We start from the raw sequence: 288,358 nt of genomic DNA, 5'->3' as shown, positions 1-288,358 counted from the left end.
AATGTAAACCATAGTATTATTGATTACAATATTTGTAAACACTGGTATTTACAACACAGAACTCCGAATTTGGACTAATGGACTGAAGGCCCACTCATGCCAAGGATGATTTGTATAATGATAAAGATATGATATTTTAAAATTGTTCTAAATGTAAAGGCATAATAGAGTTCACACCACAGCTATAATGTTAATGGCACATAGGAATAGATATCATTAAAATCACTTTCAGAATTATAATTTTTGTCCAACTGATGAAAGATAAATCAATTGACAATCAAAGGGACATTGAAAGGGGTCATTTGATGTGATTTCATGTTTTCCTTTGTCTTAGGATAGTTAAAAGCTGTTTGTGCATACAGAAGATCCATAAAATTGTAAAGATTAAAGTCTCAAACCCAAAGAGATATAATCAGAGATATAAGTCAAGTCAAGTGAAGTCAAGTCACCTTTATTTATATAGTGCTTTAAACAAAATACATTGCGTCAAAGCAACCGAACAACATTCATTAGGATTCATTACATTCAATAATGCAAAATGACAGTTAAAGGCAGTTCATCGTTGAATTCAGTGATGTCATCTCAGTTCAGTATAAATAGTGTCTGTGCATTTATTTGCAATCTAGTCAATGATATCGCTGTAGATGAAGTGACCCCAACTAAGCAAGCCAGAGGCGACAGCGGCAAGGAACCGAAACTCCATCGGTGACAGAATGGAGAAAAAAACCTTGGGAGAAACCAGGCTCAGTTGGGGGGTCAGTTCTCCTCTGACCAGACGAAACCAGCAGTTCAATTCCAGGCTGCAGCAAAGTCAGATTGTGCAGAAGAATCATCTGTTTCCTGTGGTCTTGTCCTGATGGTCCTCTGAGACAAGGTCTTTACAGGGGATCTGTATCTGGGGCTCTAGTTGTCCTGGTCTCCGCTGTCTTTCAGGGATGTAGAGGTCCTTTCTAGGTGCTGATCCACCATCTGTTCTGGATACGTACTGGATCCGGGTGACTGCAGTGATCCTCTGATCTGGATACGGACTGGATCTGGTGGCTTCGGTGACCTCAGAATAAGAGATAAACAGACAAATATTAGCATGGATGCCATTCTTCTAATGACGTAGCAAGTACATCGGGTGTCATGGGAAGTGTTCCGGTTCCAGTTTACCTAATTAATGCAGCCTAAAAATCCTTTAACGGATTTGGATATTAAAAGCATATTAGTATGTTATGTGTATGCCAGGTTAAAGAGATGGGTCTTAAATCTAGATTTAAACTGCAAGAGTGTGTCTGCCTCCCGAACAATGTTAGGTAGGTTATTCCAGAGTTTAAGTGCCAAATAGGAAAAGGATCTGCCGCCCGCAGTTGATTTTGATATTCTAGGTATTATCAAATGAGTTTTGAGAACGTAGCGGACGTAGAGGATTATAATGTAAAAGGAGCTCATTCAAATACTGAGGTGCTAAACCATTCAGGGCTTTATAAGTAATAAGCAATATTTTAATATCTATACGATGTTTGATAGGGAATCAGTGCAGTGTTGACAGGACCGGGCTTATATGGTCATACTTCCTGGTTCTAGTAAGAACTCTTGCTGCTGCATTTTGGACTAGCTGTAGTTTGTTTACTAAGCGTGCAGAACAACCACCCAGTAAAGCATTACAATAATATAACCTTGAGGTCATACATGCATGGATTAACATTTCTGCATTTGACATTGAGAGCATAGGCCATAATTTAGATATATTTTTGAGATGGAAAAATGCAGTTTTACAAATGCTAGACACCTGGCTTTCTAAGGAAAAATTGTGATCAAATAGCACACCTAGGTTCCTAACTGATGACGAAGAATTGACAGATCAGCCATCAAGTCTTAGACAGTATTCTAGGTTATTACATGCAGAGGTTTTAGGTCCTATAATTAACACCTCTGTTTTTTTTCAGAATTTAGCAGTAAGAAATTACTCGTCATCCAGTTTTTTATATCGACTATGCATTCCATTAGTTTTTCAAATTGCTGTGTTTCACCGGGCCATGAAGAAATATAGAGCTGAGTATCATCAGCATAACAGTGAAAGCTAACACCATGTTTCCTGATGATATCTCCCAAGGGTAACATATAAAGCGTGAAGAGTAGCGGCCCTAGTACTGAGCTTTGAGGTGCTCCATAATGCACTTGGAGTCTCAGTACTATGTTACGGTCTAAATCCTGACTGGAAATCCTCACATATACCATTTTTCTCTAAGAAGGAATATAATTGTGAGGATACCACCTTTTCAAGTATCTTGGATAGAAAAGGGAGATTCGAGATTGGTCTATAATTAACTAGTTCTTTGGGGTCAAGTTGTGTTTTTATGATGAGATGGTTAATAACAGTCAGTTTGAAGGTTATGAATGAATAAGCGATATCTTAATAAAAGTTGACCACTCCCTTCAAAAACGGCTTGTACAAACACAATAACACTCCCAAATGTCTACGTCAATGTGCGGGAAGATTTGCATAACACCAACCAAATGTATAATGCACAAAATAATGTTTATTTATCAACGCCATATGACCCCTTTAAAGCGGCAGACGACAAATCTGCTGCATGTACTTATAATAAACAATGTTATTGTCCATAGGTGTCGACACTAATGTAGTTATCATTCTTGGTGTGATCAGGCCTTAAAGCTCACTTAGAATATCACCCACAACACCATTAGATTGAAAATAAATAAATAAAGTTTTCCATGGGCAAGTATATAAATCAAAATCCACAAGATTTAGTAGTTTAGTGTTGATCTTGGTTTTGATGGTTTGAGACCAACGTCTATCACTGTTTCAAAATATCTTAAAAAAAAATGATAAAAAAATAAAAAATAAACTATCCCTTTAAGGGTGTGCTGGATGTGTGTACATTTGTGTACTTTTGTTTTATTGCATGTTTGGCTCATGGTCTAAAGCTGTTGAAATAGGCAGAGGACTACACAATGTTTTGCTGTTCTTCCACTTCATTTTTTCCCTTTCCCCTGCTGCTCACTCTCTCTCTCTCTCTTTTCATAGTGCTGTATTTATTTTTGCCTGCCTACGAGAGTTAAAAATGGTGTGTTTTGGCAACATAAATGGTTTCCTGTTTTGATGACTGTGTCCTCTTTACCAGTTCACACAGACACATGTACGCAGTAAAAATACAGTCAATGTTCAAGCCGTTTTACTGGCATAGAAAAAAGCTTTATGTTGTCAAATTTTAGATTTTATCAACCTGTATGTTTTATATGCACATAAAAAATAAAAAAAAATAAAAAAAAAATGGTTCCTTATAGGCCTTGTGTTTGATTTTCCAAGCTACAACTGAAACTTACTCTTTATTGGATGTATTATAAGTTAATTTGTTGTTCTGTTTCTTAATTATAAACAATATATGCAGAGTATTGGGAATATCACCTTTAAGCCATTAATCATAACAGTGGATGCCTCCAAGGTTCTGTTTTGGGACTATTTTTGTTCTCACTTTTTACCCATGACTGTATGGACACCTATTTAAACAATTCCATCATCATATTTGCTGATCAACCACCATCATAATCCTCATTAGTGGTGACGATAAGACAAAGTACAGGAACGTGGTGGTCGGCCAAGTGAAATTTAAATTTATGTTGAACATCCACAGTTTTTGAGGTTTAATTTCTTGAGGTTAAGGACTTGAGTATTTGGGTGGGAATAAATATAGATGATGAGAAAACACAGCAGTGATGCACATATGACAATAAATTTGGTAAACTAAATTAAACTAAACCAAACAGAGTGGGTGGTAAAGTGTGTCTGTGGGCTGGGGAAGTCCATGAATTTCCCCATAGCAATGCTTCAGTTTTAATTTAGTAAAGTTAAAATGTAGTATATAGGTCCTGTGTCTGGTCCTTTATCACCCTGCACCCTTGCTAGGTCATTTTAAATTGTCCTGTATTGTGACAAATCAAAAAGCACAAATATTTCGAATTTATGATGCCAGAAAACTGTATGCATAATTTTTTATTGAGTTACAGAATTAGAAAAATGTTTAAGTTAATTTATAACATAATAAATATGATAATGATAATAAATTAGAATTAAATACAATTATTTAACAATATGTTTTTTTATAAATATATATTATAAAAATAACTTATTTTCTATAACATTTATTTGTTTATTTATTTGAAAATGTTTCTAAGCATATTGTAATTCTGTCTTATTTTCTGTTTGGTGATCCTGTGCCATTGCTTGCATATAGTCAATTGGCATATAAACTTATCTTGTTTTGGTCTTTTCCCTTATCTCTCTCTCTCTCTCTCTCTTGTGTCAAAATTGGTTTTCACTCATGTTGTGTGTCTGTATTGGAAATCATTTATAGCCAGAGACATTTTTCAGTTCTTAACTCAACAAACCCCACAGCACTCATCAAAGACAGATACGAATCAATTGAAAATACATTTCCTGTGTGGATGCCGTGCTCTTGAATACATTTCACAGGTTACCATGTGAGTTTCACAGAAAAAAAAAGACAAGAAAAGAAAGTAAAACCTGTGTAGGAGTTTGTGAAGAACTTTCCCACAGACGGTGAAAGAGAAAGGAGAGAGAGAGGGAGGGGTGCTGTAATATTTGTTGTGAGGTGGTCTCAAAGACAGCTGTGGTTTCCGGCTGAGTGCAGGTGTGTGACAGCATCTACCTACACCCCACCCTGCCTCTGTCTCTCCTCTCATCTGCACTCGTTTACCCCACCACAAGATAGACAGATTACCTTCACCACACTGCACGCTATAGGGAGACAGCAGGAGCGCGCAAGTGTGTTTGTGAGTGTGTATCTAGCTGTTGCATGTATAAGTGGATCTTGTGTTGCAGGTGGTTCACTCACTCTTTCACACTTTCAAGTTAGCGAACTACTTTTATCATTTGTAACACAACAGACACATTGAATCTCTGTTACACAACTTTGTTAATGTTACAGCGTATTTTTAAAGATACTATCTGTGTGTGTGTGTGTGTGTGTGTGTGTAAGCGGTTTGTATATACAGGTGTGCTGCATTGCTTTCTGCTGTCTGCAGGCAACATGAAAGTGTATACGATCACTTTGACAAACAGCCAAAAAGAGTCTTTGTGCAATTCATACATTACATATACACAGACAGCTCTCAGAAACTACAGAGTTGTTTCAAAGTGTTTTTTTTTTGTTTTTTGTTTTTTTGTTTTTTTTACTGCTGTTCAAGTTATTGATTTATTTTTTTCCATTGAAACAATATAAAAGTTATTTTTCATGGTGAAACACAAAGTAAGTTGATCCACATATGAAAGCCTCTTGGTCAATACTAATCTTATATACAGGCACTGGACTAAAAATACATCCATCAGTCATTGCTTCCAAGAACATGAACCACAATATGACATTAAACCACAGAAATTTCAAAATGACATTTCCCTTACATTCAACTTCCAAAAGTGTATTCACCTTTCCCATGATGTTACATTCATTTAGTGCTATAAGCTGTATTAACAAAAGCATTAATGGCATTCATAAAAAGACTTACACTGACAAGCTACACAATATCGCATTCATAATAGAATGCGACTCATCAGCAAATAATGAACGGGACATTACATAACTTGTCAGTGTTCTACGACCCTGTGTATTAAATACCGCTCCATCTGAAAGCACGTGATGGAGATTTATCACAGAACCGACTTTACTTTCGAGATGCGCATTGCAATGACATGTTGATTTATCGTGCAGCCCTAAATTTGTTTGTTGATCACAAAGTACAATGTAGATTAGGAAAACTATGATGCCGGGCATATTCAAAGCACCGCCATTACTGTTTAGAGTGTGTGGAATGGTGTGCTGTGATTGGTTGTTACTGTCTAGAGTGGGTGGAATGGAGTGCTGTGATTGGTTGTTACTGTCTAGAGTGGGTGGAATGGAGTGCTGTGACTGGTTGTTACTGTCTAGAGTGGGTGGAATGGAGTGCTGTGATTGGTTGCTACTGTCTAGAGTGGGTGGAATGGAGTGCTGTGACTGGTTGTTACTGTCTAGAGTGGGTGGAATGGAGTGCTGTGATTGGTTGCTACTGTCTAGAGTGGGTGGAATGGAGTGCTGTGATTGGTTGTTACTGTCTAGAGTGGTTGGAATGGAGTGCTGTGATTGGTTTCTACTGTCTAGAGTGGGTGGAATGGAGTGCTGTGACTGGTTGTTACTGTCTAGAGTGGGTGGAATGGAGTGCTGTGATTGGTTGCTACTGTCTAGAGTGGTTGGAATGGAGTGCTGTGATTGGTTGCTACTGTCTAGAGTGGTTGGAATGGAGTGCTGTGATTGGTTGCTACTGTCTAGAGTGGGTGGAATGGAGTGCTGTGACTGGTTGTTACTGTCTAGAGTGGGTGGAATGGAGTGCTGTGACTGGTTGTTACTGTCTAGAGTGGGTGGAATGGAGTGCTGTGACTGGTTGTTACTGTCTAGAGTGGGTGGAATGGAGTGCTGTGATTGGTTGCTACTGTCTAGAGTGGGTGGAATGGAGTGCTGTGATTGGTTGTTACTGTCTAGAGTGGGTGGAATGGTGTGCTGTGATTGCTTGTTACTGTGTAGAGTGGGTGGAATGGTGTGCTGTGATTGGTTGAGAGGATATATTGCATTCTGCAAAAAATGAGGCTGCCATTTGTCACAGTTTGGGGAAAAAAAGGGAGAAAACATGACCTAATAACTCAGCAGCTATTGTATTTTGCATAAAAAAGAAAAATTAACTTTTCAATATTGACTAGATATGATACTGATTTTGATGGAAACTCAATAAAAAAATTAAATAAAAAAGGCGTTTATCACGTTTTGGAACCAGTCTCTTCATATATAGAATTGGTTTAGACTATGTCGGATTGGGAACTTGACACTTTTTGAAAAGTCTTTCTACCCAGTTGTCAGATAATAAGAAATATTCTATAGTTTACAAACCTAAACATGTTTGCGTTTAGATGGTGTCAGTGTCTTAGTATTACAGTATATGTTTCACTGTATACATCTGTATGGACCGCTAACCAGATGATTACACAATGTGCTAAATGTTTTACTTGTCCTTTCGGTTTGGAACAGGTGTGAGGCTTCGGGTTAATTTTAGACTAGAGTCTTCTGTCTTTATTTATAAGGATGGAGGGCAGTTGTCAAAGTGCATATGTGCTTGTCTCTCATGTGTTTGGGACAGATGAGACTAAAAATAGAGAGGGATAAAAAAGTTGAACAAAACAAGTGCCCCAGAGAGGAAAGGGACAAATGTTGTGAGAGAGAGAAAGAAATCATGTGTGTGTTTGAAGGCGGGAATGTTTTACTGGACACAGCTGTTGTGTGTCCAGGTTCTGACACGAGAGGGAAAGTGGAGCACTTGTTATTGCATCGCGACTCTGATTCAACAGCTGGAGCACAAACAGCTTTACTGGATGCTGCGAGTGGTTGACTTTAACTCAATACACTGGGCTCCAACAGCATGGGAACACTTGTGAAAATGCAGAACAACTGTGCTGCATTTTATTTAATGTCATTTATTACAAATGGAATTATCAGCATAACATTTCTAAATTAAAAAATAAATAAATAAATAACTGAATGTCTTAGTATTTGGTATGTCTTTTGTTTTAACATATATTATGTGTAAAATATGATGATCATGATTTGAAAGTGGAAGAAAAAACTTTTAAACATCTGTACAGAGTCTCATGATCAGTCTCACAAACGGACTGCTTGTAACCTACAAATATAATGCATTTTAATTCTTCATGTTACATCATAATGCTTCTTTGTTTTCAATTCTTCAAAAATCCCTTTGTTTATTTCCAAGTTTAAATTTGATTGTGAATCCCAGATGTTCATTATGGTCTCATTGAAACGTATAAACAATTTCATCAACAATTTAAATGTAAGCAACTTTCCATTCGTTTGCTGTTCTTTGGACCTCTTTGAGTTTCAGCAACACTCCAGTCCAACAGTTAACATCCTGTGAAGTGAAAAGCTGCTTGTTTGTAGGAAATAAATCTATTATTAAGATGTTAAAAACTTCAAACTGTTGTTTCTGGCCAAAATACGAATCCATAATGCTTTTTTTTAATACAAGCTACATAAATAGTGTTTTTATAATAATAATTATAATAATAAAATATAGCTCCAAGCAGCAATTACAGGGCCAAGCACTGCAGAAACAAGCCAACTGCAACTGAGTGCAAATTTGGACAAGTAGAGTTTGAGTTAGAGACTCCAGATTTGCTATGGTGACTTTTCTCATTGTCCTCTATCAGTGTGCCAAATTTCACAACTTTCCTGCAAGCGGTTCTATAAGCTGCCATAGACTTATAGAAGAAGATGAAGAAGAAGAAAATCACGCTAACGGATACAAAAGATGCCTAAGCACCTTCAGAGCTTGGCCCCTAATGAATTCAATAAACTTGATGGAAATGTCACAATTCAATATTTAAAACACTAAAACAACAAACACGTATAAAGATTTTCACCGACATGAATGATAACATCAAAGTACAAAAGAGAGATACGGTAGTTGGCGGACAGTCAGTGTATAAAAATGTTTGGATTCTTTGTCAGTAATTATGAGGGTATCTCTCTCAAACACACACATGCTATCTTATTAACACTACACACCCTCACAGTTGAATAGAGGAGTAGAAAGAAAAGCAAACAAGTGGAGAGAGTGAGATTGAGTGAAAAGAGGCATGGAAGAAAAAGAGAGAGAGAGAGAGAGAGACTTGAGATTTGAGAGGAATTTAAGAACATGAGTAAGAGAAACAGATGAAGCACTCTGACAGGAAAAGAGAGAGAGATTGTGTGTGTTCATTTAAGTGAGGGAGAGTTTGAGTGTGTACTGAGGACCTTCCTCAAGAAGATGTGTGTGTGTGTCTAAGAGAGGACAGCATGTGGTGTAGTTTAGTTGTACTCGAGGAGAATAAGTCAACATGACCTGTGTGCTGCTCTGCTCCTACTGAGGTCAAAGTCAGTACTCGACCTCTGAGAGTGGCCTGTAGGGATCCATTCATCAGAGACAGACAGAGTGACCCTGAGAGAGACAGAGAAAGAGACGAAAAAAGATCATTTGCATGGCTTTTAATGGTCAAAAGTTCCCAAAACAGAACAAAGCCTATTTTAGATCTTGGAACAGTTCCGTATAGCCTACTCGAAGTGTGATATGCTGTTTTTTAAAAGAAATAGTTCACTTTTAAATTTACATTCAAAGATAATCCAAAATGACTTTCTTTATTCAATGAGAGACAAGCAGAATGTGAGTAAATGTGAAAATCTGCTGAAAAAGTTTATTTTTGCATGAACTATTCCTTTCATTGGATGTGTGGTAGTTTTCAGTCTCAGAATGAACCCATTGAGCTGAAAGAGTGAGACTCAATACATCTCCGAAATGAGGTCTTCAGTGTCCTCCAGGGCTAAAATTATAGTCACAAAATAGCTCTTGAAAATATCATCAGAGGGCACCATTTCCGTTCAGTCATCCATATTAACCAGGGAAATATTTAGTGAACTTACAGCTCTGGTAAACATCCTGAAGCAATAAGTACCTGGAGAGTAATGAGGAAATGAAGGTATGTGAGGTTTCCAGCTGAAACCTGTGACTCAGACTCATGTCTGAAGCCGAGCGTGTGAATTAGAAACACTCTCACCACTTCCTCTAGTTAGCCTCTAATTAGTCCCCTTATTGCAAATGACTGAGCATGTTTACTAACCATAGTCAAATGAGCTCATTTGCATTGGTGAGGGTTAAACACTAGAGCAGCTCTGATTGGCTGCTCTTCTGCAGTTCTTCTGATTGAATGTATGTGAAAAATCATATACAATTTAGTGCAATAGTCAAGAAGCAAAAATCCCATTCATTTTCTCCATAGGGAAATATATTTTTAATGATAACATATAGTTGTTATTAATGGTACAAGCCTTTGTTGAAGATATCAGCCAGCATATTTTGAACTTATTTTTAAGATCCAGTCCACTCCCATTTAAAAAAAAAAAAAAAAGTATCCATTAATTTGATTATAACCTATGCGATGCTTTATGGGATTGTAGTTCTTTCCCTCATTAAAGCCAAGTACATCTGTCTTTTTTCTGATTTTCCATTTTCACTTTTTTTTCTTCTCACAACATTGTAATTCAACGATTGGTGTCCACATTTCCCTGCAATAATTAAAAATGTTATTTTGCATTTTTAATCCAAGAGTAGTCCAGTTGTATCATTCATCACATTGGAAATGGAAGGCAAAGTCCAGGTGCATTGCATTCTGGGATATAGTATTCCCTGTTATATCCTGCTAATTTTGAAAAATGTTGTACTTTAGGTCATCTGGGTATGCTATACAATAAAAAAGTGCATACTCTTCATATTAAATAGTAAACTATTGTATACATACAATATGAGCTGAAAAATCATTTGAAGGGGTCATAAAATGCAGTTTCAGATTTTCTCATGTTTCTCAAGGTTAGTTTATAAAGTTTGCAAAGCATTTTGTACCAAAAAAGGAAGTAAACAACCACTGCTGTGATTGGCTAACTTCATGGCACCATATCCATTTTGATATTAATGATGACAAGCGTTGTATATAACCTCTCATATGTGTAAATATCAAGCACATTTTGATTCTCTATTTCAAGGACAGTATTTTGAAAAGCACCTTTTAGAAACAGCATTGCACAAAATAAAAATAACGAACACGCAGCTGTCGGAAAGCGATGGATTGGATGGGATGGACGCTGATAACCAGAGGCATTGCACATTTTGCCGCTCATAAGTGACATATGGGCTTGCTTGCACTCTTGTATCAATAGAGGGAAAGAAAAACAAAACCAGTGTTATCCCTGTAAGTGCGTATCACAGATCCAGGCCATTTCTCTGGTGCTCTCTGCGAGAAAACACATCAGAATGCAACCAAAGGTTTGTCTCTATCTAAAATAGGTCACGATGAAAAGTGTTTCGGAGCATTTCTGTGAAGACCATGATGTAATGGTGACCTACAAAAAACCTGACTTGTGTAACTTGGGGCCCTCAATGAGCTGCGTGCTCCCTTCAGACGCCCACTGGCCTGCAAACTCACGCTGTCAAAGATTTCTGCTGCTTTTCTTCACTTTATTTATTTTTGCTCCATCGTCCTGCCAAAACTGGGTGGGGAGATGGGTTCACCATATACTCCCAATCTGCAAGACATTTAGAAGATGATATAAAAATGTGTGACCAATCCTAAAATTAAGTTAGCTGGACAAAGGTGCTGTTGAAGACACCCTAGATTTGTGTGGAGTGATTCGGATTGTTTTGATCATCAACAGTTGTTTTAGCACTGGGAGGGAATGTGATTTAGACTAGTGGAGGTCTTTGTGGGACTCCGCAAGTTAACCAAGTTAACTGTGATTAATTAGTGATGGAACTGAAGTTCATCGTACTGAACACCATTTATTTAGCTGATCAGAATATCATGTCCAGCACTAAATCCTTTAGGGAGGATGTTTCCCTGATGGTCAGTCAGCACCAGCATCTCTGCCCTCCCCTGAGAGACGGCCGAGCATCTGTTTGCGTGTCTCTCATTGTGCCTGTGTGTTTGGTTGAAGCATTTGATTACAGTTGTTTTAGATCTGCCATTCAGAGCCAGTTGCTTGTCAGAACTGCTCCAAAACCCAGACCACACAGACAGAGAGGTGTCTTAGGTCTTGGTATTTCACCCCTACTTCTAGACTTTTTGCTCTTTCTTGCTCCTATATGCATTTGCAGCTTTGCGTCCCCTTCAAAATCATACCTCGGTAAACATTTTCACCACAATCTTACGGTTTCTACACAAATAGTTCCTGCTGGAAAAGTGTGTGTTTGCATGTTGCGTGCTAGTGATTACCTGTAACCTGACTAGGTATTTTTCCAGACCCTGCGGTTACTATGGCAAATGTTTATGAGGGATGTGGTCTCACTCTCTGATGTTGTGTATGCATTGCATTGTTTTCTTCTATTCCTGACTGTCTGTCCATCGCTGTCCTCTCATTGTTTAAAGTGCTTGGATGAATTGTCGGAAAAGGAAGCATCTGATTATATACAAACAAAACAAAATGGGTATAAAATTGTTGGTCGTAGGATGTTCATCGACCAAGAAAAAGCCCCGGTATTGTTTGCACGCTAATGCACTATTTTAACCTCTTGGCCATGTGCCTAAAAAGTTAAAGGGATAATTCACGAAAAAAGATGAATTAGGTATGATATATACACTCACTACAGACATTGCAGACACTTATGGTGATATTTTTTTCCTTCATTTTTTCTAAATCACACAGATCTTTTCAATATGTGACGGTTTATATTGAACTTTACTCATTACAGTGAATGGGTGCCGTCAGAATGAGAGTCCAAAAAGCCTTAATAACACTTACTCCACTGAAAAAGACCATTCTCTGTTATTCTCACACATCAAAATCCACCAACATATGTTTTGCTGTATAAATGGTCTGCATAAATATATGCATAATTTTCTCTTGATTCAAACAAGATGACTTTTGCATTGGAGGAAGCAATATTATAGATTTTAGCCAGAAACAAGTGTTTAAACTTAAGATGTTTTACGGGGAAGTCGTGGCCTAATGGTTAGAGGGTTGGACTCCCAATCGAAGGGTTGTGGGTTCTAGTCTCGGGCCGGACGGAATTGTGGGTGGGGGGAATGCATGTACAGTTCTCTCTCCACCTTCAATACCACGACTTAGGTGCCCTTGAGCAAGGCATCGAACCCCCAACTGCTCCCCGGGCGCCGCAGCATAAATGGCTGCCCACTGCTCCGGGTGTGTGCTCACAGTGTGTGTGTTTGTGTTCACTGCTCTGTGTGTGTGCATTTCGGATGGGTTAAATGCAGAGCACAAATTCTGAGTATGGGTCACCATACTTGGCTGAATGTCACTTCACTCACTTGATGGATTTGTTTCTTAAAAGTCTTCTTTTAAGTTTAGATTTAAATGTGACTAGTGTTTTAGCACATCTGATCTCTTCTGGAAGCTGATTCCAGCTGCGGGTGGCATAGTAACTAAAGGCAGACTCCCCTTGTTTTGTGTGAACCCTTGGTATTTCTAACTGACTTGATCCCAGTGATCTGAGTGCTCTGTTAGGATTATATTCAGTGAACATATCTACAATATATTTCGGTCCTAGGTCATTTAGTGACTTATATACGAGTAAAAGTACTTTAAAATCAATCCTAAATGTAACTGGAAGCCAGTGTAAGGACCTGAGGACTGGTGTGATATGCTCAGATTTTCTGGTTCTAGTCAGAATCCTGGCAGCAGCGTTCTGGATGAGCTGCAGCTGTCTAATGGTCTTTTTGGGAAGGCCAGTGAGGAGCCCATTACAATAGTCCACCCTGCTGGTGATAAAGGCATGAACAAGTCCCTCCAAGTCTTGGCTGGAAACAAAACATCTAATTCTTGCAATGTTTTTGAGATGATAGTATGCTGATTTAGTTACTGCTTTGACATGACTACTGAAACTAAGGTCTGTCTCCAGAATCACACCAAGATTCCTGACTTAAATTTTTAGTTGTTTGACCCCTAGAGTCAATGTATGCATTCACCTTGACCACTTCATCTTTGTTTTCCAAATGAAATGACTTCAGTTTTTTCCTTGTTTAACTGAAGAAAGTTCTGGCACATCATTTCATCAATGCATTGGCAGAGGGAGTCAATGGGGCTGTAGTCATTTGGAGATAAGGCTAGGTAAATCTGGGTATCATCAGCATAGCTGTTATAGGCAATTTGGTTCTTTCTCATTATTTGACTCAGTGGAAGAATATACAGGCTAAACAAGAGCGGTGCAAGAATTGAGCCTTGTGGCACTCCGCTTGTCATGGACGTCCACTTAGACTTATGCTCTCCTAGACTCGCATAATAGTCTCTCAACAGTGGCAAAAAGAGTACGAGTGTTATTTAAGTTACTGTTTATAAGGTTTGAGAAGAAATTCTGTCTATGTGTGGCTAGTTTCAAATTAAAAGCATGAAGGATGTCTTTATAGATGCTATAGTGAATTTCAAGTTTTGTCTTCCGCCACATCTGCTCGGCTTTTCTGCATTGTCTTTTCATAGTCTGAACTGCTGTTGATCTTCTCCAAACTGATTTCTGTCTGTTTGTTTTCTTACTCACTATTATTGGAGCAATATCATCAATAACATTCTTAACTTTTGAGTTGAAGGAATCAAGGAGAAGTTCCAGAGTCTGCAGAAATGCTTGGTGTTAAAGATATAGCCTCCATAAATAGTACACTTTTGTTCTCGTTTATGCATCTACTTCTGACAGAGACAGATCTAGATTCAGTGGTAGCAGAGATCTATACATCAAAGAAAATACAGAAGTGATCGGATAGTGCTACGTCCTTAATAACAATGGATGAAATGTTTAGACCCCTACTGATGATTAGATCCAGAGTGTGTCCACCTTTGTGTGTGGGTCCATGCACATGCTGAATCAGGTCAAAGGTGTTTAGAACCGTTATCATTTATTTTGTAGTTTTGTTTTCTGAATTATCTATGTGAATATCAAAATCCCCTGCAATAGCAAAACAGTCAAACTTTGAGGAAATCATTGATAACCTTTCTGTGACCTCTTCAACAAAGGCTGGAAAAATATACATTTTTGGCTATTTTTATGTTTTATTTTTGGGTGAACTGTTCCTTTAATTGCAGTTTCTTTGTAATTATTTGTGACATTTACAGCAATTTCTGAGTGAAAAATGATTCAAAGTAAATCCAACACCATTTTTTTCAATATCTGATTTTTGAGGGTATGTAAATGACAGAATTGCCTTTTGGGTGAACTCTTACATTAAATGGGTCATTATGGTTTTGGTTTGGCTTGAATGTTAAATATGTTTGTCAGCAGTGAGCTTAGGGAACGCAACCAAGATTTGAGTTGTTTAGGATAGTTAGAAACAATTAGCACAAATGTAAAACAGTCACAGTTTTTTTCCAGTTTGAAATATCAGAAGTTGTTTAAAATGTGGCCTAGCGGTTAGTATGCATGCTTCAGACACATTGAGCTACCTGTAAGTATGATGCTAATGCAGGAGATACAGGTTCAAATCCACACAGTCACTTGTCTGATCTTATTCTAAACCTTCTCTTTTCCCTCTTTTTCCATTATTTATTCCACTTTCGCTACCAATAAAACAGCAAACGACTCTCAAATGTAAAAGCAGGGGAAAGTTTTGCCTGCAATATGTTTTGCTTCGGAACATCAGATGCATTTAGAGGATAACCGAATTGCAAACTTAATTAAATAGCACATGAAAATGTGTTATATAAAAGCATTGTAATGGGAAAATGTTTTGTAGAAGTGATTTCAGATTGTGATAAGGATGTTTTTCATTGATCTTACTTCGTAACACTATGATCAATGCAGTGTGTATGATATTAAGTCACAGCAAGTCTCTCTAATACACTTAGAGGAAGCATCTAAAGAATTTTCCTCTCAAAGTGTGTGTGTGTGTGTGTGTGTGTGTATGTGTGTCCGTCCCCTTTCCATAGCTTCATGTGAGTGTATGTGTGTATCCTGGCCTCTGGAGAACACTCATCTGTGTGTTTAGTCATTTTAATGATAACCACATTCTCTCTGCTCACCATGCCATTCATAATGACGCATGTTGTTGTTTTCAATGACTGAAATGAAACTCATATGCTTTCTGAGGCCCCCTTGCATTTATGCAATATTTAACAGCTGTGGCTTCAGATAAACCCTCTTTTGAAACTCCTCATGGGCTTGTGTGTGTGTGTTGACATGACTATAAATCTTGTTATTACAATGTAATAAATGCACTTATAACAACACATAGAATAATTGTGTCTATATAATAATGATTATAGAATAACTGTGTCATAAACAACCTGTCCTCGAACCAATACGCTTGTATAGTTCGTTGGTCCAAATCCCTGAAATACGACCCATCAGTGCGTATACTACAATTGCGCCCCTATAGGCAAAACGTTTCGTGTAGCTCAGTTAGTAGATTATTGCGTTATACAATGATATGTAATCATGCTATCATGGGTTCGATCCCAGGGAACAGACGTGCACGAAAATGTATATGCTCAATAAATCATAATTTAGCATGATTTCTGTGAGGGGTAGGTTTAGGGGTGGGGTTAGGTGTGGTCATTTGAAAGAATAAGTCACCTACAGTAGTAAAATATGTAGGAAATACTGTGAGATTGGTGTAAAAAGCCCACACATTGCATTTAAATAAACGTGCGTTATGATTGGTCATGACGGTATACGTCAATTCATGACGACAGATGCAACGCGATACTGTCATTATTTTTACGCCAGCTAGATGGCGCTTAACTTTAAAACGTAAATATAGGTCGTAATAAATGCTTGCACAAACAACCTATATGGTCGTTTATGTCTCTGTGATGGTCTGCGACTAATGGTTGGGTCAAATATCACAACATTTTTAGTAAAAGCAAAGGTATCTGTGTTATTAAAAGCTCAAAATGTACTTAATAATAAATATAAATTCTTGGTATTAAAAAAAAACTTACTTATAAGCCTAGAATGTAAAGCAGAAGTTAGTAGTGCAGATTATGGCAGGCTAACAAGGCTAGATAGGTGAAACAGATTTTATTAACTAATAATGAAAATGAAGCTTAAAGGATCATATGGCATTCATTAGCAAAGCCTTAATAAATGTGGCAGAACTTAAAAAAAAACTTGCAAAATTAAGTTTGCATTACAGTGACATTTTCTAATCATTTATGATTATTTTTTCAGCTCTGTGAAAGCATCAGTCCCAGTGTCTTTGCTCAGAAATTGAATTAAGTGGTGAAATTTGTCTCGATGTGTGTGCAATCAGACATAAAGTCTTTTTAGTGTAATGCTGTGACCCAAGAACCTTGTTACAGGGAAGTAAGGTTTTATTGTCATTGTGTGTTTGTGTGTGTGTGTGTGCAGAAACACACACAGATACAAAGAAGTGAACAGACAGACATGCAAATTCACTGTGGTTAAAATTTCTGTCATTTCTAGTTTATTTTGTGAAGTAAATCCAACCAACGTAACCTGAGCTAAGCTTGTGCTCTGCAAGAACTTTTTGCTGGACTAATGACCTACAGACACCAGAGCTAAAGGGATTACATTGTACACAAGTACGTTTGCAGTTACACACACACAAAAAAAAAAAAAAAAACTTAGTTTGACAAAAAATATTAAGTTTGATGTCAAAATGACATCTCTATAATAAAAAAAGAAAGAAGAAGAAGACAAAGGAATTGTTTGCCATGTAAAGCAAACTGAATATCATCACAAAACACAAATTACTGGTTTGGATTTTTTTTAGTTGGGTTGACTAACATGATCACCATGAAATATACAAGCTTTCTCCTTTTATGTTCCAAAAAATACATACAGTCACAAGTTTGGAAGGACATAAGGGTGAAAGAATTTGACAGATTTTTTATTTTAATATGTGACTTTTCTTAGTGTCTAAATCTTCCAAAAGAAGTGCAAAAACAACATTCTTTCTGTTGTTATTTCATTCCTTGTTGTTGTTATTAGCACTTTCTAATAAGTGGACTGTTGTTTTTTAGCGTCTGATGTTGGTTTTCCTGCTATTGTCTGGCATAGATGGCCCCGGCCTCCTTAGAGCGCGTCCCTCCCACCTCCCCGAATCCCCCAGCCCTCCCTTCAGCACCAAACACACACACACACACTCTCTCTCTTTCCTCTCCTTTTCTTCCTCTGCTTGCAGCTTCAGACATTTGGGGAATCCTGAAACAAGTTGTTCCCACAAAGAAGCATTGCCGACTTAGTGTAAGTAGACTCTGAATGAACAGAGCACACATAAACTTTTCACTAAGAGCCTTGATATTCCTGCCCTCCTGTGTGCGCTCCTTCATGTCTTTCGCTGTGGACACTGACTGCGCTTGCTGGACACCGTGAGACTCAAGATTATGGACATAGAGACGCTGTAGAGTCCGATACGCTGCATGTACCCTTGACTTGCTGGTGAGTGTCTTAATATAAGATCCCTCTCAACAGCTATCATTTGATTTGACATGAAGCATCATCAAGAGCTCGCTTCAACTTTTCCTTCAAGTCTCGTCTAGTTTCCACTGAGTTTTGTGACATCTCGGTGCTGTCCAAGCCATTCCTGTCAGGCTTTCTCAGGCTGTCTTTCCACCCCCGCTGCCTGGGATCATTCAGAGCGCCTCAACTCAGATTACTGGCTTCCTCCTGTTGTTTGTGGCTGCAGGTTTTCTCCTCCGCGCTCAGGCTTCGCGCTCCCACGCTCTAGCGCAGAGGGGAAGGAAAGCGCTGATAAGAGTTTAGGAGTCTCAGGCAGAGTGGCTTTCGTTAGCTGCCTCGATGTGCGTGTGTGCGTCTTAAAAGGAGGGGAACTTTTAGCAGCATGTTTTCTTCACTTGTTGTGTTGTTTTTGGAGGTAACGTTTCTTTTTGTGGGTGGAGGGGTGCGGAAATTGGAAACAGACCCAGCCTGAGTTGTAATGAGTCAGTCTGCATATCTGCATCCTTGTCAGTCTGGGACAAACAACAGTCCCATGACCTAGAAAAGGGAAAATGAGAGATGTCTCGAGATGATAGACACTGTTAGATGAGATGATGGAACTCTCGGGAGGTTTTAAATGGCTTGGATGTAATTTGTAATATTTTGGGTTTAACAGCGGAAAGGGAGGATAAAGAGATGGTGAGGGATGGTGCATGTGTGTTCTTGGTTGGTGGAATAAGATTAAATATCTCTGTACGCTCTAAAAATAAAGGTTCTTGAACAAAGGTCCATTATCAAGTGTTCTTGAATAGGCTGTAATGTTCATTATAGGTTCTTCAGATGGGTGTGTTGGTTTTTGGGTTCTTAGTTCTTAGGTTTTCTAGATGTAAAGATCTGTCATAAGGATGTAAAGGGACCAGAACTGAGTAATAATTTACCGTAGTTTTGCCTCGTCATGGACATACATAACAAGAAGTTTCTTTATTGAAACTGAAAGATGCATTCATTGAGAGTTTTCTCAAGGATTCGATCATTTTGTGGACATGGCAAAGCTAATGGTGGAGATTTGAGAGGAAATGCCCTCTTCTCAGATCCATGAGGAAGTGGCCTTGTGGCCAGCCTTGTGATGCATTCATCCCTCAGACTGATGTAGACGCCTGTTTCCCCAAAACCTCATGGCTGCTTGCTTTTGTCTATGTGATATGCCCATTTTAACATCGAAATTGGGAAGTAAACATGTAATCTGTTGAAGTCTTTAGTTTTGAACTTTAAAGAGAGAAGCTCTGGTTATGTGTGCTGCCAGTTTCTGCTGAAGTAGTCAAGGGATAGCATGTCATAATCCGACGTGATCTGATGATAATTCATATGTATTCTATGTAAAATGTGGTTCCATAAAATGTACATTTACTTAAGTTTTTTACAGGCACTAAGACATATTTTCAGCATTTAAACGTACAAAACTAATGTATTGGCGACACCTAAAAATTAATCCTTATGAAATCGCTGCATTAATTTTATTGTTATTGTTGTTTTAGTTGTCATATCAATGCCCTTGTTATTAATTTCATTATTAACTTTTTTACTTCTTTACTTAATATGAAAGGATAAAAGTTTGTTCGGTTCTGTGTGATTTCTGCCGCTAGCTCATTTCCAAGAATAGGCCTACATAATGTTAAACAAGACTTCACTTTAAACCCTTAAAAAATAAAAAATAAAAAATCTGCATTCAAAATTTCTCCGACATGCTGTGGCTGACAATAGAATTCACCAAAAACGCAACATTACTACGAAATGAATCCAGTATTTTTTGTGCACTGTGATCCAAATCTTACGAATCCATACGACTGTGAGGAGCAGACCCAAATCCAAGCCTTTACTGTGCGATCTTCATCCCGAGCAGCAAGTCCAGTGACTGTAAACAGCAAAGCCCACGCGGACTGATGCACACTTTTCAACTGTTGCCACTTCAAACGACATAAGGATAATCAAACGCTCATTGCGCGCCTTCATTTATCACAGATTGCAAAATGCTGTGTTTCTGGTGGGGTGTGTTTGATTGATGCACGCGCGTAAATGATAAATAATAAGTAAATTGTATATGTTTTTTTTTTACTAAAAAATACGTAGCAATTTGTATGTTTTAAACTTTGAAATACGTGTAAATTGTACGTTTTAGCATCAATAAAAACGTACAGAAATGTACGTTCCGTGCTTGTGAATGTTACATATTAATACCTTTGTATAAAACTGAAACCAAGCTGCATAATCCCTGAAGACCATACCCTGAAAATTATAAATGATTGCAAGACATCCGGTAGCTTCTGAACTAATATGAAGTTCAAGTCAAATTTGCTCTTTGTACGGTCAGTGTTTTCAGAGAGATTAAGCCTCTCTCAAGTGGCCTGACATTCCCAGTTTTCAAAGGGTGTTCATTTACACACATTTTTAAAGCATCTTCCTCTCATTATCCGCTCTCTGCTGTACCTTTGTCTCTCAGGAGCGCCTGTGTTATTAGTGATAAGATTAAGTAGTGGTAGCTTTTCCTGTCCTGAGCAGGAAGAGTTACTCTCTGTTCAGCTGCTGGCTTGTCCTGTATCCATCCTCTCATCCACCGGGAATATCACTGTAGTGTTGAGGGCAGCCCTCGGATCTTCCAGCTGTTGGCAACTGTACTGATCTGCCAGTCCATCTGGACGTCCACATGCTGCAAACTGATATCGCTCTCATTATTTAGGTAGCAAAGATAAAATCAGCTTAGACGTTCACAGCCCATTACTTAAAAAAAAAAAAACTTGAAAGTGGATGCAAATAATAGATTTCTCCTGTCAAATATAATATGAAAAATCTTGAGAAATCACTCTTTAAACAGCAGTATAGAATCTGACACGTTAGCCAATTAGAGAGCTTGGAGGCCAGTGGCCTAAGTCTGTGGCAGGACTACCTTTATGTGCAAACAATGCTAAACAAAATGCTGCTAATGCATTCTGGGTGAGTATTAATGTGTTGCCGAATGGTGGTTAAGGTGTTCAGTGTTGCTAAGGCATCACTAAGTAGTTGCTATGGAATTGCTAAGTGGTTGCTGTGCTTTTTTTGGATGAATTGTAGGTGTTCTGCATGGATGTTACTGTGTTGTTAACTTGTTAATTGACTGTTCTAGATGCTTGCTAGGTGTTCTGGGTGGTTGTCAGGGTGTTGCTAGGTGTTCTGGGTGGATGTGAGGGTTTTGTTCAGCGGTTGCTAAGTGTTCTGGATGGTTGCTAGGAGTTGCATGTGGAAGTTAGTAAGTTGTAACCTGGTTGCTAGACTGTTCTAAATGCTGGTGTTCTGGTTGTTTGTTTTAGGTTTTGTTAAGTAGACACTAGGTGCTCTGGGTGGATGTTAAGATGTTGCTGGGTATTCTGAGCGAGTGTTAGGATGTTGCTGGGCGTTCTTAGGATGTTGCTGGATGTTCTGGGTGAATGTTAGGATGCTGGGTGCTCTGGGTGGATGTTAAGATGTTGCTGGGTGTTCTGAGTGGGTGTTAGGATGTTGCTGGGCGTTCTGAGTGGGTGTTAGGATGTTGCTGGGCGTTCTGAGTGAGTGTTAGGATGTTGCTGGGCGTTCTGAGTGGATGTTAGGATGTTGCTGGGCATTATGAGTGGATGTTAGGATGTTGCTGGGCGTTCTGAGTGGATGTTAGGATGTTGCTGGGCATTATGAGTGAGTGTTAGGATGTTGCTGGGCGTTCTGAGTGAGTTGCTGGGTGTTCTGAGAGGATGTTAGGATGTGGCTGGATGTTTTGAGTGAATGTTAGGATGTTGCTGGGCGTTCTGAGTGAATGTTAGGATGTTGCTGGGCGTTCTGAGTGGATGTTAGGATGTTGCTGGGCGTTCTGAGTGAATGTTAGGATGTTGCTGGGCGTTCTGAGTGAATGTTAGGATGTTGCTGGGCGTTCTGAGTGAATGTTAGGATGTTGCTGGGCGTTCTGAGTGAGTGTTAGGATGTTGCTGGGCGTTCTGAGTGAGTGTTAGGATGTTGCTGGGTGTTCTGAGTGAGTGTTAGGATGTTGCTGGGCGTTCTGAGTGAATGTTAGGATGTTGCTGGGCGTTCTGAGTGAGTGTTAGGATGTTGCTGGGTGTTCTGAGTGAGTGTTAGGATGTTGCTGGGCGTTCTGAGTGAATGTTAGGATGTTGCTGGGCGTTCTGAGTGGATGTTAGGATGTTGCTGGGTGTTCTGAGTGAGTGTTAGGATGTTGCTGGGCGTTCTGAGTGAGTTGCTGGGTGTTCTGAAAGGATGTTAGGATGTTGCTGGATGTTTTGAGTGAATGTTAGGATGTTGCTGGGTGTTTTGAGTGAATGTTAGGATGTTGCTGGATGTTTTGAGTGAATGTTAGGATGTTGCTGGGTGTTTTGAGTGAATGTTAGGATGTTGCTGGGCGTTCTGAGTGAATGTTAGGATGTTGCTGGGTGTTCTGAGTGAATGTTAGGATGTTGCTGGGTGTTCTGAGTGAGTGTTAGGATGTTGCTGGGTGTTCTGAGTGAGTGTTAGGATGTTGCTGGGCGTTCTGAGTGAGTTGCTGGGTGTTCTGAAAGGATGTTAGGATGTTGCTGGATGTTTTGAGTGAATGTTAGGATGTTGCTGGGTGTTTTGAGTGAATGTTAGGATGTTGCTGGGCGTTCTGAGTGAATGTTAGGATGTTGCTGGGTGTTCTGAGTGAATGTTAGGATGTTGCTGGGTGTTCTGAGTGAGTGTTAGGATGTTGCTGGGTGTTCTGAGTGAGTTGCTGGGTGTTCTGAGAGGAAGTTAGGATGTTGCTGGATGTTTTGAGTGAGTGTTAGGATGTTGCTGGGTGTTCTGAGTGAATGTTAGGATGTTGCTGGGTGTTCTGAGTGAGTGTTAGGATGTTGCTGGGTGTTCTGAGTGAGTTGCTGGGTGTTCTGAGAGGAAGTTAGGATGTTGCTGGGTATTCTGAGTGAGTGTTAGGATGTTGCTAGCTGTTCTGGGTGGATGTTAGGACATTGCTGGACGTTCTGAGTGAATGTTAGGACATTGCTGGACGTTCTGAGTGAATGTTAGGACGTTGCTGGGCGTTCTGAGTGAATGTTAGGAGGTTGCTGGGTGTTCTGAGTGAGTGTTAGGTTGTCGCTGGGCGTTCTGAGTGAATGTTAGGACGTTGCTGGGCGTTCTGAGTGAGTGTTAGGATGTTGCTGAGCGTTCTGAGTGAGTATTAGGATGTTGCTGGGTGTTCTGAGTGAGTGTTAGGATGTTGCTGGGCGTTCTGAGTGAGTGTTAGGATGTTGCTGGGTATTCTGAGTGAATGTTAGGACGTTGCTGGGCGTTCTGAGTGAATGGTAGGACGTTGCTGGGCGTTCTGAGTGAGTGTTAGGATGTTGCTGTGTGTTCTGAGTGAATGTTAGGATGTTGCTGGGTATTCTGAGTGATAGGATGTTGCTAGGTGTTCTGGGTGGATGCTAAGGTGTTGTTAAGTGGTTACTAGGGTGATTTGGGTAGTTGCTTACTGGCCTGTTCTAAAATATTATCTTTATGACACACTTTCAACCATTTTGTCAACATTCATGACACAAAATTCTCAAAATGTAAAAGAAACTCTATAATCAATAGTTTTAGTGATGATTACCTTAGCAGCACCACTAATTAATACGGTCAGCCCTGGAAATTGGTGACAGGATATCTGATCCATCAACATCAACATCCAGCTCACATGAAGATCAAGGGTCAAGAGGGGTGAGGAGGTGACCTGACTGCACATCCTTTTAGACAAAGTTCGATGCTTAAAGCCCTCCATTTCCAGACACGTGTCCACACCATCAATAGCCTAAAAGAGCCCATCTGCACAATTTTATAAGTAATAAACAAATCTTTGAAGTGATACGAAGTGGAGTGATACTGTTTTCCTGTTATTTCAGATTAAATTTTATTTCACAATTTTGACAAAATGGAATGGAAAAGCATCAGTAGGTGGCACAAAAACTTTCTAACCTTTCAGAGAACTTGGAATCCATCAGCTGTAATCACTCACACAAGCTGCCTAGACATATTTGCTGGAGACGCAGAGAAATATTTTCTTTGCATGGCATGATAGTGTAGCTCCATACTGGGCAGGATATGAGAAAACTATTTTTGTCCTTGACAATTTTGGGATTGTCCAGTGTGGTTTGTTTGTAATGTCATAGGGAAGGTTCCTCTCAGATCTGGTTATGTGTTTGATGCCCTCGTCTGGTGACTTCAGTGAACTGAAAAAATAGGAAATGTCTATAAATAAGAGCATGGAAAAGCCTCTAGCCTCTGTTATGCTTTCAAACCACAAAATGAGAAACCGAGTTTACGTGAAATACTTGTCAAACGTGGTGGTTTTCCTCCGATCGATTTCCTGTTGAGCATTAGGTGATTGTTTCCGCCTCTCAGCATATGTTGAGTTACACAGGAAGTAAATGCTGAGTAATTTTGTGCATTATGATTGTCATTTTATCCAGTGACCTGGTGACCTTTTGTGATGCAGCAGTACTGGTTTATTCTTAATTTTGTGTGCACCAAATATCACTGTATGTGTTATACTGTATGCATTTCTCATCTAGTGTCCAAGATACCAAAATCTCAATATGAATATACTTTATGAATATGAATAGTTTCTAATCAGATTATTACAAAACCACAGTCAAATCAGCCCAAATAATTTCAAAGCACTGTAATTAATCTACGTTAAAACTATTATTAAATATCACTTGATATTTTGGTCACACATTAGATTGCTGCTTATTAATATTAGTTTAGATATGGGGTCAGATTAAGGATCTACAATATGGTTTTGCAGAATAAGACATTAATATGTGCTTTATAAGCACTAATATACAGACAATATGCTAGTAATATACTTTATATGCTAATAAGCAGCAAGTTAACAGTAAGAATTTATCCCGAAACTAAAGTATTACCAATGTTTTCCTTATCAGTTTTGGAGGAACAACTGAAACAAGGTTTACACTTCACACTAGGCAATTTCCTCTGAGATGTATACTGGACATAATTACATTTCTCATAGGTTAAATTTGTCATAAGCGCAAACTTGTTTGCCCAGTAACCACCTCAATGTCAACATCGTCTCAAGCTTTTTCTCTAAATTAGAGGATATTATTATGTTTTGCGCTGCCTTATCAGACACTAAACAAATGTTAGGTACAGTAGGGAAAATCCTGCTGATGGCAGGCCAAACCTTTCCTGGAAAAACACACATGAAAGGCCAGTTATTAATAAATTATTTCCAGGGAAATTATTACTATAGCACTCTGATTCATGATGAAAATGCTGTGAAATCATAACAAATAATGTTTTTATTGTACGGATAGACTTGCAACTATAACATTAATCTTTCAGACCAGACATGGGTCAGTTTATCTTGCATAACCCCAGGTCTGTTTTGTATGGATGTCCGTTTCCTCCACAGAAAAAAAAAAAACCTTTTTATCTTACTGTTTTTTCTTGCAATTCTGAAAAAAAATAAATAATAATAATCTAATTGCAAAATTGGTTGACACAAACATTTAGTTCTGAGAAGCAAATTCTAGTTTTTGAGAAATAAACTTGCAAGTGCAATAAATAAATAAATAAAATATTCTAAGAACAGACTGCAAAAAGTTGCAATTATATTTTTATTTGTACATTTTAAGTAAAAAAAAAAAAAACATTCTTTTTTGAGTATCTTCCACTTTAAAAAAGTAGTTTTCAAAACAGAAATTATTTTATAAGTAATTTTCTTTTCAGAATATTGAGAAAAGTCTAAAAGAAATGTGTGTGTGTGTGTGTGTGTGTGTGTGTGTGTATTCATTTTTTTGGGTTAATAAAAATGACATTATAATTATAAATATTTGACATATATTTTTAAATATTTCAACATTAGGATGAGGGAATAAAAAGGAAGTGAATGATCTGGGTTTGGTATTAATGGACCTCTATCTCCTGCCTCTGTCTCTTTCTTCTCTTTTGGTCTACAGGTGGCATTTTTTCTGACCTGTCCACACTTTAACCACTTTTTCTTTTTCTTTTCCGCACTTTGCGCCTGTGCTGGAGGGCTGACTGTTTCCTGGACGTGACTCAGAGCATGACAGGAACTCGCATGCGTTACTCATGCTCTTGAGGCTCTTCGTGTATCATCACCGCACCGCTGTCTTGCGTGACACGACTACTGAAACTGAGGTGTAAAGCCATCCAGGATTCCATTGTGTCACTCTCTTGACCATGTCTTCCACTCTGGTCATCCACGTCTCGATTTCATCTGCATGCTCATGTGCAAAGACACAGAAAACCATTTCTAGTTGGACAAACGTTCAGTACTGGACTGAATGTGCCTGACATACTTTTATAAACATTTCTGAAGCATGAAGAGGTTTCATATGCCTGTTGTTAAACTGTGGAGCGCTACACACGTCAAGGGATAACTTGCAGTCAATATTTTCTTTCTGAATACATGATCATTTTTCACGTGAGCACAGTTCATCAGTACACATGATACTAAAGACAAAAATATATACTTTTTGTATGACGTCACCTGACCAATAGACAAATAATTGCTAAGGCTACTTCTGTGGGAGATCCAACATTTATAAAACTTTGCCAGTATTAAAAATTAGAAAAAATTGCTATTAGGATGCGTCGAGATGTCCTCAGTTCTTTTTCACTTGAATAAATGTCACATTATAGAAATAAAATAAGTTGCATATATATATTAAAACAAGTTACAACAACCCAAAAGGTTTTTACAAGTTGAAGTATATACTGTTATCCTCTAGTTAAAAACCATCTCTACAAACCAAAAATGTTTTACAGAGGTAATTATTACAAATAAATAAATAAATAAATAAATAAATAAATAAATAATATTGGCTGAAAAAAAAAAAATATATATATATATATATATATTTATATATATATATATATTATATATATATATATATATATATATATATATATATATATATATATATATATATATATATATATATATATATATATATATATATATAATATTAAAGGCAACATTTTACATTACATTCTCGTTAAATAAAATACAATGAAATAAACTAAAACCAAAACTTTATAAAATGAAGAAATATAATAAATACATAAATAGTAATAAAACAGAAAATATTGCAAATTTAATGTAAATAATAATAATAATAATATTTCAGTGATATATTCTCAGTGATATAAAAGTGCTTCAGAAGATGTGAAGTTAATAGCTGTAATGTAAGCGTGAGCTTTCACCGATCTGTTGTTTGGCTTGACCAACGATGTCAAGCTCAGTCTTTCAATACGGCAGCTTCTAGGTGATTTTCCTGTGTGTGACAGATCTCAGAACTGAAACACGGTAAGGACGACTTCAGTCTAACCACTGAAAGGAGCTGATGAGCGTTCGCGAGAGAGGACGAGTAGAGACACAGCCCGGGGTTATTTTTAGTCTTTCTTTCCACCTCTTCCACCCACCTCTTCAGGATTGTTGTTGTTGAAAAAGGTGGGCCTGTTGTGGAATGATGTCAAATGTTGTCAGAGGAGGTACAGCACGTCCACCCCAGAGCTTGCTGGGAATTACCCCGCGTCGTCTCGAGCTCTTTCGCCATCCATATCGCTCCGCAAACTGAAATCTCACTACAGTTTCCACTCGGGAAAGTCTGCATCTCATAAAGCCATATGAATGCATTTATGGTGGCAACTTTTTCCATCATACTTGCTTCTATTTGACCGGTTTTATTAGTGCAAAAAAGTGACTTCTATCTGCGTCTTCTTTCACTGTGTTTTCTTATTCTAATGATTTATGGCCTCTTTTTTTTTTTTTTGCTGTTAATCCATTTACCACACTTTCAAAACAAGACGGTTGTTTCCCTGAATTTAGTCTTTTTGTGGAGTTCCTCATTCTAACCTAGAGGTTCCCATATTTATATCTGTCTTGAAGCGTCCTGTAAATCTGTCTAGAGATGGTTTTTGGGAATTTAAGAAAGAAAAGCACAATACTTCTTACTTCCCGAGAAACCCCGTCTGACATTTAAAGGAAAATGAACATTTGCTGAATATTTATTCATGCCTCAGGTCATCCAGATGTAGATGAGTGTTTCTTCACAGGACAAGATTTATAGAAATGTAGCGTTACATCACTTGCTCAGCAGTGGATGCTCTGCAGTGAATGGGTGCCGTCAGAATGAGAGTCCACACAACTGATAAAAACATCACAATTTTCCACACCATTATTAGTCCTGTTATTCAGTTAATCTTATTGCAATGAATGTCCTGGATTCAACAGAAGTTAATTACAAATTATCTAATTAATAGCAAATATTATTGATATCTCAAGTTTAATGTTGGAATGGATTTAACATTTATTCAGATGAAGTACCTTGCATCATAGACTTACATTTTTATTTATTTTATTTTTTTTGTAAGTGGTAATCACACACATAAATATATACACTACCAGTCAAAATGTTTTTATTTTTTCAACCACAATTTTTTTTTTTTTACTTTTTTTAGAGCAGCAAATAATCAGATTAGAATGATTTCTGAAGATCATGTGACACTGAAGACTGGAATAATGATGCTGAAAATACAGCTGCGCATCACAGAGATAAATTACATGTAAACAATATTTATTCAAATAGAAAAGTTATTTTACACTGTAAAAATATTTCAAAATATTACTGCTTTTGCCGTATTTTGCATCAAATAAATCCAGGCTTCGGTGAGCAGAAGAGAATTAGGTTAGGGATTCTTTAAAAAAACATAAAAAATCTTACTGTTAAATTTTTTTTGACTTTTTATATAATGCATGTATGTATGTATGTATGTATGGACTGTTTGAGTGTTTGAGTATTTTTCTTGAAAAGCCCCTCGGTTGACGCGGTCTATGTTTCTCCGTGCTGTAATGCAGCACAGACTGATGTGTTGATGTGCTGGTGGTCTCTGATGAAGGTGAACTTCAGAAGTGAGACAGTTTCCAGCAGCAGCTGCAGCACTAACTGAACTCTGAGCACCGCAGCGATACGCTTTGAGCTGCCCACACTTACCCACACACCCCAAAACACTGGAAAGAGAGCGTGGAAACACTTCACATATGTCTCTCCTCACACCTCTTTTTTTTCTCTACATGCATTGCTCTTTATTGATTATTAAAAAAGAGAGCAAGAGATTGTTGGCCAGCGTTTCCAGTAGCAGAAACCCAGTGCAGTGACCTGTGCGTCACTGAAGATGAGTGCATGTGTGTGGTTAAGTGTACACTGTGTTGAGCAACTGCACTCATTAGCGTCAGTATGTGAGTTAAAGGCTCATAATGTGATAACAGCTTGTTTGAGGATCATTAGAATAAAAGCAGCCACAGCATGACCTCTGACCTTCATACAGTGTTAGCACTTTAATGATAATGATTAACCTAGCAACAATGTTCATTGTTGTACTAAATCACTAAAAGTGATTACACACTGTGGGATATATAGAGAAAGAGACGGGTAGGCTGCATTTATTTGATCATGAATACAGTAAAACATTGTAATAATATTATTACAATATAAAATAACTGCTTCCTGTTTAAAGACACTATTAAAATGTCATTTATTCCTGTGCTCAAAGCTGTATTTTCAGCATCATTACTGCAGTCTTCAGTGTCACATGATCTTCAGAAATCAGTATAATATGACGATTCACTGCCCAATTGACAATTTAGAAAACAAACAGGATTTGTGACTTGGCTATTTATGAGAGAGAGAAAAAAAATCAATCACATAATAGAAAACAGGGTGTGAAAGGGAGTGCAATCAAAACCCTCCTTTATATTAGCAGGCGTGTTACCACTAAATAAACTGAGCCAAATCAAACCAGTATGAAGCTTTTAAAGAGACAGTTCACCAAAATCGACAGCTTACTGTAATGATGCAGTTTCTATTATTATTATTATTCGTTCTTTCTTTCTTGTTGTTTTTTTTTGTTCGCTGAAAATCTTATTCACGCTTCCGCTGTGATCTCTAAGTGTCAGTGTATGGAAAAGAGCGGTGTGAAGATATGCCTCCTTTTGTGTGTAAAAGGAGAAAGACAGTCACACGGGTTTGAAATGACATTAGAGTGAGTAAATGATGGCAGGAGTTTCATGTTACTGTAGTGTGCATTTTCTGTTCGAAAAAAGACTCTGGGTTAGGTATAAATCTATTGACAGAACCACAAAGATTTTCATTTGTGTAAAATGCACACGACAGCGGTAAAACCGCGTCACGTGGCGTTCATGTGAGTCACCGCTGCAGTCATTATGAATGAAAAGATTCCCCAGCACTGTGCTTAACCTTTACCACGTCTCCCATGCAGGCTTTTTTTTCTTTTCTTTTTCTTTTTCAGGGCTTGCAAGGGAAAAAAAATAAGAAGAAGAAAAACAAGCGTCAGGTTTCACATTTTCACGTGAAAAAAACCAACAAAGCAGAAATAACTGAAGTGAAATCGGTTCCAAATCCCAAAATTCCAAGATCTTGAATCCCTTCCAAGATTCCTGGAATTCTGCACCTCCCACGAGGCTTTTGTACATTTGTAAACTCCTGACATGGGATCTTTAATTAGCGACTGGAGGCCAGTCTCAGCCTGAAGCCAAAGTAAACTGTCAGACACAGTAGTGCTGTAGTTTGTGTTTGCGTCGCCTTGCTTTAGTCATGTTTGAGTCACGTTACCTGAAGTGTAACACCGCTCCGCACCCCACCCTCAAATACTCCTCCCTAATAATCCCCATTCCCATCACACACACACACACACACACACACAATCCTTCTTCTCGACACTCTTTTCTCTCCACACCCTCTCTTTTCTCTTTTGCTTGCACTTTTCCTTTAGTTCCATCTGTTTTTTTCTCTGTGTTTTTCGTGCCTCTCCCACTTGTAGCTCTCTGGCCCCGTTGCCCTCTCTCTCTCTCTCTCTCTCTCTCTCTCTCTCCCTCTCTCAGGACTCCCTCTCTATCCCTCTCCCAGGACTCTCTCTCTCTCTCGCTCTCTCTCTCTCTCTCTCTTCCTCTCTCTCTCTCTCTCTCTCTCTCTCTCTCTCATTCTTCAGATTCCCGCAGGGTTCTTAAGGGACAGACGCTTCATGCTAACAGTGGCAGCCAACATCTCCTTCTCTCACCCCATTCAATTTACTGCTCCTTCCTGGAACTTTTAAAACATAATAACATAATAATACATATTAAAATATAATGAACTAAACAAAAAGAAAAGAACAAGGATTTATAAATGTATTATATATTATAAAAAATCGTTAACAACAACAATAATGATAATTATACCAAATCAAATAATAACTCAATTTACTTGAAGTCGTACATTGAGTTCAGTATTAAAAGTGTTTAATTCGAAATCTTCTTCTTCTCTCATATAAAAAGAAAAACACCACAATCTCAGTAACACTGGTTTCTTTTCTTGACATTAATTGACTACATTAGCTACCATGAATATCGATGAATACTAATTCTACAGCATTTATTAGTGTAGTTTATTTGTCAGATTTCTGACTTTTCTCTTTCAAGTGAAAATCGCGAGATATAAACTCAGAATTAATATATACTGGTTGACTGCCAAGGGATTTGTTTCACACGGAGAGATGGGGTAAAGTAATTATTACCGGAGCTTCTCAGTGATTTTAACCTGTACTGAAAGTACGAATCCAATCAGAATGTTATTGATTTAATTAATAAATCGTTTGACCAGACCTAACTGATATTATGAGCAAGTATTATTATAAACATATAAGCAACGCAGTACACACATAACAACAGGGAAGTGGCCAGTGCATTAATGAGGTTACACCACCCACTTCTGGAAGTTTTACTGGGATTTCTTATCCTGTTCGGATTGGTCATTAATATTACAGACAGAACGGTGAAGTGGTCTGTCTGTGCATGACTCTCTGTTCCTGTCTGAGAATCCGATTAAAGTTTATCAATGGCTGCTATAATAACAGCAGCCATCCCAATCAAACCTGCCACATTAGCAGAGAAACACAGCCATGCTTTCACTGCATCTGTGTGTGTGTGTGTGTGTTACTGTAGAGGAAGGTAGTGCAGGCACAGAGAGATGTAATCAAATCTGGCATTCCCAGCCATCAGTTTCCCAATGTGTGTGTGAGTGTGTGTGAGAGAGAGAGAGAGAGAGAGAGAGAGAGAGAGACATTCATCTTACTATATGAAATATTCTTGATTTAAAAACATCCTATCGTGACTCTCCCAATGCTAGGATGTGTTTAGTTGTTGCTATGCAGTCATGAAGGTGTTCTGAAGTGCTGTTCACTCCTTCAGTGTTTTTCTGCAGGGATTTGGGCTGTTTTATCTCCAAATTGTTAGTCCAGTGATACCTGAGCATTAGTAATAGTGATGCTTGGCTTGACAAACACCACTGAGACTAATCACAGAAGAGATGACTGATCACCTCACTGATCAGTGCTGGATGGAAAGTGTTGAAATGAATCTGTGTTAGACTCTAAAACTGCTCTAAATCAAATCGCCTCAGTCTGTTCTTTGTTTCTACTACACTGTTTTAGCCCCACAGAATGTGAACCACGAGTGCTGCATCCTGTGTGAATTTGGACTGACATATGGCTGTTGGAGAGACTCTCTTTAGCATGAAACCTAACCTAGCTTCAGTTTGTGCTCGCCGGCTGGATGGAGAAAATGAATAAAGGTTAACAGCCTGTCTTTGAAACCCTGTTAAACCAGTGGTTGAAGAGAAAATAGCAGTGTTTGCAGCGCATATATGCATGCTGTATGTCAGTACAATAATAATACTGATAAAAATACTTTTATTCAACAAGGATGCATTAAATTGATCAAAAGTGACAGTAAAAACATTTTTGGTGAAACTTTCTATTTCAAACAAATGCTGTTCTTTTGAACTTTTTATAAAAAAAAAAAAACATGTTACTCAGAGTACTTTTTATATAACTAACATTTCAATTTTAAATTAAATTAAATTAAATTAAATTAAATTAAATTAAATTAAATTAAATTAAATTAAATTAAATTAAATAATATTTATGCATTTAGCAGACGCTTTTGTCCATAGCAACTTACAGTGCATTCAGGCTATCAATTTTTACCTAACGTGTTCCCTGGGAATCAAACCCACAACCTCTTCCTGTGATTAATGAACAAAACATATACACTCAGTGTTTTTTATAATGCACTTCAGAAACTTTAAAGCACTACTGCATGCAACAATATTCAAGATATTTGCATGTCAGTAATGTCTGATATGTAGAAGTTCTGTAGATATATGAAAGTCAAAGACTTAAAGGTTTAAAAGACATTTTGCATTGTTTTCTATTTCTAATGCAATTATTTATAACAACTGATGTTATCATCGCATGAGTGAAATGTTGGATATAAAAATGAAACATGAATGTCACTATATAGTATGAGATGTCCTTCTTTCTGCTGTAGCACTCGAGCTGAAATGAACTCAGATTTATGCAGAAACAAATGATTCGTGTTATCCAACATCCATGATTTGAGAAACTTGTCCTTTCAGCACAAAGGAATATCATATGGTCACATATTTATTTACAATTGATTAGTGACCTAGAAGTTTTGATGTAAAAAAAAAAAAAAAACAACATTTATGCATTTATGTAGTCTCTGCATTCAATATAATACAATAGATGCTAAAAGGCTAAACGTGTTGAAAGTCAAAGTGTATGAGAGTTTGATTTGACGTGTGTGTGTGTGTGTGTGTGTGTGTGTGTGTGTGTGTGTGTGTGTGTGTGTGTGTGTGTCGCCTGTTCCCCTGCTGTGGTGCTTCACTGTCAGATCATGGTCTTGTTATTTTCAGCTTCTGCCGGATATGATTCAGACTGAAGGACTGTGTGATTATAACACACACACACACACACACACACACACACACACATAAATGAGGGTTTCTGGTAAGACTGTTGGGATCCCCCAGTTAGAGGAGTATTTTAGTGCAGCACAACACTGCTTAAGTTTCATTATATGTATGCGGTGTGTGTGTGTGTGTGTTTGACAGTCTTGTCCTTTCTGCACAAATGAATATCGTATGGTCATAAATAGTGACCTAGAAATTTCATCATAAGTTTTTGATGAATAAACGTCTGATTTATTTTATGTAAAAAAATAAAAAAATAAAACCTGGATCTTACTAGATGCTCTGCGTCTATGTAGTGTGTGTTTGTGTGTGCGCTTGCGTGTGTGCGCGATGTGTGTGTGTGTGTGTGAGCGTGTGTGTTTGAGGGTCTTTGTTTGTTTTCTCTGCTCTGGAAATGATTTAAGTATTTAAATAGCATTATGATTTTATGTGCTGGAACCTGCTGCACTGTCATGTTTGGCTACACGTAACGCGAAGGAATGGAAAAGTGCTGTGTTAGCTTCTTTATAACAATCTTAATGTTCAAAACAAAGTATAAATTGTTTTGTTATTTTCATAGCAGCATGCTCATAAAAATGCTGGATGGGTGTATGATGGCCAGAACAGCAGTCTAGCTGCACGTAGGTAGGTTTTGAGACACAGCCAGTGTAAGCTGGTGACGAGAAGTGAGCGATCGGGCCTCACAGAGGAAATCAGAAACCCACTGGAGACCGACACTGTGTGTCCTGGTTTCTGAGAAACGGGTCATGTAGTGGTTTCAAAGCGCGTGTGCGGCGCGTGAATGCTGACCAGTTCTGTTTTACTGAGAAAGACTTAAAGAAAAGAAAAAAAGGCATGCACTGAAAGTTTATGTGCATATTATATTATGCACATATGCACATAATATACATTTAAATGATCTTGCATCATGCATGATTGCTTTGCCAAATGCTATCTTTGGTGGAGATCTCAAGGTTTCCTTGCTACTGCTACTGAAAGATTAGATAAAATTCTCAGTGACTTGAAAATGAACAGAGACATAATGTCAAACAATTTTAGTGAACGTGCTAAAAATGTTATTAGAACATTCAGTCATGTATTTGCAAATTGCATGCAGAAATTGCACTACACATCTACATATCAAACCAAGTAAACTACAATCTTATATTATACAAGGCAAACAAATTTTTCAAGCGACATATTTAATACAAAGAAAAAAAAAAATAACATTTTGTTTTAAAAAGCAATGGATAAACAGTTTAGAATATTTTTACACTACTGCTTTTTAATGTTCAAAACATTGCAAACAACAGCAATGTTCTTACAATTTAAAGTAACTGTTTTCTAGTTAAATCAATGTGTTCTCGTGATGGTAAAGCTGAATGTTCAGCATCATTAGGCTACTCCAGTCTTCATTGTCAAATGATCCTCCCGAAATCATTCTAAGTTACTGCTCGAGCTGCTCGAGTGCTTTGTTATTATGAATCTTTTATTTGAATATCTGCTGTTGTTCACTTCTCTGGACTCCAGCACCTGCTACTGTCTGGAGCACGGCGTGGTTTAACTTTAAAGTACACTAGAGTGCAGTGTGGATGTGACTGCAGCCTCGGCCAATGAAAGAACAGAGAAGGAAACAATGCGACAATGCAGGCGTGAGACGTCGCACGCTATTTTTGGAGAACCCCGCCCACATTTCTATTTTCGTCCGCCTCGGGGGCGGGGCTTAGCGAGAGACTTGTAATAACTCACTTTCTCCCTCTCGCACCACTGCCGAACATCGCTGCTGGGCTTTCTTTTCTAATGGATGTCACACAAGCTTTAACAGAAGAAGCATTTGGACCTTAAAAACAAGACGTAAAGTCTCCTACAAAAAGAAGAAGGAGTTTAACACAACGAGCTGTTGCATGCTTTTATCTTTCATCACGTAAGGTACAGGCTGTCTTTCACACTATAACTGTGTCCTGTTGCTTCAGTCTTTATAAGGAAGTCAGTTTGCATGGCTTTTTCAGTGTGCATTCTGTAAGCTCCGCATGATTTTACTGTCGCTTATTTTGATAGCGATGCATCCGTCTGTTTTGAAGGATTGCTGTATTTACATATTTATGTAAACCTCTCTGACTTTAGATTTAATAATGACGTGCACTGTCTCGGTGAAACTGATGCATCTAAAAAATACGTTCAGAAACAAAGTGGAAATGAAACCCAAACAGACCAAGAAACAAAACAACAGAAAAAGTCGTCTGTCTCAAATAGCTCACGAGAAGCTTTGTAGTTCTCAATACTGACTGGAACTCAAAAGCTTTCAGTTTGTGTGCAGTTTGACTTAAAACAGTGTGACTTGCCTCACTATAACGCATTTATAGGCGTTTAGTGATGGCCAAAACTGTCTAGGTAAGTTCAGTCAAGTTAACAGCACAGTTTACTGCGCTAATCTTTCATTTAAGGAGTTTTGAGAATCTTTCATTTTATTATTTTCGAATTAATTATTCTCATTCGGTTTCTGGTGAGAGCGGTGACTGATACTAGTGCTGTGCCATTTGTTTTCTACACAAGTGCCGTTGTGTGGAAGTCAACTATTGTGCGTTTGCAAAGCATAACTAAACTTTTTTTTAAAACAGAAACTGTGCCGTAAATGTGTGTGAGTGTGTGAGAGGCAGGAAACCAGCGCTTTCTCCTCAAACATCTGCACTTGTTGTGGTTCCGCAGACTGAAGTCGCGCAGCGGACTGATCGCGAGCCGGGACCGGGACCGGGTCCGAGAGACACTCACTGCTGGGGAGCTCCAGGTATGTTCAGAGGAGCTTCATATGAGAGAAGATGACTCCTGGATCACAGGCTTTTAACTTCACGAACAGTCAGGACTTTATATAGGTCATGCAGCCTCGTAAGGGTCCTGAAAAATATTAAGGAACACTTAAAAATGGCTGAATGTAGTGACTAAATAACTAAATGTCAAAGCAAGTGGCACCTGCAAGGAAATGCTGCAGGCTTTCTCAGAAGAACATTTTGTTTTTTTTAGTTCTAACAAAACAAGGTGATTTTGCTGGCTGTATGACGTCAGCTCGCGCAGGTGTTCTGGCAGAGTAACCGCAGGTGTAGAGAATTACATTAACTAGAGGGGTGTTTCATATTTGACAACCACAAAGTGTGCATAACGATTCTGTCTCTCGGTTTTCAGCGGTACTTTTTTGGAGCCAGTGTACACAATAGTTTGAAATGATTGTTTTTAATGTTTTTGAAAGAAGTTTCTTGTGTTGATGTGAAAATTTTTTTTTTACGATTTGAAATATCAGTTGTTTTTTAATGTAATTTATTGCTTTGAATTTATTGCAGTACATCATTACTCCAGTCCCATGTCACATGATCCTTCAGAAATAATTTTCATATGCTGATTTACTCCTCGAGAAACAATTCTGATTACCATTATCAATACTGAAAACAGTTTTGTTGTGTTGTGTTAATTTCAGTGACTACTTGTTTTTCAGTATTCTTTGATGGATAGAAAGTTCAAAAGAATAACATTTATTTAAAATAGAAATGTCTTTATAACAATGTAGAAGTCTTGATCGATTTAACTTCATTTATTTCTTTCTCGCTGAGCTTACTTACCGATGGCAAACATTTGAACGGTACTTATTTTCTTGTTTTGTGCTTTTAATGTTGAGTAGAGTGATATTTGTAGTCTCTGTGCTTCTACAGCAGTCCGTACGTCCTCTGAGAAAAGCCTGAATAGGAGTTTCTAATCAACTCTGTTATCACTGGGAGAAGAGCTCAGCTGAATGTAGGATGCACAGAATCAAAACATACAGCAGATCTCATATTTCAGATGTGTTGGATTTTGATTGGCAGTGAAGAATGGGTGTTGTTTGTGCTTCATTACTCCTGATTGCATCAGTTGTAACAGACCCTTCTGAGGCGTCTAGAGAGCCCGAACTCTCCAGGACATGGAGATTAGGTGACTTGCTTGACTATTCATTGTTCCACATTAGTGTACTGACTTAAGTTCATTGACGACATGCAAGGCAAAGACTGTATGGGTCATATTTACTTATTACTTAATGATAAATAGACTGATGTTGACAATATGTTGATGCTTTTTCTAAAAGAAAATGATACTTTTATTCAGCAAAGATTCAATTAGTGGCAGTACAAATATTCCTATTACAGATAAGTCTTTCACTTTTGAACTTCTTCAAAAATGGTGCATATTAGAAGGTTTTCCGAAAGACCATGCGATTTACATCACAGGAATAAATGACTTTTTAGAATATATTAAAATAGAAAAAAAGTTGAACTTGCAATTCTGTTTCACACTTTTTTTACGGTTTTACTGTATTTTGATCAAATAAATGCAGCCTCAATGAACAAGAGACTAATTTAAAAAGCATTTAAAAATGTACTTTTCATAGGCGGTTCTTACTTGATCGTAAGATTATAGTCAGATATTTATGTCTTTTCATAATCTTTCTGATGAGATCAAAACTTTAATTGCTTTTACCCTTATAATTTAGCCCATACATCAGTGGGGTCGATTGGAGCCCATAAAGACAGTAAAGTCAATCTCAAAAGAACATGAGATGTAATGTTTAATTAACTATGCAAATGATTGAGACATTTAACCTAACAGACTAAATAAATAATTCAACATTTTGATTACATCCACAGAACAGATTTACCATCATGTTGTTTTGTCGTAAGCTACTGACACAGTTTCACTCACTATTTCAAGTCTATTACTCAGCGGATGGTAGTGTAAACAAACATAAACGTATTTGTGTTTGACATTGCTTGGCGTTAGATATTGCTTGAAGCAGCAGAGTCATGTAGCTTGCGCCCGGCTCGGGTTGCGTGTGCCACAGCGGGCCGAGCGTTTGCGGGAAAAGCAACACGATGAGGTCATGGCCAGTGGCGCGGGGATAACGTTTCAGCCGAGCCTGTGAGAGGGATCTGACACCGCTCCCGCTCTTTTGTTCGGCTGTAACCGGGCCCCACGGACCGCTCGTGAAGCCCGCTGAACGCTCTGTTGTAGAAGTGCCGGCCTTTTGTCCTTCTCACAATTTGTGTAGTGGATGAGACCCGATACAGTTTCGTCATAGTTTATAATACAGATCATATTGGGCAATGTGATGGAACTAGCAGGCCTAATCATATTGCATTTAGTAACTAAACCACAGCTTGTGTAAACTACCTCAGAGTGAATTCCTCTAAAAACATCGGTGGTTTTGACATGTACATACAACTCTCCCTGAAGCTTTAACTGCATCTTAATGCCTTAGAAATGTTCTGGCTGTCATCTAATAATCAGACAACCTAGCATATGATGTGTAAAGCTATAAACCAGTGTCATATGTAATGGTTATTTAAGTTTATTGTAACTGCTGGTTTTTAGGGGCCAGAGGTTTTAGGAACATGTCCCATGCCAAAAATGTTGTTTAATATGACTAAACAGACTCTGTTAGGTTACACGGCTGCTGGAAGAAATGCCAATTTCCTGGTTATTAGGGGTTGCTGTAGTTAACTAGTTGGTTAGTTCTACCACTAATTAGATGTTTTGGGCCTGATTCAACTAGTTGAGGATCATGGGGAAATATGTGACAATAGGTGGAATATTCTAATTCTTGGTTAGTTGTCATCCAACTGATTTGCACTTACGGTTTAGTTAAGTTTATTGAATTTTAGCTTCTAGTTTTCATATCCAAAGGTATTGTGTAATATGACTGCATCAATCTACATTAGGTTTCACAGCAGCTGGAAGACATATCAGTTGTTTGCTTGGTAAACTGTTGCACCTCTTAGTAAACTAATCAACTAGTTTAGTGGCTATTTGTTTTTTTGAGCCTGTATTGACTAGTTGTGGACCCTGTGATTTAAGTGGTGCTTGTTCTGTATTGTAGCAGTTGGTAGAAGATTCAGTTTCCTGGGTAGTTGGAGTTATGTTAACTATAGTTAACTAATGGTTAGTTCTAGCACAAGTTAGATGTCTTCGACCTGTATTGACTTGCTATAATTCACCTGTCTCAAGTTATGTTTGTTCTATACGAAAGCAACTGGAAGAATTGTCTGATTTTTGGTTATTAAATAGTTGCACAGACTAGTTAACCACTGTTAGATGTTTGGAGCCTGTGTTGACTAGTTGTGGACCCTGTGATTTAAGTTGCTCTTGTTCTGTATTGTGGCAGATGGCAGAAGATTCAGTTTCCTGGTTAGAGTTTGTGCTGACTAGTTAACTAGTTTATGTGTAAACTAGCTGTGGATCATGTGACTTAAATTGCACTCATTATATTGGAGGACACTTTTTGGTTAGTAGTTAACTGTCACCATAAATTATTGATTACCACTAAACCAGTGTCATACTTGTTTTTTTTTTTTATGTTTGTCGAACTGCTGGTTCTCAAGACTCAAAGTTTGGTTTCTGTCCCATGTCAAAAATATTGTTTATAATGACTAAATCAACCCGAGTATGTTGTCATTGTCAGATAGAGCTAACTCCTTAAACTGCATTTTTTAGTGCACTGGTGGGATTTTTTGCGTGTTCTTTGGAATTGATTTACCTGCAGGGCAACATAAATGGACATGGTTACGTGTTAGCTGACAAGAATGATGGCAAGATGTTCATGGTGAGGTATTTTTGCATCCCCCACCCTGTGAGGGGCAGAGGGACAGGAGAGTCAAGCTGACAATAGCGAGATTGTTTTTCAGGGAGCTGCTGTAAAGATCACATTTCCTGTTACTGGCTGAAAGCGGGGTCAGCTGACACCAGCCTCCTTCACCGCTGCGGCTGTCATCACTGCTCAGACGAGGGGGAAAAAAAATGACACTAACAGCTTCAGGGCACAAGTCAACTCTTAACATGTACAAATATCACTCCAGACCAAAGCTGTGTCAGAATCCATCTGTTGCTGGCGGTGCTGACATTGAAGCGATGTGATGCTTCGGTGAGGAAGGTTCCGTTTGCTTTCGCAAATCTGAGCCCTTTGTGATTCATCCAGGATGTGACAGTGCTGTCTTCTGAAGCATCTTTGATTTGGAGTGTGATTTCTCAGTTCTTCTTTGTGAGGTATCTCTTACTGTGGAATATCTATCGACCACCAGCATCATAGTCTCCCATATTCTGTCTACCATCAAAGATCTGAAGGTGATCCTACTGCTGGTGTTCATTTCTGCTTAAATCCATTTGGAGACGAGTAAAGGTTTTACAAACTAGCGGATTAGCCGATTAGTCCCGTGCTTTGAGTCTGTGTTGATTAGTCATGGATCACGTGATTAGTTGTGTTTTGAGCCAGTGCCGGCTTGTTGTGGACAGTGTGGCGCAACTTTAGTTTCTTCTATATTGTGACAGCTAGAGGAAAAATTAGTTTTCTGTTTAGTAGGGCTGACTGATAAAATAACTGATACCACAATTTGATGTTTTAGACTTTTTTTGACTAGTCATGCACCACATGATGTTTTGGGCCTTGTGTTAACTAGCTGTAATCCACTTGACTCCAGCTGCATTTGTTCTGTATGGCAGTATCTGGAAGAAATATTTATATTTATATGATTTCAGTTGTGCTTGTTCTATATTTCAATAGTTGGAGGAAGTTCAGTAGCTAACTAACTAATCGATTTGCTCTTCCACTATTTGATGTTTTGAGCATGTGTTGACTAGTTGTGAACCATGTGACCTAAGCTGAGCTAATCTATACTGCTACAGCTGGGGGAAAATTGAGTTTGCTGGTTAGTTTGGCACTGACTAGCTAACTGATTAATTGCTTTAATATTTTAGACCTGTTTTGACTAGTCATGCACCACATGATTTAATTTATGCTTGTTCTGTATGGTGAAATTTTGTGTTTTAGTTAGTAAATAGTTTCAACTTGTTAAATAATTCCTGACTTTTACCACTTTTAGATGTGTTGGACCTGTGTAAACTCACTCTGGATCACTTGACTCCCTTTGCATTTACTCTATTTGACAGCTAATGGATGAGATGTCAGTTTTTGGATTAGCAAATTGCACTGACTAGATAACTAATCGGTTAGTTGTACAACTATTTAAGGGTTTGAGCCTGTGTTAACTAGCTGTGGAACATATGAATTCAACTGCACTATAAGCTGACAACAACAATGACAAAAATCTGTTTCTTGGTTGGTTAGTAAACAGTTGCACTAACTAGTCGATTAACTATACCACTATTGAATGCTTTGTTGACCAGTTGTATACAACACGAGAATCTGAAAATAAAAGTGAAACTGGGACACAGATTGGGACACGTTCTCCATTTACATAAAGTAACTAGTTAACCACTTTTCTGGACCTCTTAATACGTAGTCATACAAGCGTTTTTGGTAATTTAGTACAATATAAACGGTACTGGCTCAAGCCAGCGTTCTGGAGTCGCTGGGAATGAACTAATCCTGTTTTCCCAGAGCAGCCAACACTGGCCTGCTGTTTTTAGAAGCAAGTTCAGCCCGGGTCTGTGAGGATCGGGACGTTGTGTTTGACCCCCTGTATGTTTGGAGACAAGGAAGTGTTCGGACACAAAGGTGCTCATTTGTTAGAGCGCACAGGACAAAAAGAGCTCATTGAGCCAGTGTGAGTCGGTTTGTGTGTGTGTGTGTGTATTTGAGGTTACAGGGAATGCTAATGTCCTCCTTCATTGTTGGAGGCTCAGACAGAAGTTCGTGAGGCTGCATATTTATGAGATGTGTTCCTGGCGAATGCTTTCCCAGAACAGTTGTTAAATAAAAAGAATCCATGGAAAGGGGAACAGATAGCTGAGAAAGTACAAGAGGGAATGAAGGGCTAAGAGGAAAGATGGAAATCTGCATAGAGAGGTGTCATTATGTACATTTAAGGGTTGTTGGAGTTCAAACACTGAATTACACTTTTGAGTGGCTCCGTTTTAAGTGTGCACTAAGTTGTGAGTAGACATAACCTCCTTTATGTCTGTATCTCTCAAAAATGATTTACACTGTGACTTTACCCAGAGCAGAAATACATTCCAGTTATGTTGTAATGCATTGAACACATAACACAGGTCAGAAAAGTACTCTTTATGCAAATATGAATGATTGATGCTTCGCGAGTGTTACTGTGGCAGTAACAAGCCCCCATCCTCTAGGGGGCGATACAGTTTCCTTTAACTGTCTGTAGCATTTAAGTGGGTGTTTACATGGCCCTGTTTTAAACCAAAAACGGAAAACTTTTTACGCATTTTAGCCTTCCATTTACATGACAACAGCGTTTTGAGAGCCTGAAAACACATATTTTTGAAAACCGGGATTCAAAGTGGAGGTTTTTAAAAGAACGTCACCGTTAGCATCTCTGTGTAAACTACAACAATGCAAATTTGTGAAAACGGTGATGTCGTACAGATGCATATTATGTGTTCAGTCTGAAGGTATGTGCGCAGGTGCGCAGAGTTTCTTTTCAAAGTGACATTGCCAACTACTGACTTGTCAAAAATAATATTGTAGTTTTATGTTATGTATTACAGCGCCCCTTGTGGCAACTCAGAGAATGCATCATGCACTTGTACTGCATTTTTGTCATCTTTGAATCGAAATTTAAATATCTTGCAATACCTTTGAAGCATGTATTTGTTTTGAGGACAAAGGAAACTGCATCGCCCGCTGGAGTACGGAGGTTTGTTACGAACACCTGCAATGCATCAATCAATCACGTTTATGTAGTTGCATAGAGTATTTTTCTGACCTACATGCATGTAAGTGTGTTCAGACTCATTGTGAGATGCGACAAATTTGAAATCGAGCGTAACTGGAAGTGTTATCCGTGTAGGCAGCTATAAACATGTTGACAGGTAATCAAGCTTGTTTTATGTTCACACACTTGCGTAGAGAATGTTTCACGCTGTAGTATTGTCTTCATTAGCGGGACATACAACTCACACACTCACAGACATGACCTCACCCCGAGGCAGAGCTCTTTTCCTCCTGCCCTTTCTCCTCCATCATGCTAACATCAGACACATCCCTCTCACTGAACTGGTAAGGCAGTTACGTTTTGCTGATAAAATGCAGTAGCTAGCAGTAATACACGCACGCACAGACTCCTGATGATTTGTACTTGCATCAGCTGATCTCATGACTCCACAAACTGCTTGTAGCTCCTCAGTCATGTTGTAACACTCTTTACGTTAGAGGCCACAGTGTTACAACAAGAACAAGTCAGCAGTCCTACTCTTGCTTACAGTTTTGTAAGAACTGAAAAATAATAAATATCTTCATGATTTTATATGAATTTCAGCTTTGAATGAGGCCTGTGTGATGTGATATATATATATATATAGACACTCTTCCACCCGTACAAGAAGCACACACCCACCTCATCATGTTGTTGACAGGAACACACACGGCTTGTGTATCTGCAGATGCTCAAGTATTTGCGACCAGCTATAAATATAAGAACAGCACACACACACACACACGTGTACACAAAGGCGCGCACTGGCTGGACGCACATCTTGAGCAGCTGCCGCGGAAGCAAAGGGTCTGAATAGCTCAGACAGCTGTGGACTCTGCAGGAACACTCAGGACGAAAACACACCGAATTAATCTCTGTACTAGAGATTCGGAGACTGAGCTGATACATAAACATTAACCATTACTTCTCCCGAGTTATGGAAGAGCAAAACAGTTTCCTCTGGCATCAGATGTATTCAGTTCACCATTTAATACTTCAGTCAATGACTTACAGGAACTCTGTTCCAAAATTTAGTGAGCTTTGTCTGTACATAGACAGCATTTTCAGGCAACATACAGTATGTGCATCATAAAGGCTATCCCAAAGGACATACAGATAAATTAAGCAAGAGGAATGATAATAAAAATGTACAGTACTTCCAAAGAATATAAGTGTGAACTTAACTTTCAGAAACTTAAATGCATGGTATTTACAGTTAAATGAAAATGTATTATAGTTTATTATTATTATTATTCATATTATTAAAATTTGTTGAACTTAAGTGTGTTTTTTTACACAAATTCTGTTGCTTTTGAAATATTGTTCAAGTGAAGTGCTGAATATACTGACAAGCAGTTAAAATAAACCATGGTAAACTAAAAACTAAAAGTACATTTAAAATATATTTACAGTAAATGTAATATTGCATAACACTACAGTTACAATTCATAATTACTTAACTTGCTTTAGAATGTTAGTCCATACATCAAAATAAGTGTAAGTGTAGTATTACAAAATATTACTAAAAGATGACAAATTTAAATTGTAAATGTATGTAAATATTTGAAATACACTACAAGTGCTCATTCAATACGATTAAGCACACTTTTTCATACATTACTTGCTAACACATAAGTTAACTACTTTATTAGCAAGAATGAACAATTCTTCTAAAGCATTTATTAATCTTAGTTCATGTTAAGTGCAACATTTACTAATGCATCATTTAAATCAACTTGTGCTTTCGTTAATGCACCGTGAATTAAAATAAACTATCAATGAACAGCAGTATTTTCATTAAATAACTTTAATAAAGATTAATAAATACTGCATTAAATGTATTGTTCCATATTTGTTCATGTTAGTTAATACTTTGACTAACATTAACTAATGTAACCTTACTGTAAAGTGTTACCCATTACTTTAATATTGAAAAGGAATGTTTTCCTGTTAGAGTGTCAAACTGTTGTCTTAGCTTGTTAATGTTAAACTGTTGGAATCAATAGTAAGTGCTGTTTGAGTTGCTGATTTTAAAAGAAAGCCTCTGCAACAACAACAACAAAAAATGGATATACTGTATGGATTTGGACTGTGAAGGATTAAATCATGTCACAGTAGATTTCTGTGGCAGGAGGAATGAGAAATATCAGGACAGGAGTGATAGATGGCAAGATAAAGAAAGGGAAAACAGATGGGGAGATTAGAAGCGAGCGAAGAACAGAGCGAGAGGGTGTATGTGAATGCGGTCAAATGTATCTAAAATTGGAGATCCTGTCTTGCACAAGGTCGATTTAGCAACAGTAAAATAGAGAGCGAGAATGGGAGGCCTATTTAAATGTGTCAACTTATCTCACTGCCGCTTTGAAAAGTATATATGCTTTTCCTTCAAATGCGGTGCAAGGAATGAGAAACATTGTACATTTGGCTTAAGTAGCATGAACAGAATGACACACACCTATGCGCTATCAAAGCAGAAATGACAAAAGGGCTGAGACCACAATGAAAATCTTGTATTTTGAATGTAATTTTTTTTATATAAGAAATCGTGAAAAACAGAAACATTGTTTTTATTAGTGGTCTCAGACTTTTGGACCCCTGCATGTGTTATCTGATTTTTGAAAGCTCAGCACTATAAACAGAAAAAGGTTTCATGCTTAACTAGTTTTTCCATCTCTACTCCCTGATTTAGATCTAAACCTCAGGGCTAATCAGATGCTCGGCTAAGTTAGCCATTAAGCGTCTGTGAACTCTTCGTACCATGGGGTTTTTGTGACATATCCGAGACCTTGTTTTCTGAATGACCATGTGAGATGGACAGAAATAGCCCGACCATTTGTCTTGTTACGATTTGTTGAAAAGCCCACACAGCCAAGTTATAAGCTAAGCTTAATAAGTATGTTTAGTCATACAAGTACCTAGCTATAGCTAACTTGTGTTACGAAGCTAGCTATGCTTGCCCACCCAGCTAACAGGGAACATTCTCACAACTTTCACTTTTTTTTTTTTATAAAATATTAAGACAAAACATTTATAAAGTATTGTTAATGGAATGCTCTTATAAATGTATTAATATTTTATATATGTTCTCATAATATTAGGTGAAATTGTTCATAGAACAAAATTATCAGAATGTCCTTATGGTGTTATTTCTACTTGATGAAACATTTTTTTTTTTTACATTCTACTCACAACATGTTTTTAGAATATAAATTTAAATAATGTTCTATTATTGGTGAAAATAAAGTTGATAGAATGTTGTTGGAAAAGTTTTTGTAAGATTTAAAGGTCCCATTTTTCATACTTTTTTGAAGCTTTGTGTTTACAGTGTGCAATATAACGTGTTCATGTTTCGCGTGTAAAAAAAACAGTATTTTTCACACAATTCACCTATCTGCATACCGCTGTTTTCACTGACATAAAAACGGGCTGATGTCTTCCTTGTTCTATGAAGTCCCTCCATCATAAATATCTAAAGAGTTCTGATTGTGGCAGCGGTTCCTGTGTTGTGATTCGACACCAGCTTAGCGCACACTGCCCTCCTGGAAACGCAATTAGGCTAGTTTTGGACTAGTTTTGAGAAGCAAGTGGGCAGGATTTGTTTTGAAAACCTGGCTATCCTGATCTGTAGATCTGTAGATCCTGCGCTGGCTATGTACTTATAATCACAGGAGCGTTTTTACTGACGAGGTGCGCATGAAAATCGCATTCGATTTTTTGTACAGCCCTAACATCTAGTTAACAAAGCTAGTTAACAGTTTTGCCCTTTGTGTAATAAGTTAAAGAAACTGTTAAACGCACCAACTTAAATATTAAAATACACTTACCTTTTGTGGTCCATAAACAACGCCTTCTCCAGACCAAGAGGGAACTGCTCCATCTTTCAAGAATAGTCTTTTTGCAAATACGGCATTAAACTGAATGAGATTGAGGAAGCTGTCCTCAGCAAAATGTGCTGCACATAGTTTTACATGTGGATTATAGTTTTCGGGAAAGAAGTAATTTGTAACCATTGATCTCTAAGTACAGCGTCCCTGGGAAGCCCAAACAAAGGTGATTGGACTCCAAGATGAAAATAACAGCATTTCGACGACATGAATAAAATATCTCGCTTGGCATTGAACTTTCAGCTTTAGAATTTAGCAGATATTATTTATACTCTAACAACAACATTACACACTAAATAAAAAGTTTAAAACATGGGATCACGAAGAAGGGGACCTTTAAATAACTACCCTGCTGAGAAAACCAGCATATGCTGGTTCGGTATGTTTTGATGCTGGGATGCTGGTTTATGCCAGTCCTTTGCTGGTTTATGCTGATCATTTGCTGGTTTATGCTGGTCCTTAGCTGGTTCATTCTGGTCCTTTGCTGGTTTGAGCGGGTCCATTGCTGGTTTATGCTGGTCCTTTGCTGGTTCATGCTGGTTCTTTGCTGGTTTATGTTGGTCCTTTGCTGGTTTGAGCTGGTCCTTTACTGGTTTATGTTGGTCCTTTGCTGGTTTGAGTGGGTTCTTTGCTGGTTCATGCTGGTCCTTTGCTAGTTCATGCTGGTTCTTTGCTGGTTTATGTTGGTTCTTTGCTGGTTTGAGCTGGTCCTTTACTGGTTTATGTTGGTCCTTTGCTGGTTTGAGTGGGTTCTTTGCTGGTTCATGCAGGTCCTTTGCTGGTTTATGTTGGTCCTTTGCTGGTTTGAGCTGATCCTTTGCTGGTTTGAGCGGGTTCTTTGCTGGTTCATGCTGGTCCTTTGCTGGTTTATGTTGGTCCTTTGCTGGTTTGAGCTGGTCCTTTCCTGGTTTAAGATAGTTTTTTGAGGGTTAATGCTGGTCCTTTGCTTGATTATGCTGGTCCTATGCTGGTTCATGCTGGTCCTTTGTTGGATTATGTTGGTCCTTTGCTGGTTCATGTTGGTCCTTTGCTGGTTTGAGCTGATCCTTTGCTGGTTTATGCTGGTCCTTTGCTGGTTTATGCTGGTCCTTTGCTGGTTCATGCTGGTCCTTTGTTGGATTATGTTGGTGTTACCACCCATTGTTTTGCATCTTGTCATTTTGTCTCTTTTATTTTTTTTTGTATTTGAAAGTAGGATGCTGATTGGCTCCTACAGGTTAATGACTGGCCCATCTAGATTGGTGCATTCAATCTTAGGCACACCTTAAAAGCTCTGATGTCACTTCCTTTCTCCAGTGCAGTGCAGAGTAGAGAGAGAGAGAGAGAGAATTGTTGGTTTTTGGTTGTTTGGTCTCTGTTGAACTTTGATACTATTTTTGTAAGTAGGAACTGATTGGTATTTTGACTCTATTGCTTGTTATGATGTGTATTTGCATCCCAGTGTCAAAACAAATCCTAACCAGCATATACAGGGTATGACCACAAAACTGGACGTTTCAACATTTAAAAACAACGTTTTTATGACCTAAATGTGTTAGTTTGTGAGCCAAATCCCCAAAATTTGAAATGCATTTTAGCGTGTCAAAAATAACTAGCTGAACTATCTAGAGGAAATGGCAAGATTTTGTTTTAGATATGCTAACGTGTAGCTATGCTAATGTTTGTGAGCATTTGGGCCTAGAAACATGAACTGCTCTCTTCTACCTCAATAGAAACTGGCACTAACCAAAATAGCCGCATACAAGAAGTCACTAACAGGAAACAAAGACTAAGTCTGCAAACAGGAAGAGTCTCTCTCACTCTTTTAGTCTCTGTTCTCTTGTACATTCTGCACTTGTAACCCTCACCTCATTCGCTCTCATTGTCGCACTTTTACATGGCTTCCATGTACACAGAAAAGTCTCTATGGTAACTTGCTGCACCAACTCCCTGTTTCAGTGTTTATGGGATGGCCTCGAGCACCCATGACTCCCAAAACAACACATTGTTAAACGTGTGAGAAGAAAAGCGCCGGAATGAAAGAGGGAGACACATACAGAGATAAATATGCGAAAGAGGATGTTGTTGCTGACCAAAGGCAACCACTTGGGAGCAACACTATTGACTAATTATAGTTCAGAGAAAGAAAGAGAGCGAAAAAAGAGAGAGAAGTGTTGCTTAAGAGTGCAAAAACTGACTCCATCCTCTGGCTATTTATATAAAACTGCAGATTGTTTTTTTGAGGTAGCCATGGCTGGAGCTGTAATCACTAGTGTTTCCTCAGTCGAACAGGAAACCAAACAATCCAGGCCCTATCGCCAGTGTGCCCAGGGGAGTCGCTCTGAGTGTGTGTGTGTGGCTAATTAAAATAGCTAAATAAACCTCCCCTTGTTCTGTATGTCGGACTCTGGGGCCACCGACACTTATTTGTGGCACTTTCAGTGTGGGTAGTTATTAGACAGCCAGACAGAAAGCTCAAAAAAAGGAGAGAGAGAGATGCAGTTCCCAGATAATCCTGAGCACTGAAGAAGAAAAACAAATGCATTTTTAAGAATGAGAGTGTTCTGCATTCCATGAGTTGCTTCTTTACAGTGGTGTCATTTGTTTTTAACTTGTTTTAAAACAATGCGCTTGCCTTTTAGTCAGCACGGTTGGTGCATCTGGTACATATACCATCTTGTCACAGCCGTCCTAAAAGTGCACACATGAGGTCTCATAAATAAGCAGCAATGACTCAAGCATCTTTTTCTTTTTTTTTCTGCATGATGACAAGACGGTGAAGAGTTTTTGTTAGCTTGCATTGGACTTTTACAAACCTTGTCTGGATTTGCACCAGTTAATTTATTTGAATTTTTTACACTTTTGTATATTTGTTCATTATAAGTCTCTATGAACAGTGTAACTCTGTTCCAAAGCACCGTGACTTTGCCTACAGCCTGCATTTTAGCCACATACTGTACGTGACATGATTTTTGTAATTATTTTTGCCATCTTCTGATATATCTTGTTGTTTTTTTAAGTTATATTATATTTTTAAAAGTATGTTTTTTAATACATTTTTGACTTCAATTGACAAGAAAGTACAGTACACATATAGGAAGTGACAAGATAATTTTATTTTTATATTATATATTTTATATTTATTTTTATAATTGTATTGTGTTTTATTATTTTAATTTGTTTTTAAAAGTCTATATATTTTTTTTATCATATTATTTCTTTTTAAATGAAATATATATATATATATATATATATATATTTATTATTATTCTTTTTATTATTATTATTATTATTATTTTCAGTTAACATTTTTGTTTCAAGTACCATTTTTTTAAATGGTTTTAGTCTTAGTTAACTATAATAACCCTGGAATGCAAGGGTGTAACTTAAGCCAAGATAGCAGGACAAATAATGGTTATAAGTAGGTCTATACTTAAAGTGTAACTCAGTAATCTATGCAAAATATATAAAGCATCTATTTTATCTAATATTTGTGCTTTATATTCTTTATGACAGTATCACATTGGTAGCTTGGCAACTATCTAACACCAAGTTTTATTGGAATCAATTGAGATTTGCATCTCTCATGTGAGTAACGGTATTGAATGTGGTTTAGAGAGTTCCAGATCAGTCGATAAGCAGTAAATGTGGTTCAGTCAGTAAATGAGCATCGATTAACAGGAATCAGGATACTGCCTTTTAGGCCGACTCACGCAGAACACATTTTTGCATTTATAAATATGACTTTAATATGTTTTTTATCTGATAGCAGCTCAAGCATGAGTGATTGAGTAAATATTAATGACTTGCATTGATTAATTGTTCAGTGTTGATTGGTAATCGTTCTGGTCATGGCCGAGTGCAGCAGCGGAGAGGCAGATATTTGTGCGGGGGGGTTTTGAAGCTCGTGTTGCTGTTGAATGTTTAAGTGGGGGTGATCAGAGGCCATCTGACAGAGAACATGAGCGGTTTTGGAAACTTGGGTCAGGACAATGTGGGAATATTATACTCAGGATGCATTATACATCAGCCTGTGTTCCACACTCATTCATTTTCACCTGACTCACACACACACACACAGGCTTCAATGCAATGGTTTTCATACTCCTGTTAAAAGTCATGCTTTCATGTTATAAGTAACAAAGCACAAAGCTAAGTGGCAGGAGCACTACAAATAATGTTTAGTGACGATCTTGGTTCATCAAAATGAAGATTGATTAAAACCAGTGAGCTGATATTGTCAAACAGCCCTATCAGTCTTTGTGTTCATGAAATAGACAGTGACAGAGTTGCTCTGTAGTGAACATTAGCATAAACTTTTAATGTTTACTATATGATGTTTCTATTGGTCACTGATTCGCTGTATGTAAGCTGATCCATGGACACTTGAGAGAAATGGACAGTGGACTATATCTTCAAAAGGCTACAATTAACTATTTTGCTAAATTAACACAATACAACTAGACAAAGGATGCTAGCTAACATAAAGTTACCATATTTTAAAAATCTGTTATAAACAACAACACATCCTCACCTGTGAAAGGTTATCTTCAGGAATTTAAATCTCTGCGTTTTTTTTGGCATCTTGGGAAAGCCATTGGTTTTTACGGTGAGCGGCAAAATGTTGACTGTTCCAAGATGGCCGACATGACGATGTGTCTGGAGCGACTGAATATGGCACGTACCGATACAAATCTTTGACTTCTACTGGGAGTTTTCTCTTTTAGGGTGACTGCTGTCAGGACAGAGCTAAAATACAGTAAATAATGCAGGAGCACACATTGTGTTTAATCACAAACACAATTAGAAGGTAACTCTGTCGCCCCCTTGAGTGTGGAGGTCTGTTACTGCAGCAGTAACACAAACATTATGTATAGCAGGAACACACACTTGCAATGCATACTGTTGTTTGTTGCCTAAATCTTGCTCTGTCTGAGGTTTGATGTTAAATAATAATTTATTGTCGGACGAGGTCATGTGAGAGTCTGGATTCCCAACACTTATTTCCATAGCAATCCAAACATTTCGAATGCATCTTACAATGTGTTACTATAAACAGACAGTCGATCCTCCCTTAAGCAAATCAGTTTCACGGATAACTTCCAGTTACCAAACATGTGCGTGTAAATTAAAGGATATCAAATGAACTTGTGTGTACTGTATGTCAGAACAAAACTGAAATGGCATATCAATTCAGTAAACAATGAACACAACAAATGAGCCACCGGGAGAAACAAAGTCTTGCTCTGCAAACTATTAAATGAACTTCATTATGCCTAAACTACCATTGAATCCCTTATTGGGTTGAATTAACATTTCAAATCCTGGCCAAGTTTTAGTACAGCTAAAAACAAGTAAAATGCCACATACTCTGCGAGCACACACACACACACACGTTTGCCCTCTCGGACGAGAGCTTTCTGAGGTTCTTGCTCCATCGGCCGCTGACCGGGGGCCTCTTCAGTTACTTTCCCAGGAGTGTCAGGTTTTCAGACCAGCTCCCCACTCCCATACCCCCCAGCTCTTTCTGAACCTCCAAACACACACACACACACGGAGAAAGCTTTCATCTCCAGGATCTGAGGAGATATAGACAATATCACAGAGGTCAGGGCCGTGACATGAGAATAGACACTGGAAAGATGTTTTCTCAGGCAGATTATTAAAGGAATATTCTGTGTTAAATACCCGAGCTGTCATCTGTGACCAATGACAATTTCCACAGACAATAATGTCACTGCGTGTTTGGTAAAAATGAAAGTGCGCACTAGTTTGGTTTTAATGGAAACTTTAAGCATCATGTCTAACAATGATGAATATAGTTAGGTTGTTTCCATGGCATAGTGTGCAACTCAAACATCACAATATATCTTTTGAAGGCCACTTTAACACATCCTGTCCATACTTTAATGCATAATAACCAGCAGTTCATCCATGTAGAAAAATATTCACATCTCAGACAACTTCACATTTCAAATAAGACACAAAATCTAATCTTATTTCTGCTGTTAAATCGTCTTGAATGCATTTAAAAAGTGAGGAAAAGGTCAACATAAATAAAACAAAAAAATAGATAAAATACCTCAATAAAAACTTCAAATGTTGTCTTTGCAACTGTAAGTTGAAGTACTTAAATCACAGACACACACACACAGACGCACACACACATATAATGACAAAATTGTTATGGCAAAATTGCCAAAACTGAAAATATAAGAATTAAGGCTAATTTAAAATAGGAATAAATACCTCAGAAGTATTTAAATTATACTTAAATGTGAAATATATTATTCAAACCCTCTTGTTTAACACAAAAACACTTAATTTCCTTAGCTATTACTAGAGAGTCTGAATCTTGATGGATTATAGTCCATATGTTTCCTTGCATATGAAGTAAGTGAGATATTTTCAGGAGGCAGGTTTAACAGCTGTGGGCGCTGCTTACTGCACATTTTAAAACCAAATGAAAATCAAGAGACATTATTACTACCACGTCATTTTATTTACTGGCTACTGGTTAACTTGCATTTTCATATAGCTAAATAAGTGTTTGAGTAATCTGTAACTCATAATACTACTTTTAATGAGATTTATGTTTGCTGCAAGTGCAATATAGTAGTGGGGAACACTGTGTTTAATCTCCACAGATAATGAACACACAATCTGAAGGTTTTGCAGATATCTGTAGAGGCCCATTACGCAGTTGTGCGTGTTTGTGAGGAGTTTTGCTAGTCAACACACAGCAGTCAGGGCTTGTTTTCAATCTCTTTGGAGTGCCAGATGCTCGGACAGCTCTTATCTACAGGTTGTAGTCAGGTTTTAGACACACAGCGCAACCCGTTCACACACAAAACTGCTGCCATGGATGAAGCAGCCATCGCTTACACATCAAACGATGGCCACTTTCACTTTTATGAACCATATCAAATCAAACCCTTCAAGAATCCAACTTTTCATGAGAAAATCCCTCTCTTTTTGAACTCGTCCCAACCCTGAGGAAGTTTTATAGCACGTTTCACCCCTCCTCTTCTGTCAGATGAGCATAACAAACAAAAGTGGCCATTGAAATGATCAGGGCTAAAAGAGAAACGTCGCTCCCTCGCACTCGCTACATGCCAATTACGCAGCCTAACATCAACATCTCCCGGCAGGGGGGCGAGGAGTTTGACCCCGGACAAGCAGATGTCACTCGTTCCACACTTCCTGTTTTGCTGGCTGGCGTTATTTTCAGAACAGCACACTCACTAGCGAATACACAAACCGGCTCTTTTTCTAGGCTCCCAGATTTACATCGACTGCTTGCCTTCTATTGTTCTCCATTTCCCATTCTGCAGGCCACATCTCTGGCCAACAGAAAGTGTGTGTGTGTGTGTGTGTGTGTGTGTGCTGTGTAGCTCACACTCGGCTGTAGCACAGCCTGTGCAGCTGGTGTTCTTGGACTGGGCTTGTGATGAAGGTCAAGAGGTGTAGGATCAGCAGAGCTGACTGACTGACAATCCAACATAATGCACCTTTACTAAAACCAGACTGAAGGCCTGTGCACACCAGTGCTCTTACAGATAAACATCCCAGAAGGGGTTTTGCAGTGATGAAAATAGAAAGCCATCCTAAAGAAACTTTCTTTAGTATGGAGAACATTCGAAGAATGTAAAGAACATACACTTTTGTGGAATGGAAAGATTCCATAGATGTTACAGGTTCTTCATGCCACTACAGATTTCTAATCATTTTAAACATTTTTTATTAATTGCACTGACATTAGCAAAGAAACACATTCAGATTATTACTAGAGGATTTAAACTTGGAGAAATTATTGCCATTTGCACATAATTATTGATTCCTTCAAACTTGGTTTCCTTTTTTCAATACATGAATAGGAGAAGCGATTCCTCTTTGTCATAACAAAATGAGAAAATCATGACAAAATTGTGAGGAACATTTTGTGTCCTTTTATATAACTTTTATAGTTTACGTCCTGTTAGCTTACTGTTGTTTTTTCTCTTTCTTCCCTCTTTCATTGTGTATGTGTGTAACTCTTTGAATGCTATCAGTTAAGCTTTTATTTTCTCTATCCTTATTTACATTTAATTCACATGAAGTTATCATATGTTCTGTTTCCTTCTCTACACTTCCATTGTCACCATTACTGTTATCATAGCTATTCTGTTTTTTTTCTTTTTATTTCCTTTTTCCAAAACATATTACTATTAATTTTCATTCATTTATTTATTATTGTTCCCCCTTTCTCTTTCTCTCTCTCGTCTCCTCCCTCGGTCTCCCTTTCTTCTCCTACTATCTTTTTGGCTCGGGAAAGATCTGTACAAGGAATGGCCAGTGTTTGTGAACACCCTGTGGTAGTGTCTGTGAGGTCTAGGTCATGCACCAGTGGATCGAGGACCTACGATTCAAAGGAAATGGGTTCTTGTCTTATCTTGCTGTTTTCTCCCATCATCAGTCTGAAATAACACAATCTCCCTCAATATCTCTTCACCCCTCCACCTCCTGTTCCCTCTCCTCACTTTCCTGTCTATCATTCATTTGCTTTCTCTCCTCTTTCGCTTTCTCATAAAAGAGCTTTTGTTTAGAGGACACGGTTCTCAACGAAAAACTGAAAACGTTTTATGCGTTTCGTCTGGACATGTACATGGACAATGGTGTTTTGGGGTCCTGAAAACATAAACTTTAAAAAATGGGTTTTAAAGTGCAAGTTTTTGAAAAAATGTATAAGTCCAGGGTCACTTGTAGTAATCTCCCTCATTGTACGTCCCATTCAAATTGCTCGACACTTGCGCGATCTTGATTGTTTGTATTCACTGCTCTGTAGAAGAATGCTTGTGTAGTGTTTCTATCGCCAACTACTTGCCTGCCGTGAATAATACAGTGTCGTTAGTTATTTTTGTGGATCCATGTGAAAGAGGATTGTTTTGACAGCATGTCATCTATTTGCAAAACTATTTAAAAATGCAAAGAAAAAACATACATTGTTGTTGTGTAAATGCATCATTAGTCTACATAAACCACACCCTCTTATTATAATCGACTAGCTCCGTCCCATCAACAACCTATTTCGATTCAGCTTTTTCACTTGTGTTACAATTCGGAAGAAAAGTTCTTTGTCTACTTCCATTTCATTGCAACTTAACGCGTTAACTGCAAATACCTTGCATAAACAACACATTGATGGTGGATCAGTAAGATATTTGGTTCATGTAGAGCAAAGTAAACTATATTCTCTTGTGAAATTAAATGTATTAAACATTCCTAATTCTAACAACCTGTGTCAGAATTGTTTAATGCATGATTTTCTATTGGTGTTTGTTTCTATGTGTGCATTTGCCATCAGTTCATGTATTCTCTCAGAAATCAAACCTGCAGTTCGAGCTACAGGAACTCCTTAATGTGAAAATACTGTGCAATGTGACAAAACCACGACCAATCAGAACAGATTTGATGTTGATTTGTAGTGGAATTTTGAACCAATGAGATCCTACTGTGGGCGGAGCTACCCAGCATGACTCATCAGAAATCAATAATATAGAAGATATACATAGAAATGATCCTGTCAAACGTCATTTCCTGTGGCTGTGAGTGATTTCTTAAGAAACTAAGATTTATGTATAAGGAAACGAACTTTTCCCACATTGTGCTTGATGACTTGGTGCTGTTTCTACTGAAAAACCTAATTCAAAATGATTGTATAACAGTGTTAATATAATTTTACTGCTGCAATATAGTATTGAAATAACTGTATTCTTTGATTATGTGTGATTACATCTCTATCATGAGATCACCTTTTTTGGCACCTGTAAGCATTATTTTTATCCAAACAGGTTTTGAAGTTACTGGGCATCTGACTATAACAACAAGCAGTTGCTATGAGTGGTTACTAACCACTTGTCCTTAAAAATAAATAATTACCGGATGCATAAAAGCTAAATGAGACACTATTTTTAAACTTGGGTGAGGTGAATGGTCACAAAAGGGACTATGAGACATTTATTTCCATTACTGCCACAGTCAGACAAAAAAAAAAAAAAAAAAAAAAAAACACAAGTTCCAGTGTATAACACACTCCTACTTCCATCCCTCTCACACCCCGACCTGTCTGACCAGCACAACCAGTTTAAAATGCCTCTCTCAACACACGCTGACTGTAAGTCAAGACGTGTGTGTGTGTGTGTGTGTGTGTGTGTTTAGTAGGGCTGTGTATTGCCAACAAACTCAAGATACGATGCATATCACGATACAGGACTGCACTGAATTTCACCCCAGCAGAATTTAGTAAAACAGCTGTCTATTAAACACTGCATACTGTAGAGCTATTTCTAACTGTAGGCAGAGCAGAAAGTTGAGCGCTGCAGTCGGCCTCCATAACTGTACCACAGTATAACAATACAGGTATGCCAAAGGTTTCATGTTAACATCGGGCACTCTCCACCAGGTACAATATTCGGATTGTTTGCATCTTGTTTTTAAGCCCATAAATAATAATGCACTCATTTTAATATGTATTGTAATACTCATTCTACTCATTCTGTTATATTAGTGTTCCTGTGGCTCAGTGGTAGAGCGTTGTGTTAGCAGCACAAAAGGTTGCAGGTTCAACTCTAGTAGTGTAAACTCATTCTATTATGTCGCTGTGGCTCAGTGGTAGTGTTGCAGGTTCAATACTATCAGTGTAAACTCATTCTGTTATATTGGTGTTCCTGTGGCTCAGTGGTAGAGCGTTGCATTAGCATCGCGAAAGGTTGCGGGTTCAATACTATTAGTGTAAACTCATTCTGTTATATTGGTGTTCCTGTGGCTCAGTGGTAGAGCGTTGCATTAGCATCGCGAAAGGTTGCGGGTTCAATACTATTAGTGTAAACTCATTCTATTATGTTGCTGTGGCTCAGTGGTAGTGTTGCAGGTTCAATTCTAGTAAGTGTAAACTCATTCTGTTATGTTTCTGTGGCTCAGTGGTAGAGCGTTGCGTTAGCATCGCGAAAGGTTGTTGGTTCAATGCTATTAGTGTAAACTCATTCTGTTATTGGTAGTGTTCCTGTGGCTCAGTGGTAGAGCATTGCGTTAGCATCGCGAAAGGTTGTGAGATCAATTATATTAGTGTAAACTCATTCTGTTATGTTGCTGTGGCTCAGTGGTAGAGTGTTGCGTTAGCATCGTGAAAGGTTGTAGGATCAATTCTATTAGTGTAAACTCATTCTGTTATGTTGCTGTGGCTCAGTGGTAGAGCGTTGTGTTAGCATCGCGAAAGGTTGTTGGTTCAATGCTATTAGTGTAAACTCATTCTGTTATTGGTAGTGTTCCTGTGGCTCAGTGGTAGAGCATTGTGTTAGCATCGCGAAAGGTTGTGGGATCAATTCTATTAGTGTAAACTCATTCTGTTATGTTGCTGTGTCTCAGTGGTAGAGCATTGCGTTTGCCTCACGAAAGGTTGCGGGTTCAATACTATTAGTGTAAACTCATTCTGTTATATTGGTGTTCCTGTGGCTCAGTGGTAGAGCATTGGATTAGCATCGCGAAAGGTTGCGGGTTCAATACTATTAGTGTAAACTCATTCTGTTATATTGGTGTTCCTGTGGCTCAGTGGTAGAGCATTGGATTAGCATCGCAAAAGGTTGTGGGTTCAATTCTGTTAGTGTAAACTCATTCTGTTATATTGGTGTTCCTATGGCTCAGTGGTAGAGCGTTGTGTTAGCATCGCGAAAGGTTGTGGGATCAATTCTATTAGTGTAAACTCATTCTATTATGTTGCTGTGGCTCAGTGGTAGTGTTGCAGGTTCAATTCTAGTAAATGTAAACTCATTCTGTTATGTTGCTGTGGCTCAGTGGTAGAGCGTTGCGTTAGCATCGCGAAAGGTTGTGGGATCAATTCTATTAGTGTAAACTCGAAAATATCGAAGTGTTTAAATCGCTAAACTGCAAGCTGACCGGTGTTTTCAGAAAGCCAGCGCTTTTATCCACAGCAGAGAGAGAGCGAGATCACATGGTTGCCAGGTTACATCTCTTTATATCAGGCAACCCCCGGTTGTGTTCCTCTGCAGCCAGATTAAACCTAGTTGTAGCTTATATAATATACTCTATTCATAATTTTTTTTAGAAACATAACATTGCACTTTTCAAATCCATTTTAAATGCTGTTCTTGCATTCAAATAAAGCACGGTCCAACTGCTGTGCATGTGCCGCGATATCGATACTGAAAAATGCTGTCGATACTAATTTTGTCAAACATCTGTCGTCGTATCGATGTATCGGACACAGCCCTACTGCCTAGCATATGTATGAAGCACTTTAAACACCTTAGCAGCAGCCCGGCATCACAGTGGCATGTTTTGAGTTCTACACAGAGCTTTAAGCAAGGAAGTTTATGAAATCCTAGTATAAAACAACCTCAAAGCAATACACTGAACTGAAGAACTTATAATGTAACATCAAGAAGGTCTTTAATCTTCAAGGTTCAACTCAAGAACCCTGTACAGCAAAATAATGGCTCTTGGCAAGCAGAGGGATTTTGTGATCTGAACTGAACCACTGAAGAGCCTTTTAAGAGTGTGTCAACAACTCCTTCACACTTTCTGTTTTGCAGACATTACATGGACAAGAGAGACATTGTAAACCGAAAACCTAAAATTATCTCTGACGTGCCAGCATTTCTTCCTTACTGCTTAATGAATATTCAGCTACAGGAAGTAATTCACTGCAGTCAGATAGTGAGCTAGAGTCTTATATCATTCAAGGAAAACATGCACCTAGTTTAAATGGTGTCTTGTCCTAAAAATACAGTTAGGTTAATGTATCACAGTTACTAATAATTACTATTAGTATTGCTGTTGCTCACAGTCCGTGATTTGTTCCTTTATAAACTATGAGACCTATAGAATATCATGGAGACCTGCTTTTTACTGTGAGAACAATATCAATATTAGATAGAATTTGATGCCTTTTAATTTAAATTAAGCAATTATTCCTAAAAATCTACTGCGCTGGCAGCTCTGGCATCAGATTGAAATGCCATTGTTTTTTTAATATTCCAAAAATACTTGAAAAAAATACTATGATATTCTTTTGATAGACTACTGTTCAAAGGTTTTGGGTATGTAAGAGATTTTATTGCTTATTTATGTATCTTCTGCTCATCAAGGCTGCATTTATTTGTTTAAAAATACAGAAAGAACAGCAAAATTGTGAAATATTATTACAATTTAAAATAACTGTTTTCTATGTTCATATACATTAAAATGAAATTTATTCCTGTGATTTAAAGCTGAATTTTCAGCATCATTCCTTCAGTCTTCAGTGGCACAAGATCCTTCAGAAATCATTCTAATATACAGATTAATTTTAGTTATTATAATTTATTTTAAGTGTTGAAAACAGCTGTACTGCTTAATGTTTTGTGGAAACTGTGATTAAATATTTTCAGACTTCTTTGATGAAAAAACAAACAAACAACTTTTGTAACATACATTTTGATCAGTTTAATGCATCCTTGATGAATTAAAGTTTTTTTTTTTGTTTTGTTTGCTGACCTCATACTTTTGAATGATATTGTTTCTTCATGAAGATTAAAAAAATTCAACAACCAGTTTAGTTCGCAGTCGGTCTGACACTCTTATCTTCACCAACTCACAATTTCCTAAGAAGCAGATTCATACTTTCATATTTTCCTGCAGACACTCGGTCTCACAGCTTTAAAGGAAAATGCCCTGTCACACACACACACACACACACACACACACACACACACATTCCTGTGTGCATTCCACTGCACATCTGCTTGTCTGTCACTTTTATTAGTATATCTGTTGACCTGTTTCTATTGAGTTGAGTTCTATTGTTTCCTTCTCTGAGTAGGAGTACAACAAACATGCTTGCCTCAGTACACAGACATTTATTCATGAATTATTTATGTTACATTTATTTATCGTACTATAAACTACCATAACAGGTATTATAGATGTATTTGGTACTGAATTATTACCATGCTTTATATTTACAAAGTGTTTCAAAGGGTTCCACGATAGCAGTATAGGACTTTTTTCAAGAATATTCATATCCGTAGCTCTCCATAGGTCGGAAAACACCGTATTGGTCAATTCTGTCTCATTTTTTTCTGGGAGCCTGAGTCTTTTCCTGAAGCTGGCAAGCCTGGACCAACAGGACATTTTTGGAAAAACCATGCAGTGCTGAAAGCTGGAATAATCTAGAGAGGAATATAGTATGTTGTGTTATCAGGAAGGGAATGCTGAGGAAAAAGAGATGTGGGAGTCGTGTTATTTCCTGGAATACAGTGGAGCGCTGTGGAGCGTGTACACTGGGTCCGGGTGGGAATATGTTCGATGTTGAGAGCTCAGGGAAGCAAGAACCCAAAACACGTTCGGCATCCAGCGCTGCGGTGCCAGGATGTTCCTCCTCTCCATTTCAAGATCCTAACATGGGGCTGAGGAGATCCTGGAGTGTGTCAGAACGTGTCAGGACATCCTCTGATGTGTAAACACCTCCAGCATTTCATTTAACCTTCAACCAACATCATGCACCTCTTTTGATTATATTTCTTATGCTCGTGTGCTCTCCAAGTAAAAACAGTAAAATTACAATATTATTATATTAGAAATATATTTAAAATAAATGTTATATATGTAATGTTTATAATATATGTATAATGAAGAAGTCTAATAAGTAGTCTCTCATGCTCAATAATGCAGCATTATTGTAATTAATAATACAGTAAAAAAATAATATTGTGAAATATTATAACAATTTAAACAGTTTTCTATTTAAAATAACCCTTAAATATCTGGAAATGTCATTTATTCCTGTCTGAATTTTCAGCAGCCAGTAGAAAAGCTGAAAATAAACATGCAAAACAATCCACAATGGCTTAAATATAATAGATTTAACAAATCTTCAACTCCTCGGTGCATATATATATTATTTTTTATTTTTTTACTTTTATCATTTATTTTTTTACATTGGATTTAAAATAACTATAATATATATATAAAAAAAACATTGCGATACAAAGCATCATGACTCCAGTCTGCAGTGTCTCGTGATTCTTCAGAAATCTTTCTAATGCTCTGATTGGCTGCTCTAGAAACACACTCTTTTGATCTCATTTCTCATTCTGTTTCTCTGTCTCTTCCTCTTGCATAACACACCAGCTCAGAGGTACATATTGTTCCTCACCGGCTGAAGTCATTCATGACTCATTTTCGCCGCTGCTGATTGGTCTTCTGTAGAAAGCCTTTGTGTTCATTGACTTTTGTGTCAGAATAACGGTGACAAAACCGTCACAATTCACAGAAATACAATAGTGAGTGTGCTTTGGGCCGTCAAAGGGGCATGAGTCACCGTTTCTGAAGCACTAGATCTTGTGAGTGTGGGAAACACAGCTATTTTTGGGAGTCTTTGTTGGAATTAAGTGGGAAAAAGTCTGGAAATACTGAAATCTCTATATGGCTGAAGTGCTCTTTTAACTCCTCGGATGAGAAATCTGTCAAGCGCTCTGGGCAACATACATGCACACGGCGGCTTTGTGATTTTCCTGTCTGCTCTGTGTGAGGGTGATGCAGTCCGTCCCATTGAGTCACTGGTACCATGCAAATATTCTTAAAGCAGCATGCAAAAGTTATGCAAATCAGGCCGACTTTGTATATCAGTGTGGAATGTGCTGTAAGGGAAACATGTGCTCGCGCTTACATCTCTCAGACTCTGTATATTCACCCGCTTTCTACTTCTTTCTCCACCAATGGAAAGGACTTGCCATTTAAGCAGCATGAATTATTCAGTCAAAATAACGTAGGCTGACCGGGGCTAGTTGTCACATGGGAAAGATATCACAATCTCAGTAACTATAATGATACTTTGATTTGAATTTTTTTGCATTGTGTGACATTATTTTTACATTTACATTTCCAACTTTCTATTCTATTATTTATTCTATTTTATGTGTATCTTTTATCACATCTTTATGCTTAAAAAATTAGGTAACACTTTATAATAACTGCACACTATTAATCATTAACTAAGCATTAGTAAACCGATAATTCATAATTTATAAAGCATTAATAGACAGAAATAATCAGTTTATAAATACAGATATAAATGCTTTATTCTTGATTTAGAAGCATATCTATAATGTGTTTAATAATTGTATTTTCATACTTTATTCATGATCAATTTATCATTTCTCAATGAAGAATAGCATTATTTACAAACCAGTCATTTAGGAGTTGCCAATGATTCATAAGATCACAAGAAATGTAGTAAATTCAGGTAGTTATAAAGCATTTAGTAGTGGTCAGTTAACTATTTATGTGAGCTCATCTAAAGTGAGGACTAGTTATGCCTTGTAAAGCATTTATAAAGGGTATTTAAAGGCTCAGTTATCTTCTAAACAAAAAACGGAAACAAACACCACACAGTGATAGAATATAGAACTATTAACAGCCTTTAAATCTCATTTGTAAAAGCTTTACAAGGCATAAATAGTCCTCACTTTAGATGAGCTCACAAAAATAGTAAACAACTACGTATGTTTTATAACTACCTGAATTAACCCTGAAATACAGTAGAAATACATGTTAATAAACCATTTATTAACACTATAAGTAATTATTACTATATGTCTGAAAAAAAATATGTATGAATGCACATTTAAATAGTTTATTAATCATTTACTTACAATTTCTAAGTGATCTTATAAACCACTGAGAACTCCTTAATAACTGGTTTGTAAATAATGCTGTACTTCATTGAGAAATGATAAATTGATCATTAATAAAGTATGAAAAAACAATTATTAAATACATTATAGATATGCTTTTAAATCAGGTATAAATCATTTATATATGTATTTATAAACTGCTTATAAATGTCTATTAATGATTTATAAATGATGAATTAACTGTTTCCTAATGCTTAACTTATGATTAATAGCATAATGAGAATTTTTGCATGAAAATAAAACGAATGCCACAATGCAAATAATGCTTTGATCACACGTTTAAATTACATTTGAACATATATTTAAACAGAAAACAGTTATTTAAAATTGTAATAATATTTCACAATATTTTTTTTTATTTCTGAAGGTAATACCTCATATAATCACTTTAAATGTCCTTGTGTCTGTGTCCCTCCAGAAGCGTCGGTGTGGCCCCCATGGACCTGCGTGTAGGCGAGCGTCTGGTGCGCCCAGGTTCGGACACGGCCTTCCTGTCCCCTCTGCACCCCCCCCTGCTGATCGGCCCCTTCAGTCCTCAGCACTGTTCCCAGTACAGCCAGCAGCAGCTGCAGCGCATACAGGTGAAGCATCACACTGATCTCACTGCAGTCAGACAGATGTCCTCATCACAGAGTCATAGCACTGCAATACACAGGAACTGAACATTAATTACAACATTAATACATGTAATCCAGAGCAAACGGGGAAGTGCCATTCTTTTCTGCTAACAGACGGCTCAATATTAGCCAAACAAGACACATTTTAATGTTAGGCTTTGTTTATTTGACTGATGATTATCCAAAAGCACTTGGTTTTACATCTGAATACAGTGGTGAGCTATATGTATCAAAAGCGACAGTAAAGACATTTCTAATGTTACAAAAAGATGCAGTTTCATATAAATGCATGCCAAAATAAAATCTTACAGACCCCACACTTTTAACACAGTAGTGTGTGCAAGTCAAAGATGCTTTTTTATATATATATGCATATGACAGTTGCTTTGTTAATTGTATGATCTTGTACAGAAGTCTTGCACCATTTTTAGAAAGCAGAAAATGACTAATGTCTATATAAATCATACATGATGCTCTTTGGCAAATCATGAACAACTGAGCACTTATTGTACATGAGAAACTGACGACTCCTCTTTTTGTAGCCTTATAACATGGATCAGCATCTACGAGACCAGGACATAGCGAAACAACAGCTACAGCAACTTAAAAACAAGGACAAGAGTCAACAGAGTGAGTGACACAATACCCCTTACATAACCGCTGTTCAGAGACGTACTATCTACTTACTCAACAAATATGCAATGAATGTCTAAAAGCATGTCGACGCCTACTCACCAAACACATTATGCTAGATTGATGCTACTTTGATTAGCATGACAGAATGACTGAGATGCCTTTCAAATGAAGCGCTCGGATGATTGATCACTCAAATTGGTCACTGATATGCAACTTTAGCCCCAAGAAAGAGATTTGTCATTTAAGTTTGTCACACCTTTTCAACTGAGAATGCCACCGGTGTAGTGCACAAGCAGGCTGTGAATTGTGGAGGCTGAACAAGCACGTACACTGAAAGCGACTGAGATAAAGGCTTTTAAATGGTGCCAGTGCCCTCAGCTGAAACAGGGCCACGGCTGCCTCAGGAAATAGCTCTGAGAGTAAAAACAAAACTTTGTGGTTGAAAACACATGGGAGGAGTCTGTACCGAACATGGGAACCCTGTTGTTCTATAAATGGTATTTACTGTCTCTCAGACACTGGTGACCTGCCAGTTACTGCGATTACAGATCGTGCCATGCCTTTTGTAGACATACGTGAATGAATGGATGCGAATGCAGTTAATCACCATCTGGAGTCTGAAACCAACTACCACCAGCTTTGCTATTGTGCATTACACAGATAATGACTTGACTCAGTGCTCTTCTAGGAAAATAAAATAATAATCCAATGTATTATTCTGCATATACTGCAGTCAATCTTAATCAGAAGTGTGTAGGTGATAATTCACCGCAGCTGAAGGCTTTTATTCCAGCTGATGCAATGATTGTTGTGAGAGAAAGCACCTGCAGAGAGGTCAAATTAATCGCTCAGCATAAACAGTGACCGAGTCAATATTGACCGTATTGGTGAGAGCCACCGTGATGTAGCCGGCTCATAATGTTAGGACAGGAAGTCAACATGCAGTTTCTTTCCCTTGAGATGTACTATAGAGCTCAACCACACTCCAGAGAAACATCTGTGGGAGAACACTGACATTTTACACCTTTTCTGGGTCAGTGACTAGAAATAGCAGTTTCACAACTAAAATAAAATATGAAATAAACTAAAAATGACCTAACATTATTAAAGTAACATGAAATAAAGATATTTCTTTATTAATAATAATAAAGAAATCATTAAAATGTAATTGAATTAATAAGGTCTCTAAATGCACCTTATTTTAGATACTTAAAATGGCCTAATTGAGGCCAGCTAAACTAAATAAAATAGATACATAGATATATAAAATAATATGAAATAAAATATGAAATAATATACAAATATAAAATAAATAAATAAAATTAATGTTAATTAAGTAATAATACAAATTAAATGAATTAAAAATCATTAGTATACCGGAGACTCCATTGGCTTGATGTATTGATTTAGGTCTATACTGTCTAAAAATGTCAAATTAAATGACATTAGAATAGTAACATTTCAAATAGGTGTAATAAATATATAAATGCCTGCCAAATGTGTGAGAATAGTTTTGCTTTGCTTATGTATTCTGGTTCTGTCCTCTGATTGGCTGGCTGTGTTGATTGACAGGTGCTGTGGCCAGTGCGCTGGTGAAGCAGAAGCTGGCGCAGGTGATTCTGAAGAAGCAGAAGGCGGTGCTAGAGAGGACCAGCTCCAACCCCCTGAGCAGCCCGTCCGTCGCCTACCGGTTAGAACCCGCTCTCGTCACCACCGCAATCAGCTGTGTTTCCCTCCAGTTTTAAAAGAAAGGTGTTCTGTGTTCCCTCAGGGAGCTGGTTCCTGATCCCAGCTCTTCTGTGCAGCCGCTCCTGTCCTCCACCAAACCAGCTCTCAGCGAAGGGCCCGACGATCCACCCCTGAGACGAGCAAGTATGTCAGCGTCACACAGGCATATTAAAACATCACAGGTGTGCTGCCCCGTTCAGACAGACTCCCAGCGCCTCGCTCTTCCTCCAGGCAGCAGTCTGTTAACAACTTCTGATTTACGTCTGAAAGACACTCCCCTGTCAGCCCCACGGGCAGAACACCGTGTCATCAGAACACTGACTGGACGTCCAGTTATTCACATCAAGCCGCAGGGTTTAAAACTATCTGTTCTGCTTTTGAAGCACTAATTGTCACTATAAGGATTTGCTTTAAAACTGAAAGTCTTTTCACTACATTGGATTTGTCTGTTCAGACCAAAGCAGACAGAGGGAATGAAAAAGCACTCTTTGACAATAGGCGAAATAAAGAAATGAGGAAAGGAAATTAATAAAAGAATACATTATTAATAAAATAAAATGCAGACAGACTAAATGAAAATGGACTTTTGGTGAAAAAATAAAATAAAATAAAATAAAATAAAAATACAATTATAATATTAATAAATAATTGCGTACAGACTGAATGAAAATGTAAAATAAATAACTAAATAAATATTAGTAAAATAAATAGTAGACAGACTGAATGAAAATGCAAGTGTACTCTGAGAGAAGGTGAAAATAAATAAATTAAATTATATTTATGCATTTAGCAGACGCTTTTATCCAAAGCGACTTACAGTGCATTCAGGCTATCAATTTTTACCTATCATGTGTTCCCTGGGAATCGAACCCCCAACCTTACGCTTAATAACACAATGCTCTACCAATTGAGCTACAGGAACACAAATAAAATCAATATTGTCAAAATGAAAATGCAGATTTACTCTCTGACAGAAGGTGGCACCTACAGAAAATTAACACAAAAGGGAGTCCAACAGTTTTTCAAACCGCAATTCAGATTTAGTTTTTGTTTTCTATGATACAACACTTAAATACAACAGTACTTCCTCTGTTATTCATAGTCACATAATGACCAGAGTATGACTCTGACAAAGGCAGCAAGCAAACTCAATCAGTCAGTTTTCATCTCAGAAAGTGTTGCAGAAGAACTGGTCTTCAAGTAGTCCTTGAGAGAGTTTCCAAATACTTGACCTGTCCACTTCACTTCACTCGAGGAAACCTTTAACACGAGTCGTTTACTGGTAACGATGAGTAAGTACAGCTGTGGAAACAGTTTTCAGCTCGTCCTCGGCCAGAACTAGTGTTTTTACAGTGACAGATACAATAACTGAGAAGAGATTTCAAACCGAGAGGATGCAAAACTACATCTAAATCAACTAGATGAAGTCGACTAGTTGGGCTTAAAGGGATAGTTCACTCAAAAATACTAATTTCTGTCACATTATGTTATACATTGATCAAAACATGCATGGAGCACAATAAACTTAATAGTTTGACCCGTGAGAATAGACTTCAATGGTTCTCGCACATCAAGCAAACACGTTAAGAGTCCTGATCCGTTGACTCACGAAAGCTCCTGTTGTTGCTGTTTTGTTGTTGTTGCAGCCTCAGAGCCCAACCTGAAGGTGAAGCACAAATTAAAGAAGCACCTGAACACCCGGAAGAGCCCGCTGACCCGCAAAGAGAGCGCGCCGCCGGCCGTCAAACACCGCGTCCCTGACACACTGGGTAACTACAGCACCCTGCCTCTGCTTCTGAAGATCTGCTGTTATTAGACATAGACATACTGTAGAAATGCCTGTGTGTGTGTGTGTGTGTGTGTGGAAATTAAATGTTGTCTAGATGCATTTCCTTGCTTTTTATAAGTCCATATTTTATAAGAATGAACAAAACTAAATGTTCTCATGTTCTCAATCGAAAAGATTTCCGTCCCTTTATTGATCGTCTACGCAATCACCACTTTGACGATCCGTAAAGTTCACAAAGAGATCGTAAAACGAATCCATATGAACAGAGCTGATTTCTGACGAGACTGTCGCTTTAAATGATGAGCAGATTTAATAAACATTAATCAACACGCATCAGTTATGAGGTTATGACGCGGAGCAGGTTCGCGCTTCTGTCAACGAGAGTTGCGTCTGGCAAGTCCGGTTGAGCTTCTGTTTATGTCTGAATGCATGGATAAAAGCCTAGATTAAATCTGTTCATCATATAAAGCGAAAGACTAAACGGCTCGACTCATATGGATTTGTTTACCATCTTTTTATTAAAGTATTTTACAGAAATCTCTCCGATTTCATTCAAATATTTTCCTTTGTGCTTTAAAGATGCACGACGACACGAGGGAGAGGAAACATGTTTGTGGTGAACTTTAATGCATGCATTGATGTGTGTGTCCGTGTGTGAGCTGACAGATGTGTGTGTTTGTCTCAGATTCGTCCCCCAGCAGCAGCAGCACCCCAGTGTCCGGCTGCAGCTCCCCGAACGACAGTCTGCCCCATGAGAACGGAGCGCTGCCCGCCTCCAGCCTGGCCCATGAGGTAACACTCCTCTCTCTCCGTCTCCTTATAACGGGACGTTCTGCTAATGCTATTATAAATCCGAACATTAATGGAAAATGGTTCATTGTGTGCTGTAATGAAGTAATCAGTGCAGTTTAAATAATTTTTTTTGTGTGTGGAGAGGAGAAACTGAACACACACACACACAGAGAGAGAGGCATGATGGGACAGCTCTTTAATATTCCTCTGGTGGGTGTTGTTTGTAGAGAAAGCGGAGCTCGACAGGGCTTGTTTCGGGAGGTTCCCGCCCTTTGGCATAATGACATGTTTTAAACAAAGACACCGGAGAAGGACAGCTGCAGGCAGCTGCGGGACACCAGATCTCCTGTTTCCATCCCGAGCCTCCTCGTCGCTTCATTACGCCACACTCCTTCATTTTTGGGCTTGCATAAATGCACAGCCCTCTGACGGGTCGCACACAGGAGCCTCGTCCGCTCGCACGCGACAGTTTAATCACACAGGTTTCTTAAAACTGTGGCCTTTTTTTTATTAAGGGTCAATATTTTCCCCACTTTTATGACGCCATTATATCATTAATACTTTAGCTGCATCGATTAATAGGATTAAAATCTCGGTAACACTTTAGCTTCGGGGACCAGTTCTCACGTAACTATAGAATTAAAAATAGACATATATTCTACAAATCTCTACTTTCTGTCTACTTTGATGACAGATAGTGTAATCACTGGTCCAGGTCTTTGAGCTCACATTCAGTGTTCAGAGCTGGTTTTAGTTGCTATTCATTTAAAAACCATTTCATATCAGCAACTTTTGCCCAAAACGAGGTCTACTGAGAATAATAGTAAGTAGTACAATTTATAGACTACAGATATGAAACAAATTTAAAATGGACTTTATTTTTTGATACATTTAGCTGCATTTCCCTCCCTAATTCCTGTGTATTCCTGATGCATGTGTGTGTGTGTGTGTGTGTGCTCCAGGCTCAGAGGCTGCTGTTGCAGGACGGCTCTTTAGCTCACTTTACAGTGCAGAATCCCTCCAGTCTCCCCACCATCACGCTGGGACTCCCCGCCAACACCAAGGTACCACAGCCCCCTGCGCTCAGTCCTCACAGTTCCTCACAAGCTCTGCACAATACTGCAGTCTGAAAGGCTTTAGGAAGTAATGTCATTCTTGTGAAAAAGCACACACTTTAGCAGACTTTTGAAAAGGGTATTTATTACAGAAATGATATACTTTAAAACAGAGGTGCCCAAACTTTTTAACTTGAAGGGCCGAAGTGCATGAAGGGTCATGTTAAATGCACTTAAATAAAAATGCATTGTAGTGTATTACAGTTTCAATAAATGTTTAGATACATTTCATTAAAATTAAACATTTAGTTTATGAAATGTCATTAGCTGAAGGTTTTTTATCCTCTTAAATAGGACTTAAGTACATCATTATGTATAATTTCACAATTACTTCTGTTTTTGAAATGCGGTTAAGTTGAACTGCATTTATGGTAAACTATGTCATTTCTATTAAAACTCGTGTCTGGGTTATTTAAATATATTTGCAATTACACAGTTGTGGTTATGAAGTTAGGATTTAGTACATTTAAAAGACATTAACTTTAAATGAGATATTCAATAACACTACAGTTACAATTATAATCAAGTGTACTTTACATATGCTTCAGTATGTTAGTGAACACAACAAAATAAGTGTGCTTCTTTAAAGTGTGAAAAACGTGCAGGATGATTTAAAATGTGCTTTAATAAAAAACTTTTATTTTGAGATTGCAGTGTAGTTTTTAACATATTTAAGGTATACTCTCTTTAATTGGCCTTTTGTTTCATCAATATGAAATATCGGGTTTTTTTAAGATACTTATAAGATTTGAAGTTCACTAAAAGTGCACAGTTATGTTGTATGATAACTATGCCAGGGAAATACCACTCTGAATTTTAGATGAGCCTCAGCTAACAGGAGACCAAGTCAAATAAAAGTAGCAAATGTGTTACTTCCCATATAAAATGATGAATTAACGCACTGCTTCTCGTTTAGTTTCAACATCAAGTAGTGACACAACACAGAGCCAGAACTGAATTTTGATGGTTATTTATTTTAGTAATTATTTGCGTTCAGTATTCATCAGATCTGACCTGAGACCCATTTAGAATCACAGTAATGTACTTTATTTGAAGGGTAGTGCATCCTAAAATAATGTTCCTCATTAGCTATTTTGAGGCTGTAGCATGACGTGAGCTGTGGTGTGTGTGCAGGCGGAGGGGGAGCTGGGCTCGCTGAAGCTGGGTCGTGGGCCGGTCCCGGGTGCGTCTCCGATGCTGGTTCCTCTGGGTGTGGAAGAGCAGAGCGGGCCGCTCATACAGCCCGTCCTCATCCTGGAGCCCTCTGGACTCATACACACCCCTCTCCTGGCGGGTAAGAGATCTGAACACTGTCTGAATCACTCGAGACTGTGTGATGTGAGCGCCAGCTAGTGGTCGCTGGTCAAACAACAGGCTACGATTGTTTTCAGACTATAAACTGCATTCATTCATTTATAACTACTATGTGTGTATATGGTCATGTGTTATATTTGTTTTACACAGCAAACAATTATGGGACATCAGAAAAAAATATACACTACCATTCAAAAGTTTGGGGTCAGTATTCATTTCTTTTTTTCTTTTTTTTTTTACAATAAATGAATGCTTTTATTCAGCATGGAGACATTAAATTGATTAGTAGTGACAGTGAGAGAAAATATTTTTACATTGTTACAAAAGATTTCAGTTTCAAAGAAATGGGGTTCTTTTAATGATGCTGAAAATGCAGCTTTTTATAACAGGAATAAATTATATATTTATTACTTTTTTTATTCATTATATTTTAATATAATATAATACAATAAAATATATATTTTTAATTATTTCACAATATAAGATGTGTGTATAAGTGTATAATAATAATCTACTGTATATTTCATCAAATAAACAAAGTCTTTGTGAGCATAAGAGTCTTTTCAAAAACACTGAAAATCTTACAGTCCACTAAACAGCAGTGTAAATTATAATAATATTTATTTTATTAATTCTGTTTACCAGTTTTTTTAAAAAGATTAGTTATATTACTTATTATTATTATTATTATTATTAATAAAAAAAATAGTTAACAGTAGTTTAACAGTCTAATGATTGAATACAAAATCGATGTAAAAAATGAATTATATTACTTATTATTATTATTATTAAAAAAAAAACTAAACAAAAAAAAAAAGCTGGACAGTCTGATATTTAAATACCAAATTGATGTCAAAAAAAATATTTTATTACTTATAAAGAAAAAACAACAACTGGGCCGTCTAATATTTAAATACAAAATAAATTGCATGAAGACATGTATTAAAAGTTTAAATTTTTCTGTTTATACTTAATGTAGCGTGCTCACTGAGTTCATGATGATACAGTATGTTCGAATGTATTGTTATATTTAAGTCAATGTGGATAATTTTACATTATGTTTATTTTCTACTGTGTGTGATCCAAACCATGTGGCGTGATGTTTTGATCTCTAGCTTCACTAGTAAGCTTTCCTCTCCTTCTGTTTCTCTGAAAGTGTAATCAGATTGGTTTGTGATCAGTTCCAGGTCTGGGTCCGGTTCCCCTTCAGTTCAGCGCGTCTGGTCCTCACAAGCCTCTGAGCCGGACCCGGTCCGAGCCGCTGCCCCAGAGTCCTCGTGCGCTCCACCCGCACCTGCTCCAGCAGCAGCAGCACAGCGCTCAGATCCTGGAGAGACTCAAGCAGCAGACGCACCTGGGCAAGGTGCACATCTCACTTTACTCTAACACAGGGAGGATGCAGTCACTCTTTGTGCAGCTCGGATTCAAATCTGAAAAAAGCATGAAATCTGATTTATTTTGTCAATTCATATTTGATTTTGAAAATGCACGTCATTTAAGTTTGTGGCTGAATAATGTGGGATTGATCCGGATCTCTGTCTGTGTGCCGCAGCTCATGTCGAAGTCCAGCGAGAAGCCTCGGCTCCGGCAGATCCCGTCAGAGGACATGGACTCAGAGGAGGTGGGGCCATCAGCGGGCGACCCCCACCAGGGCAGGGTGAGGGCGGAGTCTCAGAGAGAGCTGGAGAGTCAAGAGGAGCAGCTCAACCTGCAACACGCCCTCATTCTCAACCAGGTCAGACACAAACCACCGATCCTGAAGCTATAATGTGCATGAGAGGAACAAGCCACACATGTTTTACTGTGCAAAAAGCTCTGCCTAAATGTCATTACACAACATTTAGAAGTCATTTAATAATAAATTATGTTTACATTTGTAAGCAAACGTATTGATCTGCAAATATTATTGCTTGCTGGCAAATAACCATGGTATAAGCAGGATAATGCACTGTTAGGTGTGCATTGGATGATTTTAATGCACTACACGTCATGCGTTAAAATCGTTTAATGCACAGCTAGCCATGCATTATCCCATACTTAGTTACAATTGTATACTGCAGTATTTTAACCAACTACTATTAGGTGTAAATACCATTACTGTATCATAATCTGTCCATATACAGTGAATGAGAATGAAAGCTTTTTCCATGTAGTAATACTTCCCAAAAGTATAATATGATGTAGTTTTGACAGAACAGGCTGAAATGCTTTCTTTGCAGTCCCGTCTGTGGGAGACACAGAAGCAGCTGCAGCAGCTGCGCAGACAGACGGCTCACATGGAGACACTGGCGGTACCCATGATCCTCGGCGCCGCGCACCGGCCGCTCTCTCGTACGCAGTCGTCTCCAGCCTCCACCTCGCTAACGCTGCCGGACAAAGCCTTGCCTCTCACCACGGCACCGGAGCCGCCCCAGAGCCAGCCGCGCTTCACCACGGGTACAGAGCCTCCACCAATCACACGCCGCTCTGCAGCAGAGGAGACGCTCGCAATGACTGTGTGTGTGTGTGTGTGTGTGTGTGCAGGTCTGGTGTACGACTCCCAAATGCTGAAGCACCAGTGTACGTGTGGAGACAACAGCAGCCACCCAGAGCATGCTGGGAGAATCCAGAGCATCTGGTCACGCTTGCAGGAGAGGGGTCTCAGGGGCCAGTGCGAGGTATTTACAAAAGTGACATGCACTTCCTCTACTTTCCTAAAGGGGGAGCTGAATAATCTGTCCGACCATTATTTTCAACATTTCTTGAACACATCCACATTACCAGAACAGTTCAGCCCAAATCAACATTCTGTCATCATTTATTCACCCTCGTGTTGTTACAAACCTGGTTGACTTGATTTTCTTCAGCGGAAGTCAAAATAAACCTTTTTTAGTATAATGAATGTTAATAAGCCTCTGTAAAGCTTCAAAATGACAACAACACCTTAAAAGTATTATAAAAATAGTTTATATCACGCATCAACTATATTCTAGAAAGATGGAGTGCAAGTGAACGCAACAGAGCGCTTCATCTTAAAAAAGGCTCTTTAAAAATTACTATTTAAAATAGAGGGCAGAACGAAAAGTGTTTTTCGTTGTTGATAAACAAATCTTCACCTCACTTTATTTTAAGGTGTTCTTGTTACACACGTTACACGACCACGTTCTTCATACTACTTTTCGTTCTTTTCAAAGCTTTATTCTCTCCCTTTTCATTTCTCAGTCCTCATTCACTTTTTATTATATTGAAAAAGTATATCCAAGTACCTCCTTGATTTTAATAACTCCAATGCTGACGGCATGTTTGCACCGTGGAAATCCTCTCTCGTGGTCTTTGATGTTTTAACTTCCTCTGCAGAGTATTCGGGGAAGGAAGGCCACTCTGGAGGAGTTACAGTCTGTCCACACCGAGCGTCACGTTCTGCTGTACGGCACCAATCCACTCAACCGCCTCAAACTGGACAATCGCAAGCTGGCCGGTAACACATCCTCACACACACACACACGGTTCACATCTGATAGACATGAGTCAACTGCAGCTTGGCCAGCACAACACCTCATTTTTCAAAGCACAGGCACACGGGAACACCATCACGTGAATAAAAGCGACTTTCACAATGACTAAAAGGTTGGATATGTCAAGCGGCGAATGCGAGAATGACAATTAATCTGCTTGTGTCCAACAGGCATACTGTCACAGCGGATGTTCGTCATGCTGCCCTGTGGGGGAGTCGGGGTAAGTGAAAACACACACACACACACACACACACCTAACCCTAACCCTAACTGTACAAACTGTATATTCTATGGCCCTACACCAACCCTAACCCTCACAGGAAACTTTGTGCATTTTTACTTTCTCAAAAAAACTAATTCTGTATGATTTATAAGCGTTTTGAAAAATGGGGACATGGTTATGTCCTCAAAAGTCACCCTCTCCTTGCAATACCTGTGTCATACCCATGTCATTATACAGAGTTGTGTCCTGATATGTCACAAAAACAAGAACACACACACACACACACACATACACACACACTGTCAACTTGGCCATAACCCTGCAAGAAAGATGCTAGATGCAGAAATTAAGTAGACATAAATGATACTGAATGTTAGTGACCAGTTTATTACTTGTTGTTAACTGGGAGAATTGAATTATTCTTATTGATGCAGAAAGTTGAATTACATCAATTTTAGCAGCAAATATTACAGTTTTTTCATTTAAGGGCATGTGCAGTAAGACTTAAAGGGATACTCCATCCCCAAAATGACAATTTTGTCATTAATCACTTAACCCCAAGTCGTTCCAAACCCGTAAAAGATTTGTTCATCCTCGGAAAACAAGTTAAGATATTTGGATGAAAACCGGGAGACTTGTGAGTGTCTCAAAGACTGGCAAGTAAAATAGTCAAGGCAAGTTTATTTATATAGCACATTTCATACAGAATGGGACATTATAACATAAAAGAAAAGAAAATATTAATAAAAAAATAAAACAGTTAGGAATAGAAAATGATTATACATAAAATAGTCAAGGCAAGTTTATTTATATAGCACATTTCATACAGAATGGGACATTATAACATAATAGAAAATAAAATATTAATAAAAAAATAAAACAGTTAGGAATAGAAAATGATTATACATAAAATAGTCAAGGCAAGTTTATTTATATAGCACATTTCATACAGAATGGTACATTATAACATAAAAGAAAAGAAAATATTAATAAAAAAATAAAACAGTTAGGAATAGAAAATGATTATACATAAAATATAGTGCAATCAGTTCGGACATTGCACAGTGTTCATTCAATAAATGCACAGCTAAACAGATGAGTTTTGAGTCTGCATTTAAAAGTGGCTAATGTTTTAGCACATCTGATCTCTTCTGGATCCGATTCCAACTGCGGGCGGCATAATAACTAAAAGGAGACTCCCCTTGTTTTGTGTGAACCCTTTGTATTTCTTACTGACTCTGTCCTAATGATCTGAGTGGTCTGTTTATATTCAGTGAACATATCTGCAGTGCATTTAGGTCTTAGGCCATTGAGTGATTTATAAACGAGTAAAAGTGCTGTAAAATCTACCTAAATATAACTGGTAGCCAGTGTAAGGAGTCAGAATCCTGGCTGCGGCGTTCTAGATGAGCTGCAGCTGTCTAATAGTCTTCTTTGGCTGGTGAGGAGCCCATTACAATAGTCCACCCTGCTGGTGATGAAGTCTTGACTGGAAACAAAACATAATTCTTGCAATGTTTTTGAGATGATAGTATGCTGTTTAGTTACTGATTTGACATAACTACTTAAACTAAGGTCTGTCTCCAGAATCACACCAAGATTCCTGACTTGATTTTTAGTTGTTTGACCCCTAGAGTCAATGTATGCATTGTTTCCAAATGCATTGACTTCAGTTTTTTCTTTGTTTAACTGACGAAATTTCTGGCACATCCAACTATTAATTGCATTAATACATTGGCAGAGGGAGTCAGTGGAACTGTAGTCATTTGGTCATAAGGCCACGTAAATCTGCGTTTCATAGCTATGATAGGCAATTTGTTTCTTTCTCATTATTTGACTTAGAGCAAGCATATATAGGCTAAACAAGAGTGGAGCAAGTATTGAGCCTTGTGGGACCCCGCATTTCATGGACATCAACTTTTGATGTCAAGGACTTTTGCTCTCCTATACTCACATAATAACCTCTCCCTTCTAAGTATGACCTAAACCATTGGATTACCATCCCAGAAAGCCAGACCCAGTTTTCCAACCAAGACTTAAGTGCATTAAAAAGTGCGTAAAGACATTGCAGAATTAATCCTTGTGTTTGTAAGACTGTAAGACTTTTATTCACATACATTGCTCAATATACATGAGTAAAGCTCATTAAATATGGTAAATATGATTAATGAGAACAAACCTCATTGGTTCTCGCACATCAAACAAGCACGTTTGAGCTTCTGTTTACCATGTGTATTGTGCTTTATGTAAGTGTATTGAGCAGTGTTTATATGTGAATAAAAACCTAAATGAAATATGTTATTAAATACATAGTGTATTCATATCGATTAATTTTACGCTGTCTTTATGAACTTTATGAAGCATCAAAGTTGTGCTTGAATGAACTTTCAATGGAGGAACAAAAATCTCTCAGGTTTCATTACAAATAATTTGTGTTTCGAAGCTGAACGATAGTCTTTATGGGTTTGGAATGACTTGTGGGTGAGTAAATGATGACAGAATTCTCTTTTTTGGGTGAACTATCCTTTTAAATAAACGGTGAGAAAGTTGGGCAAAACAACCTCAAAATGGTGAGCCAGGATCAGTCTTGATGTGCATGTACATGTGGCTGAAGTACATGCCGCTGTAGAGTATCCCATTTGTAATTTTAGGTTTAAATACAGTGCTCATGACATCTGTGGCCACTCTGTTCCCTTAAAGCATACTTATGCCAAGCCCACATTGACACCTGCTCTAAAATAAACCACTGGCCGACAGCCTAAACGGACCCGCAGCCCCGTTATGGGAAAGATCAGAGGTCAGAGAGCACTGATCCCAGCGCAGTCATATGGGCAGCACCCTGGCTGAAAAAATTGGGAGAAAATGTTGAAAACTTCACTCTGACGATCAAGCTCAGAGCAGGTCCATGTGGAATGATTGGAACAATATGTGCCATGAAGGATAAAAGAAATTCCAGCCCTCTCATTGTTCACGGTGCCAAACCACAAGCAATGCAAGTTCGGCAAAAAAAAAGGATGAGGGAAAATGAAAGAGAAAAGAGAGAAGGAAGATGTGGGGAGCAGGGCAACAAACAAAAGGGAGAGAGGGGAATGTATAACCTCATTCTTTCTTCTCATGGCCACTTATGAATGCATTTTTATAGAGTAATGATGGTCTGTTTTTGTCTTACTTGTGCTGTTTGCTAAACCAAGTGTCAAGTGTTACTGCCCCTCATACTTAATGTTAGGGGCTTGTTCAAATCACTATCCCCAAGTATTCAATTCACCCTACACTCTTTGTGCTGGAGACGTGAATTAAAGCTCAAATCAATCAGAATTTATGATTTCCGCTTGGCAGATGATAAAACCGATGATTCAATCCCATAGACTTACATGGAAGGAGTGACCTAAATCAACAAGACCCATATTATCAGACAATATTGCGTCCCCTTGGAATTATAAGGTTCTATCTGTATTCAGAGCAGTTTTGAGATGTTGAGCTTCAAAGTTTTTGTGTTCCATTTGACGGTGTAGATAGAACCTTACTGCTTTTTAAATAAAAAGTCCCATAATGTACACAACGTTAAAAAATCTATCACATAATGTAAATACGTTGACACAGAATAAGAATATGTGAATAACTCAATTATGACAAAAATGTGAGATAGAACCTTATAATTCCAAGGGCACGATTGGTGATTTCATTGACCATTATGTTCTGTTAGTTTGTTTGAACAGGACTTTTATTTTGATGTGCATGTGGAATTTGTGTTAGCTGGTTTGTTTGAGTGTTTAATTTATTTTTGTGTGCGTTTTTCATCAGTTTAATCAGAAAAATCTGAAAGAAATATTGTGATAGGGTCACAGAATCGAAGTTGCTGTCTAAAATTAAAAATCTATTTCACAGGTCTATTTTTGTTTCAGCAAGATCTTAATTAAAAACCAAATTATTTTTGTGAATATTATGTAGAATAAACATCAATATAATCCTCATTTTTGTTTTATTTACTATCTTTAAAAAAGAATAGCACAACATCATATAGATATATATCGTCTTTATATTAGCCATCTTTAAGAAATATTGGCACTGGCCATAAAAAAAATAAAAAAAATAAAACTAGATTTAAAAGTTGCACAGAAAAAAAAAATATTGCTCAAAGATCAAGTATGTGCAAAAAGATCTGTTTTGTTCCAGTGTGAAAAAAGCATGCAAAAGTAGCTATAGACTATGCAAGATCAATTTTCAAAATCGATAATAATCAGAAATGTTTCTTAAGCAGCAAATCAGAATATTATACTGATTTCTGAAGGATCATGTGACATTGAAGACAGGAGTAATGATGCTGAAAATTAATCTCTGATCACAATAAATTACATTATAAAATATATTCAAAAGTGAATCTTTGATCAAATAAATACACACATTTTAGCCATTTTTCATTTTACACTATGGTAAATATGCATAATCAGCAAGTCGGTGTAGTATTGAGAGGCAATATGGAGACCACACACAAAGAATATTTAAACATACCATTACTATGACACATAACAGGAAATCTATTTATAGTGTCGTCACTCCAGCCTCTTTCTTTTAGTGTGTATTCTTGAAATCTAGTTTATGTTCTGTAATTTGTAACACACACTTCGTCTTGTGGATGCTTACAACAAAAAATAAGCATCTAAATACTTTTACATGCATGAGTGATCTTTATACAAATATGGTTGGATAAACACGTTTCGTCATAATTCTCCAGCGTTACCATCTGTTTGAAAGCATACAGCTGGTTATTCCTTCATTTGAATAGGATTACGCTCAGTTTATTGATTGGTTTGAGTAGTAGATTAAAAATGAGATTCCCCCTGGTCCTGTTGTGGCCGAGCACATCTCTGTTGCATCAGTTTGCTGTAAGTGTCTGTCGCGCAGCATGTAACGCTGGCATCGTGCAGCCCTGCCCTTCAGTTGAACCGCTGTTTGCGGCTTTGCAGATTTATGAACGTTGATCACAGCTGTCATAATGATAAATGTGCTAGTGTACGCCAATACAATTGAGCTAGATCGTTTTATTCTGGCAGAATGGGTGACTGACAGAGATTGTTTGTCATGTACGCGGCGCTGAGGGATTCTGTGAGCCAGGGCTTGGGTGGAGGCGCGTACTCGCAGCAAAAAACTGTGAAACATTCACAAAATCAAGTGTTAACTTGGGTTTAACTGCGCATTAATCACTCAGCACTGCAGTTTTGTTTATGATCAGAGTAGTTACACCTACATGCAAGTGAAGTAAATAACGCAAAATCTGCGAAGGGGTACTTAAATGTAAAAAAAATATAATATTTTTATTTTCTTTTATAACACAAATGTTGTCAGTACTTTTTTTTTGTTTACAGTCCTGTCCCGTTATGTACTTAGTACAACAATTACAATAACTAGGTACTAACCCTAAACCTAACCTTAACCAGTGTAGTTACCGGTAACACTTTATTTAAAGGACCAATTCTCGCTATGAACTAGCTGCTTATTAGCATGCATATTACTAGCATATTAGCTGTTTTTAGTACTTATAAAGCGCATCTGCTTGATCATATTTTAGATCCCTTACCTAAACTTAACAACTGCCTTACTTGCTATTAATAAAAACAAATTAGGAGTTTATTAAGGCAGAAGACATAGTTATTTAATAGTGAGAGTAGGTCCTTAAAATAAAGTGTGTCCTAGTTACCTTGAACTACGTAGTGCCTTCTTTGGGTGAGTGCACTATTAGTACACATACTGTAAACAAAGTGTAACCAAGATCTTTTATTTAAACTCATGAAAAAGCAGGTTGTGCTGTTTTAAAACTGTCGTTCAATTATTACCCCTCAGCAGATGTGGACTCTTTAAATAAATCATCCGAGTTGCTGTTTGCTAAGCATGCTTGTATTTCGACAGGTGGACAACGACACCATCTGGAACGAGATGCACACGTCTACAGCGTCCCGCTTGGCGGCCGGGAGCGTGACGGAGCTGGTCTACAGAGTGGCTAAAGGAGAGCTCAAGGTCGCTACAAAACAATATCCAACACCAATACTCTTTTGTTCATGCACTGTTGATTTTTTTAGGTCGACTGCTGCTTCCTAAATAAAATGAGTACAGTATAACTGAAAATGAACATTGTATTAATGGTACTCCCACACTGACAATCTGCTGCCCTAAGATACATCTAATATATACCCTTAAGATACTGCTATGAACTTTTTAGGGGTAAATAAGCTACAAAAGTATGTCTTTGACTACTCTAATATGTATATGTTATGGGGTAGATACGGTACAAAGCTCAGTGTTGTTCAGGTGTGTACCAGCTTCCTCACACCGCTGGTTAAGTGTCTTTCTTAGAAAAAGCCCATTTTGATGATACTAAGTTTGAAACGCAACCTAGAACTGAAACAAACAAACCTGGAAGTGTGCAGCTGTGCACAAGCGCTAGCTCGCTAACTACAAATACCCTTTAATTTAGAAGAGTTCAACTAGACCTTTTTTAACAGAAGTAGTTAGATTTGAAGTTACATCACCACTCAAAATATCAGAATAATCTGAATATTTCTGAGATTTATGTGACCAGTGAAAACATGTAAGCAAACCGATTCACTGAAACTGTTCAGATTTAGTAAGTGTGAGGACAGAGAGTCTTTGATTTGTAAAGCTGCGTGAGAAACGCAGAGCAATAAATGCAATGATTTGGCGTTTTGTCACGCTAAAAACTGCAAGTCGGAAAAATGCATTCGCTAGCATCATCAGCTACGAGGCAATACTGACTGTGCAGTTATCGAACATTCAATATTATGTGTGTTCGCATTGCATTAAAAATACCACAAAAACAAAATGACAGCTATGAGATAATCACTTCCTTGGACACAGAACTTTAAACACCACGTTGAAATGCTTTGCATTAATTTACATCTCACAAAGCATTGAAGAAAAAAACCACACCAAGTACCACCGGCTATAATAAAATACCATATCAAACTGAAATATGTCTAGCATTTTGGTAAAAGAGCATGTGAAATGAGTCTAGTTACTGCAATTCTGACTTAATATGAATGCATCTTCAGTCAAAACTCTTAGATCATGTGTCAGCCAATCAGAATCAAGCGCTCATTTCCATCAGAGGGTTTTTGTAATTACCGTTGCATCAAATAAAAATGAACCAAGTAGCAAACCGACCAGATCAAGCTGATTAAAAAACTGTAACGACCATAAAAGACTAGTTCAATCGCTCGGGTCCCCTGCTGGTAATTAAACTTAATGAAGGTTATAGGGGATGTTTCAGGGAAACGGCTTTATTGCTTTAACTGAAAGCGGAGGCCCGCTTGTTGAAGCAGTTTGGTGAAAACATGGTTTCTGTGTGAGAGGCGACTGGTGAATGCAGAGTTAATGATATGTTGGTTTGACTGTTTCAGAACGGCTTTGCTGTGGTCAGGCCACCAGGACATCACGCAGACCCGTCAAACCCCATGTAAGTCTGCCTGGTACATACAGAAGCACCTCTGAGTTTCCTTAAGAATGTGTGTCTGCTGGGGGATGCAGGTTCGAGCCCGGCCTGCAACACGCTTCTCTCTCTCTCTCTTGATCTCTCTTGCCGCATATCTGCTTTCCACGGTCGTACTATCAAAGTTCTTCAAATTAAAGAAATGCATACAGATAAATTCAAATTAATTTAATTTGATTTTTAGATTTTCTGCCTTAATTTTAGTTCGGTTTAGATTTTTAGATTTTTTTTTACACTAAGGTTCCATTTGTTAACATTTGCTACTACATTAGTTAGCATAAACTAACAATAAATAATACTTCTGAAGCATTTATTAATCCTGTTGAATGTTTATTCCAACATTCACTAATACATTATTAAAATCAAAAGTTGGATCTATTAATATTATTTAATGGAGCTGAGCTTACATGGACTAACAGTGAACAGTTGTATTTTAATTAACGTTAACAAACGGTTCGCTCATTGTTAATGTTAGGTGATGCATTAAATATAGTTAACAGATGGAGCCTTATTGTAAAGTATTACCGTTTTTGTTGTTTTTAAATATGTCTATATATATTTGACATTTTATTACAAGTTAAACTATTTTTAACTACGTTTTTTATATTTTAAGTTAACATTCTATTTAAAGTAAAGAAAGAAAAATGTTTTATTAGTCTTTGTTATAATTGTTTTAGGTAGCTATGATGAGCCTGTATAGAGTATGTTGTCCATGTGAGCTTGGCTCGGTTTATTGTGGTGCTGAAGTGAGATTCTTCTTCCTGTGCATGTGAGTTGATGGCATGTTTTGGGCGGTGTGTTTGTGTGACGTGGGTGTTGTGTTTGCACATGTGCACTCTGTCACCTCGCGTTCGGCGTGTGTGTGTGTGTGTGTGTGTGTGCAGCATCAGCACGCCTGTCTGTGTGTGTGGATATTTATGGCTCGATAATGAAGGTTTGGAGGGAGCGGGAGGAAGGACGCTGATTTATTTCAGCAGTTATTAGTCTGCTGAGTTCGCTCTTCCCAAATTTCTCAGCGTTTCTCCTTGCTCGCTAACTTCCCAGTGCACATCTGCTGGAAGTTTCCACATGTTTATTATTTGTGTATACAGACAATATTTAAATGCTTTTAGATTACCTTAACACATTATAGTTAAAAATCATGTTTCGGTAACAACAGATCTGCTCATCCACTGGGTTCAGTTGCGTGAGAAAATGTGTTTGCTTACAACATAGTTCTGTCGTCCTGTTTCCAAATCCTTTGGCATTTCATGTGGTTGGAGGCCTCACTTTATCTCTTTCTCTCTCTCAGGGGTTTTTGTTTCTTCAACTCGGTGGCGATCGCTGCTAAGCAGCTCCAGCAGAAGCTCAGCGTCAGTAAAATCCTCATCGTTGATTGGGTGAGAGCTCTTGATTCAGCCAATGTTCGTTCTAGGACGCGAATTCTGGCTGAAACCAATAAGCGCATAATTAGTTTCATGTTATGGCCGATAAATGATATGATGGCTGATACTAGAAATCCATTCTATTATGTCTGTTCCCTGTTAGGCAAATTAAAACAATAACACTGCTATCGAGAGTTTATTAGTAAATTCAGGCATCACAACAGCATAATATACAGTAGGACAAAAGAGAACAGTTTATTTTAATTAAATATCCAGTAGTTGAGGATTACTTACAGTATATCTGTTAAAAATAACTACTATATTGATATATTATCTATCTATCTATCTATCTATATATATATATATATATATATATATATATATGTGTGTGTGTGTGTGTGTGTGTAATTGGCTATCAGTGCTACACTGTAAAAAAAAAAAAAAAAAAAAAATTCTGTAGTTTTTACTAAATAATCTTGGCAGCTGTGGTTGACAGAATAATTAGATTAAACATACCGAAAAAAACGTAAAAACATTTACCGAGCAAATTGTAAATTTTATTATAAGACTAATTTACAAAAAAATAAAATAAAAAATATTGAGTGTAAACTAATAAAATTCAACAATGCACACTGCTACTAAAATCTGTTTCGTATCTTTATCATAAGCTGACAACCACCATAATAAACAGTTTACATTTTTATTTTACTGTAAATTATACATTGATTAGTTCTTTTTTACTTCTAAAATTGTATAATGAACAAAATTTTACTGTAAAATTACATGAAATGTCTGGATAAATTACTGTTAACCTATTAAAGTGTATTATTTTATTTTTTTCTTACCTATACTGTCTTTACAAGATTTCTGCAAAACTTATAGCTATTCTGGGATGTTTGTGTGAAGCTTTCGGTTAGCAAACTGGATAACAAGCTAAATTGATTGAGTTTATCAGTCATTGAATCAAATCACCTCCAGATTTTTGTCTTTTTTGTCCTAATACACCAGAAATGTAATGCTAATGTTGACTGAGCGGCAGACAAAATACTATGATTAAACATCTCAGTGTTAATAACTTAGTGATCCTTCATGCACTGGATGCAAGTGATTATGTAACCTGTGTTTCATCAATCATTCAGGATGTTCATCATGGCAACGGCACCCAGGAAATCTTCTACAATGACCCCAGCGTCCTCTACATCTCTCTCCATCGCTATGATGATGGAAACTTCTTCCCCGGGAGCGGTGGACCGGCAGAGGTTAGTCCGCAGAGATTATCGGTTATACCATAGCAAACACAGTGATCTTTGGTTTGTGTAGTGCTGTGAAACACTATAAGCTCACAGAAGCCAAGGGTTTTCAGTGTTTAACAGCAGTACTGTGTTTGATTTGTCCCAGGTGGGTTCTGGTGTCGGTCAGGGTTTCAACGTTAATGTGGCATGGACCGGTGGTCTGGATCCTCCCATGGGCGATGCTGAGTACCTGGCTGCCTTCAGGTATTAGTTTCACTTGGTTCATGTGCTGATTTAAACTAACTCAGGGGAACACTTGAATAAGGACAGTATTGCCTGTTCAATCCTAATCCAACCAGCTCTAGCACAACTGTCTAAAGGTTTCTGAAGACCTTGAGTAGTGTGTTTAATTAGGGCTAGAGCTAAACTCTGCAGGACATAAATGGATCCATTTTCACATAAATCAATGTATTTTGTTTCATTATAAGTGGAGACATTGGAAGATGCTATGATAATTTAATGCGTGAATTTGCTGACTGAAGGGTTTGGGTTAGGTCCAGTAATAACATACAAGTCTGTGATGCGCCAAAATTTCAGCAAGCAAAAATATTCAGCCAAACAACAACAAAACAAATTGGTTTTAAGTAGAAATAGCTTTTGGAGGGCCAAAACCATTGACCAAAAGTGGTGTTAGAGTAGCAATATGTACACATTTCTTTGCAGAAGAACTTTACTACAACGGAAGTCAGTTGCATAAACATAGCCACTATGTTAAGACTTTGCTTTTAAAGGAATAGTTCACCCAAAAATGATTTACTCACCCTAAAGGCATCCTAGGTGTATATGACTTTATTATTTTTTAGACGAATACAATCAGAGTTATTAAAAAATTGTCCTGGCTCTTCCAAGCTTTATAATGGCAGTGAATGGGTGTATAGATTTTGAAGTGCAAAAAGTGCATCTGTCCCTCATAAAAGTGCTCCACGTGGCACCAGGGGTTAATAAAGGCCTTCGGAAGCAAATTGATGCATTTTTGTAAGAAAAATAAATAAAATACTGTTGTATGTGCGTTCATGAGCGTTCAGGCAGATTGTGTAGGACAAAACTACAGCGCATGCTTAAAATGCTTGCTGGGTTTGGACAATATTGTAATGTTAGTTTTCTTTTTATAGTTATCAATCTTGATGTGAACAGGCCTTAACTTTTGACTAGTCTGAGCAGTTCATGCATCCGGTTTGATTTATCACATGAGGAAACAACGCCCCTGAACATCATGCCAAGATTAATTACCCAGTTACTCAAATTTTACTATCCAAACTTACAATATCAGCTTCCGTTTTGGTTTTTGGCTAAATGAAAACTTTAATTTTGGTTTCAGTGTTTCTAATAAAAAATTCTGCACATCCATTATGGTCTTGTTAGTTTCCACACCTCATTTCGCAGACTAATAATCTAACATTAATTCTTATGGTCTGTGGTGTGCTAGTATTTCATGTAACGATAACTGAAAACACTGTCTTTGGAGTAAGCTGTTAAGTGTTAAGTATCAAGAGCACAATGATGTTGGCGAACCCAGCGTCCAGATGTTTAACCACAACCCCACCACCGTCCACTTTATATGTCTTGTAAAGTCTTTACATTGGATGATCATCATCAGGTCAGCGTTCAGGAAGAAGCGTTTGACCTCCCGTCATCAGTTTCGCCAAAGAACCAGCTCTTCTTCATGTGGCCGTTCTTCATGATTGCATTGGTTTCTCTCCTTTGTTCTTGTGCACTAGTATTTGTACTGAGACCTTTGGGATTTTGTCAGGAATTGGACGACTGATCACATTGTCGGACTTCCCCCTCTGCCGTCTGCCAACCTGCATCACTCAAGGTGTTTATTGTAGTCTGAAACGCTTGCAGGGCTTCAAATGATTCCCAGCTTTTTCATTGTGTTGGGCTCAGACTCAAGCTTGGCCACTTCCACATGTCACTTAATTGCCGCCGGTGGGTGGTTTTATTAAAAGTTTTTAACATTTTTGAAGGCAGCCGGCTTCGGGTTTTTGGTTTTCAGTCCAGGGAGGCATTACGAACCAAGATCCCTGTTTGAAAGTGGGTGGGCGTCTAAAAGACCTTTAAGATCTTTCAGGACTGAAGGTTTTGCCTCTAACCAGCCTGTCTCTCATTGACTTCCTGTGTCTCGTACACTCTTTCTCATCCTTTTATTGGTCTTTCATGAATGCTGCTCTCTCTCTCTCTCTCTCTCTTTACCTCCACCCAAACTAAAAGCGTTCCTCTCCACACAGGGGAGCGTGGGTAGTTTTATTGGTCTAGAGGGGAGGCGGAGTTGGTTACAACGGTGAGGGTAGGCGGAGAGGTGGGGGGAGAAGTGGAGGATCCTGGGTAATTAAGGCAAATGGCTCCCAGATGGCGGGCTGTCAGTGACGTGAGGAGAACGACAAGCTCCAAATGGGAACCAGATGCAGCGGCGGTCGCTTTGAACTCGCCGGTGATGCGCTCAAGAGGCGAAATCGCTGGCAGGGCCGGCGTCCTCCGAGCGCAAGAAAGAGGGAGACGAGGAAAAAGAGGAAGGAAGAGAGAGCGCGAGGCGGTTATCAACAGAACCTCATTCAAACACTTTAGTCACTGTGATTGTCACTCTGTGCTTCGGCCAGATCCATTTTTGTAGAATTTGTTAACTAAAACGGGAATTACATTTTTTTTTCTTTTTTTTCTACTTAATATTTAATTTTTATTTTGACTCTTCTGGGCAAGTTTCCGACATTTCTGTAAAGGCTTTGATCTGAACTGATGTTAAACCAACAAATACATCCCTAAAAATAACCTGAAACTATTTAACAGCAGCTTTACAAAATCTTAATCTTGAGTGTTATTAATAGTAAATGTAACTGTTTGTTAACTGTCGATTAAAAGAATGGTTATATTGCCAGCATTCATTAGAAATAAATAAATAATTGTGTCATAAAAATATTTTTGTCATGTCTCAGAAGACCCCTTAAATGAATAGTTCATGGAAAAAATGTAAATGAAAATTAATGTACTGTGCCCCATGAATTTAATTGGTGGAGCAGAAAAAGAGATGTTTTAGAGATTCTAGCTATTTGCATTTTCATGTAATTACACTGGATTTTCAAGCTTCAAAAAAGACCCAAAAGTATCATAAATGTGATTCATGCACTATATTGCAACTCGTCTGAAGCCAGAAATGGACTGAAATGAAATTTGCTATTCACTGACTATCTTGACATCTGTTCCGGGTTTGGTTGGCGAGTTCAAGAGAGAAATAAGAATGAATCTTTCCTTTGAGTTGGATCTTTTAGATGAATTGGTCGATCCAGATTCATAACAGCAGTCTGAATGAAACGATTCATTTTCAAAATCCAGGTGTAGTCGTTAACATGTGAAGATTATCAATGGATAATAATCTAAACCCCCTTATTTCATGGAAGGAAAGTCAATTGGGTTTGGAATGACATGAGTATGAGTAAATCATAACGCCTCTATATATAAGTGCAGCTATGACAGATATAATATTAACCAAATGTTTATTGTTGTGATGTTTAGGACGGTGGTGATGCCCATTGCTCAGGAGTTTTCCCCGGACGTCGTGTTGGTTTCTTCAGGGTTTGACGCCGTGGAAGGACACCCTGCTCCTTTGGGAGGATATAAAGTCACTGCTAAATGTAGGATATTTATGTTGATAATGTCCTTGGAGTACTGAAATGTGAATACTTTAAGCGGAATTCATGCAGTTAATTTTTAAACGGCCCCAAACGATGCTTGTATTTCTGCACTGTGACAGTAATGTCGTCATTGGTCTCTCCGCAGGTTTCGGCTTTTTGACTCGGCAGTTGATGACGTTAGCAGGAGGACGCGTGGTTCTAGCATTAGAGGGGGGTCACGACCTCACAGCCATATGTGATGCTTCTGAGGCCTGCGTCAGCGCTCTGCTGGGACTCGAGGTCAGATCTCACGCATAAGCAAACACCATCACAAGTATTCATTTATTATACCTTTATAAGCCTGTTATACCACTGCTGGGAACAAAAAAACAGCACTCTTGTTATGTAAGGGTGTTAACATGACTTGTCTTGCTTGGCATGCTCTTCGTTTTAAAGGAAAAACCAAAACACCCTTTTTCATCTCGTTTTCTCTTAGGAGCCTCTTCCTGAGTCGACTCTCCTGCAGACGCCCAATGCCAACGCAGTGCTTTCACTGCAGAGAGTGCTGCAAATACAGAGTGAGTGTCTCGCGCTCCTCGCGTCCCAGTCTGCCTCTAATTATCCTGAAATGCACGGGCTTCCTGGTAGCACACATTTGTTTCATTCTATGTAATTAATTATAATCATGATCATCGGTGTTGCACCACATGGTTCCTGCTCTGCCAAAATATTCCTATAAAAACAACGGTATGGGATGCACTACGTGGCGAAGACTACCTCTCTCACGCGTTTGCTGTGCTATTGCCATTATCTGTAGTTCTCAACAATCTGTCATCAAGACTCGTCACTCACATTACCAAACCTGAATGACTTTCTGTCTCCGGTTGAACCCAAAAAGAGTGTCCCTGCTGCTTTTTTCAATGCACAAAAGTGTACAGTGATTCACAAAATCAATGTATTATTATTATTATTATTATTATTTGAAATGTGGAACATTTGAGGACATACAATATCTGTGTTTTAGAACCCAACCAAAAAGTCTCCATTATCTTTCCCTCTGCTGTTGTTCTTCAGATTCATGGAAACCTCGTCGGTTCTTCAGCTTGTGTTTACCAGATTAGATGTGCCCTATGTATGCGTGTTGAGCAATGTTTATATGTGAATAAAAGCCTTAATTAAATTTGGTCATCGTATAAAGTGATCAAGAAGACTTGGCTTAAATGGCTCGGTTCATATGGGTTACTTTTACAATGTCTTTATGAACTTTTTTAAAGTGTAAATGTTCTGGTACTGTAGATTTCAGTGGAGGGACGGAAATCTCTCAGGTTTCATTAAAGAATTCTTAGTTTTTGCTTCAAACATGAAAAAACCGTTATAGGTTTGGAATGACTCGAATATAAGAAATGAATGACAGAATTGTCATTAAATATCAGTCTCTTTTTTCTCAAAAAGGCTTCAGAATAAAGCACACAAATTGTGTGCAGTATTTTGCAAATGCTTTTTAGTATTTTCATTTAATGGAAACGAGAAGCTTTGACATTCTGCAAAAGATCTTTTTTGTGAATCACCTCAGAAAGAAAGTGAAATAGGTTTGGGATGACATAGGGAACGGTAAATTATTGGTAAAATGAGTCCTGTCTGTTAATTCTGAAATCTCGGTCTGTCTCAGGTCAGTATTGGTCGTCACTGAAGCCTCTGATGGGCACAGTGGGGATGTCGTTTCTGGGTGCCCAGAGGAAAGACTGTGAGGAAACGGACACAGTGAATGCGATGGCATCCCTCTCCGTAGGGGTCCTGGCCAACAAAATGTGAGTTCTGATGAAGAAATTAATACAATTAGTCACTCTTCTATAGTACTTGGTCCTATTTTGTACACAATTTGTTATTTTACTTTGTGTATTTATTTCCCTTCTAATCTATACAGAGCTGAAGGAAATTATGAAACATTCTTGAGCATAAAAAAAACTTATGGTGATTGTTTGATGCTAAACATAAACCTCATTTTTTACAGCCTTGTTGATGAACCCATGGAGCATGACTAAGACTCCCTTTAAACCAGGTCTTTACACGTCTGAAAGCTGTCCAGTACCAAATGGCGCTCCAGACCATGTGACCAAGCCGTGCCTCAAGACCAGCAGTGCCTCAGGGGCGTGGCTTCCTCATCACGGCCCCTCCCCCAAGACACCACCTCAACACTGACCACCAGCGAGACGCGGCTAAGCTAACACCCTGCAGCCACAGTTCTGCCAGGGCTCTGGGATCCATGGCATCTTTTCCATTCACGTACCGCACAAACACACTAGGACACAAGAGGCCACTTTGTGCATTAGTGTGTTTTTAACATTCACTAAAAGAATGCACTCCAGCCATGCAATATTCACCTCCAGTGCCTCAAAAGAGACTATTTACTTATGGACTAACTTTTGGACTAAGCTGGAGATGCGAAAGCAGATTTTCAGGAGCGGTTGAGGATTATTTCACCTTTTTAAAAGGGCAGCCCACTTTACTACCCCTGACAAGCAAACTGTGCTGGGAGAAAATAAGGGGTCTCCTTGCACCTGGCAACTCCACTCTATAGCCCCTTTCACACTGCACGTTAGACCCGGAAAATTGCTGGAACATTGCCGGGTCACCCTCTGTGTGAAAGCAAACACGTCCCGGGATTGATTCTGGCATTGAACCCGGGTCGGGGACCTAGTAACATTGCCGGGTTCAGTCCCGGAACAAGCAATGTGTGAACAAAAGCCAGAACTAATGATGTAAAGGGTGTGTCGTAGTGATGACGCACTTTATCGCGCAACTCTTTTACCAGGAATTTGAAGGCAGATCAATGTTTGCGACCAAAAAAATATGTGCAAACTGTAATGAAGCAGAGATCAGTTAGCTCCTCACTTTCCGCGCTGACGCTGAGATCGTTCGCCAGCTTCAGTGAAAGTTAACGTGCCTAGCGTTTTCGACTCGTACATTACACGACACGCGCTGATGTCACGTGTCATTACGGGACCTTTACGGGTTGTGTGTGAACGCACACACATATTCCGGGAAATCACTGGCAGTATGAAAGGGGCAAAATCTAGCGACCCGGGAACAATTGCCGGGACACATAACCCGTATATCTTCCGGAATCGCAGTGTGAAAAGGGCTTATGATGTCATTACTATTAACCAATTTAACCACTAAAGAAGAAGAAGAAAACGATCACAAAAACTGTGGGTTTTATAAATTGTATTTTTTATTTTTTGCACTGTGCATTCCATAATGTGAACCGTGAAATTTCCCAAGCCTCTGGGAATAGAAATATGTCATTCTGTATTTAGTTTTACTCTAAACATTCATTTATTTTTTTTAAGTGAAGCAAAAAACAATTGCATTCTTGTCAAGTTCAGTTACATTCTACCTGCATTCCCAGCATGAAGGCTGTAAACTTGAACAACTTCGAGATACTTATTTGTACCGATTCTGTGTATTTGATTTAATGCCTCATGTTTCTGAAGGCCAGGGGGACAGACCAGCTAGTTTATTGCACACACCCACACCCAAAAAATGCATATACGCCCATCTTTCTGAGCACATGTTGCATCAATATGACCACTGTACATTTAATATTGTGGACACAGGAAGTGCTTAGCCTTTCCCTAGACTTATTCTAACGCAAAGTTGCGCACTCTCTTTTTAGACCAAACTAATTTGAATATGATCTTTATATGTGTGTGCATGTGTATCTATCATTCATATCTATTCTGTACTCACAATTATTTGACCACAAGCAAATACGACATTTGAATGGGCTCTCGAAGCCACTTTAAAGACAGTGTGTAAAATTATTTTGTAACACAATGTTCTGTATTTGTCACTGATCTCTGTTGTTTTGGACGAGGGAAATGACCAGCCTGTTAACCTGTGGCGAAGACATGTCTAAAGTCGGTGCGCATTTAATGATTTCTTTCACTGCTGTGCACTTACTGAAGGTTTTTATTATTATTATTATTATTTTTACGAGCGATGCATTGTTTTTGGATGGCGTTCTGTTTTCCACAGCCTGCACATAGATGTCTAATTCACACCAGTTGTGTGGATGAAGTTTATAGTGATATTAAATATGTCTCTCAGCCGCTGGGATTCACAATTACGCCATCTTCAATGAACCCTAATGAATGTCACACCAACCTTAAACCAAAACAGACTGACCTCTTTAAATACCGTGCCACTCCACCAGCACATTCGGTTTCAAAACCCATATCACTTCTTTCACGTTTCGGAACAAAAATGTAGTTGCGTAATCCTGATGGGCTGGAAATTGTCATCCACATGTATCAGTATCTCAAAGTTAATGCGTGCTGTCTTAGTGGTTCGGGATGTTACATTCCACTAGCAGCAGAGTTCATGGTGCTTGTTTGACTTTAGCGTTGTGCTTTTGGGTTCATGAACGCCCCGACGGCTCGCTTTCAAGTTTGGGATTTTGACCGAATCCCATCATTTTGAGTCGGTCTTTTACCACTGTGTTAACAATCAAATACAGCGTTAACATGCTTTCCTGCGTTCACTACAAGAAACGGTCGTGACCTAACAAATTGCTGTTATTATTACGAACATCTAGAATTAAAAACAAGGCATTCCTTGTGAGATTTCCGCAATGCTGCGCAAACAAGCTCCCAGCACCTGCCCGAGTCTTTGATTCCTCCATTTCTTGCCTCGTACCAAACCACTGTGGCTAGTTTAACGTTTGTATGATTCCATGTAAATAGCGACCATCCATTTATTGATGTTTTGAGAGGTTTTCATGAAGACCCTGGGTAGCCTTTGCCCATCAGACCCCCGTGAAGACTGTTGTAAAATAGAGCAGATGCAGACGTTCACTCATTAATGAAGTCATCGCTAATCGCTCAGAACTAGCGGCGATCTTGCTGGGTATTTATAGTACTTCAAACAGTGCGCTTGCATTTCTCCATCAACAAAACAGGCCTGCTCGTCTTTGAAATCGACTTAGGGACAAATCGACAGCATTTAGAGACAGTTTCATTGGGATTGTGACCACAAACAGATCTTGACATTCCGTTGCAGTTTGGACACTGATATGCGTCTTACATACAGCTCTATTTTAGTGGTGTATTTTTACAATAGCTTTGTGCATTTGTACTGTTTTGATATACCTCTTGTATTCTCTCATCTCTCCGAACCCTTTATGAAGTAAAACGGAGAGCGTGTGCTGTCGTCACCGCTCATATAAAAGCAAACCAGCACCGTCTTAATTCCTCTGTCATTTATTCCCTTTCACCTTCTTGTATGGACAATGTAAATAGTTTCCTACAGCCAAAAGACTTCACCTATGTGCCTTGAAGTACCCCCACTAACTGGATCTGTTTAACACAGAATAACAGAAATGATGTTTCCGAATCTTCATGTACTTAATGATTCCCTTGTTTATTCCCCATTTCTTTATTTCTCTGTGTATAGAAAAGAATGTCTATTTTGTACTGTTTCTATCTTCCTAATTAAAAAGAAAAGCATTTTTTGTTTGCCTAAATATTGTTTGGATTTGTCTTTTTTTCTTTCTTTTTTTTGTGCACTCTCTTTTCTGTCTGTCTGAACATCAAATACCAGGGGACTGAAAGAAATGAATCAAATGTGTCACATCCACACATCCATTTGTTTTCCATTTTTGAGAAACATTCACAGAGATCTACAGCAAGTTCTTTTTATTTTAGCATAGCAATACTGTTATAAAAAATATACCGAGGAACTATAGTTTTCAGGTGTGTCATGCATCTATTGAAGCATCTAAGGATGAACCATTGCAATAATGTTTTGCACATGCACACAACCAAATAAATCTGAAATACTTGAGCTGGCCTGAAGCCAATAGATGGTCCGCACTGGTCGGTGGTCCATCTGGTAACTGGTTTCTTCTGTTGTAACAGGTTTAGGCTTCTGCTTTAGTTTGGGCCACTGTGGCCGTGTGTTTTGCACTTTGCTTCAAACATACATCTTGTAATTGCCTTACCTAATTACAAGTACTAAACAACAGAATGTGGCACTTTTGTGGCGAGGCTGTCTGTCTTATTTCTTGCCAAGCAGACATATATTTATTGAAGCCTCAAACTAAAAAGGATAATGCTAAGTTTATGTGCAGACCAAGTTTAGCCGACATTTGATTCTAATTACGTAATTAGTGGTGTCTGTCTGGATCCTAAAGAACTTGTCCGAGCAGAACAAGAACACCTTGATCTATCACTTCACACTTTTAAGATAATTTTTTTGTTTGTTTTGTTTTGTTTTTTTGTACTTTACATTTCTCATTTGTTAAATGCTTTATGTTTTCTTCAAAAGTTTTTATCGCACTAAAAGTCATAAACATGCTCATTATAAATTAACTCTCATAACTCGAACTTAATGCATTTGCTATTCACCAAGTCGTCATATTGCAGAAATAATCTTACAGCTTTATTTTTATTTTTTTAAATGCATTTAGACGGATGTGGTAAATACCATGACACAATTGTTACACTGTCACAGAAGCAATAATGTTGGTTAATATACAGCATAAATGACAAGCACAGCGACTCTGAAATGATCAGATCTGTATATCGGGAATATAGTGAGTCTACGTAACATTTTTTCCATCAGGCTAAGGTTAGCTATACATGTAGAGTCCTTAAGACAGTCAATGTCTGCCTCTATACAAAGTGAAAGTCAATGAACGCTGATCTCAAATCAGCTCTCTGCCACTGATTTCCAGAGTTTGATTCAGAGTCATGTGGAATGGTCTGAGCAATCTTAGTTTAGACACCGCTGGTGTCCATTCCTCTAGATGGTGGAGGATTTGTTTTTGCATTTTGTTGTATTGATCCATTAGGGGAAGGAAAAGGTTGATGGCTTGTAGTTGAAGCTTGATGTCCTCTGGGATAGTAGGATACTGTTGAGAAAGACAGAAGGGAAGAACGTCAGAAATGATCAAAATGACTAGGTGATGCATTTACAAGTAAATTGTAATGTTTATTCAACATTCTGTAGTACAATATTCTCCATTTAAAATTATTTAAATAACTTATTGGCATTATGCATGCATGCATTTTGTGACCTAAAAATAAGAAATAAAAAAATGCATGGATTATTTTACACTTTTAGAAAATGAATTTGTCATGCCATGATAATACCATTTGAAGATGGACAAGAGAAGGTTTGGATTAAAGGCAAACATTGGAGAAAACATGGAGGAGAGGAGGCATTTCATGTTTGCATCTGGTTTACTTAATAAACAGCTTTATTTAAATTGTCCAATCGATTTGCTGGGATCTGCAGGTCATCACAGCCTAAAGCAAAGCAATCATTCCCATGAGCACCAGCAAACTTGTTGACTCATCTTGTATAAATGAGGGACATTGCTAAAGCAACACAGTATGTGGTGGATATGACTAGTCCAAGGAAACCACAGCTCGAAATAAATCCTGACAAAGAGTCGTATTTACTCTGTTTCCATTAACAGCACACTTTTCCCCCCACAAATCAGCCAATCAAGACTGGGTGACTAAAAAAAAAAAAAAAAATCACATGTAGATGAAATTTTAATTGATTAATATAATTGCCAGGACTGGTTCATAAAAATAGTTCAAAGTTCCAGGATCTTTTTGTGATTTTGGTTGTGGCTAAAAGCTTTGTAATATGTTGATTTTCCAAAATATTTATTTAAGCTTGTACAATTTTTTGCTAATATTGTTGCATTTAAATCCAGAATGTAAGAAATCGCTACATAGCAAAACTGCAAAATTGTCAATTCTATTGGTGCCAGGGTAAATTCTTCACATCCCTAGCCTGTTCCTTTGTTAAGTATTTAAGTTTATTTGATTACAATGACTGCTAGAGATTCTGCGCAATTGTCTCTCTAGTGCAGAGATGTGAAAAATGTGTACAGATTTAGTCTGGAGCTGGGCACAGCTAACTGCTGTCACACTGTTGCAGAACATCTTTGTTTCTGTGGGGTTTACAGGGGAATTTCGCCATCTTAAAACTACACCAAACCAGCTAAATATCTCTCAACACTCATAGTGGCAAAAAAATCGATAGCATCGGTAAGTCACATCAAACTATAGATATATATATATATATATATATATATATATATATATATATATATATATATATATATATATATCATCGCACTGAATTAGCATGTATTTGTTTGCGTTGTATGCCGTGTAACGATCACACACACACACACAAACACAGACACACACACCTCTGTAACACCCCACAACTGTTTCCAATCATTAGGTTCCTGCATGTCTAGGGCCGGTCGCCTCTGATTGCACGACACTGGATACGAGATCCCGTGAAGGGCAGAGGGAGGGCGATTTACACCCGTGGGCTAAAGGAGAGTCCTCTCCACCTTTCCCTGCTTCCTGTTCACTCACTTTTCTTTTCCTTTAATGATTTTTCTTTGTTCCCTGTAATCTTTAATAGCAACACATGGCCTCTGTATAAGCTCTGAGAGCTTAGTTTGAAATAATGTCGAATATTTACTCATTTATATTAAATACATATTAATTACATAGTTATTACACATGCACTAACATATAATTTGTTTAGTTATAAATTTAGTAATAAATCTAGAAATATATGCTTGACCAGTGCAATGCTACACAGACATTAACTTAATTTTTTTATACTTACATGCAGTATTTAAATGTACTTGTGGGTAAGGCAATGCATTCGATGAAATCAACAGAAGAGGATACAACTGTAGGCCTGTGTATGATAACCTCAATAGCGGATTATCACAAGCTGAAATTTGCCCTGAGTAATATTTAGGTAAACCTGACATGTAAACATTTACGACAAACATGGATCACATGACATGAATAAATTTGTCTATGCGAGTAAGAACACAATCTGTTTTTCTGCAAAGACACGACACAATTCATGCTGCATTCTCAAAATGGCTAATATTTCACAGATTCTTGTTTATTTTTGTTACACTTTATTTCGATAATCCACTTTAGATATAGTACTAACTTTAAGTAACTTTGAAACTGCATATTAACTAACTCTCATTAGAGCATTTGTAGACTGTTAGGTTAGGGTTAGTAGAATACGTTGCTATACTTGCAAAGTTACTGATAGTCAGCAGAACATCCACTGAGCAACCATCAATATTAAGTGTTAGTAATATTAGTAGATATTAGTCTACTAATACACTAATGGCTGCTAGTTGACATGCAGCTGCAAAGTTATGTATAGGTAGTTGAATGTCTAAAGTAGACTATTAATATGAAGTGTTACCCTTAATTTTCATACTATTAGCCTGGGGTTGAAATCATTATTATTATTATCATCATTTTAAACCAATTGACAGATGTTTGAAGTTATGAATTCTTATTGCTGAATACCCATTCTTATTTGAAACAAATCTGAAATTGTTGGCATTTAGTTCATTTTAAATGAGCACAATATTTAGATTAGTTTTCTGTTGCAAAGAATTGTTATTCGGTCGTTAATCTCCAGCACATTGTAAAATGTCCTCCCTCAGACATTTATCATAAAAGTAGTCTGTGTCTTGTCCATGTAGTATTTTTAAACCAATTTCCAAGAGCAAACAAGCTATATATACACACACACACACACAAACAATTTGTTGCTAATGCCTGTGGATCTTTAGCCAGTCTTTTGAGTCTATAAGTCTATAAAAAATATAAAAAACTAGCTCAATCCTTGTAAACCTATTATCCAGCACTGAACAAACTTTTCATTTAAATATCAGCCTTTTGTGTCATTTTATTGAATTTACCGTGTGAATTTGATTCTGAAACAGGTTAACTGTTCATTAGACCAATAGCATCAGTTCAGCAGTCGAAAGCTACTCCAGCTGGTTAAAGGTCTGGCCACAAAAACAGATCCTGTTCCAGCGCTGCCCAAGCCAGTTACAACAAACCCTGAAGAAAGCCTTAAGTGATAATACCCTCATAATTATAATTTATTACAAGTAACGTTATTCTATAATTAAAACTTGGGATGTTTGTTGTAACTGGGTGCAGAGCTTCCCAGTAATATATAAAATATGCATTAATATTTATGCATTCAGCGCTGATCATTATGATGTATATAATAAACCCAACGATTCCAAGTCCATAATCAATGAGCCAATCATTTTCTTATTTGTGATAGAGGACCACGAGCTTGCAGATCAACAAATCAGACTAAACCAAATCCAAGTGCTGATTTCATTTATTTCTGACTCGAGGTCTGACATACCTGTAGAGGTTTGCTCTGAGAAAAAGTGAAAAGATCGGAGTTAGGAGGTCAGAGGTCAGCTTTAGGCAGGGTCAGGTCATGGCATCAGGAGTCAAAAGTCTGTTTCTGGTGAAGCTGAAGCTGTAGCTAATATACAGACAGCGATAGATTTAATAGTCAGAGTCAGTTTCTCTCGGGCACAATGTAGGTTCAGAGTTCAGAGGTTGGCTGTAGGGTTGGAAAGTAGGATCAGGAACGGGGAACGTCTAGTGAGTGGCGGACATGGACCAAGCGCCCTCCATCCTCCAAACGGAGAAGGCGTAGCTCAGTCTTTCGTGGGCCAGGTAGTTACAGCTGGCCAGCTTGGCATCCATCTCATCGCTCTGGAGAACCTGGTAGAGGAAGTCGATGTATCTTGAAGCCAGTTTGAGGATCTGAATCTTGCTCAGTTTGTCTGAAGGCAACGTGGGGATGATCTTCCGCAGCGAGGCGAAAGCATCATTTAGGGACTGTGTGCGCTGCCGTTCCCGGACGTTAGCGATCACTCGTTGCGTGTGGAGGTCCTCGAACGGTTGCCCGGGCACAGGTGAAACCGAGCTCACGGTGGGCACTAGGGAGGCCGCAGAGGTCGATGAGGAAGGAGGAGAGCTTCTCTTGGGCCGCTTGGGGCAAGAGGGAGTGAGCGTAGAGGGACCCTGCAGCGACGTTTTGTTGTCCTGTGTTGGGGGTCCACCAGGCTCTTTCTTGGGACCCGTCAGCCGCTTTCGAGCACCCGCTGGTGGTGCAACCACGACGGGGCACTTGTTGGGACGGCGTTCTTGCTCCTCTTCACTGGGTAGGACCCCACCCTCGGGAAAGTTGCCACAAGACTGTTCTTCTCGCATGACGGTCAGTCGTCCTTGTCAGTTCCGTGCTTCTATCCTATTTCGCTTTTTTTGTGGCACGGTTCTTTGCCTTGGACTGAGAATGGTTTTAATGGAAATCCAGACGAATCAAAGCAAAAAGGTGCCTTTTCCGAACTCAAGATATACGGCCATTCATCTGGGTTCGTAAAAACCTCCTCAGTCTCCTCTGTACGTCATGTAGCTATGGGCCAGTTCTTGAAACCTCAAAATCACTATCTGGTTGTCAGGTCTTTTATAAAGGCCAGTGGCTAAGTCTTCCAAAGCCCTACCTACTTTGATCAGCGATTGGTTAAGAGGAGGATAGGTTGAGGGGTGGAGCCGGCTCAAAGGAAACAGAAAGGCAAAGTACTTCGTGATTGGATGACAGAGCCAGAGGGAGGGGGCACAATCCAAGGTAGCAGCAAAGACTCTGCTGTAGAGTTTCTTGAAATTGTCTGAAGCATATTGGTTCCAGATTTCTCCCAAAACAAGCCTTCAGTCCATACACACCCCCTCCACCACTCCAGAACCCCACACCTCCTCTTTTTTCCCCAAGCACAGACCAAGACAGACAATAGGAAGCAGCTGAGAAGCAGGCTCATAAGCAGGCTTGCTGTTTTGCATGCTGTTTCATGCTCTCTCTGTTGGCTTTATGGCATGGCGAGGTGTTCAAGGGTGCACTGAACTTTATTTCGAACAACAAGTGGGTCTGTTAGTGGGTTTTTATATATTGTTGATTGTGTCAAATTGTGTGTGTGTGTAGATTTTAATCTGAAAAGTTGCCATCTCACATGCACATTTAGCTTAAAACAACCATGAACATAAACACCTAATAATATTCAATGCATAGATAGCATTTTGTTTCACTTAAACATTTTAAAAAGTCGTCAAACCATAACAAAAAGAAATGCTTTCAGTGTTTACATGCATCATATCAGCACATTATAAGCTTGTGTTTTGTTAGGGTCTGAGGAAAATCAAGGTCTGGAGTCAGGACTGTCCGAGACTTCAAAGCAATTTTGTTTTTTAATTAAATCATTACATCAGTTTTTTTAGCTTTATTTTGAACTTTATAACAAAGTACAAAGTGTCAGTTGAAACCAGACCTGCTTTGATTGTATCCTGTCATTCTGATTGCTAATGTCCTGCTGATCTTAAAACTGGTTTCAGAAACAAAGCATTTGCAAGAATCAAATTTAAAAACACAATGAATTCATTTCTGAAAAGGATTGCACTCTAATCAACAGTTATAAATGCAAACAAGGGGCCTCATTTTTCAGTCTCTCATCTGTCTCAGTGTCTTGTAGCAGATTAAGAAAACTGACAGACCTATCGTGCAGCCGTAGGGTGCAGCAATGACTTCAAAAGAGAGAGGGAAAGAATGTTCAGTGGAAGACCAAGACATTTCCGACTGATGACTAAGTGACCTAGTCATGTAATTGTATCCTATTTGTATTGTCTTGGTATTTTTATTTATTTATTTGGTAATAAAGAGTAGAACAGAAAAACATCATACATTTTCAGGAGTAATCAGAGGCCAGGCTTTGGCCGATGCGTGAGTGTTTCAGATCAGTGTTTCTCAGTCCTGGTCCTACAGTTTCCAGCTCCCATATCTAACACACCTGATTCAACATTATCAGCTGCTCATTAGCAGAGGCCCCACGAGCTGAAATCGCTGCCAGATAAGGGGGAAATACAAAATGTGATGTGTTGGAGGGCTATTCACAGCTAAATCAACTTGTATATCTCAGAAATGCCACGGTGGACACAATTTTCAGTCAAAAGTATTCATCCCTTGTCCTGTGTTGAAAATTCTTTACCTAATTTGGAGTTCCTGGTCAAAAATGAGCGGGCTTGTAAAATTGCTTGTAAATCTCTTATCATGCTGTATTTTTACCCAATCTTGGGTTCAATCATTTTGTCAGTTTGTTTTCTTTTAATTAGCACACTTTTTGGCATTGGCTGATTGTGGGTCTCATTGATCTGTGCTTAAACACAGAAAAAAAAAAAAAAAAAGGCAGGGATGCACGATATTGGATTTTTGCCGATATCCAATATGCCAATATTCTTCAGCTCATTTTGCCCTGATAGAAACAACTCCAAATCTCTCCTGTGCAGAGATTATAAACAAAGTATGATGATGATTGTTTTAATTCAGCTTTTAATGATGATTTATTTTTCATTTTATTTAATTTTTTGGCTTTTTTCTAGTTAATTGTATTTTACAAAATGAAGAGGACAAGATATAATGAAAACAGAGGTAAAAGAACTAAACAATGGCACAAGTCGATTATCTGCGTTGCTGTTTGAGCACCATGTCCTAGTGTATTAAAGCATGTGCTCTAGCTGACAGGCCAGCACTTTAATATCCTTTATTTGTGAAAGATGTTCACATTTATAGAGGGTTTTTTATGTGCATCTACAGTGACCCATTTCACACTGCTCCATGTTGTCACAAAGAGTTGGAGGTACTTTCACTGGCACTTTAGCTTGTTTAGATTTGCACCATGGTGGTCCCTGTCAAAATCAGCCTCCGGAGCAAATCCGATCACATGTCCTTCCCACACCGCGCACCTGCGTCTGATCAAGACATTTATACACCACAACGTCACCGAAACGCTCTGACAGGAAATAAACAGCTTAGGGGTACCAGAGTTATGGAGAAACTATACGACGGCTGATATAAACAATGGTGCGCTGCGAGAGTTTTGGACAGGGGTGGATTAGAATTGGGTCAGTGATAGTAACACAGGATCCCCTGGTGGAAGTGGTACTGGGGTACACAAGACTCTTGAGTCTGAGCAAATCTCTGGCCTGAATATGAAGACCAGGGCAGACTGAGGAGTGATAGCACCATATCTAAAACCTTACCCAATGTTACAACTGGTGACTACTGTTACTCTTTATTTCTGTTATTGCGGTGTTATTACTCAGACTCTGTGCAGTCATCTTTAGTTGTTTTTAAATGTGCTATATAAATCAACTTTGTATTGATTGTGGCAAATTTGTAATGTTAAACACTGACACAATATAAACTCATAATGTATCCAAAAGGATTGTGTTTTAAAATTTTCATGTATTTATGTATGTATGGCCATCTATTAATTTGTTCTAAACCACATACAACTTCATAAAAAATTAATTTTGGTACTTTTTTGGGGAGACATAAAGTTACAGATGTCAGGGTGATACAACTGTCCAAATATTAAACAAAAGAATCATAAAAAAATGGCATTCAAAAGTAGAAAATGTATTTCTTACTTAATTACAAAACATAATTCTTCTTTAGTATAAATGTAATACATTCAAAAATGATTTCATCAGTAGATGTGGCATGCTAATTTATCATTATTTTTTATGTGGTGTAATCAAGACGCAAGACGAGATGCAGAATATCTATCAATAATTAATGATATTTGTTTAAAGAAAATAAAAACTATATATATTTATAAATAATAATAATAGCTAATAATTAAGATGTGTACACATGTATTCAAGGTGTAAAGAAAGCATTACTTTTTACTTTTTTCCTCTTGAAAATTACATAAAAGTTTTAAAAAACTTTATGAAACCTACAAAACATCCAAAGAGTATATTTTCAATATTTGGTGGTTATTTTAAACTTAACTTTTCCTTTGTTTTTACATTGACACTCACTGACTCATACACAAGCTATGTGCCTCCATGCATTTCTCTGTGCAGTCTTTCACATGCGCAATTGCATGCCAACCCTGAATTATGAGCACACACATATAAGACATCAGCCAGTGGATATGCTACAATAGGATATATGAGGCTACACACAGGACCAGGAGGAAAGAGAAACATGAAAGAGAGCGCAGGAAAAAGGAGGAAGTGTTGGCGAGACGAGTGTGAAGCAGAGAATCTGTGGCAGGTTTGGTTTTCTTAGACCTCTCACCTTGCGTGCTACCACGTCGTTGCCCCAGTAACATGGAGGAATTTCTGACGGGGAAAAAAAACAAAAGGCCCGCTCTCAGAAAAGAAGAAAAAACGACTGCGAAGCCAAAAAAAAAAAGCAAAGAGGGAAAAGCAAAGCAGTGGTCAAACAGAACCATATGGGAGAGTGTGGGGCTGGCTTTGATCTTGGCCCAGCGCCTGATTGATGCTGCGCTTTTCATTTCCTCGTCAAGGCCGTGACATAATGTTTCACTAACACTCGAGACCCCTCGCTCTTCTCTTTCCTCGACTCGACCCCCTCGTGCCTCTAGTTCACCCTGTTGCCACCTCACCACCGAACGTTCGTGCCTTGCTAAACAACGTGTGTGTCAACACGGGAAAAAATTCTGGGCTTTGAAACGACCGTCAGACGATATCTAACGCGACAAGAGACGATCTCAGTAGTCGAACTGGGATGAGTCTTCCCATATCTGAAGGTGGACATCTGCGATGACCTCACTGTTGCTAGCGTGTGGAAAAAGACGTGTCACAGATGAAAGACCACTGCAATCTGTGTTTGTGAGTTTGTTGCTACTACAATGACAATGCAGACATAACAAACGTCCTTGTTAAGCCTCTATAAATTAACGCTGGTATTAGAGCATAATGGGATCAGATGGAGGTACCAAATACTTGCAACAAAAATCATCATCAATCAATACGTTAGATATATGCATGCTTATAATCAACTTGTTCATGTGAGAATTGTTCCCTATGAGTGATGCCGAAACATCATATCGCTGTGTCCCATATAGCTACAACTGAAGTTTTAATTAAAAGTAAAAAATGACTAGTGTGGAAGAGCACCGTCAGAAATGCATAAAAGTGCATCTGATTTCTGTTTCCATAAGCGAGGTACGAACAGATGTATTGGAGCTTTATGTTACGTTTTTCTTGCGCAATCACGTGATGAAGGTGGGTTGTGACACACCGCTGTCCGTTTTTCTTGTCCTCCCTCAGGACTGACCTCCGCTCACCTCTCTCTCCAGAGCTCTGGGTCACATCCACACATCTGGGAGCCATTTCCTCCCCAAAGGACTCACTTCCTGTGGACAGCAGCTTAACATGGAGGTGTTTCTGCAAGAGGTCGTGGTGGGATCATAGGTAAAGGTGAGACTGATCCAGTTCCAGGTCATGAGAAATCTGCATCTGACCTCTAAGGCAAGGCAAAAGACAAAAGACAAGAAAAAAAGAAAGACAAAAGTTCGAAAATTGAAACCCCATCGTTATTTACTCACCCTCGTGTCATTCCAAAGATGTTTGTTGTTATTTTGTCTATGGAAAGTTTGAAGAATCTTCAAAGACCTTTTTTTTTTTTCACCTAATCACCTAAGAACATCATGTATGAATAAATTCAAAAACAAGTTTGCATAAGTGTCCACTTTCAAATCAGTGGTTGATAGAGCATTATTAACTATAAATCTTAAACTATTTCTTTCATACATAAATACTGACTTTTATGAAATGAAATATCTGAACACAAACCCTGATTCTGTCCTCATATTTTCTAAAAACAGCTTAAATATTAGTCGAAATGCCAAAGGCATCATTAACTTGATCTCCATGAGCTGAAAATAAAGTCACAGGGCACAGGCAAAGTTTTAAGGATCTAAACAGAACTGTAAATTTTGATGGTTAATGCATAAATAGCTTTGGGCTTTTGTTCCGCACACGCGGCATTTCCTTAAATTCGTTTTGAAGCTGCGTCTCCAGAGGACCTTTTAATGTCAGCATGGGCATCTGGTTTCTACCCGATTCAAGATGGGTTCTTTTCATTCATGTCTTATGTAAATGCTATTGAACAAAAATAACTGCCAGGCCGGAGGATTCTTCCAGTGACCCCATCACACCATATGCCTGCTCTCATCTTTACTGCTCTTAATTCACATCACTAATGCATCGCTTGAACCTTGCATGACTGTGGACATAAACAGATTCATCAGCTAGCATAAGGAAAGCTCTTTCTTCCATAGATAAACAGAGGTTTCATTCACATTTTTATGAAAAAAAAAAAAAACTGTTCTCCTGAATGTTAATTTACAGTGACTAATTATATTTAACACATACACAAACATTAAAATGAGCGTAAACTCAAATTTCATGAGGAATCCCACTATCAGAAGAATTATTCTTGAAAATGTTCCACTCATGCTGCGGGTTGTTAAAAAAAACCTTAAGATCTGATGCAACAGACATCAGTTTGAGAATATATATATATATATATATATATATATATATATATATATATTTATATATATATATATATATATATATATATATATATATATATTATATATATATATATATATATATATATATATATATATATATATATATATATAAATGTATGTTTAATTGTTCCAAACCTATATTGCTTTAATTCTTCTGTGGAACATGAAAGAATATAATTTGAGAAATGTCTCAGTGGTTTTGTCCATAGCACAGAAGTCAACAGAAACCAAAACTGTTTTCAAATATCTTATTTGGTTGGTAAGTCATCAAGTCAGTGTGAGTAAAAAGTACAGAATCAAATTTTTGGGCGAACTATGCCCTTACAAACCTCTGGCAGACCAAGTCTGACGAACAAGACACCATCAAACAGGCTAAAATATAAAGAATGAACGCAGCATTGTTTCCCGAGATGTATTCTGTCTAGTGCACCTTTGTTTCAATATTTTTTATAACATCCTAATTAAATTTAAGAGGCAGAACTGTGTGGTAGGTTGTGGGGAAAGGCCCTGGTCCACCGGGCTCATGTTTGTTCCTGTGGGAGGAGGGGAGCCAGAAGTGGATTTAATAGCGTTTCCACTTCAAAGTGGCTGTTATTGCTGGGTTAGGGTCCCCTATTACCTGCAGAACCCACGGAGGCTTTAACAAGCACTGAGGAAAGGAAAAGGCCTCTTTGAATACTCAACCCTTTTCAGCTGGGTCTAAATGGAAATTAGTTACATCCTTATCATAATTGTGGTTTATACACACAAAACACATGCACATTTGCTTTTTAAATCATAGTAAAGACCTCCCATTGACTTGAGTCAATGCTATTTCTTATTGACTAACTCAGTCTCAAAGCCCTTTCCTGAATATTTGGCAAATGCCATATTTAGTTCGATAGTTTTCCTTATCAAAATACCTACAATGTAGGTTTTCTGTTTTTGTTCTGTGGTATCTGGTGTTGCTTTCGTCAACGAAAATTATGACTAAACATCGTCATCAACGAACCTTCATCACTTGTCGAAAACGAGACAAGATGCAACGTTAATGCTGGTCATGTGACGATGAATAATGCAATACTGTTGACGAATGACAACGAGACTGAATGTGGTTTGCAAAATAAAAACTATGCTAAAATGTCTCTTTATTTTCGTTGACCAAAACGAGACGAAACAAAATGTTATAAGGTTATTTGATCTCGTTTAGCCGCATTATTATTATTTTCCTGTAAAATAAATGTTGTAAATTTAAATCAGAGCTTCTTCCACGTCTGAAATGGATATATCCTTGAGTCTAAAAGATAACAATAAATAAAACAATGTATAACCTTGTAAAATAAAGTTTATGTTTCGTCTACACTACTAGGTACTTATACTATATTGACTGGGTTAAATAGAACTGCATTACTGAAAAGAGACTAAAAAACTATTTTTATAGACTAAAACTAGATGAAAATAGTCATGGATAATTTTTACTAAAATAAGACTCAAATGCTCAGACTTTTAGTTGACTGAAACTTAACTAGACAAAAAAAAAACTTTAAACTAATAAAAACTAAAATCACAGCTTCACACAAAGACCATACTAAAACTCAAATTAAAACAGGCAACCAAAAAAAAAAAAAAAACACTAGTGGTAACATTTGGACACACAGAATGAAGTCCACAATGAAAAACTGCAATTCTGTTTTACTTAGTACCCGAAAATAAACCAAACATGAAGAAATGTTTAGCAATCCTATGTGGATTTCTTCATACAGACGAGCAGATGTTTGTTGGATCATTATCAAATCATGATCGTCAAGTTTTGTTCAGGTCGATGTAAATGCAGCAAAGGAGGCACAAACCATACTGATGTATTCTGAAATTCTCAACACAACTTTACTTTTTGTGTTGTTGATAATGTTTTTTTTTTTATTTTATTTTTTATATGAATTATTTTTGTTTAGTTAAAAAATGAGTGCAAGGCATTTTCACTAGTGTTCAGACTTTTGGACCCCACGTACTTTCAGCCTTTATGTCATCCACTTAAACAAGTCTAATGATCCAGAAAACATCAGATTAAAGAGCTATCCTAACAGAGATGGTTATGATCACTCAGTGTGTGTTGTAATGCATCAGATATATATTAGACCACGAGATGGCAGACATGCATGACACTGAGAGCCGTGCTCTTCCTGGTGCCTTCACTCCCAGCTGTTCCTTTACTCCCAATTCTGTGAAGAAAGTGAGCTAAGAATAGACACCAGTTTCAAGCAGCTGGCTGTTAATATGAAACAGGTTTTATTTACGCATTCTAAAAAAATCCAAAAAGTGTTTTTGGTAACTTGTATTTCACACCAATACAAGTCATTTAAGTTTTGACTGACATGAATGTGAGTTGACGATAAAATAAAAATAAGAATAATTTCAATCTTCAATTCAAACTGAGAACACGTGTTAAAAGGGGAATTAGCCTGATGCCTGTATTTAAACCTGATGCACAGGTTTGCATTGATGAATTTGCATTGTTATACTGCTACAGTAATTCTGCTTTTGTTAAGTCGGTTAAGGATTTCCTGCTGCAACTTCACATTCTATTGCATCTGACAAGATGACAACAGTGAGACGCTTTTGCTCTTTGATCACAACACCTGGACGTCTCCCACAAATCAAACGACAGAAGCTTACAATAAAGACTTCTGGTGGATTTGATATATCCTACAGATGGGAGCTTCTCCCGAGAGAGCTTCAGCTGTCTGACTCATCTTCAAGAGACTCTTGAACACTTTTCAGAGTCTGATAAGCGTCTCGAGGATTTCTCTAGACACGTCATGCACTTACAGTTGACACTTGCAAACTTTAGCTGTTTCTATGCCTTTTTCTGACAGGACCGAATGTGGTATAAATTTCCTGTACATATACGTTCTGATCAGACAATCTGACATTCTTTCATTTAGGATTATTGAGCTTTGAAAGAGAAGCATTACGTTCCTCTGAATCGAATTTCTTCACCGAAGCTCTTTCTAAAGATTTCAACACAATCAAAAGCATTTGATTTCGATCCGCTCTCAAAGGGATCATAGCGTGACTTTGTTTGACCACGTCGTTTTCAGACAGTCATATCCTTTCCTTGACAAAAGTGCCAAAGTTTTCTGGTTAGCGCAACAGGATGAAACGCTCTTAAGGTTTTCAGATGTGGCACGAAGAGAGCCCCCACACGGAGGAATTACTGCTTACTATAAACATTGAGAAGCACAGCACATGTTCTCTGTGAAAAGTTGCTTTCATTATTATTGATTTCCTCTGGTTTCATTTTTCTTTAAATGATCGTCTTAAATGTCCACCTTTGAGTTGTGACCGCAGAAACATAATCTAATCAGCATGCATAGATACCCGCAGTGTTTCATTTATCCCATTTTCCATTAGAGATTGTTGTTTTGTCCATAAACATCATGTCATTTACCATAAACAGTTCACACGATGACGGTAGAACCGATTGCATTTCTCGACAATGTCGTCTGTAGCTGGAATGTTGCAGCACTGGCTCAGAACAGGATTTACCGGTTACCGCTTCTCAAAGACGACACGGAGAAGCGCTGTCACTCAGTACCTGTAGACATGTCTCAGAGCAAACCTGAGGAGCGTCTAGCTCTGGAGTTGAGCTGTGCGATCTGTTTGCAGCTGTACCGTGATCCCGTGGCCCTTCCTTGTGGACACAATTACTGCCTTGGTTGTATTCAAAATGCTGCCAGCGCAGAAGATCCCAAGTCTCCGAGACGCTGTCCTGAATGCAGGGAGGAGTACCGCAGCCCCGAGACGCTTCCCAAGAACTTCAAGCTCAGCAGTATCGTGGACGGGTTCCTGGTGGCCACGACAGGCGGCGGACTGAAAGGAGGCCCTACGACGCCATGTGACCTGTGCCTGGACGACCCAAATACTGCGGTGAAATTCTGTACACGCTGTGAAATGTCCTTGTGCTCCAGCCACCTCAAAAAACACGAGGAACGGCACCGCTCGCTGCACGTCTTAGTGGAGCTGCCCGCAGAACGGGATGGGAAGAGGTGCCCGGTGCACTTGAAGGTCACAGAGTACCTGTGCGCGCAGGAGCGCCTGTTCCTCTGCTCCGAGTGCCTGATGGAGGGCACTCACCAGCACCACGAGGTGCAGACGTTCGAGGTGGCCAAGGAGGAAATGAAGAGAGTTCTCGAGGAACTGGGGAAGTCTGTGTCTGACAAGCTACAGATGACAGAAGCTCTGCTGAAAAGAGCCAGTGAAGGTCCTACAGACAAGGCAGAAGATAAACTGGTGGCCAGAGCAAACATACTGCTGGACAACATGACTTCACTTATAACTACATACAAGGTAAAAGTATGGTGTAAAATGATGCTACAAGTTCAAATTGATTTGTTAAGACAATATATACATGATGTGGAAGTCTTTTTTGGTTTTAGTCAACCAATGCTCATTGGAAATATGCGTTTGAGGTGACGTCTCATCATATTGCACATTTTCTGAAGGTTTCTGATTGACACAGGCACGTATTGCTGCATTGCTTCAGGTACATATTGCGGTGTTTCTGAATACAAATATCCGTTGAGTGGCGTCAAAAGTTAATGCTCTATTGTGTTGGAAAACAACATACCGCCTACACCAAGCCTAACCCTAAACCTACCCAATAACAAAAGCGAAAGTGAACTGTTTTGAACTCATAACACAATATTCTGCAAAGTACTGTGTGGGTTTCTCTAGCCCTGTAAATCATACTCTGTGTAAAGGAAATAAAACATCTCAGAATTGTACTGCCTGTAGTGTTCATTTCTACTGGAAATTGCAGCAATTCACATATATAGGTACATTTTGGAGTTTTACAGAAATGTAGATGTAGGTACGTATTTCCAATGAGCCTGGGTAGGCTTCAGTAGTCATGCCAAAGAAGTGTCAGTATCACTTAATGTAGAGCACCACAGATCTACCCCAGTGCTGACGACATACAGTCATGTTCCGGTAAAGCACATTAACGCTGTTTATATGTGATGTTTTAAGAGTCGTATGAGCACTGTGATGGACGACAAGCTTCATTCCCGGGACAAAAGCTGGCAGGCCAATCTATGCGACTTGGAGGGTTGTCTACACCAGCTGCAGGAAGCCCAAAAGTGCACCGGTGAGGTTCTCTCTCAGTCCTCCGAGGTTCTCTTCATCCAGAACTACCTCAACGTCGAGGCAAGGATCCGCCAGGCTGCTAACGTCACCATCCCTGCTCTACCTTCACAAGAGTCTTCCAATGCCAAGCAGCTGCGCTCAAACCTACGTACAGACGCCTTCCACGCTGAGATGAGTCTTCTGTTGGAGTACCTCCATGGCTTGATGAACCCTCTAGACCTGACCTTCAACCCAGCCACGGCCCACCCTAGCCTTCTGCTGTCCGGCGATCTCAAAACAGTCAAGCAGTGCGCCGGAGTTAAGAGCAGCACCAATGGAGATCAGAGCGAACGCTTCTCCACGGCCACTCAGGTCATGTGCAGCCAGAGTTTCTCCACAGGGGTTCACATGTGGGCAGTGGAGGTTGGTCCTGGATGTATGTGGTCTCTGGGCCTGTGCTATAAAAGCATCCCGCGCAAAGGTGACCACAGCAGGCTGGGGCATAACACCAGCTCTTGGAGGCTACAGTGGAAAAACAAGAAGCTGACGGCGTGCTACGACTCGGCTAATGTGGCCGTAGGGGAAGGGCTGGTCATGCCGCCAAAGAAGGTCGAAGTGACCCTGGATTACGAAGGAGGAACTATTGCATTCCACAGCTCAGGTCAAGGAGGGCGAAGACAGCACCTCCATACATTTAGTGCCGTGTTCAAGGACACGGTGTATCCTGCATTCGGGATCCACTCTACTTCAGAGGAGTCATGGATAACTCTTCTGAGTGGAGCTTGATTGATATGAACATGCTTTCATTTTCACTTAATGCAACACTTTTCATCAACGTTGTTTTTTGTCCTTTATGCATTTATGACGTAAACATCTGCACATGGAAAGAAATGCCTTGACACAGTCTAGGAAAGTCAAGCTTAAAATCAATTAATAGCTTATTAGCATGCATATTATTATTTATTAGTACTTAAAGCACATATTAATGCCTTATTCTGCATGACCGTACTTTAGATCCCTTAATCCTACACATACCTAAACTTAACAACAACCTTACTAACTATTAATAAGCAGCAAATTAAGAGTTTGTTCAGAGAAAACATTTAGTAAATAGTGAATATGTGTTCCTTATTCTAAAGAGTTACTTTAAAATAGGAGAAACTGAAGGGGTTTTGTTTAAAAGTTACTTAAAACTCTAGTTTCTTTGGCCCTAAACTAGATGAATGTTTGAAGATAGATAGGTAGATTGTTCATGAAGCAACAGCATAGACAGTGTAGCTTTTTCCGTATCTGGGAAACACTTAAAGAAACAGAGGGTGAACATTATCAGTGCTTTTCAGGTATTTCATAAGAGTTTTGCCTGTGGTTTCACTTGAATTAATGGCAATGGCAGTAAAAGTGACAGTAAAATAATGCAAACTATGCATGTAGATGATGAGTACATGAACACACATGCTACCAAACAGCATTGTTCAGGGGCATATGTGCTGTTTTGCAGATTAGATGAAGTTTTAAATATCTAAAAACACCTGCAGCAAAGTTTTGTTTTATGTGTACAGTGGCTGAACAGATATAAGATTGAATGTTCATCACATTGTCTGTAAAACCAGAAATACTTGTTCACACTTCCTTATAACATAATTTAAATAATTTTGAATCAAATCACCCCACAGTCTCCCCGTTTTTTTTTTTTTTTTTTTGTTATGAATGACCTTATTACTTATGGTTCTTGAATTATTTAGATGAATTTCTTGGATGATTGCACCTTTGCTAGATGTTTTGGATTATTTAAACTCATTTGGTCTGCCAAACCTACATAACTTGAATGGCTATAACTTGTTATTAATTCCGTGCGGTTTATTTATTTATTTATTTGGTCACGTCAATCAAATATGGCATTATTTTATTTACAACAGCACCATCTACTGATTACAGCCAACTTGTTCTTCAATGCAGAATATATTGCAGTTCAGTTATCCACACTTGCACATATAAACTGGTTATAGCATACATTTCAAATATTACATTGAAATAATAATATCAATAACATATTTAAGACCAGACACTGCAGGTTACTAAGTTGATTGATTACATTGATTATTGCAAAAAAAAATTGTATTACAAGTTTTGTTATACAATGTTATGTTACGAAAATAACAAAAATGTTATGTTTAAATATGCAAATGAGGCATTATTTAATGAAATATGTGCTAATTTGCAAAAATGTCTAGTACTAAAATCTGAACACTAGGTGAAGTCAGTTTCAAAATTTTTGTTACATTTTTTTGACATATTAGAGTCAAATGTTTTTACAGAGGGAATTCTGGGTATCTTTTTTTGTCACTCCATAATTCAGAAAATACTTTGAACAGCCAGAAAACAATATATTTTCAAGATTTTTTGGGGGGAATAAATGTTGTTTATAATCAAGGAAAATATATAAGAACAAATCCCTCTGTTAAAACCTTCAGAATATAGACAGGAATAAATATGTAAAGTGTGGTGTGTGTAAGTGCTACTGAAGTGGAGATTTATGACTCAGTGTTTGGAGAAAAAAACTCATTTTGAGAAAACGGCCTTTAAATATATGTATTGTAATCGAAATCTATTGACACAAACAGATACAGTGCTATAAAAGAAACACTTAACAGTGTCTTTTTGATGTTTTCCTTCCACTAGTTTGAAAAAGCACTTTATGAAAAACCAAAAAGCCTAAAATCTCAAAATTGACAGGTGCTTGAAAAAAACTGTGTTTTGCCTGCAGTGTCTCACAATGAATTGTTTATTTAACTTGTCAAGTATATAACATGTTCATAGACATAGACATGTTATCAAGTATATAACATGTTCATAGACAGATATGGATGGCATCACAATGTAAAAAACAACAGATGGTAATAGCTGACTGGTTATAAGGCCTGATGTGCTTTAACCCTGAAAGACGCGGAAGAGCACATCATCTCAGCGAGACAAAATCCTCATCCAAACTTAAGTGCACATACAGTTTATTATGTGTGTGGTACACATTTAAAGTTATTTTGGACATGTAGAGGTTTTTTTGCTTTCAGGTTTTTGTTATATACTGATAAACGGGAAGTTAGTTCTGAGAAAAATGTGTGTAGCATGTCTTTGCAAATCCAACTTGGTTTGTTACTTTGTCATTCAATGTTAAAGGGGTCATATGATGCTTTTTTAAAGATCATTATTTTGTGTATTTGAAGTAACAGAATATGTTTATATGCTTTAATAAAAAAAAAATATTTATAAAAAAACATTATTTTTTAAAATACTGTACATTATTTTAGGTCCTCTATGCCCAGCCTCTCTCAAATGTTTCATTTTTCTACAAAGTCCCTCCTTCTGAAAAGCACAGTCTGCTCTGATTGGTCAACTGACCCAATGCATTGTGATTGGCCGTCTGTTGTAAGTAATCTTAAAGATTCCTAAGTGCATCTTTCAGAAGGCCAAATAAAGTGCTTTAGCTTTCTCCTAGATACACACACATCTCCCTGACATGACTGTCTAACACTAACTGCTGTTACTGAAACCATACCTTCATTCTTTGCGTGAACATTTGGGCGGCATAACGCTAATATTTCCACATAGTGATGTAGCCGTGTGGGGGCGTGTCTGAATGAGCCGTTTTAGGAGGGCGTGGTAGAGTCTTAACTTTTATAAAGAATATCTCTTTGGATTTGAGACTTTAGTCTTTGCAACTTCACAGATCTTCTTCATGCACCAAGAGCTTGTAACAATCCAAAGAGAAAGGACAATTGAAACTGCATCACATGACCCCTTTAAGACATTTTAAAGTGTGTCAGAAGAGTTCAAATACTTTCGGGCCACAGTGTGTCGGTGCTTTAATAAAATATTTGAAACTTCATCTTGACTTGTTTATTACATTGTGTATTTTGTAATTTTAAACAGGGTGAAAATGAGTGACATAGAGGACAATAGGGAAATATACTTCTCAGTTAAAGTGAGTATCAATTAAAGAACATTATTTATAGTCTAAATGCAAATAATGTTGTTTCATTTATGTACTAAATAATACTCTTAACGTGATAAATGTTACGACAATGTTGCAAAAACCGCTGTTAATGGGGTTTGTGGATTATGTGTATAGTTCTTGTGTCGTATCTGCTCAAGTGGGATGCAGATTCAAGGTGATGCAATTACATTACTTCAAAGAATAGCCCTAGAGACAGAGTCCTGATATAGTGCCTTCAACTTTTATTTGTACTATAGCTCATTAAAAAACAACTAGATTTGACCAAAGTGGTTTTCTTTCCATTAAAATGACATTGCAATAGTTCTGTTTCAAACAAATGCTGTTCTTTTGAACTTTGTGTTCATCCAAATTTCCACAAAATTATGAAGCAGAACAGTTTTGAGCATTGAAAATAATAAACAAACAACTGAACAGCAAATCCGCATCTTAGAATGATTCCCGAAGGATCACGTGACACTGATGATGCTGGAAATTCAGCTTTCAATGGAATAAATTAGATTTTAACATATTCAAGTAGAAAATTGTTCTTTTAATTATAATAATTCCCTGGGCGCCGCAGCATAAATGATGCCCACTGCTCCGGGTGTGTGTTCACGGTGTGTGTGTGTGTGTGTTCACTGCTGTGTGTGTGTGCACTTTGGATGGGTTAAATACAGAGCACGAATTCTGAGTATGAGTCACTTAACTTTCACTTTCACTTTCACTTTCATTATATTTCACAAGAAAACCACATCCATTTAATCTTTGTTTTAATATCATCCTTACAGTGGCTACACAATGTATTTGTTTTAAAAACTACAGTAAATAGTACATTTTAATAAGAATTGTTTCCTTAATTTGATTTGCTTTAATAAATGAGTAAAGTTAGTCATTAACTCACACTTATGCAGTGTTCAATTTTACAGTCACACTTTATATTAAGTGGGCTTAACTACTATATATTCTTACATTTAAATGAATCATTTGGTACAATGCATTTATTGTGTACATACATGTTTTACCTGCATGTAAAATTACATCTGTAATTAATTTCTGTAATTGCATTTATAATTACACTGTTGACCCACCCTTAAACCTGTCCCTAACCACACCTGTGTCCCGCCTCAATAGCAGCAAATGTGTTTCACAATACAGTACATAGTAGTTAAGCACTGAATATAAAGTGGGACCGATCTTACCTGAAACAACCTACTTTTTGGAAATGATCTGGGTTGCTTATTTCCCCTCATAGGCGACACCTTCGGGTTTATAAGCAGGATGGACATCTGCGAGGTGATCGTGACCCTGAGACACAAGGTGACCCGTCAGCATACACAGCATATTTACTGTGTCTTAACACGGCACGGCAAGATGAAGCACACTATCAAAGCATCTCTTTAATGTACTGTGTAACGTGAGCATTAAAAAAAAGGTAGAAAACCGCCTAAAAATAGATTTCAGAATCATAAGGAAAATCTGATCTTGTGAGTCATGATACAATTTAGGGCATGGCATATAAACTTGTTCTTGCTAGCAGTGACTCACACAGTCATAATAAAATGCTAAACGTGATTTACTGGCATCAGGGCTGAGCCACTGAGCCATGTTGACCATTACTGCTTTCTCCAATCATACAAATGGAAAGGCTGTTATGGCCTCGTTTGATAGTCTCTGTGCAACGTTAGGTTGTGTGTTGCTGTGAACTCATGGCACTTGGTTAGAGCACAGCTGCTTTGATTGGAAAGTGTGTGAATGCCGGAGCTGTCTGATATCTCCCTCTGCTGTTCAGAAATAGACACTGGAGCGAGAGAACGAGCTGTGAGCCGGTGGAGAAGTGGGTTAAGTGTCAGACATGAGTCTACAGTCACACCACAGAACACATACACAAGCATGTTTGACCACACACACACACACACACAGAAGCACATATCTGAAGTGTATCCTGTATTTGATCAATGCATTGAAAAGCTTAAAGGAATCTTTCAGTCAAGAATGACTTTCTGAACCTGCATGACTACCTTTTTCTTCTGTGGAGCACTATAATGGATATTTTGAAGACTTGCAGTTTTATTAGTGACCATGAGTGTTCAGCTCCAGAATGAGGAACATGAAGTCTTTTTATTTTGGGTGACCTATTCCTTTAAGAGTGTTTCTCTTCACCAACCCTACACCTAACCCTAACCCTCAGAGGAAACTTGCATTTTTACTTTCTCAAAAAAAACTCCCAAGTGTGGATTTCCCATGTGTGTTCACAGGCCGAGACCTGTCCTACCTGCCATGGGACGCATCCCATCAGGTGCGGATGCCAAAACACACTGTTAAGGATTTCACTAAAACATGTCCAAGTCACAATACAGCTTGAAAACCAGACAGAAAAAAGTTGTATGCACAAGTCGATGATCCCAGTTTTAGAATCACTTTCATAAGAATCACTAAATACACAATACCAGATGAACCCAAAAACGATCTTTATTTTAATGCATCTGCACACTTTATTATTACTGTATTCTAATAATATTTACGTTGTATTGCCTATTAATGTCAAACGTAATTCTTGATGCATTATCAGAAGCAACTTTAAGATGTAAACATTTAATAGTAAATGTGAAATTAACCCACTCTAACAAGGAACAGTATTTCTACTTGGACTAATTCTAGCAGTTCTTCTCTTGCAGAGAGTTGTATGTGGTGCTGTCAGTGATCTTGTGTCTGCTGACATCTCTTCTGGGGGCGTTCGTCCGGTTTCCACGTCCTGTGCTTGTTGTTGATGATGGCAATCGTTCGGTGACCGTGCACTTTGACCGCAAATACAGCAAAGTGCTCATCAACATGACTGTAATTTCTTTGAAATCTCTTTTTTATGGTGGGTTCAATTCAATTATGTGTTGAGGCGTTTATTTTAGAGCCTGGAAATGACATGCAATCAAAAATGTCCCTGCTCAGCAAATGATATTCATATTCCTTCAAAATCAAAATGTGAAAGCTTATATTTTGTAATATGCTCCAGTCTAGAATAGTTCAATTGGACATCAAAATATTGTATGTGTTTAATATATTCATTATTAATATTGTAAATCATTATTTAATGTTTTTCTTTTTTATATATATATATATATATATATATATATATATATATATATATATATATATATATTGTAAATCATTCCTGTGATGCGCAGCTCTATTTTCAGCATCATTACTTCAGTCTTCAGTGTCACATGATCTTCAGAAATCATTCTGATATACTGATCAATACTGCTTAGGAAACATGTATTATTATTATTATTATTATCATTATTATTATCAATGTTGAAAACAATTGTGCTGATTGATATTTTTGTGGAAACAATTTTTTTTACGGATATCTTTTTTTTTTTTTTCATTATTATTATTCTTTAAACATACATTTTAAAGGAATAGTGCACCCAAAAATAAAAAAAAATGCTGAAAATTTACATCAGGCCTCAGGCCATTCAAGATGATTGGTTTCTTCATGGGAACAGATTTGGAGAAATGTAGCATTGCTCACCAGTGGATGCTCTGCAGTGAATGGGTGCCGTCAGCATGAGAGTCAAACAGCTGATAAAAACATCACAATAATCCACAAGTAAACCACACGACTCCAAATCCATCAGTTAACATCTTTTGAAGTGAAAAACTGCTTGTTTGTAAGAAACAAATCCATCATTGAGATGTTTTCACTTTAAACCATCACTTTCAGTTAAAATAAAGAGTCCATAATCCATAATAATGCTTCCTCCAGTGAAAGAGATGAGAATTCTGCACAGATCAAGCATCGTTTACAAGTCAAAACAGTCTGAAACAGCTCTGAACAAATATTTTGTATTTTGGTGGATTTTGATGTGAGAGAACTACAGGAGATCGACTTTTTTTTGTTTTACTGGAGGAAGTGTTATTATGGATTATAAATTAATATTTTAGCCAGAAGCAGTGGTTTAAAGTTAAAAGATTGCACTATCTCTGTACTGTCACTTTTGATCAATTTGTGGGATAAAAGACACAGATTCTTGAGTACTGGATAGTAGTTGTGCTCTTGTAGAGTAACAGGTTTTTTTTTCTCAAAAATACAATCATGTACATGCATGCATTTCACATATTATTATAGCCCAGTTTGTGCTGATTACAGTGATATTAGACTTTACCCATTTAGATATTTATAAGAAACTGAAAAAAGCACAAATATCAGGGCATGACAAAACTTCTCCAGGCCCCAAAAATACCCTTAGACTCCAGAGGGTTAATGCAGGTCAACTTCATTGTCAGCATGGAGATTGGAGGAAGTCTCTCTTATGTTTAGCAAGTATCAAATCAGTTTTCAGTTGATCTCATCAATCTGTGTCTGATTTTCTGTTTTTGAACTATTTTCGCTCTGTTTTCTCAATGCCTTTTGCACCATGGCAAGCATCAAGCTCCACAACATTGTGGTGTTCATGCAGTAAGTCTCTCATCACTACATTTTCACATCCCTTTTGTCTTTTGCTGCTTTCCTACATTTGAAAAAATCGCAGTGAAGTGAAGCATAAAGGTGTGGTTGCATTTGCAGGAGTTCGCAGGCAAAAAAGGTCAGTGCCATGAATGAATTAAACCAACCTGAACACAAAATCTACAAGGGTTAATCTTTCACCCTCACGCACAGCTACAGATCACATGGATTACTCTGGAAATGACAGGATTTTATCAAGCCACAGTTAATGTGGTCCTTAGGGTTTTCCTCTAGATTATTATGAAATAGTATTATGAAACTCTCGGTTTTGTTTGAAGTCTTTGCCATTTCGAGAGCTTCTCACTTGCTGATAGTCTAAAATCTAAAAAACGTGTAATATAATTTTGCAGTGATTGATAAAAACTGTCAATGATGTGGTGCACTTTAAAAAGCTGTTTTGATGTATGAGCTGTTCTGTGGAATATTTGATGCATTCCTGATTATGTCTCATGCAAATGTCTGTAATTGTATCTGGATCGCCAAAGATTGCATGTGTTTACCGCTGAAGAATGGGTTTTAAAGCGACTCAGTCAACTGGAATCCATCCATCAGTCACAAAGACTTAGTATCAGAACAGCATAGAGGCTCTCATAGGGTTTGATTCGCTGGGAAGTGAAAAAAAGCTCACAAAACAATCAATTAAGAGTATCACTTTGCTTCTGTGATGCCATGAGAAGGAATTAGATGTACAACAGCAGGATGTTTTGTTCTCACTCACACACTCAGGGGTTCCAGCAAGTTTTCATCTAATGTATAATACAATCGACAGCCATTCTAAGAATCCGTTTACTGCTAGACTCAGGGGGAAAAATAAGGTACAAAAGCTATTCTTGGGGCGGTAGCCTTTTAAAAGGTGCTAATTTAGGTACTAATATGAACAGTTTTGGTGTTAATATGTACCTTTAAAGTACCAATATGCAACTTTACAGGTAAAAGAGATACAAAGATGTAGCTTTTGAAAAAAAAAAAAAAAAAAACACCTGAGTGATTGATTTTGTACCTTTTTTTTCTGATAATGTAGATGTTTTAAGAAGGGCATCTGTTCTACATGAACATTGCACATTTTGGTTAATTTATTGCTATTTTTATGTAAAATATCTTTAATGTGCCTTGTGATTTGATCATTTTTCATCGTCTAAACTGAGAAAAATGCTTAATGCAGTTTTTGTTTTGAACAGAGATTGGGAAGAAAATTTTTTTGTTTTTTTTATTTTTGTGTAGCCATCCTTAAAAAAAAAAAAAAAACCTCTAAATGCTTACTGCTTTATTTTGGATATAAACTGTCGGTTTCGCTTCAGCAGGACAAAGCTTAGCAAACGTCCATTTTTTACCATTTTTTTTTTTCCTGTAATTTAGCCGCATTAAAACCAAAGAACCACCCCTGAAATGATGCAGCAACATAAACCCTGATGAAATCCATTTCACAAAACTGCAGCCACGCTGGAAACCCTCCAGAGACTCTTTGCACGTGGATGGTGTTTAATAATTTATTCAGCACAGGTTATTATAAAGATATTCTCTTCTTCCTCACGCTCAAGTCAGGCGTATCATTGCAGATTCAACTGCGTAGCAATTACATCTTGTTTTGGGATAGTTCTGGACATAACGGCCAAACTATTGGTTGACCGTGGCACGTGTTAAGCTCAGATCCGACTGAAGTATTTAGCTGATCTGTTCCTGGGAATAGCAGGCTCATATCAGGAGACAGGGCTGCTGGAGTCACTCAAGGTATTGTATGATTCGGATGAGTCTCACTTGAGCGTGAACATTTGTTCTCATGTCCAGCTCTGACTGTGTTTTGCGTGCAGAATGAGTGAAGCTGTGGTTAGTGGGGTGAGGAGGTTGAGCACCATCTCGGAGCAGGACGGGGACGCTGAAGCAGAGCCGGTGTCCCTCGTGTCCTCGGGGGACAGTGAGTGGGCAGGATCCAGTGCTTCGCTTTGCTCGCGTGGAAAGCCCAGCGCTCAGAGCAGCTCCTTCACCTCCTCCGAGTCCTGTCAGCCGGACGCAGCAGGTACATCTTCAGTACGTCTGGTGTGTAGAAGATGTCCTGGCTCTGATCTGGGACAGTGGCCTTAAACCTTTTAACTTTAATGCATGTGTGAAACAATTGAGATTTAATGGTGAATATGATCTAGTTAAACACTCATCAAATATCCATGTGAAGATGAACAGAAAATAATAATTTTATAACATTACTGAAGAAATTTATTTTGAAGAAATGTATGATTTTATTCAGCAAGGTCATTAAATTGATCCAATGTGGCAATAAAGACAATTATGTTGTTATAAAAGATAATAAAAATATATTTTTGAGCATGTGACACCGAAGACTGAAATAATGATGCTGCTTTGCGAAAAATAAATAAATTACATTTTAAAATATATTAAAATGGAAAACCATTATTTTAATTGTTTTAAAAAAATTGGCTTAATAAATGCAGCCTTTGTAAAATAAAATGTTTAATTGTTACGATAACATAGTTAAAAAAAAAAGTAAAAAAAAAAAAACAAAAAACACTGTTTTATTGATGTTTTATTATTGTTTACAAATAAAAGTGGTTTAAAAAAAAAAAACATTTGTGATTTGTAAGTTTCAACTTAAGTCAGTTCAGTGTAATTTAGGTTGAAAATTACTTGCACAACCAATTTGATTATACTTTGAATTTAATGCAGCAGCTACATTTTTGAAATATAAAATATAAATATAAATAGTTGAAATATGTGTAATTTTGTACGGCGTTATTTTAAAGCATGTTACGTTTTCAGTTTGTTTCAGAAATGACATGGTTACTGTTTAAAGTCCTTCACTGTCTGAAGTATGGGTCGCTCTCTCTTGTCCCGGACACTCTTGTAAACATGTTAATTGGATGTGCTTGCAGCTCTCATGCAGAGTGAAGTGCACTTTTATGAGCACTTACATCAACACTCAGATGCTAAAAGACTCCAGGAGTGACAGAGCTTATAAAACCCTTATGTAAGATAGATCCCCATAAACCCGTACTTTGAGATATATTGAAATATAACTGTGCTCATGCTATACAGTGAAACTATATTTGGGTTGCTCTGTTTCTCTAGCTGTTAGGTTAGTCCTCCAGGGGAATGTATACTGTTACATTAATGGCTTTAGACGACCACTTATTTCTCCCAGCTGTGCATTATGTGCTCCATTTCTGCTCCAACAACCCTTAATATAATTACACACCTTTAGAGAGTTCCCACAGAAGGCGTCACATTTGGCATTAGTCTGATTCTGTGCAAAGTGGCAAGTGCGGCCGGCCACACATGTGCCATAATCACAATTCTGAGGAAGCGTGTGTTGATGAAAGGATGTAACATGTGGTCTGTGCGTCTCTCATTTCGGCCATCCATCTCTTATCCTGTCTGGAACGGCCGATTGCTGCTACCTTTTTCAATGTAATTAGAGCCTCTTATGGCAGGCTGCACTTAACTTGGTGCACGGATGTCTGCAAAAATAAATAATGTATGCAAGAAGAAGTGTCGAGGTAATGATGACCAAGTGATGAACACTCATCTTAACAACCACCAGCATTTCCGTCGCACACTGAAAGTAAATATACAAGGGATATTACCACCAGAATATGACCTTTTACAAATATTCATGCAGCTATCAAAGACAAAAGTGTTGTACTATGGTGTCACCATGCATTTTGGACCAGTGATAGGTCGTTCTTGAACGATTCGTTCATTTTGAGCGAATCTATAATGTGACTTGGGAAAGAACGAGTCGTCTCGGGGAGTGAATCGTTCAGTTGCGCAGTCTACACCTGTTTCAGTCAATGCAGTCTGAGCCAGAGAGAGACTTGATTAGTTCTTTTATTATTATTATTATTATTATTATTATTATCAATGCCAAAGATAAAAGTACAGAGAATGTCAGTATTACATACAAAGAGACGACATTACATGCAATGCACCATTTACAGACGTATGTAAACATAAACATATTCTTTGAATATTAAAGAAGCCAAACAGTTCATCCTTAAAAAGCAGAGAGAAACCTTGGAGCACACTGCGAGGGATAACATTAGAGAATCCAATCTAAAATAGCTGTGTGTGAGGACAGTCCCAATAGATATGTATATCCGTTTCATTAGGGTCATCCACAAAAACAACAGCTTGTATCTGTCTGATTTAAACCTTTTCAAAAACACTTTAGCTGGGTCAAATCTGTGTAACAATTGGAATGAGATTTCTCTAACCTTGTTAGTTATTATATATTCCGAAGACAGAGTCCATACTTTTTTCCAGTCAATATGATCAACCACATCCTCCAATAAGACACCACATATGGAGTTGTTACAAGCTCCTTTTGAAAAAGTGATCTAATCTTATAGTTACGTGATGGAGGATTGTTCCTAATGAAGTTTTCATTTAAGGGGTGCTTAAAAATTTAAAGACCATGAAAGTAATGCCTGTTTGTGATATTTAGATCAATTGTAAGGGATTCTAGCAATATTATAATTACAGATCAATAGGAAAGGGGGACCACCTGATTTGGAAAAGTAGTAATTGGGGATAAAATTGAGTTTGGATTACACAAAAACTGTCTAATCCAACTCATTTTGAAAGTGTTGTTCAAAGAAGATAAATCAAGGAAATTCAACCCACCATACACGTATGTATTCATTAATACAGACTTCTTAACATAATGGATTTTGTTTTTCCAAACAAAATTAAACAGGATTTTATCAACTGATTTACAGATTCTGTTGTCCACAAATAGAGAGACTTCAAGAGTATGTAAGTCTCTCTGCAACCATGCATTGAATCTTCTCTGAGCTTTAATTATAACCGGGTCAATAAGAATTGATTAGTTCATCTATCGAGTGGTTTATTGAGTTGTTCATTCATCACGTGACAGACCCATAAGCTTTAACCTATGCAGTCTGAGCCGGAAAAAGACTTAATAAAAATAATAACCAACTCTTTATTACCTTTGTTACAACATTCAGCGTATGGAAAATAACCATCATGACAGATGTTCACACATTTCCAAACCGTAAGATGTAAAAAGCGACAATCTGAGAAAAGAAAAGCAGCAACTGTAAGAGTAAATAATAATTATAATAATGATGATGATGATAATAATTACTATGTTCCCGTTTGCAAGGAAGCTTGTGAATTAATTTCTCTTTCCAATGCTGTCACATCATGTGACAAAAGAATGAATGATCGGTTAAATCCTTTTATAAAGTCTTATTATTATTGTTATTATTATTAAACAATATAAACATTAAGGCAGTACACTTAAAATCATTAAAAAAAGAATATACACACAGATTTGCTGCCAGGGTAACTCTTTTTATACAGTCTATGGCTTCAGTCAAAGCTTATGGGTCTGTCATAGGATGAAAGAACGGCTTGAAAAACCCAAAAGACTCATGAGATGAACTAATCAATGGAAAGACCCAGGAAAACAATGAATTCATCTTTTCTGTTTATCATAGCATTATAGTTTTGTATTGTTTGTAGTGTGATCAACGTTTGCATAAATACTAGTAGACATGTTAGGGAAGTAACGTAACATTTTAATTATATTTGATAAAATGAACGAAATGACTCAAAAAAAGATTTGTTCATTGTAACAATGTTCTTTCGTGGGAAGAAGGAGGCGGGGAACCGGCAGAAAATCAAAATGAATTTAACAATAAAATAAACACGAAACAGTGCGGCAGCCCCTCGCGGACGACTGCCGTGCACAAACAAAAACCAAACACAAATAAAATCCTGGCCTGGTCCTCTCTTGTCCTTCACTGTCGTCGATCCTGTTTTATATCCTTCCATCTCGGCCCCGCCCCACTTGTCACATTCATTTTGTTGAACCAGACTCAAAATTCAGAGTCGGTAATATGATCCGAACTGACTGTACCATGCTATATTCGTGTTTGCTAGAGCACTGTTGCATTATCATTGCCACCCAGTGATGGTTCTAGACCTTTTTGGTGGTCTAATCTATACAATTATAAAAAGGTCATTATTATTATTATTATTATGTTATTATGTACCACCACAATCTGGTAACCATCTTGATTTAATTTTCACACGCAATTTATTGCAGAAAACATTTTGGTAAAACCCCTATATATCTCTGATCATTTCTTTATTAACCTACATCCTGCTACCTGTGTGCCAACAGCCCCTCTACTGGTTTCTTTTAGGTGAAACATACGCTCCCTTTCACCCTCCCATCTTTCCTCTGTAGTGTCGTCTTCTCTTCCCTCACCCACCCTTTTCTCATCTCTGGATGTGAATGCAGCAACTGACACTTTAACTTCCTGTCTAGACAATATGTGTCCTCTCTCCTCCAGGCCAGCACGTGCTTCCCCTTCTAACCACTGGCTGTCTGATGTTCAGTCCAAACATCTGTCTAAACTCAGAGTGGCACAGAGGAAATGGCGCACATCAAAAGATCTGTCAGACCTGGGAATGTATCAGTCTTAGCTTTCATACTGCTTTCATTCAAGTCCATACTGCCAAATCTTCATACTTCCACAACAAGATCAACAGTGCTTCAGATACATGTAATCTCTCCAAAACATTAAAAATTCCCGACTCGAGGATTGTGCCACATTCTTCACGTACAGAACTAAAACCATCAGCAAAAAAAGTTTTCAGCTTTCAGTTTTCAGCTCCACACACACAGGAACTCAACCCAACCACATCCACTGCTAAAAACTCCTCCTTCCTCCTTCTGTCCTCTCTCTGAGGCAGAAGTATCGAAACTTGTCCTCTCCAGCCATCATATAACATGCCCTCTAGACCCAATCATCTCACACCTTCTCCAAGCAATCTCTCATTCATTCTTATCAGCACTCACACATATCTCCAACACATCTCTTTTCACAGGCATTTCCCCACCGCATTCAAGCAGGCTCGGGTAACCACACTGCTCTAAAACCTACTTTAAACACTTCACTTGTAGATAGCCACAGACCTTTCCGTCTCCTTCCATTCATAGCAGAAACACTTGAACGATTTGTTTTCAACCAGGTATCATTTCTTTCACAGAATAACCAACTGGATGCTAATTAGTCAGTTTTCAGGAGTGGCCATTCAACTGAGTCTGCACTACTGTCAGTCACAGAAGCCCTGCAGATTGCAAAATCTGATTTCCAAATCATCAGTTTTCACTCTCCTGGATCTATCTGCCACTGTTGACACTGTCAATCATCAAATCCTCCTGTCTCCCCTCTTACTTACATCTTACTGATCAATCTTTCAGGGTGGCTTGGGGAGGGGAGGTATCCAAAGTACATCACTGGGGGTTCCTCAGGGATCAGTTCTTGGACCCCTTCTCTTCTCCATATACACGAAATCACTGGGTCCCATCATACAAGCACATGGTTTCTCCTACCATTGCTATGCTGATGAAACATAGCTCTATCTTTCATTTCAACCAGATTATCTGCACAGATCTCAGGCTGTCTGGCGGACATCTCTGCATGGAAGAAAGATCATCACCTACAGCTCAACCTGGCAAAGACTGATCTTCTTGTCTTCCCTGCCTCTCTGAATCTACAGCATGATTTCTCCATCCAGCTTGGTTTATTAACAATTACCCCATCAACTTTGGTCAGAAATCTTGGTGTAATCTTCGATGACCAGCTGACTTTCAGAGACCACATTGCAAAAACTGCTTGATCTTGCAGAGTTGCATTTGAGAACATCCGAAAGATCAGGTCCTTCTTAATGGAGCATACTGCACAACTTCTTGTCCAGGCCCGTTTCTAGGCTGCACTACTGCGATAATCTTCTGGCTGGACTTCCATCAAGCACAATCAAACCTCTTCAAATTATTCAGAATGCAGCAGCACAACTAATCTTCAATGAGCCCAAAAGTGCCCACGTCACACATCTCTTTATCTCCCTGCACTGGCTACTGGTTGTGTCTCACATCAAGTTCAAGAAATTGATGCTTGTGTAAAGAACAGCCACAGTGTCACACACCTGGACTCATTTAGCTTGTTTTTGCCCGTGACCCAGTTTCTGTCTTCCGTGTTTAGTTTGATTAGTTCCCAGGTGTGTCTATTATCTTCCTCATGTGTTCCATGTCCCTGTCAATTTAATGATTCCATCCACCTGTGTTTCCCCAATTATCCTTTGTACTTAAGCCTTGTCCTTTCAGTTCTGTTTTGTCGGGTCTTCATTACCATTTACTACTTACGTGTGTCTACCTCTGTGCTCCATGTTGGATATCCCCTGTGTTGGATATATTAAAAGCCTTATTCCGTTTATCCTCGACTCCGTATTCCTTCAGGCAGCGTAAAACCGTGACAGAAGACCCGACCTAAAGAAGAAAATAGAAAACTGCGTGTTTTTTTCCTCCGTTTTGTTTTTGTGTTTTCAAAGTCTTTTTGTTTCGTAGTGTTCTATGGATCCCCTCTATCGTCCCGAATTCCTCATCCTCCTGCTGAAGCAGGAAGGACGTTCTCTCGAGGACCATACCAGACAGTTTTTCCTATTAGCTAATGCCACCAGCTACCCGGACGGCGCGCTCTGCACCTTCTACAACACCAGCCTGAACTCCAAATGCAGAGCGTTGTCGTCCGAAGATGGTCCTCGAGAGGATTTCGCCGCATACGTGGAGTGGACTCTGGCGAGAAATGGGTCATCTCTCACCATCTGCCCCATAGAGTACCTCGCCAGCCCCACTCCCGACCCAGAGACCAGCCAGCCACCATCACGCCGCACGGAGCCAGAGCCCACCGCAGCTGCAGAGCCCGAGCCATCCACTGACAGGGAGCCGGAACTCGAGAGCGCGACTGACCAGGTGTGTGAGCCGGCAACACCGTGCATCGTGGGAGTCCTCGTGGAGATCGAGGGCGTGGAGGAAAGCCCTGATTCCCCTGTATACCCTCTCAGTCTCCCACTCCTACCTCCTCCAGTCATTTCCTCTGCTCCATTTCCGCTGGTTCCGCCCAGCCCTGAGTTTTCTGTTTCTCCGCTGGTTACGCCCAGCCCTGAGTTTTCTGTTTCTCCGCTGGTTACGCCCAGCCCTGAGTTTTCTGTTTCTCCGCTGGTTACGCCCAGCCCTGAGTTTTCTGTTTCTCCGCTGGTTACGCCCAGCCCTGAGTTTTCTGTTTCTCCGCTGGTTACGCCCAGCCCTGAGTTTTCTGTTTCTCCGCTGGTTACGCCCAGCCCTGAGTTTTCTGTTTCTCCGCTGGTTACGCCCAGCCCTGAGTTTCCTGTATCTCCGCTGGCTCCGCCCAGCTCGGAATCTTCTGTTTCTCCGCTGGTTCCGCCCAGCCCTGAGTTTTCTGTTTCTCCGCTGGTTCCGCCCAGCTCTGAATCTTCTGTGTCTCCGCTGGTTCCGCCCAGCTCTGAATCTTCTGTGTCTCCGCTGGTTCCGCCCAGCTCTGAATCTTCTGTGTCTCCGCTGGTTCCGCTGGTTCCGCCCAGCTCTGAATCTTCTGTGTCTCCGCTGGTTCCGCCCAGCTCTGAATCTTCTGTGTCTCTGCTGGTTCCGCCCAGCCATGATTTTTCTGTTTCACCACTGGTTCCGCCCAGCCCTGAATCTTCTGTGTCTCCTGTATTCCCTCCCAGCCTCCCTCTCCCGCCTCCTCCCAAACCTGCTGGTCCCTCTACTCCTCTTTCGCTGGTTCTGTCCAGTCCTGATCCTCCTGTCCTTCCTCCCATCCTTCTCCTCTCTCCTCCTCCTAGACCAGCCAGTTCCTCGCCATCCCTGCTGGTGCCAGTCAGTCCCGCAGCTCACCCTCAGTCCGCGCCATCGGGGCGCGGTGGTTCGCCGCTGGACTGCCAGTCTCCAGCTCCGCCTTGGCGTGTTAAGGCCCTGTCTCCGCCTCCAGCCTCCGAGCCCTGGACTCCTCCTCGGTCCTTCGACCCAGCGGCTCCGCCTTGGCTCTTAGCTCCCTCGTCTCCACCGTGGCCTGTCATCCCACCTGCTCCGCCGGGCTCCCTCGTCCCTCCGGCTCCACCTTGGTCAGTCGTCGACCATCCGCCACCTCGGGACTCCTCTCCTCTGGTTCCACCTCGTCACTCCATCCCTCCGGCTCTGTCAGGCTCCTCCTTCCCTCCAGTTCCACCTCCATCCTCGGTCACTCCGGCTCCACAGCGGTCTGCCAGGACCCCGCCTCTGCCTTGGTCGCCTGAGCCTTCAGCTCCACCTAGGCCCTCCGGATCCTCGACGTCACCCTGGCTCTGCGGCTGTGCTGCTCCATCTTGGGCTCCTCACCCACCGGTGCAGTCTCCGCCTGTCGGCCCCCTGGTGTCGTCGACCCTTCCTTCACCATGGCTCCTCCCGCCGTCGACCCCACCTTGGATCTCCGTCCTGGCTGGTCTCTGGTGGACCATCTGGCTCCTCCTGCTCCTGTCTTCTCCCTGGCTCCTTCCTCCGTCGTCTCCTCCTTGGCTCCTCCTTCTGTGGTCCCTGTCTGCTGGCCCCCTCCTGGGAGTCCGTCCTCCACCGGAACCTCCTCCCAGGTTCCCACCCATGCCTCCCTCTGTTGTTTCTACGGTGCGAGGACGCACCTACCGGGAGGGGGGAGTACTGTCACACACCTGGACTCATTTAGCTTGTTTTTGCCCGTGACCCAGTTTCTGTCTTCCGTGTTTAGTTTGATTAGTTCCCAGGTGTGTCTATTATCTTCCTCATGTGTTCCATGTCCCTGTCAATTTAATGATTCCATCCACCTGTGTTTCCCCAATTATCCTTTGTACTTAAGCCTTGTCCTTTCAGTTCTGTTTTGTCGGGTCTTCATTACCATTTACTACTTACGTGTGTCTACCTCTGTGCTCCATGTTGGATATCCCCTGTGTTGGATATATTAAAAGCCTTATTCCGTTTATCCTCGACTCCGTATTCCTTCAGGCAGCGTAAAACCGTGACACACAGGGTCAGCAACCTCCTACTTCCACTCAATGTGACGAATCAAAATCCCCTCCAGAAGCCTGAGATCTACAATTGAGTGACGCCTCATGGTACCTTCACAGAAAGCCACAAAAACACTTTCCAGAACATTTTCATTCAGTTCCCACCCCCCATTTCAAGCACCAGCTGAAAACTAATCTCTTTCATCAACATTTGACTGCATCCAAATAAAAAAACAGGAAAAAAACATTTGCTTTCTCCCCCTTTCTATTACTTCTGAAGAATGTTTGAAATGTTGTGTTACGAGCACTTCCTGTGATTAATCGCTGGTGTATTCCTCAATTGAAAGTCGCTTTGAATAAAATCATCTGCTAAATAAACAAATGAAAATGTAAATATATGTAAAGGTAAGAAGTAGTATGATTAGTATGAATAAATGAATGAATTAAAAATAATAATAATTAATTAAATAATCCAGAGTAAAAATATGGCCATTTAATCTGTACAATAACTAAACTGTATATAAACTAAAGATCTGCTTTCGTACTATGGATGTGTATATACACAGTAAAAATGATTTATAAATATATGTTTTCAAGAAAACACTATTTTAGTCTCTCTACTTCAAAATTTCATGTTTAATTCAGTGTGTTACATACTGTACTGTTTGTTTGTAATTAATTGTTAAATTTGACTTCTTTATAAGAGAAAATAGTTTTTATGAAAATTGTAGTGTTATTTATGTAAATATATATATAGCTATGTCCTTTTTTGTCCCTTTATAACTTAACAGATTTTTATCTGCTATTAACTTTTTCAAGTTGTTCTGTCCAATGTTGTGTCCACACTTTTTAATGTGCCTTTAGCCGCACTAAATAAGTGTTTATGTGTGTAACTGAAAAGGAACTGCAAGCACTCGACTCGAGTGTCAAATTTCAAATTTACCAAAATTGATCTCACATCTCAATCATTGTGTCATTTATTTGTCACACCACTATTATTATTCCAATGCAGTTGTCATGTTTGTGTAGTTTCAGTGTTATGTCTGTTTTGCTAGGGCCCATTTTCATGATCTTTCCTAGGCCCCACAAACGCATGAGCAGACCCTGTTTTGAGCCCACCTTGCCATGTCTTTTGTGATTGCTTAGTGTGTGTAGCAATGTATGTAATCAGCTGTGAGTCTACATGGACCCACAACATTTGAAAAATAACCCCACTGAAAACTTCCAAGCAAGGCTCCCGTTTTATTCAGATGTTTCTGAAATGTGTTAATTCAGTTTCTCTAAAACATGCTTGATTTGTTGATTTCCATCTTTCCAGATGACTGCGCCTCCATCCTGTTGGCTTGCCTGTACTGCCGCTTCTGTGACGTTATGGCCATGCTGCCTGACACTTGTGAGCGGGCTATTGGCCGCTGCTTCCCCTCGTACAAGTATTACAACACCTCGGATGAGCCGTCCAAAGGAAAAGACTGGTGCAGCTGTAACGTGGATTTTGACTGTGGTTTCATCGACTGTCAAGATGCCAGTGAGCTGTTAGAGCTGGCGATGGAGATATCTGAGGTCTGCTACCGCTAATAGCCTCTTAGCTGTCTGGAGATCAGAGTAAATCATTCAGGACGGAGATTCTCCATCAGTGCTTGATTCCCCATTCCACATGGTGTGCGTTTCAAATGAGATACAGTTACTCATGTTGAAAAAATGGTAAATTGCCACCTCTTCATTTTGGCAACAAAATAAAGCATTTTTGGGACAAGATCATCATGTAATTTAAGCAAAGTACTTGGTGACTATATTTGTGATTCTTCTTAATGGGGTCATATGACGTTGCTGAAAACAACATTTTGTGTATTTGGTGTAATGCAATGTGTTTATGTGGTTAAAAAAAAAAAAAAAATCCACACACTGTACATTATTGTTGCTCCTCTATTTGCCGGCTTTCTGAAATGCATTGATTTTAACAAAGCCCATCGTTCTGAAAACCAAGGTGCATGCTGATTGGTCAGATATCCAGTGCGTTGTGATTGGTCGAAAACCTCAAGGGCCTGACGGAAATGTTATATCCCTTAACATACTGTGATGCTGAGTCCCGGCATGACGAGACAACACCAATAAAACCTATTACAAACTAAGTATTTGTTGCATCCAGCGGTGACATAATTACTGATTATGACTTATACTGTATTTTTAAGCGTTGTGTTGCATCGCGCTGCGTAAACAAAACCACGTCTGCATTTGTGATTGGAGAAACGACATACAACGACCGCTACTCTACAGTGCGTTTAAATCATCAGTGGCAAATTCTTTAAATATGAAAACATACTGTGAGTCAGAAGTGACAAAAGCAAGGCCGGTCCATGGCATAGGCGACAGAAGTGCGCCCTCTTGTAACCATCGCACGCTCCTACACTCATATATTAAGCTAAATATTTTCTGACTTCTAACATAATTTTAGTATTCATTGATCATCGAACTGATTAAACTTAATGTTGTAAATACAACCACTGATTTCTAGTTGTGTCCTCTTTTGGAAGACTAAACAAAGTAGTTTCGTTTTCACAACAAAACACAAAGCATCTCCACTACAAGGTGGCGGTAACAACGAGAATAAAATTATGCCGCCTTCTTTGTGTGAACACTGGGGCGGTGTTATGCAAATCTTTTCACATAGTGACGTAGACGTAGGGGCATGTTTAAAACGAGCCGTTTCAGGAGGGTGTGGACGACTCTTAACTTTTATAAAGAATATCTCTTTGGATTTGTGACTAGTCTTTGCAGCTTTAGGGATCTTACTACGTACAAACAGGTTTTAACACTCCAAAGAGAGAGAAAAACTTGAAATTGCATCACATGACCCCTTTTAAGGGAATTTGTATTGCATCCATGATGTTATGATGATTTAGTGACAACGGAAGTTTCACTGAAATAGGAGAATTTTCATTTACGGTTTAGTTGATGCTATCATGTGACCTGATGTGAAAACTGAAACTAAATGTGAATGCTTAACCTATCCATTGTGTAAAGCATGAAAACTGGTGGGTGTGGGTAAGATGAGCCAAAGGCCCACATATGATACAGCATATATAACATAGTAAAAACCTTTAAATGTCTTTCTGCCTTATAAAATGTCTTTTGACTTGCTTATGACCATGTTTGAATATGCTACAGAAAGGAGTCCTACAACCCAGAAACAAGCTAGTATTTTGGTATGTTTGGTTCTATTCTACTGAAATTAATTGGTTTTACACTTTAGTTTAGATCTCACTATTAACTTGTTGCTTGTTAGCATGCCTATTATTAACATTGGCTGGTTATTAGTATTTATAAAGAACATATTAATGCTTTATTCTACATGACCATGTTCTACATCCCTAATCCTACGTAATACCTAAATTGAACAGTCACCTTACTCACTATTATGTGACACTAATGAACACTTTACAACTTATAGACTATAAATTAAGGCAGAAAGAGTTGTCAGAAGCCTAATGGTGGTGATACTGAAGTCGGTATAGTTTCATGGTGAAGTTCATTTATAGTCTAACTTTATCTTCTTATTTCTAGTGTTTATATTTAGGCTTTAAAATTCATAACTTAAGCTTTTTGCTTCTGGTGTTTGTATTCATAGGCTTTAAAATTATGTTCCTTCATAAATAAAGAACTACAAGACATATGAGTAATACAATATTGACATCCTAGTATGTACTATTAACTAACAACAAACTCAAATTCACTATCTAGTTAGTAAAATGACTCACTTGATTGTGTTAGTTGACTGTTAATTACTACTACTCTTTTCAAACTTCTATTTTTGTTCATGTTTCTATAACTGAAACCTGGCAGCCACAAACTCTCCCGAAAGTAAAGGACTGAGAAAGAATATCACCCAAACTCTTTTTTTTTTTCGGACCCACTTTATATTAAGTGGCCTTAACTACTATGTACTTACATTTTAATTAATAATTTAGAACAATGTACTTATTGTGTACATACATGTTTTTACATTGTACTTATATATAAAAAAAAACTACATGTAATTACATCTGTATTTAATTTCTGTAATTACATTTATAATTACACTGTTGACCCATACTTTACACCTTAACCCACCCTTAAACTTACCCATACCTCCAACCCTCTCCCTAACCTTACCCCATCCCACCTCAATAGCAGCAAAAGTGTTTTAAAATACAATATGAACACAATAAGTACATTGTACTTATTTTTTTATGTAAGTACATAGTAGTTAAGGCCACCTAATATAAAGTGAGACCTTTTTTTCTATTTAGTTCTTCACTGTACGACAGAACACCAGGAAAGCCTGCTGTCCACGTCGATTGTCCTTCATGTTTTCTTTAGTCACATTTATTTCTCAAAAGTCTCAGTGAGATCTCATGTTACTGTGAAATCATTCCTACAGTGAATGAGGGTGTGTTTGTGTGGTCTGGTCGAATCATCTAGTGTGTGTGTTCATGTCTGTGGTCTCCCATGGTTTTAAAACCGGTTAAGACTTGAAAATCATCTAGTGTGTGAATGAACAGTGCTCTCTCCCACCCTCAATACCCATGACTGAAGTGCCCTTGAGCAAGGCACTGAACCCCCAGTTGCTTCCCGGGTGCTGGATATATAGCTGCCCACTTCTCTGGGTGTGTGTTCACTTCGCACTGCTGTGTGTGCTCTTGGATGGGTTAAATGCAGAGCACCAATTCTGAGTATGGGTTTCCATACTTGGCAAATGTTACAACTTTCACTTAGAAAAACGCCAACGTGTTGTCCGGTGACAGCCTCTGACATCACTACTAGCGCAACTATAAATAAGCGCCCGTAGGACCCGTCACTTATCTTCTTCGTGAAGCTTGCATCCGAAGCATGGCAGGGAGATAGAGGACGAACCTCTCAGGGAACCATGGTTACATTCGTAACCTGAGACGTTCCCTGTCAAGGGAACTTCGAACTGTGGTCTCTTAGGGGACACTATGGGGAACAGTATACCCAGGCCGCCATGCTGAGGGGAGTGCAGGCCAGAATCATGGCAAACACTAAGTACCAACTCTACCATTTCACCGGGAGTCACCCCTGGGACGGTTCAACGGCTGTCCATGACATTATCCCTTATGGCCAAAGGCCTAAGCTACATACCCAACTTACCTGTAGGGCCACGGCCCGGGGTACAGCTGAAGGCTTGGAATCATGAAAGATTCCTTTAAAGGGATACGGCAAAGAACCTAGCATGTTCTTTACCAAGTCTTGCCTATCACACAGGAGCTACCACTAGCTTTCGCACAAACGTGCCGAAAGAGCTCTGTCCCAACAGTTCTCTAGTAGCAACACCCTGTTCTAGATAGGTATCAGAGGATACCTGGGTGGAGTGGCGCCCAAGATGAACGGGGCTTAACTGACTCAAGAAAGGGCACGAAGCAGCCGTGCGAAGCCCTCCCCATATAGGATTTTAGAAAGAACGCAGAGTACTAGCGTGCGAACTAACACAGTGTGGATTTCAGAAAGTGTACAAAGACTTCACGTGCAGACTTACCATAGCATAGATTTACATATATTGTTCTAAGGAGGAGCCCTTGTGGCACTCTTATAGAGCAGCTCGTAGATGGAATGACCCGGTAACAGAGCAATTGGAGGAAGGAATGTACAGATGAATCCTCGGCCACACCTGTACCATGGCGTCCAGCCTCAGTGGAGCTGGATGAGTCAGAGGAAGCCAGAGGGGATAGTGCGATGCTCTCTCAAGCCGCAAAACCGATCCACCCAAGTCTGGCCAACGTCTCCAACTCTGCTTCATCACCTTGGTGCGAAGGCGCCATTCCCCGTCAGCCCCTGCCTCAGCAGGATGTCTGCTCTCACAGTGCATCTCAAAAACAGTATGTAGTACTGGAGCGCTCTGTTGAAAAAACTGAGAATTCAGTCTCCTATGAGAGGAGGACTCCGAGCTCAGAGTAGCATGCTCATAGGCGACCCTTTTTCTTTAGAAAAGGGGAGCGCTGCTAAACTACCACGAGAATTGCCCACACAGCCCCTCATGCCCCTCAGGGTGACCTCGCCAGACATCCATGAAATTCCCTGCAGTGCTGTGCCAGTTCTGATGATCAGCCAGGCTCCTCGGGAGGGGGTGTGGGATGGACAACCGCAGAGCGCTTGCTTCCCACACGCGGGTCTCACTCCGCGGTGGGTTTCACGCCCTGTGGGGCAGAACCCACGTGCCGCGGCCGCCTGCTGAAAGCCTGTGATCTTGGCCACCTAATACCAGAGCACGAGGCCGGAACTGAGCACTGTAAATGAAACTCACAGTGTTTGTTAATAGACATATAACCACCAGGAACATAACACCCATAAGCAGATAAAGAAAGGGTTACATACTCACCCACCCTCCTGTACCGGAGTCCCCCTTTTGGTCCGGACCGTCAGTAAGGTGGTTACTATGAATATAGGACCAACCAAAAACATCATAGTGTCTCGGTTGGTAAACCATGATCTCTGGGTTTTGCACTTTGTGGGTGAAGTCTGTGTGTTACTCGTCAGCACTGATTAGTTTGTGGGCGTCTCCATTAATTGTCATCAGCAGCAGCTGTCACTCATTACTCATCCCTATATAATGGCCTGTCTTACGTCTTGTGTTTGTGAGAGCGTTGTTTCATGTTTGTTAACCGTGCCTTGCTTTCTGTGTGTTCTGCGTTTGGATGTCCGTGTCTTCCCCCGGAACCCCGTCCACTCTTCGCAACCATCTTCAAGCAACACGTCTTACCTACGGCTCGCTTCCCCGCAGTTCCTGTGCCACCCTCTCCTGCTGCCAACTCACCTCCGCCTTCCGGACTCATTACTTCCCTCCACCATCACCACAGTATCTTCATCCCAGCGTTATTTGTGTTCCAGTTTTGTATTTGTCTGCATTATCTCATTAAAAATAGCTAACTCGCACTTTCTTCCAGCTCCTCCTTCACCCAGTCGTCACACATAGGTCCAGGATAGGAGAATGTTATGAGAGAAACTTTCCACCTTAACCCAAGTTAAAAACACCCAAAGGAAGTGAGTAACTCCTAGGTATCGCTCCGTTTCGGACGAGGACGCTGCCTCATCTGAATCACATCCCTAAGCCCCTGCTTACCTCTTCGTGACACGCAATTCCTCTTGCCCCTGCCCTTAGGTGGGGGAGAAGCGCTAGCCACGATACTAGCCTTCTGCGCCCGTCTCCGATCCTCAGATCGAGATGGGCCAGGACCTTCATGGAATGAAGGATATAAAGGCAGCTGAGCACGCCCTTGCCTCCCTGAACTTTTCGACCACCATCTCGACGGAGGTACCGAAAAGCTCAGAAGGCGAGCCCGGAGCATCGAGAAGAAACCCCATTTCTTCCCTCCCGATGTCTGCCAGGTTCATCCACAGATGTCTCTCCGTTACCACCATGGCCGCCATAGACCTACCTATGGCGGAGGCGGCCTGCTTGGTAGCCAAGAGAGAGAGGTCTGTGGTGCGGCACAGCTCGACTCCCTGGCTAGCTGAAAGGCCCTCGCCTGTATCCAGTTCCTTCAGCAGGTCAGCCTGGTAAGCCTGAAGCACTGCCATTGTGTGCAACGAAGCCACAGCCTGACCTGCTGCTGCGTATGATTTACCATTTAAGCAGGATATATAATGGTAAATATTTTGTCTCTATTTTCCTTGAAAAGAGAGACAAACGAGAGTATTTCACAGAAAAATGCTTGCAGTGCACGCAGATTGCCCCCTCAAGGACATTGCGCGTGTGCTCTTCGCCCAAACAAAAGACGCAAAGACTGTGTGAGTCATCAGGTGTCAAATGCTGAAGGTACATGTACTGCATGTATGACAGCACAATACTGGTCAGTTTTTCAAAAGATGTTTACATTTTACACATCTAAAGCAACTTGCATTGTATTCAAGGTTCATGCATTGACTTTAAAAAAAAGGAATGCAATTAACTGTGCACTTAAAATCTTAATCTGCTCTTAGCCAGGGGCCCGGGACCCACTAGGGGGCTAATGCATAAGACTGTGTCATACTCGAGTTCATCTCATTTCATTTAGTATGTCTTTTTCATACCCCGTAGGAATCTTCAATGACAATGAGAAGAGAGCATTGTGTGCCAAGCATTCGGGAAATGGTGTGATGAACCGTGTGAAACCACCTTGAAGCCAGAATAACCCACCACAGGAAATGTTGAGTCTGATTATATTCCTAAACCAAGAAAATATCTGTGCTACAAAATGAAACACACCAAATCATGAATGAAAACCTCCAGAAATTGTGAAAAACACTCAGTTTTATTTGAATGTCTGTAACATTTTCATTCCCAATACACTTGTCAAGCTTTAAAACCCAACAATGAAATGCTACTTTCCTCATAAAGCTTCCCAGCGGAATTTTCACGGTTTGACTGAAAGGTGTCTTTCCCGACAGGTTTAACGTGGGCCGGCTTCCAGTACTGAATTCATATCAAATGAATGCTTTATAAAGACATTCAACCAAAATCAACATTACAAGCTATTCTAAGTTCCTTCTTAAATAATGTTTGGTTAAGCTTCGAAAATATCATACAAAAGTATGTTAACAAAAGAAAAACATCTTTAGCTACAGTATATAGCCAAGACACTCTTATAAAAGACAGACCAATCTGTATTTGTCATTAAAAGGTGTTTGGTTGAAGTTCCATGGAAGCCTGTTTTAAAGGCACCTTTCATCGACGTCACTGATTCATATGCATTCATACAAGAGCCGTGTGCTTTACCTGTTACCTGATTGTCTGAATTATTGCTCAGAAAAAATTGCAACAGCCAGCTTTTGCTATAAATCCACAACGATATATGTAACAGTTTCACTGCATATTTAGACTCCACTTGGCATTTGGCAACATTTTAGTCAACACTGTTTAACATTACATTCAGAGGACAACTTTCAGTAGGTAAAAGTAGTTTATGTAATACACTATTCTTGAAAGTTTTGTAGTGCACCAAGACACTTCTGCTTTAAGCCAGAAAACTATACAATCTTGATCGAACCCTTGGAAGGTTGGTATTAACTTGGTTTTGGTGGTCCTACTGAGAGATCTTTTCTAAGACTAAGTCAAAAATCACATATATAGAAGACAACACTTCATTTAAAGAGATAGTTCACACAAAAATGAAAATTAGGAACACTGTCTCCATGCTCTCATGTCACTCCAAACCCATGTACTCTACAATATATATATATATATGTATATATATATATATATATATATATATATATATATATATATTCTTTTTTACATATTTAGAGTTTATTTTTTTGTCCTTTCTGGAAATTGACAGTACCTGTAGAAGCCTGTTTCGGCATGGAATAAAAAATAAAAAGTTAATTGAGTTTGATTTTATATGTCACAGTTCAGAATTTTTCATCTCAGAAATGCGAGATATAAAAGGTCTGAATTTTTTGATACATGTCAAAAATAACCTTTTTATTTTTCATTTTCTGGCGGAAAAAAAGCCTGAATTGCTACCTTTTTAATTTCTTTATTTCAGGAACATAAAACTGAATTGCAAGTCATAAACTCGCAATTCTGAGATAAAAAGTCTGAATCGTGAGATATAAACATGCAATTACTGAATAATGAGATAAAAATTTGCAATTACCTTTTTTAGATTTTATTCTGTAACAGAAACAACGAAACTGAAAAAAAGTCGCAAATCCCTAATTATTATTTTTATTCGTTTATTTGATGGCAGACACAGTCCCCACTCACTTTAATTGTATGGAAAAGAGCAGCATGAACTCTCTGCTAAGCATCTCTCTTTGTTTTCTATGGTAGAATTAAAGTTATGCAGGTTTGGAACGAGATGAGGATGAGTAATTGACACAGCGTTTAGGGTGAACTATTGCTTTAAGTGACAGGTTTGTAATGTAAGGCACTTTACAGTGGTCTGACTATGTTACCTATGCTAAACTCTTACAACACCTTTCCATTACACACAGGTTGATTTCTCAACTGAAAGCTATCTTTGCATAGTTCTATGAAACAACACATAATAGTTGCAGCTACATGATCATATTAATGGCACAAATTGGATGCTACTCGAAGGCAAACATCAGTACATCTGAGTTGAGCACAGTAGAAATATACAGTAACAGTACAGCTTATTACAAACATAGTCAGTCATTTTATACCATGTAAGAATAAAAAAAAAACAAGTGTTATAAAATATTATTTCTTTTTTTTCTTTTCTTTTCTTAAATCTGCAAAATATGATCATCCTTCCAGTGTTTTTGCCACCAATAAAAAAAAAAAAAAAAAAAAAAAAAAAAAAACCTTGGAACAATGTAATTATAAGTATGGCAGAAATGTAATACAGAAATTAGTTACAAATTTTGATTAAAAAATGTTTTGAGGACAATAAATTGGAATTTGAAGTTTGAATTATCATCTGACTTTTCCTTCAGTCATCAAACATGTTAAGAAATGATTTCACATTCTATGGATTGTTTCAAGCGATGCACTGTGTTAAAATGCATCCTCAAAGTATCTTAAGAAATGCATGAGGTGAAATGCATTAGTATAATTATAAAGGCACTGCGTAAAACCACTAGAACCGTATTTGAGGGTTTTCTGCAGAGTTAAAGCTGAATATTGCTTATCGCTTATTCTGGGACATCTGAAAATCAGCTGGATTTTTCAAATGCTGTGTGCAAATGGTCCTTCCACATGTGAATTTCTTCATCCAAATCCACTGTGCTACGGCAAATTCTCCTGGACCAGAAACATTAATACTGAGTGACTATTGCCATTAATTAATAACTGGAAGAAATAATTTAGAGCCAGCTGTTTCAAACAGCAACACTGTCCATCTACTGGTTGTGTGAGCTTTCATCTGGAAGATACGATCTGTAGAGCATTTGCTCAAAACTTTCCTTAAACATTGAGTGATGTTAGAACGACATTCAACAGAAATTTTCACAATTCAATTGAAATGGGGCTGAATGCCCCTTCATTCAAGCATTCAGCTCATGCATGCGCATATCAGCGGCTCATCAGTCATCAGTCCGAATCTAAATGTCTCCTTCGTTCAGTGACTGTTGGAGGAACTCAATGAGTTCATTCATTATAGGAACATATTCACCACTATTTCAGCTTATTTCAAATCAGAGTGACTGTCAGATGTCTGTCTGAAAGTGAGTTTTGATTAAGTAACTAGTAGAAACTGTTTCAGAGGGTTCAGTCCAATTAAAGAGAATCAGTTCAAAAGAATGGTTCGTTTGCAAACCAGACATCACTCCGAACCATTTGCCTGAAGCTCTGGACTACAGCTCTATCATCTACAATAATGTTGTAAATAATGTTCAGTTTCTTGCACAGACTGATCATTTTGCTTCATAAGACCTCAATATATCATAAGGAGCAACGGGTATTCATTTTATGTTGCCTGCATATGCTTTTTCAACTCGAAGTGACGGTAGCCGCAGACTTGCATTTTATGGACCACAGTTTCAGCTAAAAACTTCTTTACTGTTCTACTGAAAAAAAAAAAAAAAAAAAACACCTACATCTTCGATTTTCATTTTTGAGTGAACTATCCTTTTAAACATCAACTGTCTGTCGCTTACTATTTACACATTAAATGGGAAGCGTTTTGTTTAAATCATTACTTTACAAAGATATGTAAAAAGAGAAATATTTTTCTAAACTGTGCACAATCACACTACTGTACATCCAAAGAAATCACCTTTCAAGTGCACTTTTATACTATCCCAAAGTTGATTATATTCTAATACACCTATGTGAAGTTACGCAAATCAATCGTTTTATGATACTGACCTTGATTTTTCATGATATTATTATAACACAATGAAATTTGGAATAAGGTACAAATACAATAAAATACATTTAGTGTAAACAAGAAAGCATTATTTTGCACTTGACAAAACAGGCTGCACTTCCTCCTTTGAAGTCAATTGTGTTACCGGAAAAACACAACAATGACCGGCGGTCCTAAAGAGCCAAACGACGGTTTGGCTGCACTAACAAACATGCTCGTTCTCCTCCATGTTCACGCTGTCCTTACAGCTGCTTTCCTTCGAGGCTCCAGACGAGACGGAGGTGAGGAGTGGGTCGCTCGTTGCTACAGATGTCAATGTGTCGTCCATTATGATGTCTCCATCTGCCTTTGGGACAAGACCATAAGCCCCCACATCACTGGAAGTGCTAGAGTCGTTAAAGGTGATTGTGCCGTCGTTAAGGTCTAGGGTACTGGAGCGGCCCATGTCGGGGCAGGACGGGTGCATGTGAGGGTACATATCCCGGGAGCAGTCGCCCCGGACCGCCTCATGTTTGATGGGCCGGGCTGCCAGCTCTGATGACCCAAGTGTAGACGAGGAGACGGCCAGTCCGTGAGCACGAGCCTGGATCTCCAGCTCCTGGATTAGCATTGAAAATATTCAAATATCTGTTGAGTTCAACAGACTAAAGAAACTCATACAAGTTTGGAATAACTTGATGGTGAGTAAATGATGACTGAAATTTTTTTTTTTTTTTTTTTTTTTTTGTGAACGGTCCATTTATTATTTTAATTTGGGCCTTTTCTGTCACTTTTGACCAAAAAAAAAGTTAATTTTGAAATCTAAAAAACAGCAGCCTCATTGGAATGAGATGACTACTTATCACAGTATCATAAAATCCCCTCAAAATTCTAAATAATAATGAAAAAATATTATTGAAAAACAGGATTTATTACATTTAGTTACGTTTCAAGGCTTCAGTCACTTTTCAGTGACCCAAAAATGAAGAGGCCCGGGGAGATAAATGGTTTTATTATCCATTTTATGTGTGCTAAAGTTCCCTGACCAAGGGTAGTTTTGGTCTTTGGTCAATGTACTGTTTCTGTATGCCACTCCACCCTATGTTCTAGCTGTTTTTTTATATGTATTGACAGTGCTGCTGTCCAGGGATCTGGGCTCTGTCTGAACTGACCTGTATCCTGAGCATCAGGTGGCAGTTGGCGTGTTCCAGCTTCTTCTGACGGTTCTCCAGCTCTTTGGCACGCTGCTGCTCTCTCTGAAGTTTCCTGATGTAATCCACAGAGGCCTTCAGGATAGTGCCCTTGTTCCAGCGCATGTCCCTGAGCAACACAAACAAGCAGCTGACACCAGCACATCTGACAGACCCTCTATCAACAGCACTAGCCTCTGCTGTAATAACAGCATCTGCTTCATGTGTAAGCGTGTATCTACTGAACACTGTTGTCCTTACGGGTCATTCGATTTAGGAATCATAGTCCCCAGTTCTTTGATTCGATCGTTAATGTTGAATCTCCGTCGCCTCTCAACTGAAACAGATGGGAAATGCATGTTACATTACACACTCGTATTTATAAACTCAACCAAATCACATTTACAGTTTTCCACTTAGGATGCTGCCCAAGTAAACTCACTTAAATTATGGTTGTCCTTTTTTTGCCTTTCCTTTACAAAAGCGCGAACTTCTGCCTCTAAAAAAAAAGCAGGGTGAGAAGAGAAACTGAATTTATAGTATACTTTCTCTCAACAAAATGCCTCTTTACTGTGGTATGGACTACTCATACTGTACAGTCTGCACATTTTCTGTATGCATAAAATACTCAAACGATACAGCAAACTGCCTATAAATTCTGTATCCCACAATTCAATGTGCTAGACTTGCCCCTTTTAGCCCATTTTTACATAAAATCTAATTCAGAATTCAAAATAATGGTATAATGGTATTATGATGGTTGACACTTACACTTACCTTTACATGGTCACATGACAATGTAAAAATGAAATGTCATCATTTGTGGCATGGCATGTCATATCATAATTATCGTGGAATAATACCTATGCACATTCATTCTACTACACAGTATTTTTAGCAGTAAGCTAGTATTTAATTCAAAACATGATTGATCTTAAAAATAATTTTATATATAACAACTTAACAATTCTACATACAATATTAGAGTATATACACATTGTACCAACTTCATAACTCGCATACTATAACCCATACGCCCTCTAGAGGACACAGTGCAAATTCCCATTCGAAAGGGAACGTCTCAGGTAACACATGTAACCACGGTTTCCCTAAAGATGATGTGTCCCTTTGAGGGTCCTATGGGGAATACATGACACATGAGTCTAAACATTACAATAAACTTGATATTGGCAGGCGGCAGCCTATAACGTCACAGCTGGTGTGGCCGAGAGTATTAAAGGGCACCTGTGAAATACATCATGCACTTCTTGTTTGAAGGATACATGCAGGAAGTCCTGAAGCATGGGAAAAAGGGACGCAGTGTCTCATTCCCCTTTCAGGGAACCATGGTTACATGCATAACCTGAAACGTTCCCTTGAATGGGAACTCACGCTCCCCTAGAGGGCGTCTGTGGAACGATACACCAACGCCGCCATGCTGAAGGAATGAATGCTTTATTGGTTAAGCTAAGTCAAAGACTCAAACGAGTCCTCACCCCTGCACTAGCAATGCAATCACAAACCGGAGCTTACGGGTAAATCTAATTCATAAAACAATTTTAATCCATAAAATGATTATTATGTTTCTGTTTTGTTAACAGACATGCAAGACATGGAGAGAAATCTTCGAACGTACCCACAGGAAACCCTTCAGGCCTTTGATAGCTGTCAAACTTGCTACAGGAGCTGGGCTTGTCCATCATGTGCATCATGGCTGGAGATGGAGCAACTGTGTAGCATATGAGCATATGTTTCACTCATATCATCATTCAAATGACATTTCTACAGACTTTAAAAAGGTGAAACACAATTAAATAGATCTTCAGAATGCCTGGAGGGGCTTAGACGCTACAGAACGATGTTAACTAATTCATATGTCTCTTACCAGAGAATTCCCTTTTAATGTTGGGCAGGTTACCAGGGCATGAGTTACTGACAGAGATTCCTGGAGGCGGCATGCCCGGGTTACCATACATGTCCAAGAGGTTCGCTGACACAGGGATCTAGAAACACGGGAACACACACATTACATATTCTGTAATGCATCATATGGCTTCAGAAGACAGTCACTGGGATTCCCATTCACTGTCACTGTGCGGAAAAGAGCAGCTTGCACGTCCTGCCTACGACATGAGAGTGAGTAAATGAAGACTATTCACTGTTCCTCTGCACTCAGACAGATATTAGATCAGGTGTTGACAGCTGCTTCACGCTGCTGTCGGCAATACTGACACCAGCCACAGCTCTGATTGTGTGACAAGGCACAGAAAGAGACAAAGTCTCACCAAGTTTAAAGCTAATTAAAAATACACATGAGTCACTGTAGTTCTTGAAACTTACAGGCAGTATTGAGGAAAGTTACTTTTAAGTAATGCATTACATATTATGTTATTCCATAAAAAATAAAAAAATAAAGTAATGCATTATTTTTGCGGTACTTTTTGTCACATGGGCTGTGCTTGATTGTTTGTTTCTTAATAACAAACACTCAAAAGTTATATTTTTGGCAACAAGACCTTTTCACACCAAAAGTGACATGAATAAGCCTCAAGCTGAAGGAAATGCCTCTGAACTTACTAAATAAAATAAATGAAAACTAAATATCATTATATTAACTGTTTTTTTGCTAGTAAATTTAAATAATTACATATTTTATTATATTAGTACTCATTTTTGTTTTAAGCAAATAAAATATAATAATGAATATTTCATTATATTCACTCTTTTTTAAACAAAATGGAAAAAATACACATTTAATTATATTACTACCATTGTTTGTATAGTTTTGGTTTGCAAAATGAAAATACTAAAATAAAAATAAATGTAAATAAATATTTCATTATATTAACATTTAAAAAATATAAATAAATATAAATTATAGGAACTTTTTTTTGTTTTTGCAAGTGGATTTAAGTACAGAAGTGATAAAAGCATAAAAGTGTATTTACCGTGTTGGCCATCTGAAGTCCGGGGTCCAACGAGAGTCCCATGACATCATCATTGTAACTGGATTCCAAACCAATGATGTCATCAATGACATCATCCATCTGAGTAAAATCATGGGCAATAGATATCATCAGCTGTCAGTGCTCAGCTACAGTATGACGCACTATGAAGTCAGTTAACGTGTCTTGTGTGCAGCGGTAAATTTATTAAATCAATCCATTTCCCATTGTGAAAATCACTAGTTAATCTGACATACATCCCAAAGAGCTGTGTACTTCCTCTCAGCGTGCCAATGTCAGACTCGGTCTAATCTATTAACACTTCCTAAAGCACAGCTCTCTCTCTCTATCACAGCGTGAACAGTGACGCAATCCAGCCAGCTGCTTCAGCGAGACGTTCACAGCGACACAAGCCTCCAGGCTGGAGGTGGTTTTATCAATCATCCGGTAATGAGATCTAAAATGACATCTTCATAATGTCTCTACATCGTTTACACGTTGCTCTTGGTGAACCTGTCAGGATCCTGTCACCTCTGTCTCGTCTTGTTTATGGTGTCCATGTTTTGTTCGTGTCTTTGTGTTGAGCACATGCTTTCTGTTTTGTTTATTTGCCTTGTGCTCAGTATTATGTCTTCCTCATATCCTCCTGTTTCTATTCTCCCTGTGTGTTTCTGTCCTGGTTTGTTGTGTGTCATAGCTTGTCTTCTCGCTCCTGTCTTGGTCCCGTCGGTCCGTCTTATTAATGGGTTTAAACCCTGCCATAGGGCCTTTTGCTTTGACTGTGACCTGGGCTCTTGTATGTTTATGTTAAGTTTTGTGGTCTATTTACATTGCAAAAAATAATATAATAAGTAAGTCATGGAAACTTTACATTACTTTAACTCATCAGAATATGTTGAGCAATTTTAGCTGAGTTTTTAAGTTAAGTTGATATGACAAAAAAGTTGAATATACTTCAATTTAAGGCAGCAACTGAACTTTTTGTATATGGGTTGAAACAGCTGGAATATTGGATTAATCAGCTTTTTCAGCACTTTTTTTCACCCTTACAGAACTGTGTGTCATATTTCACATTTATTTATTTATTTTTGAAGAAATTATTTTGTATAATATTTTTATGACAATTCAAGGATTCATTACCTTTTATCCATGGTCCACTTAAAAATGTCAGTTTGTTATTTTATTTTATTTTTTGTAAAAAAAAAACAGATATTATAATAGCACACATATATTTTGTGCACCTGTTTTTCAGTTTGCTTGTAGTCGCCTTTAATTTACAGTTTTTACTCTGTCTGTTTCTGAATTCCTGAGTCTTGAGCTCAAGATAATGAATAGAAAATGTTAAAGTCATTTATCTATATTTAATTATATAATTTATTTTTTACAATTTAAATACCTTTGAAAAACAGATTGAGGATAAATGGATAAATTAGATAAATGTCCTGATATTTTTTTCTATATTTGATCTCCAAAGACCTATTTTGGTTGATAAATATCAAATATAAATATCGAATTACTTTTTAAAAATTGAACTAAATCTGCTGCAATTATCCTAAAGTAGCCACTATTTTTAGAAAGTGCTGAAGTGAAATATCACAGTATTTTGTGTCATTACCTCTTTTTCGCAGTTGGAGTTGAGGGTCAGTAAGGCCATGGGACTGTTGGGGGCGCTGTTGCCCGGCCCCGGAGGCATTCCCCCGTGGTCAGGGGCCTGGCTGGGACACGGCAAACTCACAGCCTGCGAGCCGAGCTTTCCTCCCAGGGTGGTGCACAGATACGCCTTCACCTGCTGCCTCTGAGCCTGCTGGATGTGATACTTCGTGGGGTTTTCAAGATGTGTTTGAACCTTCAGACAGAGAGAGAGAGAGAGAGAGAGAGAGAGAGAGAGAGAGAAGAGTCAGAAACACAGACAGGAAATAATCACACATGATGAGTAAGTACCATGTAACACATTTAAGAGCTTAAGAACTATTTAATTCATTTGTAATTAACTATTCAAAAACTACAAATCTACTGTTGCTGTTTTTTTTCCCTGTCATAATTACATTATATTTGTGAAATAAAGTAGACACACTGAACCAGACAATTTATATATATATATATATATATATATATATATATATATATATATATATATATATATATATATATATATATATATATATATATTATAACCCATTTAGACACATTTATTAATATCAGTAATTATTTTTAACTTAAAATTACAATACATTTTGTAAAAATAGACTATTTTGTTTAGGTAAAATATTTTGAGAGATATATATTTTGTTTACTTTCTCTTTTATTTATTTTTTTCTCTATTGGTGCTGTAATGTAAATCGTTGCCAATTGAGAAATAAAATAAACACTGAACCACACAGATAATATGTATGTATGCATGTGTGCATTTATTTAGTACGTGTAAAAATTATAAAAACGACCAGCGACAAGGTTATTATGTCTAAAAATGTTCATGTGTATACACTATTTATTTTTAAGAATGTATTTTATGATATTACTTAACAACAACAATGATAATTGTTATGAAGGAGAGTCAGAGGCGTTCGGATCCAACTGCAGCATTTATTCAACAGAATGGTCAGACAGGCAGAAATCAGGAATGGCATCAGGTGTGTCAGGGATATCAAGAATCATAAACTGTACCGAGCAGAGATCGGGGCAGGCAGCAGAGAATCAGAGTTGAAATACACAATCCAAAAGGTCAGACACGGAAACACAAACACAGGGAAAACGCTCGGTAATGTAAGACGGGGCTTAACAAGACTTCGCAAAGTGTCTGTGTGTGTGAGTGCTGCTTATATGTGTGTGTAAATGAGGTGCAGGTGTGGCAAGGAGATTAGCTGATGAATGAGGTGCAGGTGTGGCAAGGTGATAGTGATGCAGTGAGTCATGGGAGATGTAGTTCGGGTGTGGTGCAACAGTATGAGAGGTGCTAGTGTCCAAGTGATGCTATGGTGACATCTGGTGGTTGATGGGTGTGATGGTCCTGAGTGGAGTGCCCTCTACTGAAGTTCATTGGCTCTCCAGCTAATGATCGTGACAATAATAATAATAGTTTGTCGTAGTAGTAGTAGACATGATTAAACACTAAAGATAATAACCTGAATCATTTTATCCCATGTGTAACTTCCAAGCAATCTGCTATCACTGTTCCTTCATCAAATCAGTAATAATTACCGTCATTTTCCAAAACAGACTCCCATTCTATTCAAAGCTCAGTTATTCATCTCTTAAGAGTCCTTAAGTTCCTCCTCCACATGAGCCATGCAAACAAAATGACCTTTACACTCACAGGTCACGACTTGTGACACACTTAACAACAGTTTCAGGACAAACACGACAAGCCTAGAGTACAGATTGTATTTATTTATTATAATCATAATTATTAGTAGTAGCAGTGATTATAGCAGTAGTTTTAGTATATGCATTATACAATTATACATTTTTATAATTCTGTATGAGCACTCAATGGCTGTGAATGAATCCTCAACCTTGAACACTATTTGATCAGCTGAAGCTACTTCTAATCTAATCTATTAAACTGACCTGACCAATAAAGAATGCAAATGGTTATGCCAAAATGGGTGAATAACTGATTAGATTTGCCTGTTGAATAATTAACACAAGACACACCAAACACAACTGAACTTGCGCCTTGTATAAGTATGCCTTTATGCGTTTATGCAGAAATTTTAAGGTCAGTGTGAGGTTGAAACAGTGGAGTCTTTCTGCAGCTCCAAAGTGACTCCAGCAGCTAACATCTGCACCTCCATTCAGCCCAATGCACAGTTATTCAGATCTCAGCGCCGTAAACCAAATAAACCTGATGAAACCCACAAGTGATCTTTGACAGCCGAATGCCATTTATATTTCCCGCTCTTCTCTGAGGAACGATAAAGTACACATGACTCAACAGAATAACACTGCTCTCTGAAAACAGCATCCAGTGTACTTTGCTAATACAAATTTACGTTCTGATTTTTTCACAGGTGCTTTACTTGAATATTTTCAATTGTGTGTTGTATTGTTTTGGAACAACATAAGGGTGAATAAATGATGAGCTTGCATTTTTTGAGTGAACTTTCCCTTTAAGTATGTCATTTATTTTCCCTATGTTTCTAAAACTGTATCTAAGTAGCAGAACATCTTATAGATTTAGAGGTTGACTTTTTAGACTTGGGACAGCAAGCAACCAACTAGCAACCAAAAAAATACACACTAGCAACCACCTAGCAACTCTGAGAACCAATGAAAACCATTCAGAACAACGTAGCAATGTGGCATTGAGTTTGTAATGGTAAAAATCTAGTAGTTTAAATAGCTGCTTAAATAAAAAAAAATGCATGATCTCTAAGAAACAGAGAATTTGCAATAAAAATGTATAAATACATGAATTAAATAAAATCTAAAGAATTCTGGTCACTCTTTATTTTAAGGACCAGTTGTAAATATTAACTAACTGTTAACTATGATTTGTGCCTCAATAAACTCCAAATCAGTATATCAGAATGATTTCTGAAGGATCATGTGACACTGAAGAATTCAGTAATGATGCTGAAAATACATCTATGCACTGTGCTATATATGCATACATCTGAAAGGCATCCATAAACAATCATGAGACTTTATAAATAACTCGTTGAAATGGCTGAGCCAATGCAACTCAACACATTCTTTCCATTAACCACAGTGTTACTGAACGCTCATAAAACTCATTTACATTGTACATACAAAGAAAGTGTTTGGACACTGAATGTAAATCAGTCTTTTAACAAAGAAAAATTATGTTATCATTTATTTACTACAAAAGTAGTTGATATGGGTGTCTAATGATTTATGTCAAGTGGCACATTTTAATATGCTATATTTTATTGTTCACAAATGATTTTTTTTTCAGTTGTTTTTGGTGCTTTATCGTCTTAGCAACAGCCCCATTTACTTTTAATGTACAGTAAAAAGCATATCAGATATTCTGCTAAAACCTCTGCTAAACTAATGTGAGGTTAAGTAAGGTATGACATCAGGTCAGTGAGTGATGTATCTTCTCTTTGTGCAAAATATATTCAAGTCAATCTCATAAAATTCAACAATGGATTATGTACCCACTAAAGCCCCAAATCTAAAGTTGAATAACAAACTTTCCTGCATGCTGTTGAAAGTTTTCTAAAACATTTTGTTAAAGCACACGCTCAAGCAATTCAGAGGGCAAAAGGCAACTAACAAAGATTGGCCTTCTTCTTCTCATCATTGCTCGACTTGTGTGCCTTGTCTTTGCCTCCGGCGAGATACTGTCACAAGAACATCCTTCTCAATGCTGAGGCAGCAAGAATGAGACACATTGTCTGGGGTTTAGAAGATTTACCAGTGCAGTCCTGATCTATCAAACAGCTGCATGCATATGAAAATGTTTCTTCTGAACATGGACAAAACTCTTGTTGATTCGCTTGTGTGCTCTAGGGGTTCATACTAGTGGTCGAAGGATATTTGTTTTCCAAGTGGCCAAAATCTGATAAAACACAAACTTACACTAGCAGTCAAAAGTGGATGGGAGCATAGTATGTTGTTCTAGAACTTGGATATACCTTTCTGCATTGATGGTGCCTTTCCAGATGTGTAAGCTGCCCATGCCACACACACTCATGCAACCCCATACCATCAGAGATGCAGGCTTCTGAACTGAGCACTAATAACAACTTGGGTTGTCCTTGTCTTCTTTAGTCCGGATGACATGGTGTCCCAGTTTTCCAAAAAGAACTTTAAATTTTGATTCGTCTGACCACAGAACAGTTTTCCACTTTGTCACAGTCCATTTTAAATGAGCCTTGGCCTAGAAAATGCCTGCGCATCTGGATCATGTTTAGATATGGCTTCTTTTTTGACCTATAGAGCTTTAGCCGGCAACAGCAAATGGCACGGTGGATTGTGTTCACAACAATGTTTTCTGGAAGTATTCCTGAGCCCATGTTTTGATTTACATTACAGTATCATTCTTGTATGTGATGCAGTGTCGTCTAAGGGCCCGAAGATCACAGGCATCCAGTATGGTTTTCCGGCCTTGACCCTTATGCCCAGAGATTTTTATGATCTTTGGATGATATTATGCACTGTAAAGTCCTTTCTGATATTGCGCCACTATTTTTCGCCACAGCATTGGGGGAATTGGTGATCCTCTGCCCATCTTGACTTCTGAGAGACACTGCCACTCTGAGAGGCTCTTTTTATACCCAATCATGTTACCAATTGACCTAATAAATTGCAAATTGGTCCTCCAGCTGTTCCTTATATACATTGAACTTTTCCGGCCTCTTATTGCTACCTTTCCCAACTTTTTTGGAATATGTAACTCTCATGAAATCCAAAATGAGCCAATATTTGGCATGCCATTTAAAAATGTCACACTTTCAACATTTGTTATGTTATCTATATTCTATTGTGAATAAAATATAAGTTTATGAGATTTGTAAATTATTCTATTCCTTTTTTTACTCACAATTTGTACAGTGTCCCAACTTCTTTGGAATCGAGTTTGTATATAAATACTGTTCAGTTTCTTGCACAGACTGATATTTTTGTGTCTTTTACACATCAATGTATCGTCACGAGCCACAGGGTTAAATTTGGTTTTGTTTGTTTTTTTCACTCTCAAAGCCGTGATTCCCATTCACTTCCATTATATGACTAACAGACTGCAATGGTTTGTTAAAAATCTTTGTTTGTGTTCTACTAAAAAAAGTTACCTACATCTTGAATGCCCTAGGGGTAAGCAGATAAACATAAATTTGTAATATTTGGGTGAACCATCCGTTTAAGAAAGAATATTATGTCGCTGTTTACTCACCCTCATGTCATTCCAAAACCATATAACTTCTTTAAACATAAAAAAAAGGAAAATATTTAGCAGAATGTTGTGGCTGATCCTATCCATACACTGCAAGTGAATAGAGAATGAAGTTATTTGGAACCAAAAATAAAGTTTTCTAAATTACATACTAAAGTTTTGTATGAAGACTAATATATATATATATATATATATATATAATTGTTGTTAATTTTTCATTGTTTTGTTTTAGTTTTTCTTTAAAATATTGTGTATAGTGAATGGTGAAACTGATCCCTCAGCTATGATCCTACATCCCACTTTTCCAGCTTATTTCCCTCTTCCCAGCATTAAATATTCACTGGAATGAAACGAGCAGTCCTAATTACAGGCATTCTTTGCTGAATTAGCGTTTGGTGTGTGCTAAGACTGTTCTTGCCTTTGTCTCACTCCCAAACCTGATCCTTTACTTATTTCTGAAAAGATCAAAGGTCACTTGGCTAATTAGGGGCCAATCAGTCTTTAGGCAAACTCATCTGAGCTTAATGTTTCAATTTTCAAGTCCAGCGGCTCTGCCTGGTACACCTTAGCTAATTTTGCATCGCTTTGGGAAGGGGGCGACTAAGCTAGCCAGAGACAGATAGTCTCAAAGCTTTCTTTTTCTGCTTTCTTTTGATCGCTTGCTCAGTTCTATTCTCATAAAAAAAGCTTTCATGCCCTCTTGTATAACAGGAACTTGTAAAACTTCAAAGCTGTCATTTATAGTTTTCAGTGGGAAACAATTGAATCAATCAGAGCAAAGGTATTTTCTCAGTTTAAAGTGGTTTCAAACATTTATTCACAATCAGCTGCACTTTTTCTCATACTTTATACTTTATTTCTAAATATTTTTACTATTTTCCACTAAGTCTCTACTCACTCTTTCTACACTTATTTTATTATATATTTCTAAGCTCCTACTTATTTTTTTGGATATGACTTTTTGTTATGATAGTTTTTGAATTTGCTGCTGCTGAATTACAGTTTTTTTATTCGCTTTGGTACTATTTTCACAAATAAGGTGTACATTTTCAAAACTCAAAAATCCAAACTGATCACACTTGTAACACAGATAGTCATTCTTTCAAAACCTGATCTCATGCTTTAATTCAGTTGCACATGTTTTCATTACATATAATCATTGTTTCAAACACAAGATTATTGTAATATGTAATGAGAACATTTGGTTTAATCACCGAAACACAACAGTATGATCTTCTTTCAGTTTAGTACTTTTAACATTCAGTTCATCCAACAGCAAACAATGCAAGATACTGGTTCCAAATCAGCCTTAGAAGGGCTGAAATTAATATCCTACAGTACTATAAAAGACAGATTACACAGTTTTCACATTAGGCAATACACTTATATACCAATATATTTAATACATTACCTCTACAATACAGTAATTTGGGTGAATTTGTTTTTATTTTTCAGATATAATTGTAACGTAGGTATACTTTCTATAATGAAATTCAACTAAATGAGAAGAAAACATAACATTTAGTGGACACGTTACATTAATTTGGCTCAAGCCTGTCTTGAGCATTTGGCCATAGATTCTCATCCACATCACAATGAATGTTATCATTGTTCAAGCACCTTGGAAAAAACCTTTTGGCGTGGTGAAATCCATGCTTGACATTGGTCTACACTGATGTCATTACATGCATCATCCATGGCCTGAAGGAGGGAAGCACGCTCAAGGGGTTGGCGATCATAGACCTTCCACCTCCATGCTGAAATAATGTTGAGGAAGGGAGAGTATTGAGACAGGTAGAGGGGTCATGAATCGGGGATGGGCCTGAAACCATGCTTGAACTACCTCTGAATGGTGGAACCTGACATTGTCCCACACAATTACATAAGTGACCCCTTCACCTTGACAGGCAGGCTCAATTTCATTGAGAAACTCAATAAGATGTGCAGCATTATAGGAGCCAAGTAATGGCCTACGTCCTACAACACCATCTTCAGAGATAACTGCTCACATGGAGATGTTTCCGGTTCTGACTCCCTCTCTCTGATGACCAACCCTTTGACGGGCCCCATGCCCACCTCTCTGACCTCTCTGTTGGGGTCCACCTCTCTGATGCATCCCTTGTCCACAAGCTCTTTCTATTCCTTGCTGTCTATCCTGCTCCATGTTGAAAGAAATTGCCAGTGTTTACACACCCACTTTTATATAGTGACCAATTGTGGTTACCACTATGTGAAATCAATTAGCAATAAGTATTCATCATGTGTGGTTACACATAATTTATATGTTTGTACAAACATACATTTTTATTTCTGTAGTTCTCAAAATCCATATACTGTATATTGCTGACAAACCCATTTAAAATCTATAGGTTTACCAAACGGTTCTGTGATTAACCATTAAGATCAGTTGGATTAAATAATAGACAAATGTATTAAACTGAAAGAGATGAGATACAAATCAAAAGTTTGATAGTAAGAGATTTATGAAAGGTGGTTACTGTGAATGAAACATTTATAAAGTTGAAACACTTATTTTGTGTAGTGAAAAGGATACTTTGTGGTTTTGTGTATTGTACTAACACAATCGAAAATATGCTGAAATGTTTGAAGAAAGTGCACTTTTGATGATCTGTTGTGATATTAGTACTATGAGTTGTGAAAATCTACACCTTGCTTGTGAAAATAGTACCAAAGCGAATAAAAAAAACTGTATTGTTGGTTTTTGCTGTAGTTGTAGATCATTGCTGCTGCTGCAAGCAAGTGCAGGAACTTGCTACTGACAATGCATACGGTGATACGGTGCCATGAGTATTTTAGACATACTGCTGCTGCACAAATAGCATATAAAATAACCCCATAGCAGATTTATACAGGTGGAGCTGGGGAAGGGGGAGAGTTTCAGAGAAACTGAAAGTGCTGCAGGAATCTCTACTCAATCTAATATAAATGCAAGGTAGCAAGCTTATTGGCTGCATATGGAGCATAAAGTCGTTTAACTCTTTGAATATCATCAGTTACGTTAACAACACGTCAGCCTGCGCCATCTAAAGTTGCATGTTTGAACTATATATTTCTAAGTTTCTACTTAGTCTTTCTACACTCTTCTAAATATTTTTTTTTAGAATATTTCAATGTTTCTACTAATATTTTCTATACTTTTTTTGTAAATATGTTGTTATACTTCTAAGTTTTTACTAAGTTTTCTTCACTTTTCTACATTCTTTAACTATATTTCTAAGTTTTCTATTTTTTTTTACACTTTTCTTAATACTTTTACTATATAAGTCCCTTGTCATTTTGTCTTACACTTTTCTCATTATTTGAGCCTTTATTTTTATCTGCAGTATTTGAGTATAAGATGTCCATCTTTTATTAAATATCTTTTAAATGTTTTGACAAGCATTCTTACTTGACCGAAACCTGCCATGAATTGACTCTGATACATATTTCTGTTGTTGAAATCAAATAAAATGTAATGTGGATAAAATATAAACTAGAGTTTTCATGATTAGGGGCAAAAATACAAACTAAACTGGCAAAGGAATTTGACCCTTTAATCTCTTAAACTGTCTCCTCTACTCATTTATGAATGAACAGAAATCAAAAGGGAACCATTTTTCAGAGACTTTTGGCTACGAATTATGCATTCACATACTTTTATAAGTACAGTGATACTTAAATACACATTTAACTCTATTTCTTTCTAGTATGTTTTGTATATAATGTTGCTAAAACCAAACCACTGTGTTTGTTTGTGGTAAGATGAAATCTGAGCATGTGTTTGGATTGAATTCAGTGTGTTTTAATAGTTGACAGCCGTTCAGTGGTTTGAATGACCAGCACATCTTCAGCTTAGCATAAGTAACGACTGAATGAACAGAAATACTACGTTAAGATTATGGAGTACACGCCATGCCATTTTATCCTTTGATATGAGCCACTCAAAATCAGATGCTAAACTTTGAGATGTTTTTAAACAAGACTAAGGGATTTCACAAGGTTTCAGTGTTTCAACTGTCTGTATGCCTTTAAATATATATCCTTTTATTTACACATCGTTCAGTTAATGTACACTGAAATTTAGAAAAATTAGTCTTTTTAAAGTACAGTGCACATTTCTTTCATTTTCATTCACGATATAGTATTTGGATCAGACTGGTTGTACAGAAGCATGCTGGGTGGTCTAGATTTGTGTTATCAGCTTCTGTTGACAAGGGAGCGTCACGCATAAATATAGTACATTTCACACGCCTTGCATGAGATTCAAAATATGGGAACATTAATTGCTTCATAAATATCTCTAAGGTGTTTCAACACTATATGAACAAAATAGAAACACTGCAAAAAAACTGAGTACAGAATAATTTTTCTCTTCAAGAAAATGTCTGATTTTTCATCTCAACATGTAAAAGAAACCAACAACACAGAAGTGGAAAAATATATAATAATTACACTGGTAATATAAGTGAATGTAAAACTAGGTTTCATATATAAAATGAATTAATAGTAAAAATAAAAAAATAAAAAAAAAAATAAAAAAAACAATATACACTGATTTGGAAAAATATGTAATGATTAAACTGATAATATTAGAAGTGCTTCTAAAATTAAAAACAACTCAAAAAACATAATAGTTTGAAAAACAGCATTGAACATGAACATTTTATAATAATTAAACAAAAAAAAAAATTAACCAAACATAAAAATCATAAATCATAAAAGAAAGTACAAAAAAAAAACAAAAAAAAACAAACAAGAGCATGTTAGCTAGCTAAGACGTTAACATAGGTAAAAGCCAAACACTTAATCTAGACAAATCCTAAAAATATGTGTCATAGTCATGCAATATCACTTTTATCGATGCATTTTCCAACAATCACTTATACAGCATTATTCTCATGCCTATCAAAGACAGCTGGCAATTACTTTTCCCCGAAAAAATGACCAAATGTAACATAACGGCTCTTACCGAGTGACATTAGCACCCCGAGTCCTTTGGGATGCGGCAGATTTAGTTGTAATTATCACAGTCTGTGCACAATAGCACAGAAATCAGTAACAGTCTATAGTTCCACAGACTAACAAGGAATCAAAGCTATGAAAAGATTTTGAATGTAGCTGAGCAAATAGGATTAAAGATGGCTAATTCCAAGAGGCTGGAGCACAGCATGCATTAAAGAGGAATTCTCTGGGGAAAGATAATCCCCATATGCGTTTTAACACACTTCACTGTCCCCTGCCCACCCCGCTCCCTCTCTCCCTCACAGGCAGTATCATAATCAGACACGCTTCAGCTGATAAAGACTCAAGTTCAAGTTGAACTGAGTGAAGAACAAATGCATTATATACTAATGCTGGCACAGCTAAAGCATGGGAAGTTGAGGAGAATGTCAGCATGGAAAACATGGTCAACATGAGGCTTTGCTGTGAAATCCTGTTCAATTATTTGATTTCACACGCTGTTACAAACCAATGTGTGTCAGAATTAATAGCAAAGTGCAAGTATTTGTTGCATTCTCAGTGTCGCCACAAGGCATTATAGCGAGAATTAGCATAAACAGTTTGTTTGTGACCGGTTTTCTCTTTCAGGTCAACTACTGTCAAAACTAAGCAAGAGTTTGAAAAAAAATTTGCGGGACATGTAAAGCGCAGCCATATTAGACAAAATGTATATGTACACGATGTACATCATTATTAATTGCATTGTTATGTACAAAACTAATATTCAAAAGTAGTGTATTATGCACTTTTTTTATTTAAAAGTACTGCTATATGAACAAAAGTGCTATAACATTTGCTTTACAAACACTTTAAACAAATAAGGTGCTTTTTTTAACATTAATATTCCTTTTACATAGTAGCAGTTAAAATATTTATTGTAAATCTCAACTTATAACATTAATGTAATTAAATTAAACATAAAATAAGCCTTTTGTCACCGCCAGGACATTACAGTTTAGATTGTTATAAAAAAAACAAGTTATGCTCTGAGTCCAGAGACTTGATCATAACATAATAAAAGGCACCTTCCTAGTAGAGACCTGCACTATATTGCGGGACGCAATGCAACAGAGTGCAGCGCAGGACAACACTTGATTAGCGGGTACAGACTTGTATGTGCGGGATGCGGGAAAATAATTAGGGTGATTGAGTGTGTTTGACACCCTAAGCCCGGTTCATTTGACTAGTTTGATCGCTCCGTGCCACCCTTGGGCGGGCTATATTTAGTAGACCCTGGTTCGGTTGGAAGAGGTGGGCCAGAGCACAGTTATATATCGATCTGTTAGTGTGAGGGCTAACCGCACCAGAGTGTGGAGCATAACAATATATTGTGTGAGGGCCATGTGCCACCTCGTTCCACACAACTCAAAATAATAAACCACAAAGTAAAAAAAAAATAACAATGCACTCCACTGTCCTGAGCAAGAGCGCTTTTCTTTTGTCTTCATGTGCTATCAGAAATGTCCTATTTCCCACTTATGAAGTCGTGATTACGAGCTGCATTCTTTTGTGGTTTGTGTATGTTGATGCTTAGCCTAAATAATTTGATCGGAAGCATCCCTTCCTGTGACTTATGGTTGTCTGTATGTGCATTCAGAGCAAGTGAGCAATGGACTTTAATAATAATAAAAAACTGCGTTAATGTGCGATGAAATAATTGTTGGCGTCATTCAATTAATGAGTTAACGTGATAATAACGTGTTAACTTGCCCAGCCCTAATATATTTATATATAACATAACAAGACTTAATACATCCAAATTGTATAAATATGTAATCTACTTCACTTTACTGCAACACTGCAGTCCAGCAGTTTAAAAGTTTATTTTCCTTTAATTTAGCTAAGAAGCCACTTCTATTGGTCTTCAATTGGTCACATGACTTCAATGATATGAATTCAAAAGGCAGAGTTAACCAAACTTGAACTTTGGAAAATTTGGATGAGCTTGCATTTCTTTTCTTCTGCATTCACATCATGCGTATTAATGGAAGTCAATTAAAAAAAGTGTAGCGTGACCAGCCCTTTAAACAAGACAATGCACCTGGCCAACCATTCGCCAGTTTCTATTGCGAATTTGCCACAGTTTCATGCTTTTAGAACCATTTTATTTATAAAGGGAAACAGTATTATTTGACCATTTGTTTTGAGCAGTAACCATCCAATTATGGATGAAAAATCCATTCAATTTATTTTGATTCATAAGATCTTGATTTTAGCCACGTTTAACTCAATTTGCCCAATTTTGTGATTCAGATTCAGTCTGATTTACAAGATCTTGATTGACATTTAATTTTATTATGAAACATTTGGGAATATTTCAATTATAACTGGGCTATACCGGTCATGTTGTATGTTTTTGATTCACTAAAAATCACATATTTTAGTTATAATGTTGGGCAATTTTAGTGCACAATATAGGGCAGTATTATAATCAGATCAATCAGATCTTTCTGAACTTTTCATTTAAAAAATGCCTAAGAGTAATTTATTTTGGAAATTGGGCAGCACTGGCCAAGTTACATGTTTTTGATTCATACACGAGTCATTATTACCTAACGTTAGTACGTTAGAATCTTATCGTATAAGCATAAGTACAAAAATATGTCATGATAAGGAAACAAAACATACATAAGTCGCACTGGACTATAAGTTGCATTTATTTAGAACCAAGAACCAAGAGAAACTATTACCGTCTACAGCCGCGAGAGGGCTGTAGATGGTAATGTTTTCTCTTGGTTCATGTCAAATTAATTTTGTTAAATAAGTTGCACCTGACTATAAGTCGCAGGACCAGCCAAACTATGAAAAAAGGTGTGACTTATAGTCCGGAAAATAGAGTACTTCCATGATGGCTACACGTCACAGGATAACACATTTTAATAATGCACGCCTATGTTCTACATTGGCTGGTCGCGAACAACTTGACCCCACCTACAAACATGCCATTCTATTAATGACTGCTTCTCTAATCTCAGGGAGTTCAACAGGGGATTCACCAAAAGCTAAAAGCTTGCTGTTGAATGATGGATCAGTATATATATTTTTTAATAGAGCGTTCAAAATACAGAACTAGTGCTAAACGATTAATTGCATTTTTTGATAATATCGCAATATGAAAAAAACAAAATATTTATTGCAGTGGCTGCAATTATGCTTGGTCACATGATACGCGAGAGTAAAGAGATGTGTTCGACTGGACTTGAAGATCGTTCGGTGTATGACATCAAAGTACAGCAAGAGCAAGCATAAAGAGGGTAGCCTAATAAAGGGTGCGCGAGGGCCATCAGCACAAAAAGAAACTAAATTAAACCGTAAACAAGGATGTTACTTAGAATGGGAGATAGATCGGTGTGTGACGGGGAAGAGAAAAACCATAGATGATGTCGCACAGAACCAGGCAGGTGCTGGTTATTAAAAGGCTAAATTCAGAAAATATGATGAGGCATATCTTACTCTCGGCTTCACTCACTGTGTCTTTAACAGATGCTAAAATTGTCGTGTCACACCGCAACAGCTCTACTGTACTCTGGATCCGACAAAGCGACCATTGTAAATCATTTTAACTTTGTGTCAGTACATCATAAATAGAGCAAGGCATCAGTTTTGTTTAGTCGCTCCACGCTGCATCCAGTGTAGACAGTGACAGTGTGTATTTGGCTGCTCATGTCCGCTATAAACAGTGTTTAATGTCGTTGGTGAGGAGGGAAACCTGTGTGTCCTATGCCTTAGCTGACTTAGCTAATACTAACAATTATTCTCTCTATGCTATTTTCAATGTTTCAAGTGATGCAGGTGATTTTTCCCTGTAAGTTTTTTTACATTAAAAAAGCATTATTCATAATGTTAAGTGAAGTTATTTGGCGCAGACAGTTAACATTGTTTAAAAAGTGCAGTCCACATGTTTACATGTTTATTAAAGTGACTTTGAATTACCAAAAGTAGTGTGGTAAAGCAACAGATTTTTTTTTATATTTCTGCAATTTGTATATTAATGTTTACACTAGGTTTATTTGTCAGTGCTTTATGTTGTCATAATTATTACATGTTTTCAAGGTTGGAAGTTCAACAAATTAGTCAATACAATCCTGTGATTGTAGTTGTTTAATAAAAATGTCATTCATATCAATTCATCCATCACCTAATTTCACTTTTGCTATTTTAACGACGGAAAAGTGGTCCGTGCACTGGGGCGCATTTTTGGAATGGGTTGTCCCTATTCTCTTAATGAGTAATGGGCGTAACATTCACTACACCAATCAGAGTGTCATCTCCCATTCCCTTTAAGAGCGAGATGCGCTCGTGCCATGGCGGATCGCTATTTACATGATGGAATTTGTTGGCGGAAAAGCTGAACGCTTCTCAAGTGAAGAAACCGATCTGCTCATGCGCAAAGTTAAAGTGCTAGCAGATCATCTATGGGACAAGCAGGAATCCACCAAAGCTTCCAGAGCTGAAGAAGGCGTGGGATGAAGTAGAATTTCATTCATCATTATAAGTATTGAATTGCAAATAGGTAGCCTAATTCTAATACACGCAATGACTATTCATCATTAAATTTGTATATTTATGTTAGCACATAATGTAGCCTACACAATAATATTCTTTTACACTGTAATCCTTTTGTTTTTAATATTTGGAATGACATCCCTGTGTGTAATAAGCAAAGTCAACACACTGTGGACCTACCCAGAGGCGCATTTTCTACCACCGCGCTCTTTAAATAAAAAAAATATTGCGCCATTGACTTTAGACTTTAGACCAGGTTTGAGTTGGTTTATGTCACAGTCTATTTTCAGCTCCAGCAATGCGCATGAACACACCTCTATTTTTAGGGTGCACAAATGGGCACAAATGCATTTGCTAATTAAACGGCATTGGCACTGGATGGTAAAATGTGAATGGCGCCGGACTGAAACTAGCAAACACATTTGCGCTGTGCCTTGCGTCGCATTGCGCCGGGTGTATGATAGGGCCCTTAATCTTTGAACTACTTCGAAACTAATCTTTTGAGTATCGCTGGAAAATAAGGTGATATTAAATGCATATTTTAAGAAAACTAAAGATTTTTTGATCTTGCATGCATGTAATCCTATTGTAGGAGGCTCTCAAAACAATATTAGGAACCGAAAAAATGGCATAATAGGACCACTATAAAATGCTCTGGTAAAAACCTTCTGTTGACTAGTACTTAACTCAGTTTGTGGAAGAGATACATGTCTTCTTTTTTACCACCTGTGTTTTTAAGGTGGTTGTCACTATATTACGAAAAAATTTTTTATAATTTCAGATGTTAACATTTTTTTCAGTTAACAAAATGTAATTGAGAAAAATGTTTATCTTTTCAATCCAAAAAACCTGTTGCAAAATTTTTCTGGCATTTGCCGTTTTTTTTTTTTTTTTTCAGTTTATTTATCCAGCTGTATGCTGTTTTTTCATTGCATCACAGTCAACGCAGACTTTTAATTCACTTTAAAACTTCATATTCTCAGTTGCCATTTGAGATATTCATGCCAATATTCTTAGAAACTGAAGCACCTATAACATAAAGACAACATGCAGCAAATGGAAAAAGTGCTATCAATAAATCCTAAGGAGATGTTAATGATTGGCCTGCGTTACCTTCAGCACTTCCATGGGCACCTGGGTGGCACTGGGCAGGCCGGCGGGGACGCTGACGTTTATGGCGGGGCTCTGGGTGATGGAGGGCTGTGTGTACGCTGAGCTCTGCTGTCTCTGCTGCTCTCGTCTCTCCTGCTCTTGGAGCTGCTCGCGCATCAGCTGCTGGCGGAGCAGGATACGAGAGGTCATGGCCGACGAACCCAGCGGGGGCTTAGAGGAGCCATGCTGCTGCTCAGATGGATTACTGCAGTCAGACAGAGACGCAGAGAAAGAGAGAGAGTTTACACAGGGAAGAAAGTGGGGCTCTGTAGAGGTGTTTGGTGTTGGATAATTTAATTATTTTGAGATCCTGGTAGTGGTTCATTTGGAAGCATAATGAGTTTGACCAGAGGGATAAGAATTTTTACCTATTAGACGATATTATTAATGAAGAAAATCCCACAGATTACACTGAAAATGGCCAGTAATCAATCACCTAGCAAACACTTTATGACACCATCTTAGCAACTGCACAGCAACACAACAAAAATAGGACACATCAGCAATCACATAGCAATGTTCTACCAGTGTGAAATAAACACTGGAACATACTTTTAAAAAGAGCACTTAATGTAATGTTTTCAGACACTTAATTGGATGTATTATAGTGTACTAAATTCATATTAAATGCAATTAGTGGAACTTTACCTACTTAAGTGCATCTTTATATACAATTTCATAATTACATTTATTGTACTTTTAATGTACTGCTGAATGTATTGACAAGGAGTCATATGATGCGATTAAAATTTTTCCTTTCTCTTTGGAGTGTTACAAGCTCTTGGTGCATGTGAAGTTGCAAAGACTGAAGTCTCCAATCCAAAGAAAATAAAATTAAGATTTGTCCACGCCCTCCTAAAACGCCTTGTTTAAACACACATAACCGTTTTGCATAACACCGCCCAAATGTTCCCGCAAAGAAAGAAGGCGTAACTTTTATTCTCACTGTAGCTCTGTGCTCAAAGGCTTTTCTTTAAAATGGGGCTGTTTCAACTTTGCAAGGACAGTCTGGTGCTTCTGACTCACAGACTGTAAGTAAATTTTTTATATTTAAAGAATTTGCCACTGATGATTCAAACACGATTTTTAAGCAGTGCAGAGTAGTGCTTGTTGTTTGTTGTTCCTCTGATCACAAATGCAGACATGGTTTTATGTTTACGTGGCGTGATACCCAACACAACGCTATGTGTAAAAACATAGTAAAGTCATTATATTCCCATAGTAATTATGTCCCCATTGGATGTAACAAATTCCTAATTTGTAATGGGTTTTATTGTATTTTGTTTGCCGTGCCAGGACACGTATCACAGTATGGTAAGGGGTGTAACATATCCGTATTCAGCCTATCACAACACACTGGTCAATCAGTGTACACCTCGCTTTTCAGAACGATGAGCTTTGTAAAAATCAACATGTTTCAGAAAGGTGCAGCATAGAGGAGCAACAATAATGTACATTATATGGAAAATAATGTGTGTGTGTTTATTTTTTTTCTTAAATCGCATAAACACATTGCATTACACCAAATACACAACAATGTTGTTTTTAGCAATGTCATATGACCCCTTTAATGTTATTTTTATTGAAACATGCATGTCACGTATTTAAATTTGTACATTTGTAACGAAACTGCAATTTAGAACATGAAAAAATGTATTAAATGTAAAAGTAATACTGAGCAACCAACTGCAGTTAAAATAACAAGCACATAACTTTACATGTGCTTTAGTATTCAACACATTCAAATAAGTATACTTATTTATTTTGTATAGGTCTTTAAAACATAAAAAAAATATTGTTAAAACATAATGGTTTAAAATGTACTTTGCAGTCAAAATTATAATTTGACATTATTACAAAGTTCACACTTTAGAAGTGAACTTAAGTATTTTTAGAAACTGTCATTAAAGTGAACTTTCTTTAAATACACTTAGGTGGCTTTTAATTCATTAGGCCACAATCACATAGCAGCAGAATATGGTTGTCAGTTCTGTATTGAGGTGGGTAGTAACGAGTTACATTTACTTCGTTACATTTACTTGAGTAATTTTGGGGGGTAACTAATACTTTTCGGAGTATATTTAAAGATGGATACTTTTACTCTTACTTGAGTAAATCTTTTGGGAAAAATCTGCACTTTTCTTTCGTTACTGTGGGCGACGCTCCTCTCGTTACTTTATCTTAATGCAATAAATGTTATAAATGCTTCAGTTTATTCCTAAAGCGCCGTCTACTTTTCTCTGGGCAATGAGTGATGCCCATTCGCGAATGATTCATTCTTTTGAGTCAATTCTGTTCAAAGGCTTGATCAAACCAATTGGCAAACGAGTGAATTGGTTCATGAATCAGTTTGAATGAGTCGTTCAGTTCCCTGCCACATGCGCTGAGCGCATGAAGGGGTTCACTCAGAGTTGTAACGTTTAAGAATATCAACAGCATTGAAAACGGAGCTATGGAACTGCACTGAATTAAAAGCAAATCTGCACTATTATTTGCTTGCGATGGAGATTCTTATTAGATGAACACCGCGTGTGCTGTCTACTGTTTAACAGGTAACAACTTGGGCTATATTTGATTACAGTACACGATACCACTGTGAGATTATTTTGTTGTACGTGTGTTGCGTATAACAGAGGGGAGTCAAGTTGAATGCAGCTTCCAAAAGATTTTTAAATAATTTTAATACAATCACACCGGTGCGAGTACGTTCAGCAAGTCATATCATCAGCTGCTAAATTCAGATCTATGATCGCTTGCTGGCACTGAGCCAGAGACAGACGCGTTTTTACAGCGTTGCGCATTATAACCAATCACACACGGTTCTGTTGAGCTTTTGAATGCAATGGCCAATCAGAGGTGTCCCGATGTGTCATCGCTAAAATGCCGGTGCTTCCTTCACTCGCTCACCGACTGAATACCTCTTTCTGGCGAATTCTCTCGTCAGAAACAACAAAGTGCAGATGTGTGTACGAATCTATAATTAAGATATTGATTTCACAGTGTTAACAGTTTCAGTGATTTTAATGGGAGTTTCTGAGAGACTGTCAGTGAAAATGATCTTTAATAATGTAAATGTTATTTGCTCTCTTTCTGAACAATGAAAGATTAGTAGCAATATTTATTTCACATTAACTTTCAATGTTAAATTCACATAAAGTCAGTCATATTAAAAATATGTTATGGCACGACACCTATATCTGTTACTTAAGTAAACAGACAGGGTTTTATAATAAATTACATAAATTGGCTGATGAAATATATACATTTATACACACACACATACATTACATACATTTTATCTATATATCTAAATAAAAATAGGCTCAGTATATATGACCCAAAGTAACTAGTAACTAGCTACTTGAGTAGATTTTTTATCCGATACTCTTTTACTCTTACTCAAGTAACTATTCAAGACTAGTACTTTTAATTTTACTTGAGTAAATATTTCTAGAAGTACTTTTACTTTTATTTGAGTACAGTTTTTGGGTACTCTACCCACCTCTGTGTATTTGAGTCCTTGATTCCCATTGCACATTCATACAGACAGTATTTGAGATGTTACTTTAATGTGCTGTGTGAACAGGTCATTTTGAGACTCACACCTGTATATGCTTAAATGCGGTTGTCAATCCCAAAAACTGACAGTGTGAAGTGATCGACCGATGTATCTGTTTACCGATATTTTTCCCGATATTTAAGCATTTTTCCATAATCGGGTATCGGTTTTGTAATATCGGATTCGCCGATTTACGGCGCCATCTTGTGGCCGTTTTGAGATTTCCGCCATTGCAGCCCGGGCGTCTGAGGAGATCAGTCAACAACAACTCAGTGCACAGGTAAAGTATATGTTCTACTTGGTTTGCTTTAATTAATCAACTTTATTTAACATAACAGACATTCCTGATATAGTTAATTTATGCAGCTTGCTTCTAAACAATTGAGACGAACTCATTGAGTCACGTAGTGTTCGTCATGTCCTGCCCCATTAAAGACGTATCTTTACATGAATTAAATAAAACAGACATGAATGAGTGCGTGTTGAAAATAAAAGCGTTGAATTTAATTCTCTATTTGTTGTATTTGCTCACCATTAGTCTAGAAGGGAAAGTTCGTTCATATTAGCAACTGACGGATGATCTGGAGGCTTAAGCACGGCCACTGAATGAAACTTTTGACAAGATTATCTTGTTTAAACACCCTAGATTATATTATCATTTACTACATAACAATTATTTCGCTAATACACATATAAATATAGCCTACCGCTTTGTGGAAATTAATTATTTATTATCTCCATGCGCGATCGCGGTTGATTAAATTATAGTCAAACAGCACTTTGTCAGTTGGCATTTCATGATCTAACGTTAGATTGAATCTAGATCATAAAATGTCAACTGACAAGTGCTGTTTAATTTTATATAGTCTCGGGATAAAAGTTTGTTCATATTTCTCAGCACCTGACTGGGTTGATGATCAGGAAGCCTCATGCACGGCCACTGCATGAAACTTTTGAAGGAAGCAGGCTTACAGGACAGAATGCTGAAAGACTCTGTTTTCTACACTAAAACCTAGTTCTGCTTAACTGGGAGTATTAAGTTACACTACTAAATAGCTATGCACTCCTAAATAGCCCTCCAGCCCCCACCAATATGTTAGAATCATTTTTGTGCTTTATTTTTTTACCCGTTTTAATTTTTTTACCTCATCAAAGCTTTTATTTTAAAACAAAGACACTTAGTAACAGTGCACTTAAATTTTTTGGACTCAGACCCCTCAATTTATTTGTGTATAAATATAAAGTTTTTTTTTTTTGTATGCAAGGAGGGAGTGATTGTTATAAATAAAATGTTTTTTTTTCAGCTCATTTGTGTTGTAATAATTGTCAGAAACAGAAGTATAACAGTAAATAAATATCGGTTCTGCATATCGGTTATCGGGTACATAAACATGCAAATAATCGGTATCGGTTATAAAAAAATCAATATCGGTCGATCACTAGTGTGAACGTAGCATTATTTGCAAGTACAGTATTTTCACAAATGTATTTCTGAGATTTGAAGTTTGCTACAAGTGCACATTCAATAAAATTAAGCACAATTATTTTTAGCAAGGTTAGCAATGAACCATGGCATCCTAGATTCATGGCAAGCCATTTTGCATTGCCGAAAATGATTGATGTTTTCTTCAGATTTTTTCTTTTTACTTTTATTTTTTGCCTTTTATCCATGGTAGACAGTACATCAATTGGTGGAGAAAAGAGGAGGAAATGGAAATAGGAAATGACGCAAAGTGGCTTCAAATTTGTGACACAGGTCAACATGTTGGAGTAAGCATGCTAACCGCTAACTGCTCCAAAAATGTTTTTTTATTTTTATTTTACAGGTTTTTTGCCTGTCCGTGTTAATACACAGTGTGTAGCTGATGTGTGTAATCACATAACTGCGCTGGACCTTGCTGATGCTGATTCAATATGAAGAATCATAACCATGATTCAAGCTACTAATCTCTGCCTTAAATGACTCTCCTTCTCTCTAGAAAAGCTAATCTGAAACTCCCAAATAATGCAACAAAACCGGGCTTCCTCTACATCAGCTGATGTTCTGAGTTTTGCGGCTGTTTATGTTTTCTTTCTCCTACAGTTTTCCTCCCACTGTTTCGCCATCCGTTTCTTCTAAAGAACCGCAAATATCCCAGTTCCAGCTGACAAACACAGAGGAACTTACACAATGCTCCCTCACGCACTTTCAGTTCTCTTCATTATTCAATAGAGGAACTGCTCACTCCAAACGCCACACGTTTTTTCTGACGAGTAACTCAGATGATATGCCGGTGCAGAAGCTGTCGACATGAGGCCCTCTCTATCCACTGATCCTTTTGATGCGCCCTCCTTGTCGAGCAGCAAGCCAATCCAGCTGTGCAGTAATCGCTCTAATTAGCCTGTCTGGGCCTGTCAAACACTAGTCTACATCACTTGCTTAGCATTGTGGTTTAAACATGTGTAATCTCATTGTCTTACAACTTTACATTTCTGTTTTTGACATTCATATTTAGAGGCCAATGTTCATCAGAGCTACAACTCAAGTAGCACCAACAATTTCCCAAATGTTATATAGTTAGCTAGCTAACAATCTATCTATCTACCAAGCTAGCAAATTATGATATTATATATTAATATATTTAAAAATAAATAATAATAATTATTATTATTTTTCTTATCATTACTACTACTACTAAATAAAAACAAGAAATACTACTATTGTAATATTTCACAGTAAATTTAAAAAGCATTTCATGTCAATTGATTATATTATATTTTTAATTAACAGCCCTTAAAGCTTCTCTTTTGTTGATAAAATACATACTTTTAAGTACTCATTACAAGTATGGTAAGATGGTTGAATCATATTGATTTCCCAAATGCATTTAAAGCATCCCAAACTCAAAATGCAAACACTGGTGGATAATGATCTGCTCATGTGTAATTTCACTCTGAAAAACACAGCGCATATATTTATTTAATTAAATCATAGCTTTTGCAATTTGATAAGGCAAGCCACGTTTATTTATATAGCACATTTCATACACAATTAGGGCTGCAACTAACGATTATTTTGATAATCGATTAATCTGTCGATTATTTTTACGATTAATCGATTAATCGGTTTATGTACTTATATTTTAGTTTTTTCAATTTTTTCGCCAAGTAAATTATTAATAAAGGGTCTTTATCATTCAGCATAGATTTTTAAGAGATTTTAACCATTTTGCATTGTCATATCCTCATCAAAAATATACCTGGAGTTGTTTTATTATGTTAGTAATCCTTTGTCGAACTCTTCTGCAATCAAAACACTGACCCATACTCTAGCAAAATACACAAGGAGATTTCAAATATTGTTTTCACCAAGGCAGTCCTTAGAGCTCCTAAAGTAGTTTAACATCCCAAACAAAGCTTAAGGAATCTTTGAGAACATATTTTCACGAAGTATAAGGATAAAACAGAATAAAATTGCAGTGCATTGTATTTTATTATTTACTGGGAAAAAGCTTTATAGCTTATGCTGTGAAATTGTAAACAATCCTTCGAAAAAAAGTGCCAATGGCATGAAACCTGAATGGAACTCACAATTTAAAGCAAAATCCATCAGAAGGTTGTCCAGAAAAAAAAAAATTGGGACACACACAAAAAACCTGCTGTGTGAAAAAGAGCAGTGAATACTTAGAAAAGAAGTGCATTTTAAATATACTCAAACATTTACCTCTCTCATTCAGTCATAATTAGGCTGCAAGTCTGAATTATGAACTGGTAAACGACAAACTGATCACATAACATGTTTGTAAAGCTTTAAATGTTAACTGTTAAAAAGCAATGTTATCAGCTTTTACGACTAAACATTTGCAAACAACCTTGTACTGGAGGATCTGCACAAATAAAATTCTTAGGGGCCGTTCACATATCGCACCTAAAAACGCGTGGAAAACGCTAGTCGCGCCGCTTTCTCCTTCTTTCCAAAGCGCTCGGGCAGAAGCGCCCCTGAGGCGTCTGCCTTTGCTAAGCAACCATGACGTGCTCTCTCCATGACGTGCCCTCTCCATGAAGACCCGGAAATTTCAGCAAAGGATAAATGGATGCGGTGTGGACGCGCATCGCACCGCGTGCGTGTCGCGACCGAGTAGCTTCCATTATGAGAGTGCATACTGCGCGCCTAAATAGGAAATAACGAACTTGAGCACGCAAAAGACACGATATGTGAACGGCCCCTTAAACAGTTCAGTAGTGCAGAGTTTACAGGTTACTCTTCATTTTGAAGGCTCAAAGTAAAGTACTCCCACTTCCCGCTGAATGGTGCAGAGACGCTGTTCGGGAAGCACGTGACATAAAACGAGGCCAGCTATTGGCTATTCGCTACTTCACCTGCTGTACTGGCTGAGTAAAACTTCCGGTGGCTCATTACTGCCACACTTTGGTCACCGCAGATTTGAAATATGCACGAAATAAGCCGCTTATGGCAAATAAAATTTATTTAGCGATGAATCGATTACTAAATTAGTTGACAACTATTATAATAATCGATTTTAATCGATTAAATCGATTCGTTGTTTCAGCTCTATACACAATGTTAATTTAAAGTGCTTTACATAAAAGGAATTAAAATAATCATGAAATACTCATAATAAATCACAATAATAAAACAAAAACCAAAAACTTAAAAAAAAACTAAAATTGATTTAAAATGAATTAAAACAGTTTATACATAAAATACAGTGCAATCAGTTCGGATGTAGCACAGTGTTAATTCACTAAATGCACATCGGTTTTAAGTCTGGATTTAAATGTGGATAATGTTTGAGCACATCTGATCTCTTCTGGAAGCTGTTTTTGAGATGATAGTATGCTGATTTAGTTACTGCTTTGACATGACTACTGAAACCAAGGTCTGACCCCAGAATCACACCAAGATTCCTGACTTGATTTTTAGTTGTTTGACCCCTAGAGTCAAGCTATGCATTCACCTTGAGAACTTCATCTTTGTTTCCAAATGCAATGACTTCAGTATTCTCTTTGTTTTACTGAAGAAAGTTTTGGCTCATTCAACTGTTTATTTCATCAATACATTGACAGAGGGAGTCAATGGAGCTGTAGTCATTTCGAGATAAGGCTATGTAAATATGGGTGTCATCCGCATAGCTGTGGTAGGCAATTTGGTTCTTTCTCATTATTTGACTTAGTGGGAGTATATACAGGCTAAACAAGAGTGGTGCAAGCATTGAGCCTTGTGGGACCCTGCATTTCCTGGACATCCACTTAGTCCAAGAAAGCCCGACCAAGTTTTCCAGTTGCTCTAGAAGTATGTTAAGATCAACCAATTCAAAAGCATCAGAATTTAATCAGAATTTAAGTGAATATTATTTATTATATTTATGAGTGCTGTCTCATTGCTGTGATGCGGTCAGAAACCAATTGATAATTGCACTAGGCCATAATCACGATTTCTATTTTATTTCAATTAAACGTTAAGCACTAGGTCTATGGTGCTGGGTCAGGATAGATGTCTACTAAACTATGGGATATAATGCTGACATTTTCCAACTCTTTTTGGAAAATGGAAAATTTTCTGTCAAGACATATTTTCAATGATTTGATCAACATCAGTTTACACATCGCTTCGATTTCATTTGAGTCAAATTACATATGGCGTGCACCCTGACAAAAGTCATTAAAATCTTTACACAATCAAACTTATGAAACAGTTGCAAAAATTGGGGAGGAATAAAAAGAAGAAAGGAGAGAAAGATAAATGCAGGAACATTGATTCTGGGTAAGCAGTGTGTAACGCGTGTTTGATGCATCATAGTTCCTCAGTTTAAAAACTGATCATGGCTCGTCTGGCATGAATGAATCATGACTACTAAATCAAAGCATTCAATGAGTGATTCACACAGGACTAAAACCACTTCACGGCACTTTTAACAAACTTTACTGATGGGGCTTTAGTATTCAGTGACAGTATCTGTTTCTTTGAATATTATAAAAGTCCCCGTTTGCTTTGCTAAAGCCAAATTCATGAAACATACAGTACATTAACCAATCATTTATCATGTTACTAAAGTTTGAAATTATCAAACCAATTTTTTGCAATCTCTTCAATAGATCCTTTACACTGTGGCCTGTGTGACAAATAACATGTACATGATTTGTCTGTGATTTGTCACCAGTTTTAAACCCCTTTAACTTTTTGCTCACATAAATGGTAAGTGTAACAGATTAATATTACATTTAATAGTTTCTCAATGAATATTTGGTGTAAAAACTTTGTCCACAGTCCACAGCATATATGAATAATTGGTAACACTTTAGTTTTTATGGACCAATTCTCGCAATTAACTAGTTGCTTATTATCATGCATATTACCAGCATACAGGCTGAATACTAATACAAATGCTGGGTTGTTTAAACCCAACTTTGGGGTTAAAAATTTAATTAAAAAAATATAACCCAACGGTTGGGTAAGTCCATATTTGACCCAAAGATGGGTTTAAAACAACTCAGCATTTTTTGAGTATATTAATGCCTTATTCTGCATGACCAAATTTTAGATCCCCCCAATCCAACCCTATAACCTGTTAACCCGACCGAACAGGCCGGTCTGGGACATGGGGGAGTTCAAGAATCATGTCTTGTTTGTCTCGTGCATGTCGGCTAGTCTCAGCCAGAGAAGGCGCTCCTGAACCACCATAGTGGACATCGCATTGCCCAGAAAACACAAAGTGAACCTTTGTCGCTCATAGCCCGAGTTCGTTGAGAACTTCTAGGTTGTGACTACCCTTGTGCAGGTCTTTCAGTGCCTTGGCCTGATGAACCTGCAACAACGGCATGGTATTTAGAGCAGAGTCAGCTTCTCTGTAGGCCGCCCATGACCCAGTGAGCTCATTATTTACCTCCGGGAATAAAGGCACTGGAGTGGGGCCCTGAGAACCAGTGCGAGCCACTTCGAGAAACCAATCGTCCAGCCTCGAGGGTTCGGGGTGCCGTGGAGGTTTCCACTGGAGCCTGACGCTCTCGGCGGCCCGGGAAAACACAGTCATTATTTCCGGATCTGAATCTGGCAACACTGGCCACCAAGATCATCCTCTCCAGAAAAGTCTGGCTCACCCTCCGATGCAGCGATCGTCAGAGGGAGCACAGAAAAATACAAGTAGTACCCCCTTGAAGGATCCAGCCTGTTCTCTCGGTGGCTCCAGTGCGTGCGAAGTGCCGGCAGAAGGAGGAGCCCTCAGAGGGGAATTCCTCACTGTCACCATAAAACCAGACTGGAAGCTGCCTCCAGGGGGAACCCTAGATCTTGGCAGCGGCACAGGCACCCCGCTAGGGCTGTGCAAAAAATCGAATCCGATTTTCATGCACATCTCATCAGTAAAGACGCTCCTGTAATTAGAAGTATTATCTCCAGCACGTGTGTTCAGATCAGGGATGCCAGGTTTTCACAACAAATCCTGCCCTGTTTCTTCTCAAAACTAATCGCGATTCCAGGAGGTTCCCAGATAAAAAAAAATTGCTTCCCGGGGTTAAAATAGACGGTGTTTTTTTGGCATGGTCTTGTAAAAAATTTGCATTTTAGGGGCTAAATATCACGTTATTGGTATTGGGGTTGCTTCAAACAGCGGACATGGAAAACTACTGCAGACTTGGCAACACTGGTTCAGGTGGAGCGGGAGTTACTACACAAGAGCCAAAGTTTACCGACAACTAACACAAAGTCGCTTTCAAAATCGACAAAGAATCGCCACCGATTTTAAAATCGATTTTGTGTAGATTGTCAGTGAATTACGGCTCTGTGTAGTAAATGCCAACCAATGTTGCCAAGTCTGTGGTTGTTTTTCATGTCCGCGGGTTGAAGCGACAATACCAATAACGTGATATTTAGACCCTAAAATGCGAATTTTACCAAGGCAACCATGCCATAAAACTTACATTTTAACCCCAATTTTTTATCGGGGAACCTCCTGGAAACGCGATTTTGGACTAGTTTCGAGAAGCAACTGGGCAGGATTTGTTGTGAAAACCTGGAAACCATAATCTGAACGCACGTGCTGGAGATATACTTCTAATTACAGGAGCGTCTTTACTGTTGAGATGTGCATGAAAATCGCGTTATATTTTTTGCACAGCCCTAAACCCCGCCCCTTTGCAGGAAACAAAATGTTGTCTGCAACTCCATCCATGAAAGCCACCTCAACATGCTTAATGCCCAGACATGAGAGGCAGCGATCATGGCATCACCCGGTCCCAGCTAAAAACCGCATCCAGAATCCTCTTTTAGAACTGCTCTTTTAGTGTGCTGAAGCGCAAAGGGGAAATGGCCTCCTGCAACACAAACAGCCTGATGTGTGCAATCCTCTTTTCATGGGAAGAACCACCGCCTTTTTTGGGGGAAAGTTTTTTGCAAAATTTTTGTGAGTAAATGCAAATATTATTGAGGGGACATAAAAGTTTTGTGATTAAAAGCAAAGTATCAACTGCAAACTTTCTGAGGGAATGTAAACATTTTGTGAGAGAATGCAAAGTTTCTTAGAAGAAAGAACTTCAGCAAGAGCACAACATTTTGTAAGCAAATGCATCATTAATAGCGGAAATTTAAGATTTATATATATATATATATATATACACAAGCTAAATTTGTGAGAGGAACTCAAGCCAATTTTTAAAGGCCATGTTGCAGGTTAAACACCACTTTCGATTAATGGGTACATAAATCACTCAAGATATGTATATAATTTTTAAAATGTCTCAAAAATGGTCTTAAAGACCTATTTTTTAAGTTTTTGGTATTAACGTTTTTTTTACGCAACTCGGTGATGACGTCATGTTGGGGAGAAGTCGAGGAAAGGTAGCCTCAGTCTAGTATGATGCAGCGTTCCAGGCAACCCGTAACCCGTGTTTTTCCAACCTTAAACCCATGAAAGTACACTGGAATGGCAATCAAATCCGTGACTTCCCACCCGTGAATTTGTGTCTCATACTAGATCGATGCACTCCGAGTTCCGAGGTCACACAGCACGCGAAACAACGATGACAGCCCCTACGAATAATACTGCCTGCTGATGCAGTGTTTATGCAAGAAGTACACGTTGAAAAAACGATTTTAGGTCAATGCAACGTTGCAATAAAATAAATAATCTAGTTACAATTACTTGCACTCAGAAAGTTTGGCGTAACTTGCCTGGAACGGTACAAAGTCGTTAGTAGTGGTATGAAATAGTGATTACGAGCTCAAAAACCTGCCTGGAACGCAGCATCAGAACTATAGCGAATGACAGGGATGAGGAAGAGGTGGCGAGAGCAAATATGTATGATGGCCCGCAGCGGTGTAATTTCGATCGAGCCAGTCGTGAGAGGGCAAATGAGGAATTGCCAAGAACTGATGTCCGTCGTAGCCTATAATGCATGGTCCGAGGAGAATTAGTGGAGAGTTGGTATCATTTAGCATCGCAGCAATGAGCACTGGAGCTAGTTACGAGCAGCAGTGCACAATAACGACACACACAAACACACACACACACACATATATATAATTTTATTTATTTATTACTGTCATTGAATAGCACAGAGTGGAAAATCAATGTTTTCTTTATATCTAGTGGCCTTGATCATGACTTTACTTCAGAGAAGTACCGGTAACCTTTGTCATAGTGTCGTAGAACTGGTAAATTTTGTCTTTGTCATCTAGAAATAAAAGGCATCATGCTAGCTATATGGACGTTTCTAAGCGTTTATCTCGTCCTCCGGTGAAAATGTTGTTGCAAACGTAGCCGTGTGTCTGTCGCTGTGTTTGACAGGAGCTTGAGTGGGTGCCGTCCCATGTAAACTGCGTTAGAAAGCTTGTGCTGCAGGGAAGTGAGTGCGTTTGGGTCGCTGTTGGTCGCTATCTCACTATCTATCTGTCTGTATCTATCTATATAATGTATCTAGTCTATCTATCTATCTATCTATCTATATATATATATATGTATTTATCTTTATCTATAATCTGCGTTCTGCGCTATCTGAATACTCTCGTCTCTCTAGTCACTCTCAATGCTCTCAAGGCGGCTTTGGTAAATTCTCTCCCCAACAGTGTTGCCAACTTAGTGACTTTGTCGCTAGATTTAGCGACTTTTCAGACCCCCATAGCGACTTTTTTCCAAAAAAGCGACTAGCGACAAATCTAGCGACTTTTTTGACAGACCTTATTTAGTCTCTCTCTCTCTCTCTCTCTCTCTCTCTCTCTTCTCTCTCCCAGCGTGCACACACGCCTCTCTCTGCATCTACTATGTTCAGCGAGCAAAGAGGAGCAGCACTTTCAGTTAAAGGGGGGGTGAAATGCTATTTCATGCATACTGAGTTTTTTACACTGTTAAAGAGTTGGATTCCCATGCTAAACATGGACAAAGTTTCAAAAATTAAGTTGTACGTTTGAAGGAGTATTTTTGTTCCCAAAATACTCCTTCCGGTTTGTCACAAGTTTCGGAAAGTTTTTTTCGAGTATGGCTCTGTGTGACGTTAGATGGAGCGGAATTTCCTTATATGGATCCTGAGGGCACTTCTGCCGGAAGAGCGCGCGCTCCCGTATAGCGAGGCTGAGCAGCACAGACATTTCACTGATCAGAGCGAGAGCGTCGCGAAAAGTCACAAAAGAAGTGTGTTTTTGGTTGCCAGGGCAAGACAACCCTGCACAGATTACCAAAAAAAAACAGCATTAAGGGACCAGTGGATGGAGTTTATTTTTACAGAGCATCAACGGAGTTGTGCAAGTGTTTTTGTTTGTTCCCTGCATTTCGAAGATGCTTGTTCACAAGGCCCAGTTTGACGATGGATTTGTGTATCGTTTATTTCTTAAGGATGATGCAATCCCAAGGAAAAAGGGTCACGATCATGTGTTGGAACCGTAGGCGATGAGTAAAACTGCTTAAACTATCTCTGCCTCCTTGTTAGTGCGTCCCCTCCCATGCCAGAGACCCGGGTTCGAGCCCCGCTCGGAGCGAGTCGTTGCTGCTGCTTTCGTTCAGTTTCAGCCTCTGGATCTGATTCTGGATCATAAATAAACGGCTGAATCTGACTGTTAGCCATGGTTTGTTTTGGATGATGGGTTTTCCCTCACGGTAATGTCACAGCTTCCACATGCTCTCAACGCAAAAGCCTATTCGCGCTCGTGATTCTTTAGCTCCGCCCACACGTCACGCCTCCAGCGGCTCGTGTTTTTCCGGGAAAAATCGGTATAGACTATCTTTCTCTTATGAATATAATAAAACTAAAGACTTTTTGGAGTTATGAAGGATGCAGTACTACTCTATATGTACTCAAGATTAACAGGATATTGAGGGAAAACGAGCATTTCACACCCCCTTTAAAAAAATATATTCTGTTGCTTCAATCTCTATTTTACATACAAGTATAGCTGAAATCACAGTACAATCATTATCTTAATCTTATGTGTATGTGATTTCATTAGACAATGTCATGAATAGGATTTTGCTGGTTATGTAGTCTTAATGGACCGCGTTTCAGTCATTATAATATTAATTCCGTTGTCGGACAACAGAAACATTAAAATATAATAATAAAATCTTTTATTGAGAATTTTAGCTGCCTTAAAATGCAGTACATGAGCACAGAAAGGGCAAGATAATATGACGCACTTACGTCATGAATAAGCTAATTAGCATATGACACCATCTAACGACATTTAGCGACTTTTCAGGCAGGGTTTAGCTACTTTCCATTGAAAGAAGTTGGCAACACTGCTCCCCAACGTGACATGATGCAATGCATTGTGGGGGAAAGGAGACCGCTGTAAGATAGTACCTATTTTTTCGTATTATATTCCGTTTTGTGATACCCAACAACATAAAATCGATGAATAACAGTTTAAATGTTTATTACCAACAAGCAAATTGCACATATTCGTTAAAAAATTAACCTTGCAACATGGCCTTTACGGAAAGAGAAAAAGTTTTGCAGGAGAAAATATAAGAGTGTTGCTATGAAATGCAAGGATTCTAGGGAGAAGGCTAAAGTTTTGTGAGCAACTGCAACGTTTCACTAAGAATATGTTTTTTTTTTTTCAGTAGAATGCAAAGTTCATCAAGGGAACACAAAACATTTATGAGAGAGTGCAAAAGTTTTGTAAGCAAATGCAAACTTCATAATGCAAAAATGTTGTGAGTGAAAGCAAAGTTTGTCAGGAAAACAAAACTTATAACAAAAATACAACATTTTGCAGCTAAATGCAATATTTTTAGCATTTTCAAGAGTTTTTTTGAGTGAATCAAAAATGTCTCAAAGTAACACAAAACATTTGCGAGACAGCTCGTTTTTTTAGATTAGCTTAGATTCAACTTAATTGTCATTATGCAGAATACAAGTACAGAGCTATTGAAATGCAGTGAAAAATTTTTTGGGATCTCTGCAGCTCCAACAGGAGTTAGCTGAAGTCGAAAGGATGAGCTAAAACTATGTTGGAACATCGATTGTTGATGTCCAGTAACGACTGTTTACTGTAGCTGTAGTTCACATAACTGAACTGAGCGAACACGAAGGATAAAACAGGTCAATTAACACTATTTCCTGAAATCTGGTAAGATGCAAAGCCTTGCGATGTGTCCACAATCAGTCAGGAAATTTTGAGATTAAATAAAAAATAATGCAAAACCTTTGCAAGGGTACAACATTTTACAAACATTTTACAACAAGTTTAATATTTTGGGGGAACAAAAATCTTTTCCAAGAGAACACAAATGTGTTGCAAGGCAAATATGTTAAACACCAAGAACAAAATTTTGCAAGTGAACTCAAAGTTTAAAATCAAACAAAAAGAAAATAAAAAGTAATTTTACTTCTCATCTCATAATTTGTCACCATGCCTCCTTAGCGGCACCATGGAAACATAGCATGATATAAAGTTACTCATACCATTATTTACAATTTCCTTTATATAGGGATTTAGTTTTTAATACAGATAAGTTTTCAATATTTAGATACAGTATAATGAAATCTATGGATTCTGAGCCATAACCGAATATTATTTAAAGAAATATATATTTTTAATAATTATTCATTATTTTATTAAATAATATAAAATAAGCACGACTTTTTCATTTAACTCAACCATTTAAATGACACTGAATTTAGAAAATACAAGCTAAGGAAATAACCACTCTTTTACTGAAAGTAACACAATAGAATTGTACAGAAAATATATTGAGTATCAATATATTATTTTTATTCAGTTCTTTGCAACTGAATCAGATGTAACAGTTGTTGTTAGTTTAATTAATTTTACAAACAATGTATAGTCAACTATTATTATCACAGCATCTGAGCACAGCATAGCAGGCAGCAGATCAGTGAACTAGAAGGTAATGTCATTTCACCAGTGCTGCCCAGTACAGATGTATTACACCATGTTACAGCAGGTGTAACATGGTGGAGCAGTGATTTTTTTCTCTTTCGGCCAGAAAAAGAATGAAATGAAAACCACACAATGTTCATGTCCCTTTAACCAAGAGCTTCTAAACTAAACGCCAGCTCTACTTCTACACAACAGTTCTTATCATAACAAGCAAATCTCTGCCCCTCAAATGGCCACTCTTGGCACATTTTCTACTGTCATTATAAAAAGAATGTGTGTGTGTTTGCAATGCTCGGGGTAATTTTCCATTTTGGTGTGTGTGTGGCATAAGTAGATGTGTGTATGTGTTTGTCAGGAAAAACAATGAATACACAGTCCTTTGTGGCCACACCCCCAGACCAGACACTGCAGTAGCCAATCAGAGAGCTCCGTCAGAAGGAGGCTGACCTCCTCCACTCACCTCAGCTCAGAGCACTGCCATGTACTGTTAGAGCACTACATACTGCTCATTCAAGACCAGTCCTATGATTGCATATGAAAACAATACATCAAAAAAATTGATTTAAGTACTGCAGCAGAAACATTGCATTCAGGGAAAGTCAAGAAATTATGTTCTCAACTGCTGAATACTAAACGATAAAGCAAAACTAATGCTGATATATATATATAAAATCACCATCAAGGGACCCTCACACTGATTCTGTCCTTAAGATGTTTATAGTCGTGGAAAGACTATAACACACCCAAACAAACACGCCGTCCCTCCCAAACATACTCAAACTCAACAGACACGAGCCAGCATCACTCCTCCACAGGTACTCACAAGCGGCTGCAGCGAAAAGCACAGGGTCTTTGCACACGGACGGCCAGAGCTTCCATCTTTATTCGGTGTGCTGAAGGTGCACTGTGCGCCCTTGGACAGCTCTGAGAGTCACGCTGCCCCGGCAGCGCTGGGAGCGTGTCAAAACGGGAGGCACCAGCAGCCAATCCGTACACAGAGGACATGCAGGGAGAAACGCACACACACACACACACGAGCCCACAGCACACCTCATGAAAGAACATCTCATGAAAACGGTCAAGACTATGTCCAGACCAGTAGGACATTGCATTTTCCTGTACATTTTTCCTCTAAATAATCATTGCCATAATGGAAAAATATATTTTAATGCAAAAAATATTTTAGATGTCTTATATTTTATTAAATTAATATGATTTAAATGATAAAACATGTATCCATCATTCTACTGTAATTCATTAATATTACTGTAAGACAGTCTTTTAAATGATAAAATATTTATACACTTTGGTTGTATTTGTTTTATTTTTGACTTGAATACAATCTAAATTATAACAAATAATTATAGAAAATATTTGTAAGCATTACATATATTAAATAATTTCTACTGTAATGCATTAATATTTCGAGAATACATTCATGTGTGCTATTTTATGTATTATTTCATATATTTACTGTATTATATGCCATTCATTTTTATTTATTTTATTGTATTGTGTGTTAAAGGACTTGATTTCTTATTTAATACGAGAATATCAGGAGAATCACCTTTGAAAATAATAGATAAAAAATGAATAAAATTGAACTGTCATTAAAATAAACTTCACAGTTGCATTTTTTTACTTTGCATATTATCATTGATTTTTATTGCATTTTTTTTTTACTCTATTACATGTGTATATATAATGTTTTGATTTGTGGCGAATTTGAAAATATTACCTTTGAAAATAACCGGAAATATAATGTTACGTATATAAAAGAATACACTCAGCTTATTTTATGCAATGCATAAATGTATTCAATGTGTGTATATTTTGGTTTTAGGGTCAAATATGGACAAAAATTGACATGTTTTCATGACATTCATTAGTAAATAGAACATAGAGCGACTTATTCTTTATATTGACTTTATATTACATTATGAAATTGTCAAAGGGCTAACAAAGCATTGTTTCTACACAGGACAGTGTAGTGGTAATGCAGTCCTGTCATGTTTCTGAGGTCTTCTTTGAGAACACATACACTAGAGGGCGCTTTCTCAGTCCCGCTTCACCTTCACATTCACCTCCAGAGAGAGACGCCGGTCATTACAGGTGCAGCTGCCAGCTCTCTGCAAACACACACACACACGCTCTCGCCTGGCAAACAGTGCTGTGTTAATTATAACAAATCATGTTAGAGAGCACACGTTCCTTTCACAGCTCGACAGGCCTCCACACACACACCCACAGAGTGTAAAGATGTGAACAAGAGTTTGGATCCAGAATGCAATACTAGCACACTGCTTACTGCATACTGAGGGGTTTACTCTGAAATGGCTTAAAGCTGCAGTAGGTAACTTTTGTAAAAATATATTTTTTGCATATTTATTAAACCTGTCATTATGTCCTGACAGTAGAATATGAGACAGATAATCTGCGAAAAAATCAAGCTCCTCTGGTTCCTCCCAGTGTCCTATTGCCATTTGCAAAAACTCCATCGCTCCCGGTAAGAAACAACCAATCAGAGCTGCGGTCCGTAACTTTGTTTGTGTTCAAAATGTAGAAAAATGAACATAATAAGCGAGTACACCATGAATCCATTTTCCAAACCGTGTTTTTAGCTTGTGCTGAATCACTAGGGTACACCTATAATAAGTGTTTATATTCGGACTATTTTAGATTGCTTCTGGGATACCGCGGCGGAGTAACCCAGTACCTTTGTGATTCTTCATAGACATAAACAGAGAGAAGTAGTTCCGGCTACGATGTTCTTCCGCAAGACGCAAGCAGTTCTGTTTATTAACCGCTAGAGCGTCAAAAGTTACCTACCGCAGCTTTAAAGTTGTAGACACAACAAAGCACCATTGTTGAAGTAGATTCAAAACGTCTAATAGAATAATTTAAAGTACAGGGAAATTTATTTTGGAACTCAAAATTTGGAACAAAATTGATGAAAACATTATGAAAACAGAAAATATGAAAATTAAATCGCATTAACAAAAGTGACACTAGTACATCAGTGATAGTGAAATAACACGGTATGTTAGCAGTATGCTAACTGGAGGAACATTAAAGAGGAAGCGGCTGTTTTCGGTCATGTTTACAGTCTGTTGTCAGCCGTCACAGCTGACATATAGTGGACTCTTTGTTGTAATATCTCCAGGATGGGAGGGGAGCACTTCATTCAATTTGTTGCCTCCCATTTCCATAATTAAGTTTTATTCATTCTCTCCTCACTTGTTTGCTGGGCTTGAACTCTGTTCGGTTCAGACTCTACGGAGGCCTAGACAACACACAAGCTTAGAAAACATGCAACAGCTAACTCGGCTGTGCTACTGGACAGTGCTGGAACAGACTTCAGATCTCAGTTTCATCCTCACAATCACTACAGCTCACACCGAGTCAATCGACAAGTTACCTCAAACAGTTCTGCCTTCAGCATCTCTAATGGAAACTAAGATTTCTAATACATAAACACAAACAGGTCTTTGTTACGCTCAGACTGTAAATGACCCGACTGAAGTCTTACCTCTGGGCTCGTGTCATTTACCGTGGCTCTTCTTTACTCCGGTTAGTGACTGCTCTTCTGTTCACACTGCATTTATGCTCCGAGTCTAATGACACTAACATGACTCAAGCTGCTCTTCTCTGTATGTGTCCTCACTCACTCAACACTCAACCTTTATCAGCTCCGCTGGAAACACTGACACACTCACACTTCACAGAATGAGGTGACGAGGAGGAAACATTTCGGCTATCTGATTTACAGCAGCTCTCGGCGATGATTCGTTGATTTGTCAGCTATTGTTGTAAGCTTCTGCTACTGAGAGTTTTAAAACAACATGATTTTTGTAATCGTTTACTTAAATAGTCGTCACAAAATAAGATTGCAAAGGGATTATTTTTAAGTATTGCAATATTTCTCCCATTATATTGAATATAAAATGAAGCAGGGCCTAAACTGCTCAAGGCAAACTTCTTAAAGGGACAGTCCTCCCAAAGATGTAAACTCTGCCATCATTTACTTACCCTCACAGTGTGAGCGTTTCACTGCATTTGCCGCTAAACATAAAAGTGTGTGAACTGTATAATGTCTTTAGGTGCATTTGTGTGAAACAAAAGTCCTGAGGTGTCTAAAAAAAGTCTTAAAGTCTTAAAAAGTTTAAAACAATTCAGTTCAGTCATGAAAAGTCTTAAATATCTTGAATGGTGTAACAAATATCTTAATTATCATTTTAGGAGGTCTTATCTGTGTGTGTGTGTGTGTGTGTGTGTGTGTGGATGGATGGAAAATCAGGAATAAATAGACACAGTCTTATGTTATTATTTAACTTAATTAACTTCAAAAGTAAAATAAAAATGAGCATTTCAAAGTAAAATCATGACATTATCGCAGGTTCCAGAGAAGCTAATAATCAACAAATATTGCACATTTAAGCCAATAGATTGCTTATGATCTATATACTGTTTTATGAATTATGATATATATAGCATCTATATTACAAATATTATATCTTGAAGTCTGCTTTACTTTCTCTGGTGGCAAAATAGGTTTCTGGTTTATGCATAAACCCCAAAAAAGTTTGAACATTTTCTGCACTTTGTTTTTTTGCAAGAACATTTATCATGTTTTAAGGATGTCTGACTATATTTACTAGAAATACTGAATGCTGTAGACTTTATCAGTCTGCTTCCTGTATTTTGTGGAATATGTTATGTATGTGACTCAGTCTGCTCAGTCTGTTTTTAGACATTTATGCTCACTAAGGTTTTAAAGCTACATGACCTTTCAAAAGTCTGCAGTTGTGATTTTTTTTTAAGTTATAAATAAAAAGTCTATATATCTAGTATAAATAAAGTTTGTTCTGCTCACCAAGGCTCAAATGCATTCATTTGCTCCAAAAAAAAAAAAAAAAAAACGTAAAATTGTGAAATATTTTTTATGATTTAACAACTTTCTATCGGAATATATTTTTATTTTTTACATTTTTTATTGCTGTGATCAAAGCTGTATTTTCAACATCATTCCTCCAGTCTTCAGTGTCACATGATCTTCAGAAATCATCCTAATATACTGTTTTACTGCTCAAGAAACATTTATTATGATCATCAATGTTGAAAAACGTTATGCTGCTTCATAGTTTTATGGAAATTATTTGACGAATAGAAGTTGAAAATAATAGCATTTATTTTTGTAATAAAAATCGTATTCTAAATTCCTCAATTGTCACGTTTGATCAAATGAGTCCATCTTTGGTGAATAAAATTGCACATATTTTTTTTTTTCCAGGGAAACTAGGTCCCAAATAAAACGTGCACATCAGAGGGAGGTTAACATGAATGGGTGTTTGAAGGTTTACGCCTGAATCATTTTGGGGAATTTTGGGAGGGTCAGAGAAAAACACAAACAACAGGAACTCTTGAAATCTGACTAAGGAGTTGCGCTGATGACCACCTAAAAATACACTCCACCGTTCCGGTTCTTGCGTCAAACGCCCAACCGCAGTGGCCTTGTAATCGTCAAAGCTGTGAAAAAAATCAAACCAGCTTGCACATCCTTATCTGTTATTTTGCAACTAATAAACTGCTGAGAACAATCATCTTCCGTCTCTGCCCTCACAAGCGCAGAAGTATCTGTTGACCGCCTCGCTGTAATCACAAAACAATTTCATGAATGGAAATCTGGCCTCGCTGATGGCCAGAGTAAGGTACTGGACTGTAAACACCTGCTCCTCTCGGCCTCCTCTCTGCTGCCAGATCAATATCAGGAGCGCAGAGCTCGCTCCGACATCCAGACACCAGCCTCTGAAAACTCAACTTACTAACTTCTGATCTATCTAAATTAATGACCTCAACACCAATGAAATCACTTTTCTGCTTGATGATGCTTTATAATGCTGCATAAAGAATTACAGAACTTCAAGCTTTACATATTCTGTTTACAACAAAAATGAGCAACAAAACAGTGAACAACTATATATAGCTTAAATTAATAAATGCATTAAAAAACTGTTGCTACTCATTTTGGGGGGGAAATATTTTTTTAATATTTATTATTTTTTATTTATTTTGTTTTTACTGAAAAAAACCGTGATTGTGATTTAAAATGCAATTTTAAAAATATCTATAGGTTTGCTGTGCTTGTCTGTGGGGTTGCAAAATTTGGCCTAAAATGCTGTTATTATATATTAATATGGACATAAAAGCTAAATAATATAATAATAATATAAATAATAATAATAATAATAATAATAATAATAATAATAATAATAATAATAATAATAATAATAATAATAATAAATGAATTATAGAAGTATTATTATTACTAAACAAAATATATTATAAATAATTTACATTATAACTATAACTTTATAAAACTAATATTCACGGGTGTCTTAAAGGGTTACTCCAAAATGAAAATGTTGTCATAATCACTTACCTCCATGTCTTTCCAAACCTGTGAAAGCTTTGTTCGTCTTCGCAACAAATAAAAAGCGAAGGATCAACCGTAATGTTACAAAGCGACGAGAATACTTTTTGTACAAGAAAAAAAAATATATATATACTATATTATTCAACAATTCGTCTTCTCTGTGTCTCTCCACTTAACCGTAGCGCCATTTTGGAGAATATGAGCTGAGAGCAAGCAGTGTATGGATGAACCGCTGATGGCAGATGGACTATTCTGACAATGTCTTTCATACTTTCCTGGACCTTGTCACTGTTATTTACTGGGCAGTCTATGTGACATTCACAAGCCTCCCGGTTTTCATCCAAAATATCTTAAATTGTGTTCCAAAGACAAACAAAGTTTTTACGGGTTTGGAACGACATGGAGCTAAGTGATTATTGACAAAAAATTCATTTTATGGTGGAGAAATCCTTTGAATTCTTCATTTTCAGGTGTTAGACCAGCAAGCGACTTATTTTTAAAGAAAATTGCAGGGAGCCCTTAAAGCTTTTCATTTGTTGATAAGTGCTTTTCATTACACACATGGTGGAAGTGTGATACGTTCACAAACGCACGTTAAAACGATCAAAACCCAGATGCGGCGATGAAGGTCATGTAGAGTAGCATTTTCTGCAGATAGAGATGCTCTGAGCTGCTGCAAACACTGGTGAATTATGAGATGCTCGCGTTGCCCTTCTATCATGACAACTCTCGGATGATTTTAGCATGTTAATGAGTATGACAGCGTTATTGCTGCTGCTGCAAAGCAAGTACAGGAACTAAATACTGCAAATACAACGCAATACGGTGCCGTGAGTATGAAGAAATACTGCTGCCGCACAAGTAGAATATAAAATAACCCGTAGCAGATCTATACAGGTGGAGCTGGGGAAGAGGAAGGGCTGCAGAGGAACTCTCACAGCGGTTTTGTGAAATGCTCTAGTAAATGCTCAGCTATTTAAAGGTCCCCTTCTTCGTGATTTCATGTTTTAAACTTTAGTTAGTGTGTAATGTTGTTGTTAGAGTATAAATAATACCTGTAAAATGCTAAAGCTCAAAGTTCAATGCCAAGCGAGATATTTGATTTAACAGAATTCGCCTACAAAAAAACGACCCGTTTGGACTACAGCCCTCTAGTTCCTGTAGTAATAACGTCACTAAAACAGTTTTTTTGACTAACCACCGCCCACATGTATTCACAAACAGGGGGCGTGGTCTTGTTGCGCTCCGACGGAGAAGAAGGAAGAGCTGTTTGTGTTTGTCGCCATGTTGTTGAAACGCTGTTTTTTTTTTTCATCTGAGTCCAATCAACTTTGTTTGGGCTTCCCAGGAACGCTGTACTTTGAGATTAATGGTTACAATTTATGTTTAACTCTGTCTCCGAAAATTATAATCCACATGTAAAACTATATGCAGTTAATTTTGCTGAGGACAACTTTCTCAATTTCAATCAGTTTAATGCTGGATTCGCACAAAGATTATTCTTGAAAGATGGAGCAGTTCCCTCTTTGTCTGGAGAAGGCGTTGTTTATGGACCACAACAGGTAAGTGTATTTTATTATTTAAGTTGGTGCGTTTAACAGTTTCTGTAACTTATTACACAAAGGGCAACGCTGTTTAGCTTTGTTAACTAGATGTTAGGGCTGTGCAAAAAAACAAATGCGGTTTTCATGCGCATCTCGTCAGTAAAAATGCTCCTGTGACTATAAATACATCTCCAGCACGTGCGTTCTAGCCCAATCACGTTTCCAGGAGGTCAGCCTGCTCTAAGCTGCTGTCGAATCACAACACAGGAACCGCTGGCCCAATCAGAACCCGTTACGTATTTCTGAAGGAGAGGCTTCATAGAACGAGGAAGACATCAGCCCGTTTTTGTGACAGTGAAAACAGCAGTATACAGATAGGTGAATTGTGTGAAAAATACTGTGTTTTTTTACACGCGAAACATGAACATGTTATATTGCACACTGTAAACACAATCAAAGCTTCAAAAAAGCGCGTAAAACGGGACCTTTAAATGTAAATCAGTAAGCTCACTGCAGTAAGACTTTTCCAGTGGCTTTTGATTTAAAAAGACGCACTAGAAACAAACAAACCAACAAATTAAAAAAATATGTCAGTGAGAATAGAAATGTTCATAGTTAGTAACATTTCCAAAGTTTTTCCATGCTTGAAAATCACAAAAATCCCTGATTATGGTTTTCTATGATTGTGGGAACCCTATAAAAAAAATGCAGATCCAAACTTCATCACCGAAACTGAACTTGAGTGCAATATTTTGCTTCCAGCTGTGATCCAACACCCTCCTTATTACGCTAAAAATTTTGGCATCAACCAAAAGAGCCCCCAAAATTCACTCGCAGCATCTGAGGTATTATCCTGCACTTCTAAATTTATGATGCTAATTTTCACCTCATGTTGGCCAGAGCCGTCTGCCTCATCTAAATTAAGATCTCACTGTCTGCCAGTGAAGCTGTCATGGTGAAACAGTCTGGGAAATGCATTAAATAATGATGGGCAAAAAGATCACGTACCAATTGCATGCCTCAATGAGTGTTTGCTTTCGTTTGATGTAATTGTAACATTTCAGGAAAACAACTTCATCAAACTTCAGAAAGCAAAGCTTCAGAAACTGTCAAAAGTGTGACTGCATGCACACATATCAGAAAGATCTCAAAGGTTACATCAACTTGCAGCTAAAACACGTGACAAGCATGAACATAAACATGATAAAACAATGTAAAATCATATAAAAATCCAATTTATCTCATTAAGTTTAGTGCAGTCTCTGATCTGGTCAAACTTTCGGCGTTGTCTTCTAAAACTCTCATGTCTTTGCCTCACTTGTGACTATAAAATCATCTGATTAATCATTTCAGTGGCATTATTAATGCGGTACAGCTTGAAATAAAATAAAATGTAATAAAATTAAAACTAAAGGTCTAAAAAACTAGTTAATACAATACAAAACTTTCACCTATACCTGCCCATAATAATAATTACCAAGAGTCATATAATATATATATATATATATATATATATATATATATATATATATATATAAATTTCCAAACTAAGATTTTGTGTCAAAAGTATGAATGCACAAATATTTAATTTCTCTAACAGTGGTTTTAGCTTTGCGTTTCAAACACACAGTTAAAAACCCTATTAAATTAGACTAATTTATGATGACATATAATAACAGTAGATTTAACCAAAATATATGACAAGTTGTAGATGTCAGGTGTTGTTAAAATTGATAATAATAAATAAACTACAATGTTTTACATTATATGTTAGCTAAAACTAACACACATACTTTAATTTATTTATTATTCATGCTTATTGCCTTTTAAATATTTGCTGTTTTCACTCTTACTATTTCAGTTTTGCTGCAAAACATGCACTGCTGCTGTCACAAACGTTACTGTATGTGTTTAATGGACTGACTAGACAACAATAGTGGAGATGCTCAATATGTTTTGATACAAAATACAATAATCCCACTATAAAATATTCACCGGGATAGAAAGTGCTATCCAATAACTAAGGACTTGGCCTACAGATCAGCTTTATATAATGTTTATGATAGCCATTAGAAAGTGTCGCCAAAGTTCAACACACTTTTAAAAGTGTTTCACGAGTGAGGTCTTTATACAGACACAGGCTACTGTACACGAGTAAATATTTGATGATGGTATTGTATCCTAAGGCGTTGTCTACTGTAACACCCATATGCGCTGCACGCAACTTTTGCGCTTCTGTTATAATAAGCGAGGCTGTCACCAGTGCGCGTGCATGAACAGAGCACTCAAACACCCCACCAGCACAATAACCAATAAAGCATTAGACGAGTCTTTTCTGTGCATACCGCAATTTTAAAAGTATGCAGTAGAGCAAATGCATTTGAGAGCTGTCAGACGCTCCATTCACTGACCTGTTTTTCAGCGGCTGGCTCTTCAGCTCGTAATACGTTTTAGGCTCCTCGTGAAATTCCTCTCCGACTTCAAAGTCGGCCACGATCCCCGATTCCGAATTCATTTGTAAAGCTGTCAATTTTTGTGAGCAGTGCACACAGGTGGAAAATTATAAGTCAGTTCAGAGCCGTACTTTCAGACGCACGGAGTGTCTGATGTCAAGCTGTCAGTCCTCCGCGCGCTCCAGTAGTGCGCTGGTTTCGTTTTGTAGTCCGTTAGGAGGGCTGTTCGACTGCAGCGAAAGCGGCCAAGTGAAGCCTGGAACTACAAATCCCAGGCATGACGACAGCTTTGTCAGCGACTTTTTAAAAGGAGGCGTTACTCTCACGGCAAAACTGTGCAGTGAACAGTAACATTTGTTCAGTTATCATGAACATAAAAAAAAATAATAATAATATAATAATATATATATATATATATATATATATATATATATATATATATATATATATATAATTAACCGCGGATAATCGTTGTATTTTTTATCTATTAATTTCTTATTTATGTTTTATGGGTTTGTGTGTGTGTGTGTGTGTGTGTGTGTTTATGGAGTTGCTGTATAATTTTACTCTATGTAATTTTGTACACAGTACAGTTCAATGTCCACGCGATGGCAGTATATTCAAATCAATGAAATAACATTATCACCTACTTTGACTTGGGGTCTAACCACTAATATTAGAGGTTTCAGTTATTCTTCTGTCAGAATAATTTGAAATAATAAGATTCGAAAATGCATGTTATTTAAGTTTAAATTTAAAATGTACAATTTAAAGTTTGTTTACAAACACTATTTTAGTTGGTACAGGAAGTTAATTTCAGACAAACCACTGAAGTGCATGATGGACACCCTTGGTAAATATGATCAAAGAAGGCTGTGAAAAATGAATTTGCATTGTTAGTCCTTTTCATCTTTTATTTAAAAAATTCACAAAAATCTAACCTTTCACTGGATAATAAGAATTTAAAATGGGGGGAAATAGCATTATGAAATAAATGTTTTTCCTCTAATACACATTGGCCACAAATTAAGGACACCCCTAGAAATTCTTATGAGTAAAATAACTCTGAAGTATATTCCCATTCATATTCACAATTCTGAGTATTACAGGGTGATTACAGTATTAACAAGAAATCATCCAGCCATTGATTCCTGTTTCACAGAGATATAAAGAGGAGGGAAAACAAAGCCCAAATTCCCTTAATCACCCATCACAATGAGAAAAACTAAAGAATATATTTCTGATGTGCAGCAAAAGATAATTGAGCTTCAAAAATTAGTGAAATGTCTTTAAGAAAAGTGTTGGAGCAGTGAAAATTCCCATTTCCACCTTCAGAGCAATAATTAAGAATTTCCCTATCAACATAAAATGTTACGAATCTGCCTGGAAGAGGACGTGTGTCTATATCGGCCTGATGCATGGTGAGAAGGAGAGTTTGAGTGGCCAAAGACTCTTCAAGGATCACAGCTGTAGAATTGCAGAAAATAGTTGAGCCTCGGGTTCAGAAAACCTTGAAAAAATTGTCAGACAGGACCTACATCACCACATGTTGTTTAGGAGGGTTACAAGAAAAAATATCCTAGCTCATCAAAACAAACTAAAGCATATTCAGTTATCAGACACGACTTTAAATGGGATTGGCTTCTATGGTCAGATGAAACTAAAAAATTTGCTTTTTTTGCAGCAAACACTCAAGATGGGTTTGGTGAACACAGGGATAAAAAGTACCCCACGTGTCCAATTAAATATACTGCTGTATTTTTTATGTTGTGGGCCTATATTTCAGCTGGAGGTCCTGGGCGTCTTGTTTAGACACATGGCATCTTTGACTTACTTTGAACAGATAATTATTTTTTTTTTTAAATAAAATAAAAAAGCGACTGACTCTGTTAGAGATCTTATAATGTGCAATGTTTGGATCTTCCAACCGTACAATAATCCAAACACAAACCTCAAAAACAACAGAAATGGGTCACTGAGCTCAAAACCAAGCTTCTGCTAAAGTCATTCTAGTCCCTGAACCCTACAGAAAATGAATGTGGTGAACTGAAGAGAAGAAGCTGGGAATCTAGGATCTGGATTGATTCTGGATGAAGGAATGGTGTCTGATCTCTTGTCAGGTGATCTCTAACCTCATCAGGCATTATAGAAGAAAAGCTGTTAAACTGGCAAACTGAGGTATCAAAAAGCATAGAATAAAACGGTGCCATTAAATGTGGCCAATGTGTATTAGAGAAAAACATTTATTTCATAATGATATTTCCCCCCATTTTAAATTCTTATTATCCAATGAAAGTTTTGTTTTGTGATTTTTTTTTAAATAAAAGATCAAAAGGATTAACAATGCAGTTTAATTTTCACAGCCTTCTTTGATCATATTTACCAAGGGTGTCCATATTTTTGGGCATGACTGTATATTCTACATATTTCTGGTCTTAGTCTCATTATAGTACCTGAATCAGAATTAATTAATACATTTATTTATTTTAAATTCATGCACGCCTTGTACGTATTTACTGTAGCATGCACATAACTTGTAAAAACTGCCACTGGGAGGGGTGGAGGTACGGGTCTCCTTATATCAAAAGAATGGAAATTTGATTTTCAGCCATCACCTGCAGGTAACGGTTAATTTGAATCACATGCCATTTCTGTAACCCACCCTGTTAAAATCCACTTTTTGGTCATTTATCGTCTCCCAGGTCAACTGGGAAACTTCTTGGAGGAGTTGGATGTGCTGCTATCAAACTTTCCTGAAGATGGTACTCCTCTGGTACTGCTTGGTGACTTCAACATCCACCTAGATAAACCCCAGGCTGTTGACTTCAAAACTCTGCTCACCTCATTTGATCTCAAGCGAGATCGACTCTACTACAGCGACTCACAAATCAGGCAACCAACTGGACCTCATCTACGCGCGCTGTTGCTCTGTGGACACCTCTTCAGTTGCTCCACTGCACACCTCTGACCACTTCACCATTACTGCTAACCTAGCACTTACTCCTGAAGCGGCACACACTCCAATGCAGGTCACGTTTCGACAGAACCTACGCTCACTCTCTCCATCTCGCCTATCTTCTGTGGTTTCATCCTCGCTTCCTGCACTCTCTCAGTTTTCAGCTCTGGACACGAACAGTGCTACGGACACTCTTTGCTCCACTCTAACCTCTTGCTTGGACAACTTTTGCCCACTGTTGTCTAGACCAGCATGAACCGCCCCATCTGCCCCCTGGCTGTCCGAGGTTCTCCGTGAACATCGCTCTAAACTCAGGGCTGCAGAGAGGAAATGGCTCAAGAAACTCTTCTGACCTCAGTGTGTATCAGTCTCTCCTCTCTTCCTTCTCTGCAAATGTCTTCACTGCTTAAATATCCTACTACCACAACAAAATTAACAGCTGTTGTGATGCTCGGACACTCTTCAAGACTTTCTCTTCTCTTCTTAATCCGCCGCTACCACCTCCTCCATCGACTCTTGCAGTTTTCTTCACAATTAAGACAAGAACCATCAGTGACCAATTCTCCCCACCACAGACTGAGGACAACTTCACAATGACCGACGCACACTCCTTCTCCTCCTTCTCCCCACTCCAAACTTCTCTTGTCCAATCATCCCACTACTTGTCCAATTGATCCGATCCCCACTCACCTCCTTCAAGCGATCTCTTCTTCAGTCATACCTTCGCTTACTCACGTTATCAACTCCTCTCTTCACTCTCGAACATTTCCCTCAGCATTCAAGCAAGCTCGGGTAAGTCCACTGCTCAAGAAACCATCTCTAAATCCAGCGCTTCTTGAAAACTACAGACCGGTATCCATTCTTCCATTCATTGCAAAGACACTTGAGCGAGCTGTGTTCAATCAGCTTTCTATGTTCCTTGTACAGAACAACCTCCAGGACATCAATCAATCTGGCTTCAAAAGTGGCGACTCAACTGAGACTGCTCTGCTCTGGGTTACTGAAGCCCTACGACTAGCAAGAGCAGCTTCAAAATCCTCGGTACTCATCTTACTGGACCTGTCTGCTGCTTTTGACACTGTTAATCACCAGATTCTCCTGTCCACCCTCAGAAAGATGGGCATCTCTGGAACTGCACTCCTGTGGGTTAAGTCCTACCTCTCTGACAGATCCTTCAGTGTGTCTTGGAGGGGTGATGTCATTCAGAAGCATGGCTTTTCTTATCACTGCTACGCTGATGACACCCAACTCTATTTCTCTTTCCAACCAGATGACCCGACGGTAGCTGCTCACATTTCAGCCTGTCTGAGTGATATTTCTAGCAGGATGAATGACCATCACCTTCAGCTTAACCTTACCAATACAGAACTCCTGGTGATTCCAGCTAACCCATTGCTTCATCACAACTTCTCTATACAGCTCGATTCGTCAACCATTACTCCTTCGAGGACAGCCAGAAACCTAGGAGTTGTGATGGATCATCAGTTAAGCTTCACAGACCACATTGCTACAACGACCCGGTCCTGCAGATTTGCCTTAAACAACATTAGGAAGATTAGACCCTTCCAGTCAGAGCAAGCCACCCAACTTCTTATCCAAGCTCTTGTTCTCTCCAGACTGGACTATTGTAATGTTCTCCTGGTGGTCCTTCCTGCATGTTCTGTCAAGCCTCTGCAATTGATCCTGAATGCAGCAGCGAAGGTTGTCTTCAATGAGCCAAGAACAGCTCACATTACTCCTCTCCTCATCAGGTTACACTGGCTACCAGTAGCCGCTCGCATCAAATTCAAGGTACTGATGCTTGCCACGACCGCTGGCACGGCACCAACATACCTAAACTCACTGGTTAAATCATACGCGCCCTCCAGAAGTTTGCCTTCTGCAAGTGAACGATGCAACCACTGGTTGACACCAATGTGTCCCTGAGCAAGACACTTAACCTCCAGTTGCTCCAGAGGCCTGCGACCTCTGACATATTAAGCAATTGTAAGTTGCTTTGGATAAAAGCGTCAGCTAAATGAATAAATGTAAAGGTAATTGGTACTGCTGAGTCTTTATTCATTTTCAAGAAACATCTAAAGATTCACCTTTTTCGCCAGCACTTAACCAACTAATACTAGGACTTTTCTTGTCTTTCATATATATATATATATATATATATATATATATATATATATATATATATATATATATATATATTATATAAAAAAGAAAAGAAAAAAAATACTGATATTGTTTGAATATTATGTATTCATGTAATCAATTAAAAAGTATCTGTATTGTGATTATGAATATTTTCAAATGTATTGTGAATATAAATAGTTACATTTAGGAATCGTGTCATGTAGTCCTGATTATATTTAATAAATTACAAGCCAGCACTGAGAAGAATCAATATTCTGAGCAACAAAACTGAATCTTTCAAATGTGAACTGTATCTTCTGCATGATTCCTCAACATCTTCTCTGTCCTGTATTGAGTGTATGATGACTTCACTTTCTAATATCAGAGATTTCACTTAGAGATCCTCATTAAGAACATCTTTGGGGGCCAGACGAATGTTTTACATTTTGGCAAATTGGTGGCTAATTTGTCTGAATCTCATTTGTGCAATATAGGATCATCTTAAGCTCCAGTGACAGTTATATTAAGGTGCAGAAATTAATTTTTATTATATATATTTCTTTCTTAAAATCATATGTTTTTTGTACAATTCACATCATGATTTCGCTTAATTGCGATTATGCAGTAGGTTTCCGTATGCTTATGTGATTTTAGCTTCTGACTGGAATGAACACTGAACATTTAGGGACTGTTCCCATGGGCACTGAGAAGATACAAATAAACCCGTGTTCAGATGTCTGGGATATTGTTGTCAAACCCAAAATCCTGAGCCTCTATCCAGTTCAGTTTGGCTACACATGGAAACCTTTCAGCAGTTGTGTACTTTACATGAAGAGTAATGACTATGAATTACAGTCGCTCAAAGAGCCGAGACATCACATTTAGAGAAGGCGCCTTGCTTGACTATCGTTCAATAATGCCATGCATCTTCACATAGCGTGCAGCTTTATTCAATTATAGTGGAAAAGATTTTCTAATTTACCTCTCTAGATCACAACTTTTGTCAAGTTGCTAATTTTGATGTAAATGTGATATGAGTTTGTTTGGATTACATGGATTAGTGCATGTTACACATTTCATGTATAATTAATTACTAGCCTAATAATATGCAAATACACACAGTACAATAAAACGGGCTGATTAGTATGTTTAGTTCAGTATGATTATTCAGTGCTTGCTGTAATGTTAACATGTGACAGTGTTTGAACGATTATGCTAAGTCATCAGCACTTATCCAAAGTTATTCTATTTCAAAGAATGGTTAATTAAATGATTAATTGAATAGAAATGACTAACTGGATTAGTTAGCACAAACCATTCATAACAAAAATACATTCCAGGAATATTTTGCCAGTGTTCTTAGGTTGTTAAAAATGTAGGCTAAAAAAATATTTTAAGGTGTCCTTGTTGCAATGTAATTATACATTTAAGTACATGTAGGCAAATAACTATGTTAGGGTAAGGATTAGGGTTTGATTTAGGGTTACTTGCATTTAGGGTTAGGTTATTATGCATAATTAATTGACATTACATGTAATATTTAACAAGAACACCTTAAAAGTGTTACCAAATGTTATTTTGAATGTTCTCGGAATGCTCAAACCATTCCTTCTTCTTTTTTCTTTTTTTTTTAATGCTAATTTCAAGGGGAAATTCCATTTTATCATTTTAAAACATTAAAGGAAAGGTGCTTACACTCAAAAAAAAAAAAAAATAATAATAATAATAATAAAAATTGCTAGGTTGTTTTAACCCATACACTTGGGTTAGTTCATATTTAACCAAATTTAGGTTGAAACAACCCAGCATTTTACTTTTGAATGTTCTCTGAATGCTCTGAAACAAGAAGTACAAGTAGGCTAGTAAAAAACAGACAAACAACCAACTAAAACGTTTCAGAAAAGTTCCATACGCAATGTTTAAATAACATTGTGGCAACGTAAGGTGCGGTCATTGGAATTGCACAATTTCGTGTTTAAAATGTCTGTTGTCCATTGTAGCGCATTGCTCAGGAGTCAATTTCAAACCAAAGCAGATTTCTGATGGTCAGCGCAGAACTTGTTTGACCAGCTGTGGACATGAGAGAAATGTCCGTGTGCTCTCACGCCAAACTCAAAAATGCGCAAATTCGGACTAGATGTTCGGCCGCAAAATTTCTCCGAGCATCGATAAACGTGACCGCTCCTTAGAGCATGCATCGAACGAATCAGATTCAAACGATTAATTGAGTTAATTATCACGGGTTCTATATTATTATCGCCTGATCAAACATCGCGAATTCGAAATCCACTCTATTTCCGGACAGCATTAGTCTGAGGATCTGTCATAGCGAGCTGTGTGTGTGTTGTCAGTGAGCGGAGGGCGTGTGTAAGAGATCCACACACACACAGAGACACATTACTATGTGTGAGCGGGTGTGTGTGGCCCGGTCTGTGTCTTTGTCGCCGGTAAGGGGAAGGCGTGGTGAGTGAGTCTGATCACAGAAGCTACTGATGAGGGAACGAAGCAGATGCGAGGACACATCCGACAGCGAGAGAGTGAACCGAGCGGAAACGCCCTTTAGACAGAGGTGAGATTTATGCGCTCGTGCATTAATCAAATTAATCTCTTTTATTTCTCGTTTTTCGTCTGTTATGCGTCTTTGACAACAGGCTGCACCGGAGCACGTGAAAGACGACAGATTAAAGGGACGATGTTCAGGCTTTTTTTCTCTTTTTTATTTTTCCCTTCTTCTGATTGAATAGGGTTTGTGTAAGCTCATATGCAGTATTCAGCAAAATGACGATGGGATAGGCTATAATGTTTTTATTTTTAGTTATTTATTTATTTTTCTATGAGGGAAATAGAAAGGTGGGACCTGTATTTGACCGTTCATTTCAGCATTGATAAGAAAATATTAATTTGTTAATTTAATATGGTCACTATGTCCTGTTGAAGCATCTTTACATTACAAGGCAGTTCACTGGGGTTTATTACCAGTGTGGCTAGTTCTTCTGTAGTTATCTGTTTCTGAACACACAGACATAGTGGTTTGTGAAATGAATACCTCTCTGATGAGTATACAAGAAATTGCATGAGATTTTCAAATATAATTAAGTCAATATTGCATATATCGCCTAAGCAGATTTGTATGGGTTACTACTTGTGCTAAGCTACAGTGTTAAGTTATATAAAATTACAATTAAACTGTAGTAATTATTAAGTCTTTTTTTTAAATTCTGTTCAAGAACACAATAATGCTAGAAGCAAGCTTAGTCATTTTTATGATAGAATTGTTCTTTTTCAAACCCAAAATATCATTTGTGCAAAATGATATTATGTTGCTTCTTGCACGTCTTGTGACACTTTCAAAGTGAAATGTCTAGTAAAGTGGCCCTAAAATCGTGTTAAGTTTCAACAGACGAACATGAATCTGGTAAGTTTTTAATATATCGGTTGTTGTATGTATTGCAGAATGCTAAAAGGTTAAATCTCTTTAGCAATTTAAAATTTCGTACTACCTAAACCGAGACCTACTCTAAACTCAATGAATAATGTTAACAAAAGTAAACATGAGATGAAAAGGCATTTGCTGAAGCAACCATGGTATTTAAGCGTTTGAGCTCTTTATATAACAGGGCTCGCGCTCCAGTACTTCGCACCTCAAGTGTACAGCGATGTACCAGGTGCGCTACTGAGCAAGTTTACTATGTCAGAAAACCCATAGCTATGGAACTGATTATCTGATGCAAACGTCAACATATTCATTTACAAATTATGCACTATAAAGGGGTTTTGAGGTCATAAAATATTTTGTGTAAGGAACCACCAAAAATATGTGTTTATAAAATCGATAATCTGCCCTTTAAGCATTTTTGTGAAAATGATTGAAACTTGTTGGTGTTTTACTGCCTCTTGTGTTCATTTCCCCTTGAAATTCACTGCAGTGATACAGTATATGTGCATTTCTGGAGTTTAGGTAGAGTCCTGTTTTTTCAATGAGCTAGTGTTGTTATTTTTGGGTGACCTGTTCCTTTTTATAATCTAATATAATAACCTTTGTCTTGTCTTGTTATTTCTAAGGTCAGTGTACAGTAGCTGCGTACAGTCTATATAGTTTCTTTACCTTTTTCTATTTAACCATGCTGAAAATACAGTATATGCTGTTTAGGTATGTTTTTGCACGGTTACGATTTATGTTTATGCTGGTCCTTTGCTGGTTTATGTTGGTCCTTTGCTGGTTTATGTTGGTCCTTTGCTGGTTTAAGCTGGTCCTTTGCTGGTTTATGCTGGTATTTTGCTGGGTTATGCTGGTCCTTTGCTGGTTTATGCTGGTATTTTGCTGGGTTATGCTGGTCCTTTGCTGGTTTATGCTGGTCTTTTGCTGGTTTATGCTGGTCCTTTGCTGGTTTATGCTGGTCCTTTGCTGGTTTATGCTGGTCTTTTGCTGGTCCTTTGCTGGTTTATGCTGGTCTTTTGCTGGTTTATGCTGGTCCTTTGCTGGTTTATGCTGGTCCTTTGCTGGTTTATGCTGGTCCTTTGCTGGTTTATGCTGGTCTTTTGCTGGTTTATGCTGGTCCTTTGCTGGTTTATGCTGGTCCTTTGCTGGTTTATGCTGGTCTTTTGCTGGTTTATGCTGGTCTTTTGCTGGTTTATGCTGGTCCTTTGCTGGTTTATGCTGGTCCTTTGCTGGTTTATGCTGGTCTTTTGCTGGTTTATGCTGGTCCTTTGCTGGTTCTTTGCTGGTTTATGCTGATCTTTTGCTGGTTTATGCTGGTCCTTTGCTGGTCTTTTGCTGGTCCTTTGCTGGTTTATGCTGGTCCTTTGCTGGTTTATGCTGGTCCTTTGCTGGTTTATGCTGGTCTTTTGCTGGTTTATGCTGGTCCTTTGCTGGTTTATGCTGGTCTTTTGCTGGTTTATGCTGGTCCTTTGCTGGTTTATGCTGGTCCTTTGCTGGTTTATGCTGGTCTTTTGCTGGTTTATGCTGGTTCTTTGCTGGTTTATGCTTATCTTTTGCTGGTTTATGCTGGTCCTTTGCTGGTCTTTTGCTGGTCCTTTGCTGGTTTATGCTGGTCCTTTGCTGGTTTATGCTGGTCCTTTGCTGGTTTATGCTGGTCTTTTGCCAGCACATGACCAGCATAAACCAGCATCCTAGCGTCAAAACATACCTAACCAGCATATGCTGTTATTTTCAAAAGGGGATCTACGCTTTTTGTTGATTAGCTTCAGAACTTTGAGGTAACTTGGGGAGCAGACGGGGCACACATGTTTGCAGGACACTAGCTCATTCATATTCAAAGTCTTACCTGAAAGTAAAATAAGGTCAGGCTGCTGGAGGAATATTTCATTTGAATGCCATGGTGTTGGTGCTCCAAAAACGGGCGATGCTTTCTAAAAGCATATGAAATCTGTTATGCTGTTATGATTTTTAAAGTATGTTACAAATTCCCAAAATCACTGACTGGAAAATTAGCAGCTGCACCAATAGCACTGCACAAACCTAATGAGACATACATTTACATTGACCCATTTGGCAGACGCTTTTATTAAAGTACAGGTATTTGGATATACTGTCAGTGCAACCTGATGTCACCAATAGTTGATGTCTGTTTTCATGTAACAGAATGGTTGTCAATTTAAAGCCATTTAAAAAAAATTTAGCTTTTAGGAGTACACTAGCCATTTATGGCCTCAAATTTGGACATGAACAATAATGGGATCTATAAAAATTCCCATTCATACATTATTTCTGTATTCCCCTTCACCTGTTTTTATAGCGTTCTTGTTTTCTTCATATCTCTCAGGAAAAGTCTCTTTGACGTGTGGCTTGTCAGTCTTGTAAACAGGAACTGGTTAAAGAGTCTTTGGATGTGGAAATAAGCTGCAAGCATCTTTTCTGTGAGAAGCCACTACAGGAATGTATGTTCAGGAAGCCCTGTCACAAACAGACAGCAACTAATTTTAAACACTAAATTAGGGAAGGTACTGTAGCGCTCATTGTTTCTGTGCTGGGTTGCCCCTGAAGCAACAGCACATCAGTGGAATTGACAGTGTTTTTTTCTGTGACCGTACATTATCACATCCTTTTCACTAGTAGCACATCTTCCTGTAAAGTGTTTCGCGCTGTGCTTTTAGGTATACATTTAGTTAAGAGTAGATGACCTGGTGTCTGAGCTTATTTTTAGTTCTGTGTCATTTCTCCTTTCCATCCGATGAGAGCTTCTTGAAACTCTGCTTCTTGAAATCTCAGCTGGACGTGTGGGTTTCATAGCTGCACACACAGAGGCTCATGATAGTCATAAGGATCTTCACAGAATCCTAAGAAATATCAGTCATATTTCACTCTAAAATCAAAAGAGAAAATTATATTTTCCAACAAAGGACCATGAATGGAAGCACTGATCTATAAATGAGAAGCCCGCCATTATTTACACATTTAAATATTAGAACAAATGTTGGTTCTTTACCATCAGTCTGTTGATCCAGTTCACACATTTGATTTAATTTTAATTGTTTATTTATTTATTTATTTTACAAATGTGATTTAAATTCAAGTTTTGGATGAACTACCCTTCAAAAGTTTGGGTCAGTAATATTTTTAAAATGTTTTTTTTTTTTTTTAAGTCTTACATCATTAATTACATTTAAAAAAATAACCGTTTTCTAATTGAACACATTTAAAATTACAGTTCCTGTACAGTTCAGTGTCACATGATCCTTCAGAAATCATTCTGATGTACTGATTTGATGCTCTAGAAACATTTATTATTCATATCAATGTTGAAAATAGTTCTGCTGCTTCACATTTTTATTATTTGATGAATAGAAAGTTCAATAGAACAGCTTTTATAAATAAATATATATATATTATTGTGCTCTTGATGAATGTTAATAGTTGTTAAATAATAAAATGTGACATTGTTACAGTATTTACTTGACTTTTTATGCTAATTTTAATAAATAATAAAATATCAGGATAGAATAAACGTATAATAGCATAACATTTCTTTATTACAATAATACGAGTTTTCAGTGAGGTTTTTTTTGCATTACAGTAATTATAATTTAGTTGCAAATGTTCTTAATTAGGACGCATATAATCCAAAACAAACAAATTAACTCTAAAGATTCTAAAATAGGCTTCATTTTCTTTATGCCAAATGTTCTTTCTTTATGTATTTGTTTTGTTTTATTTTACATTTTGAGTTAAAACATTCCCCTCACATGATAATCAGCATGTCACAGAGCCTAAAACCAGTTCCAAACCCAAAGCATTTAGTTCCCAGTTCCCATGTGGATAATCTCACACCTGTGGGAGACCTCAGAAGAAATGTGTGGTGTTTGGAAGAAACATCCGATAATCGGATCAGCTTTTGGATTTAAATGGTTGTTGTAGTGCCACTGGCCTTCAGAATCCAGAATAAACCCTGTTTCTAGCAGCTTCTGTTTAGACTATGAACCGCAGGTGGATTTACTGACGTCCCTGAGGTTTGCAAACATACCTAATCTCTCGCCCAAGCAGCCGGCAGACAACCAGCTCTAATCACCCATAGGATATCATGAGGTGTATAACAGTGGCTCACATGCATGCACAAATACATATTAATAAACAATAATTGTTTTCAGCATGTTGCAAAAGCTAAGGGTGTGATCTCCAATGAGCTCTGTTACTAGATACTTTAAGCACTTCATGAAATCCACAGTGTTTGTAATCGACATTCTTCTCAGGTCTTGAGTGATTTATTTCATTGATCGTGAACACTGCAGCACTGCCTGAGAACGGGGATACAAGTGGACTCTCTTGGTTTTCGGACAGCCTGATCTCAGGAGTATTTGTTTTCATAGAAATCAGAATATGAATCCAAACATTTGTAGGTGAAACATCACCATGAAAGCGCCGACCTAAATCTAACACTAGAGATTATACAAAAAACATACAAAGAAGTTTGTAAATATCTGCAGCCGATTCCATCATAAAATGCTTAGAAATAGTCATTAAAATCTATTTATAAGATTTATTGTAAATGCAACCAGCATATGTGAAGGCTATAACAAAAATATAATAAAAACAACAATATAATGGTGTAAAATGCATTAGCATTACAAGCGTACGTGTTGATCCATCAGTCACAGGTTTCACAGATGAAGCAGCGGTGCAGCAGGTGCTTCGGTGCGGTCTTTATTCCCCAATAATGGCACCATGGCCCATTGGAGTAATGAAATATTAACCATTCCTGCTGAAAAGTGCATCTGCTGTGCCCTTGATTGAGCCTCTTAACCCCTAAACAGCCTCTCAGTGGACGTCATAACACCAGCAGTGTCCAGTTTAGCAGAAATAAACCAGCTCAGAGCAGTGGCTCCGTCTCAACATACTGTCTAATGAGCTGACTTGATGTCTACTGCCTGCATGGACAGATGTCTACATCCACAGCAGAACGTGATTTAAAAAGGGCACGATGCACAATTATCTGGATAGGTCTTGGTATTTAAATCTCTTAGATTTTTTTGTTTGCCTGTACCAAAATCGCTGCCAGGATTTTGTGGTGTGGGTGGTTTGCAATTGCATTATGTACAGTAGATGCTTACTGGAGCACCACCGAGTCTCTATGATATTTTGGGCTGTAGAGGCTCAGGTCCCTCCTTCATTTAATGGCGATTAACGTGCAGTTTAGTTTCTGAAAACATTAGATTCAGTTCGTAAACAATGTATTCTTACTCACAGACTCACCAGGGCTAACTATATGAGGCACATCATCTTTCTACTGACGTGTGTTTCAGCTCAGCAGCTGTAAAATGCTGCACATGTGCACAGATCCGCTGTCAGCACAGGTTACAGACTGGTGACAAGTGTGTTGTGGGTTCACTAACAGCTGAGTGGTTTCTGCTGTGTCCACTTCCTCTATCAGATCTCTGCATGATACTGCCGTGGAGCAGTTCCCCTCCGATACCAGCCCAGCATCAACATGGGATCACTACTCGAAATAAACAGCTTACTGACACTGAAGCCTTAGCTTACTCATTTCAGTTTAACCATTACCAGATGCTTGCATGGTAAACTCCAACAAAGTGTCTCACTTTCTATGGTTATTATTAATTAATACATTAACAAATGAGTGAATGAATGAATTAAATAGATGCTGAAGCTTCTACTGAAGCTACTATGATTAATGAGTTATAATGATTTTTTTTTCTTTGTGAGAAACTGTTAATGTTTTCATAGTTTAAGGTCAAGGTCATTTTTTACACTTGGTTGACGTTTGGTTGTACAGTATCGTTTATTGTTAGATATTTATTTGTACATATTACATTAAATTAAAAGTATGCATTTAGCAGACGCTTTTATCCAAAGTGAATTACAGTGCATTCAGGATAACATTTTTTACCTAACATGTGTTCCCTGGGACTCGAACCCACAACCTTTTGCTCTGCTAACACAATGCTCTACCACCAATACTAATAATTGAATAACACTGTTAAATGTAATATTTAGCAGACTTCTAAAGGAAAATAATTTTTTTGTGATGATGAGTGTGAAGTTTATTTGTAATATTTGAAGTGAATGTCTTTTTTTTATTCATTTATTTGGTGATTTTTGGTAAAATTTTAGTTTTTAGAGTTTTTTTTTATTTTTATTTATTTACAAAAAAACAGCATGCATTTGTAGACCGTTATCAGTTACCGGTCATAATTATCTCCAAGAACTTACTGTAAATATCGATACATGTCAGTTTTGTTATTAAAACTATTAAAAGATAAAGCTGAAATAAAACTATATATTGTTACATTGAATTATGCATATCACCCAACACTGAATGGAGGGTCATAGGTCATGACTGAGCACTAGAAGAAACAGAGAAAGTGCCCCCCCCCACACACACACTATGAACCATAATAATTCAACAGAGAGGCAGCTCTGTTCGAGAGATTTCTCTTCAGAATTGGTTTTGTGGTAAACATGAGCTACACTTGATTGTTTGAGAGTGTGTCCTGAGTGAGTGAGCATGTTTACAGGGATGTCGACTACGGGAAGACATTGTATCGGTCAGATGGAGACAGAGACTTGATAACATCACAACATGTGTCTGTGCCGTGAGTTCAAGACCTGGGGGAAAACATCACTGAAAAGATGAACTGAGGGTTAGGTGTATTTTTAAAATAAAGGAACTGAGTGTTTTTCATTACACTCTCTTCCATTAGTGAGTCAGTCAGAAACAGCGTTATTTTAGTTTTTACCTTAACTAGATACTAGTTAAGTTTTTATTCATGTTTTTGGTTAGTTTATATTTTCGATATTAATAACAGTTTTACTCATTTTGTTTGTGTTAATATATATATATATATATATATATATATATATATATATATATATATATATATATATATGCCAACAGTTTTATTTCAGTTTTAGATTTAAGTAATTTTAATATGCTAAATACATTTAATAAGTTAAACCAAATGAAAATAGGAGATGTCTTGGCAACTAGCTGACATAAGATAAGTTATGTAATGGCAGATGTTTAAGAAATGCACAAAAGTTATTTTGTTTAAATGGTGCTTTAAATAATAACAACAATCTAATTTAAATGTAATATTAATCAATAAATAAAAACAAACAAAACAATGTTATTTTCGGTAACATTAAAACCATTATTTCGCTTAGTGTATAGTAAAAGTAGTAAGACAATAATTAATGGATTTATTAGTGAGCTGTAATCATTAATCAGAGTCAAAGTTAAATGTTGTTATTTATTTCTATGTATATTTTTCTATTCCCATCCGCATTCACTGATCTAGTAATTAGTAATTGTTTTGTATTTATTAAACTATTTAATAGCTTTCTATGTAATTCTTTTAAATCTTGAGTAGTACTTCATATTGATTTACATAATATTTACAGTCATATTAAACATACATGATGCAAAAACTAAAAAATTTGGCCAGTGGAACTAATAATGTTAGATATGCATTTAGCCTTGATCTCTAGACCGATTCGGACTAAAGAAGGGTATGTTCAGAGCATCAGAGGAGCATGTTCAGAGTGTGTCTCTGCTAGAATCCGCACAGACCGTGACTCAAGTGCTGTTCAATTATTCATCACATGTAAACAGAGATAAACTGAACACTGACTGGGACGGGGTTTGATAAAGACTCCCGCTTGAGTTCACTCACACATGATATCCAGCACTGATCTAACAGAGATGCGAAATCCTTCTGAATGCAGTTTCTACCAGAACGAGTCTTGCGGTGCGGAGATGAATTTTCTGGGTGTTTTATCTGTTTGGTCGTGGTTAGGCGTAACAGCGTAATTCAAGCCATTACGAAACACATTCAGTGTGGCTTCTCATGCAAACATGGGTGTGCCATAGTCATTTCATACTGTTTGCCAAGTGCTCCTCATGTGGCAGTATCCTACAGATTTATGTTAATGGGGACATACTAGTGAAGAAAGTCCTTGATTTACTGAAGCATGTGTTATGGTGCCATGTTTCGTACTGTATCATTTGCTCTGTTCATATCTTGTCATTGAAGGATTTTTATGCAAATGTTTAAAGTGAGGTACCTGAGGTATCTCACACCTTACTGAATGTGCACTTGTAGTGCACTTCAAATCTTACAAAGCATGTTTAAAAAAGTACTTGCAGATAATATAATATTGATAATATTGAAATAAAAGGTCACTTAAATGAATTAAAGACAGACACTCATTACACTTTCTTAACACACTTAATTACACTTTTTAATAATGTTTTTTTTTTTTTTAAGATTACTGTTTTCATTTAATTGCAGTTAACAAGTGTCTGAATACATTACATTTTGTTAAGGATGCAACGATATGAACATTTTGGCCGATACGATAATGATAATTCTTTATATATGACAGCCGATAACCGATATGCTGGCCGATAAATCTAAATCCAATATTTTATATCATTTTTTCTTGAGCCTGATTACAAAAAAAAATCTCACCATTAAAAGCCATTAAACTCTTCGACATAAATCAAACATAAAGCTGCCTTACAAATTAATAAAATGATGCAAACAAGTCCCGCACTACTACTAAACAAACTAAAATCATGTGCCAAGGATAAATTAAACAGAATAGACTCCGCACTGACAATAATGAAATTAATTTAAACCATATATTGTTGTTGAAAATAAGATAAAAATAAAAGTGGCCGATATATCGTGCATCACATTAATTCAATAACTCCTTTAAAGTGTATAATTTCTGAATTTGTTAAACTCAAATAGCTGCACTTGAGACTTTTTGTCAGTGAACACAGAACAGCTGATAGCTGTGTCTTGAATATTAATATTGAAATATGATGAATGCAGTGACAAGCATTCATGATTAACTAAAATAATTCCTAGTGAAACGTTTATGCCAAGTCTTTTATAATTACAAATTTGTAATGTTGAATTTTTGTACATTTAACATATGCTAACTTTAAATGTAATATTGAAAAACACACAGTTAAAATTATAGTCAAGTGTACATTAAAATATGACAAAAGATAAAAAAAAGATTTAAAATGTACTTTAAACTTTTAATTTAACATGATACACTTGTGAGTGTTAAGAAACATTGTAATGAAAGCGAACACTTTTAAGTATTTTTTATTTCATTAATATTTTATTAGTAATTTCATTAATATTTTTGACATGTACTTGTAAGACGTTATGTACACCACACGTGCACATTCAATATAATTAAGCACTTTTTTTAACCAGAGAAAGCAAGAATTTTCAGTACAAAAATCCAGTTGCCTTTTTGTCGTAGGTTTAAAGTGCAACTGAATCAGCCTGAAAGAAAGTTTTGAACATCTCTAAGCAACATTCATGATAGAGCTGATGTCAGATTTTATTGCTGTTGCAACATGTTATGGAAACATATTTTGGTCTTTCCCATTCAAGCAGATGGAGCGGCACTCACTGTCTGTCACTGTATGAACTGACTCCCCTTAAAGGGACTTCACTAGGAGGTCAAAAAGCAGTTAAGGAAGTAGCCTGTAAATATAGATGCTGTAGGGTTGTATGGTGGTGTTTTTGATAATCGTTTGTTTGCTATCTTCAGTGAAGCTAAGTGGACAGGTACACTTTTCCTCTCTAAAAAGAGGGGCTTCAGTCCATCCCATCAGTGTTCAAATGATGAGACAGTGTAATATTGTCATCTGTTTAAGCCGAGTTGTTTCTTTAGATTCTGTATTTGACTTGTCTTCCGAGTCTGTAAAGGGTTTTAAATGTGTCTCCACTGGGAAACCTGTACATCACCCGACTAAATTAGGTTTCTCTGGTTAATAAGTAGGAGAGCTCTGCTCAGCAGGGCAGATAAAAGGACAAAAGGGGTTTGTTAGAGGCTTTTCCTGGATTTACTGGAGTCTAGAGGTCGTCTGCTACAGGACAGACAGTTTAAATGTGTGCTTTTGTGGGTGGTGTTAGCGCAGTGGATAAGACACACGTCTGTGGTGTGGGAGACCCGGGTTCGAATCCACTGTGAGACACCAATGTGTCCCTGAGCAAGACACTTAACCCCTAGTTGCTCCAGAGGCGTGCGACCTCTGACATATATAACAATTGTAAGTCGCTTTGGATAAAAGCGTCAGCTAAATGATTAAATGTAAATGTAATGCTTTTAACTCTACACAACCCGAGGGTCTCGTCTTGTGTGTCCTCGCCGGTGGTACACACACACACACATACACACACGCGTGCTGTGCATGACTTTTTTAAACTTTATTCCTCACAAAATTAATGTTTATGCTTTAAAATAAATGAATCTAATCGGCTAGTGAAACAAGACAAATACAAAATCCTGTAGTCATAATATTGCATGCATTATTTTTGTTGTAATGTTTTAATGTTATGATTCATATTGGTGTGGGTTTTATTTTTTTATGGCTTATAAATCTTCTCTCTTTTTTTTTTACAAAAACCATAGCTGCTGTTAATGTGGGAGCATAATCGAGTTAAAGGATAAAAATCCATGTTTCATTTTCAAAATAAAATTTCCATTTATTAACGTGTTGCTAATGTGATTTGTATCACGCTTTCAGTCAGCAGCCGCAAGCTGAGAAAGAGACTTTCAGATCTCTTTATTATGACCTACTGACCAGAAAACAGGAAGAAACAAGTCCTTTTATTTTCTTCTCCATCTGGGTTTTACTCTTTATTCACTGTGTGGTGTGTTGAATTCAGTCGTCACAGATGATAATTATCTTTGATAATCAGTTTTATTTGTTCTTGATGCGCAGGTCTTGGTAGCTACATATAAAGAAACAATAAATGTGACCCTGGAGCACAAAAGCAGTCTGAAGTCTCTGGGGTATGTTTATAGCAATAGCCAAAAATACATTGTATAGGTCAAAATTATCGATTTTTCTTTTGTGCCAAAAATCATTAGGATATTAAGTAAAGATCATGGTTCACAAAGATATTTAGTAAATTTTCTACCGTAAATATTTCAATATGCATAGCTAAGAACTTAATTTGGACAACTTCACAGACGATTTTCTCAGTATTTAGATTTTTTTTGCCCCCTCAGATTCCAGATTTTCAAACAGTTGTATTTCGGCCAAATATTGTCCGATCCTAATAAACCATACATCAATGGAAAGCTTATTTAATCAGATAATGATGTATGATGATGCATTTAAAAAAAAAATTATACTGGTTTTGTGGTCCAGGGTCACATACAAGGAAAAATCGTACAGGTAACAGATTCATTTGGTCCAATTTCCCAAACAGTTCTTGAAACGAACACATTTCTTTCACCTGTTTTCACAATTGCTCAATGTTTGCTCAAGATTAAGAAACTGCTCTAGTGTGACAAATAACTAATACATATTTTACATTTTCATTTTTTCTGTTGTGATAATATTCCACTGTTTTCGGAGTAGACCGTTTAGTAATAGATCTGACAATAGATTTGTCAGCATGGCATGCAGATGACCGAGGACTGAGCTGTTTTAATGTTGTGTGAGTTGAATGTGAAATGCTCTGTCGTCTGCCGGCAGCACATGTAATTACAACATGCAGAGATCCTCGACAGCATATGAGCTCTGAGCCGCTTAGAAATAGAAGATCGCAATGGCCATAGATAAACATCTAATATCTGTCATCCACACTTTCAAAACCCTCGCAGGTTTATCTTCTCAACCAGCGGGTTTTATTTGGATGAGTGGTTTCAAGCTATCATGAATAATGTTTTTATGCTGCTGGAAACCAATAAAGATGCAATGGTTGAAGATGGAAGTTATTACCAAAATAGTGTTCTGCTCGCCCCTCATTTGCTTCAGAGAATATATAATTGACCAGGACCATTTTCTCTCAAATGAGCCCAAAAAATGAAGATTGCTTTAGCGTGTTGGGGACAGTCGGCCAGCTCTTGATGGCTAGATTATAAAGCTCATGATTGGGGTGTTAATTGTTGTGGAGGCGTAATGCTGGTCACATGCTTTCTCTGTTCTGTATCTGGTCTCTTACTCTGTATCTGATGAACATCATCATCTCTTAGTACATATATCTGAATGTTTGCCTGGTAGATGATGCAACGGGTAAAATAACTCTCATCCATTAACACTGAAGGAGTGATCATATCTGTGATGCAGTGACCGTATACAGAAGCTTAAACTATCCCTTTAGACCATGCTTCTCATACTTTCACCCATTTTTAAATTGGCACAGTTGCATCATTCAGCGCCTGTGATTTCCCACAATCCTGTGTGTGCGGTCATGGTTTGCTGAAAGAATACTAATGGTGTCTGGAGCAGTTTGGAGAAGTTTCTTTTTTTAATTGCACTGTCATCGTTCCTCACTTGTCTTAAAGGTTATCAGATGTGACATTTGACGCTTTAAAAGTTAGATGTGCATTCATACAGATGTCTTCATTGCTAAAAAGCATATTGCACACAGATTTTCTAACTGGAAACCCTGCTAATAAGATGCACTGGGATGGGTACAGTTGGTCCATGCATGTCCTGGTACGCATAAACCGTTGTTATGAAGTAATGATGGATCATGAGCTTGTCCTTTTTCACACCGATGTCGTGTCGTAGCACGTCGAGTCAGTCCGACAGAGGAATTTGTCTTCCCTCACTGGAATCATCTGCATCCAAAAATATCTCTGAACATCAGTCATCTGAACAGATGTGTTGCATCAAGAATGTATTCTTCCAATATACTGACTGTTAGCTCAAGAGCTGGGCCTTTTTCTTCATTATGATATCAGGGCAGTTCCATATCACTGACATTTCTGACTTCATGCAACAAAAATATCAAAATGAATTTAAAAACATTCAAGTCATACAAGTTGTATTCAAGTCATTATATGAATTGTTTTTTACATGCATTCTAATAGTGATGCACTGAAACACTGAAATCGAAATTAAAGTTTGGGTACATTTTGGTAAGTTGGTATTTAATCTCAGTGTGCTTTTTAAAGTTTCGTACTCTTAGGTGATAAATCAGTTGTAGTAAAGTTCTTCAGCAATGAGCTGATATTTCAGCCAATAATTTGAACATATAGTTACTCCAGCCTCGGTTTTGGTGGTGAATTTTGTTCACACTCACCTGTTGTAGATTATCTACTGTTCATTGTGTGCACAAAATAAATGCTGATACATTTCAAATGTGTGATGTGATGGTGGTTATTAAACACTCTGACCAATTATGGTTTCTGCAAGTTAAAACTATCTTTAAAAGTCTTTAAAGGGACACTAAGTAGGAATTACTCCCATCTAGTGGTGAAATTGTATTTTGCATTCAAACTAATTTTGCTCTCCAGCGCCTCGCTTTTTCAAATGCGTGTTGCATCTACGGTAGGCGATATGTACCAAAAAGCTTTGACAGAATGTCTACTAATAGCACTTCGTCGAGTTTTCCTTCAGGTGAACAGGTGTGTTATTTCAAACAAACTGCAACATGACAACTAACAAACGAATGTTACAGTATGAATTACTGACTGTGGAAAACATGAAATATTGTAATTAGTAGTTATGTCTAATTTATTCGTTATATTTTCTGAATTATATGCATTGTTAGATATAAAAAAAATATGATAATATAGATTGTAACACTGACTTACCTGTCGAGAAGAAAACTGGTCACTTCAGCGTCTCTTTTGAAATCTTTATCCAGCATTAGCTCTTTCCACCTAGAAAAAGCTTCCCCGACATTAACTCTTGTTTTCTGTAATCTACGGTCACGTTTCCTTTTACGTTCTATTTTTGACTGTTTTGGCGACGATGTTTTCTTCTCCTGTGGCGCGGCATATGTATGGTCCATAATAAGAATGCAATCCAGACTTTTAAACTTGCCGGTGCAGTTTCATGTTTATGAATAAAAATATTGATTTTAGATAATAAAATACCTAAAAAGTTACTTATTGTCCCTTTAAAAAAAGTAGAAAATCAGAGTAAAAATATAATGAAATTCATATTTTTTTGAAGTGTTTTCCAATACAAATACCTACAGTAAATGGCCTTCAATCAAAATGAATTTACTTGAAATGCAAAATGAAGATTTTCTTCCTTATGTCATATGATCAAATAATGTATGTATGCAATGGAACATAGTACAGTAAAATTTAGTTTTTCTTTTTTCCAAAATGAATACAAAAAATAATGGAGATCTGTTGGAAGTGTATTTTCAATTACAACTACTTCTCTAATCTTTAGACATTTAGATTTAGAGAACAAAGTTTTGTGCTACCTTCAAATTGGTCTTCAGTGTTTCCTTACTTGGTCTTTAAAAGGGCTTAACAAGTATTAAAGGGTTAGTTCATCAAAAAATGAAAATTATGTCATTAATAACTCACCCTCATGTCGTTCCACACCCGTGAGACCTCCGTTTATCTTTGGAACACAGTTTAAGATATTTTAGATTTAGTCCGAGAGCTCTCAGTCCCTCCATTGAAGCTGTATGTACAGTCTACTGTCCATGTTCAGAAAGGTAAGAAAAACATCATCAAAGTAGTCCATGTGACATCAGAGGGTCAGTTAGAATTTGTTGAAGCATCGAAAATACATTTTGGTCCAAAAATAGCAAAAACTAGGACTTTATTCAGCATTGTCTTCTCTTCCGTGTCTGTTGTGTGAGAGAGTTCAAAACAAAGCAGCTGGATTTCCGGTTCACGAACGAAGCACTCAGTTTATCAAATCGAACTGAATCGTTTTAAACGGTTCACGTCTCCAATACGCATTAATCCACAAATGACTTAAGCTGTTAACTTTTTCATTAATGTGGCTGACACTCTCTCTGAGTTAAAACAAACCAACATCCCGGAGTAATTGATTGACTCAAACAGTACACTGACTGAACTGCTGTGAAGAGAGAACTGAAGATGAACACCGAGCCGAGCCAGATAATGACTCGTTCACGAGTCAAGAACCGTTTCTGTCGGACGCGATTCGTGAACCGAGGAGCTGATGATACTGCGGATGTGTGATTCAGCGTGAAACAGAGCGACACACAGAGCGTCTGAAACGAACTGATTCTTTTGGTGATTGATTCTGAACTGATTCTGTGCTAGTGTTATGAGCGTGGGTAAACCGAAGGCTTGAATCAAGGGCAATAATTGATTCATTATCGCCAATGTTTTATTCGTAATCTGGCTCGGCTCTGTGTTCATCTTCAGTTCTCTCTTCACAGCAGTTCAGTCAGTGTATTATTTGAGTACATGAATTACTCCGGGATATTGGTTTGTTTGAACTCAGAGAGAGTGTCAGCCACATTAAATAAGTTAACAGCTTAAGTCATTTGTGGATTAATGCGTATTAGAGATGCGAACCGTTTAAAACGATTCAGTTCGATTTGATGAACTGAATGATTCGTTCGTGAACCGGATATCCAGACTGCTTTGTTTTGAACTCTCTCTCTCACACAGACACGAAAGAGAAGACAATGCTGAATAAAGTCCTAGTTTTTGCTATTTTTGGACCAAAATGTATTTTCGATGCTTCAAAAAATTCCAACTGACCCTCTGATGTCACATGGACTACTTTGATGATGTTTTTCTTACCTTTCTGGACTTGGACAGTATACCGTACACACAGCTTCAATGGAAGGACTGAGAGCTCTCGGACTAAATCTAAAATATCTTAAACTGTGTTCAGAAGATAAACGGAGGTCTCAGTGGTTTGAAACAACATGAGGGTGAGTTATTAGTGACATAATTATAATTTTTTGTTAAACTAACCCTTTAAACTGACATCGATAAACCTGCAGAAACCCTGTCATTGATTTTTTTTCTTCTTATCCCTCAAAAAATTGTTCAATTGAAAGATATTTGATTTCTTCCTGTTTCAGTCATATATTCTGGACGACAAAATTTCGACGCATCACTAATTTTTAGACAAGATAATGGACAAATGATGCAGGCATGTTGGCAAAGAGCATAGAGCGGAGATCTCTAGAAACTCTATAGAGTGACAGTGAAACAGTAGATTTACAGTAAGCAAAAGTCTTCATTTAGTTTGCATTTACTCCCATAGCTGTTTCAGAGGAAGATGGTCAAACCCAATAAACCTCTCACTGTTGAATCCCACAGACATTTTGTGGCACTATAGGATTGTTATGTGTATTGTAATCTGCTTTTTAAGTCCTCTGGCTTCAAGTCAAGCAGTAAAGGAGGGACGGCAGCAGCGTTTGGGACACGTGGACAGGCCGCAGAAAGCGATGTGGCAGAGGCAGGTTTACTTTTGGAAGCAAAATGGCAGGACTGTGTGTGTGTGCGAACAAATCTGTCCTTTAAGTTTCATGTGTGCTCGAAAAAGTGCAGTAAAATGGTGAGCTAAAATCGTGGCTGGCAGTGCAGCCCACAAACCTCAGCTCTTTCCTTCACTGCCTGGCTGCCCTCCCAGAGTCTCCGGCTCTAACCTCCAAAAGAAATTCCCCTGCTCTTTTCTCCAGGAGCACGGAGGAGTCTCCACGCACATGGGGAATGTAGTCGAAACGCATGCCACCTACTTGTCGATCTTGCACGAGGGAGCAAAGATCAGGAGCTGGTGAAAGAAGGCTCTGTGGAGAGTTTGACCCAGACTAGGTTTGGTTGTGTAAGGTGGGGGCGAGCCGGGGAGCAGCCGGTGGCGGAGCGGCCATGGCTTGGGGTTTAGTGTGTGGGCTGGAAGCCCTGCTGCTGTGGAGTGGCACTTTCATTTGGCAGATGGTTGTGTGGATGATCCGGAGGTGTTACCTGCAGAGGATGAGGTCATGTCAGCAGTGCCTACACACCTGCTTCTACCTGAGCGACGTCTATCAGGTATCAGCTCTCTCATATCGGCTTGAGGTTGGAGTTTGCTTTGGCACCGTTGCAGTGATTTGGGTCAGGGTTTACGAGTCCTGCATCAGTTTTTGATTCTTTCAGTGTTTTACAGAAGATCATAGTTTGGTCTGCATGTAATTTCAAATTTGTTCAAGTCTGCTATTTAAAGTTTGCAAATTTCCAGGATGAGCAATCTGATCTATACACAATAACAGCTCTATACTCTTAACTTTGACAAAAATTGTCTAGTTTTGTCTTTTTTGTCTCTTAGGATAAATGTTCTCCTAAATTTAAGGCGAAACACCTAAGACAATGCTGGTGCTTTGCTGCCACTTTAAGTTTCCTGAGGTTTTATTTATTTATTTTTTGAATTACAGTTATGATTCACTTGCTGTCTTCATGGCGCGACTGAGAGAATGGAAACATTTTTTTGAACATTCATACTCTCATATTTTCTGTGCAGTTCAAAATCTGAGAGCATAGTGAAAATCTGTCTCATTAAAACCTAAAAATAATCAGAAAGCTTTTGGATTTAAACAAAGAAGCGTTGTGTTGTTAAAGAAGAACTGTTACTGTAAGAACACTTGTGTTACATTTTACATGCTGAGACTATAATTTGTAATAGGATAAAAGATATTTGAATTAAACAAATGCCAAATAAATCTTTTTTCACTTAGTGGTCTCTGAACTGTGTTGAAATGCGGACAGAAATTACTGACTTGGAAAAGAGCATTTGAAACGTTCCCGTATTAGTCTCATAATGCAATAATCCTGCGCACAAATTTAGCCTCAGGAGTGCAGTCCAAAGATCTGTGCTAGGAAACACGTTTCCATACCAATAATCTGCCATCATGAAATCGAGCCTGCTAATAAAACTTAAAGTATTATTTTCCACATTTATCCTGACCAAAGATTGTATCATATTTTGAGTCATTTGGACTGGACTTTTACAAGAACACCTCAATAGTTACATTAAATTATACATCGTCTCCACCACAGCATATTGTAAACAGACATTTTTGGTATTGGTCGGTTTATAGCACACAGTCTTTGAGTTGAGCTGAAAAACAAAGCAATTTTGTGCCGTTTTTGTGGTTACGTAAGGTTCAACTGGTTTGTTAACAGATGTTTTATCTATTTAAAAATGCACCAACTTTGTTTCTTCGTCCAACATCCTGTTGTTATTTACAATGACAGAGAAATAACTAGTTTCTGGTTTGTTCTGCACACCGAATGTGTGCTTCTCCACTATAATCCATGTGCATAGCAAATGCATGAAGAAACTCTACAGTCCTTTTGAAAAAACAAACAAACAAACAAAAAAACGGTTTAAATGCATGCTTATTTTAAAATAAAAATTAAAAAAGATTTCTAGAATTTGTCGACAAATTCCCCTGCATTAGCAGCAATCCCAATAACAAAATATTTACAAAACGCAAAGAGACATTTTTTTTTTTTTTTTTACAAACCTTTTACACAGTATCTCAACTCATGGGTGATTTGTTCTTTGTTTGTTTGGTTGTTTATATGATTAATTGGCTGTTTGTTTTGTTTGTTTGTTTGTTTATTTTGTTGGTTGAATGGTTTATTGCTTGGTTGTTTATATGGTTGGTTGGTTTGTTAGCTGGATGTTTAAATGGATTATTGTCTGTTTGTTTTTTTTGTTTTTTTTTTGGGGGGGGGGCTCTTTGGTTGGTTATCTGGGGCCCGTTTCAGAAAGGAGATTAAGTGAAAACTATGTTTACTCTGAAATGAGGGAAACTCTGTTTTTTTCATTTCAGAATGGGAGAATTTTTGTCAAACCCGAGAAAGCAGGTTTAGTCAAGCCCGTTTCTGAAAGAGAGGCAACTTAGTCTTGTTAAGGAAAATAATATGCCAATGTGGTAATAAAAATAATCTTTATGCAAAAGTAAAACAAGATTATTCGGAGTGTCTAAGTGCAAATCTACTGTAGCTCCGCCCTCCAGTGTCACACAATGTTAAATATGTGAATAACGGCTTCAGTATAGTAACTATGTGCATAAACTTGTTTGGTGTGGAGAAATAGCTAGTAACACGATTACCGGGGTAGAGTGACTTCTGTTAAGCTCGTTCTTCAAACTTTTCCCATCACATATCACATTCAAATTTATTTTCAGTAAAAATAAAGAAAATGTTCTAAAACGAGTGCTTAATACCCTTACGAAAAATAAGTTTATTCTAGTGTGCTATAGACTTGTGCCGGTATTCGGTAATGCGATATATCACGGTGATGAATATGCACAATATTGTTATAGTGGGCACTTCTATTAGGGCTTCATTTTTAACATTAGTTTATTCATTAGTTTACATAAACTGCCAATGAAAAATTCATCTTAGATATTCCAATATTTAATAACACGCTGATAAAATCTAAAAACAAACAAAGATTAACACATTCTGTAGCAAATGTAGCTATTGCTCATTTTGAATGATAAAGGTGAACTAAAGAGATCTTATTGTAAAGTGATACCTATGGGTCTTTATAGTTCTTTTGCCCTTTAATCGGTGCAAAACTTTTAACTTTATATATTTTTCTGTATTGCTTTATTGTATTTAAATGTTCAGTTATTTTTGTTATAAGAAAAAAATTATGAGCACTTTTTTAACTAAATTTCAATACCGTGATAATACCGTTTACCGTGATAAAATCATGAGCAATTAATCGCAACAGGAGAATTTGATACCGACATGTTCCTAGTGTGCTATCAGTATACTTCTTTTAAACTAAAAATACGAAAGTATGCTTTGTTTACTTTTTATATACTCCTCATAAATATACTTAAAATGATACACTTACACGGTAGAGGGTGCTAGTACACATTTTCTGCACAGAATTTCCAAAAAAACACAAGTGAAGAAGAAAAAAGAAACACCAGATACTAACATGTAACATGATCATCTGACATGAAACAGCATCAAAACTGTAATGTTGTGGAATAAATTGTCGATTGATGAAGAGGTAATAATTACTGTCAAGCTTTGGGGTGTTGATCGACTCCATCTACTTTTTGATTATAATTCTGAATCCAATCCATAGTTGTTGTTTTTTTCGGCTCTTTGTTCAAAATGTTATTTCTTTATTTTGTATATAACACATTAAAGTGTTTAAAAAAAATAATGCATGAAGCTAGAATAAAATATTTTTGTTTACAAGCAAATACTCTGTTCTTTCTTTGGATGTTTTGTATGTTCAGACATTTTTTGTAAGGGTAATGATAAAAGTATTCATAATTGTAATAAATATAATCATTTACAATCTGTTATTATTGCATCCTTTTAATGTACAAAAATACTGAGGTGAAAATAGAATGTATCTGCAAGTATAAACTATAAATAAGATCTAATTATTATTTATTGTTTACACGGCTGCTTCGTGTTTTCTGTGTCTTTACACACCAGAACCGTGCCTGACGCGGCGCTGGCGCGCTGCTGCTACTGTAGGTGACAGGGAGACCGCCGACAGACCAGGATCTTGTCTTCATGACAACAATATCTATACTTCATGTTGAGCATAAATATAAAGCCTACTGATAAAGGACACCTTCAACAGTATTGACGGCAAAATAGACTATGTTTGACAGATGCAATATGCCAGTGTGTCACCAGCCTAAAGTTTTCAAAAATCATCACGCGAGTGTGAACATCACTACAGCTAGGAAAAAAAACGATTGTAATTCAAACGCAGCTCTCGTCGGCATTTAAATAGACCTTTGCTCTTAATTCCGATGGGTCCAACGCAATAACGAAATCTGAGCAGATCTAAAAACTGAAACTGTTGATGTTGCACTTATATATATTATTTTTTTTTTTTTTTTTTTTTTTTTTTTTATATGAGCAGGCCTACAAGTTGGGATTGGTAATGCTGCACTGCAATCATAGTTATTTATTTATATTTTTCATTATATTTTATTATATGATATTGGTTTGGGACTGAGAGTATTTTATTTAGTGGAAAACTTTGCAGCAGTATTTTATTTCTTATTCTTTTTTATTTTATATATATTTTATTAAAAAGTATGTTTAAAAAGTGTAAACAAAGTGTTAAAAAAAGTTTATAGTAATAAACAACTTGCAGTTTAATGTTTGCACTTACTGTACCGAAAATGAACCGAACCGTGACTTTTGCGTACCGTTACACCCCAGGATCTCTCGCTAAGAAAGTGTGTTAATTCCAATTAGTGGAAGCTGCTGCCATATTTTTCTTACTCTATTGGCAGATCATTTGTAAAATAAGAAAAATGCACTTAAATTATTACAGTATTATCATTTTATATATTTGATTTGTTTGTTTTTGCCTGTGAGATACCATGAAAATGAGTAGTCTGTTAGTTCAATAACCAACCGTTCTGCCAGTTTCCACCTGTGATATTATAACAGTCTTTTTGGGTGGAGGATTAGATTTTGTTTGTTTGTTTGGTTGGTTGGTTATCTGGTTGTTTGTTGTAATTTTGTTGGTTGAATTGTTTATTTCCTGGTTGTTTAAATGGTTGCTTTGTTAGCTGGTTGTTTGTTTAAATGGTTGATTAGCTGTTTGTTTGTTTGTGTTTTTCCCTCTTTGTTTGTTTGGTTATCTGGTTGATTGGTTGATCTGGTTAAACGATTGTTTGGTTGTTTGTTTCACATGTAATATGTGGCACAGATCAAATTTTGTGAGTGTACAGGTCAATTCACTTCACTGACCGATGCAGACCAGCATCAGTGGACACCAGATTACATTCGTGTGAATTGCCCTTATAAATTCCAAACTTACTAATTATATACATAATATATTGAATTTGAAAATAAGAATAACAATGTCTAACACTGGAATGAAATTTATTTTCTGTTTATGAGAGATACCTTGTGCCTCATAACCCTGCTCTAGATGACAATTATTATATACAGTGGTAGTGACATATTTCTGTCTGTATACTTAGCTGTGTGTACAACCAACTAAAAGAAAACATTGCACAACTTGAGCTTCAAACCTGATATGTGAAGTGAGTGTTCAGTTGGCCGCAGTAGCTCTCTCAATCATCTGATCTCATCCCTGTGTCCACAGATGACCGAGGGACGGCTCTGCCAGGTGCAGCTCCTGGACGACAGGAAGCTGGAGCTCTTGGTTCAGGTAGAAAGCTTCACAGTTCTAGTCTATTATACCTCCCACTCAAGGGTAATGGACCTCGGTAAACCTCAGTCTCACATCATATTGATCAATGGATTTTCTCCCGCAGCCAAAGCTGTTGTCCCGTGAACTCTTGGATTTAGTCTCATCCCATTTTAACCTGAAAGAAAAGGAATACTTTGGGTTCACCTATGTGGATGACATGTGAGTACCTCTTTTAATGATGTTGTGTATAGAGGCTCCTCATTCCCATGCAACATTTGTACAAATCTAGTTTATGAAAACATAAAGGATGAAAGAACATGGCCAACCTGAATTTAAAGGCATAGCTCACCCATAAATTTTAATTCTGTCATTAATAATCACTGTTCGGTACTAATGGATAAGTATCTCTTAGATTTCATTAAAATGATCTTCATGTGTGTTTCAAAGCTGAATGAAAGGTTTGAAATGACATGAGGGTGAGCAAATGATGACAGAATTTTCCTTTTTGGGTGAGCTATCTCACAACATCTGACAACTCTGACTACTTTTCTCAGGATTGAGAGATATAATTGCAATTGCAAATAATTAAGTCCAATTCTGATTGGGGAAAAATACTATTTTCTTACTATTGTAAGTTTATGTCTCACAGAATTCTGAGATAAAAAGCCGCAATCAACGTTTCTTTTTTATTCAATTGCAGATACAAACTTCCATATAAAATACATAAAACATGTTTTTGTTAAATACCTCTGTTTAACACTGTTTTATGATGTAGATTGCATATGTGTCATTTCCCTTAAAAAAATGTAATGTTGTGGTACTATAATATAGTATTGTTTTTAGTGCTGTCAATCGATTAAAAAAATTAACTAATTAATCGCACAATTTCTTTAAATTAATCGCGATTAATCAACATACCTGCAATAAACCATCAATATCCTCCAAATTAACTGTTGGCTTGAAAGCCATATTTATTACAGGAATAAAAACACAGGCATGTAAGTACCATTTTAATTTCAAAACAATCAATGGCAATAAAAAACAAAAATGATTTCCATGTTGAATTCTAAGTGGACTGCAAAAAAAATCCAAAGTATAGTCATTGCCAGTGCTTTAAGTGGGCCAGTATGCACTGGTACCGCCACTTCCAAATATAGCTCTTGAGCGTACCGCCACCTCTCCGTGCGCCCAGAACGTGCTTGTAGCGTACCGGTACGCTCATTTGGACATCTGTTTTAATAGAGGTTTTAATCTTTTACCTGCACTGCCGATTTTCAGAGCGCCCTTCACAATGCAAGCTTCCTAATTCATCCAACCCAGAGCAGAAACTACATTACCCATTCACCCTTAAGTTATACAAGTGAATAGCGCATGTGTCGCTTTTCCCACTGTTAAGTGTCAACCACTCAACGTGGCCGGAGAAGGTGTGTGAAACTCGTTGTGAGTTATACTAAAGCAAAATCTTGAGTATTTATTGTCTGATAAACATTAAAAACTGTCTGCGGAGGTTGAGTCGTCCTGCAGCCCCCGCTGGCTGTTCATTGGCTGCAGCATATTTTTTCTAAGTTCTAAAAAAATACCGTAGACGGCAAGGCACAAATTTAGATATACATTTATCTAATTAATCTATAGCCTATGCACAAAGACAATATGATCTTTTTGTCCCCTTTTTGTTTTAAAGCTTGATGAAGAGAGAGAGCGCAAGTTGCTGCAGCTGAGGAGGACAGTGATGCACGCGCACAGGAGTGATTGACAGTTCGCGGCACTGTGTACAAAAAATACTCCGCTACACAATTATTTAGTTATTTTCGTTTAAGCTTATTAACGTTAGCGTTACAGAAAGGTCTGATTTACGCACTGTTACAGTCATTGTTTTTTTGTTTTTTTTTAAACAATGACATTTGAGTTCATGATTTTAATGTTGCTGTTTCTTGTGGCAGACTAAATGAAGAGTAATGTTTCTTGTGGCAGACTGAAGAGTAATCCGGCAGAGTTTTATACTGAAACTTTCCGTCTAAAAGTCCTTCCTTGGTCTTATCCATATTTCTTTGCACGTTGAACACACATAGGCCACAACTGGAAATAAAAAAAACTGCAACCGCGTTAATTGCGTTATTTTTTTTTAACGCGTTAAATATTTCAAATTAATCGAATGCGTTAACGCGCTAATTTTGACAGCACTAATTGTTTTACATAGTTTTATTTAAAAATATATTTACAGTGTCACTATTGTGTATATATGGAAAACATGGTATTGTCAAGGTACTATATAAATAAAACTATTAATACTGTGGCACTTTTTATTAGTGTTATTATTCCAATGCATCTCTCTGCTTACTTGTACTCTTTTAGAGTCGTATTTATACAAACTTTTTACAAATTGGTTTGAGTGAATCATTTATAATAATCTCTATGAGGCAAAATCTCTTGTATTTCTATTCAGTTCCACTTCAGTCCTGTTGAAGTCATTTCTGTGGAGGAGATCTTCATCTATTAGTGTTAATTTGCAGAGCGTTTACCAGGTTGAATCAGAATGTGTGCTTGCACATTTCATTCAGATGACCCTTTCTCTTCCAGTGGTCAGTGCAAATGGCTGCAGCTGGACCGCAGAGTCCTGGAGCACGACTTCTCCAAGAAATCCGGGCCTATTGCGCTTCAGTTCCTGGTGAGGTATGTGATCCCTGCCTCCTGATGATGTCTGAAGTCACATGACCACAGCCACCACAGAATGCAGCACATTCCTGGACTCAGTCACTGCTCCAAAAAAGCACCTTGTTTCAGATTTGAAGTGCGTTTTTTTGTGTACGGCTGTGACTTGCCTTGTTTAGAGCTACAAAATTGTGATTTGTCATTTGCAGGTTTTACATTGAGAGTATTTCGCTGCTGAAGGAGCACACAACTGTGGAGTTATTCTTTCTGAATGCCAAGTCGGCCATCTATAATGTGAGTACATCTGTCTGTTTAGCCACTGATTCATTCTCACCCCTATAAACAATTAAGAAGCCACATACCTCAGACAGTTAATGTGAGGAATTGCATCCCAGGGCCATAAGAAGGGAATGTGTCTCTGTTTGGCTTGTCAATCAAGAAAAAATAAATTCTTACAAGATTCTTCAAGACTTTTTTTTTCACTGTTCATTATGGTCGGGGTTTTCCTCACCACTTGCGGCAGAGCTGTATTTAATACAGAGGCAAAATATAATTAGTGTTGGCTCTGAAGTCTTTTATTTTTAATTTGTCGCTGCTGGTTGTTGAGATTGGTGGAAAGCGACAGCTGTTTACTCTGTAACACTTTACAATACAGTTCATTAGTCAAACAATGAACGACTGCTAAAAAAAAAAGATGAATAAATACTGTAAATATTGCATCTTATTCTTAGATCGTGTAAGTTAATACATTAACTGATGTTTACTAATGATACCTGATTGTAAAGTGTTACCGTTTCCTTTTATAAATGTTAGATTTATGTATTTGAATGGCATATAACATCCATCCATTTGGATTAAACATTATACAGTTAAATCACATCATATAAATATGTGTCTCATGTACAGTGGTCATTTTCCTTTATTATAATGAATGTTTATATTAGGACAGTTGGTTGATTGAATATTTCATATATATGAAAACAGCAAAAGATCATTGTAAATTATTTGTGTATAGCCTAATTATAATTCATGAGCCAAGCCATTCCACTAAAACAAATTGACGCCCATGGCAGGAATATCACCTGCATAGTCTGTGGCACATTTTCATATTCCGTTAATATATGGCCACAACGAGAATGATCCCAAAGCGTTGTTATTCACAGAACACATGAGCAGTGATTCAGACTGAGTTCTTGAAGTGAAGGTTTGCTTGTTTGTGCACAGGGTGACATCGAGGTGGAGAGTGAGCTGGTTTTTAAATTAGCTGCTCATGCGCTGCAGGTGAGACTAGCAGAGCTTTAAGACACGAGATGCTTTTGATTCTTTTAGTCAGCGTCATGCATTAAATGCAAGTTTTGTTTTACAGGAATCTAAAGGAGACTATGCAAGGTGTGTACTCAGTTTTACCACACTATACCTGTTTTACCTATTTTAAGACTGTAATGTCAGATAGTTGAGATAAAACTTTGATTTGATGAAGTTTTTACCCAGGGGTATATGAAGGTACTGCAGGAGGTCTGTGGAATGATATAATACACACACACACACACACACACACACACTGACATAATTAATCTTAAAGTGAACTGGTTGCTTCCGAAGAGAGATAAGTTCCCCTTAAAGTAAATCTCTCTCTGTCACATAGTACAGTGAATTTAAGATATTGCAAAAGACATTAAGCATTGTTAATCGAGAAGCAAGGTCAGCATGAGATTAGAGTTATGCAATAATGAAAGTCCATGTTTTTATAATAGGATCAGGAAAATTTGACTTTTTAAAGGAACATATTCCATCATCGTTTTCTCAGAATCACGTCTTTCGTTAAAACTGGCTGCATGTTGAAGTGTGTTTGTGTTGACTTTAGTGATGAAAACACCAGAGCAGATCTGAAGAAGCTTCCAGCACTGCCCACTAAAGTCCTGAAGGAGCATCCGTCTCTGGCATACTGGTAAAACATGCTTTCATACACCTATCTGAACAGAAAAAAACCTGTGTAAGGTAAGAAGATATTAATGAAGTTCATTAGTTCCCAGTAATCGGGGGTCTGATGCTCACAGTCACAGTAATGCTGTTAAATGACTAGCAGTGCTGATGTGTCACAGACAGCTGTGAGATTTACATTGAGCCCATGAGTCAGTGATGCTGAAGCTGCATTTATAGCCCTTCACGAGAGCTTTATGTGCTCCGCCGTCTTTATGCTGATGCACTGAGGTTTCATCATCCCTCTCTTTTGCAGCGAGGAGCGTGTGATTGAGCACCACAAGCTGTTGAAAGGGCTCTCCAGAGGACAGGCCATTGTGCAGTGAGTATCGGAAACACATTGATTAGCCTCAGGGGGGCGGGCCATCAGGGGACACCTGCTTAAATCCTTCACGCCCACACCTCAGGCCTGATGCGAGCTGATTGTGTGTTTAGTTAAGACACTGTTCAATATCAAACATGTAACTGATCATTACGTCTGTTAATCAGGTACTTGACCCTGGTGGAGTCACTGCCCACATACGGAGTGCATTATTATGAAGTGAAGGTAAAAACTATAGTGTATTAGATCAATTGCCATAGCCTTTTATGTGTCAAAATAATATATGTGTATATTTACTATAGTAAGTACGCATTACACATTACTATGTGTCAGTATGTCACCTTATAAAGTATAAGGTGTTGCCAGATAAATATTTATTAATAAAAAATGGTATCAGTTTTGCAGGCTGTTGGCGTTTAATTAATGGAAAGGTATTTTCTTGTCTGGCAGGATAAACAAGGACTTCCATGGTGGCTGGGCATCAGCTATAAAGGCATAGGACAGTATGACCACCAAGATAAAGTCAAACCTCGAAAGGTATGCTGTGTTTTCCTGTCTCTAGGCATTGGAGGAATATTTGTTATATAAAGGGAATTATGAGTCATTGAGCTCAGTCTATCATGTGTAATGAAGCTTTTCGATTCCCCCAGATGAGACGGCACTTGCTGTCGAGGGTTATTTGCACTTGAGGCTATGATGATATAGAAATGAGGTGTAACATTCTTCATGTATAGTCTGCACGTCTCATAAAAACAGTAGTGTAATGTAACGAACTAATAATACTTTGTTACAGTACTCAAGTACTTTTTGGGAGTTTTTATATTTTCCTTGAGTTTTTATATTTCAGACAACTTTTACTCTTCTACAATTCCTAATTAAAATGTATACTTTTACTCTGACACATTTCCCCTAAGTATATTCAATACTTACCGTATTTTCCGGACTATAAGTCGCACTTTTTTTCATAGTTTGGCTGGTCCTGCGACTTATAGTGAGGTGCGACTTATTTATCAAAATTAATTTTACATGAACAGAGGGAAATGAACCAAGAGAAAACATTACCGTCTACAGCAGCGAGAGGGCACTCTATGTCTTCAGTGTAGGATACAGGAGCACTGAGCAGCATAGAGCGCCCTCTCGCTGCTGTAGACGGTAATGTTTTCTCTTGTTTCTTGGTTCTAAATAAAGTCGACTTATAGTCCAGTGCGACTTATGTATGTTTTTTGCCTCATCATGACATATTTTTGGACTGATGCGACTTATACTCAGGTGTGACTTGTTGTCTGAAAAATACGGTACTACAATAGTCAGATGAACATGGACTGCAAGAAAGCAGGTTTGACGAATCAGTGGTCTGGCGTTTGCAAGTTAGACTCCTAAAAACACTTTTGCTCACGAGCAAGCAATGCACATGTTTTAATTTTCACTTCAAGTCATTCTGAGGTGAGCGATACAGTATATCTGTGATAATGTTAAATGTTGTTGTAATGATGTGCAATCTTATCAAGTATATCACCAAATCACACACCGAGTGAACGCACGTTATTTATTAGTTTATTAAAATAAAAAAAATGCATGGCATTCTAATTTGTAGACGGCAAAAATGCTTCTGTATGCTTTTTATATTTTAACTTAATATCACACAAAGAGTACTGTGTTTCTGCAGACATCAACAAAACAAATGTAATAATCATTTTTATATAAGTTCAGTAAAGTTGGCAATAAGTGACTTTAGACACAATATTGCTTGTCTTTGCGAAATTTTGCCAACGAAAATTGTTCCATAAAAAGATTGCAGCATTACTTTGCGTCTTTGAGCAATGGTGTTTACTTATTGAATGAATCAGCTATTTGAACGAATCAGTTGAATAAATGATTCAGTGAATCATTCTGAATGAATCAGCCGTTTGAATGAATCGCTTGAATCTCAATGACTCGCTCATAAAGAGTCACTTGCTAACACCTACTGGCGGTTTTAATTTCACATTTCAACATTTCTTTAATGTTTTTAAATATTTCAAATACCAGTATTCAACATTTTATGTCAAAAACAAAACAATATTTATCCATCTGTAACTGCAGGTTAAATGCATCCCTGTTGCCTCTGAGATATTTGAATGCTATGTCAGATGCAGATTCCAGACATGTTTTCTTATGTTTTAATGAAAGACAACATAAGAACTGGATGAAGTGCTTCTTATTCTGACCCAAAGATACAAAATGGAAGAAAGAGTTCAAACTGAACACAATCTTGCTACTCAAGCTGTGTATGAACATTTTTATATTTGCTTCTTTTCCATTTTGTATTAGCTTGTATTTTCAATACTAAAGTCCGTTTAAGATTTTACATGACTTCATCTTCTATCAAAGTCATTTTCTGGTAAGATATCTGTACTTTTACTTAAGTATGGCTTTAAGGTACTTTATACCCCACTGCATTAAACAGTGTGCAGATGAAACACATGAGAAGAAAAAAACAACTGTTATACCGGTGTTCATTGTACATATCTGATATAAAATATTCTTTAATCCATTTTCCTTCATTTTAATTTGATTTAAATAATAATAATAAAGAAACATTTCTAATAAACATAATTCATAAAAACATTGTAATATTTTTTTAACATATTTTACAAAAATAGGGCCCTATAAAATGTTATATATTTTATTTTTCTCAGAAATTCTGTGTAGTGTATTTACATTTTCTTCTGGTAATCAAATAAAGTCATACAACTTCAACAATTTAATTAATCTTTTAATCAAGTATAAATAAACAATTCATTTATCTTTTGGCAAAACTGAACAGGTTTACTGTTAAAATTAAAAGAAATAAAAAGTTTAAATAATTATTTTGTTAGTGTTAGTATTCCATTGAAGTACACTCTACTCTACAATAGTGTTATATTTCTGTCATAATTTCTTCAAGTTAAACCAAACTGTGGACGGGATGCTGTGAAGCAGTGTTGCCAAGTCCGCAGTTTTCCCTACTATTATCTTTAAGTCAAGTCAAGTATAGTATTGTATAGCGATTTTAACAATATAGATTGTAACAAAGCAACTGAACAGCATTAAATAGGAAAATAGTGTGTCAATAAAGCAAAAATTTAGTTAATCTTTGAATTCAGTGACGTCATCATCCAGCTCAGTTCAGTTTAAATAGTATCTGTGCAATCAAGATGAAAACGCTGGTAATTAAGTGGTAATTAAGGTCAACTAAAGTCCAACTAAACAAGCCAGAGGTGACAGCGGCAAGGAAGCAAAACTTTTTACTGTTTCTTAAAGCGTTATTTCAATGAAGGGGACAGAACATGATTGGGTTTGTGTTGATGAACAGTTGGGTTGGTTTTGTTTCTGAGACCTGGTCACCCTGCTGTAAAGACGTAAAGACCTTTGAGTTTCTGTGTCTATCTGTCAGTAAATTTCCTCCAATGAATCAGTAAAATGCTCAAGAAGTTCAAGTGACTCACAGAGCAGTGTTCATGTGTTCATGGTTCATGACCTTATATAGTGGGACTGCAGAGGCTGAAAACAGTAAACTCCATTCTTATGACCGGTTCCACAGTTCCGTGCACATTTTTCTCTTCGTGAAACTCATTGGGCTCTAAAATCATAGTAGAGAAACTGTGGCACTGATAATGCACAAAATTATGTAACACACACAGATGGGATAATGAACTGAACAAATGGTTTAGTTTAATCTGGCTAGGGTAGAACAGGTGGAGCAGTGACCCAGTCTGAGTGAGAGTGATCCACCCTGGACTTTAGCTGAGTTTCACAGCAGGGAGGAGAGCCTGGGATGCACTGGTATCTGACTGATGTCATGAGCAGCAAGGCTGGGCCAACACTGCGTGCCTGAGCTCCTGTAGGAAACCTGATGAGACAAGTCAGGAACCGCAAATAAAGACTGCTTCGGCAGAGTAGACGTTAACATAATGAAGAAGCTCAGGATTTGATTAACATCATTTGACCTTCCGAACCACCGGTAAGAGGCTCTAAAAGCTGGATAATTCAATTTCAGATGTTTCAATAAGTCTTGAAAGAGTTTGTTCTTGTCGGTAACCTGCAGATGCCTCTGCTGAAATGTGATTGTGTAAAACCGTGAAGGAGAAAGTGTTTATACTGTATTTTATAATGCTTATTGGTAAAGTATTGGTAGTGTGTGTATATATATATATATATATATATATATATATATATATATATATATATATATATATATATATATATATATATATATATATATATATATATATATATATATATTAGCAATCTTACACTTTTACTACTTTAGTGTAGTAACTTTTACTGTACTAATGGTAGAATAACCATATCAATTTTAGGTGTGCTGTCAAATGTCTAAATTAAAAAAAGTTCCTTTCAAAGATTTGGAGTTAGAGATAAAAAAAAATAAAATAATGAATTCATAATTTTTTATTGTAATGGATGCCTTAAAAATGCAGCCTCGGTGAGCAGGAGATACTTTTTTTGAAACCAACCCCAAACTTTTGAATGACAGTGTATGTGTACTCAGTATGATTGAATCAACTTCAGTATGTATTCAGTTATTATTTATATATGTACGTACAGTACTGCAGCGGTTGTCAGGTTGACGTGTAGCGAGTCATTTTGCAGTGAGGTGTAGTCGGTGAAGCACCCGGACTCACTGTCGGCTGTGAAACTCTCTCTCACATGTTGTTCTGTCCTGCATTAGCTCTTCCAGTGGAAGCAGTTGGAGAACTTGTACTTCAGAGAGAAGAAATTTGCTGTGGAGGTGAATGACCCTCACAGGTGAGGAGAAAAGCTGGTTTTGAAGACTGATCTTGGATCTGTGTATGTGCATAAGAGATCATATGAGAGCTGCTTTCCACCAAATATAAAAAACTGGTCAAAGTTTTTGGGGTTGATAAGATATTTTTTATTTATTTTTTTTTTAAGTCTCTTGTAGGCCCAGTAAACCTGGGTATATAAATATGTTTACAATTTAAATATCTCTTTTCTCTTTGAATATTTTTAAAATGTATTTTTTTCTTCTTATGTAAAGCTGTATGTTCATCATCATTTCTCCAGTCTTCAGTGTCACATGATCTTCAGAAATCGTTCTAATATACTGATTCACTGCTCAAAAAACATTTCTGTTTCTTATTAATGTTGAAAACAGTTTTTATGTATATTTACATATTTTTGTGGAAACCATGATGTTTTTTGTTTGTTTTTCTTTTCTGTGATAAATGGAGATTTCAGAGGAACAACATTTATTTCAAATAGAAATCTTCTGAAATGTATTTATTTTTGTATTTAATTCAATGCATCCTTGCTGTATATATATAAACATATATGAATCAAAGTTTAATTTGCATTGTAATTCTTTAAAGGTGTAAGATATATTAAGCCTTGATATAATGCAACAAGAAAATGAAAATGTTAAAAATAAAGATTCTAAAAATATTTTGACAGTGTAAAATAATAATGCCTCTTAATGTAACAAATGCAAATTTATTATTAATATCTATTAAAAGTTATTAAAAGATTAGTAAATGTAAAAAATCTCGTTAGAAGAAAAAAGTTGTTAGTTGAGTGTGAATTTGAGTGTTTTGCAGTTTCTTCTGTGAACGTGTTCCAGTGATCATGCTGCATGTGTTTGTGTGTGTGTGTGTGTGTCTGCATGCAGGCGAACAGTGACTAAACGCACGTTTGGTCAGACGGGGCTGGTGATCCACACTTGGTATGCCAGTCACTCATTGATCAAAACCATCTGGATCATGGCCATCAGCCAACACCAGTTCTACCTGAACAGAAAACAGAGCAAAGTAAGTCACCACACACCACAGCTGAGGTCTAATCAAGAAGATTATATAAGTGCAGTAGATTCATAAAGACTGATGAGATTCAAAGCCAAAAAGTTACATCATGCGTTAAACCATTCCAGAATTATGAAACATTTCCTGTTCTTAATAATAGTCACTCTACACCCATGTCTTGTGGCAGAGCAGAGGGCTGTCTGTGTTTGTGTTTCATAAATATTCATGTTTTCAGGTTTCTATCTATTTTCATCTAGAACAACATTTACGAATTGTAAAACAGTAACACGTCTGTAACCCACAGAAAGGAAAGATCACAAATTAGTTTTAAACCCTGTAAAGCCTGACATACATAAATAAAAAAAAATGGAACAGTATATTGAATTTTTAGAAAAATATATTTTCAAAAAAATCTACTAAATTAAAATAATTTATGAATAATCTAGTAGACCAAAGCTGCTTCTAGTAAATGATCAAATTGAAATTTTACTAACAATATAAAAGTTATCTTACGCTTACTTTATAAAAGATTTAAATGCATGAAGTAAAAGACATGTAAACAATGACCTGAAGAGTGACACTTTTTGATGATACTAAGCATAGAAGGCATGTAGTAGATTGTGTACAGCAAGTTTTGATGATGCTGATCATTTAGAGACCTATGTAGTTGACTTAATAGGGTTAGTTAAATATCCTCTATCCTATTTATATCAATTAACAGGCAAAAATCACCACAGCCAGAAGTTTAGGAGACATTGCGACTGACCTGACAGAGAACGGAGCATCAAAGATGAACAAACTGAGTGCAGGGGTGAAGAATCAGCTCATCATGGCCAGTAACGGGAGTCTGATTTCAACAGGTACATGAGCTCTGAACCCCAGAATAGTTCAACAGTATTTGATGATTGAGTCAGCCACTGTTTATCAACGTGTCCACACACATCCACAGATATCCGTTCACTTATTTAGTGTTAATGAGCTGCTCAGATGGCTTCTTTTCCTCTTATTTGTTGCTTTCTCTCAAGCCTTTCCTGCAGACTCATTGTAGACTTAGCGATATGTCATTAAAGTTCAATGACGTGATCTTTTTTCTTTTTCTTTTTTACCTGTCACCATGAATGCATGCATTATTTTATGCATTATTCCACAGGTTCGGCTGACTCTGAAATGAATGACGACCAGAAAAAAGAGAAACTTGCGGAGCTGAGAAAGAAAGAGAGAGAGCTCCAGGACATGCTAAGCCAAAAACTGACAGAGCTGAAAGAAATATGCCTGCGGGAGGCTGTAAGAGCAAACAACAGTTGTTTTGTTTTTTTTGTGTGTGTGTGTTGTGAACACACTATAAAACATCCAGTATACTATGTACTATAACACTTTTACGCTAATCAGTAAACCGGAAAATTGGAAAGCTTTGAAAAAACTCAACCAGTTTTTATTTTTATTTTAGCTAGTGGAACTAAATTGTATAACTTGTATATACCGTTAAAAGGTTTGGGCTCATCTTTTTAATTTTGAAGAAATTAGTTATTTTATCAAGCAAGGATGCATTAAACTGATAAAAAAGCAACAGTAAAGTAATTTATAATGTAGCAAAATTATTCTATTTCAAATAAATGCTATTTATTTATTATTATTATTATATTATTATTATTATTATTTCTGCTTTATATTCATCAATATATATATATATATATATACCGTATTTATGTATATGTATATACCGTATTTTTTGGACTATAAGTCGCACCTAAGTATTAGTCGCATCAGTCCAAATATCCATCATGATGAGGAAAAAAAAACATATATAAGTCGCATTTATTTAGAACCAAGAGAAAACATTACCGTCTCCAGCCGCGAGAGGGCGCTCTATGTTTTCAGTGTAGACTACAGGAGAACTGAGCAGCATAGAGCGCCCTCTCACGGCTGGAGACGGTAATGTTTTCTCTTGGTTCATTTCTCTCGGTTCATGTCACATTTAATTTTGATAAATAAGTCGCACCTGACTATAAGTCGCAGCACCAGCCAAACTATGAAAAGTGCGACTTATAGTCCGTTAAATACGGTATACAGAAATGTTTCCTGAGCATTGTCTATGTGACTTTCATCCATTAACAGCATGTTTTATCTGTTTTCAGCAACTTACTGGCAAACTTCCGAAAGAGTTTCCCCACATCAAAGGCGAAACCCCTCCTCATGTTCGGAGGAGAGTCGGGACGGCTTTCAAATTAGATGACCTTTTCCCCTATAATGAGGTTCGTGTGAAACACTGCCACACAACAATGTTTCCAAGTCGAGGACTGAGTAATACATCAGACACCGGGGGTTTGGCTCTATTGCTATGACACTGTCCTGAGCCGGTCAAATGCCAACATGCTATTTCTAGCTCACGTGTGTCTGTATGTGGAAGCGTTTGTCCATTATCACCTGTAAGATTTTAGCTACCAAATAATTTCAGCTTGTGGCCTTGTATAGGAGATCAATCTTGGAAAAAAGGCGCTTGTTTTGTACGAAGAATTCTGCTTGTTGATTGGAGGCTTGACCCACAGCTTTTTTTAGGTTTTGGCCTTAATTAAAGACCCCATGGGATCTTTTATAATAGGTTATAATTTTATGGGTTATAATTAATCTGTATTAGCTGGGAGGCAATCTACATGTGTAAAAGTTGACAACATAAGCATCTCTTTGCATTTTAGTGAATAGAGCACAAATACTGATGACTCTTCTCACTCATGCCAACAGGCGTATTTACATTTTTGGACCGATTTAAAATCGACATTGTTTTGACTTCCCAGGATCCATACCTGAGAAATTTGGAGAGTCGCTTTGCATTGCAGCAGAAAATCGTGGAGGCAGCCAAGAAGCTCGCTGCCGATCCTGACATCTCTAAATTAGTGAGGAAAAAGAGGAGGAGGAACTGTCTGGATGCCATGCAAAAGCTGCAGGAGATCGAAGATGAAATGAATCAATACAGACTGAAGAAAGGGCAGAAACCCACACAGAGGGCTTCTGTGATCATAGCAGGTACAGTATGTTAAGACTGATGTTCGCTGAAGTGGCTCGTCACAGGTCTAGGACAACCCGTCACGCATTAAAACTACGAGATAAAAAAAAAAAAAAAAAATCTAACATGCATTAAAAAAAATCTTGACCTGATCTTGACCTTAGTCATATCAGAGCCTTGTCAAAAAGAAATGTGCTTAGTTCTATTGAAAGTGCACTTAAATGTATATTTTTAAAAATCTGTACTTACTGATAATATAACATTAATCGAATAAAAGGCCACTTAAGTGACTTAAAGAGAGATGCTTTTATAACAGTTTCTTTTAAAAAAGTGCATTTTGTAATGTCATTAATGTTATACTTAAAAGTACATTTTAAATCTTTGTTTTAATAATCTTTCATAATGTTTTAAAGAAGTACACATATTTTAATGTGTTGACTAAAATAAAGCACACGTAAAGTACTTGATTGGAATTTTAACGCAGTGTTTTATTCAAAATTACATTTAAAGTTTAGATATTTTTTTAAGTACCAAATTGCTAATTTATCATTACAAATTAATTAAATACATGACACAGAAGTTTAAACAGTAATTACATTAAAGTATATTTTAGTTTATAATAAATGCTTGTTAGTATGTTAGTATGTCTGAAGGAAGACGTTAAAGCAAGATACACAGAAACAGGAATACAGCAAAAAGACACAAAGGGAAGATAAAGCAAAGTATCACTGCAGTTTTTCTGTGACTTTGATCATGCAATAAAATGAATATAGTGAAATATATATATATATATATATATATATATATATATATATATATATATATATGTATGTGTGTGTGTGTGTGTGTGTTAGATAAAAATATATTAGTCTGTGAATTTAATGTGTTGGTTATGTGTGATTAATAATAAAAATAATAGGGCATAATAAATCAAACAACAATAAATGTGATAATTTTTTTTTTATAATTTCATGTAGTTCATTCAATTAAATGTTTGATTTAATTCATGTATATCATGTATAACATCATTTCTCTTTTTTCCACAGATGAACTGGCTCAGTCCGAGTGCAGCTCCCTGTGTGATAGTCTTCCTCTAGAGGATGGTAATGACATCAATTATGAACCCACTATCAGCTCTCTACTTATGTAATTAAGATTTATTACAATACACACTTCACTTCCAGTGCTTCCCTCTCAGCATTGTTCTCTAACGTAGGCACTGAGTCATGCACATCAACACACTCATAATAGATCATTTATCATGCAGAACCAACAATGAATTCATATAATATTATCTGATCCGCATGCAACCAAATGTAGCCGAGCAGAAAACACAGCAGTCAAAACCCATATTTGTGTCTTCAGAAGATGATGGGCAGAGGCCGCGCTCCCGCTCCGTCCAGTGTTCCCCGTGTCTGAGTCCTCCTCTGTCATCGTCCGGTCTGGAATACGACTCAGAGAGACGATCCTCATCCAGCGACACACATCACGACAGAGCTCTTAATAGGTGTGAATATTCACAGTACAACATGATCTTCTAGACTCAATAGGGTATATGTTGAACGTTACCTGACCAAACCCAGAAAACCGGTCTCATCGATTCAGCTTGCCGTGTTAACAGCGGTATTAAATAGTAGCAAAATATATGGACTTTTAAAATTATCAGTTAAGCTATCAAGCTATTTTTATTGTTGACGTTTTATTACATTTTTATATCTAAATGTTAGTGAAAGGTAAAACAATAAAAACATTTAGATATTAATCTGCATATGTGATGGACATTGGTTATAATCATCATTGTTATCTAATTTGAAGGCATCTTGAGTAAAACTGCTTCATATTTAATGAAGCATATGCAAAACAATTGAACCAGAAGCGACCCAGTTATTGAAATACAAAAGTCTGTTGTGCATAACCTATGTCTATGGAAAAAAAGCAGCATTGTCCTTATGCAAAAAACATTATTTATTATTTTTTGCCTTGATTTTTGGGTTAAAGATTACCCAGACAGGTTCTTGACAGTTTTCGAGAGATTTAATGTCTGAGCGCTTGGTTTACCCTTCACCTGACATTTCTCTTTCATCTGAAGTATTCTTTTGTCGGTTTTAATTTAGATTAGATCATGAGGTCCAAGGGCCAGGACATTATTACACCCCCCGAGAGGTGTTCTCTGCCCAAAGCAGTCCGTGTAAAACTTTACCTAGAATGCCGAAGGACCCCCGCAGCTTACCCCAAACCCCCGTCATGCCCCGTAACGCCTACAGCAGCAGCCAACTCAGGTGAGTTGACTCGGTCCATTAAAAACTACTTCAGAAATCTTAGCGTGACAACACTCATAACATCACAACACCCTAGAATTGTGGTGGCGACGCAATTCAAACACAACTGAAAATTTCTTCAAAAATTGTAAAAGTCTAGCTGTCTTTGTGGTTTTTATCTGTTTTAAGTACCGTATTTTTCGGACTATAAGTTGCACCTGAGTATAAATCGCATCAGTCCAAAAATACGTCATGATGAGGAAAATCATCAAGTCGCACTAGACTAAGTCGCATTTATTTAGAACAAAGCACCAATAGAAAACATTACCGTCTACAGCCGCGAGAGGGCACTCTATGTTTTCAGTGTAGACTACAGGAGAACTGAGCAGCATAGAGCGCCCTCTAGCGGCTGTAGACGGTAATGTTTTTTTTTTGGTTCATGTCTCTTAGTTCATTTCTCTGGGTTCATGTCAAATTAATTTCATAAATAAGGCACCTGACTATAAGTCACAGGACCAGACAAACTATGAAAAAAAGTGTGACTTATAGTCTGGAAAATACGGTAGTTTATTTTATTCAGTGCACTCTCTTTCACCAAAACAACTGATATTTATTGGTTTCCCAGATCGGAAGGTTATATCCGTGGTTTCCGGCACCGCAGTGGCAGTTTGGAGTCCCAGTCACAACTTCTCCACTCTCACTGCGCAAACAAATTGGCCTTTCCTCTGTCTCCTTCCCGTCGTAGCAACAGCACTGAGGTGCTGGACGACTGCTCATCCTATACCAGCATGTCCAGCATGGACTATTGCCTCCCCTGCTCAGCCACTCCTCCCTACCGCATGCTAGACTCGCAATCCCATGATTACCGGCTCCACCGCAAAGTGGAGATCTACGGAAATACCGGCAGCATGCCTAACTTGGTCCCTCAAAACTCCAGCTGTTATGGCTACCAGCAGAATCACTATGGCCCTGCTGCGTATTACATGACTGGGTATCCGGGCCTTGAATATGAGCCTTGTTCTAACGGAGCTTACGTTTACGAGAGTGAGCTTGAGGGTCACTATAACATCAACCCCACTTACCCAGCACATGGTTACCAGAGTCGTAGTCGGAACAGGCATTATGGAATAGAAGGGTCAGATAATTTGTCACAGAATCCATATGCCACCGTGAGGCCCCCTAGAGGACGACAGGGACCCTTGAATGAGGTGCTGACGAAGAACATGTACAAGGCTTTGGTGGCGGAGCATTTGAAGGGATGGTACAATCGCAGTGCTGGGCACAGGGAACCAGGTGCCTATCAGCTGGTGTACACCTACAAATATGACAGAGGTTCCCAGCACAGCCTGGGCTACCAGACGCTGCCCGCCCCCTTCACCCACTCCAGCAGAACCAACTCGTTCTCCTCAGGTAGGTCCTCAAACGTAACACAATGTATAAAATCAATCATATTGGCGTGACTTATCCACTGTGCCAAGACCACCCCATGATTATGATGTTTTAACTGACTGACGTTATGATAACTGACTTTATATATTTGAATGTGTATTTTCATCCCAGCCTGGGATTATAGACTTGATATCATATCAAAAAAAGTGACGTGACATAAAGCCAAGTATGGTGACCCATACTCAGAATTCGTCCTCTGCATTTAACCCATCCAAAGTGCACACACACAGCAGTGAACACACACATGGAGCAGTAGGCCGCCATTTATGCATTGGTGCCCGGGGAGCAGTTGGGGGTTCGGTGCCTTGCTCAAGGGGACATCAGTCGTGGTATTGCCAGCCCGAGACTCAAACCCACAACCTTAGGGTTAGGAGTCAAACTCTCTAACCACTAAGCCATGACTTCCCCATCACTAGCTGACATTTTTGCAAAGTTACTTATAAAGTTAGTAGAATATCAAAAGTGGATTATGACATTTGAATTAACATTACTTACCATATCACACCTCTCTTCCTCACTAGTGTCATCTACTGCCAGTGGAGGGGGAAACTGGCAGAATCATTTAGCTGTGGGTCTGACTGATGGTGAATTGCCAGACGGTCCCTTGAGTGCTGGGGCTTACAGTCCTTCATACAGTCGCAGTCCTACACACAACAGGTGAGACAGAAAAGCAGTCTTTTGAAGACAAACCTGTGTGAGGCTACTTTGGACAAGACACACAAACCAGACATTTTAGCATGTTCATAATAGGTGTATTTGTCAGTCTAAAAAGGTTTGATATGCATGTGCTTATGAATGCTGGAATGTAAAGTTCTATTTTAGTAACAGCTCTAAATTTTGGCTCTCCACACTGAATACCATCATATTCATTGTCTGGCTTGTGCAGGTGTGTTGAGTCCTGCTTCTGAAGGACCATCTTCTTGTACAGTTTAGCTTTAACCTGATAAAACGTGCCTGCCTAGAAGTATCTAGTTATTCTGGCACCTTGAGTTTCTGGTTCAGCCGTGTTTAATTAGGGTTTAAGCAAAACTATTCAGGACAGTGGCCCTCCAGGACCAGAATTGGACAACCTTTCTGTGACTTTTGACTGGCGTTCTGTAGTAGGTGACTATAATCACTGTGGACATCAAATTTAAACTTTCACATAATAAAATTTGAGACTGTTATTATGCCATAATGGCTTAAGGCCTGTCCTGTTCCTGGAGGGTGTTCAAACACACCCACCTGGAAGTTTCAAGCGATTCTGAGGACCTTGATGAACTGGTTCGGGTGTGTTTAATTAGGACTGGAGCTGAACTCTGCAGGATATTATTTGACACCCTGGCTTAAGGCCCTAGGTAACAGCTAATGTTTACAGCATGTTGTGTTTTGATAGGGTGACCAAATGTGCCGTTTTCCCAGGATTCTTCCTGGCCAGGATTTCTATATTGCCTAAAATATCCAGATTTGGCTTTGGTTTCCTGTTTTCATACTTAATGAAGGTAATGATCGTTTGACCAATTACATGCAGACATTGTACGTAATCAACCAATCGTGGTGCATGAGAGGGTGGGATCTACAGAGAACGGTCAAAGCGATGCAAATACGTGTTTGTGTTCTACATGAATCAGCACTGAGCAGACCTATCGGTGTATGACATCAAAGTGCTGTGAGAGCGATTCAAAAGCACAAGAAGCTGTCTGCTCTCTAGAGCTCTCACAGTACTTTATCATACAACAATTGTCCTGCGCAGCGCAAACAAAGCCAAAACGTGGATACTTTAGGCAATATAGAAATCCTCCCTGCTGCTTTATTACTTTTCTGCTTCCGGAAGACCTGGCACACTTAGTCTTCATTGATATGAATTGCAGGTGTGTAGGAGAGGAGAGGTTGCAGGAGGAGTGAATGGAGTGAATTGTGTGAATGGTTGTGCGGAAAGGTGTTCAGAGCGGGTGTGGGGTGTTTTTTCGAACCTGCAGTAAAACTCATTCAGATCGTCTGCCAGTTGTTGATGCTCCACAGTGCTGGGGCATGGTGTCTTGTAGTTGGTGATCTACTTCAGACTTTTCCACACTGATGCGGAGTCTTTACTTTTTTAGAAAAATTCATCTTTTATATAGTGCTTTAAACAAAACCGATTGTGTCAAAGCAACTTAACAACATTAATTAGGAAAACAGTGCATCAGTAATGCAAAATTACAGGTTAAAGGCAGTTCATCATTGAATTCAATGATGTCATCATGCAGCTCAGTTCAGTGTAAATAGTATCTGTGCAATCATTTGCAATCAAGTCAATGATTTTGTCCCCAACTAAGCAAGCCAGAGGCAACAGTGGCAAGGAGCCGAAACTCCCATCGGTGACAGAATGAAGAAAAAACCTTGGGAGAAACCAGGCTCAGTCGGAGGGCCTGTTCTCCTCTGACCAGACAAAACAAGCAGTTAAAATCCAGGCTGCAGCAAAGTCAGATTGTGCAGAAGAATCATCTGTTTCCTGTGGTCTTGTCCTGGTGGTCCTCTGAGACAAGGTCTTTACAGGGGATCTGTATCTGGGGCTCATCTAGTTATCCTGGTCTCTGCTGTCTTTCAGGGCAGTAGATGTCCTTTCTAGGTGCTGATCCACCATCTGATCTGCATACAGACTGGATCTGGTGGCTACGGTGACCTCGAAATAAGAGAGAAACAGACTAAGATTAGCGTATATGCCATTCTTCTAATGATGTAGCAAGTACATTGGGTGTTATGGGAAGTGTTCCCGGATCCGGTTTACCTAATTAATGCAGCCCAAATCACTGAATGGATTTGTATATTAGAAGCGTATTAGTGTGTTATGTGTAAGCCAGGTTAAAAAGATGGGTCTTTAATCTAGAGTTGAACTGCAAGAGTGTGTCTGCCTCCCGAACAATGTTAGGTAGGTTATTCCAGAGTTTAGGCGCTAAATAGGAAAAGGATCTGCAGCCTGCCTTTGACTTTGATATTCTAGGTATTATCAAGTTGCCAGAGTTCTGAGAATGCAGCGGATGTAGAGGACTATAATGTAACAAGAGCTCATTCAAATACTGAGTTGCTAAACCATTCAAGTAGCAGAGATTTTAAAGTAAGCAAGTAAGCAAGATTTTAAAATCTATACAGTGTTTGATAGGGAGCCAGTGCAGTGTTGACAGGACCGGGCTAATATGGTCATACTTTTTGGTTCTAGTAAGAAGTCCAGCTGCTGCATTTTGGACTAGCTGGAATTTATTTATTAAGCGTGCAGAACAACCACCCAATAAAGCATTGAAATAATCTAACCTTGAGGTCATAAATGCATAGATTAACATTTGTGCATTTGACATTGATAGCATAGCTTGTAATTTAGATATATTTTTGAGATGGATGAATGCAGTTTTACAAATGCTAGAAACGTGGCTTTCTATGGAAAGATTGGTATCAAATAGCACACCTAGGTTCCTCAATGATGACGAAGAATTGACAGGGCAGCCATCAAGTCTAAGACAGTGTTCTAGGTTATTACATGCAGAGTTTTTAGGTCCTATATTAATACCTCTGTTTTTTCAGAATTTAGCAGTAAGAAATTACTCGTCATCCAGTTTTTTATATCGACTATGCATTCCGTTCGTTTTTCAAATTGGTATGTTTTGCCGGACCGCGAAGTATCATCAGCATAACAGTGAAAGCTAACACAGTGTTTCCTGATGATATCTCCAAAGGGTAACATGTAAAGCATGAAGAGTAACGGCCCTAGTACTGAGCCTTGAGGTACTTCATACTGCACTTGTGATCGCTATGATACCTCTTCATTCACTGCTACGAATTGATGGCAGTCATATATGTATGATTTAAACCATACTAACGCACTTCCATTAATGCCAACAAAGTTTTCTAGTCTATGCAAAAGAATGTTGTAGTCAATAGTGTTGAACGCAATGCTAAGATCCAGTAGCACTAATGGAGAGATACAACCACGATCAGATGATAAGATCGTTGTTACTCAAATCAGAGTAGGCCATTTGTAACTCTAAGGACTCTCAGTACTATGATATGGTCTCAATCTTGACTGGAAATCCTCACAGATAAAGATTTTTCTCTAAGAAGGAAAATAATTGTGAGGATACTACATTTGCTAGTATTTTGGACAGAAAAGGGATATTCGAGATTGGTCTGTAATTAACTAGTTATTTGGGGTCAAGTTGTGGTTTTTTGATAAGAGGCTTAATAACAGCCAGGGTTTTGGGGACATATCCTAATGACAATGGCGAATTATATAATATATATATAATAATCGTTAGAAGAGGATCTATGACTTCCGGAAGCACCTCTTTTAAGAGCTTAGATGGAATAGGGTCTAACATACATGTTGTTGGTTTAGATGATTTAACAATTTATATACCTCTTCCTCTCCTATAGTAGAGAATGAGTGGAACTGTTCCTCAGGGGGTCTATAGTGCACTGTCTGATGCGATACTGTAGTTGATGGCTGCATGGTTACAATTTTACCAATTTTATAATAGTATCTACCTTATAGAGGTAAAGTAGTTAATAATATAAAGTCATTACTGCTGTGATCTTGGGAAATGTCAACACTTGATGATGCTTTATTTTTCGTTAATAAGGCAGTCTGTTGAATAAATACTTGGGGTTATGTTTGTTTTCTTCTAAAAGAGACTAAAAGTAATCAGATCTAGCAGTTTTTAATGCTTTTCTGTAGAATAGGTTACTTCCCGCCAAGCAATACGAAATACCTCTAGTTTTGTTTTCCTGCAGCTGCACTCCATTTTCCGGGCTGCTCTCTTCAGTGTTTGAATGTGCTCATTATACCACGGTTTCCGGATTGTTTTCCTTAATCTTCCTTAAGTGTAAAGGAGCAACTGTATTTAAAATGCTAGAACAGAGAGAGTCCATAGTTTCTTTTACATCATCAAGTTGTTCTGAGATTTTGGATATGCTAAGGAATTCGGATACATCAGGAAGATTACTTACAAAGTATTTTGTGGTAGAAGTGATCGTTTTAAAGTAAAGTAAAAAAAAAAACGTTGAATTTACACTAGAATTTACAGTTTTAGCTATATAAACTTTGCACAAAACTAAATGATCTGAGATATCATCACTTGGCTGCATAATTTCAACACCATCAACATCAATTCCATGTGACGGTATTAAATCTAGAGTATGATTTCGACAATGAGTAGGCCCTGAGACCAATATAGTTCAGAATGTCTGTAAATGCTGATCACAATGCTTTTTTTTTTTCATTATCAACATGGATATTAAAATCACCAACAATTAACACTTTATCTGCAGCCAGCACTAACTTGGATATAAAATCAGCAAATTCTTTAATAAATTCTCAATGGTACCCTGGTGGCCTGTATACAGTAATCAGTACAAACATCAGTGGGGATTTATCATTAAAATATGCATTCTTTATTGTGGTGTAACAGTGATCCAGTATATTACTGTATCTTTTGGGACATCTGATGTGCTGTCTGGCAGGAGAGATTTGCTTTATTAAAGTCCCCAAGAATTTTGGTGTTGTTGTTCTGTGTTTGTGATCTGATCAGCGAGTTTCTGTAAAGCTGAGCTCACGTGTGCTTGTGGAGGAATGTAAACACTCACGAGAATGAACCACGGCTAATAGAACAGCTTGCAGTTAATGAATGACACTTCTAGGTCGGGACAGCACATCTTCTTCAACAAAAGGTGATGTACAGATGTAACAGTGTTAATGTAAAAGCATTTCCCACCTTCGCACGATTTTCCTGTTGATTCTGCTTTGCCATCCGCTCTGAACAGCTGGAAACCCGTCAGATTTTAAGTGCTGTCCGGTACAGCATCATTCAGCCAGGTTTCCATGAAACACAGGGCAACAGAGTGTGAGAAATACTTAATTGTATGGGAGAGCAGAAGATTTTGTCCGTTTTGCTGGGTAGAGGGTGGAGGTTTGACAGATGGATGCTAAGCAAGCACGCTGGCTCTCTGCACATCCTGAAGTGCTTGGTTAGCACCGCCAACTATTATGTCCAGCAAAACTTCAGAATAGAACAGAATTTGGGCAGGGTCTCCCTGCTGCACTAATAGTAGGCTTTCCTCTGTGTATACATATCTTTACGAGTACAATTTTAGTTGCATTATTTGTGTCCCCTGCAAAAATCGCTCTTGAGAAAGTTTGTTTATTGCCCATCTCAACTTCATCAGCTGTTGATGTGTATTAATGTTTGCATTTTCTCCTGTTCCTTATGGCAGGTTCCCGTCAGAAAGTGCCACCTCTCACACATCAGAGCCGGTAGAGGTGTTTGGAGCCATGGCCAGCTGTTCTGACACAGACCATTAAAGAGTAATGAGGACAGGTCAGCCATCAAACTGTCATCTTTCATTGATATGATTACATTTTTTACATGTTAGAGACTGACACTGACAGTAATGATTTAAAGCTCTTGTTACGCCCACATGAATGAAATGTCTTTTTGGAATAGCTCATTCCGCATGACAGTCCTGTGACGTCACAGAGCACACGTTGATACTGCATCAACACGACTGCTGTATTTACCACTTCTGGAGGACCAAAAGATATACCGGCACAACAGAAAGTAGAAAGGAAACAGAAGCACCTTACGGACAGATGTGGACAACATGGACCTAAATCTATCTCGTGCCTCAGAATGGGATGGCCATGCTAGTGGACGTCTAGCCTAACAAATGACTTGTAAAGTGCCCTGGACTGTGAGAGCATCGGTGTTCACGCTCAGTTCTGTGGTGTGAATAATAAACCTACCAAATGAGATGGGCACACTTATAGTAAATGTCATTTCATACAGGAGTTTCTGAGAGAGTGAAGAAACTAGCCATGTCACATGACCTTTTTTACGTTGTCCCATGCAGAAGAGTGATAGGTTTGAACTTCAATAATATTAAAATCTCAAAACATGGCAAGAACGAAATAATGTAAATATTATTATGACCGAGTGGCTGTTTTTTTAAATGCCATTTCATTTTGTAATTTATTGAGCTGTCTGTGCTTGTAGAAGTGCATATATGCATTCTGATTGGGTACCATTACATGACAAGTGAGTGGTTTGCCTGCTTGATACTGTAGATATTTTGTTCTGCACAAATTCTGTTAGAACAGCACTTGAATGGAGTGAAGCTTGGCAAGACCCTGGAAAATACAGACGTTAGTTGTTCTGCTCTAAGAAAGAAAAACAAAAACATCAACCCAACAGTTTGAGCCTAAAAACATACGTTAAGGATGTTGTCAGTGTTCTTAAAGGAATGTTCGGGTTCAGCACAGGTTACGCTGTAGGACGGCATCTGAAGTATGCTGTTGATTAGTAGATCATTTACTCAATCCTCTGTTTGTGTCAGAGCTCTGCGTGTCCAAACACACACATGTACACAACTGAACTTGTAAAGCTTGTGTGTTTGTTAAATCACTTATTTTATCTTCTTCCTTACAAAAAGAGAGTCTTATTTGAGCTGTAAAGTTGTAATGAAATAAAATAGAAATAATAGATGAAAACTTTAAGCAAAAAGTGTATAAACCAGCTCAAGTATAAGCACTAACATTGGAAATAAATGAAACTGAACTAAAACAGAAATAAATATAAATTAAACCTAAATTAATGATAATAATTATAATACTTATACAATTGAAATGCACATACAATTACTTAACTAAAACATTAAAAGCTATACTTCAAAATGTAATATATATATATATATATAGTACTAAATTAACACTGGTTAGGAGCTGAATATAACTTTTCACGGATCATTTTTCAAGTATTTCTGGTTACGTTACAGTACGGTTCCATTAATTAACTACATTATAAAACATGAACTAACAATCAAAATACCTCTAATGCATTAACTAATCTTAGTTAGTGCAAATTTTAATTAAAATACCTCTTATGCATTTACTAATCTTAGTTTAAATTTCAGTGTTTCCTGTGTAATTAAAACCAAAGGTTGCATCTGATAATATTATATAGCGGATGTGAGCTAGCATGAACTATACATAACTGAACATGTTTAAATAGATAGTTTCGGTCCTTGTTTCTGATTGGCTGAGCCTTGTTCGAAGCTGTTGTAAATAACAACAGTAGTAACCGTTTTATAAATACAATAAGCCCCAAGAAGCCGTGGTTTACAGTGAATTTATAACAGCTAAGGAGCATTGTTAGGCAACACCCCTATAAACAAACATTTTTGTGTATTTTTCTGTTTATCCCAGTGCAGCATCTTGTTCCATATAGCTACATCCATTGTAAGTGCTTTACTGATTATTTTTTTTTTATATAGCTGTCACAGAACAAACTCAACCTGTTTCGAGTCTGAACCATTCCTTTAAGCCTCACGAACCGAATGCCCATGTGCCATGAAGGAACATCCTGCTTTGAATGTGTCAATCTGATGTATTTCCTGTAACGTCTGTATTTGTGGCTTAGAAGCATGTGATGTAAAAGCACACATTTTAGAAAGTTGTTTAGTATTTTATTTTTTTAAGTGTACGGTTTGAATGTGAACGTTGACCCAGCACACCTTTCAATGGAAACCATGAGCTGTTCATTCCTTGAATCAGTAATCACTCATTCAGTCATTTTCCAGCGGGATGTGAATTAAACACGGTCTTACATCACAGTGTCTCATATTAGATGGTCTCAGTCTGGGCTGCTTTAGTCACAGAGGCAACACTTGACAGAGTCAATCGATTGATAAAGAAAAGAGCTGGCAGGCAGTGTTCGGACCCGTCTGTGCCGTATATTTGTGTTGCACATGTAACGCTCCCTTCAGGACAGGGAGGAAAACTGTATAAGCATTTCCAACCTCCCTTTACTTACACTGGCCATTATCTAAGATACTTTCCCAAGGACGCTTAATTCAACAACTTTTTTCTTCTTCATTCTGCCTTGACAGCCGACAAGACTTCACTTGCTAATAGTTAATAGTGCCACGCCAACCTTGTTTGTATGTTGCAGGTTCATTTGCTGCATGGCTGGTAATATAATGATCTCTACAGTCCTTTTGCTGCAGCAGTCTTGTCCTAACAAGAGTCTTTGCCATGTTAGCTCTTGAACACTCAGAGCCCAGCTTAAGCGGTGGATGCGTGACTTCACATGCAGCGCAGCTATTTCATTGAGTAATAAAACGAATCAACAGCCTCACCACAAAAATCTAAGCCATGCACTGGGATACCAGGAAAGAGAAATGTGTTTTTAATGAAGTCTCCTATGAATGCTAAAGCTGTATTTTCAGCATCATTATTCTTATATACTGAATTGATGCACGATTAGGTTTTTGCAGCGTAATCTTTTGTGGAAACATTGTTTCAGGAAAGCATTTGTAACATTAGAAAGGTTTTAAATGTCAGACTTGTTCAATTCGATGCATAATAATGAATAAAAGTATTAATTTCTATTCATCACACACACCCCACACCTTTGCATATAACACTGATTTCTGAAGATCATGTGACACTGAAAGACTGGAGTAATGATGCTGAAAACACAGCTGCGCATCACAGTAATACATTTCATTTTACCAATATATATTAATATAGAAAACAGTTATTTTAAATCGTAATATTTCACAATATTAGTGTTTTTCAGTCTTGGTGAGCATAATGGATTTCATTAAAAACATAAAAAACAAAGTGCACTGTACTTCTTTTTATTCAAATATTTGTATTTATTATTTTTTCATATGCATGTGGGCCTGGAGAACCTAAATTATTAGAAATGTATTGTGGCTTGTACATAATATGACAGAACGACCAAACTGATGTCAAAACAGGAAACCGTTTTGTGCAAATGCACTCTTTCGACACACACATGAATGGTTGAGGGACAAATTCACTCATTGCAAAAGTCCCAGAAGGTTACAGGTTACAGAAGGGTCACTGCATGGGTCAATCTCACAAAGTCATATTTCACAGAAAAAAATAAAAATATTCTACACACAAAATGTTTAACTGGAGTGAAAATAGTCACAATACAATACGAAAACTCTTAAGCATCCTAAAAATAAGCTCAACATTTTTGTATAATTAATTACGATTTAGTAAAGCAGTAAATTAAATCAGATTTTCTTACAGCTTTTATTTGGAGTAAATAAGAGCCAGACATGTTCTCGACAGGTTTTGTGAGATTCTCTTACTGTATTGAGACACATTTGTACATTTCTCAGACTTCAGAATTTAATTCTCAATATTCATACGGTTTATTTGTTTTTCATTAGCAATCTTTTTTTATTATTATTCTTTAAACAAATTTATCAACAATGGGTTTTCAGTCTTTTCTGATGACATTTAAACTAAATTAGAATTTGAAAGTCATTTACATGATTTCATATGTATGCATAAACAACAAACAAAAAACAACAACAACAATGGCACTTGGTGCTCATAAGGACATACATTCACTAATTCACTCGGCCCACCTTAAATTCACATTAAAAAAAAAAATACAATTTATACCAGCTTATTTAATTATATACAGCTTATATAGTCTAATATGATTCACACTGCAATTCAGGTTAATAAAAATGTGTATAGGTAAACAATAATCATCTGCTGTGCCTTTTTGTCAAGATAAATCACAGAAGTCTAATCTACTGTGCAAGTCAGCCCAGACGTCTGCTGTCTGTCATTCTGCATAGACTGTCATGTCATACAAGACATGCAACTGCATAGCACACTTACTAGCAAAGCTTCTCCTCAGGGCCCATGATGGCTGTTATTCAAATCATACTCAAAGGGACACAAAGATGCATTTAAAGTTGAAACGAACTGCAAGAAATAGTTTCTTGGAAGATCCAAGTTTTCCATCCTGACATCATTTTCACAGCTTCGCAGAAATGCACAATGTTTCACATAAACTCGTGCCATCTACAAATGTTTACAAACGGCTTTCTGGGAAGATGACAATAGGATAAAGTATAAGAATGAAACACAGTTGGATCGTATTTACAGTGTCTGTGCGATCAATAGTAGCCTTTTTTTATTTTATATATTTCTCAGGGTCCTGAGGCCTTTTCTTCAAATCAACCTGAATCCCAAAAAGTATCACACACAAATGTGTGTGTGTGTGTGTGTAAATCTGCACATTTCCACATAGTTCTATTCTTGGTGAAACATCCTGCAGATGGTGTCTTAGCTGCGCTCTGCACCATATGATTAAAAACTGCTCACGAAGCATTTCGTTTAGCGCTGAAGGAAGTCCAAAGACATACAGCATTATTCCACTGGCAGGTTCTGTATGAAAAAGCCTTTTTCCATCCTCCCAGGAAGCATCTGAGATCCCACGCCACTGCTGACCACGAGCAAGAGCACAAAATATAAGACATTATCCTCAAACAACATGGCATTACCACAGTACACCCCCAAATAACATGGTATTACCATGTCTGTGCATGCATGACAGTATATCTGAGGTAGGACTTGACTTACACAGGGCTGAATCTCCTCTTTTTTGCATCTGGTGCTTGTGGGACGGCCCCCTTTTCTCTCCTTTCTGCAGCGCGGTCTCTGTATTTCAGCTAAAATGAAGAGCGACACCCAGAGGTCAATTCTTTAAACGTGACAAAACAAGGAATCATAGAGAAAAGTAAGAGGAAACTGTTTTTTGTAAAAAGGTAGTTAGAGACTCTTGATTCAATCAGAGGAACTTGTAGTCATGTAGTCATGCGTTTCAGAAGAAGGTGAAGGCAGTATTGACCTCTGTTTCTGATCTCTCTTGTGTCTGGCTCGGTCTGACTCTCCTCTGCTCCAGATTTTGCTGCAGACGGATGAACAAAGATCAAAAACATCAAACTAATGCATTATTCTGTTAATTAAGTTGTTCAGGTGCCTTGAGCTCGATGAATCACTGGACTGTATGCAAAACTAATAATAGTCGAGTTAATGCCAGGCAGTTTATATATATATATATACACACACACACACACACACACACACACACACACACACATATATATACATACACACAGGTCCTTCTCAAAAAATTAGCATATTGTGATAAAAGTTCATTATTTTCAATAATGTAATGATAAAAATTAAACTTTAATATATTTTAGATTCATTGCACACCATCGGAAATATTTCAGGTCTTTTATTGTTTTAATACTGATGATTTTGGCGTACAGCTCATGAAAACCCAAAATTCCGGTCTCAAAAAAATAGCATATTTCAACCGACCAAAAAAAGAAAAGTGTTTTTAATACAAAAAAAAGTCAACCTTCAAATAATTATGTTCAGTTATGCACTCAATACTTGGTGGGGAATCCTTTTGCAGAAATGACTGCTTCAATGTGGCGTGGCATGGAGGCAATCAGCCTGTGGCACTGCTGAGGTGTTATGGAGGCCCAGGATGCTTCGATAGCGGCCTTAAGCTCATCCAGAGTGTTGGGTCTTACGTCTCTCAACTTTCTCTTCACAATATCCCACAGATTCTCTATGGGGTTCAGGTCAGGAGAGTTGGCAGGCCAATTGAGCACAGTAATACCATGGTCAGTAAACCATTTACCAGTGGTTTTGGCACTGTGAACAGGTGCCAGGTCGTGCTGAAAAACAAAATCTTCATCTCCATAAAGCTTTTCAGCAGATGGAAGCATGAAGTGCTCCAAAATCTCCTGATAGCTAGCTGCATTGACCCTGCCCTTGATAAAACACAGTGGACCAACACCAGCAGCTGACATGGCACCCCAGACCATCACTGACTGTGGGTACTTGACACTGGACTTCAGGCATTTTGGCATTTCCTTCTCCCCAGTCTTCCTCCAGACTCTGGCACCTTTATTTCAGAATGAGATGCAAAATTTGCTTTCATCCGAAAAAAGTATTTTGGACCACTGAGCAACAGTCCAGTGCTGCTTCTCTGTAGCCCATTTCCTGCACACGCTTGTGCACGGTGGCTCTGGATGTTTCTTCTCCAGACTCAGTCCACTGCTTCCGCAGGTCCCCCAAGGTCTGGAATCGATCCTTCTCCACAATCTTCCCCAGGGTCCGGTCACCTCTTCTCGTTGTGCAGCGTTTTTTCCCCACACTTTTTCCTTCCCACAGACTTCCCACTGAGGTGCCTTGATACAGCACTCTGGGAACAGCCTATTCGTTCAGAAATTTCTTTCTGTGTCTTACCCTCTATCTTGAGGGTGTCAATGATGGCCTTCTGGTCGGCAGTCTTACCCATGATTGCGGTTTTGAGTAATGAACCAGGCTGGGAGTTTTTAAAAGCCTGAGGAATCTTTTGCAGGTGTTTAGAGTTAATTAGTTGATTCAGATGATTAGGTTAATAGCTCGTTTAGACAACCTTTTCATGATATGCTATTTTTTTGAGATAAGAATTTGGGGTTTTCATGAGCTGTATGCAAAATCATGAGTATTAAAACAATAAAAGACCTGAAATATTTCAGTTGGTGTGCAATGAATCTAAAATATATGAAAGTTTAATTTTTATCATTACATTATGGAAAATAATGAACTTTTATCACAATTTATTTTTTTAGAAGGACCTGTATATATATATATATATATATATATATATATATATATATATATATATATATATATATATATATAAAATGCACTTATATACTGAATTAGCTTTAATTTTTATATTTGCACGTTTAAGCCATATCGTTACAGTATGTGCTTTTTTAATTTTTATAACATTTAGTTTTTTAGAAAATATTGATATTTATACTGCAGGTTTAGTTTTGTAATTGTATTACTTATTTTAGTTAGTTGCAAAGGCAGTTTCTTTTATTTTTTACATTTAATTTCTTCATCCAATGATGTCGTCTAATATTTTTTAAACTTATTTACAAGGTTTTTAATAGATTTTGTTTTAGTTTATAGTAATAACACTGATTACTAGTAATATATTAATTTTTTTCTTCAAAAATTAAGACTCAGACATTATTCACAGCAGCGCCATCCTTGATTTTTAATGGGAATGAAAGCAACGCTGTGAGAAAAACATACATCTCTTTAGTGGGTTATTTAATATGTTTTAGGATTGTTCTGCTGATGAAACACTGCAAAAATACCTTTTCCAGAAAATAAATTGACAAAGAACTCCAGACAACATGAGCTGTGGAAAATTATAACTGATCTAGGGACTGTATACAGCTTTTCACAGCGGACACCATTGAAAACTGTTAGTCTGTCATGGCACTGCTCTGAATGAGGTCTGACAGAGCGATCAGGTCTCAAGGCTTCGTGTGGCGTGCAGGACTCACCCGGTGTAGCTCAGAGAGCTGCTGATGTCTGATCAGAGCCTCTTTACTGGGAAACTGTCTCCTGCACAGCAGACAGGCCAGCTTGGACCAGTCTGTCAGTCTATCCTCTCGCTCTCCGGCCTCCTCCTCGCTGTCTGTCTCTCCACTGTATCCTGCCACCAGACCCTGAGGAGGACTCTGCCGAGAGACAGGAAAATAGATTTACAAAACACTGCAGTGCCAATAATAGACCTGGTTTAACAGCGTACAACACGAAAGATGCAAGCTGTGAGTGCCATGGTAAATGCACAAAATAAAACAAGACACAGAAAAACATGAAACAAGTCAAAACATTAAAAACAATGAAAAGGAACAAAACCATGTCTGAACGCTTTTTGTTGCTTTGCAGCCTGAGATGAAGATGGACAAATGATCAGCCCTTGTGTCAGTGTTTTGTTGAACCACTTTTTTATGAATAAAATTCATGCAGTTAGCAGACACTAAGATTCAGGCTAACATTTATTACCTAACATGTTCCCTGGGAATTGAACCCACAACCTGGCGCTGCTTACACAATGCTCTACCACTGAGCCACAGGAACACCGTGGCTTAAATACAGAACACTTTTTGTTTTAAATTCAGCCTTTACTGTAGTCTGTAGGGGCATGTGTCTGTCTCTACTAACCTTGCACATCTAGACTTTGCAATATTTGCCCGCTCTTCTTTGCAGCACTGCTCAAGTTCAGTTAAATTTGATGGGGAGCATTTGTGGACTGCATTATTCAAGTGATTACACAGATTTTCACAGTTATTTTTATCTTGAATGTTTGATCTGTTCCATCAATACCCGAGGTTGCTCTCTTTATCCTATTTACTTTGCATCTTAAAAATAAAATAAACTATATATATATATATATATATATATATATATATATATATATATATATATATATATATATATATATATATATATATATATATATATATATATATATATATATATATATATATATATATATATATAAAAACAAACCGCCGTGAGGTTACAAAATAAATAAATACCATAAAATGTAACATATGATTAAGCAATATCCGAAAATCTCAAATAAATGAAAATCAAACACCATAAAATAAAATAACAATAAAAACAAAGAGCAAAATCACGCTTCTCTTTCTTCTGGATGTTTTCTCTGTAACATCAGAATCTGAAGTTGCTCTGATCAAATCCCTTGCTTTGTATACGTTAAAACCAATAAAAACAATGTACTGTAGCACATCAAAACAACGAAAATATGAAACAAAATAAAACAAAAACCAAACATTATGACATAAAAACAAAGCCAGTAAAACAAAAACAATATAAAACAAACACTATGACATTTTAAAAAAACAAACCCTACAAGACAAAACAAAACAAAAACTATTACAATAATAAAAAGAAAGCAAATAAAACAAAAACAAAAGTGAGGAAAGGAAAATAGAAGTAAAAGCAAACACACTTGTCTATCTTCTGGATGTTTGATCTGCTCCATCAGAATCAGAGGTCTCTCCAGCAAGGCACCCTGTAGAAAAACACATACGACCAATGAAAAACATGGCATTTTAAGAGTAAGGCTTTCGTCGGACGTGTTAATAAACCCAACCTTCATCTCCAGGACAGCGTAGCCTGCGTCAGCGCTGGCAGATTCCCGTCTGTCATCGGGTCTCCCCTGCACCATCGGTCGAGAGTTTGTGCTCAGCGAGGAAGAAGAGGACCCTCGCCCAGTATCCTTCTGCCGGTTCAGACTTTTGGCCCACCGCTCCATGTCTTTAGCAATCTGAGGAAACGTACAGGCACAGCAGGAAGAGATACTCAATTTAACTGACACCCCTTCAAAACCTCACCCTCCGAGACACGTCAGTACACCTGAAGGTGCAAAATAATTCCCAAGCGAGCCTCTCTGATTTCTGGGAGTACCTGCTGTGCCGTCTTATTCTTGGGCCTGTCTTTCTTGTCCTTGCTGCTGTTGGCAGCTCCTCCAGGGTCAGAGGTCACTCCTGTGATGTCGTCAGACGACTCGGACGAGGCAGGAACATACGTGTGTCTTTCCCCATCCCAGTACATGTACTGCTGTGTATGAGGGTTAAAGTAGTACTAGAAGAACATCACAAAAACAAACATGACATCATCAGTATCAGCTTGGAGAAGAAGCGGTGATTAGCTGCTCATTAAGCATGCTACATCTCCCAATAATAAGATAATCTCTGGTTCAGGTGTGTTAAACTCTTGTGTAAGGGCTGGAGATGAGCTCTGCAGGACAGAGCCAGATCGGAGTTAACTCTTCAGTACCTGTGAGTTTGGGTCGTAGTAGAGGCCTGTAAGAGAGTCATAGTAATAGCCCGAGCTCTCATCGTACTGGTACATGGAGACGTCAGGATCCGCTGCAGGAAAGAGGAAATACAACTGCACCTCACTCAAATGAAACTGAACATGCACGGGAAATCATTAGGGCAGCTGAAATAACAGTGACTAGAAAAAGTCTGTGAACCCACTGGAATTGGTTTTCTGCATTAATTGGTCATGAGATCAAGTGATTTTGCTGCTTTGAGCGTGCTGTGCTTACGGTACTGCTGGAGCTCCAGAGCGGTCCCAGGTGTAGCAGGAGGGTTCAGGGCAGCAGGCTGAGGTCTCCCAATGATCTCCACCGGGACCTTTGAACAGACACACACATACACAGTGTAAAGAGACAATCAGTGCTTCAGAAAAGCATAATTCACCTTCTGAATGAGCGGTAGAAACAAACTTCACCTGACTGGCCTGTCTGGAGGCCGTCGAGGCCACAAGCTGAGTCTGGGATGCTGCGAGCACCAATACAGAGGTAGCACCTGCTTCTCCTGTGATCAAATACACACTCACACTTACTCCAGTTCAAGACTCGTGGATGACAGCAGATGGAAGTGAGCTGTGATTATACCTGTGGAGACTCTTCCTCCGTCAGGAGCACCTAATGTTGTGTGGCTGGTCAGTACTGCAGACACCGGCCCACTGCTGACCTGCACGGGCTCCTGCCCAAACACAGCTGCCGCCCCCTGCGGGTGCACACTGACATCACCGCTCTGGGCCGTCTGGAACAAGAACCACATATTTGAAAGCATGTGTTGAAGCAGGAATTCACATCTCAGCGTTGAGTATTAGTCCATATGTTCTGCAAAAGTCTGAATCTCAGGTTCATTTTCTATAAAAATCAATCTTTTTTAATCAATATATGTAACTTTTCTTTAGGAAAACCCTTCAAAGTAGTGACTCACCGAAACTTCTGCAACCTAAGATATTGGGCCAAAACTGATTTCATGGTTTTGTCTGAATTGTTTTGGAGATCCGAAGCCATCGACTCGAATGGTGGCGTTTAATTAGTGTTTCTCTGATGGTGCATTATGAGGCTTTCAGAGTCTATTTCATGCACACAACTAGAACCGGTAAACATGATCTGAGCTGACAAGACTGATTTCACGAAGTTTCATTCTGATGAACTGAGATCTTACAGTCTATGCTGATTTCAGATGATGAAATGAGCAATAATAAGCTTTGTGCTTTGTCTATTCTGTCAATTTTCAAATGTAATTCAAACAGTAAACAATACGTTTTAATTACAGCCACCTTTAAATGTTTATATTTCAACAATGAATTTAAATCAAAATTAAATACAAAATTAAATTCATGCATTTAGCAGACGCTTTTATTCAAAGTGACTTACAGTGCATTCAGGCTATCAATTTTTACCTACCATGTGTTCCCTGGGAATCGAACCCACAACCTTGCGCTTGATAATGCAATGCTCTACAACTTGAGCTACAGGAACACTAATTTGTGCGGAAACAATTTTATCATTAAAAAGTTGAAATAAAACTGCCTTACTATTTAATAATCAATTAATTTATTTATTTTCTTTTTCGGATTTTGGCTAAATGAAAACTTTAATTTCTCTGTTTCTGTTAAAAAAAGAGAATAATCTCAGTGACTCTTTACTTGAAATTGATAGTATTGTGGAAATATTTAACAAATAGTGAGTTTTTCTACAATTTTTGTGATTCTTATTGGTTAATATGGTTTCAATATAACATTAGTTACATATTTTTTCCCAGTTGTTTTGTATTCTTGTGACAGATGAACATGTGCTAATACCTGACTAATGCACAATACCTGACATTAATGCACTGTTTTGCTACACAGCTTCATTCACACCTTGTGTGCATGTTCATTCAACATCTTACAGTGAATTATTTCCTACATATGAGTGTTTATGTAGTTAATCAAGCCTAGTTTGTCTGTGTTGTGTGTACCTGAGTGACGGCCCACTGAGCTGCAGCTATAGCCGTACTCGCTACTGTCGCCACACTCACCCGATTCCCCTCTGTCAGAAAAACATCACTGAGAGACAGAGAGAAAACTCAATGTAAAGCATTATTATTACAGTAATAGCATGTCCTGTAAACATTCTCTAACACGAGTGGCTTGACTGCATTCTCCTTTTCCTATCACATAACTATGAGACCAGCGTAACGCTGCAGGATCAGCGTCAGAACAGCATGAACTCGTACCGTTTGGAGCCCTTGGCAAACTCCACAGAGATGAGCTTCCCATCGATAGAGAGAGGAGGCTGCAGGGAGTGCAGGATCTGGAGCAGCTGAGAAGCCTCCTAAAACACACACGATGAAATACCTGTTCTGTACAGCCCTAACAGAAGAAGCAGATGCCATTTACAAGTACTGTCCTTGTCTTACCACAATAGTAGTGAGCTGCAGGAAAGCAAACCCTCGGTTGAGCTGCGTCTGTTTGTCTTTGATGAGCCGTACATTTGAAGGGGAGAGAGTAGCAAACGGGGCCAGAGCTGACAAAATGGCCTCCAGCGTGGTATGGGGTCCCAGGTTCCTCAGTATCAGAGCTGAAGAGACAATAGAGGTGAGTGAAGGGTCTTAAAAGAAGACTTTTACTGGAAACTGTGGTCCTTGGTAATTCATTAAAGGAAAGTCAATGGCTACCGTCACTTTGAGAGTCAAAAAAGCATGTCAGTTAACACTAAATTAATACCTGGCTTACTTAATTAAGGTTTTGCATTGCAGGTAAAAATGCTGTAAATAATATTCAGTTTCTTGCACAGACCGACCATTTCATAAGACCTCAATATATCGCCGGGAGACACTGGCACTAATTTTGCATTGCCTGAAACATGTTTCTGAATACTAAAGTGATGGTAGCCATTGACTCTTATGAAAAAAAAAAAACATCTTTGCTGTTAATTTCTTTTGTATTTTTTTTTCTTCTTCAGTAGAACAGTAAAGTTAGATTTTTGGGTGAACTATGTCTTTAAATGTGTGACGTACTGTCATTGGCCATCTCTGCAGCCTGAGACGAGGAACTGAAGCTGATTAGTGGAGCTGCTGTCTGGTAGATGGCAGGAAGGGGCAGTAAACCCTGAGCAGAGTCCTTTAACTGCCCCAGAGGTAAACTCAATGGCACCAGAGGCAGTTTCAACTCAGCCTCTGACAAGAAAGAGCCATACGCACAAGGATTTACATTCATATTCATGTTCTTACCATGCTGTCACAAATAACTGAAACAAACCCCTGTGAATTCACACCTGATTTAGGAACCGCACATTTGAAACACTTCTCTCTCCGTTTGAAGTTCTGCACTCCACACTGTGGATCGAAACAGATGTTTGGGAAAACACAAGGGAGAACATCTTGTTTACTGAAAAGCAAAGTTCACACAGAATGAAAATTCTGTCATCGTTTGATCACCCTTATGTCATTCCTACGTCTTTTTTCTTTAACTTGAATCAATAAAGATTAATGAAGATATTTTCTTGTCCCCTCCATTCAAAACTCAATTCCATCAAACTTTGATGCTTCAAAAAGTTTAGAAAGACATTGTAAAAGTAATCAGTTTGAATGGAGCAGTTAATTTTTTTTATGGTTTTCACAATAAACGCTGATGAATACATCAAAAGCTGCACCGTTTCTTGAAAGTAATTTTCACTTGGTCTATTATTGACATAATCAGCATAACCGTAATATTTAATTTTGTAAATACAATAAACAGCTGAGCTCTATATGTATTGATTAGGGCTGTCAACGAATATTCTAAATTTGAATATGTATTCGAATAGTTAAAAAAAAAACTAATTTCGAAGGTGAAAAATTATATTCAAGTGGAAAAAAAGGCCCATGGTAGTAGATGCGTGGTATTCTGCTTTGCGAGTGGGACCACTAGCGTGCCTGAGGGTTCAGGGACAGGTCACAGGAGTCACACTGTCTGTCACAGCATCACTGCTGAAAGTTGACGCGTCTTCATGGAAGATGGCAGCAAGTGCAGAGCCAAACTCGACCGCAGCAGAGAAAGTGAGGTAAAATTGTTGACCCGCGAGATAAAGTTGTATGCAAGCTATTTAAGATACAGTTAGCAAACCATTCGACCACTAGCAACAGGAGGTCACATCTCAAAAATGTGCACCCAACTGAGCATGGCATAATGTGTGGAGCTCCAGCTAAACAGTCACGTCTTGACACTTGACGTTACTTTGCATCGCCCGCCGCAAGCTCTTTGTCTGCAACACGACAAGAGGCCGTAACGGATAAATTTCGTTCATTTGTAAGGACATGAGACCAATCAGTATCGCGGATGGGGCAGGCTTCGGGGAGTTCTGTCAAGCAATGGATCCGAGGTTTGATTATTTATCGTTTCATGTCAAGGAAAAGTTCCATGTTTACCACAGCACAGCTCGCTCTGAACATTCAATGTCAGTTCTATATGCTGTAAAACTTCAATTAATATTAATAATATTTGTTTAAATCACTGAATGAAGCCTGATATATTTGGGACAACAGTCGCGACCTTAAATTGCTTGCACAAAAATTTGTTTGTTCATTTAAACCATTATGCGCAGAGAACGTGAGGGTGAGAGAGCGTGAGGTCTGCAGTCTTGGCCATTAGTTGATTTCCTTGTTTTTGTGTAGGTAATACGTTGTCATATATGTTTAAACTTAAATAGACTATCTATACAAGTAGTTATGTCTCTTTGTATTATTTTGGCCTGTTATTGACGTAATGTGCGTCATTGACGACATGCGCAACCAGATCGAATAGTTTGAATATTCATGTTTTTTTTTAGAGGCAATATTCGAATGTCATTTTTGAGCAATTTTGACAGCCCTAGTATTGATTAATGTTAATATGTGAATAAAAGCCTAAATCAAATTTGTTCAATCATTAAATGCAATCTAAAAGTCTCTCTCCTAAAGACTTGGGGTTAAACTGTTCAATTCATATTAATTGCTTTTATAAATGTCTTTATGAACTTTTGGCAAGTTCAGGGACAAAAGTCTCAGGTTTCAATAAAAATATCTAAATTAGTATTTGGAAGACGAACAAAAGTCTTGGGGTTTATAACAACATGGTGTAAATGATGACCGAATTTTCATTTTCAAATGAACGAACCTTTTAAAGGCAAACTAATTCATTATTGAAATAAAGACCGTATGAAAGTGACCTTATTGCAGAGCCAGTCTTCATTAGCGCGGGGCTTTGGGTCGCTGTAGTGCATAGATACTCGCTGGCCCAATATAGAGAGCACTCTCTGAAAGTGAGACACAGAGGAAGAGAGGGGACAAAAGAATAAAACCGGGTAAATGGCGTTTTCAGGGTGTGATTGGCACACTTGAGACCTCATCTCACACAAGAGGGGAGAAGACTGGATAAAAGAGAGAGAGGAAGACAGATATCACCATCAGCTTGAGAGGACTCAGAAAGACGCGCCGGCCTGCGTGTGAGAGAGTGTGTGCGGACACCCTCTCCGGCCAAAAACCTTCACCTCCCCCATTCAGGGGAACACAAACAGGTCACGCTCACTCCTGCCCACCCTCAAACACACATCAAGCCACAAATACAATAAAATAAATACAAAAACATCCAGACAGGCGTTTCACAAAAGCAAATTCATACAGCGATGACAGGAGATGTAGAATAAAGTGTATTGTTGAACCGGAGCCAAAAATAAATCCTTCAGGATCTCAATGGTTAAAAATAAACAGGAACATCCCTCGTTCCAGCTGTACTTCATACAGGCATTAAACGGATAATTCACCCAAAAATGGAAAACTGCGGTTAATGTTCGCACACCCTCAGGCCATCTAAGATGTAGGTGACTTTTTTTCTTGAGTAGAACAGAAAAGAAGATTTTAGCTGAACTCACTAAAAAAAGAACGAGTTCAGAAGAATGATTTGTTCATGAAACAGACATCACTCTGGACCATTTGCCTCTGGATTACAGATAATGTTTACTTAACTAATTACTTCATAAAACCTTAATATATCATCAGGAGCCACTGGTGTTAATTTAGCATTGCCTACGTCTCTGACTATTAAAGTGAATGCAACCTTTGACTTTTATAGAAGAAAAAAAAAAAACTGAAGGAAAGATTTTATCTACATCTTGGATGGCCGGCAGGGTTTAGTAAATTAACGGCAAATTATCATTTTTGGTGAACTATCCCTTTAAGAAAACATCCTTAATGTACCTGAACACTTCAAAAACCAATAGCTATCCAATTGGCTGATTTGGAGCACTTCAGAGGCCTGATATATAAAGACGAATAACATGACCCTGTACTTGTGTACAGAAAACAATTACGCCTAGATACCATTTCATGTCCAATTACTTGCTATAGCACCCCATTATACTCGAAAACAAATACAGGAATAAAATGTTCTCAGCATTGTGAAAATCTGTATCTGGGTTTGTCGTTTCAAATCCCATTCAGACTACAGACCACCCACAGTCCATTCAGAAACCGTCTACATCACGCTACACGCAAAAAATGGCAAGCACGGACTGAAATAGCCAATTCCAAATCTGACTGGGCGACTTCTAGACCAGAAACAGCAGAAATCAGGGTGCACAGCATGAAAGAAAGATAGGTATTGGTCTGCTAGTTCACTCAAAGGGACGGTTAATCCAGAAATTGTAATTCTGATCTCATTTCCCCTCTCTAAAGTTCTTCCAAACCTGTGGGAGTTTCTTTAAAGGGGAACCATCCCTTTAAGGAAGAATGCATCTTTGGATTGGGCCTAAATCGGCAAGGACGTAGAGGCAAGATATCCATGTTCAATTCACATTGTTGTTGTTGTTTTATGTGAAATAATTAGCACTGATTAATTTTAGATTTTTTCCAGTTTTCTGTACAATTGTATGAGGAAACAAAGGCATCATTTAGGTCAGATTTTCTTCCACATGACCTATTATTGTGGCATCATCAGCACAATTTACATGACTGTCAAACAAGCTCTCCCTGTCTGGTCAAAATAAGCTGTAGTTTGGTCTAGAATTGGTTCTGATGCTCTCTAGCACTTCAGCAAAGGAGGTTTGCTTCAGGTATTCCTGAAGTATCACAGTATTACATTATTACTAACTTCTTCCTAGCTTTGACATGGAGTATACAGGTCAGCTGATCTACGGACTTACTGGAAAGAACTGTATCCTTTAATAACAAGATGCAATAGTGGAACAGCACATTCTCACGCTGTTTTGGAACATGTTTCAAAGCCATGTGGATTCAACAAGAGAAAAACGAAATATAGGGCAGATCTCACACCAGGATCTTACGGCTGAGAGCAGCGGACTGAAAAAGGGAGATAATAGCACGCACAAACTGAATTTGAACTGAACTTGGGACAGATAATACCCAACCAGTGGCAGTGTCATATACAGATAACAGACAGACCTCATTCTTAAGAGATGGCGAAATCTGTGAAATCATAAGGAATCCAGGCGTAAAGGGGTATATTATATCCATACACGTGTGGACTTGTAGTGTGTATGTGTGTGTGTGCAGTGTGAAGTGACCTGGTTGGTCTCCATCCAGCGGCTGGCCTCCTGCAAGTGATTAAACTCGACGAAGGCGAATCCTCTGCTCTGACCTGGAGACACAGCCGTCGCCGGGCCACAATGACAGAACAACAACAACGCAGTGAGGGGTTAGTGTTTTCATATCGAGAGAGAGAGAGGGAGAAAGAAAGAAAGAGACAGAGAGATGGTAGAAAGAGATATAGCTGTATTCTATCACACTGTTGCCTCTTAACTGCTAGAACTGATATTAACACCAGTTCAGTTACCATTATCTGCAAAAGACATGATTATAGCAAAACTATTAGATGTCTGATTCTTTACCGACAAATCCTAACATCTGAGAACCATATACAGAGTTTGGGGTCACATTAAAGAAGTCTTTAGTGAATTTGTAAAATATTACAATGAAAAATTATTTTGATACATTTTAGAATGCGAAGCTGAATTTTCAGCATCATTACTCCAGTCTTCATTGGTCAAGAAACTTATTTTTATCAATGTTGTGCTGATAAATATTTGGGTGGATATCATGAAACTTTGTTTCAGGATTCTTTGATGAATAGAATGTTTGAAAGTACAGCATTTACTTTTATCTTTAAATTTTTACTGTCACTTGTGAGCAATTTAAATCATATATATACAGAGAGAGCGAGAGAGAGAGCTTTCCACAAATTCCAACAAATTAAACCAAAATTTATGGCATTACCAAATACAGAAAAATTAAATCACATTTTAGGGGAACATTCCAAAATGATCACAACAGCAGCAAGATATGTATCAGCCTGTCACAAACTAAGACTGTCAGCCAGTGGACAAACCTGAAGCAAGAGCATTTCTTACATGTACTGTTATGCATAAGTTATTATTATTATTTATTTATTTATTTTTGTTATTTGTTGTTGTCTTTTACTTGTTTCTCGTTTGAAGAAAAAAAGGAGAAAGTATACATATACTTAATTATTTTACGAATTGTTCTTTTTTTTTATGTATTATATAATTGTTTATTCCTTATTCATGTAATGTACAATGCTTTGGCAATACTGTGCAAGTCATGCTAATAAAGCTCATTTGAATTTGAATTTGAGAGCGAGAGAGAGCGAGAGAGAGAGCGAAAGGGACGGAGTGAGAGAGAGCGAGAGAAGGAGAGCGAGAGCGAGAGAAAGAGAGCGAAAGGGACGGAGTGAGAGAGAGCGAGAGAAGGAGAGCGAGAGCGAGAGAAAGAGAGCGAAAGGGACGGAGTGAGAGAGAGCGAGAGAAGGAGAGCGAGAGCGAGAGAAAGAGAGCGAAAGGGACGGAGTGAGAGAGAGCGAGAGAAGGAGAGCGAGAGAAAGAGAGCGAAAGGGACGGAGTGAGAGAGAGCGAGAGAAGGAGAGCGAGAGCGAGAGAAAGAGAGCGAAAGGGACGGAGTGAGAGAGAGCGAGAGAAGGAGAGCGAGAGAAAGAGAGCGAAAGGGACGGAGTGAGAGAGCGAGAGAGAGAGCGAAAGGGACGGAGTGAGAGAGCGAGAGAAGGAGAGCGAGAGAAAGAGAGCGAAAGGGACGGAGTGAGAGAGCGAGAGAGAGAGCGAAAGGGACGGAGTGAGAGAGAGCGAGAGAGAGAGCGAAAGGGACGGAGTGAGAGAGAGCGAGAGAAGGAGAGCGAGAGCGAGAGAAAGAGAGCGAAAGGGACGGAGTGAGAGAGAGCGAGAGAAGGAGAGCGAGAGCGAGAGAAAGAGAGCGAAAGGGACGGAGTGAGAGAGAGCGAGAGAAGGAGAGCGAGAGAAAGAGAGCGAAAGGGACGGAGTGAGAGAGCGAGAGAGAGAGCGAAAGGGACGGAGTGAGAGAGAGCGAGAGAAGGAGAGCGAGAGAAAGAGAGCGAAAGGGACGGAGTGAGAGAGCGAGAGAGAGAGCGAAAGGGACGGAGTGAGAGAGAGCGAGAGAGAGAGAGCGAGAGCGAGAAAGGGACGGAGTGAGAGAGCGAGCGAGAGAGAGAGAGAGAGAGGGACGGAGCAAGAGAGAGAGAGAGAGAGGGACGGAGTGAGAGAGAGAGAGAGAGGGACAGAGCGAGAGAGCGAGCGAGCGAAAGAGAGAGAGAGAGAGACTTAAGTAATTGCGTACAAAGCTTACATTACACTGTCACTTATGCAACTTTATGGATCCTTGTTTGTAACATTTTGACACTGTCTGATTCACAAATGTGCATTAAATTCTAACTTGTAATACCTCTGATCTAATTTTGATTCTAGGTTTAAAGTCGTCTGAAATCACAACAGTCGGTACAGTACAGGTTGATATCTGTGGGCCTGAAATGCCAAAGGACTGGGTTTAAACAAAGGTCTCTGGCCAAACTGCTCACATTGGATTAAAAATAAAGCTCATAAAAAATGTTCATTCCAAGCAGCCCTACTGCAAACACAGCATACAGTCAAATCTTTCAATGCTATAATAACAACATTACATTTGAACCAGAACCATTTTAATTCAAATTAAATTGAGTAATTTTTAAACGGTGGTCAATAGCTATTTCACATGCCTGAAAAGTCTTTCCTGAACTTTAATCTCCTACCATAATACTTTGTTACTGACACATAAGTGGGGTGGAAAAAATAAAGGAAACACCTGATAATACACCAGTATCAAGGACCTATCCCCTGTTTGCCTTCAGACAGCTTCTGTCCAAGTCCTCAACCGTTTGGGAACCATGTGAGGAACAGCACCATTCAAGGAGACAATCTTGCTCTTCTTTGAGGTGTAAGAAAGGGGAAGAGCAACTTGCACAGAAGATTTTTACAATGATATTTACATCAGGTAATGAGCAACATCATGGAAGCGGTAGTAAGTATTAGACCACAGGATGTGACAACAGTGATTCCTCTCAGGGGTCACTGGTCCTCTGTTATGTAACTATTAGAGTAGTTCATTTAACATGTTCATTTGGTTTAATTATAAATATTGGGAATATATAAATTTGGGAATCTCTTGCAGAATCTGTGAAAATGTTATTTTAACAAAATGTATGTTACACGATTTCTTATTTAGTACTGTCCTGAGTAAGATATTTTACATAAAAGATGTTTACTTTTAATCCACAAGAAAAAAAGATAAGTGAAATAATTAAAATAACTCTTAATCCTTCAGTCCTAAAGTTTTTAATACTGTGCCTGGATAATCCACGACTGAAGGAAACACTAAGCATTAAGAGCCGGGGCTGAAAACTTTTACACTTGAAGATCAAGATAAATTGTACTTCATTTGTCTTCTGGGAAACATGCAAGTATCTTCTGTTGCTTCCTGAAGGGCAGAACTAAATGAAGAAAAATATTAATAATGATATTTCAACAAAATAAGAAAAAAATCGGACGTCTTCATCGTGTCCAAAAGTTTTCACCCCCAGCTCTTAATGCATCTTGTTTCCTTCTGGAGCATCAGTGAATGTTTGAACCTTTTTTAATAGTTGTGTTTGAGTCACTCGGTTGTCCTAGAAGTGAAAAGATGTCTCTTAAAACCATATAATCACAGCTGGAAAGGGTTCAAATATACAAAGATGCTGGAAAACTGAAGAATCTGCAGGACCTTAAAGATTTTTCTCAGTTTAACTGTTCAGAACAAACAAGGGACTCATGCACAACCATCACAAAACAGAAAGACAGTCGAGGATCATCAGGTAACAGCACACAGTATTAATAACCAAGGGTTCCCAAACTTTTGAATGGGGTTATTTTGATCATTTCAGCAATTTAGCCTTGTGGACTAAACGTAAACATATGTACAATATCTTACTCAGGACAGTACTAAATACAAAATAACATGCATTTAGTATGATCTCTCTTATTTTGTTCAAATTATTCACATTTTCACAGATTCTGCAAGGGGTGCCCAAACTTTTGCATGCCACTGTAGATTAGCTATACCAAACCAGTAGTGCTTTTTTCCCTCAAATATGTCCTTGATTGCTAATGTGATATTTGAAATGTGAAGTTGAAAGCTGAAATATATCTAAATGCAGCTTCTGAAAACAATGTTATGGGCACACTGTAGCCTTAAAGGTTTAGGTGTAACAAATTCTATAGCTAGTATTTCTAAAGCTACATGTTGATGTCTTTTCAGATCTTTTCTCATTTAACACAACAATGACTTTAAACGATCTTTTGGAGGGTAATTTCCCAGCCCAAATTGACGTGTGATTAATTGGTGGCATATAATGTATATTAAAATGTTTAATTGCTCTACAGTCCTACTAAATTAACTTCCAAACATAGGTTCAAGGAGGAGCCTAATCATTCAGTGCTGTTAATCATCATTATGAGCCTATATAAGCAGCAGTCACTGTCCCATCCCATCGACAATCCTTCTGGCATCCCTCCACCTCCCCATCGCCGCCTCTACTGCTGTTATTCTCTCTCTATGTAGCACCGCAGTGGGCACAGTTGAATTTGAAGCTCAAGCCGAGCCTGGACCACTAGGACTGGATGGGCAGGCGATAATGATTCCCCAGATTTAGCCATTCCTTTATGGATTAGGATCAATATTTAAGAGTTTCCTAAAACACGGATTAAATTGCATTATTTGGCTTTTTCAAATGTAAATCCATCAAAACACAGACCAAAGACGACTCCTCGAAGCATCTTAAGACTAATAAACCTAGACTGGCTCACCTATGTAGCGGTGTAATTAAATGACCTGTGTAAAATCGTTTTAAATGGTGTTTACATTATTTTGTCCACCCTTTTAGCTGAGGACACAAAATCCAAAACCTTTTCATACCCATGAAAAAAAAAAAAAAAAAGCCAAACATTGCTCATGTAATGGTCAGCCACACTTATCATCTCAACACAGCTATTGCAAAATACTTACACAATGTAAGGTGCAAGATCTTCCCCAGAGTTCAGGACAAGAGCAATCAAAGTGAGATGAGGGATAAGGCTTGGGAGTAGTTATGTTTGTGCTTGTGTGCCAGTGTACAGGTTTCTGTTATTCCCATGCTTGTGGATGTACTGTGAGTGTGTGTGTTGTCTGGTTAAGGACAGTCTGACAAGGGGTATGGTAAGAAAACAGTAACACACAACAGAGAACAGGAAATAATCAGTGATGGCTTAAACATAAAGATGTGCAGGGAGTTAAAGAAACATACGCCTGGAGATTTCAAAGCACCGGTACTGAACAGCAGCTCTACTCAACCACACCAGGAGGAAAGTGAGAACGAGAAGAGATAACTGAAATAACACACTGAACTAGGCAGACGCAAGAGTGAGCTAAGGCTTGTTATGAAAGGCAGAGGAAGAGAGATTTGGAGGTGAGTCTGGGGTACAGAGAAGCCCCCCTGGTAGAGCATGCTTACCTGAAGACTTGTTCCTCATGAGGCGAACCTCTCTGGGCTGGATCCCCTGCTCCTGCAGTCGAGCACGAATCTAAAGATCAAACAACCAGTGCTTAACTACACCAAAACATCAGAGCAGGACCTCAAATAAAGTATTTGGGCAGAGTGGGTACGCTAATGGATGAAATTTGCTGAAACTTTACTCACACTCAGTCCAACCAGTATGTAAATGACTTTGTTTCTTCATATGAACAGATTTGGAGAAATGTATTATTCCATCACTTGCTCACCAATGCATCCTCTGCAGTGAATGGGTGCCGTCAGAATGACGGTAAAAACAGAACAACTGATAAAAAGACCACTCTAGTCAATACATTTATTTGAATAAGTGAATGGCTATAGGTTAATAAAACACTCATCATTAAGGACATAAATGCGATTCCATAATCCGTAACAGCACTTCCTCTAGTGTAAAAGTCCTTTCCGTTTTTTTCCTTTCACATCAAAATTCACTGACGTATTTGTTCAGAACTGTTTTGGACCATTTTCACTTGTAAACAGTGCTTGATTTCTGACGAGGCGACGCTTTCATCGAAGCCAAATAATGACACGTATTTTAGTTATGGCTTTAAGTTAAAATGCCACATTAATTGATGGACTGAAGTGGTGTGGTGTGGACTACTTGTGAATTATTGTGATGTTTCTATCAGCTGTTTGGACTCTCATTCTGACGGCACCCATTCACTGCAGTGAGCAAGTGAGGTAATGAGATGTTTCTCCAAATCTGATGAAGAAACAAACTAATCTACATCTTGGATGGAATGAAGGCGAGTACATTTTCTGCAAATTTTCGTTTTCTAGCTGAACTATTCCTTTAATTGCTGCATGCTATGTATAAGATGAATAAAATAAAAAAAAAGTCAACCTTTCCCATAGTTTATAAAACCTATATGCTATACATAATGCAAGTCTTATAGTGCAAACAAACAACAATTGCAATACAGATTTCTATTGCAACGTAAGTGCAGATCTATTTTTGTTTTGTTTTGGATTGTATCAAGACTCCACAAATGTTAACTGAAAAGGTTACTGCATTCATATCAAGAAATAAAAGTCTTCGAAGACAAACCTCATTAACAGTTGCATTTGGTGGGAGCATTCTCAGCATGACGATGCTGCTGGGTTTCTGGGCCTGCTCTGTATCAGACCTGTAGTCCTGGTCACGGGGTTCTGGCTCCTCCTGGCCCATGTCCAGAGCATGATGAAAACTAACATCTCTTAATTTGTCTCTAGCTGGTTGGGCTTGGTCAGGAAAGCCCTAAATCAGGAAGACAGTCACCCTAGATATAGATTACTCTTCTCAGGTTCTTAAAAACAAAGAGAAATGTTTAGATATGTTTAATCAGGAAACAATATAAATCTACTCACTTGTTTGTGTGCAGAACGCCTGATATGTTTGTCCTCCTCAGCTCTCCATTCTGAACTGTATTCGCCCTGAGAGTTGTGCCGCCCTCCAACTCTGCTCCAGGCGGTGTCCTCATTTATTTCTCCTTCATCTGGGCTTTGTTCATCCTGGTACACCTTCTGTCCTGATCTAAATGTCTGCATACCCCTTCTGTGTGCATCAGTCTCTGGTTCAAACTCATAATCAGTATTATCTCGCTGGAAACTTGAGTGGAGATGATCATTTGGGGGACTTTGGAGGAGACTCTTTCCAAGTTGGTTGTTTTCGGACCCATGGTTCCTCTTTTGTCTGAATCCGGGTCGGTTATTTGAGATATGACCTGAGGCAAAGTCTCTCATGCCTGCAAAACTACTATCAGACTCATTCCGTCTAGTATTTGTTAAGACGCTTTTCAGTCGATTTCCTTGCCCATAGCCACGATAGTCCATGTCCCTGTAGTCGTGATCCTCGGACTCTTTCCCATAGCGACCCATGCGGTCACCGCGACCGCCCCTATGACAGCGTAAAAGAGAACGGTTTAGGCAACCTGTAGCTTAAAGGAATAGTTCACCTTAATTTATGGACACCTTGGGATACTTCTCATTTCCTATTTGTAAATCCTTCTATTACACAGCAGGCCTATTTAAGTAAACTCCAGAAAGCTGATGCTGAAAAGGTTAAAAAAATGCAGTACCTTAAATATATACTGCATTTAGATTAAATATATACTGCTTTAAAAGAGTTAATATCTGTTATTTGCCATTTACCAATTTAAATATATGCACATGCAGTTAAGTAATAATGTCAGAACAATTATGCATGAATCCTTCCAGTGGTTGAATGCAAATTCATATTAAAAAGAGAAGAAAACACTGCAGGCTGAAGGACTCTTGACTTACCTCCTCTCATAATCCATGCTTCAGTACAAGTCCACAGAAAGGGCCACTTTTTTCTCTACCTGCTTCATTTACAACTGTTGACAAAATATGTATTGATCAACATTCATTATAATAATATATATATTTTTTTTTTAAAATGCATAAAAACAAAGAGATGTCGACTTCTAATGCTTTTTTAAAAGCACTAGTGAGCTGTATACAATGCGTTGGATTGGTCCGAGCCAAAAAAAAAAACTCGTTTGCATATTTATTTTACGCCATTTAGAAAAAGAAAGGTGAAACCCGCTGTCAGATATGATATTAAATAGTTGCAACCCTGCAGATGCTAAACTAAGCCTGACACTAATCTATAGAAAAATATATCTGAATACATAAACAACAACCGTCACTGAAAGTTCTACCTCTGTTTGCTCCAGTAAATAGTATTTGGGACTCGTGGGTTGAGTAAAGTAGCATGCATGACAGTTTAGGATCAGTCCAGAGGGCACGAGCCACGACACTGTGCGCGCGAGCTTCCGCAGAACAGCGTGGCTAGCGTCGCGATCAGCTAAATTTCTTAAAATCGGTATTTTAATCGCGTAATAACAACAACATGCAGACGCTTACCTCTATAGAGCAGCAGCGTCACACAAGCGCTGAAACTGATACAGTGTATATGTGTGACGCCCCACAGCAGCTCAGTGTAAGATGGCCTCAGTGCGGGAGGCGGGGACTGCGCTCGCACGCTGATTGGCTGATAACACACTGGCGTGCACACGTTTAGAAATGTGTATTAGGTAAAATAACCCTGACTAACAGGGCCCGGATTAACAATCCAGAGGCCTCAGTCTGGGCACAATGTCTGGTAAAGTAGTAAACTTGTAACATGTTGGTCATTGTAGTCAAATGATACAAGATGTCAGTTCGTTAAATTGCCAGTAATAAAATATAAAAATCTAAATCTAAAATAAAAATATAAAGATTGCCTACATACAGAGGTTGGGCAAAATAACGTGAACACCAGTAGTTTCAGAGAATCTGTTTATCCCATCATGCATCATGTTAAGGAAATAAATCTTGAGATATTTTTGCCAAGACTGCATGAGAGGTTCAATTCAATTCAATTCAAGTGTATTTGTATCGCGCTTTTTATAATATTTAATAGTAGTTTATCAGTGGTGACTGTCAGTTTATGTGCATATGTTATGAATTTTCAGAAAAATTTATACAGGACGTAGTCAACCAGATGATGAACATTATTAACAGCCATTATTATGTGATTGCATTAGTAATTAGCAAATATTTGTTAGTTCTGGTGTTGTTTCAGGGTTAGCATCATCTGGGGTCCTCTGTGGGGTCAGCATCATTTCTTCTCAGGTGTTCTGGATCCAGACTGGAGAAACAAATAGAGACATCATTAGCATAGCTGCTGATCCAACAAAGTAAAATTAGTTTAACTCAAGCTAATGAATAAAAATGCACATTTGATCAGATACAACTGCAGTCACCATTTAAGAGATGCATTATTCGAATGCTTGGTGAAAGAGATGCGTTTTTAATCTAGATTTAAACAGAGAGAGTGTGTCTGAACCCCGAACATTATCAGGAAGGCTATTCCAGAGTTTGGGAGCTAAATGTGAGAAAGCTCTACCTCCTTTAGTGGACTTTGCTATCCTAGGAACGACCAAAAGTCCAGCGTTTTGTGACCTTAGGGTGCGTGATGGGTTGTAACGTGGTAGAAGGCTAGTTAGGTAAACTATTTAGGGCCTTATAGGTAATTAATAATCATTTGTAAATAATACAGAACTTAATAGGTAGCCAGAGCCGCTGCATTTTGGACGACCTGTAGCTTGTTTATTGACGAAGCAGGACAACCAACTTGAAGTGCATTACAATAGTCCAGTCTAGAGGTCATGAATGCATGAACTAGCTTTTCTGCATCAATAACAGATAACATGTTTCGTAGCTTGGCAATGTTTCTAAGATGGAAGAATGCTATTTTCGTAACATGGGAAATATGGATTTCAAAAGACAAGTTGCTGTCTAATATAACACAGATTTTTGACTGAAGAGGAAGTAACAGTAATCTAATTGCAAATTTTAATCTAATAGATTCTGTTTACTGTTTTTTTGGTCCAATAAGTAATATCTCCATCTTATCCGAATTTAATAGGAGAAAATTATAGTATACTTTTACATTGGTAACACACTCTGTTAGCTTAGATAATTGAGAAGTTTCATCTGGTCTCGTTGAGATATATAGCTGAGTATCATCAGAATAACAGTGGAAACTAATCCTGTATTTTCTAATAATATTACCAAGGGGCAACATGTATATTGAAAATACCAGAGGACCTAGGACAGATCCTTGTGGCACTCCATATTGTACTGGTTATATTTAAATAATATAAATACTAGCGATCGGACAGGTAGGATCTAAACCATCTTAGAGCCTGCCCTTGAATACCTGTATAGTTTTGTAATCGATCTAGGAGTATGTCATGATCTATGGTGTCGAACGCAGCACTAAGATCAAGTAAGACTAGAAATGAGATGTGCAGTTTCTGTGCTATGGTGGGACCTGAAACCTGACTGAAAATCTTCATACAGATATATAAATATATATATATATATATTTTTTTTTTTTTTTTTTTTGCAGGAAGGAGCATAATTGAGCAGACACAACTTTTTCTAAAATGTAAACATAAATGGAAGATTTGAAATGGGCCTATAATTTGCCAGTTCACTAGGATCTAGTTGTGGTTTCTTAATAAGAGAGGTCACGCAAACCTTTCCAGTGTATGTTAAATATTAATAATAATAATAACAAGACATTAGTAGTAAAAACAAAAAAGTGCTACACATTTTATTGGCGCAAAGATTAGTATATTTAGATGGTAGTACATTTGCAAATGCTTTTTATCACTTAATTAGAAGCACCAGAAATTAAATCCTGTCAACTGTTACTGAACTGACATTTAGAAGTTGATTTTAAAATGCAAAGTACTGAAAAAAATATATATAACTCTGTAAACACTTGTGTATTTACAACACTATAAGTATGTTCAATCATGTAATGAAAAGTTGTACACACATATGTGGGCTTCATGCTCACTTGAACACTTGGGCCCAGGGGAGTCAAACTCAGTTCCTGGAGGTCCACAGCACTGCAGTTAAGATGCAACACTAATTAAACACACCTGATCCAGCTAATCAGTTCATTAAGGGTTCTTTGAAAACTACATGGTATGTGTGTTGTATGAATATAATCTGTGCGTACTACATTCACAATGTTGTCATCGTCATGTGACCTACCAACATCAGTTACGGTGCTCCACTGTCATTTCCAGCTCCTATCCAGTGGCCTCATCAAGATGTCCGTCAGATGCACACTTCAGAAACTCGCTGGAAATAGAATTTGAATATACTATGTTCACATAAGTTTTTTTTTTTTTTTTTTTGCCTGCTATATAGTATGGAAGTATGCAATTCTTTATGCAGTAGGACTGGGCTTTGACAGATTTCACTATTCGATTCGACTCTCATTCACAAGCTAGTGATTTGATTAAATTTTATTACAGATTAGATTTATAGATATCGATTATTTGGATATACATCAGGTACGGTACATGCCAGAATTTCTCAAGTAAAAGATATCCCTCAACTAATGCTGTAAAATATACAAAAGAGTCAGTTGGTACTGCATTACTATAATATTGAGAGTTATAATTGGCCGATTTGTCAAAATTACACTTAAGTTTTTAAAATAATAAAGTTACAATTACATAATATTTCTACTTCAATTTTTTAAAAATATAAACATACTGGTGGCTGTCATTAAATCTTGATAGATTTATTCAAACATAAATTAAACATTTAAGAACAGTAAAATGTATAATGAATGTTATTTGGGGTATATATTTAGCAAAATGTCCCTGTCTACAGTTTAAACTTAACAGTATCTGATGAGTTTATCGGGCGATCTGTCACTGTTTTTGGTCACTTCACATTAAACTGTGCCAAAACAGCATTTATTGTTTAAATACTGCAATACAACGGACAGAATTTGAAATCTGAGAATTTGTTTCATTTGAAAAGTGCCAAAGCACAATGCTTATAGCGATATATTGGATGGGACGTTCTGTCCATTAACTGAAAACAGGCTACTCTAATTGATTCGTGAGATTTAAGAATGCTAACATTCCGTAAACATGAGAATCGATTAACATCGAGATATAGATATTTTTTATGTGGCCATAGTGACCTTGCATGGCAACAATATAGCATACTACTGTTTCACTCACTATATAGTGCGCCCTGTGCAGTATTGAGTAAGTAGCACCCCTTTATGAAACACAAGCTGAAGGAATTTGAGTAAATGAAAAAATTCTTTTCAAATCCGATTTTCTTTAAATTTTATTTCTAAATGCAATGGTTTAAAAGAAGAAAAGAAAAACTGTATGCTTTAAATAAATCAGTATCACTAAATGGTTTAAATCCCTAATGTACAGCCCAGAATCCTTTGAGACATCAGCGATTTAAAAAAAAAGAAGGAAAAAGCCTGAAGTGGGAGGTTATACACAATACAGCCCACTTCAATGTTCACTGTGTGCTTTAGCTGAGCAAAAAATATTCAAACAGAATAAAGACGGGCAGATACACACATATACAAAGAAGAGATGGCGACCGGGAGACGGACATGCGCTCATTTGGCACAAACATTCATTTTCTTACATATACAAACATACATACAGTCTGTCCAATGCACAAAACAGTTGCTGAAGACAGGATGCTTCTTAAAAGAACCTTTTTTGGGGGACTTAAGAGTTGGGGGGGGGGGGGGGGGGTTGTAACATTATTTATCCTAGGTATAGAGTTAGTTAAGAAATGACATTTTTTGCTTGATGTGACCATAAGACTCTTAATCCCAAACTTTGTGATGACAGGAAATGATGTCATCTTGTTCCTGAAGTCTTTCCGCTGGTCTCTTGTGGTTTGTCTGACGTGATGTCCCAGTATCAGTCTTCCCTCCCTCCCTGCTCTGAAGTCTCCTGGGCTGTTAACTGACATCCTCTCTTCTACAGGTTTCTATAACAGCAGGCAGCCCGTCTTTTTGCCCCGTTTCCTGGCCTGCAGCGCCGCCCTGGTGGCCATCTCAAACACCTCTCTCACGCCGTCTTTGGTCTTGGCTGAGCATTCTAAATAACCAAAGGCGTTGATTCGGTTGGCCATGTCTCGCCCCTCCTCTGGCTTCACAGGCTCCTGAGTGAACAAATATATAAATTATATTACAAATGTGTCTAAGTGACTACCCAATATCAATGGGATACTTCACCTAAAATAAGAACATATTCATTTGATTCATTCATTCACATTGATTGATTACAGTGTTTTTTTAATCTTTCATTAAAAAGACAAAATACATGTAAGGCAGAATGTCCAAGCTTAATGCACCAAAAAAACACCAGATATAAAACATCATAAAATTAGTCCATGCAACTTGGGTTGAGCAGCTGATCGTACATTAAATTCACAAATCTACTGGAGTTTGGCAGTATAAATCATCCACTTTTGTTGTACGGAAAAGAGCAGCTAAGTTAATTAAAGATGTAGATGAGTATGTTTGATCATCAGAACAGATTTGGAGAAATGCATCATTGCATCAGTGTCTCATCAATGGATGCTCTGCAGTGAATGGGTGCCGTCAGAATGAGAGTCCAAACAGCTGATTAAAACATCACCAAAATCCACAATTGATCCACACCACTCCAATCCATCAGTTAATGACTTGTGAAGTGAAGTGATGTTTTTAACTCCAAACCATTGCTTCCAGTTAAAATATTTCTCCATTGAAAGAAAATTCATGCAAATACTTTTTTTTGTGTGTTTTTATCAGCTGTTTTGACTCATTCTGACGGCACCCATTCACTGCAGAGCATCCATTGAAGAGACACTGATGCAATGCTATATTTCTCCAAATCTGATGAATAAACAAACTCATCCACAGCTTGGATGGAATGAGGGCGAGCACTTTTTCAGTAAATGTAAGCTTTTCGGTAAACTATTCCTTTAACAATAATACATTTTGCAAAGTAAAAAGGCCCTGCCTGTTTCATTTTGGCAAGTTCCCTTCGTGTGTGGTCATCATTTCGGAGATCCTTTTTGTTACCAACGAGGATGATGGGAACATTCGGACAGAAATGCTTCACCTCTGGTGTCCACTTTTCTGGAATGTTCTCTGGAATGGATCAAAGGAGAGAGAGAGAGAGAGCAATAATTGTATTAACCACATTACACGCCATTAATAAACCTTATTACACAATCATGACAAGCATTTAATGGCTTCAAGGAGTAAAGCAATTTATATTGTTTAAACTGAGTTTTTAAATTGAGTTTTTTTTTCCCCAGAAAGTTCATAAAACTGAAACTGAAAACTGACACCTCAAACTTTGGCCATTACCTCATGTTTGTATCATTCAATGCACGTCTGTTTACCTTTTGATGTAAAGGCCAGATAAAAACCAGATCATTCTTGAAAATGCAGTTCTCTCACATAGCTGATTTTTGACTTATCAGCATTTCTCTGTACAGACCAACATACTCAATGTGTTCATCACATACCCTGATTATTAAAATAGAGCTGAAAAAAAGTCATGCTAAATGTTTAATGGTGTGCAATCTTTGATAGCAAAGGCAAAACTCCAGTTCTGCTTCATTAACGATGTCACTTTGATGTGAAAGCCTTGTGTTTAAACCACAAGTGAAGGTGTCATGGAGAGAAACACACGTAAGGGCGAGAGGACATCGAGTTACTCGCAGAGCATTCTTCTGTATTGTGAAGTACAAATAAAACTGGTTGGTTAATGTAAGCTGTAAGAAGTTATTTCACCGAAAAAAGTTGTTGTGGTATTTTGATTAAAAATTAGGAGGTCATACATTAAAAAAAAAAGAGAAATGTGCATGGATGAATCATTCACAATAACCTCAATCCATTCAGAAAATACATAAGGTTTGTTTTCATCTCATGCCGACCTGAATCTTTCTTCAACATTAAGAACTCAAGTGTGGTGATTGTGCTGGTAACATCGAATTGTCTTACCCAAGCTATCGGGACTGTCAACAGAAAAGCACATCAGAATGACATCGGTGTCGGGGTACGAGAGCGGTCTTAACCGATCATAGTCCTCCTGTCCAGCCGTGTCCCATAAGGCAAGCTCCACCTGGAAGAAGAGAGAAATCAGTCCATGTGCCAAACTAAACAACATTCCTCTCTTACACAACAACTGTGGTGCTTTTACACAGTAAGAACTTTAGTCACAAGTTTGGGCTCTTCTGTCTGTTTTGACCATCAACATTATGTTCCTAAAGTATTCCAGCTGTTTTACTGTACAGAACAGTTCATTTTGCTGTTTGATATGACAAACGTGTGTCTCTTACCACAGTATGTTAATGTGCTGTTTTAATTCTAAACACACTTCCCTACTGTGGCTAATGAAGCGGAAGTCTCACACACTCCTAGAAAACAGCGTACTTATGCTTTGAAAAATAAAGTGGTCACTAATCCTGTCTATATCTACACAGATTTGGTGCAGGTGTAACCACATCTACGCAATGCGGCAGTAATACATCTGGAATATTATTCCTAGATTACAATGCATTCTCCCAGAAAACATGCTTTCATACCTGTTTTCCATCGACCTCGATGTCTGCAACATAGTTCTCAAAGACTGTAGGCACGTAGACTTCAGGAAACTGATCTTTACTGAAAACAATGAGCAAACAGGTCTTTCCACAGGCTCCATCGCCCACTATGACCAGCTTCTTACGAATGGCAGCCATCTGAGAGGAGAGAGACGAGGCAAACTATAAGCAAAAACTGATTTACAGATCTGAAACATTTTCAGAAAGAGACAAAGAGTGAAGAGCAGCTGTAAAGTTTACATGATAGATAAATAGACAGATAGATAGATATGGAAGTCAGACGTGCTCTGGGATTCATTTCTATAGTCAACTTGAACCGGAAACACAGCTGCGGAAGTATCATTTGACCGGAAGTTACACTGAATCTGGATCGTTATGTTAAAAAAAAAAGAAAGAAACAATATTACCCAATATCTTTCCACAATATTGAGCTAACGACCAAAGGCCATGAGTACAAAACACGACATTAACGATGATCTAGATGTATTAATGCGTGTAAAGCTCGAGATATGGATGATAATAAAGCGAAGTGTCGCGAGGCCTGTTACCGCGCCCACCATCAAAACATTCACACAAATAAGACTTATAATACACCGCGAAACATCAACAACCACCCAAATACATATGCTGACATGGAAAATAAGATTACAAAATTAAATAAAAACAAACAGGATGCCTTTTAAGTGATAAATGTGAAGTGAAGGGCTGTTAGCCGCTAGCCGACAATTCGCAGAGAGAAACGGCTTTACATGAACTAAGTTAAATAGAAAAAAGGCCGAGAGCTCATTACATAATGGTACGAAATCTTTCAGGAACAAAGTGTACAACATTATTTCATCTCACTGTAAGCCAATGCTTTAAAAACACGCTGTAATGTAACGCGAAGTGGCACAATCTTTGCGATAAACAAAGATCAAACCGAGGTCAAACTGAAATCATGTTTGCTTTAACGTTACTGAAACATTTATTATTAACATATGTCATGGATTTCATTAATCGCTTCAAATGCTCTCGATATTCATCTGATGTAAAAATAAAAGGCTGGGGGAAAAACACAGAGAGCTTTATATTAAGTTTAATCACGATCATCAGAGCAATTGTAACTATTTTGTTCAAACTAGTTGTCATGAATCATCAGAATTTATACAACTCTTGTGAAAATCTGTATTTACGGTCACAGTGAGCTTCAGGCCGCTGAACAGAGAGGAAATACATAAAAACCGCGGTAAATCTCTCCGTTTCCTCACCAACCGATCGTCGCTTCGCGTTTACTTGATGTATTTAACTTACACAAAAACATTTAAAAACATTTACCGTTTCTTCCTGTTGTGCTCCGGGGAAGTATCGGCTTTCCTGTCTTTTCCTGGCAGGGTTTAAAGTCCGCCCATCTTCAGTGCTGCCACGAGACAACACCCGCCCTACAGTACACCCGACTGACTCCAGCGACTGTGGGCTGGCTCAGAATAACAAACACATTGATCAGATTTGTTGAATTATGCAAAAGTATTAAAATATATTTTATTTATGTGTAAAACATTGGTGTACATGTCTGTATGTTAGACACTGAACACTGTGGAGGGTCTATTTTTACTTCTTGTATATTTATTATTATTATTATTATTTATTTATTTTTTTATTTTTTTCTATGTATGTGTTTTTGTATTGTACTATGGATCCCTCTGGGTCTGGAAATAAAGTTTATTATTATTATTATTATTATTAAACAATTCTAGCTATTAGCCCAGAGAAGTCAAAGGAGTCAGTGTATCTTTTTCCCCAAATTATTATAATGTCATTTCCACCATAGAATAAATGGTGATTTCAGATGTGTAGAATTAGTCATGTCGGTTCTGAAATAAATAAATAAATAAATGATTTTTTTTTTTTTTTTTTTTTTTTTAGTCTTCTTTAAGATAAGCACCAGACCTGTTGAGAACACAATTTAGCTTTCTCATATATACACACATGGCTAAATCACACACACACACACACAACATGTTTTTATATTATTTCAATAATCACTCTAGTTTAACAACACTACTAAAAAGTACTAGACAGACACGCATAACCAAATTACAGCAGTCATGTGTCTTACACATTCCTCACAGTTAGGTTAAAGCAGCAGTGTTATCTTGTTAAACTCTAGTTTCCCCTGCTGACAGAATTTGAACAGCCTATACCACGGTTTTCGGTCTAATTTGCCAAATCGTGTCTCTCTGAAGCATTGTTTTTGGAGGTATGTGAAGGTGCCCTTTATTGAGTGATAGTCTTGGAAGTTCAAAGGTAAATCCAGGCCTCATAGATTGTAATTAATAACAGATGATTATTTTTCAGGTCATCAGCAACAGATTCTTTTGATTTCCTTTTATTTGACCACAATAAATAAATTACAATTAACAATATAGCTGCAAGCAGCGATGTCGGGCTCAAGCCATCAGTGCAACGCCACCCCGGTGGCATCGGGAAAACTGTGCCCAGCGGGCATAAGCATTTACAGTAACCCTCTGACAATCAAGTTTTAAGGAATGCGGCAGATAAAGGGTTAATCCGACCAATCTAGACTTTGAAATCACATACACAGAACAATATATATAACTTTAGTAACACATTATTTTTATATTTATAAAAAATGTATAAGGTGTGCATTATAGCTGACACCTATATGAACACATTACAATTGTTTTGTGACTGCAAGTCTTTCTTCTCAAATGCTATTGAGCTTCAAATTTGCATTTGAGCCCATGTTTGGAAGCTGCAATTTAAACATACAAGACAATTAATGTTTCCCTTTTTACTGTCATTTCAAAAAATCACCACGACAAAACAGTTCAAGCTAACCAAAATCTGTTCGCAATTTAAGTTCCTCAATGTTTTTTCTTCATGTAGACAAAGTTTGGTGTGTATAGTGTACTTCCCCTGTGAGGAGTATTCATTAATTCACAAAATAATCTTCCCAAAAATCCATATTCAAATCAAAATAGCGGACTTCCTGTTGGTTGTAGCTTATGACTGTGAATTAGAAAGTTGTCCGTCTTGATAAGAACAATTTATGTACCAAGTTTGGTGTCTGTAGCTAAAACTAAATAAAATGCATTATTATTATTACTATTATTAGCTGTACACTTGATAAAAAATGTTCAATATAAACTTATGCAATTGTGTGTGTGTGTGTGTGTGTGTATATATATATATATATATATATATATATATATATATATATATATATATATAAAAATTCAAGTGTACAGTTTTCTTTTATTGCATCTTGAAATAAATATTTATGAGTTCTGTGTTTGTTTATTTTATTTATTTTATTTTTTATTTTACATTTTTTTAGGAAGATTACAGCCTTTAATCTCCTCAAAATAAATGTGCATATAAACCATGAACAATTTAATTATAGCTGTATTTATAAAATGCTTACTAAAATATTAATTTTGGGAGAAGGCTATATAAAGCATGAACTGACTATTTACTAATGCTTAGCTAAGAATTGCAGCTATTATGAAGTGTTACCAATGCATTTACTAATGTTAACAATTGAGACATTATTTTAAAGTGTTACCAAATCCTTAAATAATTTAAAAGTGTTTTGTTATGATTTCATTAACCTTTAAGCATTTGTGAAATAGTTCTGCTTGCATTACAGCTTAGTCTTCATCTGTGAGCTGAACAGTTTTACTGTTACATCCTTGAGATTATGTAAATTCAAATAAATGTCATGTCACAGGGTGTCAGAGGTCAGTATCAAATGAGTTTGAAATTATTATTTGCAGCACAAATAAGGTTTTTTAGGATTTTTTTTTAATCCCTGAAACTGTCAGAAAAGGATAAGGCCTAAGATATTTCTTAAGCTGTAATGAAAACAGCACAATTAGCAACAACAACAAAAAAATAACAATTTAAAAAACAGTTTTTTTTTTCTGGTGATTAAATAGATGTTTAAGTCTCTCTCTCTCTCTCTCTCTCTCTCTCTGTCTGTCTGCCACTCAGCTCACACCCCTCCCCCACTCACACTCACACACACACACAGTCAGCACTCATACATTCCTCAAACAGAGTGACAGAGTGAGATCAGATGTCTGACAGTTTTTTAATTTTCTTTTAATCATACAGTGCTGTAAAGTCATGAAACTATGCATATTTCCTCAGAATCACTGGTTTTCTAAATGAAAAATGTTTTTTAAAGGTTTGGAAGCTGCAATTTAAAAATAGAAGACGATTAATGTTTCACTTTTTACTGTCATTTCAAAAAATCACCACGACAAAACCGTTCAAGCTAACCAAAATCTGTTCGCAATTTAAGTTCCTCGATGTTTTTTCTTCATGTAGACAAAGTTTTGTGTGTATAGTGTACTTCCCCTGTGAGGAGTATTCATTAATTTTACAACTGTAAAATCTCAAAAATACACATTCAAATCAAAATAGCCGACTTCCTATTGATCGTAGCTTATAACTGTGAATTAGAAAGTTGTCCGTCTTGATAAGAACAATTTATGTACCAAGTTTGGTGTCTGTAGCTAAAACTAACCCCCCCACTTTTGACAAAAGGTGGCGCTATAGAGTGCCTCTTCCACGCCCTTTTCAAAGCTTTTGCCATGGTTTAGCTATCTTTAATACTGATATCTGTTTCGAGTTTCATGTAAATCTGAGCTTGTTGTCTGCCTAAAAATCACCAGAACAGAACATTCAAGTTTGACACGTTGCCATGGCAACACTATATTAGATATCAATATCCCCACAACAGATTTTCTTCGGCCGTGTTTTGTCATTATTCTGATGAAGTTTGAAGCAAATCAAGTAAAAATAAGATGCTGAATTCAAAGCGTTTTGAAAATGACACACTTCCTGCTGCCAGTTGGTGGCGCTATAACTTTGACTCCTTATAGTCACATATATACGATCGGTATCATACAACGAACAAACAAATTAAGTTTGATCAAATTCAGGAAATGTATGTGGATGTTATTAGACATTTCCTGTTTCTCATTTCTCGCCATAATTTCAACGCCTCGCCACGGGCAAACCGTTCGAGATATCAAAAATCTCTTCGCAATTTAGCATCCCCAATGTCTTGAGATCGTGTTCACCGAGTTTTGTGGTGAACGGGTGGAGTTCCTCAGAGGAGTATATCAAATTCCAGAGCATGTGTTTTTCATAAAACCCTAAATAGCCAACTTCCTGTTGGGCGGAGCTTATGACATGCAGTGTGAAAGTTGTTTGGTTTGATGAGTTATATATATGTACCAAGTTTCATATGTATACGTGCAAGTATGCATGATATATGGCCCTCAGTACTACAGGGGGCGCTGTAGAGCCCCTGTGCCACGCCCGTGTATCAGACTCTGCCCGGCCCTAATGGCCGCAGGTTCCAAGGTGTGTGCCAATTTTCAAGAGTTTTTGAGTATGTTAAGGACCCCAAAAGCCCCCGAAACCTTGGAAAAAAATTAGAAGAATAAAGAAAAAATATAGCTGCAAGCAGCGATGTCGGGCTCAAGCCATCAGTGCAACGCCACCCTGGTGGCATCGGGAAAACTGTGCCCAGCGGGCATAAGCATTTACAGTAACCCTCTGACAATCAAGTTTTAAGGGATGTGGCAGTTAAAGGGTTAATCCGACCAATCTAGACTTTGAAATCACATACACAGAACAATATATATAACTTTAGTAACACTTTATTTTAAAATGTATAAAAAATGTATAAGGTGTGCATTGTAGCTGACACCTATATGAACACATTACAATTGTTTTGTGACTACAAGTCTTTCTTCTCAAATGCTATTGAGTGGTCGCGAACGCGGATGGGAGAATGGCGCATATTTGTTTTGTTTTTTTTGAGCAACTGGTGCCCCCTCTGGGAGTTGGTGCTCTACGAAGACTGCATACTCTGCATATAGGGAGCGGCGGTACTATCTGGAAGATATATTCCTCAAACCATCGTACAAGTGAAGGTGATGCTAGTCCTTCAAGAATCGCTCAAAACCTTTTCAAGTGTACAGTTTCCTTTTATTGCATCTTGAAATAAATATTTCTGAATTCTGAATCAAACTGGGTTGTGTTTATTGATTTATTTTATAAGACAACTGAAACTTTAATCTCCTTTGTAATATATGTGCTTTTAAACCAAGAACAATGTAATTAGAGATGTATTCCTGCTTAATAATGACTATTATTAAGGGAAAAGGCTTTATAATCATGAACTATTTACTAATGCTTAGCTAATGAGTGCAGTTATTATAAAGTGTTACCAATGCATTTACTAATGTTAACAAATTAGACATTATTATACAGTGTTACCAAACCCTTTAATAATTTATTAGTGTTTTGTAATGATTTTAATGACCTATAAGCATTTGTGAAATAGTTTTGCTTGCATTGCAGCTTAATCTGTCAGTTGAAGAGTTTTACTGTTACATCCATGAGATTAATAAATGTCATGTCACGTCACAGGTTGTCATAGGTCAGTATCAAATGAGTTTGAAATTATAATTTGCAGCACAAATAAGGCTTCTTAGGATGTTTTTAAATCCCAAAAACTGTCAGAAAAGGATAAGGCCTAAGAGATTTCTTAACCTGTAATGAAAGGAAAAAAACACCACCATTAGCAACAACAAAAACAATAACAATTTAAAATATAGATTTTTTTTTCCTGATTATTAAAGGAATGATTAGGTCTCTCTCTCTCTCTCTCTCTCTCTCTCTCTGCCAGACAGCCCCTCCCTACAATCCACACACACTGTCAGTCACCAAAGATTCACAGTCACCAACCCCCTCACACTCACACTCCCCCTCCCTCTCCCCCTCCCTTTCCTCACACAGACGGAGTGGCCAGAGTGAGATCATGTCAGTTGAGAAGTCTGACAGTTTTTTCTTTTCTTTTATCCATACAGTGTTGTAAAGTCATGAAACTATGCATATTTCCTCATAATGATTTGATCTCTGTATGAAAACATGCCTTGAAGTGTTTGGAAGCTGCAATTTAGACATACAATACAATTAATGTTTCCCCTTCTTACTGTCATTTCAAAAAATCACCACGTCAAAACCGTTCAAGCTAACCAAAATCCGTTCGCAATTTAAGTTCCTCGATGTTGTTTCTTCATGTAGTCAAAGTTTGGTGTGTATAGTGTACTTCCCATGTGAGGAGTATGCATTAATTCACAACTGTAAAATCTCAAAAATACACATTCAAATCAAAATAGCTGACTTCCTGTTGATCGTAGCTTATGACTGTGAATTAGAAAGTTGTCCGTCTTGATAAGAACAATTTAAGTACCGAGTTTGGTGTCTGTAGCTAAAACTAAATAAAATGCATTATTATTATTATTAGCTGTACACTTGCTAAACATTTTTAAATATAAACTTATGCAATTGTGTGTGTATATATATATATATATATATATATATATATATATATATATATATATATATATATATATATATATAAATTCAAGTGTACAGTTTTCTTTTATTGCATCTTGAAATAAATATTTATGAGTTCTGTGTTTGTTTATTTTATTTATTTTATTTTTTATTTTACATTTTTTTTTAGGGAGATTACAGCCTTTAATCTCCTCAAAATAAATGTGCATATAAACCATGAACAATTTAATTATAGCTGTATTTATAAAATGCTTACTAAAATATTAATTTTGGGAGAAGGCTATATAAAGCATGAACTGACTATTTACTAATGCTTAGCTAAGAATTGCAGCTATTATGAAGTGTTACCAATGCATTTACTAATGTTAACAATTGAGACATTATTTTAAAGTGTTACCAAATCCTTAAATAATTTAAAAGTGTTTTGTTATGATTTCATTAACCTATAAGCATTTGTGAAATAGTTCTGCTTGCATTAAAGCTTAGTCTTCATCTGTGAGCTGAACAGTTTTACTGTTACATCCTTGAGATTATGTAAATTCAAATAAATGTCATGTCACAGGGTGACAGAGGTCAGTATCAAATGAGTTTGAAATTATTATTTGCAGCACAAATAAGGTTTTTTAGGATTTTTTTTTAATCCCTGAAACTGTCAGAAAAGGATAAGGCCTAAGATATTTCTTAAGATGTAATGATAACAGCACAATTAGCAACAACAACAAAAAAATAACTATTTAAAATACAGTTTTTTTTCTGGTGATTAAAGAGATGTTTAAGTCTCTCTCTCTCTCTCTCTCTCTCTCTCTCTGTCTGTCTGCCACTCAGCTCACACCCCTCCCCCACTCACACTCACACACACACACAGAGTCAGCACACAGAGTGACAGAGTGAGATCAGATGTCTGACAGTTTTTTAATTTTCTTTTAATCATACAGTGCTGTAAAGTCATGAAACTATGCATATTTCCTCAGAATCACTGGTTTTCTAAATTAAAAATGTTTTTTAAAGGTTTGGAAGCTGCAATTTAAAAATACAAGACGATTAATGTTTCACTTTTTACTGTCATTTCAAAAAATCACCACGACAAAACCGTTCAAGCTAACCAAAATCTGTTCGCAATTTAAGTTCCTCGATGTTTTTTCTTCATGTAGACAACGTTTGGTGTGTATAGTGTACTTCCCCTGTGAGGAGTATTCATTAATTCACAACTGTAAAATCTCAAAAATACACATTCAAATCAAAATAGCCGACTTCCTGTTGATCGTAGCTGATGACTGTGAATTAGAAAGTTGTCCGTCTTGAAAAGAACAATTTATGTACCAAGTTTGGTGTCTGTAGCTAAAACTAACCCCCCCACTTTTGACAAAAGGTGGCGCTATAGAGTGCCTCCTTCACACCCTTTTAAAAGCTTTTGCCATTGTCTAGCTATCACTAATACTGATATGTGTTTTGAGTTTCATGTAAATCTGAGCTTGTTGTCTGCCTCAAACTCACCATAACAGAACATTCAAGTTTGACACGTTGCCATGGCAACACTATATCAGATATCAATATCCCCACAACAGATTTACATCGGCCGTGTTTTGTCA

At 37.8% G+C, this 288,358-nt stretch overlaps 7 protein-coding genes across 17 annotated transcripts; 3 read left to right on the top strand and 4 right to left on the bottom strand.

The window, feature by feature from the left end:
- Window positions 1-17,691: 17,691 nt before the first annotated feature.
- Window positions 17,692-92,300, top strand: LOC113094071 (histone deacetylase 7-like). Of its 5 annotated transcripts, none has more exons than XM_026259721.1 (27): window positions 17,692-17,994; window positions 36,564-36,642; window positions 64,552-64,714; window positions 65,293-65,380; window positions 66,959-67,076; window positions 67,158-67,258; window positions 68,761-68,883; window positions 69,589-69,695; window positions 70,658-70,759; window positions 71,945-72,104; window positions 72,275-72,328; window positions 73,306-73,487; window positions 73,677-73,859; window positions 74,344-74,560; window positions 74,648-74,781; window positions 75,461-75,581; window positions 75,789-75,838; window positions 81,746-81,853; window positions 83,254-83,309; window positions 84,634-84,721; window positions 85,846-85,965; window positions 86,105-86,202; window positions 89,506-89,624; window positions 89,770-89,903; window positions 90,100-90,181; window positions 91,273-91,411; window positions 91,615-92,300. In XM_026259721.1, the coding sequence occupies exons 3-27, from the start codon at window positions 64,571-64,573 to the stop codon at window positions 91,643-91,645; spliced, it is 2,859 nt and encodes a 952-aa protein (XP_026115506.1). In that variant the 5' UTR covers window positions 17,692-17,994; window positions 36,564-36,642; window positions 64,552-64,570; the 3' UTR covers window positions 91,646-92,300. The 5 variants fall into 5 exon arrangements, with proteins under 5 accessions (XP_026115506.1, XP_026115508.1, XP_026115507.1 ...); XM_026259722.1 differs by having other exon boundaries at window positions 17,698-17,799; XM_026259720.1 differs by lacking the exon at window positions 17,692-17,994 and adding an exon at window positions 35,513-35,786.
- A 3,019-nt stretch (window positions 92,301-95,319) lies between these two features.
- Window positions 95,320-100,960, bottom strand: twist3. Its single transcript, XM_026259726.1, has 2 exons — window positions 99,849-100,960; window positions 95,320-96,516 (listed from the first exon to the last, which is right to left on the bottom strand). The coding sequence occupies exon 1, from the start codon at window positions 100,709-100,711 to the stop codon at window positions 100,094-100,096; it is 618 nt and encodes a 205-aa protein (XP_026115511.1). The 5' UTR covers window positions 100,712-100,960; the 3' UTR covers window positions 95,320-96,516; window positions 99,849-100,093.
- A 9,490-nt stretch (window positions 100,961-110,450) lies between these two features.
- Window positions 110,451-113,031, top strand: LOC113094069 (E3 ubiquitin/ISG15 ligase TRIM25-like). The gene is made up of 2 exons (XM_026259718.1): window positions 110,451-111,225; window positions 111,907-113,031. The coding sequence occupies exons 1-2, from the start codon at window positions 110,482-110,484 to the stop codon at window positions 112,786-112,788; spliced, it is 1,626 nt and encodes a 541-aa protein (XP_026115503.1). The 5' UTR covers window positions 110,451-110,481; the 3' UTR covers window positions 112,789-113,031.
- Window positions 113,032-139,614: 26,583 nt separating this feature from the next.
- Window positions 139,615-192,298, bottom strand: LOC113094047 (microphthalmia-associated transcription factor-like). Of its 3 annotated transcripts, none has more exons than XM_026259683.1 (10): window positions 192,071-192,298; window positions 164,752-164,995; window positions 148,888-149,118; window positions 147,276-147,374; window positions 146,213-146,330; window positions 145,964-146,056; window positions 144,770-144,826; window positions 144,589-144,664; window positions 144,310-144,457; window positions 139,615-143,756 (listed from the first exon to the last, which is right to left on the bottom strand). In XM_026259683.1, exons 1-10 carry the CDS (start codon window positions 192,172-192,174, stop codon window positions 143,361-143,363), a joined length of 1,566 nt encoding a protein of 521 aa, XP_026115468.1. In that variant the 5' UTR covers window positions 192,175-192,298; the 3' UTR covers window positions 139,615-143,360. The 3 variants fall into 3 exon arrangements, with proteins under 3 accessions (XP_026115468.1, XP_026115469.1, XP_026115470.1); XM_026259684.1 differs by lacking the exon at window positions 192,071-192,298 and adding an exon at window positions 185,212-185,345; XM_026259685.1 differs by lacking the exon at window positions 164,752-164,995 and having other exon boundaries at window positions 192,071-192,160.
- A 7,134-nt stretch (window positions 192,299-199,432) lies between these two features.
- Window positions 199,433-249,510, top strand: LOC113094050 (FERM domain-containing protein 4B-like). 2 transcript variants are annotated; one of them, XM_026259690.1, is made up of 24 exons: window positions 199,433-199,761; window positions 222,494-222,559; window positions 222,666-222,760; window positions 225,119-225,211; window positions 225,400-225,484; window positions 226,415-226,471; window positions 226,557-226,579; window positions 227,055-227,138; window positions 227,427-227,492; window positions 227,660-227,717; window positions 227,943-228,029; window positions 232,204-232,280; window positions 233,161-233,299; window positions 234,012-234,150; window positions 234,441-234,574; window positions 235,426-235,542; window positions 236,083-236,311; window positions 237,338-237,394; window positions 237,657-237,798; window positions 238,406-238,570; window positions 239,175-239,959; window positions 240,520-240,655; window positions 246,218-246,321; window positions 246,448-249,510. In XM_026259690.1, the coding sequence occupies exons 2-23, from the start codon at window positions 222,494-222,496 to the stop codon at window positions 246,303-246,305; spliced, it is 2,922 nt and encodes a 973-aa protein (XP_026115475.1). In that variant the 5' UTR covers window positions 199,433-199,761; the 3' UTR covers window positions 246,306-246,321; window positions 246,448-249,510. The 2 variants fall into 2 exon arrangements, with proteins under 2 accessions (XP_026115475.1, XP_026115474.1); XM_026259689.1 differs by lacking the exon at window positions 199,433-199,761 and adding an exon at window positions 216,607-217,428.
- Window positions 249,511-250,048: 538 nt separating this feature from the next.
- LOC113094051 (RNA-binding protein 10-like) lies at window positions 250,049-272,422 on the bottom strand. Of its 3 annotated transcripts, none has more exons than XM_026259693.1 (23): window positions 272,313-272,422; window positions 271,707-271,780; window positions 270,792-271,320; window positions 270,493-270,681; window positions 269,385-269,454; window positions 264,067-264,140; window positions 261,715-261,801; window positions 259,804-259,864; window positions 259,547-259,705; window positions 258,947-259,107; window positions 258,764-258,861; window positions 258,506-258,593; window positions 257,140-257,290; window positions 256,974-257,059; window positions 256,789-256,876; window positions 256,515-256,606; window positions 256,143-256,319; window positions 255,829-256,002; window positions 255,685-255,747; window positions 254,207-254,383; window positions 251,686-251,745; window positions 251,418-251,506; window positions 250,049-251,277 (listed from the first exon to the last, which is right to left on the bottom strand). In XM_026259693.1, exons 2-23 carry the CDS (start codon window positions 271,721-271,723, stop codon window positions 251,205-251,207), a joined length of 2,763 nt encoding a protein of 920 aa, XP_026115478.1. In that variant the 5' UTR covers window positions 271,724-271,780; window positions 272,313-272,422; the 3' UTR covers window positions 250,049-251,204. The 3 variants fall into 3 exon arrangements, with proteins under 3 accessions (XP_026115478.1, XP_026115476.1, XP_026115477.1); XM_026259691.1 differs by having other exon boundaries at window positions 250,049-251,280; window positions 272,313-272,421; XM_026259692.1 differs by lacking the exon at window positions 272,313-272,422 and adding an exon at window positions 272,108-272,263 and having other exon boundaries at window positions 250,049-251,280.
- Window positions 272,423-276,083: 3,661 nt separating this feature from the next.
- LOC113094044 (rho-related GTP-binding protein RhoA-C) lies at window positions 276,084-280,834 on the bottom strand. Of its 2 annotated transcripts, none has more exons than XM_026259672.1 (5): window positions 280,701-280,834; window positions 279,369-279,524; window positions 278,785-278,905; window positions 277,793-277,923; window positions 276,084-276,947 (listed from the first exon to the last, which is right to left on the bottom strand). In XM_026259672.1, exons 2-5 carry the CDS (start codon window positions 279,522-279,524, stop codon window positions 276,774-276,776), a joined length of 582 nt encoding a protein of 193 aa, XP_026115457.1. In that variant the 5' UTR covers window positions 280,701-280,834; the 3' UTR covers window positions 276,084-276,773. The 2 variants fall into 2 exon arrangements, with proteins under 2 accessions (XP_026115457.1, XP_026115458.1); XM_026259673.1 differs by lacking the exon at window positions 280,701-280,834 and adding an exon at window positions 280,559-280,676.
- Window positions 280,835-288,358: the final 7,524 nt, after the last annotated feature.

The sequence above is a fragment of the Carassius auratus genome, unplaced genomic scaffold (assembly GCF_003368295.1).
Source record: "Carassius auratus strain Wakin unplaced genomic scaffold, ASM336829v1 scaf_tig00215236, whole genome shotgun sequence".
Taxonomy (NCBI): domain Eukaryota; kingdom Metazoa; phylum Chordata; class Actinopteri; order Cypriniformes; family Cyprinidae; genus Carassius; species Carassius auratus.
This window is presented reverse-complemented; position numbering and strand designations above follow the sequence as displayed.

Bases quoted from the DNA above. Each gene is read 5' to 3' on its own strand.
- LOC113094071 (XM_026259723.1), top strand. From the start codon at position 64,571: ATGGACCTGCGTGTAGGCGAGCGTCTGGTGCGCCCAGGTTCGGACACG. The intron at 69,696-70,657 runs GTAACACTCCTC...TGTGTGCTCCAG, and splicing joins CCTCCAGCCTGGCCCATGAG to GCTCAGAGGCTGCTGTTGCA. The intron at 74,561-74,647 runs GTACAGAGCCTC...GTGTGTGTGCAG, and splicing joins CCAGCCGCGCTTCACCACGG to GTCTGGTGTACGACTCCCAA.
- twist3 (XM_026259726.1), bottom strand. From the start codon at position 100,711: ATGCGAGAAGAACAGTCTTGTGGCAACTTTCCCGAGGGTGGGGTCCTA.
- LOC113094069 (XM_026259718.1), top strand. From the start codon at position 110,482: ATGTCTCAGAGCAAACCTGAGGAGCGTCTAGCTCTGGAGTTGAGCTGT. The intron at 111,226-111,906 runs GTAAAAGTATGG...TGATGTTTTAAG, and splicing joins CACTTATAACTACATACAAG to AGTCGTATGAGCACTGTGAT.
- LOC113094047 (XM_026259683.1), bottom strand. From the start codon at position 192,174: ATGAATTCGGAATCGGGGATCGTGGCCGACTTTGAAGTCGGAGAGGAA. The intron at 164,996-192,070 runs GTCAGTGAATGG...GTCTGACTGCAG, and splicing joins AGCCAGCCGCTGAAAAACAG to TAATCCATCTGAGCAGCAGC. The intron at 144,827-145,963 runs GTACGTTCGAAG...CTTTTTTTTTAG, and splicing joins GCCTGAAGGGTTTCCTGTGG to AGGCAGAAGTTCGCGCTTTT.
- LOC113094050 (XM_026259689.1), top strand. From the start codon at position 217,267: ATGGCTTGGGGTTTAGTGTGTGGGCTGGAAGCCCTGCTGCTGTGGAGT. The intron at 222,560-222,665 runs GTAGAAAGCTTC...TTTCTCCCGCAG, and splicing joins AGCTGGAGCTCTTGGTTCAG to CCAAAGCTGTTGTCCCGTGA. The intron at 222,761-225,118 runs GTGAGTACCTCT...TTTCTCTTCCAG, and splicing joins TTCACCTATGTGGATGACAT to TGGTCAGTGCAAATGGCTGC.
- LOC113094051 (XM_026259691.1), bottom strand. The intron at 259,706-259,803 runs GTGTGAATTCAC...CTTTCTTGTCAG, and splicing joins ATGTGCGGTTCCTAAATCAG to AGGCTGAGTTGAAACTGCCT. The intron at 257,291-258,505 runs GTACACACAACA...TTCTTGTTCCAG, and splicing joins CTCAGTGGGCCGTCACTCAG to ACGGCCCAGAGCGGTGATGT.
- LOC113094044 (XM_026259672.1), bottom strand. From the start codon at position 279,524: ATGGCTGCCATTCGTAAGAAGCTGGTCATAGTGGGCGATGGAGCCTGT. The intron at 278,906-279,368 runs GTATGAAAGCAT...CTCTTCTTCCAG, and splicing joins TCGAGGTCGATGGAAAACAG to GTGGAGCTTGCCTTATGGGA. The intron at 276,948-277,792 runs GCAGGGCCTTTT...TTGTTCACTCAG, and splicing joins AACTTGCCAAAATGAAACAG to GAGCCTGTGAAGCCAGAGGA.